The 288358-nt window shown below is 42.8% G+C and overlaps 12 protein-coding genes and 1 long non-coding RNA gene across 22 annotated transcripts in view; 8 read left to right on the top strand and 5 right to left on the bottom strand.

Annotated features, from left to right (window-relative positions):
- Window positions 1-38792: 38792 nt before the first annotated feature.
- On the top strand, window positions 38793-47284 carry LOC119218382 (E3 SUMO-protein ligase CBX4-like). The gene is made up of 5 exons (XM_037472770.2): window positions 38793-41282; window positions 41472-41515; window positions 42052-42117; window positions 43873-43939; window positions 44818-47284. Exons 1-5 carry the CDS (start codon window positions 40953-40955, stop codon window positions 46261-46263), a joined length of 1953 nt encoding a protein of 650 aa, XP_037328667.2. The 5' UTR covers window positions 38793-40952; the 3' UTR covers window positions 46264-47284.
- Window positions 47285-51895: 4611 nt separating this feature from the next.
- Window positions 51896-55089, top strand: cbx8b (chromobox homolog 8b). Its single transcript, XM_037473068.2, has 5 exons — window positions 51896-52132; window positions 52254-52297; window positions 52528-52593; window positions 52738-52804; window positions 53476-55089. The coding sequence occupies exons 1-5, from the start codon at window positions 52064-52066 to the stop codon at window positions 54358-54360; spliced, it is 1131 nt and encodes a 376-aa protein (XP_037328965.2). The 5' UTR covers window positions 51896-52063; the 3' UTR covers window positions 54361-55089.
- A 984-nt stretch (window positions 55090-56073) lies between these two features.
- c9h17orf67 (chromosome 9 C17orf67 homolog) lies at window positions 56074-59453 on the bottom strand. Its single transcript, XM_037470809.2, has 3 exons — window positions 59173-59453; window positions 58051-58151; window positions 56074-57388 (listed from the first exon to the last, which is right to left on the bottom strand). The coding sequence occupies exons 1-3, from the start codon at window positions 59225-59227 to the stop codon at window positions 57272-57274; spliced, it is 273 nt and encodes a 90-aa protein (XP_037326706.2). The 5' UTR covers window positions 59228-59453; the 3' UTR covers window positions 56074-57271.
- Window positions 59454-60183: 730 nt separating this feature from the next.
- dgke (diacylglycerol kinase, epsilon) lies at window positions 60184-68248 on the top strand. Its single transcript, XM_037472394.2, has 11 exons — window positions 60184-61063; window positions 61557-61713; window positions 61797-61916; window positions 62015-62158; window positions 62256-62413; window positions 62583-62631; window positions 62710-62823; window positions 62979-63050; window positions 63651-63778; window positions 64087-64198; window positions 65063-68248. The coding sequence occupies exons 1-11, from the start codon at window positions 60609-60611 to the stop codon at window positions 65282-65284; spliced, it is 1731 nt and encodes a 576-aa protein (XP_037328291.1). The 5' UTR covers window positions 60184-60608; the 3' UTR covers window positions 65285-68248.
- Window positions 68249-68371: 123 nt separating this feature from the next.
- Window positions 68372-73327, bottom strand: LOC119218180 (E3 ubiquitin/ISG15 ligase TRIM25-like). Of its 2 annotated transcripts, XM_037472395.2 has the most exons (9): window positions 73256-73327; window positions 72443-73082; window positions 71730-71825; window positions 71331-71564; window positions 70860-71028; window positions 70748-70774; window positions 70569-70625; window positions 70152-70355; window positions 68372-68594 (listed from the first exon to the last, which is right to left on the bottom strand). In XM_037472395.2, the coding sequence occupies exons 2-9, from the start codon at window positions 73061-73063 to the stop codon at window positions 68524-68526; spliced, it is 1479 nt and encodes a 492-aa protein (XP_037328292.2). In that variant the 5' UTR covers window positions 73064-73082; window positions 73256-73327; the 3' UTR covers window positions 68372-68523. The 2 variants fall into 2 exon arrangements, with proteins under 2 accessions (XP_037328292.2, XP_037328293.2); XM_037472396.2 differs by lacking the exon at window positions 70748-70774.
- Window positions 73328-79166: 5839 nt separating this feature from the next.
- On the bottom strand, window positions 79167-86766 carry trim25 (tripartite motif containing 25). Of its 3 annotated transcripts, XM_037471526.2 has the most exons (12): window positions 86543-86764; window positions 85575-86218; window positions 85117-85212; window positions 84747-84980; window positions 83809-83977; window positions 83594-83665; window positions 83273-83458; window positions 83070-83090; window positions 82712-82771; window positions 81810-81944; window positions 81637-81696; window positions 79167-81526 (listed from the first exon to the last, which is right to left on the bottom strand). In XM_037471526.2, the coding sequence occupies exons 2-12, from the start codon at window positions 86193-86195 to the stop codon at window positions 80994-80996; spliced, it is 2187 nt and encodes a 728-aa protein (XP_037327423.2). In that variant the 5' UTR covers window positions 86196-86218; window positions 86543-86764; the 3' UTR covers window positions 79167-80993. The 3 variants fall into 3 exon arrangements, with proteins under 3 accessions (XP_037327423.2, XP_037327425.2, XP_037327424.2); XM_037471528.2 differs by lacking the exon at window positions 83594-83665 and having other exon boundaries at window positions 86543-86766; XM_037471527.2 differs by lacking the exon at window positions 83070-83090 and having other exon boundaries at window positions 86543-86762.
- A 3822-nt stretch (window positions 86767-90588) lies between these two features.
- LOC119217687 (uncharacterized) lies at window positions 90589-91916 on the top strand. The gene is made up of 3 exons (XR_005120283.2): window positions 90589-90703; window positions 91364-91450; window positions 91836-91916. It is a non-coding gene; the product is annotated as an uncharacterized LOC119217687 (long non-coding RNA).
- Window positions 91917-92213: 297 nt separating this feature from the next.
- Window positions 92214-93650, top strand: LOC134132709 (excitatory amino acid transporter 3-like). The gene is made up of 5 exons (XM_062564385.1): window positions 92214-92268; window positions 92347-92495; window positions 92790-92897; window positions 93181-93303; window positions 93452-93650. The coding sequence occupies exons 1-5, from the start codon at window positions 92266-92268 to the stop codon at window positions 93648-93650; spliced, it is 582 nt and encodes a 193-aa protein (XP_062420369.1). The 5' UTR covers window positions 92214-92265.
- A 3961-nt stretch (window positions 93651-97611) lies between these two features.
- Window positions 97612-107239, bottom strand: rasal3 (RAS protein activator like 3). 3 transcript variants are annotated; one of them, XM_037473114.2, is made up of 20 exons: window positions 107047-107239; window positions 106336-106956; window positions 104309-104436; window positions 104088-104166; window positions 103164-103231; window positions 102986-103065; window positions 102562-102691; window positions 102331-102429; window positions 101578-102252; window positions 101333-101477; window positions 101096-101240; window positions 100756-100992; window positions 100451-100652; window positions 99950-100041; window positions 99752-99865; window positions 99375-99561; window positions 99135-99245; window positions 98614-98804; window positions 98348-98432; window positions 97612-97926 (listed from the first exon to the last, which is right to left on the bottom strand). In XM_037473114.2, exons 2-20 carry the CDS (start codon window positions 106952-106954, stop codon window positions 97816-97818), a joined length of 3498 nt encoding a protein of 1165 aa, XP_037329011.2. In that variant the 5' UTR covers window positions 106955-106956; window positions 107047-107239; the 3' UTR covers window positions 97612-97815. The 3 variants fall into 3 exon arrangements, with proteins under 3 accessions (XP_037329011.2, XP_037329010.2, XP_037329012.2); XM_037473113.2 differs by having other exon boundaries at window positions 106336-107239; XM_037473115.2 differs by lacking the exons at window positions 104088-104166; window positions 104309-104436; window positions 106336-106956; window positions 107047-107239 and adding an exon at window positions 103652-103865.
- Window positions 107240-110035: 2796 nt separating this feature from the next.
- Window positions 110036-135243, top strand: si:dkey-237i9.1 (SEC14-like protein 1). 3 transcript variants are annotated; one of them, XM_037472450.2, is made up of 17 exons: window positions 110036-110415; window positions 111706-111795; window positions 122063-122212; window positions 122418-122549; window positions 124572-124700; window positions 125035-125308; window positions 126297-126406; window positions 126599-126788; window positions 127587-127675; window positions 127941-128011; window positions 128594-128765; window positions 129013-129147; window positions 129247-129381; window positions 129885-130136; window positions 130244-130422; window positions 130818-130844; window positions 131847-135243. In XM_037472450.2, the coding sequence occupies exons 2-17, from the start codon at window positions 111733-111735 to the stop codon at window positions 131950-131952; spliced, it is 2214 nt and encodes a 737-aa protein (XP_037328347.2). In that variant the 5' UTR covers window positions 110036-110415; window positions 111706-111732; the 3' UTR covers window positions 131953-135243. The 3 variants fall into 3 exon arrangements, with proteins under 3 accessions (XP_037328347.2, XP_037328345.2, XP_037328346.2); XM_037472448.2 differs by lacking the exon at window positions 110036-110415 and having other exon boundaries at window positions 125035-125296; XM_037472449.2 differs by lacking the exons at window positions 110036-110415; window positions 130818-130844.
- A 1135-nt stretch (window positions 135244-136378) lies between these two features.
- LOC119218585 (endonuclease V-like) lies at window positions 136379-170773 on the top strand. Of its 3 annotated transcripts, XM_037473117.2 has the most exons (10): window positions 136459-136528; window positions 137298-137469; window positions 140827-140961; window positions 142617-142656; window positions 143329-143441; window positions 146548-146616; window positions 146722-146850; window positions 155473-155536; window positions 164804-164836; window positions 170356-170773. In XM_037473117.2, the coding sequence occupies exons 1-8, from the start codon at window positions 136485-136487 to the stop codon at window positions 155533-155535; spliced, it is 765 nt and encodes a 254-aa protein (XP_037329014.2). In that variant the 5' UTR covers window positions 136459-136484; the 3' UTR covers window position 155536; window positions 164804-164836; window positions 170356-170773. The 3 variants fall into 3 exon arrangements, with proteins under 3 accessions (XP_037329017.2, XP_037329014.2, XP_037329016.2); XM_037473120.2 differs by lacking the exon at window positions 164804-164836 and having other exon boundaries at window positions 136379-136528; XM_037473119.2 differs by lacking the exons at window positions 146548-146616; window positions 164804-164836.
- Window positions 170774-183227: 12454 nt separating this feature from the next.
- Window positions 183228-188167, bottom strand: LOC119217618 (neuronal pentraxin-1-like). The gene is made up of 6 exons (XM_037471400.2): window positions 188151-188167; window positions 186822-187518; window positions 186255-186462; window positions 185362-185603; window positions 184881-185060; window positions 183228-184510 (listed from the first exon to the last, which is right to left on the bottom strand). The coding sequence occupies exons 1-6, from the start codon at window positions 188165-188167 to the stop codon at window positions 184289-184291; spliced, it is 1566 nt and encodes a 521-aa protein (XP_037327297.2). The 3' UTR covers window positions 183228-184288.
- Window positions 188168-202330: 14163 nt separating this feature from the next.
- Window positions 202331-288358, top strand: part of rptor (regulatory associated protein of MTOR, complex 1) — a 103874-nt gene continuing 17846 nt past the window's right edge. Inside the window, exons 1-25 of the mRNA XM_037471005.2 lie at window positions 202331-202756; window positions 203932-204106; window positions 214376-214478; window positions 216817-216899; window positions 236794-236952; window positions 237237-237383; window positions 241664-241839; window positions 249426-249485; window positions 256565-256665; window positions 257934-258078; window positions 261963-262038; window positions 263428-263529; window positions 267811-267894; window positions 268616-268726; window positions 269414-269488; window positions 269650-269715; window positions 271938-272129; window positions 273498-273638; window positions 274587-274707; window positions 274823-274963; window positions 277277-277432; window positions 281968-282086; window positions 284792-284895; window positions 285254-285431; window positions 285564-285674. Coding sequence (XP_037326902.2) covers window positions 203939-204106; window positions 214376-214478; window positions 216817-216899; window positions 236794-236952; window positions 237237-237383; window positions 241664-241839; window positions 249426-249485; window positions 256565-256665; window positions 257934-258078; window positions 261963-262038; window positions 263428-263529; window positions 267811-267894; window positions 268616-268726; window positions 269414-269488; window positions 269650-269715; window positions 271938-272129; window positions 273498-273638; window positions 274587-274707; window positions 274823-274963; window positions 277277-277432; window positions 281968-282086; window positions 284792-284895; window positions 285254-285431; window positions 285564-285674 — 2919 coding nt within the window. The 5' untranslated portion in view covers window positions 202331-202756; window positions 203932-203938. The remainder of the gene's footprint in view (window positions 202757-203931; window positions 204107-214375; window positions 214479-216816; window positions 216900-236793; window positions 236953-237236; window positions 237384-241663; window positions 241840-249425; window positions 249486-256564; window positions 256666-257933; window positions 258079-261962; window positions 262039-263427; window positions 263530-267810; window positions 267895-268615; window positions 268727-269413; window positions 269489-269649; window positions 269716-271937; window positions 272130-273497; window positions 273639-274586; window positions 274708-274822; window positions 274964-277276; window positions 277433-281967; window positions 282087-284791; window positions 284896-285253; window positions 285432-285563; window positions 285675-288358) is intronic.

Genomic DNA, 288358 nt, shown 5'->3' with positions numbered 1-288358 from the left:
CCAAAATGTGTCATTGTTCATCCATGTTTCTGTGGAACCACCTTGTTTGTTAGGAAGCTTGTAATAAAACTAGGATGTCCACAAATATATTTTACCTTTGCTTGCATCTTTTCTTATCTGCATCTCTTCTTTTGTGGTGGTTGTCAAAAGGAAGTGTGGCTTGAAATTGGACTCACCTAATTACTTCACCTAATAAAACCAAATCAGTGAGTTTATCTACCGTTGTGTAGTTGTGATTTGAGCATTTACAATTGTTATTTGTAGGCGGTTTATCCTATATGCTTCTTTTAAACCTTTCCTCGCCAGAGGAGAAAGAAAATGTGTTTTATGTGTGTGTGTGTGTGCGCGCACACGTCATAAATACAGACGGTGTCTGAATTGTGAAAGACTAAACAGTTGCTCCGAGTGGCTCAGATTAGTTGTGTTTTTCTAACTCCACTCCATATTATCACATCCTAATGGCCACGATGTCCCTGAGACGAGAGTAAGACTGAAAAAAACATACAGAAATTAGTGCTTTTACCTTAAGATGACACTTTTCTGAATGGTTATCTTGGTGTTAGTTATTAATGATGTAGCCTAATTTTGATAAGTAAATACGACCATCACACCAAGTAAGGTTTACTAAACTAAAGTTAACTTAGATTAGTGATTGTACAACTTGAAGCAGACTGTAAAGCCCTTTGAGGCAAATTTGTAATTTGCGATTTGGGGCTATACAAAATGAATTGAATTGAAGCAGCAAAGTGAAATCTACAGGGAAAGTCCAAGTGAAACTGGCGACCTTGAGCGCACTCGGGGTGACGTCAGAGGAGAATTAGCGCTGTTTTTCTTACAGCTAGCTACTCAAGAGACGGAAGAACCTTAGTTTAACCGGAGGAGAGAGACTTCATGGAGGGTAGGTTAATGTTACACGTTCAATTAAGGTTGTATTACGTCACCGTTGAGTCTTCGGCCAAGTCGGTGTTTGAGTACGAGTGCTTAAGCGTGAGGTGGTCCGTTTAGTGAGCTAACGTTAGCAATTTAGCATGCTAGCTGGTTAGCCTACTGCTCTAGCAAACCACGGTACAGCATCACAGTCATCGCTACATTTTGGGGCCTTATTTTTGGTTGCTTCATTTGCGATCTTTGGTTGATAAGATTGGGGAATTTGGGGGAGCTTAAGTTAACGATCGTTGAGTTAGTGTTTTCTCTCCGACGTCATCCTCAGGATTGAATGAGGAAGATGTGAGAGACAATCACAGCTCAGCAAAAGATGCATCACATGTGGGGGATTATTTACCTTAGAGCAAGTTTAATAAGCTTGTCATTTTATCACTAACTTATATTTTTATATTTCAGTCATCCGTATTAAACTAGTCTCTTATGTCTCTGTACTCAATACAGGTTTAGGTTCTCCTGGTTATTTGTAATTGAAATAATTGTGATAATCAGTATCAGTGCTCAACCTGCTCAAATAATTTGAATTGTTGGTTAATCGGCATGTTTAATTTTGCAATAATAAAATATTGACAACTGTTTTTTGACTTCATAAAAAATTGAATGATAAAGTATTCGGTTTGTAATAATGAAATTCAATATTTTGTTAATTCATTTTGTATAGGCCAAAATTTCAAATTTGCCTCTGAGGGCTTTACAGTCTGTACAGTGGCGACATCCTCTGTCCCGAAACCCTCACATCAGCACAGGAAAAACTTCCCAACGAAATAAAAAACTTTGATGGGGGGAAAAAGGGAAGAAACCTTAGGGAGAACGGAAGCATCCCTCCCCGGGATGGACAATGGATGTCATGTGTACAGAATGAACAACGTAAAAGATGTACAAAACGTTCAACTCATACAACAGAAATGATTCAAATAGTGTTTGTTTAAGCAGCACCTGTCAAAATTAAAAGTCTTCAGAGTTGTGGAAATATTGCTGGTTTGCGGAAATAACTAATTCTTATTCACATCTTTTTAATGATATCCTCCCAGGCTTAAAAGAAGGCTTAAGATTTGTGTTCTTAAATACTGTATTGGCAGCACTGATCTAGACACATTTTGTCAAGCAATACAAACAATATAGTGTACTGTATGTAGGCGTGTGTGTGTGTGTGTGTGTGTATAAAAATCGCGAGTGCAAATTATTATTTCATCAACTAAATGGCACATATTAAAGATTTTTTGCATAAAAACAATTCTTACTAGTATGTAAACCTATTTTTTTAAAGGTATATCTTCTGTATTGTTTTGTTAATCCTGGATCGTGTTGACCTTTCCTTGTGTTTTGGTACCATGATATTTGTCTTTGTTGCAATTAAGAGTTCCTGTTTTACAGGATCTACTAATCACCCTAGTTTCTCTCTCTCTCTCTCTCTCTCTCTCGCTTTCTCTTTCTCTCCTGTCAGTGTGTTTGACTGGTGACCACAGGTGATGCTCTGAGAAACCACCCGAGGTAAACAATGTCTCCAGAACGCACACACACACACACGTATACGTGTACAAATATTTGGCACATAGCCGTGCCCAGTTGGTCTGCCAACATGCCCAAGAAGCTCAAGTCATTTGACAAAGACCTTCAAATGCACAAATGTATGTATAAAGCCACAACATGACCCCTGACACCTACTCGCACACAATCAAAACAGTTTATAGTCACTGCCGAATCCTTGGCCTGTCTCTTGGCGGTGTGTCACTCTATCTTAATCCCTCTGGTGTTTACAGCATGCGACGAGTGCACACAGCCGCCAGTCACAGTGCGTTCAGGCGGGATTCAAAGGCGGGGTTTTCCTTTTTCTTCTCATAAGCTTTGCAATCTCCTCCTTGCTTACGATTGCAATACTAATTCAAGTGTGTAACATTGTTTTGTTTTTTTTATTCCACCGTTTTTTGCTAACAGAAAATATTGTTTTTATTCTCAGTCCGTGTCTTTGGGGATTAGAATAATTCTAGCTGAATGTATGCAGAATAATGCAGGTTTATGACATGAGCGGATACCTTTGTACCTCTGTGTTTCTTTCTATTCTCTGCTGTTTAACTCACGCGAGTCATTGTGTTTTATTACAACATTAAGCTAGTTTGAATGCGTCAAAGCGCTCGCCTGAGCAGCCACAGCTGAGGAGGCCATTTTAATAGGTATTGACTGCAGATTTCAGCCGTGTTCTCCCACCTCGCTTAAAAGCCCATGTTCTACTTATTAGCCAATTAAAACCTGGAGGGAGGGCCATTGATCCATAGGAAGGGCAGCGGGGAGGCATCTGTCCCTCAGCTTGACGTGGCCCTGGCACCACTATCCACAACACACAAGCAGACACACACCTCTCCAGTTAGGGCCTAAAAGCATTGCCAAGGCCATTTACACTTGATGAGATCTATATATTGGCTTCGAGTAGACGCTATCGCTTCTGTTTTGAGAATGTTTTCTAGTGAAGAATGTTTTTCTGCGTCTAAATATCTCCCTGTGAAGCGGGTGTGTGCTTGTGCGCTTTTTAGGAAGGGCCCTAGCTCCAGCCTGTTCGATCGCTCTCAGTAATGGTGGGTATTTATACGTGGAGCAATTGGACACCTGATTACAGGTTTGAAGGGGGAACGGGCCGCTATGGAGGTGACAGCCTCTCTCTTACAGAGTCAAGACTCTTTCCTTTTCCTGCCACCTCACATTATAGCTAACGCCATGATATCAGTGGCGAGGTGCAAGGGTAAGAGAGAACATTAAATCAATACAGTGTGATGCGTTAAAGGTATGCCCAGACAGATGGAAAATCACAATTGGAGTCACATTCTGGGAAAGATTCTAACACAGAATAGAGGAAGATTTTTTCCATACCTGAGCAAACTCAGGTAAAAGTACCACAAATTTAATAAAATTCTGAACATGTTTAACTGAATCCATAAAGACTGTTCTATCTATTCAACTTGTGTCTCCGGAAGAAAAAATGTAAAGTAATAATAAGGGTGCTATGAGGTAGGGTGCAGGATTTATACAATTTACGTAATTAGACACTTTTGATAAATATTTTGTAATCGAAGCAGGACAAACACAAAAGTATAATGGTGGACAGCGTGTGTTCAAGCTCCTGCCTGTGTAACAGCATGAGGTCAGCTGGGGGTTGGGGTTAGTGAATGTTTCATTAGCACAGTTATGCAACTCTCACACGAACACACACACACACCTGTAAGTAGGCCATGTTAGTTCCATAATCACACTCTTTCATAATGAGACTTATCTAACAGCTGATTCTCTCTTAGAGAAGTTTTTATAAACCAAATACTGTGTGTGTGTGTGCGCTCATGGAAGCATTTTCCCTCACATCTCATTGAATATTCATACTGCCAACAGTTGAGCGGAACAAAATACTGGGAGAGGAAGAGTGTATGCATTGATGCATCCGTCCACACTGTGTGTGTGCGTGTGTGTGTGTGTGTATAAAGACGGCGTGTGTTTGATGGCACGGTGCGAGCAGTGCCTCGCAGACTCACATTTCCTCCTCTGTATTCATTAGCCTGCAGCTCGTCTCTCCTGGGATGGAGGATTAGCCCGAGAAGGGAAATGAATGCTTTCTGGGGTAGACGGCGTTCTCTCTGCCTGCAGCAGGAGGTCCATTGTCTGGTTTGATAGCCGCGCAGGACACGGGACATCTGATCCAGCAGGCCTGGCCCACATGACTCGGGCGTTAGAACAGGGAGTGCAGAGAGGAAGACAAGACAAGAACGGCGTCCGTTTCTGGACTTTTGATTTGTTGGATCGGAGGAGTGAAATGCGCTTGTGATTGACCTTACTTGTTGTAAAATCGGGGGGGGCTGCAAGTTAGTTAGTTGGCTAAACATTGATATCGGGAATTGATTTGACTGTGTAGAAGGAGGAGAGTCATTACTTAAGCCTTCATTCGGTAGCCGGTGGGAGAGTGAAGAACAGGAAGTAGAGCTTTCCTCCAGAATGTGCTGGAGGAGAATGATCATTGTGTGAGACGAGACGGGGGTTGAAACTTTGACGCAATCAATGGCAAAGAGGTTTTCATAATGCATTTGCAGCTTCTTGTATTATTCTGCTTGATTACCTAATGATCCTACATTAGAAAAAATATATATATATTTTCAAACCATTAAAAAAAAAGTCTCTCACCACAATGCCCCCTTCCTCCCCTTCCTCTGTCCACAAAACCCATCAAGGGAATTTAAGTAGCTGTTAATTACTTTCCCGTCCCTATTGAAACGCGAGAGCGGGAGAGAAATAAGGCGAGAGTAAAAAAAACAGACTTTAAATAAGTTAAAGCGTTGCTGCGGTTCAAATCCCCTCTGCCAAAAAAACCCCAAATCAATCTGTACCCCTCAGCCCCTTACAAACCGCTCTCCTCTCACACATACACATGCACAAGAAGATGATCCTGTAAATCTGTGCTCTCGGGGGGGCAGTTTGAGTGCTACTCCAGGGGTTTTTGGGAGGGTGGAGGACCATGGGGTTTGGCGGATTGAAGGCAAGGCGTAAATATCGCCAAATTGCAGCTAAAATGTAACATTAGGGTTGGTAAGCCCCACTCTCGCCAGTAATCTTCCCCAGCACTAAACCAATGCACTAAATGACCTCCATTACAGAGCCTGAACCCATTAAGTCAATACAGGAGAGATTACCTGTGAAATAGAAGCAACTAGCTAGCTCGCTCTCACGGACCTAGACACCCCCCCCCCCCCTACGCCTCAAAATAAGCCCAGGGCAAAATTAGATTTGGGACTTGTGCCTGTGGGCTAGAATAAGAGGAAGTAGCATCGACATCCGCTCGCTTGTTAGGAAGGAATGTGCACGAGGGCACGAGGGTTGATCGCAGTGCAAAAAGGCAGAGCTCAAATCCGCGGCGGCGCTGTGTGATTTAAAATCCTGAAAGCTGAACTGCAACCGCACAGTGGTCAGGACGTCCTGCACTCTATACAGCAAATATGTAAACATACTGAGGAAAACAAAGTAAGTGGTTCTTCGGGGCAGTTATTTATGACAGCGAGCTTGTTGAGTGTTATTTAGTCCATTAAAGGACCAACAAAAATATCCATATCAATGTCAAGTTTACTCAGTGGATTCTTTAGTGGGCACAATGTCCCTTTGCCCATCTCCGTCACTTATTCTGTGCTACACTTTATTTTGGATCCAAGAGCCCAAAATACTTTTACCGCACACGTTTTCCATCATGCAGTCGAGGCTAAAACTGAGCTGCGGTCCCACTAGCGCTGTTCTATGAGTCAATGTGTGATTACATGAATGTGTGTGTACTTACATTAGTGCCGGGCGCCATGGCCAAATCATATCACGGTATATTGTAAGATTCTGACCGTATCCCAGTATGTCCCGGTATCTTTTTTTTCTTTTTCTCAAGTGTGTGTGTGAGTGAGAGGGAGAGGGGAGAGAGAGAGACAGGAGTTTGTTGCCATAGCAGACATCCCGCAGGGAGCGGATAGTGGTGAAGATGGAGGGAGGACATTTTTTTAAGCACTTCAAAGTGGCCTCATTCCACACAGCTGAGCTCAGAGGTGTTCGCGTGAGTGTGTCTTTGTGTGTGTTCTTCCTCTGTCAACCTTTATGTGTTTGTCCGTCAGTATATATCTGTTGCATGTAAATGAATATATGTAAATGCAGCACATTGTGTGTGTGTGTGTGTGTGTGTGTGTGTGTGTGTGTGTGTGTGTGTGTGTGTGTGTGTGTGTGTGTGTGTGTGTGTGTGTGTGTGTGTGTGTGTGTGTGTGTGTGTGTGTGTGTGTGTGTGTGTGTGTGTGTGTGTGGGCTTAAAATGGATTGATGTACCTGGCTTTGTTTATGTTCTCTTTCAATCGCAGCTCCTCCTGGGATTGAACTACAGAGAGCACTGCAGTGCTTTGGGCCTCTTTTTGAGGTGTGTGTGTGTCCCTGTATGTGTTGGAAGCTGTTTCAAGTGTGTATTGGACTGCTGTGTCTCTGGAAGAGCGAGGGAAAATGGGGAACGGGAAAAGACAAGAAGGTGTCAGTGACTGATTCGTTTTTTTGGTTTCAGCCTCGCTGAAAGTGAAATCTACTGGCTGTTGCTTTGTCTCTTCTTTCCCCGCAAGAGAAAATGGAAATAGCCGACATCGAACCGACAGTCAATACCGTTCTCCATGAAAAGGGCCGAGAGGGATACTCCTCGCCGCAGAGCTGATGGACTGATGGGAGGGAGGAGTGGGCGATAGGCGGAGTGTGTCAGGTCTCATCTGTCCCCGAGTGACACGCGGCGCTCTGACAGCTTTGCTACACTCAATCTAGTCTCAGGACCATCTATCTTGTGCTCACACACACTCACACACACACACACATGCGTGTTGTCTTTCCCCTCGTTGTCCTCTCCTTCTATTCTCCTGAACACACTCTTCGGCCTCTTTGTCTTTCCCTCTCTTTCCAGTTCTCACTCTTATCTCTGTCAGTCTCTCGCCCGCTCTGTGCTGCCATTTTGCAGCATATGGCCCCCCCACACAAGTGCGCTTGCTCGTAGAGCCTCACATGCAGCTCTCGCCTACTGTTTATTTGCTCATCTTCCATCCCTGTGTGTCTGTATCAAAGTAGCACCGAGCCAAGTCATCTGCATTTAAATGAAGTAACAATATGGAGAGGAGGGGGATTTTCATGTCTCTCTTTTGACGTTTTGCACTGACCTTTTGATTGGCTGAAAGGTCCATCAGTCAGGCATCCATCAGCTGTCAGTCATGTCCGCTCGCAGGATTTGATTAGGTTTGTTTATTTTCTCTTCCCATTTTTTACTCAGACAAGTATAGCATTCAGCGAGTAGCATTACAGTTTAATTAAACCACTGAATCCAGAAAACATCTGGAGCTCACATGTGTGAATAAAAAATGTAATGAGGTATACTAAGTGCTGTAATTGTTGAAAAAAATTGTTATTATTATTATTATTAACGCTTAAGAATTCATTGACCCAAAGAGAAGACATTGTATCAGGGTTGGGTGTAAATAAAGGTATAACAGTAAAAGGAAGATATGAATACACTTAAATACGTATGAACTGTATTAAACTAATGCAGCAGTTACAGTAGGCAATACGTGTAAAAGTCTAGTACAAGAAAAATCATTATAATTCTTTAATTATACAGAATCAACAGCTGGAGGTGTGATGAGTATACTGTACAAACTACTCAGCCACTTTTTATACGGGCCTGTTCTAATATAGCACTTTTGTAACATAATGTATATTTGTCATGTGTCTATTCTCTTCTAACTGATGATGATGATTATGATGTGATTTTATGTCAAAACCTTTAATTTTACTTCACATTACGCAACACAAATTTCTTTTTCTCTGTGTTTTGGAACAAGAAAATGATTTTGTGTTCTCTGGGATTATGGGTTCTTTACAAAAATATCCACAATGGTCTGAGAGAACATACACTTGAACATGCTTTTTATTTAGCAGACATACACTGCAGAGGATGTCACCTGTTTTCTACCCCCCCCCCCCCCAACACACACACACACTACCGAATCATTAATTCTCTCTCTAATCAGTGGAAGCTGTGCCTCGTTCTTTCTTTCAGTAATTACATCCCACGTACCGCATCAGACGGCAGATTGAATACTCATAACTCGCTAAACGAGTTTCAAGAGGAGAGATGGAGAGCGAGAGATTGAGGGAGAGACCTCATCCTCTCTAATGAATTCTGTCTGTCTCTCATTTCGTCTTCTGTCACTGTGTGTGTGTGTGTGTGTGTGTGTGTGTGTGTGTGTGTGTGTGTGTGTGTGTGACAGAATGGGGTTCCTATACGACGGCTTGATCAAACAAACACACACTGACACAAGCACCCAGACACCCAATATTCAGTGTATTTTGATCACAGTGTTTTTGCTCCTGTGTTCTCATTACCTTTGACGCAAATCCAGCTTCAATGTTTTTGTTGTGTCCTGAATAAAAGCTGGCAGCGCTTTGATTGGTAGGAGGTATTTGTAGGCTCATGAAATATGCTGACTAACGACATGTTAATTAGCTCCTCACAGGCACTGCCGGGGGAGGAGAATACTCCCCATTCATAATCAATAGAGCTGAGGCCTTGCATTGATCTGCCTGCACTGCTAATTTAACATTGTTGCTTTGTTTTTGTTTTTTATTCTCCCACGGCTCTGCTCCTTCTTGTTCCTCCTCCTCCTGTGTGCGATCGTGGCTTTGCTTCTGGCTACCAGGGGTGCGGGTGCATTTACATGAAAACAAACAGTCTGAGAAGACACATATTTCTCTGTGTGTGTGTTTTTTTATGTGTACATACGATCTGTGGGTTAACAGCGAGCATCAGTACAACGTCTTTCCTCTGTCCTGTGTGTGTGTGTGTGTGTGTGTGTGTGTGTGTGACTTTGGTCTCAGGCGCTCCTGCGGTGAGATTGCATTGACCGCTGTGTTATTGGTATTTAATTATCAATTACCGAGGCCCCCCCATCCCGGCAGAGTGTGAGAGGGGGGGGGGGGGAGCGGAGGTGATAATGAATACAGAGCTGCCATTAGGACAGTAACCGGGCTCTCCGTCTGGGGCTGGGGATCCAGCAAGGGGGGCGAGGAGGGGAAGATGGTGGTGGTGGTGGAGGGGGGGGGAGCTGGCTGCTGTGCTAATGAAACATGCTGCACCTCGAGACAAAAGAAAAAGCCTCCATTCCTCCCTTCTCCTTTTCACTCTTCCCTTTTTCTCCATCACATCTTGATCATCTTTCTTTTCTTTTTTTTTATCTCTGATGTATTTTCCAGCTAACTTTGCATTGCACGCTTTCAAACTATAGACGTGCCGTCCTCAACGGACACATTCAAATACACTCACAAGGGACTGCGGTTTCACAGAAAAAGTGTCTGTGTTTAGCGAGTGTGTCGGAGCGTCGAAGCCATCAGATAATCCATTTGAAAGTGTGCATGTTCTTCCTCAGCAAATCATCGCTGCAAAAATGTCATATCTTTTTGGTTGTTTTTGCCGTGCTGTTCCTTTTGTCGCCATGTTTTGCTCTGTCGTAATGTATTCATTAAAATATACATTTGAAATCTCCAAACCAGGAAAATCAAAGGATCTGAATAATCCAAATCTTATATCTTATTTAAATACCTGAGGGCTACCTCTCAAGGCAATTGTGAATAAATGCCTGTGCCTGTAAAGAGATGCTAAATGACATTATGTCACCAGCGCCCGCGTGTAAATAGCCCGTTTATTTGGCTGACATGTAAATGGCATCATAGCAGTGTAAAGCACAATGGGGCAGATAGTGCGGGCGTCCCTTTGTCCTTTCACTGCATGACAGATGAGAGCTGCTCCTAAAATGCAGCCGGCTGTCAAATCCTATTCTTCCATTTTTAAGAGATGAGCCACATTAAATGTTCCCTGGGGGGTGGGGGGGGGGGGCAAATGTGAAAAATAAACAGAAACAAGCGTGTCCTCTGCACCAGCGTACAAATAAAAATAAATGACTGAATTAGAAAAAAAAACAGCTGATGGCTCATTTTCATGTGGCAGCACATTATCGGGGTGACACCACCCCACAAGTAATGAGCAGACAAGATGAAGTTTGCTTCCCCTGTCGGTGCAAATTGAATCGCGTGCCCGTCAACCCTGCCCCGGGCTCCGTGCCAGGCCCAGACACGCCGCTCCACCCGTGGCAAATATGTCGGTTGTGCAGCAATGCGGTGGCAGATAAAGAGGCAGGTGAACCTCGGCTGGCTGAGCCACTGCCTAAAGACCGGCCGGGTCACATTCCGATTGGTGCTCGTGCAACAACAAGTGCTCGATACCTAGAAGGAAGTCGCGCTTTTCAGTTACGTTCTCAAAAGGCTCCAGAACGCCCACGTTATGAAGCACCAAAGGACAAAAGCATTCCCCAAACGTCAGCCGGAGAATAGATCATCTTTGTGGGTAAACTGGGTTAAGGTGGTTCTACCCTTCAATGTGGATTAAATGAATTAATTTGCCAGTTTGATATTCAGATTCTGATATTTCCTCCTGAAAGCTTTTTGCTATTCATTTCCCCACGACTTCAGACTTCGTTTAGTGCGCACACACACAAAAAGGTTCCTGTCCATGAGTTTACATCTATTCAAGCTTTTCTCAATGGACATCTCCAGAAAGGATTAATGCCCCTCTAGCTTTATGGAGCTCAGGTTGATCTTGAGATTGAAGACCACTCAAGGCTTTGAAGGAAATGGAAGGCTTATTAAATGACATCACCCCTGTGGCTTTTCCAGTTGTATTACATTTTCCAACGCAACCGTACATTTTCTCATGTTTATATTTAAATGGGGCCAAAGCCCGGCTCACCTTTTTAATTCAGGGTTCTTTTATGTATTTAAGATTTTTGTGTAAACTGCATCTAATGTCTTGAACCCTGTTATAGGGCAGCACATCTTAAATACAATATATACAAGTATTTCAACCAGCATCTTTTCTTGTTTGAGCTAAATGTTTTATTCCAGGTTTATAGGTTTGTCCTTTCACAACACATCAATGTAATTAGTCGCCAGTGATGGCGGCTGAATCACTGTGATTTAGTTACACTACGTACAGATCATTTGTTCCCTTCCTGGTCACAACTATTTATCTCATCAACAGACGTAGTAATCCTTTAGTGAATGTATTCAGACTCATGGTTTGGCTGGGAACACCCAACCACACTTTTGATTATTATTATTATTATTATTATTATTATTACATTGTTTTTTATAGGTACAATTTCCAGGTAATGGACAAAGAAGAAAATTCTCATAAATGGGACAATAATACAACCCCCTTGTGCAATTTTGGGCTTCCCAATTTAGTTTAAAAAATAGAAACTCTTCCGGCTCTAAGAGGAAAATAAAAACCGCATATTTAATTTAGAAGTCACTGGTAATAACAAGAGAGACAAACATAGTATTTTCTCTCTGCCAGACTGAGTTAACCTCAGTTAATTTCTTCTCCCTCAACCTTCTCATCCAACCCGCACTCTAAAAAAGCCAAACCCACAGCCTGCATTTAGACTCCTGGTAGTCTGAGCACCACCCGGCTCCCCCGCCGAGGCCAACGCAGGCAGGTGGATGTGGATGTGAGGAGGAGGAGGAGGAGGAGGAGAAGGAGAGGACAGCGGGGCTCATGGACGCCCGGCGTCCTGTCCAGAAACGGAGGCTCGCCCCAACCCCCCTGTGTCCCATCTGTCAGTATCCCCGTGTCTCCGTCTCCACTCCGATCTCTATGTGTCTGTGTCTTTTCGGTGCTGATTGATGAGATATTTATGTCTCTTTCTCCTCTATTATCGCCAACCCGCTACAAACACACACACACACACACACAAACTTCAACGTTGCTGCATTGTCCCCCCTCTCCCTCTTTCCTCTATTCACGCCTCTCCTCCTTCCCTCAACCATGGCTGGGAAGACAAAAACTCCCCACCACCAGCTCACCTCCACCCCACAGTCCCCTCTTACCCGAGGACGGGATGCTCATGCTTGGCAAGGTGCCTGCAGACCGCCTGGCTGCGGCTTTCACACGGCTCTACGAGCAGTTCATAGGCCAGAAGAAGCACAATGCCCAGTTTGGTCCATTTGTCTTCTTTGAGGAACTTTTTTAAGGGCATCGGGTCTTTCTTTCACTCAAGTAAGGGGCAGAACCTTCACCTACGCTTGTTTGTTTGGGAATATACTGTGTGTGTGTGTGTGTGTGTGTGTGTTATGCAAACATGTACACTGTACATGTTTGCATAACAGTGCATTCTGGTTTTCTTTTTACTGTTTTGAGGGCCTATGAAAGAGCCAGTTTCACTGATAACATCAGCATTTTATACGGTATCTGCTCATCTCTCCCCCAAAGTCATTCTGCAAAACAGGTTTGTGTCACTTGTGGCAACGTCTTCTAGTGTTTCGTTTTCGGCGCCCGCCAGGCAAAACAAAAAAAGAGAGAGAGAGAGATCGGGAAGAGCAGAAAAAACACAGCCAATTGTTAAAGAAACACCGTCTCCCTCACACCACCGTTTCGTTGGTTCACCCTGCCTGTATTGTGCATAAAGACGTAATTCCCCTAACGTGAGGTTTTTGAAACGCTGCCTCTGTTGGCGCACCGATCCTCTCTGACGGGCCTCTGCCAGCCTGACCACATGATCGGGCACCAGGGGACGGGCCTGAATCATCTGGGACAGTGTCGGTGGTGGTGGTGGTGGTCGGGGGGGGGGGGGGTGCGTGGGCTCTGAAACCCTGTTTGTGAGTCATCTCATTGTCACTGTGAACAGCACCCTTTTTGTCCTCCCACAATCCACAGCGACGTGTGTTTTTGCGGGATAGTGGTCGCTCCTGTTCTCTTCAACTTGTTTAGTAGTCTTAGGGGGGAGTTTTTCAGAGCATTTCTTAACCAGACTCAATATTCAATTTCAATTTCTAAAAAAAAAACCCCAACCATTCGTGTAGAAGAACACAAAGGAGTCGCATTGTGTCTCTTCACACGGTGAATAAGAGACAGACCTTTCACTTGCTCTCCATCTCTGACCGGCGCTGAGCTCACTCGCATTTTTTTTAGGCACCGTTTGTCTGCCCGCTCAGTCCAGCCCTTCTGACGTTCAAACGTCCGTCAAGCTGCTGCTTCATCCCCATTAGATCTGCTTTTCGTCTCCTCCCAGAAAGGAACAAGGCGCAGGAAGAGATGCCGGCTGCGAAGGGAGAGCACCCTGACAAACACACGAGCAATAATCAGATTCACGTCGCCGTGTTACCGACCAGCAGGAACGTTCCTCAGCCTGCTGGTGCGTTACGTTGCGTCTGTTTACCGCGTCCACATCAGCTTCACTTCCCCTCCCTCGCGGCCCTGCACCCTCCCCGTCCGCGCCGATAAATGGCAGCAGTCAGGAATTCATCTAATTCACAGCACCAGCCTCGGTATTTCCCATCCCCCTGTCAAAAGCCGTCTCCAGCCTCGTTCACCTCCTTGTTGACTCTGCTGCTTTATTGTTCTTCCTTGACGTGCACGCGCAGCCCCAACATCAGCGAAGGCAAACGCGGTGTAGGAGCACAGTGTACAAAAAAAAGGAGCACCACCTTTTAAATACTGAGCCAAACCTTTTTCTAGAAGATTCTTATCTTTCTAGACAATAACAAAATCACCATAATTCCTTTTCCTAAAAATGAAAGGCCTTATTTTTTCTGTCATGTCTAAAATATATATATATATTTCACTTGGTTATCAGTTTAATTGAATGCAAAGTTCACATGGCAACTTATACGTCTGTTTCAGTTTTCCGACCTGATAATATTTTGGTCATCAATCCAAAAAATAACACTTGAATTTTACAGTTTTGTCGATGAAAGTTTGAACAAAATAGCAAAATAAAATCTTTATATTATAGGAATGTGTTTTTGCTTCTATCGGGCCAAAAGAAGACAAAACGATGTGCTCCTGTTGTCTCAGCCGTTCTGCCTCTTCCCCAAAGGAAATTAACTGACGAATTCCTCCTGACAGACAGCTGTTCCTCCCACAGCGGTTCTTCTTCATAACCTGCACCCTCCCCACGACACGCACACTCACACACACACACACACACACACACACACACACAGCAATGAGTTACTGCCTCCCAGGAGAATAAATCTGCAATCAACTGGGCCTATAAATAGCTGTGGCACACTTCACTGCTGCTGAGGCCCCCTGCCCTTCCGAAAGAGCTGCTCTCTCTCTCTCACACACACACACACACACACACACACACAAACCCTCTAACACCCTCTCACACCCTCTTAGGCTCTCCGCCCCTAATCCAAAGCAGGGCACCCAGCCTTTCTTTGCGACTCTGCTTCTCTACCCACTGATGTTATGTGCTAATATTTCTGCGAGCAAACACATTAACAGAGGCTAATTAAAGTCATTTGTAACTCGCATATCTGCACATTAGTTCTAATAGCCCTCATGCAATTAAAAGCCCAAACCAGCAGCCATATTAGCCATTCCGTCTGATTCGCAACGCTTAAACCCTTTGAGAGACGCGCCGACGCTACGCTAGGCTAGCGCTAGTTATTGGTAGCCAGGGCTGATCACCTCATTAGTCAGCAGGCCTAATGAGATGTGTTATTTAAGTAGATACTGTATCAGGCAGGGGGGGATGAGATGGGATATCAATCAATTTCTCACAGGCATCCACACACTAATTACATGGAAAAATAACTAGAGAAATAGATTTCATAATGGACATTGTCCATAACTGGACATGTGAAGTGTGAAAGAAGTTCATGTTGAATCAAACCAGGAGTCACAAGTAGAAATACAAAAACACTCAACAGATGCAAAAGGCACACGTTTGAGTGATAATTGTTCAATATTTTCATTTGTTTATGAAAATATTTTTTATAATATATTAATTTTTTATTTGCTTATTCAACAATAGTTTCCAGTTTCCACACTGCTTGTTTCCACACTCCTGGAAGTCACAAATCTGTATTTATTTATTCTTTAATGCTCCGAGGGAGTGTTCATGATGAGGAATGAGATACAGGTTTTACACACTTGTCCAGTCCATCTCAGTCCGTCTCCTTTCCTTCTCAACAGCTTCATGCACACGAGGGATTTCCACCGCTAAGGGAAATTATTTCTGGGTTTTTATTAAGCAGCTGAACCCTGATAAAAGAAGTAATACTGCTACGCTGTGGTGGTTGACCTTGCCCTCAAAGACAGTGTGGAGGCACGGCCGTCTTTTGTGTTTTATTGCCATTAAATTGTAGTTAGATCAGATTTCATGAAAAGGGAACACTTCTCAAAAGCATGTTCTGTGCCCAAAATCCTAAACTGTTCCAAACAAATAGATAAAAGCCTTCACCCAAATGGTACATGAGAAAATGTCAATTTCATTATCAGTTATACAAATGTTACTTTCTGTCATTTTCTTTTCTTTTTCACACACACCCACAAAATAAATTATACTTCCGAATATTAAATAAAACAAGATCTTTGCCAAAAAATATATGTTACGTTTCTTCAGTCGGTGCAGGAGGATCATTTCTGGCCACCGTGATCAGAACAATACTTCTTTAAAACACTTGTTCTTGAATGAAAAATGGCATTTGGAGTATTTTCAGACAAATGGATGCTTCTTTGACCTGAATGAAGTTTGTTCCACATGAGCGGCTCGACATTTATTTATTGCACACTTGAGTACAGACTTACCTCCCAGGTGACAGGTTTTAAAATAAGGCCCATTATTTAGTCAGATATAAACACTTAAAAATACCCAGTGTTTATCAATTTAATGGTAAGTTTATCACATGTGATTCGGAGACTACATCCAAAACAAACTAGAAATGCTTTAAAAAGGTCAGATTGACTTATTGATGAACCTTAGGTAAGATGAGGGCTCCTTAATTGATCCGTTAAGACGCAACACAGCAGAGATAATCGTTTGTGTCTGCAGGTGCTTTGTGTGAGCAGGTAGTGAGTGACATTCGGTGTCGGTGTGTGTGCTTGTTAGTGTGTGTCTGTGGTTACTGCGGTGCTAGCAGACCCCTGACCTTTCCGTGTCCTGATAGCATCCCTGGGGAGAGAGGGATGGAGGGGGGGGGGGGGGGGGGGAGGCCTTTGTTTTTCTGGCCACAGCATTGATGGAGCAGACAATCTGTTTTTGTGACCCCCAGCTTGGAATTGTACATTTATGACAGACATCAAATTGAATATTGCTGCAGGTTTAACGACCCACATGCAGGTTTTGTTTCATATTTATGATGCCGAACATCATTCATTTGAGTCTCCAATGTCATGTGTTCTTTTATTTAAGACTTTTACCCAAAGTTGAAGCTACAGAACAAAGACTTGTCTTTGCGTCAGGAGAGGACAAGCGTCACGTGATCACACACGTTGAAAGCAGCCCAGTGTGTTGATGCCAGATTGAATTGTCGGGAGGCAAAGGCGAGTGTAAACCGCACGCCTCGCAGACAATAAGTGCCAGTGTTACCAGGCCCCGCAGTGTTTAATGTAGAAGCAGGGAGGGGAGGTTTGTGGTAAGGGGGGTGGTGGGGGGGGGGTGGTGTCTGGTGCTTCCGACCCACGAATCGCATCAGCGCCTCCCTTCCTCCGCGCCCTCACTTCCCCATCAGGCGCCCACCGTTAGCTCATCCATCACCATCGGCCTGCGCGCTCTCCTCTCCCCTCCGTTCTCCCTCGCTCCGCCCGCCCAATTTAGTCCTCACTTTCCTCTTCTGCAGAGCGCCGCGCTTTTGTCCCCTTTCACCCCCCCCCCCCCCCTCCCTGCCCCCCTAAACTTGTGACTCTCTCCACACATGCACAAACACACACAGCTTTCACTCACACGCCCAAATATACCCACTAATGCTAATGCTGCCATTCGGCGAGTCTCTATGTTCGCTGTAGCATTCAGAATTAAAGAGCATTACTTGTAACTGCAGGGTGCAGCATCCTGGCCTCAACCTATCATGTTTGTACCAGTCGACATCCCCCCCCCCCCCACACACACACACACAGTGCCCCGTGGTCCCCAGGCTCTCTTTGCCTCTCATTAACCCTGTCACGTTTACGGTATGAATTAAATGATTCCAGTGATGCATCCCCACGCACCGAGGGAGCCACAGCCAGACCCCGTCCCCCCTCCCGGCCGGAGGGACGGCCCGAGGCGCCGCTCTCCACCCTCATTATTACCAGCATGGTGGTCGCTCGCTGACACACTGTTGTTTCAGCATGTATGCCAGTGTGTGTGTGTGTGTGTGTGTGTGTGTGTGTGTGTGTGTGTGTGTGTGTGTGTGTGTGTGTGTGTGTGTGTGTGTGTGTGTGTGTGTGTGTGTGTGTGTGTGTGTGTGTGTGTGTGTGTGAATGTCTGAAAGGATGTTGAAACAAGCAACATTTTACCGCAAGGAATGATGTAAATGAGTAAATGTTGCACTGACTATAGTTCTGCTAAAGTATAATATCACCGTTCCTAATTCAAGCAACCAGAAAAAGAAAATTTACTCTGAAGAAATTACTAAGACAAAATATTATTCTAAATACAGAAGTGAGAGTTCTGAAATTATATAGATTTAGGATTTGTCAGTGTGCAAAAATTAATATTTCTAACATTTAAATTTACATCAGAAACTTTATTATTCAAGGCGTGTTTTATGTAAAATATGTCAGATGATCTTCAACTTTACTCTAGTAACAATATCAGTGAAGACTGGAGCAGTGATAGAGGTGAACCCGTTATAGGAAAACATTTTGCAATGTTTCCTTTGAGCTTATTTAAGTGGAGGAACCGTTTCCAAATTCTAAGTCAAAGCATTTCAATGTGTCAAATGATAGAAATGCTTTATATACTTTAACAATTAGACTTTAGTCAAGATGGATAAATAAAGTTCATGGGATAGAAAGTCAATTTGATCACGCAAAGTCAAGATTAAATCAAAATTCAAAGCATTTTTATCTAGCTAAGCTTTCCTAGATTTATCATATTAATATTTATTTACATATGCTAGTGTTGATGCTTGTGTTAATTATGCCTTGGACAAAGCTCTGTACAGAGCTCACTCACCATATTACACAGATGTTACAAAAAGCTCAACCAAATCCTGACTAATCAAAAACAACCTTTCTGTAGCCCAAAATGATACAGTTACACAAATCCAATGTTCTCTCAGTAATTGAGATGCTGGTTTACAGTGTATTTTAAATCTGACTGCTGAACCCAAACAGGAAGCTGTTAGAAATAGAAAAACATTTCTTGCAACATATTGTTGGCCTTTTTACAACCGAGCTACAATCAATTCAAATAAAAACCCCATTCGCCGCCTTTTTCATTATTTCTCACCAACTGCTGTGGTGTGTGTTTGTGTGTCTGTGTGTATGTGTAAGTGCAGTCAAATGTGACTCATGCCTCCTTAGCAAAGCAGCGCCTTGACACGTGTTTGGGTAATGGTGCTAATATGCTCATGAATCCAAATAAGCACGGGACTGTCAAATAAAAGAGAGGGAGGGAGGTTCATTTTGCGCGTGTGTGTGTGTGTGTGTGTGTGTGTGCGTGCGTACGAGCATGTGTGTTCTTAAAGTTGCTGCCAACAGTCCAACGAGGCGTATGAATGGAATCACGGTGTCCTGCTGCCGGCCTTCTATGGCTTCAAAGCAAACACATACACCTCCTTGATGTCTTTCTAATAAGACACTGTTGTTTGCTTGCGTGTGTGTGTGTGTGTGTGTGTGTGCACGCGCACCTGACGGATGTGTCAACTACATGCATTGAGACAGCTCAGTGCTGTTAACCTGTGTGTCCTCCTCATTACGGCCCACGTCCGTGTTGCCATGGACAATATGAGAGAAGGAAGATAAAACAGAAGGAGGGATTTGCATGGCGAAGGCCCCTCCCCTTCAGCCTCTCCTTCTCTTTCTCACTAAAAGCAGAGTGGCTCGCCACGCACGCACACACACACACACACACACACACACACATGCACCATCTCCCACTCTTTACGGGGCTTGAATGCATAATGGAGCTCTTTCGGACCTGTAGTCCAAGTACATGAAGCAGCGGTTTGAAAAGCAGAATGGCTGCAGGGCGAGATGGAAATAAGAGAGTGGGAGCAGAGGGTGAGACTCTCGAGAAGGGGGTTTTCTACATAACAACCTGCTGTCTTCAATCTCCATTCAGGAATTCCAACAAAAAAAAAAGTGTATAAAAAAATATTCAAAATACCACACTAGCGGTAAATGTTTTTTTCGTTGTTGTTTAGTTATCGCACCACTGTATTATATATTTAATCTGATTATGTCTCTGTGACATGTGGGTGTGGTGTTATTTGATCGACATGGTTTACACTTGATTATTATCTCGACATTTGGTCAAACCAGTCGCTTTGCATTCTGGCTGATTGTGCGTGTTCATTTAACTCAACCGGGTTCTTTTAGCTATGTCATGTATTTCCAACAGGTCCAGTTTTGATTTGTAATCCTCTGATAAAAGTACAGCAGAACCCAGCAAAAACCACGGGCTGGAGCTTATTACGTCTTATCATCAAGTTTGACTTAAAAAACAAAACGACTGTGTTGGAAGAGTTGTTGTTTGACCCAAAGCCAAGGAAGAGTGTTTTATGGTTCATTAAATGGATGTAATTGATGTGGTAACATGTTTAGTATGTATTTATACATATTGGACTAAACTGAGCTGTCCCACTGCAGCAAATCATGCTGTTGGAGTGGGTTAAAACGAGGTTGAAGTCTGCAGTGAGTGCATCTGCCAGCAGCCTTTGGCAGCTCACTCCCCCTCCAAAGATCTCCTCCCAGCTTTAATTAACAGAGGCGCACACACACACACACACACACACTCTCTCTTTAACTTCATCTTTACTTTTACTGGAAGCATGTTCCTCTTTTCAGTCACAGAAATATTTTTGTTTTCCTGTCCTGGTTCCCCTTATTCCCCCGTAGTCTCCTGGGGGGAGGGGTGTGTGTGTGTGTGTGTGTGTTTGAAACCTGTAGGATGCTGTGACTCATCGCTCATCTCTAACGGCGGTTAAGGGGCGGACGGGGAAGAGGGAGAAATGTGATTTGGAGAATGAAAGTCCAGCTGGACGTCACTGTTGTTTCAGAAAGACCCTTAAAGTGTGTGACAGTGCACATGCGAATTTGCACAGATCACATTACGGGTGTTGTGTTTATGTGTCCCAATGAGCACGCACACACAATGTGTCCGTTTGTGCCGTGCTGCAGTGAATCAAAGGACTTCAGCCAGATGTTCCCCTGTCGCTGAGCACAGTTGTGTGTTTCGCCTGCATTCTGACTAAAGCAGCATCTTTTTTTCCCCCAATTTCTAATGGATGTGCGGCTCTACAGAGGCGTCATGTAGCTCAATGTGTTGTCCCAGCCGAGAGTTTGACTTTTCATTGTAGGAAATGCACAGAATTCGACGATGACAGAAACAACGGCTCAGCTTGTTCCGCGCGGTGGGCTCTCCAGCCGCTTGCGTCTGCTGTTGCTAGGGCTCGAACCGGTTGCACCGGACGCACCAGTTAGTAAGCTAAGTATCTACACATATGTTCCAGGGGTGACTGTGTGTGTGTGTGTGTGTGTGTGTGTGTGTGTGTGTGTGTGTGTGTGTGTGTGTGTGTGTGTGTGTGTGTGTGTGTGTGTGTGTGTGTGTACGGTTGCTTTTCCAGACGAAAAACAATGAAACAATGCTGATGAAGCTGTTTTGCATTATTCAGCAGTTCATGCCGATTGAACCACGCTAAAACCAGTATTCCCACTCCATCCCGATACACTGCTTCTACATGACTCCATATCTGAATGACACATTTACAAAAGAAATGTCAAATATTACAGCTTGTGAGGCCACAGGTGCTTCCTATTGACATAAATGACAGTTTCATAGCAGCCGTTTTTCTTAATCATCAACTATTACATAATCCTTTGCTATCCCTTTTCCTTTTTTTATTTTTATAAATGGTTATAATCGTCAACCAAACATGGGAATCAATCAAGTTTCCACCCAATTAACAAGTTGATTACAAGTTTTCAGTCACGACAACTTCTCAATTTAGATATTCCTCTATAGTTGTATGTCATCCAAGCGTCCTCCATCACTCTCGCTGATGTTTTTTTCAAAACTGCAATATTATATTTTGCCTTCTTATCTAAAAGCACTAATGACAAATATTAAAATAAATATGTATATATCAACTAAGGAGCCCTCTTTTTACATTATGCATTGTCCCTATATACTGTGACCATATGACATGCTAACTGTCCAAACAGCACGCTCCTTAATGTGAACCTTGCATGCGTGTGATTGCTTGTGTTAAACACGTATGTGGAGCAGGTTTCTAGTGTGCAGTGTTTCCCCGTCCACATTGCTCACCTTTACACCTCCAACCAGCAGGTCTTGTCCTACGTCAGGATGAGGCGCGTTGCAGCTTTGTGGTAAAACTTGTAATCTGGGGGGGCGGGTTGATAGATAAGGACACGCTGCAGGTTTATATAACCGTTACTGTGCACTGGCTGTGGACTCCAACCAGCGGAGTCACGGGGCTCCAGCTCCGCCGATGACGTGTCGGCCCACTGAGAGAAGTAAACAAAGCCGACGGGACGGAGGGAGGACACATGTGAATCACACACGGACACACACACCTGTCCGATGTTTTCCCCAGCTGTGAGTACAGTGTGTCTCTCCCAGGGGCCGTGACAGGGGGGGACATCGAACACACAGTCAGACGCACACGTGGACTCACTTTTCTCTGTGGGTTAGAGATGTCACGTCTGACTGAGCTTGAAGTGTATCGAAGGGGGCTATAATTATTATGCACTACACACACACATACAGGAATGAGCACCAACCACACAGTCATTACTGAAGAGGCTCAGTCGAGCTCGGGGACTCATCTGGTGCGGAGGCCAGATGAGTCAGCTCGGTGTGGTTTAACGTTGCCTCGCGCCGGTTTGATCCGGACCTGCGCTCGCTCTCCGCTGGCTGTGTGTACCTGCTACACACAACACACACACACACACACACAAACAAGCTGTGTTCACTTCGGGGACTCGTGAGACAAGTGCCGCTCTGTCTGTGACGGTTTGGCGGGTGCCCTCCTCCATCTGGATCACGGTTTCCTGTTGTGTTTGGGTTCTGTACAGGTTTTTTGTGTTAAGTGCAATCAAACCCGTCGTGTGTCCTAACGTCGTAGCTTCTGAAACAAAAGTGACAGCTTTTTTTTGCCCTACGTAACTTTAAATGTATGTGTTTAATTTGACTTCATATTCCTATATGGCTTGGAAATAACGTGACTTTTCACAACATTTTTTTCTTGTGTCTCATGTAGAGTTACATTGGAAGCCCTTTTTTAATATAAAATCTGCCTAAATTCATTGGGGTTTCACAGTGATACATCAGACATTAACACCTCAACAAGATTTAATTTCAGTAAAACGTGAACTTTCAGAATCTCCCGTTTGTTAGCTAAGTCTAAACGACACTCATTTAGACTTTGAACGAGTACGTTCGCTTTATGCAACAGATTCAAATAGAAAACAACCCCTTTTTCAAACTAATGTAAAGAACGTTGCCCTTATGAATGTTGACTTTAAAACACACAGTACCTATACATATGTTGAGGATGTTTTTATGAAAAGTGTAGTATAATAATTACTTATACAGGATCAATAAATGTTCAATAATATCCATAATCTTCAGCAAGCAGCCATGAGAATCAGAATTAGTTTTCATAACAGGAAGCAGCTGAAAGTTCAGATGGTTTCAGGTGTTTGTATTTTTTGTGTATGTTATTGTTGTCACCTTCCTCTTTTGAGAGACAGAGGGTTATTGAGGATTTATTTGTCTATTCACAAGTGTAAGCAAAGGGCATCGAGAGGAACTAAATGTCCCCAGGACAACGTGTCCGGGACAGTTAAGTCACATCTTCCCCATGGTGGTCATTACATGAGACAAACCGCATAAGCTGTGTGTGTGTGTGTGTGTGTGTGTGTGTGTGTGTGTGTGTGTGTGTGTGTGTGTGTGTGTGTGTGTACTTAGTGAAATTGGATCTGTTGAGTGGAAACGGTGACACACTTTTTCTGCACAGCTTTGTGCAAACATTGTGATTTTGTCAGCTGACCAAAACCTAAATTCAGTCGCAGACATTGACTCTGAGCATTTATGATTAACAATTGTATCCTTATGTTGTTTCCGTCCCTCAAAGAGGAAAATCCAAATTCAGACTATATCAGACTATTTTATTGTTTAACATACTGTATAATTTCCATATAGATTCCACTACATATTTTTGAATGATGTAGATCTTAGTTTATTTACTTAGTTGCCACTACTCTCACTAAATTAGCACTTTCATCTCATTGGGTGACTAACTGAGTTAAGTTTCTCTGTTAAAAACATTATTAGAACCAAAAAACAAAAAAAATGCAGGGAGAAGTTTCTCTACGTTAAAAAAAAAATCACATTGAAAATGTATGTACTTTTTATTTTGGATTCGTTAGGGAGAACCTATAGGATGCAATTCCAACATTATGACGTTCAGACTTTTTCTGTAGAGTTAAAACTAGAGCTCTAGAGCTACTGCTGTACTTCAAACCTCCGTCTCTTTATTGAGATGAATATCCATCAGGTGACGGGCAACTGGAAGCAGGGGGGAAACAGCCTGTCTTCGCCCACAATTACAGACAGCGCTAAAGATCACTAATCAACCCGTCCATTTGGTGACAGAATGCGGTTTTCCAGTTACCCATCAGAGAGCTGCAGAAGACTGCCCGCAAGTCAACATGCACACAGCTGAACTGAACCACTCCGCAGGCCTAATCCTAAACTTCTAACTCCGTCCCAGCTCATAAGCTAATAAGCATGTGCCTTTTAAATGTTGAACTATTTTAAGCAAAGTCTTGTCTCTAAAATAGATAGATGTGTGCATACACGGACGTATTCACGCACGTGTCGGGCCCGACCTGCCGTGTGTGGGCCAAAATCATTACAGACTTTTTTTCGGGGGGCTTTGCTGTGGTTTAGACACTTCCAGTATGCAAATGCGAACAGCAGGGTTCAAGACCCACTTTAAGTTCTTCCAATCAGAGATTTGGACCTCATCCACTGAATCGGTTATTTTACCATGAGGGGCAGTTACTAAAATATGCAGAAACTCTGTGGACAGCTGTTAAGGACATAAATAATCCTCATGTGGTGTGTGTGTGTGTGTGTGTGTGTCTCACGGGGATAGGATGCTGGGGTTGAGCTGCAGTGAGACCCTGATCTACACTCACCGGCCACTTTATTAGGTACCCCATGCTAGTAACGGGTTGGACCCCCTTTTGCCTTCAGAACTGCCTCAATTCTTCGTGGCATAGATTCAACAAGGTGCTGGAAGCATTCCTCAGGGAGTTTGGTCCATATTGACATGATGGCATCACACAGTTGCCGCAGATTTGTCGGCTGCACATCCATGATGCGAATCTCCCGTTCCACCACATCCCAAAGATGCTCTATTGGATTGAGATCTGGTGATTGTGGAGGCCATTTGAGTACAGCGAACTCATTGTCATGTTCAAGAAACCAGTCTGAGATGATTCCAGCTTTATGACATGGCGCTTTATCCTGCTGAAAGTAGCCATCAGAAGTTGGGTACATTGTGGTCATAAAGGGATGGACATGGTCAGCAACAATACTCAGGTAGGCTGTGGCGTTGCAACGATGCTCAATTGGTACCAAGGGGCCCAAAGAGTGCCAAGAAAATATTCCCCACACCATGACACCACCACCACCAGCCTGAACCGTTGATACAAGGCAGGATGGATCCATGCTTTCATGTTGTAGACGCCAAATTCTGACCCTACCATCCGAATGTCGCAGCAGAAATCAAGACTCATCAGACCAGGCAACGTTTTTCCAATCTTCTATTGTCCAATTTCGATGAGCTTGTGCAAATTGTAGCCTCAGTTTCCTGTTCTTAGCTGAAAGGAGTGGCACCCGGTGTGGTCTTCTGCTGCTGTAGCCCATCTGCCTCAAAGTTGGACGTACTGTGCGTTCAGAGATGCTCTTATGCCCACCTTGGTTGTAACGGGTGGTTATTTGAGTCACTGTTGCCCTTCTATCAGCTCGAACCAGTCTGGCCATTCTCCTCTGACCTCTGGCATCAACAAGGCATTTCCGCCCACAGAACTGCCGCTCACTGGATGTTTTTTCTTTTTCGGACCATTCTCTGTAAACCCTAGAGATGGTTGTGCGTGAAAATCCCAGTAGATTAGCAGTTTCTGAAATACTCAGACCAGCCCTTCTGGCACCAACAATCATGCCACGTTCAAAGTCACTCAAATCACCTTTCTTCCCCATACTGATGCTCGGTTTGAACTGCAGGAGATTGTCTTGACAATGTCTACATGCCTAAATGCACTGAGTTGCCGCCATGTGATTGGCTGCTTAGAAATTAAGTGTTAACGAGCAGTTGGACAGGTGTACCTAATAAAGTGGCCGGTGAGTGTACTGCCAGGATTGAGTGTGACCGTAAATCACACACAAGAGAGAGAGAGTGTGTGTGTGTGTTTGTGCACGCTTGTGTGTACATTTTGAAGATGCAGTTACAGAAAACAATGAAGTAAAGTGGAGACGAGAACAACAGGAAAGAGTGGAATGTGTTTAAGTTGGCAGTTAGCGCGCGGCACTAAATGTTATCTTTAACCACTAACCCCTTGGATGTGTGTGCGCTTGTGAACGCACAGACGTGTGTGGGGGGTTATCAGCCATCCAGAGTTTTACTGCCCGTGTTAAAGCGCTCCCACCAGAAAAATGTTTTGATCTGCTGCCACACATGGTTAAGCATTCACCATCTGACTCTGCTTCGTTTCACACAGCGGCCTGAGGGGAAAATACGGCGGGCGGCGCAAGAGAAAGTCCAAATAGTGGAAAGAGCTGTGTTGGACTGGTCAGACATGGCTGCCCGCACTCTTACCTGGCCCCTGAGCTCCCTAAAGCAAATACGCCAGATCACCTTTTTGTCTTAACCTGCTTGGACATTTACTTCCTCACTGCCTCTGTCTCTCCATTTCTTTCCTTAAAGCCTTAAACGTCTCCCTCTCCCTCTCTCTCTCTCTCTCTCTCTCTCTCTCTGTACATCCACACTCCTGAAGCAATGGGAAATCCTTCAAAATCCATAATTCACGCTTCACTGCTTTTCTCTCATCTCCCCCCTTTTCTCCCTTTGCAGGCCTCTCTGTGTTTGTTAGGAGAGAGAGAGAGAGAGAGAGAGAGAGAGAGAGAATGCATGTATATATGGTTCCGCGCGCACATAATGTCTCGTACAATTCTGCACACAGATCTTATTTAACAGGCACACATTACACCCTTGTGCAAATATAGTTGCTCATTTGAATATTTTCATAAGCAAAATATATTCCAATGATACTCTATGGAAATAAAGGAAACCGACACGCTGCACATGAGAAATAGTAGTGTATCAAAGAGAAATTCATTGCACACAAATTAAAATGCATGTAAAGTACCGCCTAGTCTGTCCAAGACTAAAGCCCGATGTTTACCAGGAGGGGTTTTCATTGTTTGAATGAATTCCATTGTATATGCAAACAAAAAAAAAAACGATTCAAAGCTGACAGAATAGTTAAACTCATATGATAATAAAGATCAGTGTTGACGCTGTCGTCAACCCTTCACATGCATATTAAGAAGAGGCCTCACAGACGACATGAAGTTGATGAGAATCAGTCTTTCCTCAGTGCATAAGGAATGTTTTCATTACATTTCTCTCACTTAGAAGATACCTCTGCCTTATCACAACTCCATATGGGACTAAGAACACTGTTTCATTTAATTCATAGAATCTGAAAATGCGGCAACTTTTCGTGAATTAAGTGAAATGTAAGTAAGATGTTAAAAAAAACTCACAGGTATTTCCCAAATTGTACCCAAATAATATATTAATCACAGGAATCAACTTCCTCCACAGCTTGTAGTTTTGTGCACACAGTTTTACTCAAGTGTAAACAGACATGTTGTATACTTGCCAAATAAACAGGTTTAAATGCTCCGACTTTACTTAGTTGACAGAGATGATGAGGTTAATTCTAAAAGCGTTGCTCTCATCGTTCCCTCAAACAAAGCCTCTCACACACATCTACACACCAATGATGGGTCCCATAAATCAGTAAGCTCTCCGGAAACCCAAAGACGGCTTAGACACGTGGAGCAGAGGCAGCCAAGACCTCCTGGTCCCGCTCCACCCTCTCCCCGCCTGTGTGTGTGTGTGTGTGTGTGTTTGTGTGAGGGGAAAAAAGTGTGTGCCGAGTGAACGTGTGCTGCTGCCCGGTCGGCCTCTTGTGTCTCTCTCTCTCTCTCTCTCTCTGCTGTGGACTTGAAAATGGCTTCTAAGTTATGAATCTGCAGACATCTCTCCCTCTCTGGCCCCTTGTATCTGCGTGTGTTTGTGTTATTGCATGTACGTATTTTTAATTTATTTTTTTGCCCAGCTGTGTCCTCGCTCAGATATTAATTGCTGTCTTTGTCGCCAAGCTCACGCGTTTGTTTGTTCTTCAACGACACACTAAACTCTCACTTAACAAGCCTGTGATCCCCAAATGAGTCTCACCCCCACTAATGGCAACCTGTTCTGGGGTCTATGGGGAACGTGCCGTAGTCAAACACTGTGTTGTTTAAGATGATTAACACACTAGAACGCGGGGGCGGGGCATGCAGTGTGCATCAAAAGGAAGCCATTCGGTGTTAATGATGTTTTTTAAAGCTTCTAACTGACTCGGCCAAACAGAGAGCACTGAAAGGAAGCGGCAGCAGCGGAACGTCCTGTTGTCTTTTGTGTGTCTAGATGGGACCGAGTTATTTATGGGGGCTTTAACACACTTTGGGGACAAGTAGGAGGTCTGAAGAGGTGAGCAGAGTGTTGGGCGGAAGGGGACGGCTCAGCCCCCCCCTCCATATTCTTCCTTTTTGCTTTTCGTTTTGCTCATCCGTAGCAATGCCTTCTGACAATCTGAGGCATAATTCCCATTTCCCCCCCTCCCCCCCCCTCAGCCTTTGAATCAAATCTAATTTTCGCTCAGGTCCACTCCTGCTAATTTGCCGTTAATGCTTCAATCGAGCTCCACCTCTCTCATCTCCGTGCGGCTCTTTTGCTCGGAATGAAATTCAAGTGTCATTTTAAAAACTCCCACGGACTCAAATCTAATTTTTCTCACCATCTCTCACACTAATGCCTATTTAAAAAGCGCTAATGCTGTAGTTTCTCTCTCCGGCAGGTCGCTCCGTGGTGCAGGATATCCACCCATCTTTGATCCGCGCGTCTCTGATTCAAGACTAAATTGAGGAGAGAACGTTTGGTATTATTTGATGAGAGATTCTTTTACCATTGTACCAGGTCTATGTGTCAGTCTGGATTTAGGTTTTTTTCCCCCTTCACACCCGGCAGTTCGCAAAAATGTCCGCGGACAGGCTACTCCCTCCCCCCTGAAGTTGGAAACCTCGTCTCGCACTTTATACCCCCCCCCCCCCACCCCGCCTCCCCAATCCGATCACCACAATCCTCCCCCTTTCTCTTTTCTCCCCCTGTACTCTCCTTCAGTTTGTAACCATGGGTGCGAGATGTCTGGTCAGAGAAAATGTTCCCGCATATCAAAAGGCTCCTGGGCTGTGAGTGGAAGTGGCCAAGAGAGGGAAAAGGTCAAGTTGAACACAGTGGTTGAGGACATGGCTCTGAAGGGCGGTGATTAATACCAGCAGCTCTGAAAAGGGAACGAATAGTGCACTTCTTTACCCATCATTTCCTCTTTGAAATATCCACGCATGCCACTTCCCGTTTTGTGTGTCAGTGTTCTTCGATCATCTTTGTTTGTTTTTTAGATCTTTGCGTCACTATCATGATACGCAAAAATTCAGATGTAGGACAGAAAGGGAAGAAGTGGCAGTGGAGGAAAGTGAGAACACACTAGAAAATATGAACACATGTTGAATGGAATCCCGACAAAATATCTCTTCCTCTGGACTCCTTTCGACGCGTCCTGCCAGTAGTTGTAAGCCTAGAGGCGTCCACCTACTTTGTGAGATGTTGGGTCCCAGTCGCTAGCTCTTTAGCTTTCTATAGTATGAACTCGATGGCAAAAACACCAACACAGATGATAGCGTTTGCCTTCCCACACCTTTAATGTTATCGACAGCAGCAGGACAGTGTATTGGACTCAAAATAAGCTACGTTCCGATGAAGCAGCATTGCTCATATGCTTGGACAACAATGAAGCTCAATGAAGGACAATTGAAATGAAGTTTTGACTCCACAGAGACAGTATGATCCATTTATATTTTTATAGGATTAATTTACAAAAACTCATGTAATATTTACGGCCTCAGCCTTCAACCATTTATTTTACGATTTATTATCTTCTTTAAGGAGATTATATTAAGTAGTTTCTCCTTTTGGACTGGAAAAGATTTTCTGGATACCAGTAAAACATGAACCAACAATAGCCCCTCTCCAGCAAATTGCTCTCACAATGCCCCTCATTGTGGCAGCTATTTTTATTTATTTGCCTCGTGTCGTCTCTCTCGCTGCTCCTTTTGAGTCTCGAACACTAAACACCATCCAGCACCCTCAGAAAAACATTTAAATTCAATCACAGGAAACAAATTTGCTCCCCCACAGGATATTATTGAGTGGCACGCAGAAACCGTGCAAGGTACTCCAATCAATGGCCTTGTTCGCTTGACACAGGCCTGCAGCTCGTAATTTGCATGACATTGGATGAGTTAACAGATTGTCTCTCTCGCTCTCCTGGCCACTAACACAATTGCGTGGATATTGTGGTCACACACACACACACACGTATCTCGCTCCATGACACACGACAGACATGATATTATTCACACAGACACATTTGCGCCCCATGTGGGCTCTAAATCTCACGCAAAGTGAGAGAGAAAAGTGTCAATAATAAGAGGGCTGCTTGTTCTCGTGATGCGTCGATGTGTTTCCACTCACAATAATCCAACTTGCTGCAGCCCTCGTGTTCTGGTTCCTGTCTGCTGCTGCTGGTGGGTGGACTTTGACTGGTGTGTGTAAATCATCAGTACGTTTATGAGGGCTGTTTAATATACGTATCGCAAAACCCCTCCCAAAATATCAGTTGCGTAATCATAGTTTAGTGTCTACTTTTAGCACGATAAAGTGGTGGCTCTAGCAAAGGGAGGCTCTAGTAAAAGTGATATTTAGTATGCAAACTTTGGAGGTTTGTGTCTTCTTTTTATTAAGCCTTTCCAAAGCACAAGATGTGTGTGTGTGTGTGTGTGTGTGTGTGTGTGTTCTGTTGTCGGCATTCGCCGAGCGTAACATTGGCGACTTTGTTCTGCACTCCCCCAGAATTTCCCCCAATCATTTTTGCGGAAAACATTGCTTCGTGTAATAATGAACTATATTGTTTGAAAAATACTGAAATTGAAAAGTACATTTTATGTTCGGGGTCCGGTCTTTGATCAAAATGAGGTTATGTCACAAAAAAAGAGTGCAGTTGATAAGAATACAGAAAAACAACGCTTTTCCTGAGAGCATAAGAAGGATTGTATTATGTGCCAATGAAGAACCCGTTCCATTTGTGGAGGGATGGGCCTTAACCATTTTATTTTTGAAGTTACCCTGTATTCTGAGTGGTGGCGCTGTTACTATCGTAAGCCGCATATGTGCTATGCAAGAATGGGAAGCTCGACAGGCATAGCAACCGTAACCAAGGGAAGCGGGTCTAGCGCACAGCGCCGATAAAGAACACACATTCGCTCACTCCCGTCTACCAGGTGAAGGGCAGAGAGAGGGTCGGCTAAGTGGCTCAACGCAATCGACTCGCTCGCCGTGGCAACCTGCAAAATTCCACCGCCTCCCCACTCGTCTGGCCGGCGACCGTCTTGTTCGCACTCCCTTCCCTCCTCGCTCCTTTCCTTCCTCCCTCTCTCCCATCCCCCACTCCGGCAGCCCGGGGAAGCGGTGACGTGGGAGAGAAAGAGGAGAGGGAAAGAAAGCCTAGGAGAGCGAGGGTGATGTGGAAAGAGAAGAAAAGACAGAGCCGCCGACACTACAGAGAGAGAGAGAGGGAGCGGGAAAGGAAAAAAAAAGAAGAAAGATCCTCCCTCTGCCAGCACTGGTTTCACAATGATACCGGGAGAGTCATTTCGAAGCAATGAGCCAGAAAACGCTGCCATTCATCCTCCTAAGCACGACGCTCAGTCACCACCTCGCCACAGTCACATGGATCTCTAAGGGGAACGGCAGTGGATTAATGAAATATGGAGCAGGCCACTTACATTACATACAAGCACTCCATCTTAGATTTGTTCATTTTGATACTGATTTTCTTTTAAGAAATAATTGTTTTGCTCAGACCAAATATATATTGAAAATATATTATAATAAAATAATAATAATAAAAATAATAAAATAATATGTTATGCATATTTGATTGATCAACAACGTTGCCAAGACAGTAATGGCTTATGCTTACAGGACACAGAAAATAAACACAACCATGATCACACCTTAATAATGATGATGAAGAAGTGTCAAAAATAAGCCCTTTTTTCATTGAAAAATAAGTTCACCTAAAAGGATCAAAATTAAATCACGATTCTCTGATGGCTCATATTTTAAACCGGACCCCTGAGATTTCTGTATTTACATGTGCCAAAGTACTGAATTACATTTAAGTAAATTCTTTATACTCTTAAACCAATCCTTCAGAATATCTCATAAATATGGCACAAAAATGACTGCATTTACAGCAGTAAAATGTCTCAGCACTTATCCCTCTCCAAGTAGGACATCTTGTAATTGCCTGAATTGAATATTCATGTACCAGCTAGCAGCCCTACTCCACTTTCCCTGCCTCTCTGCAAATAATCAAAAATACCATTTCATCTCCCCCAATCAGCCCCAGGTCATGCGACGACGATGAGATGGAAAACACAGCGTGTTGTTAAGCTGCCAGCTAATCAGCGTCGGCGAGTAACCCCCCCCCCCCCTCTCTCTTTCCATCATGTCTCCCAAATAGGCCCCGTCCCTTCACTCCCTTCACCTCCATCACTGCTGCTGCTTCTGTAGGCTGCCTGTGAGATGGATGGTACACTCCTAATCACCCCCTGCAGTGCACAGTCAGCATGACTGCGGGCCGCTCTTAACATTTACACCACACGATCACACTCGCACACACAATAAACACCAGCCGATGAGTGAGAAAAATCTACTTTCACTCCACTCTCGTTTTTATTTTTTCATTTTTTTTTTCTTCTTCTTCTCCTCGTGCTTCAGTTTCCAGCTCCCTCGTCGCGCCCCGCCCGGGGGCCCACCTCTTCTCTGGCTGTCACCTTGGATGCATTCAGCGGGATGGCCCGAGGCTTCTCCTCCGCCCGACTCACGCAGCGTCTTCCCGCCGTTACCTCCGGGCTGGAGCCTCATCCGCCTGCGCAGCACCTCTGGCTTCCAGCTGCCTCGGCACCAACTTCGACGGGGGAGGAGGCTGCCGAGAGGAGCCGGGAGGGAGGCCGCTCCCGTATCAGCATCCTCTCATGCGGTCGGCTTCAAGGTTCCTCTTAGGCAAGCTTTCAGTCAAGTACACATTTGCACACGCGCACACACACACACACACACAAACACGGCAAGACACTTGTTTAGATACAGATTTTAGCTGAGCGCCAATGTGTCATGAAAGAGGCCAAAGAACCATTGCCTCCCGCAAGAGGCAGCTTCAGCAGACCAGGGACTAGAATGCTAAAAAAGGGACATTTTCAATTGAAGTGGAAGATACAAGTAAGATTAATTCCTAAAGAGATCTCTTCTGGTGAACCCTAAAGACATGGCGCCCCGGTGGAGGATGACTAGTGTGATATATGGCATCCTCCATGTGGGGAATGCTAAAGACAGGCCCCTGGGCACCACTGAAGAAGAGTGAGCGGTATCCTCTCGGTTTACATCGTACTCACACGGAGAATATTCCTCTTTAAAGTTGTGTTAAATCAACAGACTCATTATTGTGCCGGCATGATGGTACCGGTGGCACTGGACGCTGTGACAGGATACACAAACATTACTCAGAGGGAGGGTAGGTTTAGGGTCGAGCCAAACACTAACACTTTAAACGGTTAATCTGGGCATCATTTAAAAAAAAAGAAAAACATGATATCAAGTTTCTTTGTGGGGAAGCGCAGGATCCAGCATATTTACAGCTTGGCACCTACAAATTGGTGGTAATAAAAGCATCATCCCAGGAATAATTAGCACTAATTTACAGAACCCTTGCGTGCAATAGTCCTATACTTCTCTTAACCTCTTCCCGTCTATTTCTCTCTCTTAAACACACAAAGCCAGCCAAGGCACCGGTGATGTCTCCCACCTCGTCCTTGACATTTGTGCTATTATAGTGCATAAAGGTGTCGGTTTGCGTGTGTAAAGCGTATTTTTGCAAAAGAAAACATTGCGATCCAGGCGGTGCGGATTGCATCTCGTATCTTGAGCCTCCGCTGCTTCAGTGTTGAACATTTTCTTATCACCTCGCTTTAATCCACGGGAGGCGCACATTTTCCAAACAATTTCTGTGCTCTGCATTAGTAAAGCTGGAGGAAAAACCGCCGCCGCCCTTACGACTGTTGTCATTTTGGGTTATTTACTGGCTGAAGCCGCCAAAACGTCGCGCTGCGGATGAACCCGTAGAAGCTGCTGTGTGCTGTAACGTGACAGCACTCCTCAATAAGATTCATCCAAGACAGACTTTGATGATATTTTCTCTGCGTGCTTTATTCTTCCATGTACAGACAAAACATGCAGTTCTGCCCAGGTGGAAGGCAGTGCCTCCCTGTAGAGCTAGTAGTCAGGCTCATTTGGTTTGGACCGAAAGTTAAAAATGAGTCATCGAAGCATTTTGGCCCTGTTTATTCAGACTGACTCACTGACTGGATGGTTGGCCGATTGTCGTCATCGGGAAGAAAACAATTGACGGTGGGAGATAAAAGTTTATGAGGCACTTTAATGCTTCTGATGTGTGTAATGATGTCCTCTGGAATCACAAAGAGCTCACAAATCAATATGCCGCATTTGTTGTATTATTATGAATAATTAGAACAGAGACTAAAGGATCCCTGTCACGCACGTTTTAATAGACCTCATTAACACAGACGGATTTATCAGGGAAAATACCGTCGCCAGCGTGGATACGTGTCAGAACGGTTGTCATTCATCTTTTCTTTTTTCTTTTTTTTTTTATAAGAGTCTGCTTCCCATTCTTTTAAAGTTACTGATGGGTTAGTTTGCACATCAGAGTGAGATTCACCCCGGCCAAAATAAACCAACTGTGAGTTTGTTTTAACCAAACTAAACAGGTTAGGTGTGAAAACACCCCAGTTAAGATAATGAAGAACTCAGCCTATGGATATGTACAAGTAATCCCCCTATCTGATTCTGATGGGCTAGTGACAAAAAAAATATTTACAATACAAAAATGCTCTTATTACAGGATTGCTCTTTTCTCACATGTTTAACAGTTTGTAGACAGTTTGAATACGGGTTTAGTAGTAATTTTATTTATTACTTACTCATTTACTCTGTGCCAAAATGGATTTAAATTTAAAGCGTACGTTGATTTGAATGCCGATTTCAAATCGTCCATGAAGGCCTTCTAATGGCAGAAAGTGTTTTTACAATGATGGAAGAGGGCCAGGAGTTATTGCAAATAGTGTGTGAGTATAGGAATCTTCTCCTTACTTTTTAATAGGCTCAACCTTCAGCATGACATTCACATCATTTAGTTATTGACATTTTACAGTGCTGTTTTGCTTGGCACGTCTCTGTGTGACTTCCCCTCTGTGCCTGTTATTTTCCAAGGATATCTGCCAGCAACATGACTCTCCTCCCCCCCCCCCCCCCCCCCCCACCACTACGCCCCCCGCTTGTTCTACCTATGCACACACGCGTGTCTCCGCCTTTGTGGTTTATGTACATGACTGCTCCCCTCTTGACCCGTTGACACGACCGCCTCACGAAACCACGTGTCCACTCCTGACCCGTCTCTGCTCAGCTGCTGTCTCTGTCTCTCCCCCCAGCCTCCCCATCGAGCACACACACACACACACACGTCTCTCCTACGCCGCTCCCCACCAGACACGCAATTATTTCCATGTGCCTCGTTGGCATCGCTGCTGCAGCGTACTAAAAAATACGCCCCCCCCCCCCCCCAGCCCCTGGGAGTAATACAGTGGCCAGCAAGCAGCGGGTCAGGGTTCAATTATGAGTCAGGCTTCATAATGAAGAAGCGCTATTGACTTTAGACAGACCACAAACAGATAGAATAACTAGCTTCAGTGTGTGTGTGTGTGTGTGTGTGTGTTTAAGCACAATACGTGAGCGAGGCTTAACCCACGTCACCATCGACGCAAGATCTATTATGTACTCTTCTGTGGTGAGTCATATGTCATACGAGTGTTTGCATCTTCATCATTCAGGTGAGTCTCTCTCTCGCGTCGTGAGCAGGAGCCCCGTTGACGTAAGCAGGAGGAGTCTTTAGAAAACCTCACCCCCCCCCCCCCCCCCCCAGTGACGAAGTATTCAGATTGTGCATTGAATCTCTTAATTGCGCGCCGGTGATTTATGCGTAGCTCTCCCTTTATGCATCTCCTAAGCCTATTTAATTATTCTCAAAGGAGGAGACAATGAGTGTGACTTCATGAATTCCAAAGAATTGACTCAAAAAAACATTTGTCACACGCCAGCAAACGTTGGGAAATCAGATTCTTTGGAAGGCAGCTTTGGAGATTACACTCTCCTCTTGCGGCTGCCAAGCAGTCAAAACCCCCGAAGGAGGGAATCCATCCAGGTGTGCATTCGTTATAACACTCCACTGCTGTTTATAACCACTCCGACATGCCATCACTCATCCCACAATTATAGGATACTGATATTCTCATTGTCACACGTGTTTTATCGAAGTCACAGGATCACGTTTTCTGCCGTTATTCATCACGAGACGATGTGTTACAAATTGCGTTTGATGATAAAATATGTCGACCGGTCAAAGACATTAAATAAATGTGTTGGGTATAAATCCATCTCTTCCTCTCACACTAACCTCTACTGACAACAAAACCTTTGAATCTCGTAATGAGTGCAGCCTCAGCTGCTGTTAAAGGTGCGTTAAAACTTGACTGCTATTCACCGCTGACTCACTTGTTTGATCTTTAGAAAAAGAGAAAACACACAAAGTGAAATAAAAGCGATGACGGTTTGGGTTGATCATGAAACCTTTGCTTTGTTCTCCCCACTGTGCTAAATGTATTATTTCAGCTGATGTTAAGAAAAGATTTTTAAAAAGCCTGGCAACACTTGCTTTACGTCGATTATCTTTTTATTTCACACCACTCTTGCATAGTATTTTCTTTTATAACCAAATGCCAATTCTGTACCTTTCAGAAATGAATCATAAACTGTGAGAAAACTGTTAGTGGAACACAAGTGAGTCTCCTCCCTGATTCGCTCCGCTAGGTTTAACGCACGCTGTCCTGGAACTAGTCGTTCTTATTTCCTCATGAGCAAATATGTGCTGCAGTTTATCCCAGCCTTTTTTCACCGGACTTTCGTTCCTTGACGCCTCATCTCCCCTCCATCCTCTTGTTTTTTTTTTTCCCTCTGCTGACGTTTAATCAGCATCATGGCGCGGTGACGCAGACCGAGCGTCACTTTTTCCTATACCTGGAAATGTCATCTTAGTCAGATCCACTCACATTTACCGGGGGGAAGCAGCGGAGTCATCGGATCCATGGATCCAAATATGTCCATAAACATCAGCTCTGGCGTTCACCTGCTGCTCCTCCTCCTCCTCCTCCTCCTCCCTCTCCAGGCAGACATGGTGCCCTTTATTAGCCCTTCGCTACCGCCGATTTTCAGCTGCTCTTCGTGTCAAGTCTGACACCATGTTTGTGGCTTTCTTTCCAGCTCAACACATGAACTGTAAACAATGTTTTGTGCACACGATGGTCTCGAACACCTCTTTCACAAAGACATTTGAAAACATTTTTGAAAAAGCATTTTGTCTCCATTTTTGCTTTGTTTTTCATTCCTCCTCACAGTAATGCCATCTAATTCTTTCTTTCCCATATGTCACTGTTCTTTTTTTAATGTTATTCTGTTTCACATTTAAGCGTCTAACTCAAGCGTGTGCTTTAGATGAGTTGATTGTTGTGGAGGAGAAATGTTACGTCACTGCCTTATCTAACTTCTGAAAGGTGGAGGTGAGGAGTTAATGTTGGATACTGAAAACCGAACTAGGCACTCAATGTTCATTTACAATATGATTTATTTACCAGGTACATCTTTCTTACCTTTAAGGGTTTGGTGGGAAATGAATACATATATTTAACGTAAAAGTTGGATAATGGTTCAATGAGCACATTTCTCTGGAATTTCTTGTGGTTTCCGTTGTGTTACTTTTACTGAATAAAGTGATCATCTCGAGCAAATCATTTCAGGGGAAGTGGTCAGTTTCACCAGTGTGGGATTGCACCTGCACATATTGCATGAAAACCACCATTTTCATAAATTATAGAGCTGAAGCCACAAAGTGATCAGCATATTTATTGAGAGACATTTGGCTGCAATGTAAGTTGGTTTTATTGGGAAACAGACGAGATGTAGACAAGAGAGAAGAAGGGTATTTTTGTGGGTTGAAATTGTTTATCGGTTAATCTAACGACACCAAACCTGTTTCTTCCTAACTGGTGTTTTTTGTTTTAATAAGCCCCCAAATGAGGCTTCGTTCTGCGTCGAAATGTGAGGATTAAATCACGTTTCACACAGATCAAGCTGCTCGGGAGCTGAAGGGCGATTGCGGGCGTTTCGTTGATCCCGCACTGCGGGCGGAGTGCTGTTCAGGTGTGGATTTTTTTTTGTGCGCGCAGTACCTTCACGAACACGCACGCGCTGCATCACATTCCATACGCACCTGGGAAAACGTGCCACGCGTACTGTTCTAGCGCGACGAAGGCCGTGCGAATCCCCCCCCCCCCCTCCCTTCGAGGTCACCGGCCACTGCTTTGATGTAGTGCCTCGCGGGCAGTTAACGCCTCGTGAGATGACGGGCACCATGCGTCAGTGGAGCCAACGTGTCGTGTGGCGGCGGGAGGGGGCTCGCAGGTGACCCAGTGGCCGTCTGCTCAAAGCTTTCCCCTCCCTGGTCAGTGATGCCGCCCAACGAACCCCTCGGCTTTTAATTGACCGCCGCGTGTCCGTTGCGCGAGTCCTTAATTAACTCGAACTCGCTCGCGCGCGCGATCCGTGAAGCTGTCGAGCGCGAGCCGCCGCGGACGAACCGGCGAAGAATGAGAGTGACAGCTGATTTTTACACGTCTGGGTTTCTCGGGAAAGCGGTACTTGACGCAAATGGAAAACGGGCAAATGGGCCGCGGTCGTTCCTTTCGCCGCCGGTTTGCGCTTATTGCCTTATAAGGAGAGACAGTCGTGCCTTTCTGCAATAGGCCGAGCGCCGCTGCCTGCGGGATCCCTGCACTTTAACCCTTCCGCTGCTGAATTTTATTTGGTCTGATCGCATAAAACAATGCAGCGAGGGCGTCGTAAACAATTACCCCTCCAAAGCGATGCATCGAAACGGTATCCGTGGCGTGGATGCGAGTGCAATGAATCACTGAACATCTGGATTTAGAAGGTTATGGTAGTAAGAAACTCGATGTCTAGATTTTTTTTTTAAATGGTCCGTCTATATCAACATCTATTTCACTGTAACAGCGTTACAACGTTAGGCACCGCCATCTCGATAAACTCCAGTTCTGGTGCCAGACGGCTTTGTGTCGCTTCCACGCAGGGCCTGAGCTGGTTCCCACCGCGAGTCACTCTGCACGCGCTCCGTGCCACGCGATAACGGAACCGTCTGGTGCCTGTCCTGTCGGGGCTCCCTAATCACAAAATGACCCCGCTGGAGTTAAAGCTCGCGGGTATGAAAGCCCCGACTGGGGGGCGGGGGGGGGTACTGACCTACATTGACTAACACGTAACCAGGGGGCATCTTTTTAGAAGCGCGAGAGAGAGAAACATCCACCAGAAAATCGCCGCGATGTGAAAATGTCCTCTCTTTGTGTGACCTTGACTCGGGAAGGATATGGGGAGTGTGTGTTCGGTGTAATCGAGGGCTCTGCCACTGACCCATGGCGCATATCACATAAGAGGCTCAGCGCTTAATGGGAATTTGTTTCCCTGCTTCGCCGGGACAGCCCGATAATAGGCCTTGAAATGGCGGCAGTGATAAATCCGTCTCGAGCAGGCTCTGGCCTTGACGTTGGGCCTGTGGTGAATTGATATTCTTACCAGTGGACCCAAATGTGTCGTGTGGCCAACTCGTGAATGCATTTATGACGGCCCTGTGCCTGTTTGGCGCAGGGATGCGAACCGAGTCGGACATGTCCTGGCTGAAAATACAAAAACGAAGGCCTGGAAAAGCAGCAACATTTGAGCCGGTTTAGCGATTAAGCGCTCTCCCTTTTCACAGCACCTTCTCGCAGCTAGATCTCGCTTCACATCCAGAAAGACAAGAGGCAGGCATGATGCGTTCATGGTGTGATCTCAGCTCGTGCTTTAGAGAACCAGATGTCCGTGTTATTCTTTTTTAGATGTACTTGTCTTTGTCTGAACGTTATTGAATGTGGTATGTGGCCTGTGATTGTTATCTGTGTGGATTCCTTTGTCATGGGGATAAGTCTGGGGTTTCATTCCAACCAAACCTGAAAGTAGCTGACTTCACATAATGGCACGACCAATCATTGGAGACAGAGTTCATTTTGCTGGAGAACAAAAAAAACTTTCTTCGCATGACAACTTTGGTTTTAGGCAACAACATAGCAAAGATTCCAAGGTGTGCACGGGCATCTGTATGTAAATCGATTCATTGATTTAGAAAAAAAAATCATTCATGTTCTATTTATGCTGGTACTGATTAACAGTTAAAAAAAACACGTTAAAATTACCAAGAAAATGTGAATTTATTTGAAGTTAAATAATATTGTAACGGACTGACATGGTCTGTAAGTGAGGTTACACATTTACTGAGTTTAGGAGGTTGGCTCATGTTGAGGGTACATTAAGGGGGCTCGTTGTTGGAGTGCATGTGATGGGGAAACGGTTGGTTTTTATGGGCAGGCTATGGCCCACAATAGCCTATTTCCTTGTTTGTAATAAAATCCTAAGAACAACGTGTTGTCCAGAACTTCCTTAGCGAGAGTTGCTACACATATATATTATAGTTAACTCTTGTAGATTTCCACGACTTGTTACTGTGGCTTCTATGGCCCTCACTAGATGAAACGCGCTGTATTGGTTGCTTGGATGAATCTCTTTTCCTACATCATAACCATTAACTCAACATACGTTCTAATGTCAACGAAGTCGTGATCGTAGTGTTTGTTCCTGACAGTACCTGAAGGCAGCATGGGAACATCCCTCCGCCCCTGATACCGCCCCCTTTCTCTGACGTCACTCCAACGGCTATTTGCATGGAGTGTTTTCTAGCTGCAGCTTCAACCCGCCTGCAGAACGAGTCTCCGAGGCGAAAGCGAGGGAAGAGGCGCATTGGAAATAGGAGGCGGAGGAGGGGGGGGGCTCTTGTGTTTCAGATCAGCAGCAGCAGTCGGCGGGTGGGGGGCAGAGGGAGACGTCTTGCAAGCGAGGATAACGTGTCGAATAGCAAAAACAGAGGGTTACAACAAAAAACAAAAAAAAACAGCAGAGCAGCTGTACTCTTCGTATATCGGAAAATGGAGCTGCCCGCCGCGGGAGAGCACGTCTTTGCGGTGGAGAGCATCGAGAAGAAGCGCATCAGAAAGGTTTGTCTCAAGAGCACCGAAGGACATTTTAATGCACATTTAAAGGAGGGTCGTTACTGGTCGGGTTTCTCTTCACCTGGTTTACTATTTTGTTATTTCGTTGGATCATGCCTAAAGGTGTCGGCGCAGTGTCTAGTGAAATGTGCCGTGTAAAGTAACGATGCTTATCCCGTCTCTCTCCATTCTCAGGGGAGGTTTGAGTACCTGGTCAAGTGGCGAGGATGGTCTCCAAAGTAAGTACCTTTTGTCAAACACGATCCCCGTGACGCTAAAACAACATCTAAAAGTGTGTGAATTTGCGCATCAGCGCGAGCTTGAGCGCGCACATGAACGGTTGCGCGTACTTGCTTTGGGTTCGCGACGCGTTGGGCTCGACGATGGGTGTGTTTTTAGAAGGTATGCAATCCCCTGTGTGCCAATTAAAGGAAGACGCGTCTATAATTGATCCTGTGTACAAGAGAGGCCCATATATCTACAGTTGATGTAGCGCAGCGCAGGCTGGGCGATGATCCTCCCCACCCCCCCTCCACACCGCCCACAGCCGCGCGTAAAAGTTGTCCTGATTTTATTAGACATGCATCCACGGGGAGTGCAAGTGCCCCCAGCGTGTTATTTACACGCGGACATGGCTACAAATATGAGCTGCGGGAGGATTTACGATGCATGAGTTGTTCAGGTGCAAAGATAACTCCTTTACGTCTGATGATGTCACGCACAGTTTCACAGGCCGATGTGCGTGCTCACTGCTTCCTGTCTGCTCTCTGAATAGATACAACACGTGGGAACCAGAGGACAACATCCTGGACCCAAGACTACTTGATGCTTTTCAAGACAGGTAGGTTTCAGGTTTTTGTTTAGATTCAACAAATTCTACATTTACACTTGTTTTGTATTCGGGAATCTGGATAATCCCATGTGTGTAATAAACTTGCTACACAATGTGTCTGTGAATGTGCAGAAATGCCGTGCCTGGGGGTTTAGGATCAGGATGAGCTGGTGTCATCAGAGGGTCAGGTTGAGTTCAAACTCAGGTCAGGGTCACTGAAGCAAACTGTGACGCGGTGTTGGATCTACTTTTGTTACCTGATATTCATTTGAGTGTCAGCAAAAGGTTATTGTGCTAAAATGCTACCTGTTGTCCCACCATCCAGTCACCTCAGGCACCTGTGTCATCTTCCATAGCTACCCTTGCATTAGCCATTAAGCCAATTGTTATTGATTATGCAAAAATGATTACCTACCAATTAACCTTACATGCTGTGTCCGGCTAATTTTGGTAACTTTTTTTAAATTTTACTTTAAACCTTTATTTTTACATCCATTATTTGAGTATACAAAGTCATAACGCTTCTTTTCAAGTCCAGATACTATGTATAAAACAGTATTTTTAAATTTAAACGTTTAACTTTAACAAAATGTTAAACATACTTTACTGAAAAGTTCTCACTGTAAATTGTATATTGGACCTTTTTTTGTACTCCTAACCAAGTCTTGAACTCACTGGAGCGGATTGCAGAGAAAAACTTCCTCCCTTTAGCAGCTACTGGAGGTCCATTATCCAAGTAAAGTAACAGAAAGCTGGAAAAAAAAGTTTTCCTCTTAGTGGAGGGGGGGGGGCTTTCAATTATGATCCAGTCTTTTCTTAATCCGCTCAATATATAGGGGAAGGCCAGGAGGAAATAAAGATTGAAGTGAGCTAAATAGCAGCTTAGGAATTGTTGTAAATCAGAGGTGCGTGCACTATTTCACTGTCTAACCAGAGGCACTTCCTCCTGTTCCCTATTAGAGGAGTGTCCACGGCCTTCAAAGCGGGCTACCAATCAGCTACCATTAGCTGCTTGGCAAATTGCTAAATATTCAGTTGAGTGACTGACCAGAGAGCCCCGCATGAAGGACGGTGTAATTAAACTTCATCTATGCCTAACCTGTTAAACTGTCACTGGCTTTTCTCTTAGTCTGCCTCACCTCTCACTCGCAGCAACCTTTCAGGCGTAGGTCACACGCTAAAGCATAACACCAACGTCACTCTGTGTCTGTTTTTGCAATTACCTCCCTCTAAAGAGGAGCGGCCTTATTGAAACTAATTGCGTGTCTCTCCGGGGAGCCAAATCGTCTGAATGCCGGGCTCTGAAAATACACTGAGTTGTCATTGTAATTAGACGTGAGCGAGGGGAGGGGGGGGGGGGAGGGGACTGACATCACTTCTGTCTGTGGTATTGAGTTACTGCCTTGGAGAGACTTACATGGAGACGAAGTGAAACTAATGAAAGTCAGCGAAGGGCTGGTCTTCATCTTAGACTGTACATAATAATGTATAACTGTGTATATATATATATATATATATATATATATATATATATAGGGTGGAAGGAAAATACATGACAATGGCATAAAACAAATACTTCTTTTAATCTGTGCTGAATGCATTTCACTGCACACGAGAAAGTGTAACTCCAACCTGTAACACAGGCTCAGGATTTTCCTAATTGAGCCTGAGGAGGACTCCTGTGACGTTGTGTTGCCATGCCAACGGCAACTCATCTCTGCTAGACAGTTTCAGTGATTGGCTGCTGCTTTGTCTCTCCCATAGGGAACGCCAAGAGCAGCTGATGGGATATCGCAAGAGAGGACCCAAGCCCAAGCACCTTCTGGTTCAGGTGAGGAAGCATTGCGATTCAATTCTTCTCTATGAATAATGGAAAAGGTGAATTACAGCTTGGCTTAAAAGACATTGTGCATGATTACCAGGCAGCAATATAAAAAATAAATGTGAATCTCAGATTGAAGATAGATTTTAAGGGGTTCTATACAGATTTTATATCAACAAAAGAAAGTACCCCCCTCCCCTCCATATTGATGATATATGAAGATGACTTATCTTCATAACAAAAAATCAGTGGAGTGGCAATTTAACAAAGGTTTTTGAATATTTACTACAAAGAGAAAAGATATGATTAATTTTGGACCAGATGCCTGACCTACCAGTTGTAGTTAAATGCCTGTGAATGGTACATTTAGCGCATCAATCACAGGTAGAAAAGACTGGGGGAACCCCTCGCAGGATTCTTTTTGTTCCTCTCTGGAGGGTGTTGGTGGTAACACATGGGATAAAGTCAGTGACGGAACACAAAGAAGCCAGTATCATTCCTCCTTGCTGAGGTCACAGCCACAGGAGACACTTTGAAATGTCACTCTGATGGCCCCGGTGGGTGGCTGAAAGGGCTTCGCAGTAGCTGCTGGAGGGCTGTGAAACATGGGCGAAGGCCTCTGAAATAAACAGTGTGCCTCAGAAGAGCCCCCCCCCCCCCTCACATTCCAAGCACTGTTTCTCAAGTGCAACCCGTTGGGCCCCAATGAATATGGCTTTTTGTTGTAGCCTGACAGACACATGTGTAGATATTGTCTCCAGTTCCACCATTAACCGTCAAATGCCCCGCTGAGGGGGATGCCTGGGTAAAAACGCCAGTTATACTGATGGAGTTGTATGTGAACGGGCTTTTTTTCTAACAGCACATGTTGCTCTCCGGTTCCACAGGTGCCTTCTTTTGCCCGAAGATCCAGTCTTCTAGCTGGTCTTCACGAGACGTCCCTGGATGAGGACGGCCGTCAGAAGACCGGCCCCATCCAGATGCTGCGTCCCCAGAGCCAGCAGTACCAAATGAACGGCAAGAAGCATCATCAGTACCAGCCGCTGTGCAGGGAGCGAGAGGCGGAGCAGCAACAGGCCAACGGCAAGAAGTTCTACTATCAGCTCAACAGCAAGAAGCACCACCACTACCAGCCAGACCTCAAGGACCACGAGGCCATGTTTGTTAAACCGCGGGAGTTAAAAGCTTCCGAGCTGACTAACAAGGGTTACAACCTTCCCCCGGTGCTGCAGCAAAAGTGGGTCCGGGACAAGGACTCCGGCTGCCTGACCAAGGTCAAGGATATCGCCATGGAGCTGAAGAAGCTCCCAGCGGACCTGAATGGCCACAAAGAGCCGGACATGGTGGGAGCCAAAGAGGCCGCTGTGACGCAGTCCAACGGCGCAAGCAACGGCAAGCTGAAGATCGTGAAGAACAAAAACAAGAACGGGCGGATTGTTATCGTCATGAGCAAGTTCATGGAAAACGGAATGAAAGCGCCCAAGACTAAAGATGGTGATTCTGAAACCGCCGTAAGGCCGCCGCGAGGAACCGACGGCAGTACGGAGAACCACCTCGAGAAGATGAAGCTGGTCAGCAAGCTCGGCCTCATGAACGGATTAGCAAAAAATCCCAAAGACAAACCAACAGTAGCCAGTTCTGGATTTAACGAGCGTTGCCCCGAGGAAAAGGAACCGTCCCCCAAGACGGAGCCATCTGTGCTGGAACAGGATAAACGTGTCGGGGTCAGAGGGCACGGGCAGCTTTCGACGGATCAGCCTTCACGATTGACGACCGAGCCTAATCCGCTCGCCCGGCCCCTGGATCGGGGAGGGCCCTCCCCATTGGACAAAAGAGAAAGCCCAGGTGGATTTCAAGGACTGAAGCGGCACCTCTCTGACAGTGAGGTTCGCGGGAGTAGTAAGAAGTTTTTGAGCTCCAAGAGTTTGAGCGTTCTCGGCGAGGCGTCTTCGCCCACCCAAAACCTCGACGGCGGCGGCGACCGGAACGGCCCGCCGAGTCACGTTGGGCCGCGGGACTGCGGGTACGCAGACCAGGAGGAGCCCATCGACCTGAGCGTTGTGAAGTCCAGGCCTGAAGCGCAGACTGCGAGAGCGGCCGAGGCGCGCGCACAGGACCAAACGGACGCTCGGACGGACCCACGGACGGACGCTCGGGGTGAAGCCGAGAGGAGTGAAGAGCAGGAGGACGATGACTCCTCTTCCGTTCCTGACCACGAGAAAACAAAAGGAGGGACCTTTCCGTCTTTCCAGCCTTTCCTTGGGAATATAGTGATCACGGACATTACTACAAACTGCCTCACGGTCACATTCAAGGAATACGTCACAGCGTAACCGAGTTCCGTAACAACTGTGCAATTGTGAAAATGTACATAAGATATTTGTATTTTCGGATCTTTGAATGTACAAATGGACCCTTGGCGTTGCTTTTGTTTTTTCTAGTTTAAATTTAGAAAGAAAAAAAAATCCTTTATTGCATTATTTGCATATTTTCTTATAACTCTGTTATTGCTGGAAATCTCCATTTTGCTATTTCAAACTTAGGCCAAATAAATGTCTGAACTTTGAAGATGCACTTAACTCTTGTAAATCTTCTTCACTTGGATGTCATTTGATCTCACACTCAACTGTCCGCATCTCAGAACATGTTAAACAAATGTAGGCTTTATGGAGAAGTTTGTCAAGAAGAAAAATAATTTAGAAACATGTTAAAATTCCACTGTGTGTGTGTGTGCGTGTGTGTGCGCAGATGGACAGATTTAAAGTATGCATGCTGTTTGGACAAAAAATGCCATTAGGCACGCTTAAACAAGCAGATAAAGAAAAATAAGCGCCTTTCTGTCAATAGATATTTTGCGTTGTTGAAAGGAAAGATGTGATCATTTTTAAATGAAATATTAGTGGTTAATGTTTAATATATGCTCTTTTTAGTGTGTGTTTTTTTTTGTCTTGCATCTCGAGATCTGATTACTGAGCACAAGTCACTTCCATCAACACAGCAGACACACAACCCCGGGACTCTTTTATGTTTTGTAGCTGGGACAACAAAATGTTTTTCTGAATGGGATTGAATGGACTTGTCCTGTGGTCTTGTTTGAGTAACTTTTGCGTCATCGCGTTAATGTGAAAGCACACATATTTCAACAATCCCATCTGTTCCCTTTGTCATTCATGCTCGCTCTCCTGTTTTCAAATCCCTTCCAGCACCTTGTGACCTGATGTGCATTGAACTGCTCTGAGAACCACAATCAGATGCACTCTTGATGTTTTGAGTGCAGACTATAGAAGAAGAAAAAAAAAACGAAGACTTCCTATGACAACTTTTGCAATAATAAAATTGTTTGCAAATTATGTATGGACTTGTGTGCAATGTTTTTATTTTACGTAATCCTAAAGTCTTACGTCACATGCGACCTTGGCCTCCCAGTCAAGGCTGAACTGCACAGGGCTGCTGCTATAACGCTCTTACATGTCAATCCTTACCTCAGAATTTGCTAAATCGGTACATGGCTCTATTTGTGGCCGTGACTTGTGCAGGCTGCGGGCCCTAAGGATCATTACAGCGTTTATTTTCAGACCGGCTGCCCGGAGCAGTCATTTACCCCACGTGGGGGCTTTCCTTCATTTGAAACATCCACACAATCCAGCGACTGAAGAGTTGTTGATCTGTTGTTTAGTAATAAACATCTAGTGGTGGTTTGGAAAAAATACGTTGGGTAAACCCACCATGTACATGCATTATATTCTTTATGTTAACAGCTGATCGTGATGGGACTCCTTTTGGGTTCAAATAACCCTCACGTGATCCTCACAAGAGGCTTTCAGTTATTTAACGCTTGTCATTTTGACTTGAACAATCACGGCGTGAGCCGAACGGATCCCCCTGACAGGGATGGCCACGCACGTCACGCAGGAAATCATTTCCACGGTTTCCCTCCCCTTCGTTCACATCACGAGGTTGGCAGTGGCGGCTCGTCGGAATAACTGGAGAAGAAATGTGCGCATGGGGAGCTCCGTCCTCTGTTGGGTTCACAAACCTTTTGGAAAGCATTTGAACGCAACATTTGCCTTTTTCGTCTTTTATTTTATCGGGTAATGCATGATTCATATTTGTCCTTATTCCGGTCCGACGCTGTGATCACATGACTTGACGAGCGGGACGTCAGACGGCGGCTGTCGACCATTTCCTCCAATAAAAAAAAAAACAACCCCGCTTTCGTGCGCGTTGACGTGAGCAACGAAATATAAAATGGCTGTCCTCGTGCTCTGTCCCATCCAGCCCCCCGTCCTTCGTCTCTCTCTCGAAAAGCCGCTGCGCCTGACAGAATGATCGCAACGAGGCTCCCACGAAGAAAAATCGAATCGGTGAATCGCCCCGAAGGATCTGCACGAAGCGGCGGGGCTCCGTGCGCCAGACACGCGGCTCCACCGCTTCCTTTGCTCCACTAAAGGCCAAAAGGGATAAACGGCAAAACGCCGACTTGTACGTTAGCCGTTAAATTAAATAACACGTGTGGGAAATGAAATGTAAGGAGGTCTTGTTGATGATCCATCCTTGGGTTCCTCTTCTCGCGCTCAACGTGTCAATTTATGAGTTGGGCCTGCAAAGGCTCTGAGGGACACATGGACTCAAAAGGGCATGTGTGCTGATGTTTTTCTCCAAATATCTGATTTTTCCTGAGGGGTCCTTTTTAAAAGAAAATGTGAGCTTTTGATGGGAATATAATGAACTAAATATGTTTGCCACAAAACCTTTATTCATGTTCCACATCCACATACATTTTTAAACACTTCTAAATCCAGTCGCAGCTGTTTATAAAGGAGGGCAGCAAAGACTTATTTTTATTTTATCTTTGTGGTAAATTGGAGTATTGCTCTAATGCAGTAGTAGGGAACTAGTCACTAAACAGCCTTTAGGCCTACTTGTGGTCATGACAACAGGGGCCAAAAATATCCTAAATATGAATTCAACTGTTTAAACCTGAGAGTTCCATTATTTGTTGATGTTCGGCATAAAAACAAGCATGTCCACTATCAAAATGACACAGAACATGCATTACCATTTCTTTCTTTCAATGTCACATATAGGCCTATGGGTTTTTTTCACCCTGAAAACCAATTGCAGAAGCAAACAGAACGTGCGTGCACCACCATGCTTACAGCCTGATGACAGACATCAATTCAGCCCAAATCCTCCAGCAGCGACTGACGCATTGGCGTCCTCGTGCATGATCCAACCGGAGTAACCACACGAGTAGGAGCACCCCTGCAAAAAGAGGTTAAAATACTACCACCCGTCTTCAGTGGTTTGTGTGTTTAGTTCGTGGGATTCGATTATTCGTTTGTGGCGCATTGACCAAATGAGCAGGTGGCTGCTGTGGTGTTATCACGTGCAGCTGTATAGCATTCACATCTTCTGCTTCGCGTGTTTGCTGCATACCTGTTCCGAGAGCCTATGTCCTGCATTACCTACTAGCTGCGGGTGAGTACTAGTATAGTAAATCGGGCTCCTGCGGGGCCCGAGAAATACACATTAACAGAAACACGTGGCGGAAACACCTGGCGGATAATCATGCCACCTGTCCCCATCTTCTTATGACTGCATGGTGCATATAGTGGCGGCGTGTTGTTTTCTCTGTGTGTGTGTGTGTGTCCCCATTTTGTGAGCACACCACCAGGGAACCAACGTTCTTGCCCGGATACAAGCCGACCAATGGTGCTCTAACGGCGGCAGCGCTGCTGCACTGCAGGCGCGTCGAGACCAATCGCATCCGGAGTCTGAGGTGCGCCCGTCTCCCTCTCTCTGTCTGCACCGTGGCTTCAGTGAGGCTGCAAGAAGAAAAAGATAAGACGGGAACGACGGAGAAAAGAGTAGGATCCTCGGGTACATCTCAAAATCATAATTAGACGCTGCTTGTCCTCCACTGCAATCATTCCAAAAGCAATGGTGTGGGGATTTTATTTTTCGATGTGCAACGCGTTATGAATTCACACATTTCCCTGTCTCCGTCAAGGCGTTGAATGGAGTAAAATACTTTTACTTTTACTTATTTGGGAAATGTGCGGATGCATGACATAAGTTAGCAAACGAGTATAATGAGTTATTGTGTGTGACATCTAATATTTGTGTGAGAGCAGCCTGCAACAGTTCGAACAAATGTTCTTTGAAACAAACGAGAAGAATATTTCTAGAATACAAATGACAACAATGTTATTATTTTAAATACATACTTTGAGATAATTAGGATTGGACAAAGACGAGATGTCAGTGCAATAATGCGATTGACCCTCGATAAAAACTGAAACTCAGAATCCTTCACACAGCAGATGGAAGGGGACAATAATGCCATTTAGGTTTTCAATATTTTGGTAGATTTCATGTTTTCAATGTGAGTTATTTTCTATCATTTTAATAATGATTAGACATGCGTGTCAAAGGCAGACCCGTCCCATTGCTTTGGTCGGCAGATTTGCTTGATTAAAGTACCACGCTTTATTATCTATTTTAGAGACCTTAGCTTATTAGTACCTTTGAGAAACGCTGACTAAATAATGTAACGATCAGTTGTTTTATAGTATACAACCATTAAGGACTCGAATTTTTAGGCTGTTGTTTGTCGATCCCCATTTTCGCTTTCAGTTTCATTGTAATTGAATAATCAATACACTTTTAAAGATGAAAAAAATATAGTATAGTATTTTCTATTTTATAAAACCTGTTGACCAGCTTTAATTATTAGAATAGTCGTTCTGTTTTGTTGTTGTTGTTATCGTGATTAATTATTCACTTCAGGTATTTGTTTATTACAATGCATTATTTATTTTATAGTTTCTTATTGTCTACCGTTATTTAGCCGTTGCCAATTTAATTTGTATATTTATTTTGTCTGTATTATATTTGTCTTTAATAAGGATGTTGATTGTAGACTGAGGATAAAAGACCTGTGGTTCAACAGATCTTTCCAGGTCATTCACAATCTATTTTTTTCAAAGTCACAATTAGGAATCCGATTTATCATTTATTTCACCGTGTTACGTACACGTTTTAGAATTTAGGACACTACCTTTTTCCCTTCTTTTTTCTTTTTCGCGGCCCCCTCATTGCGTCGGCTGGTGCATTTCAAACTGGCCCAATGACAGCCTATACATATTTCAATGGACTTTGGTAGGGGAATGTCACTGGCAGAAAACAATACCCATACATATATGAACTTGGTTCCTGGTTTATAAATATCCGGAGCAGGCAGGTGAAGTCAGTCAGGCCGGAAATGGAGATAAATATGAAATTCTTTTCCGGCCTGCATGCAGAAATAGTCCTATAATATTCATGCTCGATTACTTGTCATGACATCTGCTTTATTTTCTTAAAAGTTCACAAAGCTAAGCCACTAAACGTCTTGCGTGACAGGAATCCCGCGGTCTGTCAATTAGCCGGATTGAAGAAACGAACTTTCAATGAACCCGCCTCTGTGTTAATGTCTGATTGAAAACAACTAAATGACATAAGTAGACCGTATATGGAAGAAATATCTTGTTGTTATTCTGCCTCCATCGATCCCCTGAGCTCGGACCACGAAGACAAACGAAATGCATGTGTGCTGATCAGCATTAATACGCTTAGAATAAGGTCTTCCGAGCGAGTTTACTGCGTTAGTCTAACGATGCCTCGCTGGATACACCAAAAGAAAGCAAGGGGCGTAAATCAAAATGACATTTCCTGGTTTATTTATTTACTTCCGCGCGCAGAAAACTGAACTACATTTGACAACACCTGCATGTTTAAATGTTTCTTATAAATAGTGTCAAAATGATTCACTCGCCGCGCGGGGGGAAGCCACTCTGCCCCTCCCGCCCCGAAAGAATGTACCCAGGGACACGCTCCTCCCCTCACTTAGCAACCCGAGCACGTAGCAACGGCTGATCCAATGGGCGTTCTTCTCGAGGTTCCACCGACTGCGGTTCCTTAGCAACGCAGTAAAAAAAAGAAAGAAATTGCGCTGACGTCCATGCTGTCGGGGAGTATTATGGTCTGTCGGGAATTCAGAGTGGCTGGGACTGGAGGAAGAAAAAAAAAAGATCTGCTCTGCTAACGTTAGCGTTCACCAAGCTAACGGTAGGTAGCACCGCAGTAAACATGGAGCTGTCTGCCGTTGGAGAGAGGGTGTTCGCCGCCGAGTCGATCATCAAACGGCGGATAAGAAAGGTAAGCGACCTTTTTTTCTCCCCCAGCGGAGACCTTAACCCTTCCACAAACGCAGCTGTTGCCCTGCTTGCTTAATTAAGTAATTTGTGTGTATGTTTTTTTTTTTTCTGACGGCATGCAGGGTCGGATTGAATACCTTGTGAAATGGAAGGGCTGGTCTCCCAAGTAAGTCCAGCTAACGTTACGTTTTTCACCCCACACTGTCTCGGCTGTGGCTTGTGTCGTTAGCTCGGCACAGCTAGCGATTTAAACGCCTCAGTGTTACGGCACGATGGAGAATGTTAGCTCGCGGGCTAACGACACGGACCCCCCCCCCCAATCGGTGCGCGCGTGCGTGCGTTTGTGTCAGCGCTCGGTTCCTCGTCTTCACCTGACTTCACTGTCATTTTTCACAGATACAGCACTTGGGAACCAGAAGAGAATATTTTGGACTCGCGCCTGTTCGCGGCTTTTGAGCAGAGGTGAAACGTTAAATCCTTCGGGGCTTCGCTTTCTATGGACACAGCCGAAATAACGTTTACACATTACGTTATTTGTATTTGTTTATATGGCGGGCTTGGTGCACTTTGCTCCTGTGACACTTGTTACCCCCCCCCCCCCTCCAGGGAGCGCGAAAGGGAGCTGTACGGGCCCAAAAAGAGGGGACCAAAACCAAAGACGTTTCTGCTCAAGGTAAGTACAGCAAGCCCTGTTTTTTAACCCATGTCATGCTCTGTTATTCGTTTTTTTGCAACACAACCTAGTCAACGTGTATTTGGTTTTTGTGACGTCTAAGTTAACGTTAAAGTATTTGCCAATTCCATGAGGCTACAGCCAGCTCGTATATTCGCTGTTCATATGCACACGGTTTTAGAAAAAATGAAGGCAGTTTCCTCATTGGCCTTCATGCTTTTGTAAATACTTGCTGACTTCATCCACTGTCATTGGATTCAGAAGGGTTTTTGTCCTGTTTGAATGAAATCGTTGGTTGTTTCTGCTCTGCAGGAAAAAAACTGCAAAATTCATGATAACAGTTTACCTTGAAAGATACCAGTCTGTGTCGAGGGTTCTGTGGTTGTAGAATTTCTCTAATAAATAATGTTAACTTGAGGAATAATACACAGTTTGAAACTATTTTTAAGTGTAGTTGCTGTGCAGTAATTAAAACACTCCTCGCGCCTTTTCAGAGGAAACATTTTGACATGCAGTACAGTTGCAAGAGCCCAGGTGTGAATACTAAAATGATGGCTCAACACCCTTCAGCTGCGGCTCGTTTAGTCAAATAAGCACATAGAAAATTGAAAGAGTAATTCTTTAGTGCAATTTTGAGGGGGGAAGAATCTTATTTCCTTACTTTTCAACAGGCTCAGGCTAAAGTTACGGCCAAATCCTACGAGTTCAGAGGCGACTTGGTCCGAGGGATGCACATCACCTACCCGACCCCAGAGCCGGTGGTGACCCCCAGGGCCAGGGAGGGTCTGAGAGCCGTTGTTCCAAACATCTTTCCGCCCAGCACTGTCAACCGCGGTGAAAGCGTCAGAGTCCGTCCCCCAGAACTGAGCGCCCGTGAGTACCAGCAGCCTTCCCTTCAGCAAAGCGGTCCAGGCGGGCTCATTCATTTACCCAAAAAAAGAGGCCCGAAGCCTAAGCCCCGCTTCAAGGACAGCAGCTGCAGCCCTGCAGTCTTTGAAAGCCACAAAAGGAGAGCGGAGGAGCAGGTGAGCTACAGCCCTCACAAACTGGCTAAGCTCCAGGAGGGTGAGGAGATGAGGCGGATCAAAGTGGCCCACAGACATGCGGAGCTCCACGATCATAAACACCGCCATCATCACCGTCGCCACCATCACCACCACCACCACCGCCATCATCACCATACACACAACCGGGGAATCACCGGTGCAAGCTCCTACAAGCTGTACTCGGACCACATCCAGCATCCACACAGAACAGACATGGACACACACAGGACTAAGAACAGCCCCACCTACGTGGCGCCGGTACACTTCAAGCACAGCACCAATCTGAGCCCGAGCCCGAGCGCCCCCGCTGAGCTTCCACCTGTGGAAAAGCCTTACTTCCTGGACCGGCCGTCCCCGACCAGGCTTGACGTCGACTTGGATGAAGTGACGTGGAGGCCCTCCGTCGGCAACGTGGAGAAGGTCTTGGTCACGGACGTGACCACCAACTTCCTGACCGTCACCATCAAGGAGAGCAGCACTTCTCAAGGCTTCTTCAAGGACAAAAGATGATCGCTCGACTAGTTTCCCCCTCGCCACGCTTTGCTTTCTCTGACTGGCATCAGTATAATTTTGGAGCTTCCAGGACATAAGTTTGATTAACAGGCAAAGCAGGTTCAGTATTTTGTAAATGAAAGCAAATTACGTAACGTGTATAATAAGGTTGAACATGTTCTGTTATTATGTATTGACCAAATCAAATTAGGTCCACTTCACATTTTGCATTGGTTGAAACATGAACATGTTTCCTCAGTCGGACGTTTTGTGCAGAGCTTGTGAATTTGACTTTGAAATGATAACTAACGAATGTATTTTTTTGTTAACTCTCTTTCAGTGTGAGATGATGCTTAGATAATAAATTCAATCCATTGATTAAGTATTTCTCTCAAATTTGAACTCGATTAGACTGAAAAAAAACTGTTCAAATCAATGGGGTCGATATTTAATAATGTCCTAAAAGCACTTTGAAATCAAAAGTATTAAAAATAATCTATTTGTGTAGCATTCAAAGACTGACTGACTGTATAATCTCTAACATTTGTAATTATATTTACAAAAAAGTGCTCAATTTGACACAGATAAGCTGAGGTGTGTGTATAACAACATTTTTCCATTAACTTGGTATATTTTACATTTTCATAGAAAACGTTCATATCTTTAATGTAAGATGATAATTAAAAAGTTTTGTGTCGATTTGCTTTTTAGACGCTTTCCAATAAATTCAAATTTTCTCAATTTCAATTTGTTTGAACTTAAGTTTTTATTACAGCGCCGTCGGCCTCCCACGTTTATTTTATCCTCTATAGCTTGTGCCTAAACTCCTGAATGAAATGAAGGATTTCATAAAAACACGTTATATTGTTAGGGTTACTTTCTTGTATTTTTCTTGTTCTTTTGAATTCTAACGATCTAATAAATATCTCGTCACTGCGGTGTTTACATTTACATTTACAAGTCCGCTGAGTCGGGCCTCCATTTATTTCCGTTGAGCAGAAAATGAGCCTCTTCTACACCGAGAGCAGAAGCTTTATCTCGGACTCGCTGAGAGTATTTATCGGCCCACCCGCCGCACATCCCAAGCCACCTTCTTTAGTTTCCCACTAAAATAAATTACTATAAAAATGACGCTATTCGTTCGTATAGGCCTCAACTGCTAAACTCTTTATTTCGAAATGTATTCCATTTACTTTATCTCGGCCCCTTCAAAAAATAAAAAAGACAAGCCTCGATATATGTGAACCAACGCCCAAAATGCAGCATTTATATTCCCAACTTACGGACTTCTAACATAGATATTTCAGAACAGTTTTAGGTAGAATATTTGGCTGTTTATTCCTCCCGGGGATGCAGACAGATGGACCTACTTTTTCCTGCGCATTCCCATCGGGTCTCGGTGATTAGGTCTAGTCTACAGAGGCCTTGTAACGCGCAGCGTCCTGGGACACGTGACGAGAAGATAAAAACCAAACGCATCGTTCACGCTGCTTGAACCCTTTTCATTGCCCGATGTTGATTATAAAAACTACATTTTAACGCAGAGTATTTTCCCCTTCGCTTGTCTGGTTTTCTAACTAAACGTATGGCGTCATATTTAATGCGCCATAATGACTAAAAGCAGGCCCCATAGCTATATCTGCAAACTGCCAAAACCTACCCCTCTCCTTATTTAATAATGATAATAATGAACCGCCTCGTTATCGTCATATTCATTACACAGCCACTGAGTAGCATGTATATGTTTTATTTGTGATTATATTCATCATAATACCTTTCACCTTGATAAACAATTTAAGATAAGTTCGGAAGCTCGAAATAACAGTAAACTACACAACTGTAATACAGTAAGATTATATGCATGACCATTAATATATCAGAAATCTCCACATGGTCATATATTAGAAGTGTAGAGAGAAAGTTCATCTTTTTCTTTTTCATTGTTGCCAGGATCATGAGCTCCTTTAATGTTAGGAAAAAAAAGTAGAGAATAGTTCAAACAATGTCATATCAGCTGAAGCCAAACCACTTGTAATTCATGCATGGAAACATTTTGTCACCTTATGGTTATAAAAGTGGATTTGTTTAGTTTTGAGTTGATTTGGCCTGTATTCCAAAATTGTAATCATCCATAGCAGGGGTGTCAAACTATGTTTAGGCAAGGGGCCAAATACAGCCTACTTTGATCTCAAGTGGGCCAAACTAGGAAAATCATAGACAATTGTCTGGCTGACCCCCAGTGGACTGAATAGGAACAGCAGCTCCTTCTATAGAAAATCAATTCATTCTTTCTGCAATTCTTCCTCAAAGTCATCTGCTTTAAATTAAATTAAAACACAATGTGTTTTGCTTGCATCAGCTGTAATGACTAAAATATGTATCCTGCTTGCCCTTGCCTTTACACTGTCTGCCATAATGAATCCAAATCGGATGCATTCTGGGTCATATTTCCATACCCAGCGTTTTTGAGGGAGGGTTCTCTCTCACATCGTTCTTTTTGTCTCAAAAACCGACCTAAAAAACATCTTCCTCCACCTCTGTGGATTGGCGTGTTGGTACATGTCATTGAAATCATGCTAATACTCTTGAATTGATCTATAGACTTTTAATTTATATAATCAAACCATTTAACAGGTCAGCAGCCTATGGGGCCCACCGAGCATATTGCTTTAAAGTATTACGTGTTTCCAACTGAAACTGGAATAGTGTTTGGACAACAGCTGGAAATTAGCAACATATCAAAAAAGTAATTCAATAGACAAAGAGGCATAAAGAGATCGAGATGTAGATAAATGTTATGACTTTACTTTTCTACTCCTAACGGTTTGGTGAGATTGCACCCTGCAGTGTGTGGGTGTCATGCTGTGCGTGTGCACGGTGGTGCATTCAGGTACAGCGGGCATCAGGGGGCCGAAGTGAGGGGTCTTCATCAGACGGGGTATCCGTAGTTCCTGTCACAGCGAGGGTAGCAGTGGGGGTTCAGCCAGTTCTCCATGTTGGTCTCCTGGGCCCTCTGGTCCAGGACCTGCATGTGAAGCAGATGCTCCTGGTGGAGTGATACAGGGATTAAAGGTGGAGGTACAGGCCGATGAAAACGTGAATAACTGCAGCGTACACTGCCGTGACAAAGGCTGAAGATATACGTCTTTAATTAGCTGATTAGAATAGTGCTGTATAAAACCTTTTTGGGGTGAACATTTTCTATACCACGTCATCATGGCTCTATTGTTATATAAAAACTTCAACCCAGGTGACGCCATTTAGTGTGAATGAACAACTATGAATGTAAAAAAAAGAACGAAATATATCAAAGATTTCTCCATAACTTTCTATTCATTGGTTTAGTATTTTTATTTTGCCTAACTGTTTGTTGACCTAAACCAGTTAACAAATAACGATTGCTTGATGACATAATTGATATATGACATGTTTTCATAGGTTTGGAATACAAACACCGTATGAATTTATTTTCATGTGTGTTGTTTTATCAAGCATCCGTGTATTATTGATGCTTTTTATGAGGACCTGCTATTGATAACAAAACCAAATATAAAAACTATGAATTTTTTAAAAATCTCTCAACGTTCCATTGCAGTTTATAATAATGTATTACTTCTAATAAGGTTAGAACGCTTAGTGTGCCCAATAGTTGGAAATCAAGTCTGCCCCTGTATGATATATATGTTCATCGTTCTGAATGAACCTCACCCTCATTGGCTCATCGGGGTGGCCGGCCTTCATTGGCCGTTCCTGCCTCTTGCTGCGGAGCAGCTGCTTAGCGACGCTCTCCTTGATGATAGGGTTGGCATCTGAGGGGGTAAGATCAGTTTGCCTCAAAATGTATGAAATGTTCACTCCTGTGTCCTACTATAAAAAACAATTCCTCTGCAGGTTTATAAGAAAAACTTCACATTTTCAGACAAGAGATTGATATTGTAGTTTTGTTTTTGTAAATGTGAGTGAGGTCTTACACCATGATAACAGCTCTTCTGCTCGGTGGTTGGTTATTGGCTAATTGGAGTGACATTCCTCTTAAAGCTGTCTTCATGAATAAACCCTTCACCACTATCTGTTGCTGGTGAGCTGTGGCTGACCTGATCCGTTTAACTGGCCCATGTTGAGGCTGTTTATTCCCCAATGCAAGCCCCAAGCCCCCCCCCCCCCCCACAGACACACACAACACACACACCCAACATAAACCCCACGCACACAAGCATGCATGCAGGCCTCTGCGAGCGCTCTCTGTCCCCCTCTCCCTCTCGTCTGTTTTTGGAGGCAGGGTGTTTGGTGGGAGGCCACAGAGCGCCCATTCATCCTCCTCGCTCCCCAGGGAGTCGGGTCCGTGCTGCACGTGACCCTGGCACGCAGCCAGCCTGGCTCTCTCCTCCTCTGCTGCCAGAGGGAGCTGCTGTGAATGAACGCAGCTCTGTCAACACCAGAACTGCTGCTGCCCTCAGAGCAACGTGGCAACACACTGACACATTATCTTGCAAAGAGGGGGACTGATTTTAGTTTATTTTTTAAATAAATCTGCAATTTTGAAGATTTGTGCAATTTAACGTGATGCCCGTCAAAAGTAAGAAAGCAGGCTAAAATTCTATCAGCTGTACTGGGAATTCACTTGATCCATCATCTCATCATGGTCATGCAACAAAAGCAAGAGGCATGCAGACTTTTCTGAATGACATCATCATTCTGTTTTTTTCTTGTCTTTACTGGCCTAAATCTGACCTACTCATTCAGCTGGACAAAAGTTTTTTGACTAAAATGTCAACCCATAATTCATTGAGACAAGCTTTATGCTGTCCTCGGTAAATCAGAATGCCCTACCTGTGTAGATGGTCAGCAGCACCAGGCAGAGCAAAATCCCCACCAGCTTCTTCATCTTCTTCACCTTGTGCTGCCTGTGGCTTCTCTGTTCTGAGCCTCCAAACCAGTGTCCAGAGGGTGTGAAGGGGCAAATTCTCCTTCACCTCTTTCTCCTCCTCCTCCACCTCCGCCTGAACGTCACCCACCAACTCTTACATACCATCTGAGGTACTGAGGAAATGTTTTAAATAAACCATCATTGCTGATAATAATTCCTTTTTCATATAGAAATAGGATTCATATTAGTTCTGAAGCTAGAAAATTATTTTTCCAGGAACAATTGGAAGCACCTATGCTTGAAGTCTATTGAGGCAAATGGGAAGTTGTCCACTAGATGGCGGTGCAAACACTGTCATATGTATATTAGAGGCACTTACTGTTCAAATTGTATTATATGATGACTGGTCGCCATCAATATACCCATACATCTATCTATCCATCCATCCATTCATCCAACCATAAGCCTTGTCATGTATGTTTACAGCAGATTTTCTTTGCAATGTCTTTTGGTGTTCCAATAGCAATTTGAATTGACATTCTGAACAAGGATCAAAACGGCGGGTCTTAGAGAAGCTTTATTCCCCCAATGTGATTATCTAAAACGTCATTAGCTCACAATGCAGTGCAGAGCGCATGCGTGCCGCGGAGCAGCGGTCTGCACATCAGGGCGCTCAGTATCAGAGAGGACATACATGGTGAGAGGAGACGTCTGTTCTTTTCCTTATTCGCTGTGGTTTTGGTTCCAGTGTACCGCCATTAAAGAAAGCACAATTTTTGACATATGTATTATCATTTGTTATTATTAAACGTGTACCAATGATACATAAATGATAAGCGTATATTGTACGGAAAAACAATTATCCGATATCTCAGAAACACATCAAAGTCTCAAGAAAATAGAATCGTTTTATTCTCTATCTGTCTTGTGAAAAAATCGAATGGTCACGTAGAATGATGAACTACAAAACTTTTTTTATTAGTAATGGATAATTTTGTTCTTTGTTGTATTAGTGCTTTTACACAAGTGACGGATTATAAGACTTCCTCCACCACTAGTTGGTCGTGGTCTGCTTCCCTCTTAGCGTTTTCTTCCGCGTGTGGACGGAACCATCTTGAGAAGTCATCACCTTTGATACAGCGAAGGCAGCGCAGTAGCGAGTTTGTTCCTCGTCGCATCGCCATCTTCTTGTTCATATCTCGTTATTCATTCAAAACAAATTGAGCTTAACGCCGCTATTCGTGCCAGCGCGCCGTTGGTGTCCGCGGACATGCGTGTCGCGGGGAAAGGGTGTCGCGCGCCCCTCGTGCGCTCCTCGTCGTTGACGTCGCTCCTCTCCTCCCTGGTTTCCGCTCGTTAGCATCGTCGCTACCGTCCGGCAGCTACAGCGGCAGCAGCGATGCACGAGGAAGGGGACGAGGCGCACGACGACTGCGGCTCCCGCGAGGAGTGGACGCTCCTGCTGTGGACCACTCTGGCCGTCATCGTCCCGGTCATCGTCACGCTGTGGTGCAGCGCCCAGCGCTCCAAGCGGAAAACGCACATGAAGGACTTCTTTCGCAAGAGCAAGCACGGGTGGCACTACACGGACCTGTTCCACAGGCCCACCTACTGCTGCGTGTGCTCCCAGCACATCCTCCACGGGGCGTTCTGCGACTGCTGCGGCGTGTGCGCCGACGAGCAGTGCCTGCGCCGGGCCGACCGGAGCCTCACGTGCAAGGAGATCATGGCCCCCCCTTGCGGCCCGTCCGGGGCCATGGAGCACCGCTGGGTCCGCGGGAACGTGCCCCTCGCCAGCTACTGTGCGGTGTGCAAACAGCAGTGCGGGACCCAGCCGAAGCTCTGCGACTTCAGGTGTGTGTGTGTGTGTGTGTGTGTGTGTGTGTGTGTGTGTGTGTGTGTGTGTGTGTGTGTGTGTGTGTGTGTGTGTGTGTGTGTGTGTGTGTGTGTGTGTGTGTGTGTGTGTGTGTGTGTGTGTGTGTGTGTGTGTGTGTGTGTGTGTGTGTGCGCGTGTGTGTTATTTGCTTTAAAACCTCTCCCAACATGATGAGGTGCAACAACATTTCCTTTTAATCTAATGTCTTTCATTTTGTCTAATGGACTGCTGCTGCTGCTCTCGGGGATAACAGCAGGGCACGTGCTGGGTTTAATCTCATATTGTCAGATATTGTCACTCTGCTAAACCTAATGATTTCAGTCAGCTTCTCAGGTCACAGGTCAGTGTCAGAATCACACCTGCAACCCTTCTAGTAAAGGCTCATGGACTTGCTTCTTTCAGCAGGAAATGTCTTTGTGCACCTTCATGCTTTTCTAATGTGTGTGTGTCTGTGTGTGTGTTCGCCTTCAGGTGTGTGTGGTGTCAGACCACGGTGCACGACGACTGCATGGACAGCCTGACGGCCAATCAGTGCGAGCTGGGCGAGTTTCGCAACCTCATCATCCCTCCTCACTACCTCCACCGCGTCAACAAGCTCCGCCGCAGGAGCCCCGAGGAGTACAGCCAGGTGCTTTGTTGTGCTCTGGGTGTTGTTTGCTGTGCCAGATTGGTTTTTTTTTATTTATTTTTTTAATCTGCGTGTTTCTGCAGCTGGCTTCGTCCTGTGGCAGTGGCTGGACTCCTGTGCTGGTGTTGGCTAACACGCGCAGCGGTAACAACATGGGGGAGGCTCTGCTGGGAGAGTTTCGCACCATTCTGAATCCCGTGCAGGTCCGGCTGCAGATCCTCCTACGTCGTCTCACATTTGAGGATTTGATTGATTGATTAGATAAAAAAACCCTCTCTTAAACATGTCTTTTCTGGTGCAGGTGTTTGACCTGTCTGAGCTGACTCCCCCCAAAGCCCTCCAGCTGTGCACGCTCCTGCCTCCCGGCAGCGTCCAGGTGCTGGTGTGTGGGGGCGACGGCACCGTGGGCTGGGTGCTGGATGCCATCGATGCCATGAAGCTGAAGGTCAGATGGGAGCTATGAGAAGGATCCCTATCACAATGTGGCAAATTTTCTTCTTTTCTCCACCCACACCTGCTGCTCTCCTGTTCTGGTGCGTCAGGGCCAGGACCAGTTCATGCCGAGGGTGACCATCCTGCCTCTGGGGACAGGAAATGACCTTTCCAACACTTTAGGCTGGGGTGCCGGGTACGCTGGGGAGATCCCCGTGGAACAGGTTCTCCGTAACATCCTTGATGCCGAGGTGGTCAAAATGGACAGGTGGGTCCGGTAGTGCAAGTCTCTGTACAATTTCAGTTGACCAGTTTATTTGTGCTGGATTTGAATTGTACCGTTTTATTGTTTTCTTACAAAATGAATGTTCCTCAGGCTAGAAGCTCAGGAAGATCTGATGTGTGTCCCTTTTTTTTCATCTCCTACATTTTTTTAGATGGAAAGTGCAGGTGGCTTCAAAGGGTCTCTACTTTCGTAAACCAAAGGTGAGTTGGACCTCTTGTTTTCCGGTCTTCCCCCGGCGGACACGCACATGTAACACAGACACCGCACGTCCTTCTCAGGTTCTGTCCATGAACAACTACTTCTCTGTTGGGCCCGATGCCCTGATGGCGCTCAACTTCCACACGCACCGGGAGAAAACGCCCTCCTTCTTCTCCAGCCGCATCGTCAACAAGGTCCACCTGTTCTCTTCATTTGAATACCTGAGTCCTGGGCAAATGTCCGATAGACGTAAAGCCTTTGGTATGACCAAAGGCTTTACGTCTATCTCCCTGACAGAAACAAATAGCTTTTTATTGATGCTGACTTTTTCTGTTTGTTTTGCCCACAGACTGTATATTTCCTGTATGGCACCAAAGATTGTTTAGTGCAGGAATGTAAGGATTTGGATAAGAGGATTGAGGTACAGTATCCATGTTTTACTTCTGTTTTCACCAGTGTGGTTGATGAGGAGAAGAAAAGAATCAGCCAGAAAATTCACTATTTGAGATATTAATGGATAGAAATCCCTTCCCACGGCCTGACTTAGGCAACTTGAGAGGCTTAAGCGACTGAAAGACGCGTGATACATATTTATTTTTAAGGAAGATCCAAAGAAGCAATGTTGCCTCAACTCCTCTCTCCTTGTGTCTCTTCCTTGCCTCCTTGCATCTTCTTGGGTCATTCAACAACGCAAAGAGAGGAGGAAAGGAATCAAGGATGTAAATAAATAGTTAAAGCCCTTTCTAATTCTGTTCTCGCTTGATTCGGGATATAAATGACAATTTTGTGTTTTACATTTCTTGACTGGCCATTAAATCTGTGTTCATTGAAGAGCTGGAAGATTTAAAAAAATAGTTGAGGAGAAGGCTAGCTGGTATTTATGCTAAGCTAAGTAAAGCAACTCTCGTACTATGAATCATTTCTGTGATATTTCCAGGCCAGAGTAGGAAAGGATGAGACTGCTTTATCGAGGTGACTCTTTAATTGTGTGTGTGTGTGTGTGTGTGTGTTCCTGCCACAGCTGGAGCTGGATGGGGAGAGGGTGGCGCTACCCAGCCTGGAGGGGATCATAGTTTGTAACATTGGCTATTGGGGTGGAGGCTGCAGACTGTGGGAAGGCATGGGGGATGAACCCTGTGCGCCCACACGGTAAGACCTGCAACAAACATGACCGTGACAACTTCATTATTACAAATCAGAGAATAGTAATAGTAATTTAAATCTTTTACATTAACAACCAATTTGTTGTATTGTAGTTTAGTACTGAGATAGTTACCAGATATTTTCCTCATCGTTTGGCGTTAAAGAAATGTCAAATGGCCATCAGGAGTGAGAAGCAATCATTCCTCGCCACTCACCTTCACCATCAGAGGTGTTCTTACTCAAGCGTGTACCAGTTCCTCAGGTTACCATGCCAACTAATGTCAAACAGCCGTGATGTTTCCCCCTCCCTGCAGGCTGGATGATGGTCTGCTGGAGGTGGTGGGTGTGTTTGGCTCCTTCCATTGTGCTCAGATCCAGGTCAAGATGGCCAATCCTGTACGGCTGGGACAGGCCCACACTGTCAGGGTGAGTCAATGGTACACACATACATACATGCATACATACACACCCACACACATGCAGTTCACTGGGCTTCCTGTTTATCTCATTAAGTGGAGAAAATCAATGAGGAAGTCAAATTAGTTTTCACTGCCATTTGCTTCATCGGTGCACTTGAGGATCTGATTTTAAACTAATCGGATCAATCGAGCCGACTCGGCTCCTACAAGTACTTGTATCCTGCCTTGTTCCCACACTGCAGCCTGTGTCACTATGACAACCACAGGAACCACAACAAAGAAATCATTTGAATACATCTGCAATACTTTACATAGTTACTTATGTATATGGTTATTGAAATAATTTAAACCAAGGGTGACGGTTGTGGAGGAACACAAAGTCATGGTTTAAAAAAAAGGAATATTGTACATTTTCATTTGTTGGAATTTATCAGATTAGAAAATAACACACATTGGTATTTAAGCCTTACAAAATAATGGCTGCCAAATATGCTTTGTTGCGCTTCTTTCTTGCATGTCATAGCCCCACTAGAAATATGATATCTTGATTCACTGGCCGAGACCTGACAACAATAGATAAGTTGCTTGTATCTTGAAACAAAAGAAAAGAAAAGGTGAATGGGAATTGTCGTATCAAGAGCTCCTGTCCTTAACCGCCCCGCCTTTTACGTGATGTAGATTCTTACAACATATGTAAACATTTACATCATGACAGAATTTTATTGGTTACTGCTATGCTATTTCAAATTTTAAATACGGGGATAAACTAAGGTGAACTCTGGTCCAATATAGTAAACTAGCAACAGGTGGTAAGCAGCATTAACACAGTTCATCACATTCACGTTTCGGGGGGTTATCTCTCCCTCTCCAGCTTGTTCTCAAGAGCTCCAAGATGCCCATGCAGGTGGACGGGGAGCCGTGGGCACAGGGTCCCTGCACCATCACCATCACCCATAAGACCCAGGCCCTCATGCTGTATCACAGCGCTGAGCAGACGGACGACGACGAAGACGAATCCAGCGCCTCTGAGGCCGAGAGCCCCACCCCTCATGACTCCCCCAGGCCCCCGGGGCCCGCCTCCGCTCAGGCGTGAGCCTCCCCACACATCATGCACTCGAATGTCCTCTGGTTTGAGACTTATTTATTCTGGTTCCGGTTTCTTTTTAAATCACTCCGCTGAAAGACCTTTGAACCCACTTTATTCTCCCACCACGTCGATAAGAATAAGTGTTCAGAGAGCTCACTGGGCTAAAGAAGGGGAGTTTGTAAATTGGCTGGTTTTTATTGGTCTTTCCATGTAGTGTAAGCCAGAGCTCAGGCAGTTGCATCATCCACAGTTGAGACATTCAGGAGGAGGTGAATGCTAGTGAGAAATTTGCCATTTATTTGCACTGATCCCTTGTGCCATAGCCATCTATAGTCAACTGTAAAACTATTTATTCTGCTGTATATACAATCGAATGACCAGTGTAGCCCTGCAGGTATCTATGAGCCATTTTAACCAAGTGGCCCAGGCTCCATTTACCAAACCCCCACAAAGCCATGTCTATCACAGCAAGTGATGAAGCATTATTTGTTTAACGGTTGTGAAGGGGAGGTCTTGCTACATCCATAGCGTTATTGCTTTTATTCCAGAGAAGAGCACAAGCAAAGGCTAGACGATCATTTTGTGTGTGCAATGTTCATCTGCTCAAAATACCTGTTAAATTCCTCCTTCAGGATCCAAATCACCACATGGACTTTTATTTGTTACGTGTGTTGCATTTGTCAAGTCGAGAGTTTGCAATGTGTGCGAAAGCCAAAAGGTCTCTTATTCTGAAGGAGCAAGGGCTCTGCTACAACAGCAGTGTGCTGTTAATCACTGGACGTGTTGGTGTTCGTGCTTCATGGTGCCCTGTCTTAATCGGCTCACCATGCTGCTAGATTGTACAAAGATGCAGTCTTGAAAAGTATATTTTCCTGTAAGAGGAAACCGCCTGACTTTATTTTGAAAATGCTGCCAAGTAACTTGTTTGGACGATTTGGTAGTTTAACATTTCTTTTTTTTCCCTTTACTTTACACTTTTCTTCCTGTTTACATATTTTGTGTTGCACTGTTTCTGGCACTTCTACTGATAGATACCTGTACGCTGCGCAGGATGTGGCTCGTACAATGAAACCGTGATGCCGCCACTTGAGGCCGCTGCCGAGTGAGAACCGCTGTTGAGGTTAAGCTGTCCCGTGACGTTGTCTTATGTTATTGACGTAATCCTCTTGCATTTCATATTGTGTGGTTTACCAAATGCTGCCCACCAGGTGGCAGACTGAAGACAGTATTATTGTAGTAGACCTCCTCCTTCTCTGCCACGGTTTTAAAATGAACACCACGGGTAAGTTGCATGTGCCGCTCGGTGGACGTTGCCCGGTTGAGTTGCGTCTTTCCTGTTGTGTAATGTGTGCGAGGGGCCTGTCAGTCGAGGACTCGTAGGGGAAATTCAAAGCCGTATGTCATCTCGCTGCACAAGAAGCTCAACGGGGATCAGTGTTCAGCCCAGGATGCCGATACTTTTGGAAGCCTTGTGGTTCCATTTGTTTGGTGAACGTCTTCTTGCTTAAGGACACCTGTTTTGACCCTTGACCTTATCCTCCATGTTTACCAGGGTTGTCTGTGGTGTTGCGCTGAATTAGCTTAAACGCTTATTTTCAGGTTCTTCAGCCACGCTAGCAACATTACTTTAGTTCAAGACACTGTTTTTAGAGGGAAATACCTCAGTAGCTGTTTAATGAATTGTGTGGCTATTTAGTACATTTGATCCTAAAAATGAATGCTAACAATTTTGTTGAATGGAATTGCTAACCGGATTCTTACCAACTGCAGCGGCCGTTTGAGACAAACAATAGATAGCACGATAGCATGCTAGCATCCTAAATATTAGCACAATACATCCTTGCTGTACTTATAACAACATATGATGGCATACTAGCCTCTAACTCCAGCAAGAGTTGGACCTGAATACAGGTGGTGATTATAAAAAAAAGAAAAAAAAGAAGCATACAGCGTTACACAAAAATATTGGCTTTATGGCTTCCCTGTTATGGTCACATGTCTACCACAGAATTAAATAATGGTTTCCTTTTTCAAAAATAACGTGAAAATAAAGTCATGATAGATACATTTGAGCGGTATACAAGAAAGCTGCCATCTTTATGAGAACCTCTCCATCTGAGAGGTTCAGCTTAAGTCTTTACTTGCGTTCTTTCATCCGAACTGCATTCTGCGGGTCAACGAGTACTTCAACTCTAGTGCTTTGGTACTTTCCAATCACAGTGTAGGGCAGAATGCGGGTCGATCAAACTACCGATTCCCAATGTTAACGAGTCACCAACAGGGTGAACGTTGTGCAGCTTGTATCTGATGGGAGTGCTGCGCTTATTAAATGAGAACGCTTTGGATTTAGATAAGAACGCTAGTGTTAAGGATGTAACCATGCCGGTGTGCTCTCTCCATTTTTAAACCATCCAACAAAAACAGATGTTTGCTAGTGCGGCTAAAGACCTTTAACTTGTTTTTTGTGTTGAGGGTGGAGAAACATGACTGATGTTATTGGTTGTTTTGGAATGTTTCCCATTCAATCCTGTTAGTGCATTATTTGTTACATTTGAGCAGATAGAGAACTATTTGTATAGACAAATTTCACTGTGTTGTGTACCTAAATGCTTTAGTTAATATATATTTGAATATATATATATATTTCAATATGCTTATTTCTTTTTTTAGTAAAATATCTGTAGAGATTAGAGAACCCTAAAAGCTGATAAGAATGTGCAGAAACAGAAAACATTTTACTTTGACCATGATATGGTCTTTATGTGGCCTCTGCTAAAAAGGAATGAGAATAAAAGGTAAGAGAATAATGTTTTATTAAGAACAATCCTGTAAATCATTGCGGTTTTACAAAAATGCTCATAAAGAAGGTTCGGTGAAATTGTAATGACATAAAACAATTGTGATTCACTTGAATGTAATGAAGCGATCCTTTCAATTTGAAGACATTCCCATAAATATTTTCATAAATAAGGGACATGTCCATGTTTTTATTTGTGATATTTCCTAAAGACTTATCTCCTATCATCCCAAGTCAGAGATCACAGCCCCCATTAAAGCACTATAGGTAGAATAAAGGATTCGTTATATTGGGATGTGTCGATCATTTAACAAATAGAAATGTTCATTTTAGTGAATCTGATTAAGTAATGCAAATAAACCACAAAGGCTAGCTTTGTGTAGGTGTCTTAGGTCTTAAACATCAATTGAAGTTATTTTTGGCAATGAATGGTATCTAATTGTTTTGATCAGAATTGATGGGACTCAAATCCACTTGGCATATTTCCTCCTCGAGCATTGGGGGGCCTCCATTCTTTTTCTGAAAGGAAAATGTACAACAGGGTTTTAATTTGTCCATATTGTGAGAGTCATCCAAGTTAAACTTTATATTTGAACTAGGATGACTTTATATTTACCTCTAATAAATATTTTCTGTAGTTTCGTTGAAGAGGCATTGATGTACGTGCACGTCAATCACACGCACGTGGCTATTCAGCCGTTTCCCCAGCAGGCCGGTTCTCAAGCAATGCAGCCTAAATCAATTTAATATTTTGCACTATTGTATACATGTTTAAATGTCAAGTACAAGGGGGTAGTTCTTAGTAGTAGATTCATTATTCTAGATAACTACCGGTTATTTTAGATACGCAGGTATTGTCTTTTAAATACGCTGTCGGTCGGTCACACCGCTGTTCATCCATTCATCTACGAGCACTGGGCTGAACTCCAGTGTGGCCCTCAAACACTAAAGGTACGCCCTTCTTGCCTTTAGGCTTCAGCTTAGTGCAAAGCTCACAACCGCTGCACCAATGGCAAAGAAATATAGGGCGCTTTTGGCCTTAGGAAGCTGACACCTCCTCACCCTTCACATTGCGAGAGAGGCTGAGCATCAACACTACCAGCACGATTAAGGAGGCCCACCGTCTTCTGTTTTGAAGATGATAAAGAATGCAGGTCTCATCACTTTGTTCCTCACCATCATCTGAAGTGTGTTGAGGGATTCCTAACTGCTGTGCTGCAGCGAGCCGTGTGTAGACTGAATTGATGGTTTTAGGGGACATTAACACCTGGTTATCTCAGTCTTTTCTATTTATCATCACTATTTAGTATTTAGTACTTTCTTTGCAATTATACACCTGGTCCTGTTTTTAATTTCATTGCCTTTTTTGTTCGACTTCTCGAAAGATAATGAAATATCATAAATCCTCTACTGGTGTCCTCCCTCAAAGATGCATATGCACATTTAAAAACTCTGGTATATTAGACTCAACAAATATGCAAATAGTTTATTTTTATCTCCGTATCTACCAGCAGTCTAATGTCCACACTTATTGCACCCAAGAAACACAAACACATCTATGTATCTACTAGGCCACCACCTTCATGGTAAATACTGACGAATGACGCCTTTAGAAAAAAAAATATCAACGCCCAATTCAAAACCAATATGAAAGCATGTTTCTGTTGCTTTTCACTCAGATTAAACCGGATGTGTATTGTGGTTTTACTTTATTGTATTTTCTTATTTTGTTCTAATTGTTGCTCAATCTCTTTCACTAGAAGGTTCCTCATGACTAATAGAGTTCTTTCTTATCTTAGGACTGGGTTTAAGCCCACTGGACCCTTTGATGAATGCAGCACATTAACTGACGCTAGAAACTTGACTTAGGAACATCGTAGGTGGGCAGTTACTTTTACCTGACACAATTCATACCATAAGGGTTCTCTTTAGAAAGGATTCTTATGTTTAAAGAGGAAAAGTCATACTCTGGTGTCCCAGAGTCACATTTCTGTCTGTCTGGCTGTTTGAGTCTTATTGTTGAGATCAATATAAGAATTTGATATTTTGTGTGTGTGTGTCCTTTTTATAGCTTACTTGTCGCTTGTCCTGCCATATATGTGTTGGGCACATAATAGCCTTGTGGCGGGCCGTAGAAATGCTGAGGTAGATTCCAACCTGGTTGTGACCCCATGTAAAGATAAACTGGTCCAGGACGTGGCTGGATCGTTGACTCGATGAGTGGACGCCCCGGACTGTGCGACCTGGGCTGCCTTCTCTGCTGTGGAGGCTTGGTTACTTCTGAAATGGAGCGAGTGAAAGGAGAGGAGAGTTTTAGAAAAATCTTATGACCATTTATCTGTTAGTATGTTGGACATAAAAGGAATAAAAAGAGGGGAAAAAATGTACAAAATGCAAGGCAATGCAATGCCCTTGTTATACACGAGGGCAGATATGATGTTGACAACAGTTGGTAGTGCTATATTTAGAGAAAACTTAATAAAGATAATATACCTGATTCAGGTTTAAATCCAGTACTTGCAGGTGCTGAGACAGGAACTCCCTTTTTATCTATGAATGGTAAGTGGATTACAATTTGAAGATCTCAGGAACACATGCAAATCATTTTCTATCTCCAGGTGCCCCCCACCTCTTTAAACAGGGAAAAGCAACATTTCATTTCAAAAACTCACCAGATGCAAAAAAGCTTGAGTTGAGTTCTGCAACACAGTCGGACGTGATTAGCTTTGTTGTAATTTCATAGAATTCATTTAATTTTGTAACATCTGCCAAAAAAACATTCACCTGGTTTGAGGATGAGAATTCTGGCCTCGACAGGCTGTTTAAGGACCTCTGTCAGGTGCTCCTTCAGGAGAGCAGGAAAGGCCTGCGTCGCCTTCACTTTCTTGGAGTCCAGTTTGATTCGAGGGACAGAAGGGTCGTTGAACTTTTTGGCATTGAAGTCAAAGGTAGCCTGGAAGGGAAAAAATAATGTTTTGATGGGATCTGTCTGCAGGAAATTGCTTAATCGGTGCAGGGTGAAGCGACATCCATTGTCTACACTTGGTTTTAGCTCTTGGTCCAAGCAGATTTTCTCAATAATGGTCATTTCAAAAAAATTGTGATGAAAAGTAGGTGCAATGTATGCATGAAATGACATTAGAAGAGTATATGACATGAGAACAGTTTCCAATAGTTACTTCCTTCTCTGCTTTAGTCTATTCTGTCTCATTTGGCTTTAGGCTCAAAGTTAATGTCTCTTCCTGTTCATCCCACCTGTAGAAAACCCAAAGTTTGGGATTGACTCAGCAGGGTGTTGATCTGTTCTTGGGCTTTTGCCATTTTGGCAGCGTTGTCAGTCGTCCTCTTCATGTGGTCGCGAAGTTTGACCTGGCAAAGTTCCAGCTCGAGGTCCACGTCGCGCTGGGCCTGGCGTTCTTCTTGGTCCAGCAGGTCCCGCATCTGTTGATGCACAGCCACCAGTGTCGCCTTCCTCTTGCCTGTTGCATCCTAGAAAAGTGAACATGAGAGCAGCCATAAAAATAAATGGATGAACTTGTAGCCCAATTGAATGGGCGCACTGCTTTGTTATTGTCGTTATGTTTGCTTTGGTAAATGAATAATTAATGGTTTGTTTCCTATTTTTGTAAAGGAAACGTAATGGATGGGAATTACCTTCAGCTTGCTCTGCTGGTCTTTGATTTGAATCACAGCAGTCTCAGTCTTCTCAATTTGCCCCACCAGCAAACCCAACTTGTCTCTCAGGCCCAGCTAAGACACACATGGAACATAGCTTCAGTACACAGAGAGTTGAGTTTACCTTTGGTGCAAACAAGGAAAGCTTAAAAATATATATTTTTAAATTTTTTATATGAAATGAAAACACTATCTGTCTTATTCTTGCACCTAAATGGCAGTACCAAGCTTCACATGTTTTTATGATGCTAAAGTGCATTTTTCTATCAACTGCCCACTTCAATAGTCTCAAATACCTGTAATCATAGGAATATATTTCCCTATTGTTCATTTATAAAGTTAACTTATACGTTTGTCGAGTTTGCTGGGAACATTGATATCAGTCCCTTGTCTGTAAAGTTACTATTAGAGTAGCAGAAGCCTGCAGTGAGTCGGAAAACACTGAGAAACAGCTAGTCTGCCTCTGTTCAAAGGTACAAAAAAGCTCCTTCACTAATTAGACGGTTATATATTTTACATATGGACAGAGCTGCATGCTCCTATATTTAGTGCAGCATGTACAAATCTTCTTCGCTTACTCTCAGCAAGAAAGCGAACCAGCATATCTCTCAAAGTGTGCCTTTGGTGAGGACTGACTGTGGAAAATTACAATTGGTCCTCACAAAGTAAGATGTTCAAGGACGAACACACACCTCTGTCTTGTTCCTCTGCTCCTCGGGGGACGTGAAGGAGCAGCCTTTGTGCACCTGCTGCAGGCAGAGGCTGCAGATGGGGCGGCTGTGTTGGCTGCAGAAGAGCTCCATCAGCTTGTGGTGGTCCGGGCAGATCCGCTCCGACAGGTCTCCGATGGGCTGACTCAGCTGGTGAAGCCTAAACGTCGGGTTCTCCCGGTGAGGCCGCAGGTGCTCCTCGCAGAAAGACGCCATGCAGGTGAGGCAGGTGTGCGTCGCGTCCGCTTGCATGCACGTATCGCAGCTTATGGCCTCCTTCCCCACGGCCGCGCGCGCCTCCTTCTCCTCCTTCTCCCCCCCCTCCGCCGGCGGACCGGCCGCGCTCTTGGCGGTCCTCAGGTTGAAGGTCTCCACCACGGTGCTGAGGACCGTGTTCTTCTTCAGGTCCGGCTTGGTGGGGAAGTGGGTGCGACACTGAGGGCAGCTGTAGGAGTCCTTCCAGGTGGCGAGCAGGCATTCCTGGCAGAAGTTGTGTCCGCAGGGGATGGTCACCGGACAGTCGAAGGGACTCAGGCAGATGCTGCAGGTCAGCTCGTCCTCCAGGCTGATCAGAGAGAACGGACCCACGTCCATCTCGGCCATGATGAACTGTGACGTGGGGCTGCGGGGAGAAACGAAACTTAAAGTCGCAATTCCTGGAGGCTTTTCCCCCCGTGCCGCTATTGTGTCCTTATCGTGTCAATCGCACAAACTTTCTTTTCCCCGAGCAACATAAAATACACTAACAGACAATCGTTCTTACAATTCTTTTTTATATGAATTACGGACACGTACCTTTGAGCTGGTGCGGTCAACTCCTGCTCTCTGGGATGGGTTCAGGTGTGTGAGTCATCTGTGACGCACGTCTCTCTCTTTCGAATGATGTAACGAGATTTAATATTTTTATATATATATATATATATATATGTATATATATATGTGTATATATGTATATATGTATATATATATATATATATACATATACATATAAATACATATAAATACATATATATATATATATATATATATAGTGCGCTCAAGACTTAGCAGGAGCGGGATTTGAACCCACTGGCGGCCCTTACAGAGGCTTTCGGCTCCTTCTTGCACCCCTACACTACCAGTCCTGGTCACATTTTGGCAACTAACCAACCCTTTGTTTGTTGTATTTAACCTTGAGATTGCTACTCAAACCTGAAGTAAAGCCAAAGGCTCAAACCCAAGACTGGGCTTGAACCCACAACCTTCAAATGCAGTGCAGGCTTGTGGCAGCAGCTCTTCCGCTGTGCTAATTCACCACACACTAACCAACCCTTTGTTTGTTGTATTTTACCGTTGAGATTGTACTCAAACCTGAAGTAAAGCCAAAGGCTCAAACCCAAGACTGGGCTTGAACCCACAACCTACAGGGTAAGGACAGTAGCTCCTCAGCTCTTTTGCTGCACTACCTCACCATGGACAAATTAAGTTTTTGTTTCTCGTATTTAACCTTGAGACTGCTACTCAAACCTCAAAACTCTTTCAAAGCAGAAGTGATGTCTGCATGAAGGGGCATGAACCCACAACCTCAGACAGCAGGTCGGCACGCGGCACCCGTGAATTCTTTAGCTAAAAATCCCTAAACCAAATCCCATTCATTCTCTATGGTAGTGCTAAACCACTACGGATGTAATATATCTTTGGCCATCTGTGGCGCTGTGGTGCGGGCCGAGCGATTACCCGGATGTAAAGAGTATCTCCGGACATTCTCCGTCAGTCTAGCCGGGAAAGAGCACGGAAGAGACGGCGCACCTTTACCGGACCTCGCGCTGTGTGGAAGTCACGCTGAACTGTAAGTACATTAAATGTAATGTGTAATAATTATTCAGATAAATGCGCAGCGTTTGCTGCTGTATGTTATTTAATATAGATTCTCACCAGATGTTCAGCTTATAGAATTTAAACATTATATACTGTAAACGTATTTAGAACAGTCAACTTTAAAACGTCTTTAGCCATAAATACTGTACTTTATACAAGTGTTACGTCCAATAAATGCATTTATGTTAGTGTCACGTCACCTGTTAGTTGTGTTTGGCTGCATTGTTTACTAGTTGCATATCACAGATGTAACATTACTCAACTAATAAATGGGGATCTTATTAAAGTCATTCAAATGTAAACACATCAACAACACGCCTCAATGATTAGGATAATGTATGATATATATTGCATCACGGCTACTTTTGTTTTTAATCCTCATGGTTTATTTTGATGCTCACTTTTTTGTCTGTAGACTTTGATTAAGTAACAAGTAAGTTACTTGAATAAAGGATTTCTACTTATAAATACAGTATTTACACCAGGTTGTGGTGTTAATAGATATTCTTACTGTAGTACAATATCTGCATCAGTGTGGAAATGAGAGAACAGACAGGCAAACATGGTTATGTTGTTTATTACATAGTTTAATGGTCAGAAGGTGAACTTTACTTCACACTTCAATACACTTATTAACATGTCATGCTCTTCATCATGACAGATTAATCTGGGACAGCAGGGATGACGGCTCTGCACCCTTCATCCTGAAGAACAGCTGTCCTCCAGGTACGAAGATGCACAAGCTCCAGGTGTATCTCCAGAAGAAGCTGGCTCCTCCATACACAGAAGGAGATGCACATCATCTTGTTTGCACTTGAGATGTTCATTTAATGACATGTTCATTGTTGTATGTTTACATCACAGTGAAGGATGAAGAGCAGGAGCTGGGGAGGCCCATGCTGACCATCTTTCCTTCAAAGCATCAAGTGCAGTGCTGTGAGTAAACTTTTGCTCTCTTTTAATTCTTTGTTTCTACCACATGAAGATACTCAATCACTTACAGTTCCGCCAGTTTGCTGTAAACTGTGTATTCTATACCTGCATCCTAAGAATATTCACAAATAGTGTTCATCAAAGTGGTTTCCTTGTTGTCAATTAGAAACCAGTGCACTGTTTTCTGACTAAATCTAGGGAGCATTCTAGTGTACAGCTGCAGTAAAGTGAAGATAAAGTTACCTTCTTGCGTCAACTTACTATCAATAGTAATAATTGTGAAAGACACCGGTGTAAATCATTAAACAGCACATTTATTGAATAATACTTGCAAGCGGGAGACACAAACAAGTGATGCATTGATGCTACTCAAAGGTCTTCTTCCCAAGGACTGGAATATGTAGCTGGAAGATAAACATTAAAACTTAAGATTAAAAAGGCCTTAGGAAACACCGAGTGATGGTAATAATCCTTAAATGTATGCCATCATGCTGTTCACCTTAGGACACACATTTACCTCACAAGTTCCCTCTAGATCATCTGGACATTGACACACAAACAACTTGACTATCAGCAGACCATGAACACAACGTGTCTCTGTGAGAGAGACACGTTAGTCTCTCTGTTGTCTAAGTCAATATTACTTAGACAACAAAGACAAAACATTATTTAAGTTTTTCCAACAATTCAGCATTAACTAGAAGTAACTAACTTGTAGGTCACGTCCTATTACATTAAATTATATGTTTACCCACAGAAGTGTATGATTCTGTAGGTCAGAAGGACTTATCGTACTCTGTCTTCTGTTTTTATAGATGCCACGTTGTCCGTCTCTGCCCCTGCTGTCCTCACCAACTGGACCTTTGTAGACAGGAAGGAGACAAGCGATGGAGCAGCTTTCCACTTCCTGCTTTATAAACACAGTGAGCAGAAGGACATCCTGAAGGAGACAGGACTTACAATACTCTGTAGTCAACATGGAATGTCCCTGTTGTGTTTAATAAATACATCTAATTCACGCTGTCTACATGTCATCAATGAGTTTTGAAGCCATTACACTGGTTTTGAACTTTAGCTTCATTACATCCTGTGAGTGAATTCTAATCATTGTACCACCCATCAAATTATGCTGATCATAATGAAATACTGTTTACATGTTGATAAATAGCTAAAATGATTGTCATGATGATGCAAACAATTATGTCAGGGGTACGTTAACTATATTGAGACATCACCTGAGTACAGCCAGGTGTGTGTAGAGAGGGCGAAAGGACAAACTCTTTCCACTAAAATAGTGATAACCAGCAGACAGCAAAGTGAGGTAAACATTAATTTATTTGTAAAAAAGCTCTTCATCATTCATGTGTCTCTTTGCCCCAGAGTCCAGGAGAACAATTCAGTGCAAGGTGCTGAAACAAGCACAATAACAATAGCTTTAAAGCGCCTTGGACAAGGTGTTTCAGCACCTTAGACAGTGGCAACAGTGATGCACATTTATTGGCTGTCAGTGAGTGCCAGGTATCCACAAATGGCCAATGATAACAAGGCTCATTTTTCTTCAAACAAACAAAAAAGTACAAAACAGTTCATGTGTACACTCTGTTGTAAAGCAAATGAATGAAAATAAATTAAGATTTCTCCCCGTCCGGGAATTGAACCACGGTCTTCTGTGAAAATAAAGCTGCAATTTGATTGGCTGTCAGTGAATGCCAGCTATCCACGGCCTGCCGGAGCCTGCAGCCCTTCAGTTGTTCCCTTGTGCTATTCAAGCACATGCCTCATTGTGTCCGTTTCTCATATTAGACCTTGGGATTGTTTACTAAACCTCAAAACTGTTTCAAAGTTTACAGTTTGAAGCCCTGACTGCAACCAAACCCTCCTTCTGAGAGAGCAGGTTTGAACTGAGGATCCTCCACACTTCAGCCTTCCTGCTATCTCCCTGCACTGTTCCACCACACACCAGTTGATGCTTTTGAATCCAACCTCAATTCTCATAGATTCTCAGGCTGGAATCCACAACTGTTCCATACCGTTATAATAGAATTGCAGGTCAAGTAAAGTCATATAATGGCATTTCTAATAAAGCCCTAGTTGATTTCACTACTTTTATGCTGTGATCCATATTTCACTTTTTTCGACATGTGTGCTGATGCCCGCGTGTGAATTGAGAGGATCCATACACACTCCCCTATGGAGCTAAACCAGTCTGAGGGTCCTCCTCAGCTGAGTGGAGAATAAATCCCGGAAGAAATAAACACATATAAAATAACCAATGTTCTGAATGTACTTGAAAGTATTGGTCTACTTAAAAAAACATAGTTTACAGAAGGTCTACTTACCTATAGGCTACCTGAATTTCTGAAAGTACTATATTACAAAATATGCTATTTCTACAGCTTGTCTGCTGGAATTGGTTGAACAAAAATAAAAATCCATGTGAAAAAATTACTGTTCTCAGGTCAAATATTTATGCAATTAAAATGAGATTAATTTCGATTAATTAATTACAAAGCCTCTAATTAATTAGATTATTATTTTTAATCGAGTCCCAGCCCTATAATATACACTCACCGGCCACTTTATTAGGTACACCTGTCCAACTGCTCGTTAACACTTAATTTCTAAGCAGCCAATCACATGGCGGCAACTCAGTGCATTTAGGCATGTAGACATTGTCAAGACAATCTCCTGCAGTTCAAACCGAGCATCAGTATGGGGAAGAAAGGTGATTTGAGTGACTTTGAACGTGGCATGATTGTTGGTGCCAGAAGGGCTGGTCTGAGTATTTCAGAAACTGCTAATCTACTGGGATTTTCACGCACAACCATCTCTAGGGTTTACAGAGAATGGTCCGAAAAAGAAAAAACATCCAGTGAGCGGCAGTTCTGTGGGCGGAAATGCTTTGTTGATGCCAGAGGTCAGAGGAGAATGGCCAGACTGGTTCGAGCTGATAGAAGGGCAACAGTGACTCAAATAACCACCCGTTACAACCAAGGTGGGCATAACAGCATCTCTGAACGCACAGTACGTCGAACTTTGAGGCAGATGGGCTACAGCAGCAGAAGACCACACCGGGTGCCACTCCTTTCAGCTAAGAACAGGAAACTGAGGCTACAATTTGCACAAGCTCATCGAAATTGGACAATAGAAGATTGGAAAAACGTTGCCTGGTCTGATGAGTCTTGATTTCTGCTGCGACATTCGGATGGTAGGGTCAGAATTTGGCGTCTACAACATGAAAGCATGGATCCATCCTGCCTTGTATCAACGGTTCAGGCTGGTGGTGGTGGTGTCATGGTGTGGGGAATATTTTCTTGGCACTCTTTGGGCCCCTTGGTACCAATTGAGCATCGTTGCAACGCCACAGCCTACCTGAGTATTGTTGCTGACCATGTCCATCCCTTTATGACCACAATGTACCCAACTTCTGATGGCTACTTTCAGCAGGATAAAGCGCCATGTCATAAAGCTGGAATCATCTCAGACTGGTTTCTTGAACATGACAATGAGTTCGCTGTACTCAAATGGCCTCCACAATCACCAGATCTCAATCCAATAGAGCATCTTTGGGATGTGGTGGAACGGGAGATTCGCATCATGGATGTGCAGCCGACAAATCTGCGGCAACTGTGTGATGCCATCATGTCAATATGGACCAAACTCCCTGAGGAATGCTTCCAGCACCTTGTTGAATCTATGCCACGAAGAATTGAGGCAGTTCTGAAGGCAAAAGGGGGTCCAACCCGTTACTAGCATGGGGTACCTAATAAAGTGGCCGGTGAGTGTATATGTGTGTGTATGTATATATATATGTATGTGTGTGTGTTCTGGACCCTGAAGGGGTTGATGTGGATGTTGACGTATATGAGGAAATAATATTGGACTTCTCCTTAAACTACTTCAGCTTCTTAAAAAGAACACCAAACAGTGACAGAGAGAATATATTTTATTGATAATTGATTCAACACAAATGAATGAATTATGAAATCATGCATGAAAAATTACTCCAATGTTATTTTGAAGGCATAAGTAATTAAGTCACATGTTTAATGAACTCAACTGTAATTCCTTTACTAGCCAACGCATAGTAAGGCCGTTATGCCGTCTAAGCATGGTGGATGGAACAATCCAGTGTCTACACTTAAATCTCTGGATAGCGTCACACATATTTTTGTTCCAAACCACAACTCTCTAATTGTGTGAAAACAGTAGATTTCACTATACAAGTACAGACTTTATATGCAGTGATGTACCGCACATTGAAATATTCTCATGCAACTATGAAGGTCAGTACTTAAAGTGCATTGCCTGTAATGCCTCAAAGAGATCTTTAAACTTGACCAACAGTTAATTCGGTGCAGTAGTTAACACTTCCGAACCTTTACCAGGTTCAGTAAAGTCCCCTCGGACACCAGTGTCATCTGAACACCTCCCAACAAAAAGATGCTCGAACAACATCACGGTTAATATACCGTTTATTGTGCAGACGGATCTCTACTGCTTGATGTCCACACGGAATGCTGGTTCACACTTTTTAGCACCAACAAGAGTGCCAATTGTGATGAAACGTCATATTACAAGGAATAAATCACCCAACAAACAATCCACGTGATTCTATATATCCAACTACCCTTCACCACTGTACAAAAAGCCAACAGAGCAGTCTGAGTGCTTCTTGGTTTAACGTGCCAATCACAGAAATTGAAAAAAATTCAAATAAAGACTTCCCGGAGTTAGTCAATACGACTTCTCATCAGCCAAATCTGTCAAACAGTTGAGGCAGTAAAGATATGGGGCTATAGTTGATGTGAACAATATACTTTGACAATATTTAAATACGTTGTCCCGTCGGAAGTATTTAAAAAAAGTAAAATAGGCATAGAGGGAACCTTTACTTTCTAATAAACGGAGCAGCTGCTGAAATGAGCAGAAATGTTACAAGAGCCAGACCAGAATTTGACAACTTATTGCTTTGTCCACTCTTGTAACGGCGTTGCACATTGTCATCACCAGAGGAGTGGCTACTCAGCACATGTCACAGAAACCAATCTGTTTGTACCCAATTGCATGGCAGTCTTCTAGGAATTTACCACCTGTGTTAACCTGGATGGTTAAATATTGTTTGCTATTAAAAGTTGGATTGAGCGAGCATAGGACATTTCTCGGGTTACTAGAAATGATTCATATCATGATGTGAAAAAAGATCTCTATCACATCAACGAGGCCCCATAACTCCATTTCCCTCCTTGTTCCCATAGATTTCATATGAAAATTCTGCATTGCAATATGCTGGAGAGTGACATCATTTATTCACTTCTTTTTCCAGTCATATTCAAAATACAGGAGACACACAAGTCACAAACATACCGTACAGTATGCATTATGTGTGGTCTGTAAGAACCATAAAGTAATTGGGACATGTATGCATGTCCTAATCCTTCAATTTGCAGTTTATAGACTGGATTATTCTGTAAACTACAGTATATTGCTGCAGATTACTGCATATTGCTTTTCCTGTGTTTTGAAAAGCCGTTTTCATTTCTTTGGGCCACACAACTAAAGATTCAGCTAATGGCAGAAGCTAGTTGTGATGCTTCAAGCTATGCATGAATAATCCAGGACTGGGCAGAATAACTTCTTCTCCTTCATCTCTTTGGTCAAAAGCAGAGATAACTGAACCACACATCATTAATCCCTGCTAGTGTGGATCATCATTATTCGCCCTCAGTGTGCACCGGGCTCTTCATGCCTGCAGATTGCACAAAGTGGCGAACGTGCCACTCGAGAAGATCCAGAAAGCCGGGTACACAGCTTCCGCGAAGGGGAAGACAAAGGAGTGGAAAGGGTACGCCCTGTCGGCCACGCTGTAAAACGTAGCAGTGCCCTCCTCGCAGTCCAACAGCACGCCGACGCGCTTTGGGTTGCCACAGACCAGCACGGTCTCGCTGCTGTTGTGCCACGCGGACAGCTTGACGTTGAACCACTCGACGCACCAGGAGTGCGCGTTGCGGCCCAGGCGGCTGGTGGGGCCTTTGCGGTCGATGCTGCTGTAGGCCAGGCCGACGCCGATGAAGTTGTTGCTGCTCAGTTTGACTTCCCAGTAGTGGCGTCCTCTGGAGAAGCCCTTGGAGGCCAGCACTTGGGAGCAGACGGAGAAGCGCTCGGGGCAGTCGGGGTAGTTGGCGGGCTCGTCCGACACGCAGGCCTTGGTGAGGCCGTCGCTCAGCGCGATGCGTTTGTGGGCCGTCTTCGGATCCAACGTCAGCACTGAGCTATCTGAGAGGGACAGTGGACAAAAAAAGACCATTCAGAAGAAGGAACACGTCGCCGCTGGCGTTGGGGGGGGGGGGGGGGGGACACACACGCGCTGCGCTCCTTTCACTTACATTTCAGGAGATCGCTCCTCTTCATGGCTGATGTTATGCTCGGGGGAACGTCACACGTTTCTGCAACAGAAGACAAAAAAAAATAAATCTGATCAGACATATGTTCGTATTATTCTCCATCACGATGCCGTAGCAATAGTACATCGGTGGAGTACTGAATGGATGGTGTCTACCTGGCGTCTCATCGGATTTAGCTTCAGGAGTACGGCCTTTGGATTTGTCTTTCTCATTGTCCAGCAGGTCCTCCATTGAAAGGGTTTTTTTCCCTTTCCCCAGATTGTGTTCTGTGGGCTGGGGAGGTTTTTGTTCTGAAAAGATGAAACACTTAGTACCTTTGTCATGTATCTGCAATGTTCATTTTGAGAAGCAGTTCAGTGCAATCAACATTCATTAATTAAAACTCCTTAGATCTATTAGAGTTTTTACATCAAACAATAACTGGTTGGAGGTAGTAACACATTACAAAACAGTCTTCCCTCATTGATATAAAAAGGGGGGACAAAATATTAGAAATATGTCACAGTATATTGCATTAGAGTTCAATAGCACCAAAACTATTCTCCAAAATGACCATTACGTTGAATCAACACCTCTCTAAAAACACGTCATGAAGGTGACATTGGTAGTGATAGAAGAGAGATACACCAACCACTTCTTTCAGTTCTAATCTGATCATTGCATTTCATTAGAAGTGCAGCGAATAACCTCATTTCGATATTAGACCTCTTTTTGAGTCAAATGTGCAATTTTGCATTTCATTTCAATGTATTCCAAAATAATTTATTTGGATAGAACATTGAGTAGCCTTCACATACAAACAGGTGTAGGAGCGTTAATTGTTATGGGAACTCCTTTTAAAGTTTTTAAACAACTTCCAATCAAGTGCACAGCAACGCGTGTTCGATTTATTTGTTTGTCACGTTTAGTGTTTGATGTTTGATTTTCTCACGTCACCTCGTGCTCCTCTCTGGTTTTACGTCACCGCTGTTTGTGATAGTCTTTCCTGCCCTGATTCGTTCCGCCTGTGACTCCCCCAGTGTTCCCAATTATTCTTATACTGAATAAATTGATTTACTTTGAGTTTTCTTCTTTGCGGCTGGTTTGGTTTGGGGACCTGGACCCATCCATTGTGGCTCTGAGGAAGAAAAAAAATGTGAATGAGTTATGAATGAACACTAACGTGGGATAAAAATCAGTTTTATTTTACTTGTGTCGGAATGGATGTTTTGTTGGAAAGGTGAACATACCAGATGAGCTGCTAACAGGTAAAAAACCCCTTATAAAATGTATATGTCACATGTGCATCTTATTAGTCTTTTAGTCTTTTTTTTTGAGAGAGATGAGACCAACCACCACACGACGTAGAATAATTTAAGAATAGGTATGGTATTAGTTGTTGTACTTTCATTTTTGATTCCACTGAGTCAACTCACCAAGAATGCCACTGTTATCATCTGCAACAAAATGGGACATAAATGGCTTCACTGCACGTTTTCAATGCATCTCGAACGGTAAAATATCCCACCGATAAATGTATCTACACCAGCATCCTACAAACGATTCTGATGGCTGAAGTGATACAGCCTTCAATGTTGCGCGCGTGTGTGTGTGTGTGATTTGTATAATTATATCTTACTTGTCCTCTGTCCTGCCATGAACTGAGGATCCATATAAGGGCCTGGTGGATGCTGATGTGGATTCCAGCCTCTATGTGGCTCCATGTAAGAAGGCATACGAACTGGATGGAATAATGGCTGGATGGGTGGACGGCCTGGACTGTGGGACCTCGGCGGTCTTTTCTGCTTCGGAGGCATGTTTACTTCTGAAAGAGATGAGGTGAAACAACACGTTTTGTCAGATGCTTGAAGGTGTTTTATCAAAACTTTATAAATGTAGCAAAAACGGATGTGAATGTTTATCATATAAAATCGGCAGATATTTTATAATGTGAATATACCAGATTCTGGCTGAGATCCAGTACTTCCAAAACTCTCCGGTGCTGAACCAGGAACTGCTTTTTTGTCTGTGACTGATAAATGGGACTGGATTCACACAGCGATTCACACTCACACTGATGAAGTAAGTAATAATGCAACAGATGTGGAGCTGAAGAACATAACAATGCGGGAGCCGTCGGAGGATCTTTCACTGAAAATGTACGCGCACATTCACCTGGTTTAAGGAAGTGCTGTCTGGCCTCAACAGGCTGTTTGAGGATCTCTGTCAGGTGCTCCTTCAGGAGAGCAGTAAAGGCCTGTGTTGCTGTCACTTTCTTGGAGTCTATGTTGATTCGTGGCGTGAAAGGTTCAAAAGTCGCAGCTTTAGGCAGGTCAAATGAGGCCTGAGAATAGAGACACAAATTAAGAGGTTTTGTTTTTAATGTTCTGTCGTGGAGGCAATGTAAGGTACTGTAGTTTGAATGTCTTTGGAATGCTGCAGGAATGAAGATGTCAGATTAGAGTGTGAAGGTTAAAACCATGAAGTTTCTTCCCCGTTCTTTTTACGTAACGTTGGCGTAACCCACTCCCATCACATGTCCTTTAGCTGACGCTTTTTTCCAAAGCGACTTCCAATAAGTGCATTTCAACCGTAGAGATACAAACTCTGAAGAACAAGAAACATGAAAGTGCACTTTGATCATATAAGCCGTTTTACAACTTAAGAGCAAAGTACAATCTAAGTGCTACAATTTTAGTGTTTTAGTCGAGGTGTAGTCTGAAGAGGTGTGTCTTTAGTCTGAAGATGTGAAGGCTCTCTGCTGTCCTGATGTCACCAGAGAGCTCGTTCCACCATCTGGGAGCCAGCACAGCAAAGAGTCGTGATCTTGCAGAGTGTTTTTCTCCCAGAGAGAGAAATATATATTCATATAATATTGTGTAAGGATAGTTTCACATTTTCTTCAGCTTAAGCCTTAAACTCAATACTGTATATCATACACTTACAATACTGATATTAGTATTTATGTGGGTATTACTTTCCACGGCGGTACTTTAAACATTAACTATGGATAAGTAAAACAAATATTTTTATTTAAACTAGAGCATTTTTGTCCCTTTTTTAAATCATTAGCATCCAGATTCTAAGCGTATTGATAAAGCGCGTGGTCTCACCTGTAGGAAGGACTGAGTGTGGGACTGACTCAGCAGACTGTGGATGTCTTCTTTGGCTTTGCTCATGCTGTCAACGTTCTCGGTGAACTTCTTTGCGAGATCCTTGAGTTTGGTCTGACCACCCTCCAGCTCGCGGTCCACCGAATTCAGAGCGTCATGCTCATCTCGGGACAACATGTCCCGTATATGCCGATACTCGGCTGCCAAAGTCGCCTTCCTGTTGGTGGCGGAGTCCTTGTGGACAATAATGAGAAGAGGCAAAAGTAGATCAAAAAGTCACTAACTTGAATTTTATCATTAATTAATTTCTTTATTCAAATAATGGGTTGTTATCCTGTGAATTACCTGTACATGTTACATTTTGAGTTACCTTTAGCTTGTTCTGCATGACCTCTATTTGAAGTATGACATTTTCATTCTTCGCAATCTTCCCGTCCAGCAAATCCATCTTGTTCCTCAGGTCGGACTAGAGAAAGATGAGTCATTCAATTATTACAGATGGATACAAACATTTCAAACACTCATTATTCGGTTAAATGCTAACTTCAGTTTAAAAAGTATAAAGCAATCATGCCCACCTGACCAAGCATGCCTCCTCTCTGGTCAAATTTCACAAAATAAGAGCATTTTTGCTGAATAATAAATAAACTATTTAACAGTAAATATTTTCTCTAAGAAAAGTAGTCCTTTGCAACTAATCACAACAGTGAATCCCGTGGGGTTGGACTTAGCCTTTAAAAATGCACCGATCTGACCAGTGTTATCCACAAATACAACTTTTAATATTGAACGGACAGATCTGGTGCAAACACACAGAGACAAACACACCTCTGTCTTGTTCCTCTGCTCCTCGGGGGACGTGAAGGAGCAGCCTTTGTGCACCTGCTGCAGGCAGAGGCTGCAGATGGGGCGGCTGTGTTGGCTGCAGAAGAGCTCCATCAGCTTGTGGTGGTCCGGGCAGATCCGCTCCGACAGGTCTCCGATGGGCTGACTCAGCTGGTGAAGCCTAAACGTCGGGTTCTCCCGGTGAGGCCGCAGGTGCTCCTCGCAGAAAGACGCCATGCAGGTGAGGCAGGTGTGCGTCGCGTCCGCTTGCATGCACGTATCGCAGCGTATGGCCTCCTTCCCCACGGCCGCGCGCGCCTCCTTCTCCTCCTTCTCCCCCTCCTCCGCCGGCGGACCGGCCGCGCTCTTGGCGGTCCTCAGGTTGAAGGTCTCCACCACGGTGCTGAGGACCGTGTTCTTCTTCAGGTCCGGCTTGGTGGGGAAGTGGGTGCGACACTGAGGGCAGCTGTAGGAGTCCTTCCAGGTGGCGAGCAGGCATTCCTGGCAGAAGTTGTGTCCGCAGGGGATGGTCACCGGACAGTCGAAGGGACTCAGGCAGATGCTGCAGGTCAGCTCGTCCTCCAGGCTGATCAGCGAGAACGGACCCACGTCCATCTCGGCCATGATGTCACAACTGTCACGTGAGGCTGCGGGGAGAAACGAAACTTAATTCTGGAGATCCAGGAAAACAAAAGTAAAGCGCTACTCAAAACGTAAGGGAACAATTATTCTTAATATCGACGTTTTCTCCAGTTTGTCATGTTACTTTCGCGAAATAACCGCGTGGTAACTGTCTGTGTTATGCAGGAGTTCTTAAGACGAGGTTTGCGAATTCAGCGCGACGCCGACTTCCGCATTCTGACGTTTTCGCTTACCAGGAATGCCCTAAAAACACGCGAAGAGGGCGCTCGGAAGTGATAATATAACGTTAGCGAGTCAAGTTATGAACACATATAAATATCCGATCGTACCTTGAATCCTCGGCTGTGTTGCTCTGACGATCTTGTCTTAACTTACACCTCTTCAGATATATTAATATATGTATACAAGCATATATACATATATATTCAAACGGAGATTTTACTCCACTTCCACGCGCGGAAAAATAAACGTATACCTTCTCCTGATTCTCCGGAACTCTTTAGGAGTGACCGAAGAACCACGTCAATTCGCGCATGCGCGGTGCTGCTTTGTGCGGTGACGACTGAGCATGTGACGTAGTATGAAGGTAGATTTGTCTTTTTATGCAAACAAAAAACGTTGAGCAAATTTCTTACATTGCAAACAAAAATCAAGTTTAATTAAAAATATATAAACTGAGAATAAACTACGCCGTTTGCGTCGTCGCTCTTCTTTGCCCTCGAACAGACGATGTCAAACGGCGCCCTCTGCGGTCAATTTCTGATGGGTCACAGATTTCGGTGTAACACCTGTTACTTTGTTCAAGGGTTTCCTGGATACGTCAAGCATACAAACATATCTCTTTTGATGTAATTAAAAGAGATACACAATATACAGCAGAAAATATGTAAAATATGTTCTCCTTTCATGAACCCTGGATCGGTCTCTGCGTGTGTGACTCTGCAGCGTGGTTCTCGCACACCGCATATGTTCTCGCCAACGTGCACTCACTGAGCAACAAACTGGACCAACTTCAGCTACTGGTGAGGACAGACAGAGACTTTTCTACATCCTCCGTTTTGTGCTTCAAGAAGACCTGGCTCTGTGGATCGATACCGGACTCCGCGCTCCCGCTGGCGGGCTTCAATCTGCTCAGAGCGGACCACGAAACGGAGCTCTCCGCCAAGACGAAGGGTGGAGGAATCTGCTTCTACTTTAACAACAGCTGGTGCAACGACGTAACAGTGATCCAACAGCACTGTTCTCCTGATGTGAAACCAATGCATGCTACATCTTTCTGAACATGTCTGTCCGATCTGCAGTCTATTAGTGGCTGTGATCGCAGCAGCAGAGAAGATCTCTTCCACAAGGCCCTTGACAACCTTTTTTGTTTTGAAGGCGGTTATTTTACCAGCAGAGGAAACCGTCATTGTTGTTGTTATCGATCACTCATGTTGAGCTTGTGTCCTTTGTGACCTATATTGTCTAGTTTCAAACTAGTGGTTTACCAAATCGCTGATATACAATAATATAACAAGATTAAGGATGACACGTAGAGCCCCGTCCAATCAAAAGCATTCAATGGTGCAAACTGGAGGTCACGGTATTGTAACTGACTGTTTACATGTTCTGTGAGCGGAGTTCCACTTTACAGAGTTTTGGGAGTTCAGTGAAGGGCTCACAATGTTTTACGTCACTTATCCTGGTGCCACCTATGGGGATGTGTTGATGTTTGGGGGGTGGGTTACGTGAGAAAGCTCGGAAGTTCTTGTTGTTTTGGGAGAGCAGTTTTGGTTTTGTTCGGCGTACGCCCGACAGTAGCATGTTTCCGTAATAAAGTCAAGAAGAGCATGTTGTCCAGAGCTTAATTAGCCAGAGTCGCTACAGTTAGGGTTGTCACGATACCAATAGTATGACTTCGATACTATACCTGCTACAATATTTTGATACCCGGTACTTTCGATACGATACCACAAATAAGATACTGGAATTTATCTATGATAGTAATAAATAAAACATCTGTAAGGTTCTTTTTACCAGCTTGTTCCTGCCCAGCTGTTTGAACACTTAACAAATGGCATTCATATTAGTATTAGCCCACAGCAAGATATTCATAAAAACAACATGGTAAAATCATAGCATTTAGCATACATTAAAGATGGACATATAATTAAAGGGCAAGTTCTCCCCTTTATTGAAAAATTACAATGAAAATTGCATTGAGTGTGTATTACTTGGTACAGTTTCGTGTGGATTCTGACTTCATGATCATATAGGCCCATATGAGTGAAATTGTAGGTTATTTTGCATGTTTATATTTCTGCTGGACTCCGTAACTTATTTGCTGTCTTGCTTTGTCTTGAGTTGCACTTGCTTGATATTTGACTCTTTGGTAAAGTTGTTGTCAAACCAACACAGCTACAGGGCTGCAATTTCTCAGGGTCTCCCAGTGTATATTTAAAAGTTTACAAGCATCTGCAGCCGGAATGCAGTGGAAGCTGAAATGCAGACAAATCATGACGGTTTCATATTCTCCTCAAATCTGATCTAAATATGTTCATAAAAGAAACTTTCAGGACGCTCGCTGAGTTGGTGAAGGTCCTTCAGCAGGACTGCAAACTGCTCCTCCTGTGTGCACATAGAAAAGAGACATTAATATATATTCACCCAGTATGCAATTTGACATACTGGGTGACATAGAGGTTTTTCCTAACAATACATCTTGTGGAAAAGATGCATTCATTAATATTTATCCAACTGCAGGTGAAATATTTAAAAGCGCACCAACACACTGCGCTCTCTTCATTTGCATTCAAAGAATCGTTGAACCAAAAAAGTATTGGTTCCGTGGGTTTGTGTGTGTGTGTGTGTGTTTGTGTGTGGTAAATTGATGTAATGGTAATTTGTCATTGTGAAACAGGCCCAGTGTGTATTGAATGGTCTTCATCTTTTCGTTTTTACATGTAGTAAATATATGGTATGAAAAACAACACTTTTGATGTTAATGAATACTTTCTACACAAGCTTGATCTTTAGTATGTTATTTAACTTAATTCCCAATTTTTTTGTAAGATTTGGAAATTAAAGTTACGGGCAACACTTCAACTCAAATAAATGTAATCTCAAAATGGGTTTTTAGACATTCATTATACATTTAAATACTATTGAATGACTATATTCCATTACTTTTGGGAAGACAACACAAGTCAACCCGCCTGCCCCGAGACGGAACCCGCCGGACTTCAGATTGAGGTGGGCAGTATCTGGTCCAAACCTAAAATTAGCCTTTGCCTTAAGAAAACGAGGTCTCAGGTGTCTCAGCTAGAGAAGGGGTGGCTCCCGTGTCTCAAATAAAAAAAAACTAACCTAACCCTTATTTACGGCATCAGTCACCTGTCGTACACACAACGGCCGTTTCTGGGGAAACTTGGTTCCGCCCACTCAGCGTGACGTTGTGACGCTCGCGCCGGACTTGCCTGATTTAGTGATTTACGATTGCCACTAACTAGCTTTGATTGCCACTAACTTGGTTTTGGTTGCCACCAACCTGCCTGCCGCCAGTTGCCCTTGCCGTTGCCATTGCTTTGGATAATGAAGTCGATCCTGCGCTTTATCATGTCCACCTTCTTTTCTCTCCTGGGTAAGTCGTAGCTAACGGAATTAACGGTTGCAGTTAAGAACGATGTTTTGTTAGCTAACGTTAGTTTAGCGTTCTTTTAAATGTATTTTTGAAAAAGATAATACTATATATACGTTATAATTTAAGATATATTAAAATGGTGATATTGGAATCACAGATTGTATTAGCCATTCAATATTTTAAGGATAACGTTAACGACGAAACGTTAACTAAAAAAGCAATAAGGTAGAAAGGCTGTACTTTATCGTCCAATAACAGTTCGGGGGTATCCTTAGACCGAGGCGCAAGGAAATTATCAATAGTAAGTTAAAGCTGTCAGCATAAAAAAGTATTAGCCACCAAACGTTGTGTATCGCATTTCAGTAGCCCCGTATCTTACCTAAGCTGGTAAGAATTATTTGTTTCAAGTCATAATATGATGTCATAATGTTTTAAAAGAAACCGAAACAAAACATTTTAATGTTCATATTTACTCATTATTGCCAATTACTTGCAGTTCCACTTTGTTCATGGGTTTCTTGGATACGTGAAGCATACAAACATATCACATATCACTTTTGAAAGTATTAATTGATTTGTCAGATCCATAAACTGATTCCTAAAGGAGGACCTCAGTATTTGCTCAGAATAAGAGTTAATATAATGCAACTAAATCTGTGATTTTACGACAGCAATCCACAGTGTATGTTGATAATCACTTTTAGAAACACACCTCCCAATTGTCTTACAGGTATTTCCCTGGGCTTTATTCTTAAGTTCTTCGTCCCTCTGAACGAGCTGGGGAAAGCCTACCTCGGCTTGCCAGGAGATATGATCTTAAGTTTTATTCAAGCGATTAGCATCCCTCTCATTACTTCAATCATAATATCAGGTAAGCTGCAATATTATTTCACACCCTGTTACACTGTTACTACACGCTGGGCACACAACCTTTATAAGGAACATACGGGTAGTTTGGGAAGTTGACGCATATTAAACCTAAATAAACCTTCAAGCGAGTCCGTATAGCATCTGCTGGCTTCCTTCTGTGTATTCCATAACATATTTGACAGCTGGTTGACTCTAACTGTCGATGCAGAACAGAATGTAATGAGTACATTAACTGATTGCTCAAATCTTCCAACATCACAACAAAACTTTTAATTGCTGCTCAATACGACACACAAATAGTCCTTGCTGTGAGACCTGATGACCCAAGAAGCCAATAGCTACTTTTTAAAACTGGCTTAGTGATGTCAGATGTTGGGTGGCACAACATTTTAGGCCTGTAAGTACTTATTGAACCTCTTGACAACAAATCACAAAACCTGACCCGTCCTGTTTTCTTCAACTAAGAACAATTTCCAAAATCAAACATATGTTCCCCACGCCCCGGCACAGGAAAAGTAACTCAAGACTTAACTCCGCATCATCCTCCTCTCTGGCATCAAACACAAGGTCCTATCCTTAAACAAAGTTATTTAACAGACAACGTCACATCCCGCAAATCTTTTCTCCAATGGCTCCCGGTTTCTTACGTTGTCTTTTCTAGGTTTCTCTGTATTTCCAATCTCCAGCAAGGTAGAACGACGTGCAACAGCCTTCATTTTGTCAACCAGTCTCCTGTCTGTTACTTCAGGTAAGACATATATGTACATTAGTCTTGTTAGGAAAGATACTGTCCATTTTCCTTCCTTGATCTTGTAAATGTGCTTGTTCAATATGTCATCATGATAATACAGCACAGCTATTTCACACAACTAACACATTTACTAATATCTTCCCTGATAATCTTCAAGAATGTGTTTCTCCCCATAACCCCCCCTCAGAGGGAAAAGGCTCAGATATGATTGACCCAGTGAGTCGGCGTGTTGTCTGCAATACTAGGGCGAATAGTATCTTTTGTTTTTTTCTTCTTCAAATATTTGTGTGAGGCACTATCGCATTTAGAGTAGTAATTCCTAGTCGGCACATTTCAATGTAGCTGCCGAGCTACAGCAGACGCTTCTGATTCTCTGTTGCAGGGTTGATACTGGTTATGTCGATCGAGCCAGGAGTCACTCGTGGTGTGACGGGGGAAAATGCAGAAATTGAGCAGCCGTTCGCCACCCTCGATAAGTTTTTGGATGTAGTGAGGTTAGAAGAAAGTTTATATTTTGACATCATTTCTAGTTTCTCTGCATATGCCCTCCAGTAGGTTTTCAGTTTCAGTGCCTTCATCTCAGAAAAGTCCATTAAGTTACAAATTTCACTTTTTTATTTCTAGGAACATTTTCCCAAATAGCCTGATTGGCGCTTTCTTCCAAGTGGTATGTTTGCCATTAAGGCGTATTAATTATTTCTTCTCGTTCCATGTAATGTAATTTATGATTTCCACACAATTCCTTTCTTTTATAGCACGTCAGTGAGAGGAGGCACTTTGAAATTAAAGTAGATGAGAATTCTGGTCTGGAGATGGTAAGTCTTTTTTTCCATGTTACTAAAAAAAATAACAATTGTTCTATTAATCTAAATGAGTTTCTGGTTTTTTGACAGGTTGAAGGCACCAACATTTTGGGCCTGATTTTCTGGTCCTCTGTTTTTGGCCTAATCTTCCACACTGGTGGAAATGAAGCTAGAAAAATTAGAGAGACCTTTGCTGCCGTCCGCTTTTTCTCAAAAACTTGGCTCAACTATTCTCAGAGGTAGGGTGAAACAAAATACCATTGAAGACATGATTGACTTTCTCTATTTAATGCATATATAGAAACATCAGTATATATTTATGATGAGACATTGAATGAAATACAAATAAGAAAAAAGAAAAGACTTGTTTTTCACTCTTCTACACCTGTTCAATTATATTGAGTTTGAGGTCATTTTTCAATTTTCTGAAGTGGGAGAAAGATGGTTGCTCTTTGTTATGTACTAATATATGTATTTGATTCAGACAACTGTGTTTGCCAGTCAGTCTGTTTTTCCTCCCTTGATCTTTTCAGTTTCTTTCCATTTGGAGTACTATTCATGATCTCAAGTCACATCGTTGAGTTTCAGGACTGGGAAATAATCCCCAAATTTGGAAAGTTCATTGGAGTAGTTTTTGCCGGGTATGTTCACTTTTTTTGCCGTTTTATCAATAAAATTACATCACTCCTGAAAAAATAAACTTCACTCTTAAATTAAATTACACATCATACAATTTCCAATAGAAATGTATAAAGTTTGTTAACAAATATCCCCCCGAAGTTATGGCCAAATCCCTGAGTGTAATAAGATGGGCAAGTGTCCATTGTTTGTGAGAGGCGTCTCATCTTTTCTTCCAAACATTACGAATGTGATTGTATTTAAATAACAAGTATAAATTGATTATGCATATATGATGTGTTGCAGGCTTTGTTTCCATGGAGCAGTAGTTTTACCACTAATCTACTTTTACTTTACGAAACGTAACCCCGGTACGGTCGTCAGGAAGGTCCATCCTGCCTTATTCACCGCATTCCTTAACGCATCCAGGTAAGATGATGTAACACATCACCTGTGAGTTTGTGATCCGGACTTATCAGCGTATTCATCATCAGGGCCTGATGAGAGATTCACATTTCAAACATTTGCAGCAACATCGAGTAGCACACAAACAGAGGATGTCTTGCATTTCTCCAAGCTTTGCCACTTTGCCACTCACATTGCAATGTTGTGAAGAGGAACTGGGGGTCGTCAGACCAATAAGTCGCTTTATGCTGCCAATCGGGACCACAATCCACAAGAATGGAACTGCCCTTTACCAGGCGATCGCTGTGCTTTTCATTGCCCAACTCAATCACAGCCACCCGAACCCCTGCCAGCTCATATGCATTTTGTAAGCTGCTCTTCCTGTTGTTTCGTAATTCTCATCATTATCATTATGGACAAAGTTTATGTTGAGGATACTAAACCAATGCATGCCACATCTTTCTGAATATGTCTGTGTGATTTGCAGTATATTAGTAACTTTGATCGCAGGAGCAGATGGGATCCCATATACATGGTCCATGACAACCTTTTTTGTTTTGAGGGCGGTCGATTTACCAACAGACGGCGCCGCCTTTCTTGTTGTTATCGATTGCCTCATGTAAGTTGAGCTTGTGTCCTTTCTGACCTCTATTATCTAGTTTCAAACTTGTGGTTTACCAAATTGCTGATATACATTAAGGACGATTTATGATGACACGTGGAGCCCCGTCCAATCAAAAGCATTCAAGGATGCAAACTGGAAGTCACTGTATCATCCCAAAGTGGCATAACTTTCAAAAATCTAAAGGTTTTAGAAGGCCAATGCTTAGTTAATGTAGGCGTCACTTGTTTTTCTTGTTGCGTATGCATGTCTTTCAGTTAGTGGTATTCATTTAGCTTAGAATTAGTGGCATATTCCGGGATAGACTATGCTAAATAATGTGAGCTGATGTTATTTCTATTTCATTACTTACATAACAATTTGAAGCAAATTTTGTAATTGTTATATGTGATTTAAACTACTGAAATCAAAGTTATTAACAGCATTCAAGTGTCATGTCGGATAAGTATTACTTCCCTTTGTACAGGTTAATAGTATGTATTAATGCTAAATTAGTCATTAGCAAGCTAACAAAGACCTTGTTGATTTGTTCAGTCAGCTATACAACAATGATAATCTTAGTTTAGTGTTAAAAGAGTTAATATAATGCAACTAAATCTGTGTAAAGCAGCCTATATCTTGTGTTGCCATAGTCTGATGTTGTCTCTTTCTTTCAGAGACCATTGCAACGCGGTTGTTAATGTCTTTGGAAACTGCATCGGCGTGGCGCTTATTCATGAAGTGTCGAAAAGTGATCTGGAAGAGATAGTGGAATCTGGAGAGGAAATGGGAAGGTATAACTGATGGTGGCATGCTTATTATTCATATTTACACCCAATTAAATTAGTTAATCTGATGGTTATTACAAGTAGCAAAATGACTGGAAGTTTAAAATGCCTCCTTACACCAGTGATAACCATGTTGTGCCTTCCCCTGCGAGGATGCATTACAGCAACGCTGAAGCCCAACATCAAGAGGACGTCCAGCTCCACATCCGAGGTCAGGCCATCAACACCCAACCAGAAGACCCAGAAGTGGAATAAGGAGCTCCTCCAAGATGAGGACCGCAGATCCTCTGGGACTGGGGACCATGTCTACAAATAGACAAATTGAAGGCGTTTACACCAGATCAAAACATCTCACAATTGCCTGCTGGATATGCCAAATTTAACAATATGCATGAATCAAATACATTTATTTATGATGCAATGTATTTTAATTTGCCATAATCCTGTTAATGCAGTTGAGTTTAATCTGGTTTGAATATGAAACTTGATGGCATGTTGGGTGTAATCAATTGGTCCTGACGTGGCACCTTGTGCTGTGATGAGTTCAGTAGCTGAAGCCTTCCACATGTAACTCTGGTTTAACTCTGGTGTAATGATGAAGTTAAAGTAGAAGGCACTGCATGAAGAACTATTATTACCCATGATGGACAGTCAGTGCTGCAGTGACCAGTGATGAGCAGATTTACCATACTCTTGGTTGGTTGTGGAAAACACATGATGGCTCTGCAAAGCTGGAGGTTTATAGTTTGAAAGACTTTAGCAATTCAAACGCTTTCATTGCTTATTTGTACATGTCAGAGTCCCAATTTAACATTGGAATCCTTTCATTGTATTGGCTTGGTTTGAGGTTTAATTTGTTTGAATTGTTTCACATATAGGGACTTTTTTTTTTTTTACAAACGTCTATGTTCTGTTATGTGTAAGGACTTCAGATATGTTATTTTGTGTTTGTGTTTTCAATGTATATTTCCCTCCTGTACAGACATGTATAGGTAATCATTTCTTTGTATAAGTATTTTCACTGCAATGCTGTGCACTTCAATGTAAAAGATTTGGCACCACCCATTGCTTTCGGTGCTAAATAAATACACAGTGTCACATGACCAGGCTCTAATTGAAGTTATTTGTGCTGAAAATAATGTTTGCTCTGTACAAATCTAGAGGCTCAGCAATGCCGCAGATGGCAAAACAATGCTGTTTCCTGACAGCGTTTTTAAGACGTACTGCAGCATCCAGAATTCAAAAGCAGAATAGGATAAGTCTGTAACATAGTTATTTTTAGAATAAACAACAAGCCAGGCAAGGAAAGCAGAGACGTAATCTTGGACGTCATCTGGAGTAAGAACCACATGTTCTTTATTGGCCTGAGAGGGGCCCTGAATTGTTACAACAAGATGCTCGCTGGATGGAAAAGACACAAAACTTAAATGAGCTGAAAGGAAAGTTAACTAAAACAAAATACCAAAATGTGATCATTCTGAGTGTCAGGAAAAAAAAACCTTCTTCTGTTTGATTAAAAGGCAGTCTAAAACGTATTCCTAGCATAAGCTTAAAGTTACAATAAGGAATTTATTGGTAGAATATTGGTAGAAAATCTCACTATCAGAAGGAGTTACACATTCCATCTGTAAGCAGGGCAATGGACCTTTGTGTTTTGTTTTTCATTTTAAAGGTGAAGTTAATTCGGGATTTATGTTTGACCTTTTTACAAAAAGAGATCCAAGCAAGTAAAAAAATGTAAAAGTCAAGATACGCTAAACAAGAAAAATGACACAATCTGGATTATTTCTTACATAATGCTTTGATTGCATAGAAATTGCATGGGACCAACAGTTTAACACTGAAACGAGAAAACCTGAATACCATAGAGAGTGTCACAGTTTGCGTTTACTTCCTGTTTTATTTTATAGTTTCATGCCTCTTGTGTCCCTGGGGTAACTTCACTTCCTGCCTTGTCCTGTCATCTCCTGTGATTGTCTGCAGTGTCCATGATTGTTTCCACCTGTGTCCAATCACCTGCACCTCCCCTGTGTACGTAAGCCCTGTGTGTCTTGTGCACGTATGTATAGGTTGTAGTCTGCATGGATGTATGGGCCTGTTTGATTTTGTAGTTTCGGAGTGATTAAAAGTAACTTTATTTGTGAGAAAAGTTTGGGTTCTCCTGCCTCCCTCTGCCTACCCCGTAGTGTCTAAAGAGTTGATATAATGCAACTCAATCTGTGTAAAGCTGCATATATCTTGTGTTGACATAGTCCGATGTCTCTTTCTTTTAGAAACTGTAATGTAATGTCTTTGGAAACTGCATCGGCATGGCACTTATTCACGAAGTGTCGAAAAATGATCTGGAAGAAATGATGGAGTCTGGAGAGGAAATGGAAAGGTATAACTGATGGTAGCATGCTTATTATTCATATTTACACCCAATTAAATTAGTTAATCTGATGGTTATTTACAAGTAGGAAATGGACTAGAAGTTTAAAATGCCTCCTTACACCAGTGATAACCATGCTGTGCCTTCCCCTGCAAGGATGCATGAGATGAATACTGAAGCCCTGCATCAAGAGGACATCCAGCTCCACATCCGAGGCCAGGCCATCAGTGACGCCCTCAACCCCCAGTCAGAAGACCCAGGAGTGGAATAAAGTATGCAAAGGAGCTCCTCCAAGATGAAGACTAGTCCAAAAATGAATAAAATAAAATATCCCCCACAAAGACATCAATAACTTAGGAATCCCCAAAAATAATTTCTAACTAAGTTGCCCACGGATCAGTGTACAATTTAATAATTCATGTCACCCATCAGGTTGTTGAATCAAATAGATATTTAGCATAGATTTTATCGACCTATTTAGCGCAGGACTCAATTGCACATTTGAACCGTATCAAGATATTCAGTATGTATTGGTGGAAAAAATAAGTAAAAAATGGCAGCAATGTGAAATGTGCTTTTTATTTTTAAAAGTTTACAAGTTTCACATCTGCAGCCGGAATGCAGTGGAAGCTGAAATGCAGACAAATCATGACGGTTTCATATTCTCCTCAAATCTGATCTAAATATGTTCATAAAAGAGACTTACTGGTGCTGTCACTTTGTGTATTTTCGAGAAATTGTTATACTACAACTTTAAATCTTTGTACTGTTTGAATTCAGTTGCTGTTGACGAGTGGCTTTTCAGGGCGCTGTGTGTTGTTCTGGCCTCCGCTGTTGGCCTCGCTGAGTTGGTGAAGGTCCTTCAGCAGGACTGCAAACTGCTCCTCCTGTGGGCACATAGAAAAGAGGCATTAATTACAGTATATTCACCCAGTATGCAAAAAACATACTGTCAAAGGGCTTTCTCCTAACAATACTTATTATGTAAAAGATGAATTAATTAATATTTATCCAACTGTAGGTGAAATATTTAAAAGAGCAACACACTGCACTTTCTTCATTTGCATTCAACGAATCAACTAGTGTTGGAAAAGTATTGGAATTCGGCTAAAAACTCTGGAAATCAATGCTTTTCACTTTGAAGCAGCAGAATTTAACAAATAAAACTCAGTATTACTTGTGTTTAGCAGTGCATGTGCATGTGTAATAAGTTCAGTGCAGTTTTGACTGACATGAAAGTATAAAGAGATGCAAGTATAAAGAGAGAAACTGATGAAGCTAGAACTTCTGCTTATTCCTTCCTCTTACCATTATGTTCATTCTCTCGGCTGCTGCAATGGCAACATTTAGCTTCCTCTCATCTTCTTCCCTCTCCTCCTCAATCACACCGAGTCTGTGGGAGAAGATACGTTGATGCAGACAGGAACCCCAAAATGATATTGAACCATCTTATAATTTACTGCTGAGCAGTAACAGCAGTTTAGAACTCCGCAGCGCTAAAACCGCTTCAATGCTCCCCTTGCAAGACCAATTCAAGTTAGTCTAGTCAGTTGTGCGATGCAGCACTGTTTTACCTGAAGGAGGCACTGGCGAGCTGCTCTTCTCGGACAGCCAGTTGATTCCGGATCTCGGTCACCTCAGCTTGCAGCATTGCATTCTGGTCCTGGCTTTGGATAATGAAGTCCTCCAGGCGCTTTGCCATGTCCAGCTCACGCTCTGTTACCTGCTCTATCCCCAGACGGAGCTCTGACAGCTCCTGAGCATGCTGGGATGTGAAAGACATTAAATTAAACTCCGTTCCACTAGGGTCATGGGCGCCGATCCCGACAGGTGGGGTACACCCTGAACAGGTTGCCAATCAATCACAAGGATGGCAGCCATTCACGCTCACGTTCACACCTACAGGCATTAAAGAGTCCCCCATTAACATAAGCTGCATGTTCTTGGCGCTCAATATGGCATTGGAAAAACACGCAAACTACACACAGAATGGCCCCACCACCCTGACCGTGGATATTTTATCAAATGTAATGCTGAGATCTTACACTATACGACTAGAATTATGTCCCCGTAGAGGGTATTGGGTTTGACATACCCTATCAAGCAAGTTGAACGGCTCATTCTCAGGCTTCATCTCACTTGACTCCCTTTTGTGGCTGACTTTGATCCATGGAACTGGCGCAGGTGAACGTTTGATACTGGCAGTCTGAAACAAGAGCAGAGACAGTCAACCTGATTCCTTCTAAATAACCTCGCTGCTTACATCGGCACATAACCTGCCGAGTTCAGTAACCCAAATTGTGGAACTAGGACCATTGTTCCTCTTTGTACTCACAGTATTTGGTGATGAGATAAGTGGTTGGTTGGTCTTCATCTCTTGCTCATTGTCAGCTGTCGGCAGAGTTTCGGAACTCGTCTGCCTCTTCAAGGTGTGTTTTGCGTTACCAGGACGTCTGTGTGGAGCACTCTGAGTTCTAGTGACTGGTCTCCTCTCTCTCATACTCCTCCGAGTCCGTCCATCCCTGTCGATGTAATTAATGAATAAATTAACGCAAGTCAAATGATACGACAGCAATCAATCGATTAAATGCTCTGCGGGGAAAAACGAAGCAAAAGATCAATGGACAAATGGATGGATGAGTGTATAAACCAAAGGTTAAACTAAAGGGAAAGTTAGATGCCGAGCCCAGTAATATACTATAACTGTCGTACCCATCTCGTAGTGATTTGGAGTCCAAAGGGAGCTGCTGGAGGGATGATTGGTGAGGGCTGTACTTTGCCAGGTCTTTAGGAGGAACGTACATTGGCTTGGCTGGTCCCATTTGGCTGCAAGGAGCAGACAGATATGGAACATTCAACAACCCAATGTCCATTTTCATACAACATTGAAAATATTGTTCTTCAACATGCCTGCTAATCATGATCCGATGTGCTTTTGGACCAAGGGACTCTGTAATCTGATTCAGAATTGAAGGCAGAGGGTGCAGCTTTTCAATTGTGTCCTGAGGGAGAGACAAGTTGCATGTTAGGTCCCATTTAGTTAAACATCCGGCCAGTACCGTGGAGCTTTGTATTGATAGGAGAGATGCTATGAAGGCAAGCTGAACATGAAAACATCAAGTTGTTGTCAATTATGCCAGAGTACCTCTGGAGCTAGGCCGGCAGATGGAAATTAACCAAAAATATATATATGATGAGCAGGTAATTGGGGAGTTGTCCTTTTGGGTGTCTAATGGTACACTGTATTATTCACCAAATTGACTTATTGCAACTGAAAATCACACAGTATGCGGAACAGAAAACTGGTCCAATCAAACACAAACTAAAAGTTCATGTAAACACAAATGTTAAATATGCATTAATTTCACAACCCTTTTATAACAAACTAGACTCATGTGTTTTCTGTCCTACCTGGTCCCTCTGATAGATGATGTCCACCAGAAGGCCATGGAGAATAGCCAAGCGTAGAGGCAGATCCACATAGCCATCGAAGGAAGACATTGGGATCTCTGTGTCTGAATTTGACACTGTTTGTAGAAAACCTCTCATTCCGTCCCAGTGCTGCTGCAGGAATTCATTCATAAAGCTCATGTACTCCTCCTTCTCTCCAAACCTTGATCAGAACAAATAATAATTAATCTACTTAAGCCATTTAGTGTGAAATAAGTATATTCTGTATTCTCATTTAATTTCTTAACAGATAAGAAGCCACCCACAGGGTGAAGTTGGCCAGATTCTGGATGACTTTGGCAGTTAACGTGAGGGTACGCAAGATGTTTGGCTCTGGATATGGCTGCGCCAGGCCAAAAAGAGAAGGGCTGAGGATAGCAGGGCATAAGAATCGAAGGAAGAGAGAAGCAGAGATGAGACGCTGGCCAATCTCCGGTCTGCCCTGGTCTTCACATAGCTCCACCCAGCTAGAGAATATCTTGTTTAACTCCTCAGGAAAAGGTCTGGGGGGGACAAAAAAAATTTTCATCAACTTTGTGAATTGCAATTTTTCTCAGCACAAATACGAGCGTAAACATTGAATATTTGATATTTCTCTTCTCTCACCCTTGGGTTTCAATAATCTTCCGCACCACCTCCTCACAGGCTTCCATCAGCTGCTTCTGGTTGTTTGACAAGTCAGAGCCATGGCATTTACGAGGGTCAACTTCACAATTCTCCACCGAGGCGTAAAGACGGGCGATGAAGTCCCCTGCAGGGAAAAGACAGCACAGAGTTTGTTTTAAACAAAGCACCAGTCAATGCCATTTATAAGATGCCCCTTTTACCATTAGGCTTCCCCACCTAGTGTGACAATCAGGTACTTTTGGCCGACCAGCTTCATGTACTCATCTATGGCTTTAGTGGCCAATGTGTTCTCTCTGAAGATCATTGCCTCCTTCTCTCCAAGACGCTCCACCTCTGCACTGCCCAGATCCAGGAGGAATTCCTAAAGCATGCACATTTAGATTAGAAAGAATTTTCTGGTTATTCCTTTTTGTGGTATTTTTTGTACAATCATCTTATGTGCATTTAATTTGATACTCCACCTTTGCTTTGCCAATGCTCTGCAGCACATGGACCAGAGCTCCTGCCAGCTCTTCCTTTGCCTTCACATTCAGAAGTGGCTCCAGATTTCTGGACATTTCCACATAATCAACAGTAACGTACTCTGCAAACTCTTTGTATTTCTCCATGGGCAACACTCTCAAATTCTGAAAACGGGCCTTGATGCGGAGTGAAGCCTGTGGACCAAGCAGTTCTTTGCTCCCCACTGTGCCTGAGGCCTTGTATGGGGTAATTGGATACCACTTCTCCTGATAGGTTCTCCCTTGTATCTCCGCTAAAGGTACGGCCACACTACCCAGCGGGTGCAGGCTGAATTCATCTCTTGAGTGGCGCTTTTTCTTGGAGTCTTCTTCCCGGAAGAGGTGCAGTGTGATTTGGGACAGACACGGCAGGTTGTCTAGCTCAAATAATTCACCCCAGAATAGCTGACACCCTCCTACCACACCCCCACTGGACCCTGGACCTCCTGAAGACCCAGTAGAGCTGTCTGCTGCAAGGCTTGAGCGATTGGGTGGCTTGCCGACAGCTCTGCTGCTTGTGCGGGCGAACAGGGTCCCGTCCAGGTGTACCTCGCAGTAATAACTCCGTTTGGGTGGCAGGTCCTTGGCTTCATTTACCCACAGATTGAGGGAGTTCTCTGTGCGCTCTATGTTATCCTGTGAACAGAGATGCATTGATCTTGCTTTAGGAAGATCTTGATTAAATGGAATGCGTTGCATTGGCTGATGGTTTACCTTGTTGGGTTGGGCAGCCCTTCTCAGGTCTTCAATCCAACGATCACGTTCGGCAGCAGAGGAGCATCCAAAGCAATGGGTGTTCTCCGAGTTTATCACCTGCATTTCAACCAACAGGACCTTGTTAGCCTTACTGGGAACTGGAAAGTATGTTTTTCAAAACAATGAAGGGCACTATGGTGCTTCATGAGTAGCTCGTATCTCTGACAGAATACACAAGTAAAAGTTTACCTCAAAGCAGTACTTCTCCCCCAAAATGGAGCTGTGGACCGGGCGGATGACCGTGCTTGTGTCTGCACTCAGATCTAGACTTCCCAATGCACTGACTGGAATTGAAACAGACTCCCGGGAACCATAGTGCCTTAAAAATAGTCAATGTTTTAGTCAAAATCAAATGTGAAGAGTGAAATAACATGATTTCCCAAGGATTATACAATTTACTTTCAGCTTTAACGCCCATTGTTAGTGCCCATGGGACTCTGGACACATACATATGGGATGATAAACCTTTGATAGATTATTTGTCAACAATTACGCAATTACGCAAAAAAGAAGGCCTTGTAGAGATTTGGATTGATTGCCAGGCAATTTTGTACCAACATTCATGGTCCCCAGAGGTTTTTCCCCTTGAAATAAATATTCCAGGGAACTTTACCTGCTTCCTTTGTTTAGTCCTTTACTTTGACTGTTGCTGTTCCTCTTGGCCCTGTTCTCGAGACGTCGCTTGATCAGTGCCTAAGGGCAAAGAACGCAAGCGCGTACCAGGGAAATGATGGGTTACGTCAACAGGAAATGCAGGGGAAGCCGTTATCTCTGTTGTGTATGTTACTCACCCTCACACCGCCATCTTGATTCTTTGGTCGAGCGCCACCCGGTGACCCCGCATGGTCAGGGCTACATTCTGAGTGTTGGGAAGAAATTAACTGTTTGATATTGCCAATAAACTGAAAATGTAATTTCTATGTCAATTCTGGGCATTGTGCATTTGTTTAAACTACTAAGGCAATTATAAACCAAAAAAATATTCTACACAAAGACCAGCACTTAAACCCTTAGCTGAAGCTATAGTATTCAAATATTATGCAATATGCAAACACCTTCAGATTTGGCAATAAAGGATGTGGTATGCTTGCAGTTGTCAAAGTAAACTTGACTAAGTTGGTAGACTTCGCTAGAGGATAACATTGAAACATTGAGTTCTTCTTTTTTATCTCATCAGTGTATTTTTAAATCCTTCATTGTATGGTAAAGATATCTTCCAAATCAAAGATGGGAGAAAAGAAGTTTAAAACAAAGTTAAATCGGACGGATTTTTCCTTACCGAAAGCCCCACCACAAACAATCCAGTGTCTAAATCCCATCTTGTCCTGTTACTTTGATCTCAAGTAGTGCTGGCCTTTTTCTAACAGTCCACTAAGATCAGCCTTCTGTCTTCATCACACAAAAGCCGACCAGCCAAAAACAATACAGGATCCGCCACTTCCAGAGTGCACCCTCTTCGAAAAAACTGAACGCCTTGAATAGGAGCAAACTCTACGTCCTCACTCTTCCTACTAGCTCTTGACTTCTGGAACACCCAGACGAGATGCTATCTTGCCCCAAAATACGTAGAGGAAGTAATTCGACTCTTGCACGCATAAACATTGAGCCATTTCCTCTGTGAATTTCTGCAGAATCATACGATGTAGGTAACGCTTTTCCAAATTTCCCATTGTTTGGCGTAGTGTTGTTTTCTGCGCGCACTGTGTCATATTCACCTGTGTCGATATCAATAAGGTTCTGCATGCTGAGGTTGGACAGGCAGCTGCTGACTCGGTTTCGTGTCCACATCATCGGCTGAGAACGACGGACACACACACACACGGACATATTTTATCACATAACTGGAAGTGTGGCGCTTACGTCCTTTTTTTTTACATTTGATGCATTGGTGAGCTATGGGAGAGTTGGTGAGTGGCGTGTACATGTGTGTTTGTACCTCTTCATCCGGAGAAATTAGAATTTGTCCATCTTCAAGGATACAGTTGCTAATGTCCCACAAGGGCAGCTCCTGAGCCGGGGCCCAATGTAGTCTTGGTAGTTGAGCAGGTATAACCTCATCCAAATCTGATACACGAACAGACATGCAACCACAGGTTGATATTCTTCACCATGGAGCTTATGTCAAATTGCACACTTACAATATACAATCACATCTGATTTCTCGCACTTTGGCGCACAAACCACACGGTCAAACGATACACTTGAATAGTGCAGGACATGATTGCACTAACCCGCTGGCCCTTGTTTGCTTTTTCTTGTGGTAATTATGTGACTCCTCTCCCAAAAGACGCTTCCATGACCATTTGAGGCGTTACTAGCGTTACTGATGCTATCGCTGTCTTTTCATGACAAACCAGAACCAACTAGGCACATCCTGTTGGGCCCTGTCGTCCTCACTTGGCGTACTCATCCTTTGTAAGTATTTGATTGACACTTTAGGTTTTCTTTTTGTTTTCTTTTTGATGTACTTGTTTAGCTAAAAAGCAATATAACAATAATGTTATCAATAACTTATAACAAAAATTAAATAAATGCAAGAATAGATGGATAATAAACTATTTTAACAAATCGTGTGTAATGTAATGAATGAAATTTGGTCATTGTTTAGCAATATTTATGATCCAAATCCTTTTACATCTCATCTCTTTTACAGTTGGATGATCTTTACTGTGTTGCTAACGATTCATATGTTTCTGCGGTCTCTGTAAGCTGAGGCTCAAAGATCTACTTTGTTTCTGTTGTAAACAAAAAAGTCGCAAACTTGTGGGACGTGACCACTGGCCTATGTTGGGCCAACTGGAGGAAGGCCAGACAGCCATTATCAGGATTGCGAGAGCCCTGTTGCAGTAAAATGAAAGGTTTTCTTCGGAAACCCGGCCACTTTCATTTTTTTTCATATTTTGGGGAGTTTTTCCTGTGCCGATGTGAGGGTTTCGGGACAGAGGATGTTGCATGTGTACAGACTGTAAAGCCCTCTGAGGCAAATTTGTAATTTGCGATTTTGGGCTATACAAAATAAAATGAATTGAATTGAATTGAATTGAACTTTCACCAAAAAATGACAATTCCTTGAGGTAGCTTGGATAGTTTTTTTGTACACTTTTGAAAGCTGTTTTTGTAAAAGAAAATGAACACAGCTCAGTGGCATGCAGTGCAACTCATTCAAGAGATCCACAGATGTCCTTCTCAGGATCTCAATGATTAGCCCGTTATGCTTTAGCTTTGAGTTCCTTCTCGGCAGAGCGGAAGTTCCCTCTGAGCGTGGTTTGTAGGTTTTTCTCGGTATTACTCGCTGCTGCTCGCCTGTTACGTCCATATTTCATTGTCATGTTTCTGCAGTTCTGAACTTGTTTGGAAAGGAAGGATTTTGTTCTTTTCCACATTGAGGGACGGCCAGAACTTCTGAAGAAGAAGCTCTGGGTTCTGCTGCTAGTTTTAGCCTTTTTCTAAATGTCCTAATAATTTGCATGAACAGATTGAATTGCGCAATTGCTAATGCTGGGGGTCATTCGAAACTCCTCTTTTGCTTCACACATTTGTGTTTACCACTGATTTTGATATCCAATTTGTTGCATGTTTATAAATCGTTAGATGAGAAAATTGTTTTGTTTTCTTGAGGTTGCGACAGATGCAGTTCATTTCCCAAATAACTTTTCAACTAATAATGTTTTTGAATGAATTTGACTAGCTTTCAGTGGTAAATAAATATGTTTCTGTATCTCAAAAGGGCACCCAAAGAGTCTTAAATTCATGCAAATAGCTCTGTAGACATTCTAATACATGACATTTTTGTTATAGATAATTCTATTATTCTGGTCTGCATGTTGCTCCGTTAGGTTGTCTTATTTTAAGTTTGTCAGCTTTGATATAAGTTTGGGTTTTATTTCTGGATTTGTCAAAAATTGCACTCTCAAAAGCATGACAGCCATATGTATCATGTGTCATTGTGAAGTAAGGGTTTACCTTGCAGTAATGCTGGGGTGCTGTTCCGGCTCTGCAGCCTGGGCCTTTTCAGCTTTTGGGACACCGTCCTCAGGTACTTTTTTAGGAGCGCCCCTCCGCCTGCTCTCTGGGAGGGGTCGGTGGAGGAGACCCCTGAGGCCTCTGCAGCGGCTGCCGGTGATGCTGCATGAGCTGAGGAGGCAGAGCTGGAGGAAGTGGACATTGCTGCAAATAGTGACCCTGGAGGCTCCGACAGGGCCCTTCTGAAGGGGTTCTTTCTGGCACCTTTATCTGGCTTGACTCCATCGCCACCTTTCCCCCCGGATGAATGTTTGTCTCCAGGGTCCTCGCTCAGGGCCTTGCGCCAGTTCTGCATCTTGCTCCATTTGTTGGTGGAGGTCTTCTGACTCTTATCGATAGTAGATGTGCAGGAAGCTGTTCCTTCATCTCCATCTTCTTTCGGGTCATTGAGTTTCCCCTTGGAGCCGGTATGCCACTTGTACGTGAGGAGGGGGTCGGTGGTCTCAGAAGTTAGTCCTTGGGGAGGCTCCCCAGACAATTCCTTTTCTATCGCTGGTAGTCCCTGCTCCTTCGATGGTTGTTGAGCTGAAGGCTCTAAATCTTTCTCCTCGTTGCCCATTTCTAGATTTGAAAGATGTGTGACTCACGTTTCTCCCTTCAAGGATGCATCAGTCCAAGTTAGAATTAAATTGTCTTAATAGGAGATCTCACCTGTTTTCGCCTCTGATTCACTGCTATCTTTGAGCCTGTCGTTGCCTGCTAAGGATGTCAAAGTCGTTGGTGCCTTCACTAGTTCAGTCTCGTTTCCTGTCTTGCCAAACGATATCCGGCAACAAAATGCTGCTAGCTGCTCTGTCTGAGGTTGTGTTGCTGCAGCGCCAAGCCCCTCTTACTCATAGAGCGCTTACTTCCTCGTGAAATGGCACAGAGATATTCATTTTATCTGTGCTTTATGTTTTCACCTAACACTTCTCCCTTCCAGTTCTGCTTTAGTCAATAGTATTGGTCCAAATCAAGTCTGACGGCTTGTTGAATAAGCACATGACCCAGGATGAAAAGAAATAAAGAAAGTAATGCAGATATTTTAGTTGAGTCTACCTCACACAAGCCCTGCTTGTCTTTCTTCTTGAGTCATTTAGTCAGTCGCATTATGAGTGTTCAGAAGGAGGGAAGGGTGGTTTAAGTTGTTCATTTAAATAGAGAAGGGCGCGTCTTCCTCCCTAACGCATACTCTATCTTCTATTGTGCATAAAAATCTACCAAGATACTTATTGATTGCCAAATTATTTAAATAATGTGATTTCTATGTTCAGAATTGGACTTATGGTAATTTTGATGACACAAATATCAAACATTTCTCTTGTCTAAGTGATATTTCAATGATATTACACAATAAAGAAGTCTGTTAATAAATAAACAAGGCATCAGTAAAAGAGTGTCAGTATCCACTTGTTGTCAGATACCTGTGGGTGGGTGTAGGTCGGGTGACTGTTGAGATCAGTTTCCTGTCACAGCAAAGCTGCGCATCCTGCCGAGATTGGCTTGTCAGACTCTAAAAAACCCACTTCCTGCATGCTACTCTCTGCTCGTACACACCTGCAGGGCATGCTTCTGTGTCCCAGCCTGCGAAAGGTCACAGTCATATTTAGTCTTATGGGTAGAATATAAGTGGACAGCAAGTTACTAATGCCACTGCAGAATTCTACATATTTGTGTTGTGTTGTGTGTGTGATGTGTTATCCGCACATAAATTAAGTTTAAGACAAAGACCATTCAAGAGCGTTAACTCATGTAAAACTGCTTTTTGTTCCAAATTGGGGTCAAACTCTAAAACATATTCAAAGTAAACTTGAACATTCACAGTTGCAGAATATGTATTTGTGTCTTGTTGCATTCCGGCCCTCTGGTGTCTGTGCACTGGCACTGATGGTGGTATTGAAATCATATTAAAAATGGCCATGTGCTGTAGAACTGCAATGATCTGTCGATGAATCCATCATCAACAGAACATACATTTTCAGTCATTCGCTGGTTCCAGCTTCACACAATATTATTTAGTGACACTATTATAAATAAAAAGTTTGGATTTGTGGACTATTTGTGGGCGGATCATGTAAGTTGCAGAGTATCTGCAGCCGTTGCCCAGCAGAGCGCGCTGCATGTCCTTGTTTGGCGTTCAGTGATCTGTTTGCCACAGATGCTGCCGCATCAACACACACAATCAGCACAGCTAATAATAAAAAGCGTCTTGTCTTTGTTCTCCCTAAATTATTTTGATGATACATCTGTATTTATAATTATTAGTTTTTGTAATGCCTCCCCACAGGCTGCAAATTATTTCCAACACTCAAGGACTCCCATGCTTCACCTGCTGATGTAAGGATTGTGCTACTGTTTTTCTTTTGTGGAACAGCAAACAACATGACTCTTTGCAATGATCTTGTTTGAATCTGAGCCAAAGTTCTGAAATTGCAGACACATCCAGTTATCTTGCAAGGTATGGATGGATTAGGATCATATCCTTCATAACTGCATTTTCTAGCCAGCCTACACAGCAACATTTTAATGCATCTGCAGTTGTTCTTTAACGTCTGGTGTGATGGCAGACCAGCCTACACATTCATGTTATCATCCAGAGCATCACTAAACCGCCCATATAATTAACTCAGGGAACTAAACTGAAGCTTATATTTGTGCAACACGACACAGTAAAACAAACTTGTTCAATCAAATGTAGGTACTTTTGGACTTAAAGCTTAAAGGATGAACCACTTAGATGAGTTTATTAGGTCATTTTTTTGCAGTGACAGTGCACACCAATCAAAAAAAGTTATCCAGAGGGGCTAATTTACATCTGCTGTTTGTGTTTCCCACCTGATTTTTGTGGTTTTTTGTGACAGGTTTTGTTACATGTGATAGTTGCATGGTTACCTGCAACAATTAACTACCTTTTTCAACAGCAAAGGTCCCTGATTGCCTCTCAAAGCTTGTTTTACATGTCAGCGCTACAAACACTATCATATTTTAATGGCAGCATTCATTACTTCTGGACAAAAATAGCTGTCTCCCTTTAAACATGGTGTTTGGATGTCGGGCATCTTGCCTTGGTCACACACTTTTGGGGGTTGAAAGAAAATCTACTCTCTGTCTTGAATAGCTAAGGTAACGAGAGGGTTTGAAGAGAGTGTCTCTGAAAATGAGAGTGTAATTGCTTATATCTTGGTTAAATTCATTATTTACTGATTTTAGTGATTTACACACCAGTCTTAGGCATTGTTGGTCACATGGCAAATTGTTGCCAACAATCTGTGGGATTTGTAAGATATGGACATTTATGAGGCAATGTGAGGTCCCTAAAAACACTGGTTGAAACATGTGAAATATAAGACATGGCATAACGTTTCTCCAAAAAAAAGAGGCTTTCCTTTTCTTTTCTGCAATTCTAGCTAAAGTTCCCCTTTCACAAGCAGGCCGCCCTAAACCAAACCTCAATTTCTGTCCATACTCAATTTCATATCTGATGTATTTGACGGTTTTAATGTCTGATATCCAACTTTAAGGCCGTAACTACAACCTCTCCCACAGATGGCAGTCCTCGGTGTTCTCTGTGGTCAGGCGGTGGATTTTTATGAAAGCAGCTCCGCGCTGCCCTGAGAGGAGGAGTTTAAAAGGGGGAGGGGCTACGTCCCTACGTCACACGCATTACTGACAGAGGAGGAGGTGAGGACAGAGGGAGGAAGGCTTTCCATCTGTTCACACGCCTCATCCATTTCGGGGTGATTTAACGCCCCGACGACCTGGCTCGGAGACTCAGTCCCTCGCTCTCGGTCTGCCAGTGAGCGTCGGACCCCCCGAGGCGTTACTTGTCCATCGGTCGGGTCGTTAGCCTGCTCCTCTGGCTACATGCCCGGCTAGCACAATAAAGCTAATTTTCAGCTTCTGGATTCAGCTTCACCACCACCGGCGAAGTGGGGAGCCGATGAGGGGAATGGCAAGAGTTTACTCGGGTAACCCCTTCGGAGGAAACAGCGACTAACCAGACAAAACCAGCCCAGATTTATTTTCATTTTCGAATCCCCGGTAAGCTCCAGTTACGCGGTTTGTATCAAGTTGACGTTATTAGATTTAAACAACGTATAGTTGGCACTAGCTCGCGCGCTAGTCTCAATTAGCCAGCGCTGTCACCGCGCACGCTGACGTTAACACGTCGGTGTCGTAAATGTTGTCAGGCATCATCAAGGTGTTTTTTAAACAACGAGCTGTTATTGAGTCTATTGAATCTTCTTTTATTTGCTGTAGCCAAGAGGTGGGTAGTAAGCGTTAACGTTGCAACCGACTCATGTCTACGTGTTTTTGACAGCTTTGTCACCTGAACTGTTTCTGAAATACAGTTAATTGTCTTGTCTCGCCGTGTCTTTTGAAGCTTCCGGCAGATCCTGAAGCATGACGGTAATTATGTACAGCAGTAGCAATCGTTAGCCATAGAGCAATGCTGTGGTTTGTACTCTGTCGGTCCTAAACCAGTTATTATTAGTCTGCTTCCCCTGATCCCTCTAAGTGGGACTTTAGTCACCCCCCCCACCCCCACTGAACCTGCTTCCATGTTCCCATCGCTGCATTGCAGGAGTTACAGACGTGTATCTTCATGCTGAACCACTAAAGAACACGAAGTTCAAGCCCCAGTTTGCACTTCTAGTGAAGGGCCTGGAGTTAGTTAGTTGTCTTCGCGTCCCATTCTGTTTAGATTGCATTTCAACACGTTCGATGTGCATTTGTCGATCCACTACTCACGTTTAAGTGAATAGAAGAGATATTATTAAACAGGTTAAACATGTTTTAACGATGCGTCCCCTGGTTCTCTATCCTCTGCACCAGCATGGGGAATGTGCTGTCTATGATTTAAAAAAAAAAGTGTTCTCATTCTTTAGAAATCTAAAGTAAGACGTAGTTGTGTCTCGCAGTAACCATAAGTTCTGCATAGACAGGGTGTGGACTATGCTGAGATATACGCCTATATATAGGATATAAGCCTATAAGGGCATGCTGCAACCATTGATCAGTGACACCCTCGGTCAAGGCTCGGGAGAGTTTTACTTCTGCAGACCATGACTATACACACACATACAGACACAGACAGACCTAGTTGGCATCATCAAAGCAGTCATCCAAAACGCACCTTTGCTTAAGAACATGCTGTCTTCCCTCTTAGGGCCAGGTGATGCTGTGATTTGGTTGCATGCAGTTATTGTGATGAACGCACAAGAGAGAATAACATGCTGCCCTGCTTTTTTTTTTTTTTTCTTTGACAAATGCCTGTGATCGTGACTTGTTTTTTCTTTTCTGATTTGATTTATTCCCATTACTCTTCAGGTCGTTGGAGTCACTGCAACCCCCACCATGGTGCAGAAGTACCAGTCACCTGTGCGGGTGTACAAGCATCCCTTTGAGCTGGTCATGGCGGTAAGTACCTTTTACCTGTATTCCCGGCCAACTCTTAACATTTCGCACCATCGACCCGGTTATGTGTAATGCTGGTGTGTGGGCGCATCAGAAGGCACTTTTGGATGGATGATCCGAAAAACATCTTGCATGTGATTGGCTCACAGATTCCAAATAGCATTGCTGAAAGCAAGGCGTGGAAGTATTCGGCTGTACATTAGCACACTCAGCATCTGAACGTATAACACAAATGTCAAACAGAGGTTACACCTGAGATGTTTTATAAAGTTCCTTCCAAGGCTTTTAGTGTTGGCCTTGCTACACAGTGTCTCTCACTTTCAAGCATGAATTCCTCTTATTATATACTGTATATATATATTTTTAAATGGCTTTCTCAGCACCATTCACTGAAGCGTCTTTGCGTTCTCTCGCTAACGTTTGGCGCTTGCTCTTTATTCCCCGCTTTCTGCATATAGTTTGCCATGCAGATCTGTTAGTCTTTACCCCAGTGCAGCAGGCCCGGAGAGGATCACTCGCTAAATGGCTCCAGCATTAGAATGGAAAACACCAATTGATTGTAGCCGTGCAGTGTTTCATGACGACATTGGATCTGAAAAATTAGGACCAAACACCTTATTTCTGAATTGTTTAAAATGGATTTGTTTTCTTTTTGTTATTCAGTTATTCATCAAAAAGATGACTAGCAATAGTGTGCTAAATTAGAATCTTCCAGTGAATGGATGGTTTACTCAGCAATGTTTTGACCACAGCTGCTGTTTTTCAGTAATGTGGTGTTAGTGCACGCCTCAAGAGTCCTGAACGGATTATGCAACCGGTTATTTCCAACAAAACAGTTGAAAAAATTCAAATAGTCTTTGTTACTGTGCTGATACATTTCGCCAATATCAGCAATATATGGCCGTACTCATTTATATGGCCCCTGATCACGAGAAAGTGAGTCCTTTTTAACAGCCTGTCATAGTTCTTGTGCTGCTCTCTTTAAATGGAAATCAGCTTTTTACATCAGCCGGAATGAGGATGCGGCGAGGCTTAATGTCCTCGGCACTGGCTGGTTTGAGCAATGGGCAAAAAGATGCCTGTCGAGGGCTGGTCCTTTCACCTAAGCACACAACCCCAGGGGCAGAATAGCAATAATAGCAGAGCAGAATTACACAATATGTAAGCTGGAGATGACCCGCCTCATGGGCTTTTTGTAGCATGGGACAGGGTTACTTTTGCAAAAATGATGGAATAGTCCTCTGTTTTGTAATCTATGGCAGCATCCCATGAGGTGGATGTTTTAAAAGTAGAAAAGAACAGAAAAGAAGGTTTGCCCCGTGTTAACAATGTGGCCACACTTAGTGGTGAATACTTGACTTAATGGATGTAGAGAATGTTCAGTCAGTTTGGTGCATTTGGATTCCTTTCTCGCTCTGCTGTCAGCAGACCTGATGGTGCGTCACAACACACACTGGTTCTTTTTTTCATTGAAAACCCAGTGAATTCTTCCCCTTTCACTTCCTCGAGCAGGTCCGTCGCCTTTGCTTCGTAGTGTTGCAGCAACCTGCTGCGTTTATAGGAAACCTTTACACAGCGTTGATAGTCTGTATAACTAAGTCATTTTTTTACTTGTTATGTCAGTTCCATGAAATAGCCAATTGCTCTTCTGGGTGTGAACGCCCCGGCTGTACATTCCTCTGCTAAAGCATTTTAAGTGCATTCTATCTCCAATCGCTTCACTGACAGTTTCTATCAAAGTGTGTCAACCTCTGCACGACACTGCTGTGTCTCGAGTGCACTGTGGCCTAAGTCGTGCCGTATCTCAGATGCCCTTCAGCTGTTTTTGTTCCGCAGCAGTCACTGTACGCTCCTCGAGCACGTTCATCTCAGGGCTCCCAGCCTGCTCGGCCTTTTGGCAGATTCTTCTTGGAACTTTGTATTTGAAAGTCCACCGCAAACCTCAGGACGAGCATTCGGTTTTACATCCGACCGAGCCCGCCAATCAAGTCTGTTTTCTGGAAAGTCCCCATTATGTTCTGCTATACAGACACAGGGCAAGAAGATAAACAAATTGTCAGCACTATTCTATGACCGTTGGATGGTGTTGCTTTACTTTATGGATTTTGGCTTGTGTTGAAGTCAACTTGACAAGACACAGTGATTTAATTAAGTGATTTATTGCAGAAACGCCTGATGTTGACTGTTACCTAAGCGACCAACTCCTAAATGTCCTGACTGGTTAAGAATGTTGATTCCACCGCACCTTACGAATGTGTCCAAGTAGAAATCTCTAAACTTCCCTTTTTGCAAAAGGGACATGGCGACATTCTTACACAAGAATGACACAAACACCACATATGTGTTAACATGTCTCCTTTAGCGCCGCACAAAGTAGTCCTGTCTTTTTAAATGCTTTATTGTTGAGTTCAAAGTATCACTGGAGCAAGAAGGTACATGAAGCAGCCTGTTTAAAACATGTAACTCAGCCCAGCGGTCCGTTGGTGCTGCTGCTCCTCAATAACAGGAAATGTAGTCTATGCTATTGCCGCTGTTATCGCATCAGTCCAGTTACAAAGCCCTCAGTCTATCCTCTGGGAGTCACATAGGAATGTCAAACACAATACCACTCTGGCTGTTGCTTCTGAGCTGAAGGGACACATCCACGAATTATCCCAGTAGCCGCCAGATAAATGGAAAAACAAAAACAGACTTACCCTGAAATATTATATAACGGCTAACTTAATGCTTTAAAACACAATAACTACATCTTAAGGCCCTCAATTCCCAGATGACCTTCTGTGCTGCAAAGAGAGGGTATTAAATGAGTCTCTCCTGCACCATGGAAATGTAGAGGCCTGCTGCTTATCTACGAGGACAAAGTGTTTTGCTCCTTTCACTGTCCTAGTAAAGTTGGGGGGGGTGAACATGATGTGTCTAGTTTTAGTGTAGTTTCCTCTGAGAGTGAGTGTTTCCTGCGGTCAGGTCTCTGTCAGTTCAATTACTTTATGTATGTGAAAGGGACAGGACCAGCGATGGAACAGGACACCTGTGATGGACGACTTCATTGTGACGGTCTTAAACTGAATCACCAGCTTTGACTCCACTAATAGAAAACACAATGACCAGATCTGCCTTTTGACTCCTGTTGCTAGGGAATTGGATGCTGCTGCTGCAGCAACCTGCACTTTGACTTCGTTTTTGTTTCCTAAAAGACTGCAGCGTGAAAGGAAACTGAGCCAGAAAACAAAAAACATTTAAATGAAAAAAGCACTTGGGTCTGTTTTTCCTGTTTGACAAAAGCAACCCAAGTTCAGCTGTTTTAATAGTGCTTGGGTATGATATTTTTGGGGGTAAAGATTATTTTTGATGCTGCACTTAAGAGCTCAGATCCTGCACAGTGTGCTCATTCTGTCTTCTCTTGCACCATGGCCTACTTTGAGCTCGCTGTGCCTTATCGAACTTCCTGAATGTGGGTCATCCCTTGGACGTTAAGTGTCGGATCACTAACACTAACGCACGTTTTTGGTGGTTCTAAACCGGTCTCATCGTACTTTAACCCCTCTCTTTGTCTTGCCTGGCTAAGCACTGAGCGGCCCTGCCAGCGTGACATCCTGTCCCAACATGTCCTGAGTACTGACCCACTTTAAGGTGTTTTGCAAACCAATTCTATGGCTCAGCGGCGCTACGGTATTCTTTTAATCCACCCGTGAGCTGCAGGCTTGTGCATCGCTTATCTCACCTAAAGGGTTCCAGTCTACAGGCCAATGCGTACGTATATATGCAAAGATACAGCTTCATGTCAGTAGGGCTGTCACGATAACTACCCTTTTGTTGTATGATATATATTGCACCAAAAAAAATTGCAATAAACAATATTGTGCTCCTATTTGTTGACGTACTGGCTCGTTCACGTTAATTGGCCGTCCGCTGTCACTCGGCAAAAAGCCATAATGTTCCTACAGCAGAGCTGAAGATTGTGGCTAGTCCAGATATCCGAGTGATCATCATTTTGTTATTGTCATGGAAGCATCCCATTGAAAAAGAGCACAGAGAAATGAACTTGATTGATACCACCGCAGTTACTCTTACACAGCTAAAAGGGACTTAATGTTTTCTTACTGTCAAGAAGGACATTTAGTAATCCTGCTCCAGTATTGTCTATTTTGCAAACTCTGATAAATGGGCTTTGTCCAAAGCAATGAAGAGTTTAGCTTATCATCCAGCTTGCTGCTTCAAACAACATTCTCAGACAACTGCTGCACCACCACCTCCTCCTCCAGCACGTGAGTCTGGGAGCCTATGAGGAAACTGGGGCTGATTTTATTCACTGATCACCAAGACACTCATTCACCTTCTTTCCTGCTGCAAGGTCTGCCCCCCCCCCCCTGCTGCTCTCTGCCAGACACAGATGAATGTGTATGCACAATGCCCCTTTAGCATCTTTAACACTGCAGACGTGCTACAGTGTGGCGAGGGATAGTGACTCAGATCTATGCGGCAGCTACGGTGACGTTAACGGATTGCTGCCGAAATGCACACCGGGAACATGACTTTGCTATTTATCTATTTCGTTTTTTGCACTAGTTCACAGTTCCCTCGGCAAAGAGCCGATGGGTTTTTTTCTTTTAAAGGGATGTTTTGGTTAGATGCCTTCATTTAGGTCTGTGGTTAACACAAGCGTAAGAGATACTAATGTTCAATTCCAAGTCATCAATAAATTCATTTTGAAGCCTTTAAGTGTCTTAAAAGAAATTAGTCTCTATCATGTGGAAAAATCTGACTACAGAATACGAATTTCAGTTTAGAGGTGGTGACCTTTTGCTTAATATAGAGTTTCATCACAGAGAAAACAGTGAATATGCTCGCACCCGGCCTTCTCGTACCATAAAGCATCAAATCAATCATTTAACTTTCCTGTGACTCGTTGCTTATGTTTTGTTCACGTGTGGGAAACAGCCAGAGTGCTGCACAGTTTTATGAAGATCGTTGTAAGATCCTTCCATGGCAGATGAGTTTTATTGTGAAAATCTGGATAAAAGTAAACTTGAGTAGACTTTGTTCTTCTTGATGTCTGAGACGTCAAAAGTTTGTACTTCAACAGAGTAAGTGTCTTCTCCTCAATTTTAAAAATGTGATAATTTGGATTATACACAGTCATGTATGACAAAATAACCAGACTAATCTTCTTGATATCTTTTGGTTTGTTGTTATATAATTGACAGATGGCCATCCTGCTGATGAACAAACATGTCTAGTGATCCATGCCTAACTTATAACTGCAGTTAGCATATTGCACGGCCCAGCGAATATTTAGGACCTTACATTTGAATAAGGTGTGTGTGGGCAGATTGTGCCCCCTCCTCTCTCAAAGTTGCTGTAGTTCCAGGCTGTTCAGCCATCACAGAGCCCAGTGTAGCAGTGAGATCATTGGAAAAACAAAAGTGGGCGGCATTGCATGCAGAGACCAAGCTCTCTATTGTTGCATCTGTTCAATAAGGATCTTGTTCTCTCTCTTTTTCCCCACATCCATTCCACACCTCAGCTCACAGGCATTTGGACCTGATGGGCGGCGAAACCTGGCGTGTCGTCTGTCCTCACGGAGTGAAACCTTTTCCCTCACACTCTACATCTTCCCATTTTAGATGGTACAGCAGCCGAGTCTGTTTAACTGGAGCAAATACGTTAAGCACTCCACAAATGCAAAGAAAGTGTTTGCCCTCTACTAAGCCCACACTAGCTGTGTGCGGCGTCCTTGTTGCATGTCTGCCCACCCCCGGGGGGAAAAAAACACACAGGCTCTTGTTACATCACAAGTGGTTTCACCTATTTCTGCTCACGTGAGAGGCTCCCTATTGAAATGCTCCTTTTGTAAACATTCATGGTTGAAAAGCCTTAATGGTCCAATGTGAGGCCATTTTTGGGCTCCAATGGCAGCTAATGGTCAGTCAATCTCTTTCTATTGACTGATCAAACATGTGAAGGGACAATAAACAAAATGACACGTCATTTTAAGTTCTCAAGTTAGGCCTGTAAATTGTTCAGAATTTTTTATTTTTTTATTCTGCCGATTCCTTTCTTCTACGGTCTTGGCTCCACTATTGGACCAGGGATGAGAGCTTTTTCCCCGTTCCTTCCTCATCACTAGCAACCCGATAAACCAAATACAGCCTGTCTGAATAGTCCCCTGCTAACTCTCCAGTGTAAAGGTTCTTTATGTAACCACTTAACACCAGTGTTTTATTTATTTATTTCCGCAATTCCCTGTGTATTTAAGTCCGTTAGTTTTAAGCTGCTTGCTCAGTAACCCCTCCCCTTCCTCGTTTATGACCTAGTTTGAAGTTTATAGCTTTTTTTTTTCCTGAAAATAAATGCAAACCAGGAGAAATTGCCACATGTCTTTCTTTATGCACCCGTGTCCAAGCTTTTTATCCTCCGATGACTCACACACATGCCAGAAAGCCCCCTTTGCATCAGCATGCTCACTTCTAGTAGCCGTGTTGTGTGTTTGTGACAACCTCGGCGCATGAATGAACGGGACCTTATTTGTCATTTGGCAGCGCTCTCTAATCTGTCGGTCTAATGGTGTCTCGAATGTTCTTGTGACCCAAATCGCCAACGAGACGACACCCGTACGTCTTCTTTGCGAAGCGACATTGAGCACAAGCCAGTCGGTCCGAGAAGATTATTGCCATGCGCAGGGCGGATCTCACGCTAACAAATCCTTACATGTGACATACAAGTATTCTAATTTATAATTTTTCATTACTCATACTATTTGTCCAGCTTTTATTCGTCAAATTTTCCCCCTCTCACCATCAGGGTGTTCCTTGTACACACTCTGTGGGGTTATTCCGGCCGACGTTGACGCAGTTGCATCCCAGCAGAGTTATTGCTGGCCAACATGGGCTAAACAAGTAACTCTCACTGGTAATTAGATATCATCATCATCAACTTGATGGCTGCCTATTAATTGAGTTACAAGGATGCGAAGGTTGAATAAAATGCTCTTGAAATACCAACCTAAGTTCAGTGACATAATGAACCTTGCTTCTTGTATATATCTGCCAAGTTGTTTTGTATGTAAACCACATCAGCTGGCAGGAAGTAAACATGAGCCCAAGGTGTCTCCTGGCAACACATTTCCCCTAAAGAGGTCTTCACAGCTCTGTAGTTAGTTGCTCTTTGTCGTGTAAATTTCCCCTGAATACTAAAGAATTGCGGGCCGTTTGCTGAATGTTTTGACCATCATCCCTAAGCATTCCTAATCAAGTATAATTAGGAAAGCGTTACTATTTCCCCAGCCAAAGCTGATATAAATAGCAGAGGCCGACCTACGGGCGGCTGTCGTCTCCATTACACAACCATTTCCATAAGCTCCAGAGACACCGCTTCCGAGGAGGCTGGAAGGGTTTTCCAGTTAGTGTTGGTCCCAGGAAACATTGACCCGGAGTCTCACTTGACTACATCGGCTAATGACATAAACGATGGTGCAACGCACTAAAGAAGTGGAACTAAATGTTTTTCAAAGCTTTTCAAATGCAATGAAGAAGCACTGTGTATTTGTGTTTTTTTGCAAATGAAGGCTGTATGAACTGTATGTACCAGAACATGTACCATCATGTGCAGCTTCTTGCACTTCCAGCAAGCAGCATTTGTAGAAACATTGCATCAGAGCTGTTGTTATGTCACAACTGTTTTCATGTTAAGGGTGTGTTTTTTTGTTTGTTTTCGTTTTGTCCAATCCACTGCAACTTTTCTGTGGTAACCATATAACCACAGTCCTGTCACGTCATCTCAATGTGCAGTGAAAGAACGCGTGATGCATTTTTAAGGAAATAGTTTCTCGCTTAAAAACTTAAATATCTCTGATTTAGTGGTGCAACGGATCTTGATCAAAGCAAAAGCAAAATTCTGACTTTTGGAGATTTTATTTTTTAAGATCCATATAGCTGAAAAGAAATCTGACTCATGATTCTGTCACTCCATTGATGCAGAGTGGTTCACTCCTCGTATTATGTAGACACTCTGGACTGTATGAATGTCTTAAGTCATTGTCATGTAAGTATTGTTTACCATTCCCCTAGGTTTTTTTTAGTTTTTTTGTTGGAGATCTGAATGCACAGGTTCTCACATTTGAGGAGCTGGTACTAGTATTTGACATAACTTGTAGAATTGATGCTGAAGATTAAGTTTGGATTACTCCAGATGTTTCACACTCAACTTAAGAAAATAAAACCTGGTGTGTCACTGTGAGGTATTTTTCCTCTTTTTCTTTGGATGATGCTTGCAGCTATATTTAAGTATAATTAGTCTTTTTTTTTTCCTGGGTCTCTCGAGCCAGATAATAGCCAGGCTACCTGCCAGCCCCCTTGTTTTCTTGTCAGGTGGTACATTATACACACGTACATGCACCATCCGGCCCTCATGTAGTCTAATAATGTGTCATGTTTCTCCTCGGAACTCTTGCATTTCCTGAATCTCCCTTCCTGAGAAAAATAGGCCTTGCTTTCCGTAACCCATGCCCTTATCCACACAGTCTGTAGTCCAGAGGGGGAATCTTCTCTTTGAATGCAGGAAGCAATCAAATGACCATGGATTGTTTGTTACATATTCTCTAATGCACCTTGAATACGTAGACCAATTCCAAGGTTAATTTGTGGTTTGACCACTTCTGTTTCGTCTGAACATATTCTATCACCACGCAGACCGCATCAGGATTTTCTCGCAGTCATTATTACAGACACCCAGTTGTTCCACCTAGCCATGAAACCTACTTTACTTGTCATTGTGCCTACGTATTGTAGCAAAGATTTGAGGAGAAGGACAAATAGAGATTTAGTGTGGTGGAGTTTGTCTACCGTGTGTGTTTTTAAGGGGTGTCATCAACGCAGCTCTACATCCCAAACACTCACTGACGGTGAGGTGACGCATCCTGGATGAGCTGTGTTGTAGAGATGTACTTGTAATAACAACTTATGTCAATAAGAGCCAGTGTACAGCAAACAGAAGTTCGTGCTTTCGTTGTAGATCAATGAGTCAAAGGGCTAAGAAATGACTCAGGGGAGGTTTGACGGGTTTTGTATTGTTGGCCGCACCAGTGAACAAGCTGGTATCGTGACCTTCCTGTTTAGCGGTTTTCGGTGCCTGTGAGGCGGCTGAGAATAGTTTTTCATGGAAGTTCATTGTCTCGCGTGAAGTGAAGCGTGTTTTCCGTGTGCTTTGTAAGGCCCGTGTCCTTCGGTGCGCTCGTGGTCGAGGTTGTTGTTGACATGCGGCTGTTTTTCACGGGTGAAACTGATGTTTACAGTCGGTGCTGTAATGCTGATGGCGGCGCAACGCCTGCGCTCAGTTGTTCCAGAGAGCCGGGGCTGGAAAACCGAGCTCAGCATTCAGTGAATGGACACTCGCCAGCGGATTGGCTCAGCAGTCCAGGTAGTGCCGCACGCCAGGGGCTGCTGAACCCCATCAACCCGGGGCCTGACACGCATTAAAGTTATTTCCTCTATCTGAGGAATGTAATGACGTGGCAACTGGAGAACCTACTCGGGTCCCCCGACATGAACCATGTAGACGCACACAATATTGGCTGCTCATGAGCCGTATGATGCTTTGTCAATGGGACTTTTTGCAGTGTCATCGCTATTCATAGGTATACAAACAATGCATTAATGTTTAAATTATTTACTACAACACGGTGTACAAGTCCTTCAGGTACATGTCCTGGATTCAAAATGTGACTTAGTCTGAGTAAGGAAAACATTAAGCGGAATAGCTCTTACATGTCCATGATATAAAAGCTGGCTTGCCTCGGCACAACAGAGCTTGTTAGTCGTGCGCTAATGGGAACTTTTGCAGACAAGCCTTGGGCACAGCAACTTCCATTTTCATTGAGGCTTTTTCTTTGTCCTTTTGTAAAAGGTGCTTTAGTTGAGTCAGGGCTGTTCTCTGCTGTGGCTTAGCTCGCTTCACAAGTTTGGAACGAAACTTTGTTGAAGGACATTTTGTTTGGTCTCAAACTTATTTGCTCACTTCACTCTTTTCTCAAAACAAATATGGAATTATTACTGTTCTTAACACTTGTCAATCGGTGTATAATTAAACCTACTAAAGCAGATATCTTGGGGCACCCCCCTGTTATAATGGTAGGGCAAACACGGTGTGTGTGTGTGTTATAAAAGAAAAATTGCACCCTCTATTGTTTTCCTCCTACTCGATTTCCAGAATGAAACCTCACAGACGTAAAGCACAGTATCAGCTCACAGTTTGGTTCCTCCTTTCTATTTTTCAGGCCTACGAGCGCCGGTTCCCCACCTGTCACCTGATCCCCATGTTTGTGGCGAGTGACGTGGTGGAAGAGGAGACCAATGAGGATGGTTCCACCAACAGGGTTAAGCGCCGCTGTGCCCTGGATGTTGACGCCCCGCGCCTGCTCAAAAGGGTACGTTGCACACCAGGTTGACCTCCAAAGAACAATGCTTTGTGGTCAGCAGGTCTGTTGTCAGTTGAGAAGTTTATTTTATTGTTTTCAATAAACACGGTAAAGATATAGCTTTTTTTAGCTCTACGACCACATACAGTTTCTTATAAAGATAAAACCTTACTTTGTTGTTTAATTCCTTGTAACGTGTGTTTGGGGTTTGCAGATTGCAGGTGTGGACTATGTCTACTTCATACAGAAAAACACGCTGGACCGAAAGGAGAGGACACTTCACATCGAGTCCCACAACGAGACCTTCTCCAACAGGGTCATCATCAGTGAGACCTGCTGCTATTCGGTCAGTAGCACACACATCTCAGCGCAGGCTGTTTGCCACTACAGAAACACACACACCCACACACACACACACACACACGTTCTTTAAAACTGTTGTTAGGCTGCAAAATGTAGATCTGCTGCCAGTATAGCCCTGTTAATGTTTGTCCATCTTCTAATCTCTGCCCTGATTCCCTGCACAGCAAAAAAAAGGCCACGATGACACTCTAATCATGTTGCCTTTTCTTATCCCGACCCATCTCTCATTTTCCCCTACGATCGTAATCTGGCTGAATGCTCTCAAGTACTGATCTGAAACCAGCCTTTTTTCTGGGTTCATCCCGGCTCCACTTCTGTATGCTCAAGGCTCCACTCTGACTTCAGATCTGCCTATTCACGAATGCTCCGAGTTAATGAGGTCAAGCACATCGTATTAGCCTCAAACCAAGTGTGATGCTAATTTTAGATCTCCGGCTGCACAGAGGTTCTGACTGTGTGCTTTAGCGCACTGTGCTAACATTAACAGGGATCGGCAGATAAATTGGATTGAGCTAATGGGCCTCGCTGGAGCTGAAATAGCTTGGTAGCCAGGAGTAATGGAGCCTTCAGAAAGCATTAAACTTGCAACTTCTTTTGAAGTGCAATGGGGACATTTTGACCAAGTTTTACGCAAATGTTGATTTAATATGTATCCCACATAGCATATTAAAACGTATTGTAGCCTTCTACATTTGGCACAAAGTATTTTTCATGCACTTCTTGATCATAATACTGAAGTCCCTGATTCAAGACCTTAAGAGGCTGAGATCTACTAATATGGATTTAATAAAAGTTTCCCTGTGAGAGTACAACTCCTCAATCAATACTGATTTGAAAGCATCCACTAGAATGAACACCCACCAGTCATTAAAGACGTTACTACAAGTAATTGAACTGCAGAGTCTTACAGAGCGGCGCGTCTTTAATCTTTTTTTACTAACTTTTTACAGACACTGGTGACCGAAAGCCCACAAAGCCAGAGCTGCCAAGTTCAAATTTTGGCCTGCAATCAGAATCAGAACCATTTATTGCCAAGTATGTGGTGCATACAAGGATTTTTGCTTATCGGAATGGTGAAAATAATAAACAAAGACAGACAAACATGTGCAAAAGACAAGAATACATGAATAATGATAGAAAATGAAATAAAAAAACGTGCAAAAATTGAGTTACTGGAGTTCGACGACCAGTTATTAGAAGGCTATAAATAAATAAAAATGGCAATAAACTGTGTACCCCAATTTTGTTTTACCTCCAACTGCTCCTCTGATGACCTGCAAAACAGTGTTAGAATCAGATGAGTGCTCGGCCATTCTGAGAATCATTCCACCACACGCCAGAAACATGTGTGTCTTTGTATGTTCAGGCATTGTTCTTTTTTTTAAACTCCATACTGCTCATGTGTAAACGTTAGGTCTATGTGGACCGACTGAAACACACACACAGTTTCTCACACTATTTCTCTGCGTGCGTCATCACTTAGTGGAGCTGTGTGTATGTGGTTACCATAGCAACCTGGTCATTTGTTTCTGCATTTGTATACACAGTATAAACAATACAGCTGTTGGCTACTTTTTTGATATTGAGTGCCATTTTCTTAATTTTCCTGTTTAACAGCTTACAATATCAAGATTATTCTTGTCATTCAATTAAATGATGTAATATATAAAATGTTATACAATTTCATCCATATGGGAAATATGTGTCACTTTTATGCAATATACGTTTCTGATTCTATAAGGCAATGAGTATTCGTCGAGGTAGGGGGGGTCTTCATGTAAATGCGGGTCAATCAAACTACCATAATTAACAGGACGCCCATCTGCCATTGGCTGGAAAAGAGGCAACTTACTGTTTGGATGGGTGGGCACAACGACATCTCCCTAAAACTCGCCTGCACACTTAATGCCACGATGCCGGCTGGTTAAGCTTCTGCGTGCGGATGGTCTCATCTGTGCCCGAGGTTGCTGACCCCTGCACTGCGTGTCTGCGTGTGTTGATACAGGCTCACCCTGAGAATGACGACTGGACGTGCTTCGAACAAAACGCCAGCCTGGACATCAAGTCCTTCTTCGGCTTTGAGAGCACTGTGGAAAAGATTGCTATGAAGCAGTATGCCAGCAGTATCAAAAAGGTGTGTGTGATGTTGAACTTGATCAATACATGCCGGTGTTTCCTTTTTTTAATGGTTTCTGGAGCGTGAATGAGTCGGGTTGTTCATTTTTTAAATGCATAAATGATCTTGCATAATCTCTTTGCGTGTACCGGGGTCTTTTGCTGTGGACCCAGTGAGTCATCTGCCTTTATAACGTCAGTTGGAAATGCTAAGAGAAAATTTGTCTTTAATAATTTGAACAATATCCAGATGAAGATGTATTGTCGGTCTTCCAAATAGCTCACTTAAATCTCATCTCCTTGAACCCACAGCTCTCTCACTTTTTTATTTCTACACTCGTGTTCCTCCACAGGGAAAAGAAATCATCGAGTTTTACCTGAAGGAGCTAGAAGATGAAGGGATCAGCCATGTGCCGCGCTGGACCCCTTCGCTCCTTCCGGTGTCTCCCCCCACACCGACAAGCCTCCTCAGCAGCCCGACTGACCCCCCCAAACTGGCAGTCGTGCCCGCCGTGTCCATCGCCCTGGCAACTGACGCCACAGACATCACCTGCCAGGACGTCCAGCAGGACGGCAGCACACTTCAGGCAGACAGCCTATCTGAGATTTTGCCGGGTACTTCTGAAGGTCGGTTCCCCCAGATGGAGGGCCAGCCTTCTTTTGTTTTTATTGTATCAGATGAGAAATATTTACAGTGAAGAGGCACTGTTAAAATGTCAGCCAGACACGGAGTTGAACATAATTAAAGCAAATCCCCGTTGTTTAAATGAATGTTAAAACGACTGCAGTTCCTCTTTGTGAAGAACATACAAAGTGTCACACACACTCAAATTTTCTCCAGAAACATGCCCTAAAAACACTTGATGGGGAAAAAAACAAAAAAATACAAACACATCACCATGACTGCAATATTCTCACCAAACACCATATCCTGAATTGGGAGAACCTCGTTAAATTCCCTGATTTGTGTCTGTTTTTTATATTCTACATGGAATGGCCCCGCCTCCCCTTGGTGATTTAATCAAACAAATCAGTCAAAGCAGCAGACTTAGTATATCTGCTTCAATAGGGGATGTTATTTCGCACAAGTCAAGCTCATTTATCAAATCTGCATTTTCTGTGAAGGCAGCTCACTCGTCGAATGCTGTGCAGCAACACATTCACGCACAAAACACATACAGAACCTTCAGATACAACCTTAAGGCTTGTTGCCAATCCGGTTTGCGAGCGTTGATATGCTATTATTCTTTTTGTGTCTCTGTGCTTTAGTGATATACTGTATATGTGCTTCCACTGAAGGGATTTGTTCTTCCTGATGATGCTACTGTTAAGGTTGCTGTAGTCTATGGTCTTCCACTTTCGTTTGTTTTGTTTTTGTATTGGTTTGAATTACAGTTCCTTTTGAGGTTTTCATTTTTTTTATTTTAGGCTGCCTTAAAATCATCTGGCTGGGGACAGTAGATGGACATTAGCTAAATAAATAAATAAATACAAAGCACTCTCATTTGAACACATTATGATGGATTTGAATTTCATGTTGGTGTCACTAATGGTCTATATACCATGAATAAATTTACTCTTTGACTGAATTATGTGTTATGTTTATCCTTTTCAGATAAGTTGGATGCAGACTACATCAAACGTTACCTAGGCGACCTGACCCCCCTGCAGGAGAGCTGTCTGATCCGACTTCGGAAGTGGCTGCAGGAGACTCACAAGGGCAAAGTAATTGTACTGTTAGGACTGAATACAACGTTTATGATTTGACGCACTTTGACAAATTACTGTCCAACTCCAGATTGAATCATTATCAGGGACTTGGGATTGAGTCCGACAGCTACCGGAAGCTTCTTTTTTTGGGGGGGTTATTTCATTAACTTACTAATTACAGCTAAATACTCTGCTCTTACCATCCAGATCCCTAAGGACCAGCACATTCTGCGTTTCTTGCAAGCCAGAGACTTCAACATGGACAGGGCACGGGAGATCCTCTGCCAGTCGCTGACCTGGAGGAAGCAGCACCAGGTGGACTACCTGCTGGAGACCTGGAGCTCACCACAGGTCCTCCAGGACTACTACACCGGCGGCTGGCACCACCATGACAGAGGTAGGTTTGGACCGGTTTGTGCATCTCATTTGGGCCCTTGAGGCTGGGCTGTATGAGGTGTGTATCCATAATCGGTGTATTATCAACAGCAATTGCCTGTCGACCCGCAAAACGTATTTACGCTACCTAAATTTTTTTTTGATATTTTAATCCCTTTCCCTGGCTGTCCGACCGGCCTTTCAGAAGGGAAACCAAAGCTCTTCAAAGCCACAAGACCTGTTTGACCAGAACAGTAATTGCGTGCCTGACCTCAATTGGTTAATTGGTTTGAGTTTGTTATTGTGAGACCTGGTATTTCAAAGGGTTAGTCCAGATTCACAATAACAAAGTATTTTGTTCTGCGAGGGCCTTTTCACAGCAAATATGTACACTTCAAACCGATATGATTTAAATATCTTCCCTGTAAACTAGAGGAAGACCTCAGGTTGCTTATAGACTTTAGTTCCAAAGCCTGTTAAATAAACATGAGCGTAATTTGTCGGCACTACTTGGTTACTCAAGTAGTGCACACAAACATACACACAGAGTCACATTCTTGCTTTTGTTGCATGCTGGGAATTTCTTTCTTTGAACAAAGGGGGACAATATCAATCAAATTTAAATGACCACATAAGTGAACATTTTTTTCCATTTCAGTCTTTCCATAAATATTTGCACACTTGAGATAAAACATGAAAGCATTTCTCAGTCTGTTCTTCTGTTGTATAAAATAATGACTATGTGGACATTTCTATGCGGCAGCTTTGTCGAATGTAAATTGTGTGCTAGATCATATAAATGTTTTATTTTGCCTTTTAGATGGTCGTCCTTTGTACGTCCTGCGGTTGGGCCAGATGGACACCAAAGGACTGGTCCGCGCTCTGGGAGAAGAGTCACTGCTCAGACATGTATGTAAAGCCATTTGAAACACACTTCAAGCTCACTTGTTTCAATGTAGGTCAATACGTCTATAGGTCAGGATTGGTTGGATTACAGGTTAGGGATTTAATTTACACGTGTTGATCCGCACAACAGTCCTAACGCCAGGATATGAACAGTACATGTATAAATAGCCTACTTGTTTATAAGGTTGCTCTTACTGTAGGTTCAAGTTACCGTAAGTATGAGAGCCAGATGGCCGTAGTGCACTGAGGTCATGTTGTACCATTTCAGGTGCTGTCTATTAATGAGGAGGGTCTGAGACGCTGTGAGGAAAACACCAAGGTGTTTGGTCGACCTATCAGGTATACCTTCAGTTTAATGGATGTTTGCTAGAGCCAAGCATGATATAATAATTTTATATATATAAAGTGTGTGTGTGTATAATACAATGAATTAAACTGAATGCTAGCTGAGCGTGAAAATATAGAGAAGATAGAATTCTCTGTCCTAATGTGCTGCCATTTAACAGCATAAAGCATATAATCAATATAATAATGAATACTGAAAATAATAATTAACAAAAAATGAGAATTAATTAAATGTGAAAGATGGAAAAAGTATTTTATTTTCAGGCCACCGAGCAGCCTGAGGGAAATGATCCCCCACAGAGGAAAGAGGCTCTAGGAGGGATATTTTACATATATTTATATTTTGGCAGCCAAGGTCACTATGATAAGAGCCATGCAGGACTGCATGCGAGCTATAAACATCAGAGCCCTCACCCAGCATAGACTGACGGAAGGGTGGCGGCATCCGGAATTAGCAAGCGAGGCTTTCACCATTTAAGCTGCACCTCAGGGTGACCGGTGCTAAGTAGTCTGAAAGAGGATGTGGCCCAGTTGTGAGTGTTTTTGTCCCTCATCCTTTCCCTCCCTCCTCTGTAGCTGTTGGACGTGTCTTGTGGATCTGGAGGGGCTGAACATGCGTCACCTGTGGCGCCCAGGGGTCAAGGCGCTGCTGAGGATCATCGAGGTCGTGGAGGCCAACTACCCGGAGACTCTGGGACGGCTGCTCATCCTGAGAGCACCCAGGGTTTTCCCTGTCCTCTGGACCCTGGTAAAAACCAGCAGCGGAAACTCACCAGCTCGAATAGTCTCCTCACAGAATCGTCTTATGTGGACTGGAAGGGTGTTGTCCACCCTCGTTTCCATATGTGACTAAATAATGAATAACACCTCTATAAACACACACACCTTCTGCTTTGCCTTTCACAGTGAATGCATAAATGTATTCCATAAAATAAGTAGGATACAACCAGATTGGTGTGCCCACAAAAGCTCTCCACGTCTGCCTCTGCCCTTAGGTGAGTCCATTCATTGATGAGAACACCCGCAAGAAGTTCCTCATATATGCGGGCAATGACTACCAGGGCCCTGGAGGGCTCCTGGACTACATAGACAAGGAGATCATCCCTGACTTTCTGGCTGGGGAGTGTATGGTGAGTTTCTCTCAACCTCCCATTTCAGAAGATAACTCTGTTCTGAACAGGATCCAACAGGCATGTTGACCCAATCCTGTGGTGGTCTGTGTTCCGCAGTGCGAGGTACCAGAGGGCGGCCTGGTCCCCAAGTCCATGTACCGCACAGCCGAGGAGCTCGACAACGAAGGTGTCCGCCTGTGGACCGAGACCATCTACCAAAGCGCCAGCGTCTTCAAGGGAGCGCCGCACGAGGTGAGGCTTTGACTTAGACCGAAGCTGTAAGCTAAGGTCCGCCATCTAGTGGTTGTCATGGTGAAGTTTTCTGTGGCCTCGCTTTAAAGCGTAATCTGCCTGCAGTGGAATGAGGTTAATCAGGTTGCATAATTGATACCAAAGGGAGAGATGCATCATACGTACATCATCACCCTCACAGCCCTTTGGGAAAAAAGCTTTTGATTTCGCTGACAGCTTCACAAACAGATGTTCAGTTTTCTCTTGCTGCTCTCTGTCACGACGACATTGTTTTAAAAAAAAAAAAAATGGAGTAAGGTTTCAGCTAGACTACCACCGTTAAGAATGACTGCAATAAAGAGAGCGGGGATCACAGACATAATGGGCTGTATTATGGAGCGCATGCATGTAAATAAAAAGAGGGAAGTGGTATCTTTTGCTTTGATTGTTTTTGGTTCCTGTGTTTCTCTCCATTTCTAACCTCACCATGTCTGTGTTTCTCCCTCCCCCCCCCCCCTCACCAGCTTCTGATTGAGATCATCGACGCCTCCTCAGTCATCACCTGGGACTTTGACATGTGCAAAGGCGACGTGGTGTTCAACATTTTCCACTCCAAGCGCACCCCGCAGCCTCCACGCAAAGATCCCCTGACCCCCCACGGCATCGCCTCCCCAGTTGGCAACAATGTCCAGCTCATCGATAAGTCCTGGACGCTGGGGCAAGATTACAGCATGGTGGAGTCCCCGCTCACATGCAAGGAGGGAGAGAGCGTGCAGGTGAGTTCAAGGAGCGGGAAATGACGGCCGCAGGTGCCGACGCTTTGATTTCGTAATTGTACCTCCGGGGTTTGTTTTGACGTCGTCCGTGCCATCGGCCTCCGCAGGGCTCCCACATCACCCGGTGGCCAGGTTTCTACATCCTCCAGTGGAAGTTCCACAACATGCCGGCCTGCTCGGCCACCAACCTGCCCCGCGTGGACGACGTGCTGGCCACCTTGCAGGTGTCTTCGCACAAGTGCAAGGTCATGTTCTACACCGAGGTGTTGGGCTCCGAGGACTTCAGGTTAGTAACCGAGTGTCCGACCGAGGTACAATTGTACCTGTGCAATATTTGAAGTGTGTGTGCGTCCATATTTCTGCTGTGCTGTGTTTTACCACGATGTTGTTATAGTTTACTTTCAAACCTTATTCCTTCATGACTTTTCATTCTTCACTCCCTCCCCTTTTCAGTTTTCCCCCTCTGCAACGTACCGCATAGATAATTAAGTGAATCAAATCTGCAGTGTTGCTAAAGTGACCCTCTGAAGAGCATTATGATTTAAGTAGGCACAAAACAGAGTTTTGAAATGTCCCCCCCCTCTCAGAGGCTCCCTTTTAATCCAGCCTTTTCTGTCCATTCGCTCCTGATCTATTGCTCACACTCCTGCCTTCCTGCTGCTCTGTCTTCTTCCTCTGAAGAATGGCTTGCTGGGATGTGCAGAGTTTGTAAGTGGCTCAGTCTTTGCCCTTTAAGTAGCTTGGTGTCATTGCTGCTAATTTAAACAGCCCCTCCCTTCACGTTTTGCATCTGCTCCTTCTAATGGCTTTTTTTTAAAGCATTTGCTAAAAGGATTTTGTTCCTTTTGTTTACGCTGAAGTGCTCCTTATCCTAAGTCTTCTTTCTGGCTCCACTCGCCCTGCATGCATGTCTCACAAATTCAGGAATCAGAGTTCAGCACCCTGGTGCAAGTGGGCACAAAACCTCAACAATGAATTTGGAATCTTCTAAAGTCATTTTGTTTTATTTGTACTTGTTTTTGTCACTCGTTCATTTTTTCTACTAACTGGTCTCACTTTGCTTTTAATTTGCACCTCACTGCTAGATGCTGCCAAATCAGAGCAGATACCCTTAATGCAAAATAAGGACATTTCCCACGTGAAAATGGTTAAACATACCATAATTTCCTTTAAACTTGATCAAAATCCCCCTCATGCATTCATGTGTGTCGTCATTAAGTTTGTGTCTGTGTGTGTGTGTGATACATCATAGATTTGGGCTGTGTAGAAATGAACATGTGGACAGTGTATTGACGCTTTGGTCCACCCTACATACTAAATTTGTAAAAACACACTTCATTATATATCAAATGATTGTAAAAAAACCACAATGCTTCAAAGGAAGCGACAACACCAATTGTGGATTTGATTCGGGGCCTCAACAAAAACACCCCTAACTTACTCGGAACCCAAATACTTGAATTTGCTTGAATTTGGCACTAACCTTACACACACACACACACACTCACTCACACACACAACCCTTTCCACCTGTGTCACTGTTGATTGCTGCTGCCTGGGTCAAAGCCACACAGAGCCAATGAATCTCCCTCCTGTGGCTTCGATCCGGCTGCATGGCTCTGCGTCTTGGGCACACGGGACGCCAGCAGTTAGCCGCTGTACTGCTGAGAAGTTTGTCACCGCTCACTCGTCCTCTGTCTCTCGCCCCAGGGGCTCCATGACCAGCCTGGAGTCGAGCCACAGCGGCTTCTCTCAGCTCAGCGCCGCCACCACCGCCTCCAGCCAGTCTCAGTCCAGCTCCATGATCTCCAGGTAGAAGCCGGAGGCTGAGGACTTCAACCTCTCTCCCAGACCCCCCCCCCCCCCCCCCCCCCCACACACACACACACACACACACACTTCCCTTACCATTGACACCAAAGCCATTTCTCCTCCTGCCCTTCCGAGTCGATGCTCCGCTCCGTTCCTATTGCACAGCAAGTCTATTGAACTGCAGCATGCTCGCACCAACGGAAGACAAAGAATAAAAAATCTGAGGCAAAAAGAGGAAGACAAAGAAAAAGACTGTATACAATTTAAAGGGCTGATTCTTTTGCACAAAGATGATATATTTCCTGTGCCTGGTGACAAAGCTGGGCGGCAGTTTGAATCCGAACATCACCAGAATGTTTGTTTGTGGTGGAAGTTTAAAGGTCGGGAGACGAGTTGCGGTGCCTTTGTGGCACGTGAAGCTAAATTAAGCAATATTTTCATCCTTGGCGGTATGTTACCGGATGAAAACCATGGAGGCGCTGTTACACTTTTGCATTTACATCTACACGCACATATGCAGACACACACAAATACACATGGATGTTTGACTACATGCAAAAATGTACATTGCCATATCACCAGAGGGGTTTCTTGTTTCTGGGGAATTATTCATAGGTCAAGTGTGGGTGGCGAGAGCTCTGAACTGGACCTGGGTCAAAGCTCACACGCAATGTTTCTTTTTTGTGTGTGGGTGAGGCTTACTGAATAACAACAATGCACACGTTATCATTAAAGTTACCAGTTGACGGGAAAATAACATTTTAATAAGATTTTAGTTGTTCATTCCATTGGCTTTTGTGGCAAATCCCCACCGGCCCGTTTTTATCGCACCTTGAGAAGCGTTTGAATATTTGACCTGGGTCTGACTCTTAGCTAAGTCAATCCTAAGCAATAACACAAGTTTGACTTTCTACTTTGTGAAATACTTCTATTTACCATTAACCAGTACGTGGATGATCATGGGTGCTGATTGCAGATGAGTTTGTTTTTTTTGAAAGTTGTGTCCAGGCAGACGGACGGGCAAACTAGAGCCTGTAAACAAACACAAAGTTCTCTAGTGATACCATTGTGTCGGGAGAGCAGCATAAATAACTCCACCAGCTCCTGGATACTTCCTTCTGTTTTCTTCTCGTGGAATGACCACCGTTGGTTTGCTATCCGCACGATTGAGGAACTCCGGTCAAAATCAAATGGTAGAGGGGATGCCTTGTTACTGATTTGTGAATGTGCTAATGACTGGCTAGCGCTCGCCAACCAATGAGATGCCTGAGTTTGGAGGGTTGCGACGTAATTGGGCAGAGACGCCATTGTTTACTGCTTCTGTCTTAGAGTGGTGTAGATTTTAGTGTGCTTTAAGGATGGATGTTACTTGGTGGTGTGGACAACCTATTGATACTGTACTAGTTGATTGGAGTTTGTTGAGTTATTTTGGAGATGAGTCATTGAAGGCGTTTAGCAGTGTGGTGTGTTGCTGCATGCACATGTGGTTATTGGGTTGAAATAATATATTATTTAAAGATTAAAATATAGTTGCGTGTCAAATACCATTTTAGCCTTTGTAAACTTAGAAACGTACCTGTTTTTTTTTTTCTTCAAGGTCATAACTGTAATGGATGATTAATTATGAATTGAATGAACATTTCTAAATGCAACACATCCAGGCAGCAGCTTTTAATACTATTTATTTGGCTGATTGATGACTTATCGTAGATCTGACTCCCTGTCGAGGGCAGAAATGATTGCCTTTGCCAAGAGTCATTCACATGCTGTTGCCATGGTTACGGGTGATGCTGACAGAGGGACGAATCAGACTCCTGAAATTACTGGATCAGTTTGTTGTTTTTAATACATGAAACTGCTCTTTTTTAAATGTAAATGAAAGGTCAAGGGTTAACTTGTGCTAACTGTATGTCATTAACTGCAATAACATGAAATGCTTTACTGAACAAAAGGACCTCCTTAGAATGTGGGCTATTTAAAGTGTGTATGATGACTCCCTGTGCCCCTCACGGCAGGCGGCCTCTTGTTGCATGTAAGAAAATCACACAACTTTCCTTCACTTGCTTACTGCTACAGGATTGATCAGCAGTAATAGATGGACTGACGATGAAACAATCAACAGTCAGTTTAAAACTAATTTAACTTGCTCGTCGCTCTGACGACTCTGACACTTTGTACACTCCAGTCTTTTCAACACTTCATTGTGTGTATCTTAGAAAGCAGAGTGGACCCTGATTGAAGGCATAGGTCTAAAAGGACTCTGATCAGATGTGTTTTGTTTAAATGTACCAGCGGTCACGATGTGTCTCTGACTTTAGCGCTTACGATATGTAAACCTTTCATCAAGAGCTCATTGACCAGTGAGGGCTATATCTGTTTGTCTTTTCTGTTCAAAACTTTAAATGTCTGTCTCTCTGCTCCCTTCTGATGTTGCATATCTTCTCTTTAACTTGATGTAAGGAATAATGTGTAGAGTTCATATTTGGATTATTGAGAATTTGGCACTTTTACTGTTTTTGAAAACAATAAACTTGAATAATGAGGAAAATGTTTGATTTCATCACACTCATTTTCAATTACACTTTCTGTCTGTACTGTTTATCCTAAACTCACCAAGAGTTGGCATTGGAGCTGCTTTGTTTTTTATATATTCAAACTCATCATTTCATAAAAGAAGAAAACAGAAAATGTAAGGAATCCACTTAAGAGAAATTCTGTATTGAGGTTTATTAAAATGTTTTTGCAATCTCATTTGGCAAACATCACGCATTCTTTGTATCAGACTTTGGATCTAGAGCTCTGACTTCAATTATGGCTTTCACTACTTTCCACCAGAAATAGATATTTTCTTGTGTTGACTCTTTGAGTTTAATAGATGATATTATCCTGTTTTCCTGGCACAGAATGTAATGAACAGAAGATAATAATAATGGACATAACCTATTCACAAAAATATATATTTTTTACATTATTTAAACAAATGAAGGCATTACAAATCTGAAATTGAGTACTGGCGAACTATGATTCGGACTGGAGTTGGTTCAAAGATTTTACTTGGTGAAAATGAAAAATAATAGTTTTTTTTGGTGGAGAGCTTTTTAACCACTGAAATTGTAGTTAGGCTGAATTTCCAACAATATTGAATGCCGAATTGCCAAAATGTCTGCAAAAAAATCTTTGTGAGCCTTCCTACAGTTTGTAATCACTACTTCTGCTGTTTTACTTTCAATGATGAATCACGAAAATGGGTTTCATGTTTGCGGCATTTCTGGAACAATTAAAAAAATTAATCTGAGTAATGTCGTGAATCTTTTCCTTTCACATTTCTGTTTTTCAGTCTGTTTTTTTTTATCTCAGATGCTGTCAGTTCTCCTGTCAGCCCTTTACTCTAAACGAGCCGTGCTGTTAACTTTCTGAGGTTAAGATCAAAGGATAAAAAAGGATCAAAAGTAGCAGAGATTCTTGCCGGTCAGACATCGCAAGATCACACTGTTTTGATGTAATACTGTTATTCGATTAAAATGATGTCTGTGTAGCAGGAAATTACGTCCCACTTTTTTGAAAAGAATGTTGTGTGAGATCCATTTAGTAACAGCAGTCGGGCTAGGCTATAATTGTCTTAATGCGGGTGTGATTATCTGCTTTAAAGTCACACATGGTGCAGTACGTCAGTGAAGTTGCTGTATAATTGCATATAAATAGGCCAAGAGGTGAAACAAAAAGAATGGCAGAGGGCTACGGGTAGAGGCCAGAGGACACCATATTTCAATACCTTCTCAATATTTAAAGATTTGCACGATTTTTCTGCATTCCATTTAACAAAGGATTGAAATGATTGGAGAACGAACCAAGCAGAAAAGATCAGTGTAATGTTTCATTTAAATTCCAGCTGTTAAGTTGGTTCCTGTGAAATCATTTTATTGAACAATGAGCTCACACGATGATGACTTCATTATCACATGTTCATGTGAGCGTGATCTCAGAAGTCTCAGTCCAGGCAGACATTCTTTTCCATTGTTAACCTACAATTTTCTCCCAGCATGCCTCTCCTTTGCCAGGCCTTGCTCGTCTGAAAGATCACCTTCTAAAAAATACTTGTATGTAGAATTTTCTGCTCATCAATTAGATTTTTGATTGCAGACGAATAATGTATTCATGATCTTAAAACAGAGTACTTTCTGCTTTTAGTCCTCTAAATAGATCACATAACTGATATAGCTTAATATTATCAGAAACAATTACTTGATAAGTCTTGATAATTGATAATTGTTTTTTTTAGTTATGAGGCATGGGGGTGCAGAGTCGGAACATTTCCTGTTATTACAATTACCCTCTGTGACCACTAGGTGGCAGTATGAACGCGCTCAGCTCGACGCCACTCTGCTGCGAGACGCAGGCCCCGCCCTCGCAATGACGTCAGAACGCGGAAGCAAAACAGAGACACAAGACGGGGAAGGTGCTACTGTCAATTTATTTGAATATCTTAAAAATATTCTTTACCCCCCCCCCCCCCCCCCCTTTATAGGACTGAAGCAGATGTCCGCTCCTCCCGGAGAAGATCTGGTCCACCAATGGGAGAGGTCAGGGGGCCGATATTTCGTTTGTGCGCCTCAACTTTTTATTTATAACAGTATTAGGATACCATAGCTCTCTCACACACACACACGTACTACTCAACCTCCCTGGGAAGTATCTCTTACAGTTAAGCCACCTGGTATCATTGGCTGACTGCATTGTATTGAAAGTATTATCTTGCTAAAACCCAAAACAAAGTGCTCCATAAGGTGCTGGCAGGTGTTGCTGCACTTGTCTGTGTGTGTGGCCTCGTGCCATCGGTCCCCAGCAGCCATTGATTTGTGAGTTTGCAATGACAAGGCCAGTGATTACGCCGTGATTCCGGATTATGTCCTTATGCCGCTGGCCGTCACATCCAGGATGTGTGTGTGTGTTTGCTGGGGGACTGTATAAATCCAGCTGAGGACTGTGTGTGTGGACCCTGTGTGGAGAAGTAGGCAGAACTTCTGTTGATGATATTGATATTGTACAAATTGGTAAATTTATATTCACCTGTTATTTAAATTGAAGTTAAGGTTAAGTTTTTCAACTACTCCGTCTTGGAAATACTAGATAATTACTAATCAGAGTCAGAGTAACAAGTCTTCAGCATGATTCTCCAACATTGAAAACTTCAATTGTGCGTAGATTGTCTTAACTATAGTGGAATTGAAGTGTGTCACCATGAGACCAACATATCGCGTTCAGACATTTACTCTACGATCAGTTTGGATAATCGTCCCTGTCTTGCCGTGAGGGGACGTGTTGAACTCATGAGTCTGTCGTCCTGTGCAGCGAGCAGGCCCGTCTCAGACTGCAGGTGGTACAGGAGGACACCGAGGACTGGCAGCGAAGCCCCCACTTCTCGGGCCTGGAGAGAGTTGGAGGAGTAGACCTGTCTTTCATCAAAGGGGATGAGGTCAACGCCTGCGCCCAACTGGTGGTGCTCAGCTATCCCGACCTGGAGGTGAGACGTCCCTTTTGTTGATGTACCCGAGTAGTTTCAGGTGAGACTGAGGGATCTACACTCACCGGCCACTTTATTAGGTACCCCATGCTAGTAACGGGTTGGACCCCCTTTTGCCTTCAGAACTGCCTCAATTCTTCGTGGCATAGATTCAACAAGGTGCTGGAAGCATTCCTCAGGGAGTTTGGTCCATATTGACATGATGGCATCACACAGTTGCCGCAGATTTGTCTGCTGCACATCCATGATGCGAATCTCCCGTTCCACCACATCCCAAAGATGCTCTATTGGATTGAGATCTGGTGATTGTGGAGGCCATTTGAGTACAGCGAACTCATTGTCATGTTCAAGAAACCAGTCTGAGATGATTCCAGCTTTATGACATGGCGCATTATCCTGCTGAAAGTAGCCATCAGAAGTTGGGTACATTGTGGTCATAAAGGGATGGACATGGTCAGCAACAATACTCAGGTAGGCTGTGGCGTTGCAACGATGCTCAATTGGTACCAAGGGGCCCAAAGAGTGCCAAGAAAATATTCCCCACACCATGACACCACCACCACCAGCCTGAACCGTTGATACAAGGCAGGATGGATCCATGCTTTCATGTTGTAGACGCCAAATTCTGACCCTACCATCCGAATGTCGCAGAAGAAATCGAGACTCATCAGACCAGGCAACGTTTTTCCAATCTTCTATTGTCCAATTTCGATGAGCTTGTGCAAATTGTAGCCTCAGTTTCCTGTTCTTAGCTGAAAGGAGGGGCACCCGGTGTGGTCTTCTGCTGCTGTAGCCCATCTGCCTCAAAGTTCGACGTACTGTGCGTTCAGAGATGCTCTTATGCCCACCTTGGTTGTAACGGGTGGTTATTTGAGTCACTGTTGCCCTTCTATCAGCTCGAACCAGTCTGGCCATTCTCCTCTGACCTCTGGCATCAACAAGGCATTTCCGCCCACAGAACTGCCGCTCACTGGAAGTTTTTTCTTTTTCGGACCATATTCTGTAAACCCTAGAGATGGTTGTGCGTGAAAATCCCAGTAGATTAGCAGTTTCTGAAATACTCAGACCAGCCCTTCTGGCACCAACAATCATGCCACGTTCAAAGTCACTCAAATCACCTTTCTTCCCCATACTGATGCTCGGTTTGAACTGCAGGAGATTGTCTTGACAATGTCTACATGCCTAAATGCACTGAGTTTCCGCCATGTGATTGGCTGCTTAGAAATTAAGTGTTAACGAGCAGTTGGACAGGTGTACCTAATAAAGTGGCCGGTGAGTGTATGTGCTTTCAACCGAATGCAATTGCTCAGTCTGGTTGCAAAGCGGTCAAACACTTGCAGAACAGCGCCTGTGCTGGGAAAGGTTACAATTTCACAAGCTAACAAACTATCAGAGACTTTCATTTGCCCTTGTCGGGTTAGTTTTACAGCAGCTTATGGGGAACACAATATTTGACCATCCCCTTAAAGCACTTTCTGTCAACCACCCTCTGATCAGGAACTTTCTTAAATCAAAAATAGACCCTGCTCAGGCTTCGACTTGTCCAATAACTCTGCTTATGATGCTAATTGTTTAATAGTAACCTGCTGATCCTCATCACATCACATTACCAGTGTGCTATATGAATGTATAGATTCTTAACCTGCACACGGCCATGAGATTAATGGAGGACATACAGAATTCTAGTTTTGGACCTTAGGAACAGATACGGTAGATAATTATGCTCCAGACCCAAACCCAGTGCTTTGGTCCGTACTGACTCATGCGTATGAGGAGACTATTAAGTTACCTTTGAATTCATATTTGTAAATTTGGGTCCTTTGCGCATTGGCAGTTATAAATTGTTAAACAAATTAAACAGTTCTCACGGAACCTGGAAAACAGCGAGAGCATATGGGGAATGAGACATTGTGTTTTAATACTCGTACATGGACCATATGTGAACGGCCTGTGAAAACGTGCTTTTTTCTTAACACAAACATCCAGACTCAAGGGGGCCTTGGAATGTTATTGATTAACTTTGTAAACCCCCCCCCCCCCCAAACCCCATGGCTGGGATGAATTTTAATATTCTTAACCCACAAGGTTTGTCTAAAATCAACCAAGTACATTTTATGAAAGCAGACTTGGCCAAGCATGAAAATCAATGTGAATGCACCTTAGAGCTGAGGTTTATTCACAACGCTGCTCAAGGTGGAGCGTTTTTGCCTGATCTGTGGTTGAAGTGACCTTGGCAGTTCAAATTTTCATTTTTCTTATTCATTAACTCTTTCACAAGCTCTTCTCCTTTGTGGCATTTATCTGTGCATTATCACATCATCACTGGACGTTATTGATCAATGGACCCAACCAATGTTCAGAAATACCCCCCAGGCATGGATCATGTTCTGCTGCTTTACTCTCACGCGGTCGCCTGAGACCATTTGGCACACAAGGTAATATCGGTAAGATGACGCGCAATGTGTCACAGTGAAGATGTCACTTCATGAACAGCCCTGGTAGTTGAGATTCTTGTCAATAAAAAAACGTTCCCCACGCAACAAGCTGGCCTTTTATCACTACTATGGAGCAGGAGGGGCTGGTGGTGAAGGTCGCAGTAGTCAAAAATACAACACTGGCGTATCCTGAATGGGGGTCTATATCTTTGATTGCTAGGTGTGTTGTGCAAACGTCCTTGTGTTGTGCGTCAGCGGCTTGCCTTCATCCAACAACAGAAGCATTTGCATATTGGATTTGTTTGTTGCTCGCAGGCCTTGGAAAGAGTTGTTTGCAACTTCTAAAACTTCTAAAGCTCTTGCACAAAAATGGTCGAAAGGTTTTTAATGGCAATAAATTCAACATGCAAAGCTGTGCATGTTTTAAGATTAGGAGACGATATTTCCTCGGATTATTGCTCTCTGCAAATTGTTCGAAATGAACGTAACCGCGTTATAATGGATACACACACACACACACACACACAGCATTTTTAAACCAAAAATATACAAACCTTTTTGTGTTTTTTCTTCCTTCGAGCGGGGCACTGGACATGAAATTCGTAGAGTGGATGATGTTCGTTGTTATATCTTCTCAGACAATAAAATGCAAAAGCTGTATAACCTTGATAAACAACTGTGTCCACAGAACTCGGCAGGCTCCCTGCATAGAACTCCTTGTCTGATGTTTCGAACATGCTCAGAGCCTTTCAACACAAAGTAACAGATGTTTCATCTTATGCCAGATGGGGGATGTTAGTGATGATCGCACACAGCTTGTTTGTGCATCTGTGGACTCAACCCTCAAACGCACACCGGGGTAGATGCATTTGTCCAAAGCATGCAGCACTATGACCCTGACAGATACTAACCTTTCCCCAAGGTGCTCTATGAAGACAGTCAGATGGTGACCCTGACGGCTCCATACATGGCCGGCTTCCTGGCCTTCAGAGAAACCCCCTTCCTTCTGGAAGCCCTGCAGCGGCTGGAGAGGAACCAGCCCAAACTTCTGCCTCAGGTCAGCTTTTGCACGCACTCACCAAGAAGTATCGACACAGAAGCAGAAGAATTGCACTGCATTTGGATCGTGAGACTTTATTTGGGTCTTCTATAACACACTTGTGTTATGAAGAATATGTGAAGACCGCTGCTCGCTTTTGCAGAAAAACATAGATATTCGAAAATTGGTCAGAGGAGCCGGGTTTTGTATAAAAATGTGTGCTTACTAACCACCTTCAGTATAACCAACAAAAAAGATCTTGTTTTTTCTAAACCCAAGCAAGATATGAATGATTCAGGCAGCTTTAGCACTGTTGATGGCAAATGTTTCCCAACGTGGACCGACTCAGGTCACCCGTTTCCCCCCTCGCCTCCACTATTGATTCTGAGCTGTGTCCCAAAATGTGGGACATTTACTCATGGCACCAGGGGAAAGCTAAGGTTTATCAAGACGGTTCGTCCTCAATAACCCGCGGCCACCCGTCTCATCTTTTCAGGCTCTATTGTTTCCTTTCTCCTTTGTTCAACATGTGTCAGCCAGCATGCTAACATGCTCACACACTAGAATCAGTACTAGTTATCACATGCTACCCTTCATCTTCTTGTTACAGATGGGAGTTTCAGGGGTATCATAGATGAACCACAGAGATTCGTACATGGAACAGGTTCGAGGTCCCTGAAGCTCAGACTGAGCTGAGCCGCCCCGCGCTCCATGCGCGTTAAAACACACCGAGTGAATTGCAACTCCCGTGACAAAGCGCTCCTGTTCATCCCTCTCTCCCTGCTCGTCCTCGCCCACTCTCTTGTGTTTGTCGCAGCCCTCGCGCCTCCCTCGCGCCTCCCTCGCCTCCTCCTACTCCGGTTCTCGGTCGCCATGCACTGAGGTGTGCAGAAAACACACAAACACACACACTTGTACTGACATTTAGCCTGGGGCAGATGGTTCGTTTGTCTGCAACCTTTGCAGTGAGGCTTTTCCCAGTGACTTATGATCCCGAGCGGAAGAAAGTCAAGGTCACCTTTGGCTTTGTGAAGGAATGGTTTATTATCGATTATCAGTGTGTGGATCTCGTCTCTTACTTAAATGTACCTTTGTGACGCTTGGGGTGAAGACGCCGTCCTATCTCACACCCTATTGTCCCTTTCACACATGCAGTCAGTCCCTGCAATGCTCTGGAGCCTTGGGTCATGATCGACCAGTGATGTTACGTGCCGATGCTTTGAGCATCTGGCTTTGCCCCTTCGTCTTCCTGTGAGTTTCATTGCTATTAGCATCCATCCATCCATCCATCCATACGGGACGCTTCAACACCATCTGCTGAACTTTTTTCAGCCTTGACACAGCAACTATGTGTGAAGTGTCTGACATTGTATCAGCGTTGGAGCAGCAGGGTCACAAACTGCAGATAAGCAGAAAACAGTTTTACAGCAGGCATTTTTACTCGCTATATCAAGAGCGCACAAGTGCATAATAACGTTAGCGATGCCTCTGCTCCACTGAGGCGTCTCAGCGGCCGCCATTTACGTTAATGATTAATGATCTGTTTGTGACATGTCACGTGTGAAATTGTGTGGATGTAGAAAGGGCCTTTAATTTGGGAAAATGAACAGTTAACAGCTACGTCTTTGGTTCGTGCTGTAGCTATATTCATTTCAGCTGTGCTCCCTCAACAGGTGGTGTTTGTGGATGGCAATGGTCTCTTCCACTACAGAGGTAAGTTAAGCTGCCCTATGTTGACTTTTTGGCCAGCATTTCCCCAAAAATGTTGTTTTGTTTTACCCAAGGTGAAAAAGGTAAAACAATTAGAAACAAGGTTTGTGATGATTGGCTACTTTCTTTTAATTGGTGCAACTTCTGCTTTGGCCTGATGTGCTTCCAGCAGCAGCCTCTACAACAATAACTCAAAGACATAGAAGTTACAATGACCTGATGCAAACTTATCTAAAGACAAACCAAATGTTCACTAAATGTAGATCCCATGAATAGAAAATATTGTACATCCAACACCGTGTTATGAAAGTTAATCTGACTCAATGTGTAAAAAAAATAAAATAATACTAATTGGTGGCTAACTAATGAACTATGGTGAGCGTGCAGGAGGGACACCACTTTTAAATCAGCTGCAGCAGATTCCACCATCACATGGCAGGAGCCAGTTTCTGTGCCTCCCTTCCCTCCGGTGGTCATAAAGACGAATCACCAGTAGTCAAAAGTACCTTTTTATGAGTAACTTTAAATGAATGATTGCAATTCAAATCCTTTCGCGCCACTTTAAACGCTCGTTCACATTTGAAAGTGAACTGTCTGTCTATTATAAGAAGTCTCTGCAGTGTTTAGTTTTGTGTGTGAGGCTCAAATCATACAAACATGCCACTGTCACTGCAGAGTTCGGCCTGGCGTGTCATCTCGGCGTGCTGTCGGGGCTGCCGTGCGTGGGCGTGGCCAAGAACTTGCTGCAGGTACAAGGTGTGCACAAGAGTGAACAGCACCAGTCACAGGTGAGACTCGTATTCAAGTTGTAGATTTAGTTGTTGAGTCAACAATGTAGAAAATCAAATGTGCAATCTCATATATATATTTTCCATCTTGCATGTACAAATGCTGTGTCTGTAAAAGAGAGGCCAGCCATCAGCCAATTAATTATTTAAATGAAAACGGGTAATCATTTCTTTTTTTTCAATTGTGTTTGTTGTTTGCCAGAAGGGCGCCGCAAAGGACAAAATCCTCAATTACTTTTGGATATGCCTGTGTGTGTGTGTGTGTGTGTGTGTGTGTGTGTGTGTGTGTGTGTGTGTGTGTGTGTGTGTGTGTGTGTGTGTGTGTGTGTGTGTGTGTAATCCTGCTTTGGCAGTGTGACTTCTATTACAAGCTAAGGCCTCTTTGTGTGGCAAATGCACAAAGAACTCTGTGACTTTTGGAATATAAATCAAGCTGGTATGAAATACCTATTGGTCAAAGTATACCTGTGAGACATCACTAACTGGATTTAATTAATATGCAAATGTGCACTCTGTTTCAGTCTCAGTGACCTGTTGAGGAAAGAATAAAAACAAGTCAAATCAGCCATAGTGGCAGGAGTGTGGATAGTCTAACATAAGAAAAATAAGTTGCATAATATTTAATGGCGAGGCCGATGCATGTATGTACTGTATGTACGCACATGGAAACCCAACACAACGCTGACACTCATTTTGACTTTAGGAAGAATTGTGTATCAATAACAACAATACATGTGCAATGCGTATCAAGCCTAGCTGTTAAATGACTTGTCGTTTGGTGGATGCGGTTACACACACTATTGGAAGAGTTTTAAATGGAACCTCCAGCAGCCTGGTGCAAACCAACATGGTCTGATCTCCTCATGGCAAGAGCTTTCATCCTGTCCTACACTGAGGGGACAGTGATAATCAACCTCAGGTGCCTCCCCTGTGGAGAATATTAGTTTGTAACATGATGTTGTTCTGTTAAAGTTCCCAAGGGAACCAGCATGGCCGACTCCATTAGCAGGCAAAGACACCCCGCTCATATCCTCATCTCTTCATGTAGTAGCGAAACATACTAACTCCATCCTCTGGAGGAGTGTATCCATTTCCCTCAATTACAGTTTGTAGCTTTGCTGTCGGTGATTGTTGGCTGCAGGGAGGCATCAGCTCGCCTCCAAAGAGTCACACATATCAGCTGATAATAATCCCGGTGGCTCGGATATCTTCATTATAGGTATCTGGTTGCTCCGACAACTACGTTGCACCTTTGGGCTCACGCCGTTAGCTTTGGATCGGTTTCATGTGATTTTAGAATTACCCACCCCCCCCTCGCCCCCCTCCATATCGATGTAATTCTAACTCTCTGGGGCTCCATGTAATTTGTCTACAGACACTGGATTGCGACGCCTCCGGTCAAAACATCGGCGTCTGTGTTTTGTGCGCTAAGTAGGAAATGAACTGTGAAGTAAACCGTGAAACAGAAGCCATGTCAGGGTACCTACGGGGACGGGCAAGAAATAAGATTAGCCATTACCGAATCCACGCCGCCACGTGCCATCGACAATCAATATGCTGCCACGCTCTATAAAAGCTCAGGAAAAAGTTCCCCACAGCTCTGCCAGCGCACCGAGTATTACAAAGACCCATCGTGCAGGCCGAGTGATTCTGAAGGTTACGGAGAAGAAAGAATTCTCTCGGTTGAATGTGATTGAATGTGCAAGCCTCTGGAGCAAAGGTGTGTGTTTGTCTTTATTCGACAACAAAAGCACAGTGGGGTACAACTGTGAAGATGTGCAGATACACACAGTGACTTGGCGCTTACACAGATGTTTCTCATTCTTTTGTGGATTCCATCTTAGTGTGAGATGAGGTTATATATATGGATCCATGTCCATTTTTTAATTTGTTTTAGGTTTTAACATCCTGTAGCTTCCCTGTGGTGTTCTTATTTTTTTTTTTTTTATGACTTCTAAATCTGTATTTCATTATTTGTTATCCCCCCCCTCCTTCCCCTTGTCTGTCTCTACCTCACTCACTGAGCCGCTGATGGCCTGGCCTTAACTCAAACTAGAGCGTTATTGATGACTTGCTCTGTCTTTCTGACTTCTGCTACTCTGGCACCAGCCCTGCTTCGAAGGAGCCAAACCTCTCTGTCAACACACGCACACACAGACACTGTTGGCCTCATCCCAGCTGGGATTGAAGGCCTTGTGCCCCCCCCCCCCTCCCCTATCTCCCTGCTTGCTGTAATCAGTCATAGTAGAGCAGACACCCCATCCATCATGGAGGCTAAGCTCCCTTCATCGCGCTCTGGCCCATAACCTACAAGCGCGCCCGTCATCAGCGCCCAAATCACTACGTCTGACTTTTCCACCTAAACTTGAAGTTCTATTTAAAAAGAAAACGTTTTTTATAAAATACAGATGCCTTGAGTCACTCATCCACTTCTCCAAAGTATTGCCATGGTTTATTTTAATAATATATATATATAATTAATTTTTTTTTTAATCACAGATTAACTTTTTTTTATCATTATTATTATTATTATTATTATTTATCGGTAGACTCTAAGGCCCAAAGCCACGGCTATCTCAGGCTTAAGCACTCCTTGAGGATCAAGGTTTTTATTTTATTTTATTTTTATGTATTATTATGAATGTCTATAAAGTAACTGAAGTGAGCAACTAGCAAGATATCGGCTCTTCTATCTGATCAGATTTTTTTAGTAAAGGAGAATTGACTGTTGCTCTATATGGCAGTCTTTTTAATATTGAGTATTTGATACATTGATACATACAGTATTTGATAAATCACGTCGGGGGCGGGGGGGCAGAAAAAGAAATGCACTTGTGCTCTGCCGTAGGTTGAGCGTCTCAACTAACCATTAGTACATCATTTCTTCAGAGCCAAGAAGGATAAACATGTTTTTCTCACATTGGTAAAATAGTTTTAGATTGTAAAACATCATTTGTAAACACCAACGTTTCAAATGTCAAGTCACACAGGTGGAAGAGAGGGAGAGGCCTCCACAGCAGGTTAACAGTCCTCTCAGCCTGCTGCCATTTGTAACGCCGGCCTGTGCATCTGACTTTTGCTTTGATTTGTGTCTTTGCCTCCGCAGATAGCTGCTCTGCAGAAAGGAGGAGACAGCTTCCCACTCACAGCCGCCTCCGGCAAAGTGCTCGGAAAGGTGCGACTTCGAGGAGCACCCAACCCGCTAAAAGCGCGTCGTACGACCACGACGACGGAGACTTGTTTGGTCAACTTAACGGGAGACGTTTCTCCTCGTGTCCAGGCACTGCGGAGCTCCGACAACAGCTGTAAACCGGTGTACGTGTCCGTGGGCCACCAGATCAGCCTGAACACAGCCGTACGCCTCACACACTCCTGCTGCCGCTACCGGGTCCCAGAGCCCATCAGACAGGTGCACACACACACACACACGCATACACACACACTCGGCCGCCCATCGGTGAGCGGCTACACGAGGGGAATGTCTTGTGGAAAAGGCAGAGCAAGAGGCAGAATATTTAATGATCAGATGGAAGGTGTGAGGCAGAGCGAGCGCTGCTCCTCGCCGTGCCGCTGTGAAGGGGGGAGGTGTGTGTGTGCGGATCACGCTGTGTGCAGCAGGGCCTGGGGAACAACGTATGCAGCCAATATAGACATGCTCCGATTTAGTCTCAGACAAAGTTTCAGACAATAGTATGGAGCTAATAGTCAGAGCTACGGTGTGGAGACTGTACTTCTTTCTTTCAACATATTGCCAATACGGTTGTTGTCCTAAATATATGTTTTCACTTAAAACAGCTAGCTGCTTGGACAGTATTGGAACTGATGGTAAGATATTTGAAAAAAATCAGGAATACTTATTTTCATGATACTTTGCTTGATTACTGAGAACATCACATGACATTTCTATATGTATACATATATTTTGTTTGAGAGGATTATACATATATATATGTGCTTATTTTTTACATACATTTTTCAATGTATTCAATAGTTAGTAAACAATGCAGTGACATTGAACCTCAGTCACTTAACCAAGCCGCGCCACCCATTTTCTTGTGTACAGATAATCAGTGTCTGCTTTCCTGCTTTAAGAACAGGGTCAAATGAGTTATACTTTTTTAATCTAGTGCCTAAAAAGAACAAAAAACATGATTTCAAATCATTAGGTTTTGAAGTTCTCCATCGTCCTGCTTCAGGCTCTTTGTATTGCTGCCACTAGGCTGTGCTGTGCTTCTGCTGTTCACTTCCACTGCACAGAAAAACACAATCACGCACACACGCATCTCAAAATCAGTTTTTCTCCAGAGGAACTCAGCCCCTCGTGTGTGTGTGTTTGTTTATTCCTTCTAAGTGTGATGTGTTTTGGAGGGAGAAATGGAGGAGCAGGCGGACTGGATTTGGACATCAGAGCGAACCCGGGACACTCCCGTCTTCCTCTGTCCAATCACTGGCCCCCTTTGGATTTTTTCTCTCTTCATCCAACTGTTGTCTTCTCTTCCTGATTCTCACGATTCCCTTTCTTTTCTCTATCCTGCTCCCACTTTTGCCCGGCTTTCTCTGTCTCCCTCTGGCTTCCGCACATGTTTTATATTCTCTTCACTGCTGACATCACAGAAAAAAAGACACGAGAAAAAATCAAAATCTGACAGGAGGACAGTCTGAATTCTACAAAAGCTCTCTGTGTGATGCCTGCAGATAATGTTGAGCCCCTCTGTCCACTCATTATGGCAGAAACAGTGCACTTATACATGTGATGGCCTGCTAAAAGAATGGCATTAACATATAGAATAAGCCATGAATATCTGCACATATAGTCATAGTGGGCTTGGTTGGACTCAAGCTAAATGTTGCCAGCGCCTGAAGACATTGTATTGTGGTTTGCATCTGATCAATAAACACAAAGAAGCGGTCAGTATGTTAATACATAACATAATCAGGTTTTTTGTCAGTATTGCCGCTTTTGTTACACCACTAACAAAATATATTTAAGTTAGTATTAAATCCAATAATCAAATTATTAGCAACCATTGCAGTGTTACATTTCCGTAATAGATTATTAAAAGTTTATTGTGCAACAGGTGTGCTCAATCCAAAAATCCGACTTTGAAACAACAGAATAAAACCTCCTGCAGTGACTTCATCGATGACGTTTTCTTTGCGAGTGCAAATGAAACCTTTACATTCTCTTTCCGTCTTCTCCACCCCTCTTCCCACCATCTAATACGGCCCCCTCAGAAAGATGACATCATGGTTGGATTCTGCAGTGAAGGCTGATGTGTGAAAGCACTGCAGTAGACTTAATTCACAGCACAGTGATGCTCCCTCTGACGGTTCAATGCTCCCACTCCTACTGTACGCCACGCTTCACCTGCATGTGACGACGAGCAGACAAAAAACATTTCTTTTTCTTTTTTTCTTCTCCTGTCACTGTGACGGGCAGAGGTCGGCGGGAGGAAGCTGACAGGATGTTGCATTAGTGGCCACTAAAACCTTTTGTAGAAGCACACTGTGGGTTGTGGTTCATTGTCTCTTTTCATAAAAACCGCATTCTCACCAGCTTGGGAAAATCATGCATATGGTGGCGTGCACGCATCAGTCTCTGGGAACTGTTCAACAGCTTCAGCTTCTCTTTGTGATTTAAAAAAAAAAATGAACTGAATATCGTTTAAATACATTTTAGGATATCGCCTTGAGCTATGATGTACTGTAATGAGAACATTTAGCATTTCTAAATGATAAATTGATTCCTTTAAAAAATAATTTACTTCATAATGAAAATAAAGTTGAATGAAAACATTCATACAATTCTTTAGAAAAAACTATTTAGCTTTCGTCTTTATTCAAGATGTGGCCTGTCATGTTCATTCATTCAAGGTGTCCTGATTACCAACTGCTGATGTTCTTATTGTATGATTTATTTATAAGATTTACCCAGGGTCTATGAATAGTATATTTAAGCATATCAAAATAACTGAGATGAAGATCGTTTTGAGCAAATCTTGTAAACTCCAGGTTACAAGTTTTGTGACTTTCATTGAAGTTTTCTTTCTTCTGACCTCTGGTCACTTATTGTAAACGGCTGTAAAAACACTTGCGCACACAGTCCATCCCCATTCCGACATGTACACCCTGTACAGATACTCTTGAGCACATGCAGTTTTTACACATCGTGCTGCAGGCACATCTCCCGTTCCTTCCTTCCTTTCCTTCATCAGACAGTTAAAAGCTCTAATGGCCTCAGTACAACTGAAACCTAATTGTCTCTGAGCTAATGTTCCCTGACAAAAGTGGCAGTGTCACATGGAATCAGCAGGCCTGTCTGCTTAGAAAAATTAAAGAAAAGTGAGTCATTGTACTGCAATGAGATCATTTATTAAACTAAAAATGACTGAGTCAGAAATCAACACACACTATTAATTAGTCCTTTATATTTACTTGAAACGGTTGTTGATAGATTTTGTAAAGTTACAGTTGGATGCAATACATTTCTTTTGTAGTTTTTTTTTTTTTTTTACATCACAGATTTTCTGTACCCAATCGACCTCTGGTATGATCTCCTGTCTGTTTTACATCCTTGTTCCTGGAAGTCAATCCTGAGTCAATCCTTCCCAGAGACATCATGCTTTAGGGCCGGGAGACCTTGTGATTGACATCTCGTTATCACGCCAATGTCCCATTTGGGGATTGTCGGTATTTGTTTTTACAACTTCAACACTTTTGTGAAGTGGAAAAGCACCGGTAAAGTTATTAGTTTGAAATGTGTTACGCTGGACATTATGCTAAATATCCAAAATATCTGCTTCCTGTTGCCTCCTACATTCACATATACATAAATCTTCAAGACTCATGGCTTCAACAGGTTTCTTAACTTTGCTTGTCTTGCCTCGGTATACATTTGGTCTATCGGCCATCATCTCCAAAATTAAATCCATTACTCCTCGCCCCTCTTGGTCCACACACACACACACACACACACTGATGATGATGGGAAGACCTCCACTAGTAATGGCACTCGGATGCTCTCTGAGAGGAACAGACAGAGAGAAGGTCTGGAAGTGGGCTGAGTGCTTTGCGGAAGTCACTAATTATGATCCCTCAACAGCAGCAGTTACCTGCGCTCTGTTCCTACAAGTCTGTATGCCGCTTAAAGCTCTTGTCGTCTTGCGCACATAGTTTCCAGAAACTATTAAGTGCATCGGATTTGTATTTCTGTCCTGCTGACGTTTATTCATGGCAGCATCAAAACAATCTCGGTAGGAGGGACGGGAAGCATGCAGTTTGTTTGTGAGCCTTTAGAGAGGTATTGCTGTTGTGTGTTTTTGTGCAGATATTAAAGACCCGGGATATATTAATGTATAAGAGGCAAGGATTTGTGTTTTAGAGCTGCAGTTCCCAGATGCAAGTCTTCATTGTGCTCCCCGGCAGTCCGGTGTGTTTTACTGTGTGAGTGTCGGCTGCAACCAGCCGCGCTTTTCTACACCTTTTGACTTTCTCTCACCTCGTTGTCGCCGGCATTTTCTACTTTTCTTTTTTTGTCACAATAGAGTTTTCCTTTTCTGTCACTGCCGTCCCTCATGCAACCACTAACCCCCCCCCCCCACCCCCCTCTCCCTACTGCTGCTGCTCGGTCTTCACACTGAATAATTCAGGCCTGCAGAGCTGGTGTATTTCTGGTTGTTGTCACATATACAGTACCACAAACACAGGCCATAGTGAGCACCACTTGCATGCATACACACACACAAGGAGTCGTGTCAACATGCGCGCGCGCACACACACACACACACACGCTGATTTTAAAACAAAGCGGTCGACAGCAACAATAAAACGTCCCGGTGACTGCGAGACCGCTGAGACTCGCTACGAGGAGTTTCTCCTCACAGGGACTTCACACCGTCACTGGGCTCCACCCGCTCTCTGTTCCGCTGTTCCAGCGATGAATAATAATTAGTCTCACTTTTCTCTTCCACAGTCACTGTACAAAAACGTTGCCTTGAACGTGTTGCGTAAGGAAACACTTAACTTGGAAAAGAGAAACTTCCAGTACTTTGGGGAGAGATCTCTGTCTATAATTAGAGTATTTGTTTCACATTAGAGGATGATAATAATACACGTGAACATCAGTGAGAAGTGTGGTCTCTTTTATGAACAGTTATTGTTAATGTAATGTTTTTTTTGTTGTCACCCAGTTCGTCTTTATTTTTTCCTCCCTGTATCTATAAAGGAGGGAATCTCTTTCTGTGTACTTTACCAAACATTCTAAAGATCACCAAGTCATTAGGATTCATCGTGACAACCAAATATAGCTATAGTAATTCATCCAATATTTATAGATGTCTGATCCACGGTGCTTGTTTCAATGGCTGACTTTGATCTCGGCTGTGTGAGGACTCACTTCTCCCCCTCTTTTGGATATCTGCGTACGTACGTTCGACATGTCGGTCGGACAAAACAAGCAATCTAAAAATGTCACCTTGGGCGAAACAGGTATTTCTCCCTTTTTTTCTCATGGTTAAAGATTTCATCCAAAAATGTATCAAATGAATCAATATTTAAAGTATTTGGTATGTTTGAGCTACACTCATAGAAATGGCACATACACACGTTTCCTGTTATAAGATTGTCTGTGGAGAAGGTAGACTGTCAAATTGACTTGACACTGATGGCAACATACCGCAATGTGTTTAATGGAATTGGAAGAGCGTGGCAAAGTGTTAGAGGGAAAAGTGAGAGAAAGAGAAGCCTTACACACCCATGAAAAGGCACGTAGGACATCTGACGGGGTAAAACGCCCATGAAGATTGGCACCCGTGCTCCGCTGTGCACGCCGTACCAGTCGGCTCGGGCAACTTTCCTCAACGCGCCGAGAGGATGTGACTGATCTCAAACTGGAGCTTCCCTTCGGGGCCAAGAGGCTGTCTAAATGTTAATATATGGCGTTCTGACATTCTGGTGCTCCAGCCACTGGACTCTGGACCTCCGCAGAGAGATCGCAAGACGTTTGGAGCAAGATAAAAGAGCCCTGGTTGGAGAGGTCTGGAGTAGAAAAGTTAAATGATTAGTAAAAAAAATAAAAAATAAAAAAAAGAAGTGAGAGGAAGTGCATTCCAAGGAGAAGGATAATTAAACAAATTATTAGGTAAAGCGAGGGAGAATATAGAAAGGGGGAAGCAGCAGAGCAGGCTGATATAGCTGCAGGGCTTAAAGGGCTTTGGGGGACCGGGGGATAACGATCTGCCCCGGGCCACTGCACGGAAGCCAGAATTCTGACACACATTTGTGTGTATGTGTCAAAAACCTGCCAATAGCTCTTGCAGAGAGCCGGCAGTGCACCTGTTTTCACCTGTGCATTCCCACCCTGCCGGGGACTAAGGCACTCTGTGGTCTGCAGCAACATTCTTTTAAATCTATCCCGCTCCCTTTTTACCTTTTGATACACAGAATAATAATTAATTGTACTCTAAGCCAGAGTGGGACTTTTATTATTGACACGGTGTGTGTGTATAGGTTCGCACTGCATAATTATGTCTAACATTTGGGAATTTGGGGGTTCCTTTCTAGCGACGGCTTCAATTACATTTTCTCTTGCTTTAAAGGAATAATTTGGTTATAAGCCAAGATCCCAAAGGCTGGAATTGATCCCTCTCTCATGTGTGCCCCCGAGGTGGCGGCGATGGCTGCACTGACGTCAACATTGATGTGAGTCAGACACACAATTTAAATCAAGCCCAATGTTGCCTTACAAATAAAGGAAACTAACTTCTACACACTGAAGCATACAGCTTATCCAATAGATATCCGGTATCGGATATATGCTCCGTATCGGAGCCCAGGTGTCTGTATGGGGACTGAAAAAGTCGGATTGTTAGTAGCACCAACCTGCGGTTCTAAAAGAGTGCACTTCCCAGCAGTTGTCTAATGAATGAATGCTAACTGGCTGCAGCTTCACATTTAGCTAACAGTTAAAACGTCGTTAAACATCTTCTCATAACTTGTGGCAAAAAAAGGGTAAAGGTTTTGTCCTTAGGGCTTCTGCAATGTGCTGCTTCTGTCTTAGTGGACAGAGAGTTTATGACCTTTTCAACGGACACACAGTGTTTTGGGATGAACGGATGTTCGGGATGAGGAACGGGATAGTGGCTGCAGGAACTCATTTTTGTACGGGTTTATTGACTAGATGTCCCTTCATGCGATCTCTGTCTCTTTGATGCGTAGGTCACCAGTGGGAGCCGCCCCAGCCCCACCTGCCCCGAGGGAGGCACAGATGTTTGTCACTATATAGCTCGAAGCTGTAGAAGGAAGCTTTGAGCAGCTTTGACGCATGACCGGGCATGTGTTTCAACTCTGCTCCATGCGTGCAATCATTTAATGAGTGTCCTTTCCAATGATTTCACATGGGTGTCCAGAAATGTCTTTCTAACAGCCAGAGGACACAGAGCGGCACTTTACAAAAATGGAGGTCAGCGTGGACGCAACAACGCCCTCAAGAGTATTTCTTCTTAAAATTTAGCAAAATTGGACTGGCTTTGGAAAGGGTTTGGTTGACAGGTGGTTCATCCAATCACAGGCCACATATTTCTGTGCCAGCCCTTTTCCACAGTTGTTCCAGTGCCTTTTGTGTAACAAAGCATCTGGCAGAATAGGTTATTTATTCTTAACTATTGCAACTAAATTGCTAAACAGCCTCACCATAACTACACCTAATTTTAACCTGGACCTTATAAAGCAACCAATTAAAGAGGCCTTTGCTGAAGCAAGTAGTCAAACATCTTGGTGGCATAACCGTGTCAACTGGCTGTGTAGAGCCGCTTGATTGTCAAAGTACCAGGTTTATCATTTCAATCCAAATAAGCAAATTAGAGCATTGATGAAAGTGTGTAATTTCTGTTTGATGGCGTTGGGGAAAAAGACCGCTCAAAATGATCAAACCGGGCCTTATTTTTTTTTTTCTCGAACGACAATAAACAGAAGCAGATTGTCTCCAGCCCGCTCAGATATTTGAATTGATTGATCAATCAATCAAACACTATTCCAATAGATAACATGTTCAAGTGAGAACACTCAAATCAATCCAATGAATGAAGGAATACCTTAGAGCTGCTTCATATTGTTGGCTTGAGTATTCAAAAGGCCTTTGGCCGCAGAATAAGCTCACAGCACTTTGAAGGAGAGATCGATGCTTCTGCACCTTGATCAGCGGCCTGCTGCGAACTGCTGCTGCTGGTCAAAAAGTTTTCACTAAAACAAAACGATGACTGATGTGATCACTACCTTTTTAATATCTCATCTTTTTAACAACCCGAGTGAATAATGGTACCAGAGGGTTTTTATATATTTCCACTGGGACTGGAGAGGCTGTTGTTTAGATCAGCTACAGGTTCACATCTCCACCTTCTTATTTCACACACGCTGTTTCTAACAGGTTGAAGAGGGAAGTACGAGTCCTGACTGTGACGCCCCGCGGGGGTGAGATCTTTTTCTCAAGGGTCACTAGGTTCTGCAACGGACGGTTGGCAACAGTGAGAGAAAAACCTGCTGCACTGTGCCTGCAGTAACACTGAGGCCTTCACAAACTCATCTACATTGAGGGGTTCGATGTGTTTTCCTAGAGACGGTAGCAAAATCTTAACAAAGCACACGTTCTGATGTGTTGTGAACCTTCGGTTGTAGAGTGTAACCCACAGCAGCTCCTTTATAATAAACGCTGCATTTTTCTGATTTTGAATCACAGAAAGAGTTGGGCCCTGAGTGCAGAAGCTCTAACAGCGCTAAAATGCTAATGGTGTTTGGAAGGCATGCAGCCCCAGTAGAAGCTGTGCAAACTGCGTCTCGCAGGGATTTCTGTTGTTGAAGGCTTCGGTTTGTTTTGTGTGGTCAGCTTCAAGGCATTTTAATTTCATTAGAAATTAACATTGGCGTTCAGCTGTCATGTGCGTAAATGAATCCCTTCTGATCACAGCCTAAAACTGTTTCTGACAGCGTCCTAAAGGTTGAATCTCTCTCTCCCTCTTTTTGCCGCCTCGCTCCCCAGGCCGACCACCGCTCCAGAGAATACCTTCGCACGCAGATGCAGATACACGACACAAAGAAATGAGGTAAGTGACAAAATACACCTTTACACGTGTGCGTTCTCACACATCAACGTGCGCATTCGCACAAACACAAAAAAAACTTGTTTGATGTGGCACATTATGTGACAGAGGAGTGATTCACACAGGCTCAGAATAGGCTTTGATGCAACAGCAGTCGACTCATTGAGGAATTTCCCCAAATTAAAGTAAAGCCAGATTTGTTGGAAGAAAGCCTAATTATTCTTGTCTAATTTGCTGTGTAAATTAAACAAATTTATTTTAGTGGAGGATAAACTGATCTTCAGACAATTGCAGATTGGAGGATTAGCCATAAAATTAATAGATTATTCCTTCTGCCTCATTAGCTTGATAACAGTAAAGGGAGAGGAAAGATCCAAACGTTTAAATCAAACCAGTGAAATTAAACTCATACATTACAAAAAGTGTGTAGCACAAACAGGTCCTATCTTTCTCATCTCATTTTCTCTTTACGTTGGGCAAATTTATTTTAGAACTGTTTTAGAAGTTTCAGCATTTGGCATGAAAATAATTGTCTGTAAATGCCTCATTTCTGCCTTATCGGCTCGATCAGTAGTAAGAAAGATTTGATCAAATATTAAACTCATACATTACAAACCCTGTATGGCCTGCAGAGCACAGATCCCAATCTGTCAGGAAATCATTTCTTAGCTTCATGGCCTCTTAGAAGGGAGGTCAGAGGTCAGTAAGTGAGCAGTAGTCCTGTAACTGGTTGAGATTAACTTTCTTTCTCAGAGGTGGGAGTCTTAGACTAAGGGTTGTGAACGGAGGCGGAAGTTTAAGAGGTGAGCCAAGGTTAGTAAAAGAGTGATGGAAAAGTGAGGTGAGAAAAAGCCTTTGATCCTGTGATTCTAATCTGAAATAACAGGCAGCGCCGCTCTGCTCAGCCCTACCTCCCTCATTACAGATCAAAGGCGCCGACTCGAATGCTTCGATAAACCCAATCATCATTCACCGTACGGTGGGAAGTCTTTTTCAAATTGTGCATTCAGAACGGAGGCGCGGCAGCTCACACTTAGTTTTGCTCACACGCGGGCTCACGAGGGCCGCGTGTGTGTGCACTCTCGCACCCTCTCAGCGCGGCCCACTGGGGAACATAATGGGACGTCCGCGTTCATCCACTCGGAAGCTCCCCGGGCGCGGCGAATCCTCTGAGCGCGTTGCGCTCTTTGATCAGCCTCTGAGACGAGGGGGGGGGGCTTTGTGCTGAGTAGGCAGGGCTGCAGCGGGTTCCTCTAGGCCAGTGGTTCCCAAACTCTTTTCCTGTCAGGGCCCCCTTTCAGGATGAATGGACATCGTAAGAAATCTGCCGGCCAGCGGATGGCGTCGGGCCGTCTCACCGGTTGGTTGTGTCCCTGGTCGGCAGACGAAGATAAATAGTGGAAATAAAGGAGAGAGACGTGGAAGACTGAGCAGCAGGAGTGGAGATGAAGAAATCTCAACAGAGGGAAGCAACAGTGCAGAGAGAAGGGGGGGGGGGAGGGAGCGGGAGTACAAAAAAATCAATGTAAAGGCAAAATGATACAAACTCCTGAGTGACGTGCTGCTTGTTACTGGAGTTACTGGCACTATTGATCGCTTTTATTGCTGAATGGCTTTGTGACGGATCCCTAAACTAAAGAATTCAGCACTACAACTAGTCAGAGTTCAGGTTACCTACAGGTAGGGAAACAAAAAAAACTTGAAAACAACGATTGTACAATCAATCATGCATTTATTGTGTGCTGCAATCACTCTGCTGCTATTTCGACCTCCCATTTTTTTTTAGCTTAATTGGTTTAATTTAATGAAACTTAACATGTTCTTGTCTAGAAATTATAATTGATCCATTGTGGTTAAATCATTTTCCCAATATCTAAAATGTCCGCTCAACCTTTGTGCGTGTGTGTGTGCGTGCTTGGCCCAGAACGACCCAAACTGTTCTGATGCCAATTCTGTACCAAAGGGAGTCCAGATGACTCAGGGGCACAAAGCTCTAATGATATTTCTTACTCTCTGTCGGCCTCTGGCTCTCTGTCTCTCCGTTCTGCACTACCTCCCTACACACCTCAGGTGAGTCAGTGCCGCCAGGTATACGGCCATGGTTCTCTAGTGGAACAGTAGAGCTGGGAGTGAGTCGCTGTTCAAATGTCCCTTCGGCGAGAAGGTCCGGCAGGAGCTCAAAGTAAAGCTGCCAATAAGGGGGCAGCTTAGTTGTTTTTGTTTTTTCTGTCCACGTGACGCTGGAAAGAGGCCCCTAGTTGGACCCAGAACACGCTGGTGGGATTGTACACTTTGTCTGGCCTGGAAAAGAAAAGTAACACAAACGGCTTGTGTTGTCAGAAGCCGGTTGTTGCCACAAGCCGGTTGTTGATCCATAATCTAAACAGCAAAGTGACAACTTGTCACTTTGCTGTTTAGATTATGGATCCTTCCAATCGACCCTGTTGACAGCGGCAGTTAAGCTTTTTGCCTAAAACGCTAAAATCAATTTTTGATTATGTTTTTTTTTTTCCAGTGTCTTCAATTAAAAAAAATGGAGGGTTCATTTATACTGGCAATGGCAAATCAACCTCTTTTATATGCCGCGTTTACAGCAGATTCCAACGTCCAGTCATCATAAGAGCCATTTTCCTTAGAGCCCTGGTGTGATTTTCTTTTAAATACAATAGAGAAAATTATCCTTGTTTCATTTGATGTTGAAGCTTTAGTTACAATGAAGAAGTTTTTCACCAGTCAAGAATCTTCCCTTTTCTTATGGGTGTTGTTTGTTTCCCCTCCTACACTTACTGTCCCCGTTTGTCCCAGTTTTGCTTGCTCCGTTTCATCCATACATGTCTGTGCTTTGTCTATATTCAGCCCCCTCTAATCTCTTCATTTTTGGCTCCTCCTTCATCTGGCAATAAGTTTAAAACCGTTTGCACATTCTGTTTTTGTTGAGATATTAACAGATTGAGACATTAGACATTTTTAACTAGCAAAGGAAAACTTTGCGCCAAGATTTTTTATTAATCCGCTCCCTGGGAGATTTGGTGTCCATGTTTTTCCTTCTTTTTCGCCGCTTTTATCACTTGCCTTGATGCGTCTTTTCCTTCCATGCCTCCATCCCAGAGGACAGGGCTTCACAGTGTGCCTGAGGCAGCTGCAGCCATCCGGCGGGCGGGGGGGGGGCGGCATACTACAGTCACAGCGTGTACAATATTTGTGTGTTATGCAACGATGTGGGGAAGATGATAGGAAATATATGTTGGCAAAAGGTCACAAATCATGTGGGGAAGGGCAAGGTGTGTGTGTGTGTGTGTGTGTGTGTGTGTGTGTGTGTGTGTGTGTGTGTGTGTGTGTGTGTGTGTGTGTGTGTGTGTGTGTGTGTGTGTGTGTGTGTGTGTGTGCGCGTGCGTGCGTGCGTGCGTGCGTGCGTGCGTGCGTGCGTGCGTGCTGATTTATGGGGTTGAGAGCACGGGTAATAAGGACGGAGACAAATCAAGACACCTTTTTGAATCTTGAAGGGTGGGGGCGAGGGTTGACACGGTATCATTGGACTGTAAAAGGGTTTCATGTATTGGAATTCTGTCAAAAGCGAAAAGCGAAAAGAAAAAAAAAAGAAATGTCTTGCTGCAAGAACAAACCCTTAAAAACATCGACTCCCTGGTATGAGGGGGGGGGGGGGGGTGATGGGATGACGCGTGGTGTTTTGCGGGCCCTCGCCTCCCCCTGCCACAGCGCCGCTCAAAGCGTTGATGAATTGCCACCGGCCGCATCATTTCTTAGCAGCGGCGCCTCGTCGTGGTCAAACACGTACCTACTGACACGGACCCCGCGTGCACTCCTCAGCGATAACAAGAATAATGGCTGAGCCCCAGGAATGAGAGGTGGGAAGACGGAAGGAAGGGAAACCGGGTGGGTGTAGAAGTGGGTGGGGTCCGGGCAGAAACGTCATGAGTTTGGTTTCAGTGAATGAAGTAAAGCTCATTTTCTGTTTAATGGCTATAGGAGTCCTGGAGAGACTTGGATATGACAGATTTGATTTCAAGTTGGGCATGGGGGTCTATGGGGATTGACCTCAAGTGGTCTTTAGAGCAGTGATTGTCGCGGACCCGTTTTTAGTGGGTCGCGGGCCTTTGCATGGGAAAATAAAAATTAGAAAAAAAAATAAAAATAAAAAAATCATCCTGTGATTTTATTTTGAAGGGACTTTTTTAATGTAGCGGAGTGTCGTTTTGTTTGCCGGCTCGTCCGTCCATGTTTTCAGCAGCGTGTGCCAGGTTGGGTCAAACCATTCTGATATGGGGGAGACGTTGGGTTTTTAGGATAATTAAACATCCTGAATATGAAATTCAGCTCATGAACTTGATTTTGAATAAATTTGAGATGTTGAGAATGTTCCTCGATTTGGGTCGCGGCCTTGTCATTAAGGGGTGATGGTGGGTCCCGGAGCCAGACCAGTTGAGAACCACTGCTTTAGAGCAACCGCAGGTTTGCCACTCAATAAAAATGTTAATAATATTGTTTCATTAATTTATTCTAGCAATTATCTATTTCACTTACAGTTGGCCTGGCAATAAGACGCAACTAGTCGTAGACATCACGACAGCAGGGAGTGTTCACTTTGTCTGTGCTCCCATCATTTCCTCATGACTCTTCTCCTGCTGGCAGATGTCAGTCAGTGAGATCAAATATTAAATCGCACCAATATGATTTTCTTCAGTCATTTTCAGCTTTGGGGGGTTTATGAACCTATTCAAGAACTGTGAAATGTCATTGGTGTTGGTATCTCCTTCTAAATATCTAGTATATATATCTAAATATCTAATATATAGGTATTGTGACCTCAATAGTCCTTCCCAATTAACATCCATACTGACATACAGCTGTTGTGCTCAAAATCAAGTCACTGCAGCAGAGTGATTCAGTAATTTGAATAAATCTATATTTAGCATTCATTCATACAATTGAGACACTTTCTGCCTGGTTAATTTGCAACAGAAGCACTGTGTGTATTTTTCAGTGTTTTGTCTTTCTGTTCACGCTCAAACTGAAAAAACGAGTCTCTGGCGACGGTGCACCTCCACTTTTGTCAGCAGGGTCTTGTTCTGTTGTGGCATCCTGACATGTGTGATTGATGGAGGACCGGTCCGACACCGCCTGGCACTTGAGTTATAACGACAGGTGAGCTGCTGCAGTACAAGACGAATGGCCTTGTTTATCTCCAATAGAATCTACAGCACAAAGTACACCCACTCAAACCGTCACGCCAGAGTGTCCTTCCCACTGCAAAAGGGCTGCACAGGTGTCTTTGCGTCCACGAAGCTGAACTTCTAATACGCACTCCCTGTAAACCCGAAAAATCAATGCATCCTTTTTTCCTCTGTGAGGCTTCAAAAGATGAATCAATGGAGGCCGATCTATTGTAATAAGGACGCGACATCCTTGGAGAACGTGCAAGAGATCCCGCCAACATCGGTTATTAGATTTTTCAGCGCAGGTGCCAGGGCTTTTGTTTTTATTGAGTGGCTGTTATGTGAAGTCCACCCCTGCTCGCTAGCTCCACCGGGCGCTGCCAGCAGGCCACCGCGCTCCCGCTAGTGAGATGCTGTAGTCAGCAGCGATGCTCGGCTTCGTCAGGAGTAGGATTAACACTCTCGGAAGCCTTTCCCACCGGCTGGAGGGTTTACACATTTGTTAATTTCCCACCAGCTTCGGTGCGTAAAACTTGATGACTTGACTCAATGATGTTCATCAAGAAATGAATGTCAATAAGAAACAATAATATATATATAAATATAATTATTAATTTACAACAATTTTGAAAGCAGGAGTGTCACATGGTCACAGCGACAAGTCCAAGTTCTCTGGAAGCTGCAAAGGGACTCGTTCGGAGCCCAATGATGAGCTACCACTGGACTCCAGATGTGTCATGTCTTAAGATGATTCAACACAATGTAGTTCAATACTATACCTCATTTAAGAACGAAACCAAAATAAAAGACCAAAACTAGGTTTTGACACTGGCAATATTATGTGATTGTTAGGTAATTAAATCTGGTGTATTTGGTTCCGTCCTTTGCCTTGTTTTGGGTTCCCTCCAGGCCTTTTCCATCAAGGACCAGCATCAGAAAAAACATAATTCCACTATTAAATATGATTTTGTGGTGTATAATGAAAATTGAGGTCCCGAGTAGCAACATCAACATTGTCAGGATCTCGCGAGAAAAATAATGGGAAAGATGATTTATTTTAGCTTTATTCATGTGTTTGTGTAGGTGTGTATTTGTGCCAATGGATCAGAGTCAGCTGATAAATACTGATTATCCTACAGAGAGATCCCATAGACATCCGCCCGGATCACTTCAGAGTGAACCAAGCATCACTCACTGAATAAAGATCGGTGTCTCTCTTCTTCTGGTTTTTAGGAATGTTTTCCTTTGTGTCTGGTGGACGTTTGCTCAATTAGTCGGGTGTTCAATCACCAGTCGGCACTGTGGCAGGGGTCCCTTGATGTGTTTAACTAAATATGAGCTAACAAGAAGTATATCCATAGAAGTTCTAAACACATTAATTTATTTTGTCTTCACTACGTTTGTATAAATGATTTGTTGGTATTCTAAACATTGCACGGAAACAAAGGGATCACTGGAAGAGCGTGACCCAATTCATTATGCATATATGTCCTAGTCCCTCAAATGTACCTGTGGACTTTACACTCTGTAGGACATTCTCTATTCGTATAGTCACAATGAAGTTTTTACTGCAGTGAAAATACACCATTAGAGCTATGTGGACTAACCCACTGCAAACATGTATATTATAAAAAAGTACAATGCAAACACATAGTGGGTATTTTATAGGTATTTTATTCCAGTATTCTTAGTCTATATATATATATATATATATATATATATACATATATATAGTGGAAACGTCAAGTGAAATAGTTGTGGGGAATAATGAATATATCATGGTGAGGGCGGTGGTGCATTGGACAAATGTGTCTATATACATGTCTATATACATTAATCAGTTGCTATTTCTTATTCCACCTATCTAACTCATCCATCGGTCATATTTATCCAAAGACACAACCAGGGCCCCTATTATACTCCCCCCTCCCCCCCCCCCCCCCCCTTCCTATACGGCACTTACAGTACACACACTTACGGCTGCAAACTCTCATGGTAACCCTTGAGCAAATAATTGATGCAGCTCACAGCAGGTTCAAGCCTTGGAATAATCACATGCTGATCTGCAGCATCAGCCTCTCATCCCCCCCCCCCCCCCCCTCCATCAGTAGCTCCAGCGTCGTTATCCCCCTCACAAGTGTGCTCATTCACTCACCTTTCTCTCTCAGTATGTACGTGTGCACTCACGGGAATGTCTTTTTGTGGCGCTCACTCATTACTGGAGGAAAACCAGCGACTTCCTCTCACAAAAAAAACCTTCCCTTACTCACCCACATAATTAATCACTGCAAAGAACCAACGGCGTCCGCGCTCTTTCACTGCAGCCCTCCGTAATGCCCCGTCTCCCAAGGTCCCGAATAAGCCTTAATGTGCACATTGGTGCAGTGTAGATTGACGTGAGTCGCGCAGACTCCACCTGCGAGTTTTCCGAAGGTACTACATCCAAATCCATGCATCACACCCACCACGGCTCATTTGCATCGGAGTTATATGGGGTTTTACCACAGGCGAGGCAACGGTCTGATTTGTTGGACAGATGAGCAGTGAATCAGTGATGCTGATATTTGACTTCAAATATATATGTGACATGTCACGCAAATGTTTTTTTTTTGTTTTTTTTTCCCTCAGCAAATGCAAACATGTGCATTGTTCGTGAATTTATGAATGACACCCTGGCATAATGCTACGGAGTTATATTGCATGTTACTGTACACGAGGATGCATCTTGGTTGCCGAGAAGGCAGTCACATTGTTAGGTGCACGGATTGTACTATTCGTTATGTAGTTTCTCTCCACCGACGGGGTTTAACAGAGGGACCCTACGCCCCCCCCCCCCCCGCCCCCCATCCTCACCCCACCCTTCGGTGTCCAGGCTCAGCTGCCTTTGAAAGCCTGCACTTTAATGTCAGGCAGCTTCAAACATCTTTTCCTTCTCCGTCGGTGTAATCCCATCTGCTTCTCTCTCATTCTGAACACCCCTTTATCCTTACTTCATTTACCTCTCTTCCTTGTTCACTCCTTCTGTCATCACACCTTGCTGTTATGTTTTTTGCCGCCTGCCCCCCCCACCCCTCCCGCCCCTCCATTCCCATCTCTCCACTTGCTTCTTCCTAAGTCCAACTCCCATCTATCTCCCTTCATCTCCTTCTATGTCTGGTACACATCTGTCACACATGGCTGTGAATCGTACCGCACTGACCCAATCAGAATAGAGTATGAGGGGGGCAACTCTTCAATGCAATGTGGCTTGTAAACAACGGCTTTGAAGCAGAAAGAGAAACTGGCAGACAGGCAGACAAGAGGAAACAGGGACTCAACTTCTCACTGTTCACTGCTTTTTTCGGCTCTGAATTCCTGATTAGTCCGGATGCTGTAGGTTTTTTAAGGGGGCAGTACAGTCTAGTTGATTTTGCAGTATATGGTGCAATCCTTTATATATCTAAACCTCTGACATATTACATGCAAATGTGTTGTTGTACAAACCATCACAATAGCAGACTGTTCCTTTTCACTTTCACTGTTTAAAAGAAAATATATTATTAAATAATGCTAACATAATGTATCTTGGGTAAGAAGCCAGTAGGCTTCATCATGCAAGCTGTTGATGACAACACTGCTGCTGCTTTTATTTTGGGGTGTCAGTGTGTGAAGTATTCATTTAAGTATCTCTTAAGGAAAGCACTCTCCACTGTGTGATGTATACACAACTAATGCTTCTGCTGATTCTGGTACTAATACAGCTACCCCAACTATTGCCATTTTTGCTACTACTACTCCCAGCCTTTATCTCCAGCAGCTTGGGTCGGGTTTACTTTATTAGGTTTAGTTATGTTGTTGGCTAGCCAAAATACAAACGTTATAAGCCGATCATATACATTTGATGTGAAATCTGTGTACTGTATACAATTAATTAGTAATACTTTATTACTTGAGTACATGTACTTCTAATACTAGAACATCTAATGCTACCCTTAGTATTATTGCTTGTATAAATAAAATGTCAAATATTGGGCAAAAGTGTCACCTCCTGTGGATGTCATGTTAAATCATCAAGGCACAAATCCTTAAAAACTCAGCCTGTGATCTTGACTTGCAGGCTGTCATCCCACTGCAGATATCGCCAACAAATGTAGGTGTTTCTCTTTTTTTTTCTCTCCCGAAGTAGCAGTTTGCGTAGTTGGGGAGCATCTCCTGGGGCCCAACTTGGTGGCGGGTGTCTCTGTCCCTGTCACCTTGCCATGTCCTCATCAGTCAGGTCCCCTGTCACGTCACACAGTGTATGTCAGGCACCAGATGCTGCATCCAATGTACTCAGAAATTGTCACAGAGCAATAGTTTTTTGTACTGTTACTCTTCGCACATTCACAATTTAACCAACAATATTCTGTTTAATTCAGTTCCGGGGGAAAGTAAGACTGCATGAACAAACTATGAAGAAGAGCACGTGAATATGAGACCAAACCAAGCGAATCAGAAAAGGCTTCACCTTTTAGTTATGTAAAGCTCCGGCAAACCTCATCTGCATCAGTGAAACCGTCTGTGCACCTCTGGTCTGCTGACAATGTCTGAACAAGATCCTTGGCCTTTCTCTGGCTGGCTGAATCCGCACACACCCGCACAAAGGGACTCACACATGCACACACCCAAGGACCATAAAGGCTAACCTTCGCACGGCACATCAGGGTCCCTTTCCCCTCTCTCACACACAGTGACGCCATCCACCGTGATTCATCTCCCCGGCAGTATGAAGTGTAAAGGAGATTATTACCAGTGAAGGGCTCAGCCCCCCCCCCCCTCGAAGATCTACTGCTCTCCCGTCTGCCCTGCAGAGGAAATGGGAAAATATTGCTAATGTTTACTGCTCCGTGAGCGTGTGAGTGTGTGTGTGTGTGTGTGTGTGTGTGGGTCCACGTTATGTGCACTGGTAATGCCTGAAGCCTGACTAGCATTGCTAAGCAGTGCACCGGCTTGTTTACCGTCTAGAAATGTGCTGACTTCAGGGGGTTTGGTGTGCAAATGTTTCTGTATGCATGCGTTTGCAGAGGTACCTGCGTGCGTTTTTATGTCCATGGGCGTGTCATAATGTGTACGTTTTTAGTTTTGCACATCGATAAATCGGAAAGCCAGATGTTGCAGAGCCTTCCTTGGGTTTCCGCTCTTTGTATGTTGTCTTCAAATTTGCTACTAACACCGAAATAAGACTACTTTTAAATGACAAAACAAAGAGTAGCCTAATGATTTTGTAATGATCAGTAACTGCACTCAGTGAGGGGAAGGCTGACTAATATGCTAATCTAAATGAAAGCCTATTTGCACGTTTTAGATAAACTATTCTGTAGGTCATTCTCATTATTTCCTAATGAGTTGTAGAGAAGGATATCTAAATCAAGACTGCACCAAGTTCATCAATTAGCATAAGGGTTTTGCAGTAGTACTCAGTACAGAAGACTCTGACTCTCATGTACCCTCTGTCTTAGCACGTTATGCCACAAAAGGATTCACATATATTTTGCAAATAACATCTGATGTGTAAGACACTAAAACCAATGCAAGTCACCATCTGAAGATGGATAGCATCCCTGAATTAGTCCCTTACTGAGATTTGATAGGACCATTGTTTAAAAGCTTTTCAAAAGAAAGAGAAACCAAAGAAACCCAATCTTTACCAACAGACATTAAGTGAGAGGTAGGACACGTTGTTCTGGTTTGATCGCCAGTCAATCAATGGGCTGGCACATAGAAACATATTAACCATTGACGCCATGACTTATTGACCCCTCTAGTGGCACAACGAGACTGAACTTTGCAAGCTAACACGCCCAAAATGACAAAAAGGTCAACCCTTTTCTTCACTTTCTCTACTTCCACAAGATTTCAGAACTGCTAAAGTAAAGCCATCGCTCTAATCCTGCGTGTCCCAAACTATCCAGAAAAGGTTTAACGGCATCCCGTAATGTGGCATTTTTCAATTTAAATGATTGTCCATCCCGTCTTTGAAACCAGAGACGTAATAGCTATATGAATGTCAATTGGATTCTCGCCATTAGGGAACAGACAAACAAAACGCTCGATGTTGTCTGCAGTAGCATGGTAACTGATATGAATCAAGGGTTAGTGCATACAAATTAGTGTCGGGAAAAGCTACTGTTACTTTGTCTTATTACACTCATGAATAAACTATAGCAAAGCAGATTGAAGATGATAACATTTAGAGGAATTCATGCGTCAAAGGAACAGTGTGAAATATTTAGGGGGACTAATTGACAGAATACAATACTCATGTCTTAATCGGGGTACAAACATGGTCTGCCAAATTGTGAGGAATTAGGATTTAGACAATGAGGAGATTACTTCAAGGTTCAGATTTTTATCTATCAAAGAAAACACAGCCCAGGCAGGAACGTACTTGACAATCAGCAAAAAGGAATACACAAGGAACAATCTGACACTAAAAGAAACCATAATCATAAACACTGAAGAGCACTTAACAATGAGCATTTAATGCCAACTCATGTAATGTAAAAATGTGTCTTTGGAAGCACAAGTGTAAAAGCCACGCTGTGAACAATAAGAAAAGCTATAATATTTGACTATTTTCATGACCGTATATACTTTTAGGACAGCCCAGATATGACAGAGGGTGAGGAGATGTAAAACTTCGGTTACTATATATTTTAGTGTGAAAAGTATGAAATGAAAGAAAAAACACCTCCCTTTTCTGGAAACAAGTCAGGTTCATATCACACTGTAGGTCAGGGAAGTGATGCATTCTTATTTATTTTCTTCTTTGTTCTTCTTCCTGCATTCTGTTGGGACACATGCAATTCTGAAATAGTGTTTTTATTCTTTGACAAAAGGGTTTTGGGAAATTCCTAAAAAATTCACCTCATAATTTATGACTTAAAGGATCATTCTGGTTTCCTACAATTTGGCTCTGACTCGTGATGATTATCAACTTTTTTTTAATCGGAAAATTCAATTCTCTCTCGTTATGATGCCTTCCATTTTGTTCATCACCATCAGTAAATTCATAACAGCGCTGGTCAACAATATTGTCCCCATGGTTACTGCACAATCATTCCTGAACTGAAAAACCAAGGCTATATAGGCTGTTTATACAAGCTCCTCAAATACTTTGTCAGTTGCCCTCGGCGTCGGATATCACTAAGTACTAAGGAACTCTTTAGCATCCTAATGAAACGATCCTGGCTTTAAACTAATTCCGTAACTATTTGAAGGTCAGTCAGCCGATGTAGTATCAGCAGCAGGAAAGGCCACGTGGGGATGATGTGGAGACGTCGGTTGAGTGAAACAAACAGTGCTTCACCCTCTAGACCACTGTTCATGTCTCATGTGAAGCCAAGTCCACATTGACCTTTTCTTCATGTGTGGTTGTCTTACTGCGGTTTCTTTTTTTTTTATGGAGAGGCTGGCCAAAGACACATACAACTGGAATTATCTTTTAATCCCAGCAACCCAGATCAAGCCGCTGACTCATAACAAGGCAACCCAAAACAGTTCCCATTCATTTTTTTCTACAAACCAACAGCTGTGCACATAAAATCCCACCAGGGGAACTAATGATACCTCCCCACAATCGCCAGCCATGACCCAGCGTGTCCGTATCTAACAACCTAATGTAGACATCCTACGGCTGCACAGGAGGACACTGCGGGGACCTCATCTCCTTTCCTCTAGAGCCTGATGTAATGTCCGCTCTCCTGCCATTACAACTCTATTTTGCTTTTCCTTTTATTGCCTATTCGGCACCTTGAATGGCACCGTGGCCGCCTCTAACATGGTAATGGCTCGCCATCTCATTCTCCCATCTGGCTTTTTTTTTTATAGAAGATATCCGTCTTTATCGCGATATCCGCGTTTGTATTTTCTCCCCTCTGCACCGTCTTCTAGTTACCTGCTGTTGCTGATCGCTTCGGTAATGCACTGACTGAATACATCCTGGGTGGCTATTCAGAGCAAATTGCTTTGTGTTGTGTTGCTGTAGGGCCCAAACTAACTGGACTGGGGAGGCAGGCAGGGGCCTCCACAGTTTGGGGGTAAATAATGATGGAGGCTGATTATGGGCCTCGCTGTTAGGCTTCAGTTTTTACTGCTACGGCACAAAAATAGCTATGGAATGACAGTATGACGTGTTCCCCCTCCGAGTCAACTCACATCACAACAACTCACAAGTTAATATAAGTCTTCTATAGCATCAGATCAGGCATGTGAGGACCGTGACTCGTAGCATGTTTTTCATCTTTCCTAATCCAGGAAAATAGTGATATTTCTGTGAGAGCCATAAATCAAAGTATAGTCATAAATCAAACTTTGGTCACGCTCATGCATCTTTTGAGGACGATGCACGCGGCGATGATCCTCTGTGACAGCAGTTTTTAGTGTCCCGCTGCCTGTTAATAAAGGATATCCTGCATAATTACAACAGGTAAGATATTTTAATTAGGCTGTATATCCTGTTATTTTTTAATCAGGGTATTTGAAACAATAACTTGGCTGCTCAACTTAAATTGGTAAAATGTTCTTATTTGGATCTACTTAATAGGGTAAAATAGAAATGCAATCAATCTAAAAATACAATCAATCTTTTTTTAGAGTTTATAAAATTTGTATTTTTGAATTTCATCTACTAATACTTTTCACCATCACATTTTTGCACATGTAATCTTGGCAGGCTACCTTTTCTATTTACCTATACACAAACATCCTACACAGGTTATTCCCTGCTCTTTACATTCTACTAACTGATATTTCAAACCACACCTTTTAGAGAATGACAACATGTCATCAGAGCATTGCCTGGTAACACTCTTTTTAAATGACCCCAGTCCTTCTCAGATGTTTTTAGTCAGCATAATTTCTAAAAGAGAATCAATACAGACTAGAAGTCTTCAGAGGTCCACAAATATATTCTTAAACCCCACTGCAATCTGCCGTCTCTCCAGGACTTGTTCGCTTCCAGGACTTTGAAGCGAGCTAGAAAGATTGTTGCCGACCCCTCTCACCCCGGACAAAAACTATTTGTGCCCCTTCCATCCGGCAGGAGGCTGAGGTCCAACAGGACCAAGACCTCCTGCCACACTAACAGTTTCTTCTCGTCGGCAGTCGGGCTCATCAACAGAGCCCGGGCCCCCCCCCCCCCCCTCTGACTGACTCTCACTTTCATATACATTCACTTTGTCACTTTCACTCGTCACTTTCTGTTAGCTGGTGCACTTTATCTATATTTTTTTCTTCATTTCTTAACTTACTAACCCATAGCTTTAGCTTACTAACCCATAGCATATATTTTATTATATTTTTTATCTTATTCCTGCACTACCTTGTCTGCTGTCCATTATTGTACTGTCTGTCGTCATGCACCAATTATGTCAAATTCCATATTATGGCAATAAACCATTCCTGATTCCTGATTCCTGAAGTGTCCTCTACCCAGAAACACGTCTGTGAGCCTGTGAAGACCTCTGCTTAAGACCTAGGCTTGATGTTGCCTGTCACTGAATGCTAAATAAATGCCACCTTCAGGTGACCATCTTTTACCCTGACTGGCAAACGATGCTGTAGACGGTGTTACACTTATTTTCACTTCATTACATTGTATTTTCTTTGTCTTCTCTTGTCTTGTTTCAGGTTGCAAAAGATGCAACGAAAGATCTAAAGAACTCTGAAGACCAGCAAGTACAGAAGACCACTAAAAATGTGCCACGTGTGGGTGTGTGTGTGTGCATAGGATTTCAGTCCCGGTCCGTACTAACACAGCAAGACCGATCAGTTCTTTTTAAGCATTTGCCACATTTTCAAACTGGATATGGGTCAAACCGTTCCATTTTACTGTTCTCATTAAATTTTTTGGGTCACTAAGGTTTTTACATTGAGAGCCTTCTCAATAAATCATTGGAAGTGTAAACAATACGACACACACACACACAGTCCCGGGCCATATTGCGCCTGATGCGTCGTCACTGCGTGGCTCTCTTTAGGTGAGTCAGACTTGGCAGAGGGCCTCGCGGTGCCAGGCCGGGCCCAGCGAGGCCAGCGGAAACGAAGGAGGAGGGGGGTGGGGGGGGGGGGGGGGTGAGGAGGACTAACTGCAGCGAGGGGTGCCCGGAATAGAAGTGGTCAGATGGGGCAGTGATGATCCGCAGGAGGGCTCAGAGATCAGCAGGGGGAGACCGCAGGCTGGCATCGCGTCAGAGGGATGTGCTGATATACTTTAGATACAGTACGTTACGGACTGGTTGGCGCTGTTGAAGGTACGAAGATGTCTGATTACTGTTGTGAAATAGAGACAAGTGTTTCTTGCGATCAACAGATACATTATGAGTATATTATCAGCTTCATCCTCCTCTGCTGTTATCTTTTTGCACCAAAGTTTTACCATCCGCAACCAGCAACTTAAGTTGACATCTTTGATTTTTGGGTTTCTTAGAGCCTGAAGGCTCTGACAGAGGCCAGTGATCCTGCAACCTCTGACCTCTGTTCTGTCCAGCATCCTCTCTCTATTCTCCATTCATTATTTTGCTTGTTGATATTTTTTTTCTTCACTTCTAACCTACTTGTATCTTCTTGTTACAATGTTCTCAGATTTATAGCTATTTGTTCTTTTCCATATTGTGTTGGACTGACGGCCATTTAATACTTCACAATTGCAAGTTTGACATTTAGATTTTGGCTTTTGTTGTGAAATTCACCAACACCGATCTATCTGAATAGCTATAACATTACAGATCTTAAAACAGTGACGTTTTTAATTCAAGTATAGGCTTTCATGGCCATACTTACCTCTACAGCGCCGTGTTGGCGTTGACTGTATTTCTTAAAACCAACCATCGGCTTGCAGAGCCAAAGACGGGGCGATTCCAAAAAAGATAACGTGGATAGTGGAAAGAGAGCAGAATGCCGGCCGATACCAACCGTCTTCGTCTGGTGAATCAGAGAGAGAGAGAGAAACTGTAGAAAACTCTCAACCATTATTGTCTTCATCAGTGGGAGCTGTGACATCTTCCCTCTGAATCATCCCTTAACATCACGAGAAAACAAAGGCATTACACAAGAATCAAAGAAATGCTTAAGAAATCAATCAGCTGGACTCTTAACGCTGTGACCCGTTCAGATGAGAAGATGTTCCACAGTGCGGCTGCCATTCAAATATTTTTCCCAGCGTATCTGTAACAAAGGACGACAAGCCAAATGGGTAAGGGCCAAGGCAGTGTGTAAAGAGGAGAGTGGACGAGCTCCCGAGATGAACAGGGTGAGTTTACAGAGGAGTCTGGCAGGCAGGAAGGAAGCTCAAACAAGGAGGAGAGCTTAACGAATTACAGAAGGATGTTGGAATTAATCTTGCAAATCTCTTTCTTTATGAATTAGCGTGTTGCTTCAATTATTTCTGCATCAGTCTGTTTTCTTTCATTATGCACAACGGCTGGATAACTGAATGCACAATGACATATATTTAAAACTAGTTGGCTCTGGATAGCTAGTTCATGAACATTTTACATAACACAGAAAATCAAAACCCAATCCATAATATTGTCATTTTTCAGATGGAAATCTGACTCAAGTCTCTGTGCAATGCTGAATCCTGGATAGTTTATGCTGTAGAGCAGATGGGACTCTCCTTAGCTGTTAGCAGCTTAGTTTGAGATCTTTATAAAACCCAGACAAAGCAAAACACATCCAGGACCTGGAAGTAAGTATGTAAGCAAACACATTGACACTAGACCGTACTGATTCCCTTCTTTTGTGGTCCTAAACGTTCTCCAATTCTCCCGGATGAATACTTCCAAGTAAAATAAGAGACACTTTCATTTCCTTCCAGGGTTTTCTTTTCCAGCTGATTTTCTCGCTACTCGGTTTAACCATCAATCAGTGTTCCATGTGGTCAAAACCTCTGAAAGAGCTGAAAGTCTCATGAAGACTTGAAATATTTACTGTGTATCTGTCTGTGTCTCCCGTCTGGAGAAGTAACAGTGTACCTGTGTCCTATGGTGGTTTTCAGCTGGATGGAGATTAAAGAGGCCGAAGCACAATAGCTTCATAGAAGATGAGCATAAAGAATACGTTTCATCTGTTGCTCCCTTTGATGCGTTAGGGACACGCAGTGCTCGTGTACAATTGAGTTTGTCTTACGTGTGATCTCGCAACGTATAAAAGTCATTTTTCGGCAGAGGATTTTAATTTACACTGGCTGGCTATGTCCTCTGCTTACCTGTGTCTTGGTGTTCTTCTCATTCATCTAATCTGAGAGGTCATGCCACTCTTAATGGTATCATTTCAGGCAACTTATTTTGTCACCACTCAACGTTTTTAAGAATAATCAAGGGAAATTGGAAACCAATGGGATGAAAGTATTTTTAATTTTAAGACAACTGAGTTGCAATACAAAAAGTCCTCCAAGCAAAACCACAAAGTACATGACCTGTCACTTCCAAAATGCCCACTGTGGATGAGAACTAGAGATGTCAGACAAAGCCCACAAGCACCAACCTTAAAATCTCAAATGGATGCTCAACATTAAAGAAGCTTGACTAGTAGAGCTTGACTTAGATTAGATTAGATTCAACTTTATTGTCATTACACATGTACAAGTACAGAGCTACAAAATGCAGTATCATCAGCACATTATTTCATTGTTATTTTGACTTGTATTAGTAGGAAAAGCCAGAATTTAACTAATTACATTCAAAACAGAGTTGCATTGATGTTATTAATTACAGCCATGGTTTTTATGCTTTGACAATGGAAGATGGAAATTTTAAAATCCCTTTCAAGAAAGAATAATCATTGTTTGGCTCAGTTCGACAAATTTCACTTGTTTTTTTTTATAATACATAATTTTGATAATTTGGTTTCTTATTGCATATATTACTTTTCTATAATTAAGTCTCTGCTAATACTCCTGATAACTCTCCTAAGAGCGCACTGAGCCTTACTTAAATGTGGGCTTGTACATGAGAAGATGTGTGTTGAACGGTGGTCCTTGTGTCCATAAGGTGACTCCTCTGACTTCCTCAGAGACCAGGTCCGTTTTTTGCACCAGTAAAGTGGGACAGGGAAGAGAAGGGATTCACAGAAGTCCCTCGGGGGAGGCGTGCACATGAGAGAAGAACAGAAGCAGGGTTCTTAATGAATCTCCGAGTCACCTGCATGCGATTAGAGGGAGGCGAGGGATTTCTGCAGTGTGCGTAGGACTCAAGTTGTCTGTCTTTTGGACATCGGCGCAGTAATTGGACAGGGAATGGGTTGTCCTTTCTCCCACATGTGGATGGCTCTGGTTCATGAGGTCATATTCTGTTGCATAGCAGCAAAACGCTGTTTTCTGACTGGATATTTTTGCTTTTTTTCAGAATTAATTAACATAATTGTGTTTAACTATGGATAGAAGGTGTCATTGATCTGCAAAACCCTTCTGTACAAGGAGCACATAGACCAGCATTTCTATTACATGAGTTAAAGGTCTCTCATGTTTTAATCTCCTGAGGGAACCAGAGGGCCGTAGTAACCGCACATACATACACTATCTCAGTCATACATTTTTTTAAACAATAGCAAATGTCCTGGCAGAAATGTCAAAGTAACATGCCACACCAATGTCTATCTTAACGATGTCAGCAGTTACATGAGCTGATATGGCGATGACGAAAAGCCACCCCCCTTCCTGGTTTTTATCTCTCTATATATATATAATATATATATATGGAATGGTTATCTTAATGTAGTAACATGGCCCCTTCAAAATTTTCAATATTTTTTGGACAACAGTGGAGCTCAAAATACTTCAGGATCACTTCAGTGTTTGCTAAGGAAAGGTTGAGGATCCAAAACATATATATTCTCTACTTACCGTGGGGTAACGGACAGCAGACACCTCCACAGTGGAAGAGGCTCTGCAAGCCTGTTAGCTTAAGAAAATGGCACTGCTGAAAGAGTACTCGGAAAACTTTGTTTTCGTCTGCCTTCTAATTAAGTGAAGTTTTATCATTCTCTTCCCTCCCTCGATTTTATATATGCGCAATTCAAAATTCTTGATGACTTGTGGGAAATACTTATTTCCTTATGTATAATCTTAAATCCTTATATATATAGTCTGATCCACAAGTGTGTACTATCAAAAACTGCAACTGTGAAGACAGAAAACTGTGAAGCCTGCACACATGTGACCACGTGTGTTACATCCCCTCAACTTTATCAGGTAAAATGTGTATATTCATGTTTTGAATGTATGCAGCTAAAAGGTTATTATTACATTACATTACATTACATTACATTTAGCTGACGCTTTTATCCAAAGCGACTTACAATAAGGTTATGTCATCAAGGAGTGTGTGTTCATGTATGAATATAGATTAAACAATTCATGGTTGACCCAATTATCGTGTGTGTGTGTGTGTGTGCGTGCGTGTGTGTGTGTGAGAGGGAGAGAGAGCAACCAAGTGCTATCTTAATATGTCACTTGTGGTCCTTTTCTCCCAGGAGGGCACATGGGGCGAGGAACCAGGTCTCCCTGAATGGCAGATTTGGGCCAATTAAGCTGGAAATGGAACATATGTACACAAATTCAGACACACACACAGTAGCTGTGACTCTGATCCAAAACAACACCTAGTGGATACACCGTCCTGTTCTTTCATACACAGAAACAGTTAACTGTTCACATCTCACAGCCACTTAAACACACACACACACAATTACACAGACTAAGATTACACATCTACTGCGGCTCTCTGTCCCTCCTTCACACACACACACACACACACACACACACACACACACACACACACACACACACACACGCACACACACGCACACACTTCCACTGCAGCACTCCTGCGTCTTCTTTCCCCTCCCAATCAAAACACATATATGTATGTCCCTTTGGTACATTTCCTTCATTTGTCCTCTAAATTTTCTTTTTCTCTCTACGTTGTAAAAATGAATTCATTCAATTCCTTCATGGAATTCCCTCCAGTGGAAATATGCCCGGGAATATTCATATCAAATATTCCCTGTTCTCTCCTGCTGTCAGATTGTGACTGTGAACACCGGCTCAATGTCATACACTACAAGGAAGGCTCTGGTACGTCTGTACTGAATATTCTCTTCTTTACTCAGATCCCCACAGCGAGGCGACAACACGGGCTGGTTAAGTTAAGACCCTGTGCACGAGAATATTTCTTCCATATTTTTTTTTTTCCATGAATGACTCCATGCCTGCTGCACCAGCCGACACAACTGCAACAAAAATTCTCAATCCCAATTCAGGCTTGTTCAATTATTCATACTGCTATTGCGGCGCTCCGGCACATAGAGAGAGAGTGAAAGGGAGCAAGAGCCAGAGAGGGATGGAGGAGGATGGAGGAGGATGGAGGCTGCGGCGGGAAGAAGGCAGGGAGGGAGAGGATTCGAGTGAAGGGGAGAGGAGAGGGTGGGGGGTGGGGGGGGGGGGGTTGGTGTTCCCTAAGAAAAGCAGCTTTAGAGATGGAATCTGTAGCAGCCTCTCCTCTGTCCTGTCCTGCAGCCCCCTGCCCGATCTCTTGTTACTTCCCCCCCTCTGCCTCACTTTGTTTCATTTGATCCGTCTTTCTCTTTCACCACTTCTCTGGGGTAATTCTTCTCCAGCCTTTTACCTCATATGTCGCTCCTTATCTCCTTTTTTTTGTTTTGTTGCAGATCTCCCTTCCACCTTGTTCCTCTGTTCCCCTCCTCTGGGCATGATCACATTACGAGCCCTACAATTAGACTCCTCAAAACTCAAGGGAGAGCTGCAGTGTTAATCTAGATCAGGCTGCAAAACCATCCACTTTCTAGTACTAATATAGATGACCTTAATTGTATGATCGGTCCCTATACTTCGCCCCCTCACCCCAGGAGCTTACATTATCCTATTTGCAGTTCATCTCTAACAAATTTTCTTGCTCTTGTCACTTATGCTTGTACTTTGCATCCCTGTGATGTTCTTTTCCACGCCCTTTCTTCTCGTATGGTTTTCTCAATGCAGCAGACTCTCTGTGATTACCCTCCCCTGCCTCCCTGCGTTATGGAAATCACCGGCCTCCTTCGGTGGGTTGGCCCGTTTCTGTGAGATATGGGCTGTAACTGGCTCCCCAGAGACAGGAAGGGAGAGATAAGGAAAGGAAAAGGCTGTGCGGGAGGAAAAGAGAGGGCAAGAGAATTCGGAAGGGCAGAATAAATAAAAAGCATATGCCTGCTGAGTTGGGTTAACAGTGAGAGAAATAAAAGAAGATGAAGGAAGAGGGAACGTGAGAGAAAAGGCTGGAAAAGGGGCACCAGGCAACAGGCTGATGAAGAGGACGGTGCGGAGGAACCTTTGGAGGAACCACAGGCAGTGTTACTCGCACTGTACTCCTCTGGAAACTGCAACTGTGCAGGTAAATATATAACTTATAACCCATTAGAAGCTCTCAAAAACGTGCCCACAAAAAAGGTTTAAGGTCACATTACTACTTTTTTTTAATCACAAAGCCAACATGAAAATGTCTAATAAACAGAAGATCTGAAAAGGATCTGAAGTGTTTCATGCTGCTCTCGTGTGACACTTGCATTGTTTTACTACTTAACAAGAAAGAAACTCCAGAAAATGCATTCATTTTCATGTTTATTACAGATAATTGTCTTTTTGTTTGAGGAATTGAGGAATTATTGTCAGAAGCCCTTCATTAATTACTTGGTAAAACTGCAGACTTAGTTACTAATTGGAGAATTAGACAGTCATGACTCAATATTAATGACAGCAGCCAAACAGCGCTGTTACTTGAATGTTAAAAACAGAGACTCGCATTTGGATTTATTAATGACCAACATTTAAAACTGCAGACTTGATGGCTTGTGACTGCTTCCAGCTCCCCTGGCAGCCCGAAGGTGATCTTAGTAATGGCCCAAGAATATATTAAAAGTAGTACTAACTATTGACAGCATTATTTACAAGAGATTTAAATCAACTGTATACCACTTATAAATTCTGTCTTTTGCGATAGTAAAGTTCCTTCCCTGAATATTAATTTTGTAATTTATGAATATAAGTTCATATAAATGAAATTATTTTATGTTAAACCATATCACCTCATTTTGGGCCAGGCTAAAAGAATAAACTTGAGGGTATTTTTACTGTTGTTAAATGTCAAAATGGGTGTAATTTGAGCCGAGCTATGCACATGTAAGGGTTTAGGCATGACAGCAACAAATTATTCATACATTATGACGAGTTGTATGTTGATTCCTCTAAGCATTTTAATTCATTGTTCAATTATTTCATTTTCTAATTTCTAATTAAAAGTCGTCCCCTGATAAATCCTTCTCATCCGTCTGCACGTGGTAGTTCAACCGGATCAAACCTCTACACGAGATCGACCTCTTGGTGGCGATGACTCCTCCCTTCATCTTCCTCAGTGTTCCCCCAGCTTCCTCTTCACATCCTGTTGTTGTGCGTCAGCCATACATATTTCATTGACGATTCAGCGAGGGGTTGGTAGCAGTAGGTTAGGGCTAGGCACATGAATAAATCAAAGCGGAACCGAAGTGGCAAAGCCGTGCAGTGTGCTGCAGTCATGGTGGTTTTTCTTCGTTTGCCGGAGCTCAAGCTTTAAGTGTCTGTGTTTTCAAATCTATGCACAGCTAAAATACATTTAAATGTAAACTTAATAGAATGTAAAATAACCACTCATTCATGTCAAACAAACTTAGTATTGAGAGGTTCAGGGACTGGAACTGAAAGCTGGATTAATGTGGGAGAAACCCTTCACTAACAGAGCAACAAGCACCTGAGAGTCCCCAGAACCAAACGCAGGAGCATCCACCTGTGGGTTTTAACTCAGCGGGGGTTTCAGATCAAACAAACACTTCAAAAGACATCCGCATCACAAAGAAGGGCCTAAATTAACTGTAAATAAAGAGACGTCAGAGAAGTGCTTATTCCTCATTAGCGTGTGGATTATTAAATGTGAGATGCAGCACTTGTGCATGCAACAGTGTAGGAATAAACAGAGCTTGATACAATATTATGAGATGTAAGGTTTAATCAAGCCAATAAAGAAATGCTCTGACAATTATAAAATAATATTGGTGGCAGAAAGACCAACCACAGTGAAGCTAGAATATGAACCAGCCTCCCGGTGACCTTTAACGTGCTGCAAACCACATTTAAAGTTATTTTAAACACCTTGTAATTCTGTGCCTTTGACTAATTCCTCTCTCTGCTGCACTGTTCATTAATGAATACATGGTGGGCTAATCAGGATTGTCATTAGATATGTGTTGTCTGCCTAGTGTTCAGCTCCCTGTGGGATGGACATTTTTCAGACATGCGGCTGCAACGCGTGTCTTTTATGATAAAAAGACATTCATTTTTAAATGGTTCATGGTAAAATGGACTTGCTTTTATTTATATAGTGCCTTTTGAGTCATGTTTTAGGCATGTGTATTAAAAAAACAACAAAAAGACGAATATTAGAAAGAAAATATTATTATTATGTACCAAGGTTATTTTAGAAGGACATATTTATTTTTCTTCCTGGCCTGGTTTGTGAATTGCTGATGCTACCCATGAAGCCTACTGAGACGTGTGTATGTGTGTGTGTGTGTGTGTCTGTGAGATATTCAGGTTTTATTTAGAGTGGAATAACACCTTCAATGTTCAAAGTCGCTGGCTGAGCAAGGAGTGGATCCTCTCTGTATGCATGTTGACAGGTCCTTCCTACAGTAGACAGTTTCCATCCCACAGTGCGACCTGACCAGTGCAGCAGCAGCCTCCTGTTATGGCCTCGATTGACCTTGATCCACGCCTGCCCAGGAAGCCCCATTAACCCCCCCACTGCATCCCTCCCGGAAGCTTCCGCTGATCAGTAAATGCCACGAGTTCCACTCCCCGCTGTCTGCGGGGGCTCTCACCGTAGGAGAACGAAGAGGAGGAGAGCAGAGGAAGAAGACTCATTTCTTTCTTTCATTTTTTTAAAGTCTTCAATGAAACAGCTCCAGCGACAGAATTAAGTAGGCTGTCAATATTCCTAAGGCTCCACCATTTCACTGATCTTTGAAGGAACTCTCCTCAGTTTCATGAGTAGATCACGTCACTCCAGAACTCTCATTACACGGTGCTGCTTAGTGTTTACGAGAGAATTTGCTGCGGTTCTGAACTGACGCATCATTGCTGTCTAGTCTCATCCAACGGGGACAGCTTATGAATTAATAAGATGTCATCAGAGATGTCGTGAGTTTATTTACTCAATCTCTCCAAAAGACAAAAAAGCCCCTCTAAGGAATAAGTTATATAAAGTAGCACCATGATTCTTGTCCGTCTCTGGGGGCTGTGCTCAGGGGGCCCGTCTTTAATAGGGCCTGCTCCTGCTGTTCTGTTAGCAGATATACACCCTCGATAAAAGAAACCGAACGGAACGATTGGATCCTCCTTTTTGATGTGCAGCAGCTGCTTATAGCGTATAGTTGTGTGTGGCTTGAAAGCGCACTTGGCTCTGCACGCCTTTCCTCCTCATAGTGGCTTGTTTAGCCTTCATGAGTCCACAACAGGCTGTTGATGCCCTTTGTGTCTGGACGCTCTATCAGGCCACAAGGTTAGCTTGTGACAAGTTATTTCCTTCGCTTAAACGTCCAAAGTCAAAGTTAAATTCGAACGGAAAAGTATGTACATATTGTTTATATTGTGGAACTATTGCCAAGTAGTTGAGTAGTCTCACAGTCAGTGTTGTGCCTGTTCATTGAACGATAGTTCATGAACTCGTTCATATTTTGGGCGAACGTGAACTGAACGTACTGTATTAATGCCCGATGAACGTTACTGTGAACTCGTTCATTCTGGTGTCTGTGAACGGCACGTTCTTTCAAGTTAACATCGTTCAATGGGGTGCCAGATTTCTGGAAAAAACACCCAATCTGGCAACACCAGCCTCCAGCGTCGCACCGCGAATGCGTCATCAAAAAAAAAAGAAATGCATGGAGGCGACAGCTATGTGTAGCAAAGAGGTGGCGTATAATAATTTAAAAGAGTTTTATGAAGTTACTGACAAGGTCGGTGAGGATGGGAGGAATCTGACCTTTCTTTGCAAGCATTAGCACCTTAATAACTGTCGTGTTTTTATTCCTTATTTAAAAAAGACCATTCAAGCAGCATGTGTTTGAGAATGTACTGTAGGGGTGAACGCTGCAGCTGCTGCTAGTGTGGAGTGAATGGACAGCAACATTAAAGCAACAATCCCCTCAACGCTAATTTAAACCCTGGTTGGATAAGGATTCAAAATTGGATATGAAGATTAAATCTGATGCATAGCTTCAGTGTTAAAACTGATAAAATAATTGCTGTCTGTGGTTCTGGGCTGTGGCAATAATTTAGAAAAATAATAGCTCGCAGCAACATATGAAAAAAAGAACTGAACTAGTTGGAACTGTGAACTTAGTTCAAATATTTTGAAGTTTGAACTATGAACTGAACTAGTTCATTTTAAAATTTGTGAACTGAACTTTGAACTAGTTCATGTAGAAAGTGAACTTTCCCAACACTGCTCACAGTGATCCCAAAACCCCAAATTAGTTTGGAAAGTTTATCAAAATACTTTTTTACTTTACACTTCAGAACCTTTCTGATAAGCTCTAAATATGGTTGGAAAGTTATAATACAATGACAGCCACTTTGGCAAACACCCCCACTCATATTTCAGCTGTTCCGGCATTTTCTATAAATATAATTGGCTGATATACCCAAGTGTTTTGGGACCCATCTGCCAATGTGGCAAAGTGACAGAATTAATTGTTTTCTGCATGTGTTTTTTATGCTGCTACCGGATTGTGTTGATGCCCTGTATTATTGCCGTGTCATTCTCTGTTCTTAACCCTCGCTGCGGTCTACTGTGCATCACAAGAGATTTAAAGTGATGCAGACTCTCTGTCTCTCTGCTAAAGGAAACCCCCGTCAAGGTCAAGTGAAGATCAACATTTAACAGAACGAGGACCTGTAATTTTTCAGTCTCGGCTTAATGAATGTATTCATGAGCTAAACACATTAGGGGGGGGGGCAACTTCTTTCAATGACACAGTGTGATCTTAAAGGCTGAACTTGCTTCTGAATATCACAGGTGCAAACACAGAAAAAGGATGGACATTTCTTTAAAAATGAGTAAACGCTGCCGCTTCTACCTGAGCGGAGACAGAAGTCACTCTCCTTCTGTTGGTTATCCGAGTGTGTGCCAAATCCTCATTTATAGTGGCTCTCCGTCCACACGAGTCCCTGTGCATGTGTCCCACTGCCTTCCTTATCGTCCCCACTGCCCTCATTCTGCAGGTCACGTTCTCCCGACTCACTGTGACGGGACAGAGTGGTCCGGGAAGCACAGTGCCCCTCCTTTGGCGCTCCTTCAGGTGAGCACTGCCGTCTCCCCATGTTGAGAGTCATGTCGTTGCAATCGTGGCTTAGAATAAGAATGATGGACGTGCAGTATGTTGCCCTGTTAAGCTGAGGTAAATATGCAAGTTGATGTGTCAGATGTATTTGAGGTAGGAAAAAGTTGAATGCCTGTTGAGAGCAGCTCGACTTAAATTAAAATTTGCATAAAGTGAACAGTAAAAATCTATCTATTAATAGTCAGTTGAAAAATAAAAATCAGTTGAAGTGTTGCTGAGTTGTCAGTGACTGAAAGCAGTTGAATCAGCGTTTTAATGAAATAGACAACACTTTGGGGTTTCTAAAGAGAAATCTTAGCAGATGAAGTGTTGATTCAATTTAAGTTTCTGTGAAAGTGCAGGAGGTGGGAACTGTTGTAATTTGAGTTTCATTTTGAAGCTCTGCATGCAAATGAATCTCACGTTTGCATGTGACTACTCATGCAGAAAGCGAACTAAAGTAAGCCAAGATTAAGAAAAACTGAATTATTTGAACTGAAAACCTGCGAAGACCTATTTCCTCTTTCCCCTATATTTCAGGCAATGGTAGATTCATTTATTCAAATGAAATGTGGTGTTTATGAGCAGAAGTTATACGGCACAAAATGACTTAACATTTTTAAGTTTTCTTGATAAAGAAAATACAACTTAGAAAACAAAGTTTAGGCTGCACAATATTAGATGCTTTGATGCTGCAGCAACAGGTCACTATAGCTAAATGTAAGCTGAGCTTAAATTGCTTTAGTTTTAGTTTAATTCACTTGAAGTGAGCCATTGCCAAGCGGATATGACGAAGCACTTGTTTTTCTTTTGAAAAATGTCACTTCTTTTTTAGTGCACAGCATCTCATAACAGCATCAACAAAGCAGAGAGTGGGTTATCTTCTACAGTCAGCTTTAAAAGAGTCAGAGCACACAGAGACCCGCACAGTTTCATCCCTTTTCTCAAGCGCCCTCTTAGTGACCTTCATTGCCTTTGGATATTTTGTTAGCTTCCCTTCATTAGAGTTGGATCATGGTGAATCCCTTTCCTTTCCTTTCCCAGTGCCCTGCTCAGTTTCAAATATATTGATTCACATAACCAAAGTCAGGAATGCACTGTGACATTAAGTATCACAATTTTATTACAAAAATTAAATTCTTCATCTCTCAGTTTTGCCATGCTTGGAGCATATAACAATACAGTAAAAAACCCAGACCCAGAGAAGATAGTAAAGCAGATTTCAAAAATGCTTTCACGGCACTCTTGTCATTCATGCTGTCACTATACACATACTGTAACATTCCTAGTACAGAGCAGAACGAACACCTGCCAAAACACGTCATGTCAGATAACAAACTGTAATTAAATTACATTTACCAGAGAAACAAGAAATTAAACCCATCTCAGAAAAGAAAACAGAAACCAGTGACCATTGAATTTGCAACTTAAAACATACTGAATGTGCTGAATATCTGTACCAGCCCAAGGCACCCAGGCTTTGTAGCAAGTTAACAACATTCTTACAGAAACACTTGAAGCGAACAACTATTGCAAATTGACTTGTACCAAAGCCTGAGTTCGCAATGTCCTTCAACATATCCTCCTCTCCTGGCAATCTCTCAGTCAGTCACAGTGCAAGTTCCGGAGTGGCGGAGCAGAATGAAGGATGAAGGAGGAGATGGAGGGAGGGGGGGGGGGGGGGGGTGGAGTTGTTCTGCGCCAGACATCACTTCACGGCGCCAAACACTGACAAGAATTGCATGGACAGCGTAATCTGCCACTTCCCAGACGGAAGCGGGTGCGAGCGGTTATGTAATTTCCTCACTTGGATTGTGAATTGTCCAAACATACGGCGCAGATTGCCGGCTGCCAGTCCAGGTCGAAATGAGCCAAAACGCAAAGCTTCCGTGTGCTTTCAACTGCCCGTCCAACAAAAAAAAAAACTTTTAAACATATACCGAAACAGATATCGAATACTTTTGCTCTGAGGTTTCCAAGATGAATTCTGTTTTTTGTTTTTTCCTCAAGATGAAAAGTTTTGTTTTCACATAAATACCTAAGAACGATAGAAATCCCAGATTTAAGCTTACCAACAACTCAAATAGTCTCTAACATGAAGACATGAACGACAAAAGCTCAGAAATACACAGTGGACTTTCTCTGACGGGGAAATAAAGGTTCAGTTGAGCGAACGGCAAGGCTCGAAGGTCCATTTGGTCGCCCCGCCAAATATTTCTATGTTGCTCTCCGTCCAGGAGAAGACTTTGCCAGACTGTGGTTTGCTGTTACAGGTCGCCAAGTTGTAGATCTCTGTGACGGAAAGTTTCCTGTTCCAGATGTTCAGGTTTGCCAGTTCACCAACGAAAGCTTGTGTCGCATCAAAGCCTCCTCCCAACGTATCCTGTCAAACAATGCAGAAAAAAGTCTTAGATTTTTACGCATTCGAGCAGAAGACTAAGTGGGAATTCTACTCCAACAAATGAGACAACTGGTTTTTAGAATAGTTCAAAAAGGTGTGCAAGTGTTTTGGCGATGGCTGAATTCTGATCTGGGAAAAGTTTAATTTACTTTTGCAAACGTGTTATTCTTGTATTTATCAGTACTCTCAAATGAATAAAGGAGTTAACTTATATTTTCTATCCTGGATTGATCATTTTTTTACGGACTTGAAAGCTTCAAAATGAAATGAGCAATCGTCCGGATTATTTCCAACATTGTGAAAGGACTAAAGTGCAGAGGCTGCATTTGCTGATTTGAAAATAAAACCCCACCTGCTCTTGTCCGAGGACCAGCACTCCTTCTGGTTTGATGGGATGGTACGGTGCCAGATTTTCTCCGTTGCCCCGCATCACTCCATCCTGAAAGGCCTCCCACATCCCGTCACGGGTGGTCCACGTGATGCACAGGTGATGCCATTTCCCATCGTTGATGACGAACGGTAGCTTTGCAACCTGCACCAAAGACGTTGCAGAAGAGGAAATCACATCTTTCACTCTCTTTCACACTTCCTCACCTCCCCATCCTGCAGAGTCACTTCTTCAGCCACATATTGTTCTTCTCTATAATAAGGCCCCTGTCGCACGCCTCGGCGACTATTTTTATGCCGTTTCCTTCCGCGTGGACAAGTTGTCGGTTACACTGAATCATCGCAAAGTATTGAAACTTTTCCTACAATTGCACCCACTGTAAGCATGTAAATGCTAAAAAATGTGTGAAATCCATTTCTATCCGTGATAATGACTTTTGCGTTACCTTGTCATTAATGAGAATCTCCATAGGGTTGTTCCCCGACTCTATCAGCACCAGCTCGTTGGCCTGACCGGGGACAGCGTAGGAGAAGGGTGTCCCCACCCCAGGAGAGGCGTTGGACTTGATCCACAGACCCACGCTGAAGGAGTACATCTCAGGAAGGCTCTTCTTGGCTTTGGCGTACATGTAGTTGGTTCTCAGGGGAAAGGTGAGCTGAAAGGCATCTGTCGGCCTGCTGTCTTTACCTGTAGAAGACGGTTAGAGTATGAGACATGTATATTTCACATGAACTCATGATGAAGATTTTAGAAGGGCAATATTTTCTGACTTAATTTTTCGAGTCAGACATGGGATGGAATGGTCAGATAAAAAAATACAGCTCGCCTTTGCAGAGTTAAATAATTAAAGATGAAACGCTACGTTTGCTATGATTTTCTGCAGCTTGTGAAGGTGAACTCTTTCCCTCGGCGCCCTCGCGCACACACCGTGTCCATTCTAATTTGCATGCGTTGAAAAGCGCCAATGCGAGGGGCAACCTCGCAAATGGGTGATAGCCAGAGAGACTTTTCTCTCTGGCTATCACCCATTTGTGGCTCCCATGCAACGTTAGGTGTCCTGCTTTTGGCAGCCAACTCGGCGAAGCAAAGTGCTAACAGGTCTTGAGATATGCAAAGCAATGCAGCTCTCCTCTCCTCCCTCACACACTATCTGGGCGCAACGCGGTGATTGCGGCATCATAAAACCTTCCCTGAAGCGAGTTCTGTAATTCTAAAGATTTCGTTTTTCCTTTTATTTTATTTTTTAAACACGGGCGCCACGGCTTAAATAAAACTGCATTTACAAATAGTGTCGTTTAGACTTTAGATAGAGCCACGGTCAGTGCAGTTCAAACGCACCTTTCTCGAGGTCTGTGATCCGATGGTGCAGGGTGGTGAGCGTGGACTCCACTCTGTTCCGCTGATCGGTGTCATTCCGGGTGCTGGGTTTGGTCTCCTCTATCGTGTTGACCCGGGACAAAACCTGCTTCTCCATGTCGTCTATCTTGTTTTGTAGCAGATCTTTCAGGCTGTTCGCTTGCACGGTGTTATTACCTCGACTGTACTGCTGCATTGGACAGAGGGAGACATGCGCGGGGTTAAGAGGGCACACGGAATACACTTTCTACGGTTTTAATAAAAACTCACTCAAACGTGCTTCTCTTTTGCCTATGTAACACCTTCGGTCAAGGTCCGACTGCACCGCCTGTTTAAGTGACTGGTCTGCGCCAAATTATCCAAAAGAAAGCTTCCGGCTTTACTTTGCATGATGATGGCAATTAAAATACGCACTAAAACACACGTGGCTCCCCGCACAAAAACCAGAACAACATTGCAGCAGTGCGTTGGAGGAGTAACCGCCATTGAGAGGAACAACCTGGGAGGCTGTGGTTTAATTAACTTTTGACCTCTCCTCGGCTTGCCTACCTCGAGATTCTCCAGTCTCTGTTTCAGCGTCTGTAAAGTCTGTCCCAGCTGGGTCAGAGTGTCCGCGGTGCCCCGGGATACATCCCCCATCGTGTTCTTCGACCCCGGCCGTCTCCCACCGGGTCCCGCCGCCGGGAGGCTCTGGCTCTCGCAGCGGCTCAACTTGGACGTTAGTTCCCTGATGGTCTCCTTTTGGTTCATGATGGTCTCTTTTTGCTGCAGCACGGTCTCGCGAAGCTGCATGACCGTAGTCTTCAGGTCCTCCGCCGGCCCGCTGTTCTGCATCGTGGCCGCGCACAAGTCCATATCCTTGGGCACCGACGTGCAAATAAACTGCGTCTGTCCAAAGTCTTGCGCGGAGCTCCCCACAACAAGCAGAAAAGAAAGTAGAAAAAGTTTCCACGAGTATCCGTCCATGGTTCCGGTCGTGTGCGGCGGCTTCAGAGAGGAGGCGGGTGAGCGGTGGCTGTGAGGTTTCAGCACCACGGAGCTGTCCACTGAAGCTGTGCGCTCTGGTCGCCGTGTGCAGTTTATATAGCGGACAAAGCGCGGAGCAGATTCACTGCATCGCAACGGGGAGGCAGCGGGTTCTGCTGTATCCACAGAGTCCAGCCCCTTATTTAAGGTCGTCCTCACTGTTTGAGAAGCGCCCACGCAGTCAGTCTCTCCAATGATGAAAGGATAGTGTGGAATATATCTTTCGTCAGTAAACGTGTTGGACGGATGGTCGTTAGATTGTACTCATTATGTTATGTCCCAGTGTGGTCTGAAGATGGGTTGTTATCAGTGAAGCTTATTCTAATGTTGGGAAAACTGTCATCCAGACAAACCTGCGTTGTAGAGTGCTAGCACACAACGCTTTAAGTTAAAAGGATGCATGAGAGTTTATTTTCTGGGAAATTACAGCAAAATCACTTTTTTTATGACATTAAATGAAAGGACCTTAGAGAATTTAGAAACTGATCTTTTAAATTGTTCCCAAATATGGAAACTAGCTATAACTGTTAAATGGGATGGAATTAAGTTTTTGTTGAATGCAATATTTCATCTACTCGGTTTACCATCAGAAACTTTAGTCATATCGGGTATAATAATTGACCCTCGTCTAAGCCCACACTGTGGCGTCCTAGAAGAAATATGCTACCATTTATGGAACCCTAGTAAAACATAAGTGCGAACAACACCCTGCTGATATAGGCTTTATGTAAGTTTTTTTTCCACAAATAGACTTTATGTCACAAATTTGGTTATGTGCTTGTGGCAAAGATTACTTGGCTTACTTGGTGAAATGATTTGTCCACCTTTAATTTAATCTGCTCCCCATTCTACAGAGAAAGCTGTCCCATGGTTGAGGTCCCCAATATCATCTCTCTCCATCCATCTCTCTCTCTCTAGTCTCTCCCCACAAGTCTTTAAAAAATCTATAAATATGTCTTTGAAAGAACAAAAATGTTGTCATCCACACTTCTAAATGCAGCAGTGAGATGCGTTTATTGTCAAAGAAGAACCAGAGCACACAGCCTGTTGAGGTGCTCTGACCTGGTGGAGATTATGTCAAACCATTGGGAGACAGAGGTGCTAAAAGGAAAGATACGGATTTCCAAATAACTAAACAGACAGTTATGTAACTTCCCCTGCGGCTCTCGCATTAATAAATGAACAGAATACACAACCGGGGAAATGGGGCAGCACCGGCACTCATCATGTCGGTTCAACAAATGGCAGCGCCGTAGGAAGGACACACAGATGCGTCGAAAAAATGGACCTAAACTCAACATGAACTTCAGTAAGACTTTTTTTTACTTTACATTGCAGAGTACGGAAAGGGAAGAGAAAAACACTGAAATCAGTGCACCTCTGAAATAGCAAATGTCATGGCGCACTCAGATCCAAAGTTCTCCCGTATCTAAGAATAATGATGAGAAACTAAATGCACAACACAAGATGTCTCCCCCCCAGTGAAATACAGAAAGATGGCTGTATTTTGCAGTAAGTAGTGCTGCAGAGATGATGTATATTTGTAGGCCAACGCGGAAGTTTGCATTGCTTCGATTCTCTCAACGAAAGGAAAAGATACTTATCTGACTTTCATATACTTACATAATCTTCTCAAATCACCACTGCTTTTATGACATTTCTATGATGATGGGTGATAAACAAACACTACTAACTATTCACTGGCCTATCTTACATCGTAGAACAAACCATTAAGACCTCAAAACTTATTTAAGGCATCTAATTAAAAGAAGTATAGTTTAGGATGTGTACATTTGGGACTTTGTTTGCAGCATTATAGATGAATCCTCGGGGGGGGGGGGGGGGGGCTTAAATTAGCAAATGACCCCCCCACACACACACACACACACACACTTGGCATAAGTGTTGCATAGAAATGTTATTAAATACCACTCTGTACACAAGTGTGCAGTCCAAATATTTTTGAAATCCTCTCTTTTAGAAGTGTTCAGCTTTTTATTTTAGTTGTGCATGATGTCACTGAAGCCGGTGGCTGGAATGGGAGGAAAATTTAACCAGCAGACCACTTTAATTTGTTTTTCATTATTGATCCAGCGTGTTGTAATCAGCAAGGTGCCAAGCTGAATGCGAGAAACAGCGGACGTTACAAATGATTAACGGCAGAGTGTAATTGCTGAGGCCCGACTCAGGCTTCTAACAAATTGTTCTAATGTCAGCACAAGACCATTAAAAACTGCACATGGTCCGAACAGATTAACAAGCTGTGCTTCATTCATTATCTTCAGCAGACAAACAACAATCGAATGGCTGTTTAGCTAATGGAGCCGCTTTCAATGCATTTGTTGTGCAAAATATAATGTTAATGACGCTACATTTTTATACTGTGGTATTAAAATTATTGAACTGGACATTTGCTAATCTACGGGTTGGGGGAAAGCGTTCATATGTGAGTTTGTGTGAATGAAACAGGAGCAGTGTGTAATATAGGCTAATTGTTGATAATCACAGCTGATGAAATTATTCATTACTAGTTAACAAATTAACATGTAGCACTTGTAACACATTGTAACAACTTAATGGGTCGCTTCAAACAATAATAATATTGGTAATAATAATAGCGAATTCTGTGAAACCATTAAACTTTGCAGATTGCATATTGTTACAACCACGCCTCCAAATACAGTGATGCCACTGTAAGGGATGAGTCAGTATGCCTCTTAGAAGAGTGCTGCACAACTTTACATTCAGCCATGATCCCCCTCATTCTCATCAGGTGCCAGTCAGTCAGATTGTCATATCCGACTCTGCCGGACCTTTGGGAACGGTGGCATAGTTGCAGACCTATTGTTGACTTTGTTCTGAACAAACCTTTCTGATAGCAAAATGCTTGTGGGACTTGATAGTTCGTCGGTCATTCTTTGGAATGTTTGGTTTTAACATTTGGCGAAAAATTCCCACCCAGTATCAAGCTGACCAGTAACCCTCTCACTCTGCGAGTCAGGAGTGGAAGGTCAGATCTACTGAACGCTTGCATCAGCCAGCAGGCAGAGCTGGACTCCAGGGGCTGGTGTGGAAAAGGGCTGAAATCCATAATGATCAGTCTCTCAGGCGCACTGAATAATGCAAAGTTTTATAATAGAACCCCACTCTCTAATGGCAGAGATACATAAGCACAATTTCACACACTGGCGGCAAACGGGTTGCATATTTATTCAGCAGCTGAGCGGGAAATGATGCAGTGGCGTGGTTTGCCTTAAGACATACCGCCACAATTTGTATTTTTTATTAATCTCTAGCACATATAAGACAAATAATATCCTATGTTTCTATAATCCTAATACGTTTTATCACAGTACTTTTGACTCACAATCACAATTGTATTGTCTTTTACAGCTCTGGAGAACTGCAAGTTCATTAAGTTAAACCTGTTAACTTTTCACAAAGTAAGCTTCACTTTCCCCTCTGCGTACACTCACCTGCTTCACTCCCGACTGCAGAGAATCAAGATGTGCCGCCAGGCAACCGAAACGTCAGCTCGGCAGCTTCGCTGCACTGACGTCTCCATTTCAATTATCCCACAGAGAAGGAGATGAAGGGGGAGTCCGGTGGGACTTGTCCAATAGGGCGCCTGCGCTGTGGAGCAGTCTGCCGCTCTGCATGAATTGCCCCCGGGGACAGCACAGGGAGAGAGGAAGAATGAAGAGCTGGAAAAAGAGTTCGACCATGCATACACGCGCACAGACAGTACTTTTGACTCACAATCACAAACATTGTGAACCCTCAAGGTCAATGTTTGTATGGACATAACTTCTCAGACTCTGACCTTGTTTTGTTAATGTCCAGCCATAGCAAAGAATCCTTCACAAACTCATTGCCATCTCATTAAAACCCAAAGTGACATGAACAAATATGGTTGGCATTATGTGTTTCACTAGGCCCTAAGCTAACATCATAATTCTCTGAAGCCTGCACATTACATAATGTGACATAACGCTTTTGCTACGACAGCGCTGTTCATCAAGCAGCTTGTGTAGGCCAAAAAAAAAAAAAAACATTTTTCCATTAGGCCTTTAGCTTCAACCAGTTTACAGGCAAAATGTGTCCTAAAGAGGAAGTGGGTTGGCATCAGACTGAAGTGATTGATTTGGGAAGAGGAATGACAGCGTGTCCTGCTCATCAATTTTTGAATCAGCATGTATTCCAATAAGAGGTATAATAAACCCTCTCTCCAGAATCAAAACTATTAGCACTATGTGATTCTGCAAACGTTAGGATACGTTAAACTGCAAGTTTTCTGAACCAGAAGTATGTTAAGGCAGTCCATATTTGTTTTGTATCATACATGCACAAACTCACCATGCCACGTAGCTGATGTTGTGAAAACACTGCTTAGGTTTTGGCAACAAAAATACTTGGAGATTAGAAAAAAAAACATTCGGTTTGTGTTTAAACGGTATTGTAAAAACAAAACAACGTAACTGTCATGGCGGATGAAGAGCAGGTGCAGATGATTGGACACAGGTGGAAACAATCGTCGACACTGCAGACAATCACATGGGAAGACAGGACAAGGCAGGAAGTGAAGTTACCCCAGGGACACAAGAAATTTGAAACTACAAAATAAAACAAGACATGAACCTGACCCTGGTTGTGTGTGCACAGGTGCTCTGCACACTGAAGCCTCATCCGCTCGGCCTCGTGCTCATTAATGGTGATCCAACAGACAAATATAAGAGAAGCAGGGACTGGGCGAGAATGCGTCCCTTTGACTGGAGAATTTAATCTTGAAGATTAAACATTTTATTTTTCCCTTCGGAGCTCTCCCGATCCCTAAACCCGGCTGCCTTCGGGAGTCTGGAGTCGTCGTGCTTCGAACAGGGGTCATGGCCTAAGACGAGGGTCCAGCCAATGTTGGAGGTCGTCCTGTTTGCTTTCAAAGGTCACAATTTGTGTTGACTATAAAACACACCCGGCGCTTAAATCCGGCCCATTTTGGGATTTACCACATCATCCGGACAGAAATAAACGTTAAGCCTCCTAAGATGTTATATAGTGCTTTAACGTAGCAATTGTTCCCATGGAGCTTGCGGACTTAGAGCGGAGCCTGAGCACTTAGCATTTAGGGGCAGAGCGAGGTCGTTGCACTGTGGGAGCAGGTGTGTTTTAGGACTCAATAACATTGAGGAGATGAAACCCTGTAAAGCAGGAGGGCCTGAAGTGGACGAAATTAATAGAGCGTGAGCTCTGCTCTCAATTCCATGAAGTGACCAAAGCGTCTTTGTAAAATCCTCGCTCCCTGTCACAGCCCTCCTTTGTGCCGCATTATTTCTCCCAAAAGGAGATTACGTTTCGGCGGAGGTTGAAGTCAACTTGGTTTACAGAAAAGGACAAACATGGGGAAGGTTTCATCAAATCATGCAGAACGTGGAATTTTCTTTACCTATTGTGGTTTCATTCTGTTTTTTAATAGAATTAACGTCACACATTTCTTATCTGAGTCATGTTTTTTGTCATGCCGGTTATAATAATGTTTTATGATTCTGTTTTTCAGCTGTGTTTCCGAGCGGAAGGTGGTTATCGAATTATATTTTATTATATTATGTTTACAAAATGTCACATTGACCACACAGTTAATGAAAGATTGTTAATTTTAGATGTTAGTGGTTGGTTAAGAGTTGGTTGTAAGAGAGTCTAAATTCTAAGGAAGCTTGAATCACAACACCTGAGATATCCTGTCACTTTCACACATAATTATCACACATATTTTACATTTACAATTTTTTTGTTGTCAAAACCTTGTCAGAAAGCAGAGTTGGTAGACAGAGAAATTTGTGGAGGTATTTCTTTTACTTTGCTCGGCTCAGCATGAAGTTGTTGTGGCGCCACCCAAGGCGTTGTAAGTAATGCGCTTCAGAGTGCGATGGTGCTGTTGCTGCTTAGTATGAAAGGCTCATTAAGGGATGCTAATTGCACTATTTATAAGCAGAGACTTCTATTAGTACTGTTACTTTAATCAGAGTCTGGTATAGCTTTGAGGACAGCACATCATTTTTGTTTCTTTTTTTCATCTAATATATATATATATATATATAGATGTAGATTGTTGGGCATTGGAATGACCCAAAACGCTTGTCCTGAGTTGTATTGAATTGAAGTTTTGTTGAATTGAAGTGTGTTTTGTTGATCAGCTGCGTAAAATCACTTCTGTCTAATAGGAGTCTTGTGGCTTTGAGAGAATCAAGTGTTTTTTTGTACGTTCATAAATTGGGATCATTTCTAAAACCCCCGTTACTTTTACTCATGATGAATTTATTTCAACCCTCTTTACATAGCCGGTGGAGCCTAGTTAACACACAGAACATATGTCTCCACGAAATTACCATAATTTAAAAGACTTTCAACTGCAAATTAATGCTTTGTGAATTGTATTTTATATTAACATAATCAGGAAATATATTTATATAATTAACATAACTGGCATGTTGATAATGATAAGTGAAACCTGTATGTCTACTGATTAGGAAATCCAGCATCTTTTTTAACTTTTGTATGGTTACCGGTCTACGATAGCAGCAAAGAAAACCTCTGTAGATTGAAGTTGAATCGCTTATGAATAGAACTTTTATTTTGTGAGCGGAAAATCGTGTCTTCTATTTTGAAACACAAATGTGTCACTTTTTTTCTTTCTGTATTATTGCATGTGCTAAACACCTTGGTAATTTGTTACATACACCTGTGCTTTCCTTAATAATCCATCCATCAATCCGTCTATTTGTATGTCTTTTTATAACCGTCTATGGATCCATCATCTATCCATCTGTCCTTCAATCGCTCTTTCTATTACATTTCATCATATTAGTTGATATTTGACTCTTTTTATGAAAAAGCTTCTGAGTCAGCTTGAGTTGTCTGGACGTGTTTGCTCTCAGAGCCACTTCACATCGCCCACAACCTCGCAGCGTGTTTGGAGAGGTGAACAGCAGCTGCAGCTTCTCAGTGTTTATGGTAAATGCTCCTCAAGCGTTTAGTTCGGGGACTTTCAGTTAATGAGTGTGATCACATGGCTTCAATGCTCGCCTCATCACCCGCATGTGTGTTTTTTTTGTGTCAAAAACGCTTTTTCCACCTATGTCACAAGAGCTGAGCCTCACGTGTGACAGATCCTTTCAGCGTCTGCCTTGTCAAATCCAAAGTGACATCACCATTACATCACTTCCAAACTCAAAGTCATTGTCAACAACCTCGCCTCTTCCTCTTCTTCTCTCCCACAAGTGCTCTTTCATTTGTGTGTTCAGGCGATATGGGAGTTCAGTGGAAGCATGTTTCTCATGCTAAAAATGATATAATTGTTGGTAACTAAATAAATTAAACCTTAAGGAAAGGAAGTGGTATATTCATTTAAAAACATATTTTGCCTCCCTTTTTAAACATGCCGAGGGAGTAATCTGTCATTGAGCATCAAGCACATTCGTTGTGCTGGGAAGTAGAGGTTGAATCGACTGGGTGTCGTCTGGTCTCACATGAACGCATTGATCAACGGTAAATGGAGACATGTGTGGAGGATGTGTGCTCCATGGTGCCGGCACGGTCATGAATGAAGAGGTACTCGTGTAAGTGGCTTGTTCTCTTGTCAAGAGAAGCTGCAATCGATTACAGAGGAATTACATGAACACAGAGGTAATTTACATATCTCTCAAAGTCTATTATTGTGAAAGCTGTTTAGTTTTAATAAGAGTGCCGTTGTCAGATGGGGTCGAGATTGAAAATCTGTGCTTGAAGCATTTCGGCTCGTTGCTTGAATATTTCACAATGCAACAGCAAAGTCATCATGAACGTGTCATTATCACATTACATTGATTTAGCAAGTAACAATAAATGTATTCATCCAGGTGCAACAATAATGGCTTCTAAAAAAAACTGAGGTCCAGAATGAGGTCCAGTGGGAACAGATACGTTTACAGTTCTTTAGAGAAGATGGGTACAGAAACCGGACCTTTTGGCTACCAGCTAAACTAGTATTTTAAACACCATGAACATATTGTGCATTGAAGTAACAATGACTTCAGAGAATTGAAATGTCTCTACATTGAATGCACTTACATGTATCCTACTCATTCGGGAATTAGGAATGGAACAGCTAAATAACTTATTCTGAACTTCATATCCAGGGATTGGACCACATTACGAAGACTGTTCCTACACTGAGCCGAGCTTCTGCCGAACAAAGCAAGACACAGCTGATGATCCATTTTAACTTTGATGTTGAAGAGAATCACAAGAACCACCACTCTGTGGTGGATAAAATGTTGCGGTACATTTGTTACACACAATGAAAGGGCTAAATTGACCTGTTTTAATTCATCACCTCACCCGGCAATGACTGATTTATTAACAATACTTGAGATACATTTACCATTGAATCCCATTTATCTTCACAGGGAAACCGAGCCTGCTGCCCTGACTACAAAACCTTCATCAGGGACAAATGCTGAAACAGCGCCTGTGGGAGACACTGAACCGCCCACAGGTCGCCACGGCAGAGAGTAACGATGGACTCCTGACAGTAAACAAATTAAATGGATTCGGCATCTTTCAACCTTAGATGTGGACATCTCAGGATCCTATTAGGATAGAAGCTAAACTGAATGAAATGTAGTTATTCTAACACAGTAAATAGTAAGCAATGCCTTGAACTGTGGAAATAGACCATTGTTGTGAGTTCTTTCTTTCTCAGAAGTAAAAGTAAATGTACTTTAAGAAATACAAGTACAACTTGAATGCAGCCTGTGCCCTCACCTTTATTTTCCTCAGCCGAGAATCGGACCAAAGCTTCAGACAAAAAGTTGCAACTCAACCACCAAGTACGTCTGCTAAGCCATTGATGCATCCATCCATCCATCCAGCATTCAGAAAGCCATCTCCAGCACTTTCCTTCACTTGAAAATGATTCCTTCCTGCACACAATACGTACAAAAATGTAATGTGATTACGTCATCCTTTCCCCTCACTTTGCTACAAGCATTGTTCCCTTCAAATGATCGGGCCACACAAAGATTTCAACGGGTGGCCCCATCCTCAGCCTGGTGCATGGACTTTATCCCTTTCCCAGCTGCTAGCTCAGCTGAAGGGTAGCCTCAAACCAAAGGCTTCTGGCGACCACCGACAGCTGCGGCCTCCACCTGCTGCCCTCAACTTTTCCTAGCAATTGTCTCACAGCCTCGAGACATTTCACCAGCTGGAGCCTCTGCGTCCAATATCCAGTGCAGCCACGAAATCTTTTGCCCAGCAGGAGCAGCTAACCCGTCTGCATGCAGGACCAGTTATCCAAACGGAACGGCAGCCCTTAGCGAGCATCTCCATCCTCAACAGCTTTACATCAGGCATAACGACCTGGTGCAAAAGAAACCGAGGCAATATGAAACTACTTGATCATTCTCAGCTCAACCTACATATTCAGCCTCGGGATCCTAAAATGCAGCTGATTGAGCGGCCTCCGGCTGTCTCCAAAAGGAAACAGACAACTAATGTTGAATATAAAGTGTATTTCACTCAATAGAATCCAAGGCTTCCTGCAACACTTGAGGTTTACGTTTTACTAAATGAAGTTCTAAATCTTTTCACGACCGTTTATCTTAAACCAGACACTGCAACAGGGTGTTTGTGTACAGAAATTGATTTAATTCTGTAATACTTTACCTAACGCAGAATATACTCAATTACGACTGCTCACACTGAGGTCTGTGGATCTTCCACAATAAAAGTCACATTGATGTCAATGCAAACCCAGTTAAACGCTTCAACTACGTAAATATAGATGAAATATCTATCATTTACTTTTCAAAGTCAACATGATGAAACATGGTACAAATAGGATCCACTGCAACAGTATTTATTTAAAGTATGTAATTACATTTCAAGAGTTCAATTCTAATCCAAATGATACCCTGTGTGTTAACTCTTGTCACCGGTTACTCAAACCAGTGGTTCTCAACTGGTCTGGCTCCGGGACCCACCATCACCCCTTTATGACAAGCCGCAACCCAAATCGATCTGTCAATGGGGGAGGGGGGGGGGGGGGGGGGGGGTATCCATTCAGTGCAGATGAGTTATGAAGTCCGATGTTTGCATTGGAGCTGCTCTAAAAGTAAATTGTTAAAAAAAACAATTGTTCACGGACAAAAGAAAATAATTAATGCTCTTGCACAACCCGCAAATCTCAAGTTTCCTTATTGAGAGGAGTCACGAGTTTATCTGCATGAACAAAAAATATTTGAAGACAATCTGCATGCCCTACATGACCTTACAACAAATTATACACTGTTGATTTGAAAGTTTTTATAAAAACGTAAATATAAAGCGCAAAGCAGCTGAAACCAAGGAAGCCTTAAATGACCTGCATCTACCTTGGATGAAGAATGAGATAAAATATACTTCTAATTACTGAAAATAAGGATAGCGAAATTAAAAAGCCAATATTATATTCAGAACCTAAGAAGGCAGCAGAAGGTGTGAATAAATTACAGATCTACTGACCGGAAAATAATGAAGGTCACGTATAACTGTGCTCAAGACAGGCACAACTCCTACTTTTTGGAGAAAAGTGGTGATTTCTTTGGTACCAAAAGAGGCTTAGGATGAACTTGAAGGAGGCAATCATGGGTTGATAAATGTATTGAACCGTGATGCTTAAATCTTTACCCACATTTTGAACAAAATAATGAAACAGATTCACGCTCAGAAACAGAACAAAAAGGCCGACACATTAAACACTACCTCCGATTGCACATGTATAAAAAATTTAACTCCGGCTCAGTATTATTGAGCTTATTATGTGGAAAAGGCTTTTAAATGAAAGTCCATGGGCAAGAAAAAAATAGCTTGAGCGTTAAATTAATTCGGCTGAAAAAGAGGGTCACAATAGGGCTGTGCAATAAGTCCATTGCAGTGGTTAATGTTTATTTAATATTTGCTTGGAAGTATGATATTGCAGATATAAAAAATGCTGTAGGTCAAATACATAAAATGTCTTGATTCACAGATGACATCCGAATTTACTTGTCAAAGAGTTTAATTCTGAAATAAATGTCATTCGTTTTCAGTTCAACCTCACTTAATAAATTGAATACTTCAAAGACCTAAAAATCTAAAAGACATTCCTGGCCACATTAGAAACTGTTGTGGTTGATTAAAATGGGATCTGGATCACATTTGATATCTATCGCAACATTAAGGAAGTTATAAAGAAACACAATTTGATTTCAATATCAAGTCACAAATTGAAAATGTTTATCCTCCAATTGCAATAACTGATAAACATTCAATCAAAAAGGAATTCATGTGCTTCACATTTAGCAAAGGGAAAAAAACACAATAGAATTTCAAACTCTAAAATAGTTGAAGAACAAGGGAGGACTTGTACTGTCCTTTGCACATGCCAATTGAGGATCTTGTTTTGATTGGATTATTTGGTTTGTTTTAGTGTGATTTAACCCTCAGCCAATAGGATGCACGTTATGGGCCTTTTCTAATACTTTGTTCTAATCAATCCCTAGAAAAGAAGGTTTTGACTATTTACCTTCTTATCTGATTCAGATTCCAGTGTCCAACCCAGTTGATCATCTCCTCCTGTTCCCTACATGACAGAAGAGCACCACAGAAGGAAAAAGTAGATTCATCTTCCCCTCCTCGTCCTCCTTCTCTTAGCTATCAGAAATTGAAGGGTCCCAACCTCGATCCCACCCAGGAGATTGGATTGGTTCCCCCCCCTTCAGTGGACACTCGGACTGGGAGGCGAGGGGAACAAATTTAGTAGAATGTGAGTTTCTCACGCTCCAGATTGCTCCTGCGCTGTGAGAGCGGCAGGAGACGTCGTTGGCCGCTGCGCTGCGCGGGGAAATGCACCGAGCAGCCCCGTGTCCAGCTAAATTACGTTTCCTTACAACGCCATTCTCAAAAGTAAACAGATTTTCTCATGGATGACTTAAAAATGACATTTAAGGATTGCAAGTGCTTTGTCATCTGATTACACACAGAGATCCATCTGTTCTGATTGCATACAATATAAAAAAAGCTCTATATACTGTGACAGTTTTTAAAAAACTGTACTTCGCGTACCACCAGATCCTTGCCAGAATAAAACTGTACAGATACAGCCGCAGCATTAAAAACAAGTAATTAACATTGCACATTTGCACAAAAAATATTTTAACTACTTGAATACTTAATTGTTAAAATTACTGATCCACACACGCTGGCCTGTGTGCGCTGCGAGGAGCCAGGCGGCTGAATCGTTGGGTTAAAGTTTGTCACCCGGCCCTTCACCCCTCTGTAGACTGTGAAGACAAACGTATTTTGGATTGATAGGTCTGTAGGTGAAACATTTGAATTGAAAATTGAGTTTTGTTACATGGGAACACAATTTGTAGACCAGGCTGCACTCACAGGGATACTTTCACTCTCCATTCATCTGCCGTAACATTTCATCTTTTCTCACGAGCTGACAGCCCAAAGAAAGCTGTTAGTCATCTCGGCACATTCTTTGTGCCTGAGGCAGAGCGCGTTGTGATTAAAGTCATAAAGGCCCGAGAGCGAATATCTTTGTTGACCAAGAACAAACTGGTAAACGTGTTTATTGTACGTTCAACTACTCTCAGTAATGTCTTGGGAGAGTGCATGGGTGACTACACGATAGTGACGGATTTTGACTTAAGGACAAATGGGACAACTTTGTGACTCTGCTTTCAAAAACAAACCTGTAGCTCCTGCAGTTTGAGAAATGAGTGTGAAGCGCTGCAGCAAGGGATGTTGTGGGCAAATCACTTCAACTACACACTTGACTCAGACTTGGCTTGGAAATATAATCCATAGATCATGTGGTGAAGATTTACCATACAGATGATAACTTGTCAGTTCAAAGCTGGTTTCCATTGCACACAAGTTAAAAAGGGTTCTCTATACGATAGCCAGACTATCACTGAGCAGTTCATGTTCATGGTTTTTGAAAGTCTCTGCGTGCTCTGTTCACATGACCATATGTGCGTGCCTTTTCGTGCATGTTTGCGCACGTGAACACGACTCACTGGTTTGCTAGTAGCTCTGCTCTAAACCCGTTAGCTCAGTCAAAACTGTTGTTGATGTTGCCATTTTAACGGCTACATGGAGGCAACAGAAATGGTCTGACTATGGAATTCCGCAGCTTTATTAGTTTTATCATGGTAATTCTAAATGTATTAAAATTAGGGCCGGGACTCGATTAGAAATATGAATCTAATTAATTAAAGGCTTTGTAATTAATTAATCGAAATTAATCGCATTTTAATTGCATAAATATTTGACCTGAGAACAGTGAGAAGTAATTTTGGATGGATTTTTATGGATTTTTATTTTTGTTCAACCAATTCCAGCAGACAAGGGTAGCAATAGCATATTTAGACATACAGTACTTTCAGAAATTCAGGTAGCCTATAGGTAAGTAGACCTTCTGTAAACTATGTTTTTTTAAGTAGACCAATACTTTCAAGTACATTCAGAACATTGGTTATTTTTTCAGACGTGGACTTAGTTACCGTTTCATCCGGTGCAGTGTGGGTTGGGTGTGGGTCATGAACGCTAGTTGGTGCTCCAGTATAATCGGTCCGCCGAAACTCATCTAGTGAGAAACGTCCCGCGGTGCAAAGAAAAGTGTAAAAATGCGTAAAAAATGTTTAATGTGTTATTTTTTGTGTAATTAATTAATCTTAATTCACATTGTAATTAATTAATCTTAATTAACGCGCTAAAGTCCCGGCCCTAATTAAAATGTCTCTATATAGACCAGTGTATTCTCTTAATATTGTGAAGATGTTAGGATTCCTTTCACGTGGGCCGACATGAGTTTTATACAGCCCCTAATGTTACGTGCAACTGAGTCACCATTGTGAGGGCACATCACTGTCTTAAATAAAGCACAGGATTCTTTTAAAACACTCCCACATGCAGTGAGGGATTTCAGAACAGCTGCTGCGCAGGTATTTTCTGATACATGCAGCTATCAGATAAACTGGCTCAGCATCCAACACATCACACAGAGGGGAGACATTGTGCATGTCTTCATTGGGCTATTAAATCAACAAAACTCCATTGAGTTGGCACCAATGATGATTAGGAGCAAACATAAAATGACAAGTGTGGAATATATAGTGTGTAATATCACAGCAATATTTAATGTAATTTTGTTGTATGTTTCCTGATACTGAACTTTTGCTTGCGCAGCAACGGAAAACTTTGGCATTGAAAAAAGACAAGATTATGGCTATGAATATAATTGTGTGCATTATATATAATGTTACCATTGTTTTGTGGTATTTTGAGTTTCACAAATATGTAAATTCTTGGAATGTAAAATTGTAATTTTAAATGAAATCTGTGTATAAATTAACTACTCGTTATCAAATCCGGTTAAATTTCAGAAGTTATATTCATATTAGTGAAGAGTAAAAATATCAGTAGATGTAATCAATAGACCAAATAGATCTGATCTCCTCCATCAACCATTGTGGGCTGAAAACCTGTTTGCATATCTACAGTTCACGAATTAGCTCATTGAGGTCGCCACAGGGTCAAAAGACGTGCACGTGCTGACGCTGTTGGCCTGCTAGCTGATTGCAGCGCCTCCCACTCGAAATCTGATCGGTTAAAGCCATGTTGTTGTTTGAATTCAATTTAAGCTACTGTTGATTCTGAAGGTCTAAGGGCAGATTTCTTTGACCGTAGTGACTACATGACGGCTGAAATACAATTGGATAAAGTTTCAATTTTAACTCAATGGCATATGGAATATGTATTCAGATAACCATTAACAATAATTATAATAATGATAAAATATTAAAATTAAATATTTTTATTATAAAGAAGAATAGACATAACGGTTGTTGAAAGAGTTCACGTATAACACGTCAGTGTTTGAAGTGTGTTTTGGTGTGTGACAGGAACGGGCCGGTGACGTATCATGACAGCCTCGTTGCCGCAACAGTGCATTCTGGGTGCAACCCAAGATGGCTGCGCCCTTGCAGAAGTGCTGAAGAAGTGACTGCGGAGAAATACGCGGGATTGCGTGTTATTTCCAGGCAAACCATCACACCAAATCAGCCACCGGGGTCGCCGGTTTGTAGAAGAAGACCTCACGGTCCCAGACGTCGAGAAGTGTGGCCGGTGCTTCGCGTGGCTGTGGCAGACTGTCCGCTTGAAGATGGGCCTCGTCTCCAGCCCCTTCCCATAGCGAAGAGCCGTGGGGAGAGGAGCCGCAGATTCCCCTGCAAGCACGCACCCGTCCAGCTCGGATTTGACGGGTTTGACATACTATACAGGTTGTGGACGCTGCCCTACAATTTCCTGACCAGGATTGTTTGCGCCACCGTGTCCGTCATCGTCCGCAGACGGAGAGGTTCCCCAGCTCGGGCTGATTATCCCACCGCACCAAGGTCCTGCACGCATCTGCACACTTCTATTCTACAACTAGCGCCACACTCGCATCTCCCCGGCTTCACGTGTCTCTCTCCGCTCGCGTTGTTTCGCTTTAAAATGGCAGCACTTCGTCCCGTAGTTTGACACTTGACAGCGGGAGCCAGTTTACGGGAGAGCTGTCAAATTGTCTACTTTTATTTTTTTAGATAGCATTAAGCTAGCTGTGCTAACGTCGGCAGTCCCTGCGGGCTGCGAACCAAGTGGCTCACGGCCGGTCCGTACTAAGGTGGCTGTAGGCGCACGTGACACTTGGCCAAAGCTGTCTCCTCGACGAACCCCTGGATGCTGGACCGCTGCAGATGCCAGTGGGTTCGGTGTCAGTCGTTTGTTGTGATTTATATTCCACGCAGCAGATTGGCAGCAGTGCAGTAAACATGACTCATAGCCATGGTTATCTGACTCATTTCGCAAATCATCTTTCACTATTGGATTTTAAAAAAAAAGACTTTCCCACTTGTTTAGACAAGTTTTTAGAGGTGCTTTGTACATGCATCACAGGTTTTATAATTCTTGCACGCTTGATATAGTCTAAGTATTTAAAAGATCACTTTTTACGCAGGAAGACTTGTGTGCTTGAAACATCACAACCCTTTATGTGGAAGTTAGTTCATGTGTAGTGTAACGCCTTTTTGGGATATTAAGGTCTTTTCTACAAAAAAGACTTAAATCGGTTTATTATTGCCATGTTATTACAATTTTTAATCATGAACTATGTGATCATTGAGATCATTAAACACGATTCCTACAGCAACGCTATGTAAGGCCATTAACAAAAAGTATCACGGTGAAATACTCAGTCCTGTCTTATTGTTTTCACGGTCACAGATTATTTTTGATCCACCATCCAATTTAATTGACCGTCATTTTGTCCCATAGACTCTTAAGGTCTACCAATACTGCTCAATCAGGTGACATCATGACGGAGATGTTGAATTTTTATACATAAAATGCATTTAGTGGCCAAGTAGTGATGTGAATGTATCAGTCATTTGCAATGTTATTGTATGAGTAATGTATCAACCGAGGCTCAAGTTATTATATTCGTAATTATTGAACCAACACAACCGCACAGCATGAGGCGGCGTCAATTTAATAAATCTGAGTTACTAACAAGGCCCCCCTCCCCCTGCAGGGCCCTGATGAAAATGGACGCAGACCTGATTCATTCTCCGGCCGCGGGCTTCACTGAGGAAGAGGAGGCTGACATGAATGACTGGAAGCTTCCCCTGGCCTTCATGAAGAAACGCCACTCTGAGAAGATTGAGGGTTCCAAGGCCTTAGCTCAAAGCTGGAGGATGAAGGACAGGGTAATTTTTCTACTTATCTATGGAGTGATTGTGCATGTTAAGTGTGTGCAGGATGTGGATCTCTCATAAAAGAAGTCCATGCAGAATTGTTGATTGAATAACCTTTTTGCACTCTTGAGCAATAGCTGCATCTTTGTTTTCAAATGTCACCGAGGGGACAATGTTAATGTCTTTTTTAAATTACTGCTTATCTAATCTGGTCTATTATCTGGTCTCAAAACAACTGTGTTGTCAGTAAGCCACTGTTAAAACATAAGGGAAATTTAGTTCATCATTTCTAGGAAGATTGTTGTCTTCATTTTTTGTGGGGGATTAATTTACATCATACTTCGGGTGATATTCGAAAGGGCCGGTGGGGGGGTGCTAGCGGTCAACGGGAGGCGGTGCTAGCGGTTTTCTTTGCAGCACCAGTCTCATCTTTTTCTGTTCTAATTGCCGCTTTGCTTGATTATTGTTCGGTCTGAAACGGCGCGCCCAGTGACGGATGGTGTAGCAATATTGTTATCTGGGTGGAAATCGGGAGAAATTCGGGAGAAAGGTCGACCATTTGAAATTCGGGAGTCTCCCGGAAAAATCAGGAGGGTTTGCATGTATGATTTACATATTATATTACCTTATTGAATGTTAAAGTTAGGCAAAATGATTTTCCCGTGGTGAAAGGAGTAGCTTGACAATCAGTTAGATGAGCTACACTAGCAGCAGATTACAGTAGATCAGCATGTAAACCGGAAACAACTTGCTCTGTTACTCAATAAAAAGAGTCCATCCGCACCTTTTAAAGCTAATTAACTGTAAACTCTTCTGGTATCTTGGATCAAGCCGAGCTAGCTGGTTGGCCTTATTTTCAGTCTCTATTCTAAGCTAACCGACATCTGGCTGTAGCTTTTTATTTACCTGACAGATGTGCAAGATATTTGGTTTGTCATTCTTATGTCAGTTGCTTAGCAGCCAGGACCCTAGTGTTGAAGGATGACTGAGGTCCTTTGTCCTAGATGTGTCGGGTAAAGGGCGATGAGTATGACTGGTTAGTTGGCCTTCTGTAACGCCATTTCTCGCAATTTCAATCTGCTAAAGAAACAAATCCAAAACTAATTCTTAACATTGTGCTTCAAGGCAATATTAGTCTTTTAACAGCCAGCACGCAGAGGCAAATCATTGCTTGCCCTCGTCTTTATTATGGTGCCGATTCATTTTATTCGGCTGGAGGCTACCCATACCAAGCTTTGACAGGGGAACCTCAAAGCTACGTGTAATAAATGGCCACCGTGTGTTTCACCTCTCATAAAGCTGTCCTCTCATTCACTGCAGACCTGCGTCTTTCATGGCCTCACGGCTACAAAACGTTCGCATTATAACCATGGCCATTTCTACATTGTGATACATAACCCTCAAAAACTATGCACTTATTGTAGAAATTCACCCCAAAAAAAGTATCACCTTGCTGCTGTTATTACGTCGGAGTGGCTGCCAGCGCTGAGCTTCTGGCAAACGTTTAATAAGGCAACATTAAATGTGTCCCTAGTCTGGATTTAAGGGGTAATAGAAGCTTCTTCTTTCTATCAGAAAGTCACGTTAAGTCAATGGAGAAATGTTTTTCATTGCTAAAAGCGTTATCAGGCCGTAGATCCTCCACTTGTAGAAGAAAATCTCCTTTAATTGCAAAATGACAAATTTGAATAATTGTAAAGGCTTAGGATGCAGATCCACCTTGTTGATTTGTATATCTGCACTTTTTAGCAAAAAGAAAAACCCTAGTGAGAAAATGTAGGGTGTGCGTTAGTACTGCATGTACTTGTGTTCTCATCAATCTCGTTATCGGCTATTGGTCTGGTGACAGATTGTTTCAGTGTTGCCAGCGAATATCGGGGCCAAAACTTCCTTTTTCCATTTGCTGGTCTCGCAGTCCGATCAGCAACTTGATGCAAGACTGGATTTGGAGTTGAGTGTTATTGTTGTATACAGCAGGAATGCTGGCCATGTAGTATACAGCAGGAATGCTGGCCATGTAGTATACAGTAGGAATGCTGGCCATGTAGTATACAGTAGGAATGCTGGCCATGTAGTATACAGCAGGAATGCTGGCCATGTAGTATACAGCAGGAATGCTGGCCATGTAGTATACAGCAGGAATGCTGGCCATGTAGTATACAGTAGGAATGCTGGCCATGTAGTATACAGCAGGAATGCTGGCCATGTAGTATACAGCAGGAATGCTGGCCATGTAGTATACAGTAGGAATGCTGGCCATGTAGTATACAGTAGGAATGCTGGCCATGTAGTATACAGCAGGAATGCTGGCCATGTAGTATACAGTAGGAATGCTGGCCATGTAGTATACAGCAGGAATGCTGGCCATGTAGTATACAGCAGGAATGCTGGCCATGTAGTATACAGTAGGAATGCTGGCCATGTAGTATACAGCAGGAATGCTGGCCATGTAGTATACAGCAGGAATGCTGGCCATGTAGTATACAGCAGGAATGCTGGCCATGTAGTATACAGCAGGAATGCTGGCCATGTAGTATACAGCAGCAATGCTGGCCATGTAGTATACAGCAGGAATGCTGGCCATGTAGTATACAGCAGGAATGCTGGCCATGTAGTATACAGCAGGAATGCTGGCCATGTAGTATACAGTAGGAATGCTGGCCATGTAGTATACAGCAGGAATGCTGGCCATGTAGTATACAGCAGGAATGCTGGCCATGTAGTATACAGCAGGAATGCTGGCCATGTAGTATACAGCAGGAATGCTGGCCATGTAGTATACAGCAGGAATGCTGGCCATGTAGTATACAGCAGGAATGCTGGCCATGTAGCATACAGCAGGAATGCTGGCCATGTAGCATACAGCAGGAATGCTGGCCATGTAGCATACAGCAGGAATGCTGGCCATGTAGCATACAGCAGGAATGCTGGCCATGTAGTATACAGCAGGAATGCTGGCCATGTAGTATACAGTAGGAATGCTGGCCATGTTGTATACAGTAGGAATGCTGGCCATGTAGTATACAGTAGGAATGCTGGCCATGTAGTATACAGCAGGAATGCTGGCCATGTAGTATACAGCAGGAATGCTGGCCATGTAGTATACAGCAGGAATGCTGGCCATGTAGTCTAAATATGGTTTTAAGACCTTTGAATCTGCCCTCTCCTGTATAACAAGTCTACGGCTTTGTTTTTATCAGGCAAAGAGCGAGGTAAAAACAAACCATGGTTTTAATGCTGTAACTGAATACATCATAACTTAACATGTGACTCCACCAGTCCGTTATAACTGACTGGTCCGGTTTGTGTCGTTGATTTCTCGCTGCCTTGATTTAATGAACGACGTGCGTAAGAACACTCTCTTTGTACATTGCAGATGAACCAACGTGTGTCTCCTGCGCGCCAGAACAGCGAAGGGATATAATGAACTGAGGGAGACATAGAATTTAAAGCAGCTATGGACAGGATATACTCTTAATGTCATATGTCATCTAATTTATAGATCTATGGCTATTCCTGCTTTAATTGGGTGAATTTACATTTCAAACGTTGTTGTGCTATTGTTTTTTTTTCACACTGACGGGCAGCGTGAATTTTAAGGGCCAGAAAATAAATTTGGTTTGAGCGCTTCTTGCACCGATTGCTGCTTTGCCACAAAAGTAGAGCCCATAAAATGATGCAGCAGTTTTGTCCATTTAGTTTTCGGGTTGTTGATGATCACATAACTGCTTCGGGTGATTCAAGGGAACGAGCAGCAGTATTGTCCACAGTGGATGTCGATGTCATCAAGTTGGTAGGCGGACAGCCGATCCTGTTGATATAAGCGTGCAGCTCGAGGCGTACAAGTGGGCTGTAAATGATGTCATGCACTGTGGGAAATCATAGGTCTTGCACCTCTGGAGCCGCACACTCCAAATTACAAAACCCAATCACGCACAGGGGCACACACTCGCTCTCAGAGTTGGGTCTGGATGGAGGTGGGAGGAGATAGGCTGTTCCAATTGCAAGACCATTGGTCAAAATGGTGTGTTTTTTCCCCTTTTGGGCCAATGAAAGTTATTCAGACGTGTGTACATGTTGTTGCTACTGTGCACTGCTGTTTGTGTGTCCCACTCTGTTTGCTGCATTGCTGTGTGTATCTTTTGCTGCTCCTGCCAAGTTAAATAACAATTACCGTTTATAGACGTACTGTATGAATAGCTATCAGCTTGGTACATTAGACTCAAGGTCGGGGCTTGCTTCAGATGACAAATCTACATAACATCTACCTAAGTGTTAATTAGAAGGCTATCAAAAGGAGACAAAGTATTATTTCTGACGGCAATATAACGTGCAGTAAAAGAAATTAAGATCAGAGGGGTGGTTCTAATCATCACCTTGACAGCTCAATAAAGGCTACAGTATGCAATAAAAAAAATAAAAAAGTCACCTTGACAGAAAGTGAATGAGTAAGATTGGGTTTGCAATCGACTTTATATGTTATTCACGAAACACAACACCGGTTTGAGGGATCTTGTTGTTTTAGGCATTCTCAGACTGAGTGAACATGGAACACGATATCTCTCTGTCATGAGGCAAGGCAATTTAATTTATAAAGCAGATTACAACAACAATGCAATTGTGCTTCACATAAAACCTTTTAAAAATATCCAAACATCAAGCAAGGAGATTTACAAACAGTTAATATTGATTGAAACATAACAGATAAAAATTGCGTTAAAAAGAACTAAAACTAGAATAAAACTTGCAGTGTAGTTGAGCAAACCAACATGAACCTCGACCTGATAAGATGCGATCACTGCAGCACAGGCTTTGACCTTTATCGACCCGATGTTGTTCCGCTTGCTTTTAGCCTCATGGCCTTACAACATCAACTGAATTTGTAGGTTTCTATAATCGCAAAAACAGAAAGATGAAAAACTAAGTATCTCAATGTTTCTGCAGTGTTTCTCCTACCATTATAACAGCCACCCCCAGACCCCCCTTTGAAAAAAAACCTCCTTGATAACTATGAAACCCTGTGAAACTCAATTTGATGTTTAGTGTTCAATAATGAGTAGTATTTGCTCCAAATACACCCTCTAATCCCATCAAGGTGCATCTGTAGATGTGACTGCTCCAAACTGCCTCCTCTAAACATGCTAAATGGATTTGTGGAGCCTCCTTCTCCGATTGAAAGACGACGCGCTCCACCACTCCTTCCCCAGCTTAAGTCCCTCAACATCGTCACATGACACTTGTACAAAACTAAAGAGCTGGAGGTATCGTGTCAAATCTGAAACCATCACTGAACACTGAAGACCTGAATAAGGCCATTCATTTCATTATCCCTAACAAGGATCTCAATGAGAAAGGTAGTGTTGAGCACAGGGGAAGGGTTTATACATCTATACATCTGTGTATCTCTGCACTTTTAAGAAATCTACTCGCTCGTTCCTCTACAAATTGTTTTATTCATTTGCAGATATCAAATAAGAACTAGCACCTAAGTTAATGGTAAGAAAGTTTTGAAAAGTGGGTTTGGAGATCAACAGCTTGAGAAAGCAGCAGGTCGATGGCTGAATAGCATTTGTATAATTAAAGGTCAAACTGCTGGGCAGACGCCCAGTGGCTGCTATGCGGTGCGTCGGCTCTATCGGGCTTCTCCGCTCATGAGTCTTTCTCGGCTTTCAGCCGAAGCTTCCGATGTCTGACTTGTTGCAGCCAGCTACCTCTGGCTCTCGTGGAGAAGATCGATGCCCTCCTCCATTGTTCGGACGTCCATTTATTGTGGGCCTAACAAATGGAATAATCAGGGATCATTGATCGACGCGGCGAGCGCTGCTAGGGGGCATCGGGCGGAGTCTTAAAAAGTTGTCGAGGGGAAAGTCCCCCGGAGCCCCGTGAAGTTATTAATGAGAGGAGGAGGGCGACCAATTATAACGCCAACCAAGACGCGTGCTTCCACACTGACACACAGCACATGCATGTCTTATTGTTCTTCATCTCTCTTCTCCAGCTTTCTATTAACACAGATTAATTAATTTCAGTGAATCCCTGTGGTCTGGACTAGGTGCCTTTTTAAATCCGACTTGGTTTAGGCTTTCCTTACAGATGCATGGCTGTCTGGGACCACACGTTGGATATAAAATGGTCTCTAGGTATTTGTTCACAGTGGGATCCCTCGCTCTGCTCTCCTTCTACCCTGCTCAGCTTTCTCAAATATCAGGGTTTTTTTTAAATCCACTATCCACTTTGGCAGTATTTCCTTCCTTGAATCTCTTCGTAACCTTGTATAAAAGGCTAGATATTGTTAGTGGGAGGTAGCAAGATATGACATACAGGCAGTCAAAGGGTCCACAGGGCTCCTTAACTTGGCACAGAGAAAAAATAAATGTTAACTCGGTTAACTATTCTAATGGTGAGCATTGGCATTTGTGCTGCTCACTACTTAGAACAGTAAGAACAACCCGTACTCAAGTCTAGTTTGAGGAAATAAGATGACGTAAATGCAAACAGGTTTCAAATGTAAACCAGAATGAGTATAAGGAAAACCTTGACCTGACACATTCACATCCTTTCCTACAATTTGAGAAACTCATTATGTTGCCTAAACATTTAATATGCACATCATTTTGAGGAAACACCCATGTTGTACTCTTGTTTGTATCTTTGACAAATTATCTTCAAGTGCATCAGTCTTTCTGACAACACCAAGGAGGTCTCTGAGGCACAAAGTACAATCTGGTAGTTTTGCCAAGTTTCTGCGTAACAGGAATCAAGTCTCTGAGGTTCTTTGATCCAGGTAAACAAGATTTGGTCATCCCTCTAGCGACACTTCCATTGTCTGCTTGGCACAAAAATCTCCAATTGTGAAACCTGGCGTTTGAAGTCGTCACTCATGCATATTAATATCAACCGTGACAAAAGGAAAAACACTCAATTTAGTACATTTCACTTTGAGTAAAAATTGTGTGGTTGGCAAAATTCATTCCTTTAAGCCATGCATGTTGTTAATTGCCATCTTATAGCCAAACATCTTCCAAACCTGAATGGACTACTTGTTTTTGTTTCCACCGTTTTTGTATTTCCTTTGTGTATCAGATGATATGTGGAATAAACAAGTAGATAAATCAATGATGATAATAAGGACCACATCTGTGTCCCTTTACACTCAAATGCCCCATTGCACCACGCTCATAAGCTGGAAAAGGAAACCACTTTCCCCTCATCCATCTGTATTATTCTCATGCCAATGCACATCAAATGGATTGTAAATTGTGTTGGATGCTGGATGGAAACAAATAATTTCATCAGGGTTGATCATATTAGGATGGTAATTTTCCAGCCATCTTGTGTCGCTTCGTAGTTATCAGGCTCGGCACGAACATGATGCCACGATGGTGCCGTGCGTCCCTCAAGTCACACGTTTGTCTTGCGCTTTGTGAAGTACCGATTTCTGTACACACACTTTGACATTTTACCTGCGTCCTTTGTGTACTAGTTTAGCATTTCCTCAAGAGAGTCCACTGTTTTCTTTTACCTGCCTTAACATCAACGTCTGTGGTTTTTATTTTAAAGGGCAAACCTGTCCTGTTTCTTTCTTCCCATTGGAGTCTGTGTCTTGGTGGTCTAAGGATATATTGGTGTAGATATTTTGCAGTCCCTGCAGACTAATAATCACAGGCAGGCTTGGGTGCGCATTGCGTATTTATTCAAATGCCAGATTCACATGTGTATTATGTAATGAGCAGGGAATAGTTACGGCATGTAACTAACCACATCAAACCATTCTTTGTTTGACGTCAAATAGCCTTGGGGCCTGACTTAACTATCCAAATAGCGGGAGAAATTATTTAAATTTCTGCCACAGAGGTCCTGCACTGTGTGCAGCCGGGCATCAGATCATTCTGGAAGGAAAGCCTCCAGATCTTTATAGTTGGTCCCATTACGCGGTGACTGGTGGAGGCCATTTGAGTCTCTTTGGATTATTGTGGAACATATGCTCTAATATACCAAATATATATGATACAAATTCACAATCAGATTCATGATTTCACAATCGCCACATGAATAAAGCTAAAATGATGTTTGTAAAACAACTACATAGCGATCCCCACAGCAAAAGTATACACAACAAGGCTGTGAAAGTGAAATAGTTGGCGCAATTATTTTTCTGTTTTTAGCAACGGCCTTTTGAAGACTACATCTTTATTTTGCATAGTAGAGCAAACATTAAATTCCCCCCAGACCTTGTGCCTTGGCCTTCATTGTTTTCTTCATTCCATTTAAACAATAACTGCCATCATGGGGAGGTCAGTTCACTGGTTTCTAGGATTATCTGGACAAGTATGAGATGCGCCAGCACGGATTCTCAGGCCTTGTTCGCCACATACTGCTAGTGCAAATGAACCTTCCCTTAAAAATTCAATCCTTGGTATTTGCATTGTTATAGTTAGCGGTTAGCTCAAAGTAACAAGGCTAAGGGTTGTACGCATTTAGTTAGTACCCAACCAGTGCCCCCCTCTTATAATGGGAAGGGAAACACTGGTGTGCACGTGTGTGGGCACAAACGTGAAGATGCATGTCTTGTCTTGCAAAGTCCCTCTAGCATGCTGACCTTTTACTCTGGTGGGAGGGAAGGAGACGACACCTTAATCGCCTTCACAACAACCCTCCTCGGCTTGCTCAGTCACATCATGTGTGTACCCTGCTGTGTACACACCTGTGCTCAGTAGGTCTACACTACACATGCAGTACACAGTATCTAACACTTCTTGTGAAAAGGTCACTCAGTCCAATTGCCAGTGTTGTGTGTGTCCAGTTGTCAGTTCTGACCCTCCGTATTAAGATAATCCAACGTCAAGAATTTTTTTCTAATACAAAGTTTTTGCATTGCGTTTTTTATTTTTGTACTAGAGGACTGAGACAACAATACACAGCGGAAGCGCTTGGCACTTGTAGTGGTTGAACTAAAAAAAAAAAAAACTGTAGGCTACTGAACTTGACGATAAGCTCTAATGCTGCTTTGTACGCATCGTAGAATCCCAGACATCCTGAGTGGCTCATTCACTGTACATAGCATGCCACATGTCAGCTGGTTTACTTCAGCTGCGTGAAGCCAAAGCAAAGCGCCTGTGCTTTGGTGATGATGATGATGATGATGATGTAAATGTGGTGGAAGGAGTGGATGGAGAGCTTTGCTCTGCGCTGCAGCCTCAGGCCTCCTGCATGACCTGTCTGTGTGGGACCTACATTGGGAGCGGTGCTCTCTTCTCACCAGGGACTTGATCCCGGCATAGGCGACAGACCGCTACTCTGCGCCACCCCTTCCCCTACAGGCTTCTAGCGACACATTACTCACATGAGGTTCATTCCTGAGCCGGCAATGATTGTGTAACAAGCTATTATTTTTCTGCTTTTCGACACGATGTAGTTTTTTCTCGCCCACCGATTACCCATCCACTGTTAATCAGAAATGTTGATTTTCATGGCTCAGCCTGCCTGAACCATTAAGAAGATTTACAGCTTTGCTCAACGCGTCAACGTTAGTTGCACAACCTTTACACACATAAAAAAAGAAAACGGCACACACACGTTTTTAGTTTTTAGGGGATGGAACTACACACACGCACGCACACACAATATATATGTATATACCTATTGGGTGTGTTGTCTTTGTGCTATGTTCCAATGAAACTTTTAACAGAGGACCTGAGACAACTGAGCAGTCTGTCTTTGCTACAGTTTGGACCCTTGAGGTGTCCCGAAGGCTGACGTCTGTGATGATGCACAAAGAAAAAGTGTTTCTGTGGTGCTGCGTGTAAGGATTAAGTACTTCCTAGCAGAACACTTGATTGTTTGTGTGGCTGTGACATGACACTTGGATCAATGGCTGTTCCATTTCCTTTTCTGCCCCCCTGCTGGTCTGTATTGAGGGTCATTGCCTTGCCTGGTTTCAGTCTGTCGACGGTGACAAACCCATGGGACTGCAGGTTAGGGACCTTGACGGAGTATTAAACATAATGTGTTGGTCTCTGGACCCGATTGGGAAAATGTGGAAGGGAATAGAATAACTCCTTTCTCAGAGACTACTGTTGAGTGTCTCTAGGGCGAAACACTTAACCTTCTCTGCTTCACTAGAGCTTTGTTTGCCAACAGCAGCAGAGAACAGTTTACTGAAGAGAAGCATGTGTGCTCAGTCAATGAATAAAGATTTATGGTTGTTTTGAAAAAGTATTTTGAATGAATCCACTTGCCTTGAATTATAGCAGATAAGTGAATATTTCTCTCTCCTAACAGATGAAGACGGTGAGTGTGGCGCTGGTGTTGTGTCTCAACGTGGGAGTGGACCCCCCTGATGTGGTCAAGACCTCCCCCTGCGCCAGACTGGAGTGCTGGATAGGTGAGTCCCCACAGACCTGCCGACATGGAGGCAAAACGGACGAGCACTCAAACGCTACACAAAGTGTGGGATTGTGGCGAAGTAGGTTCTTCATAAAGGAGTATTGTTAAGTTAATTCTAGTGGTGAGGTTGCAAATGGAATTAAATTAAAACCTCTGCTCACTCTTCCCTTTCCAAGTGGTTTGTAGAGCTAAGTTGGCCTTCAAGTAACCTAAACATGCTAAAAGCCTGCTAAGTAATATAACTGAATATTATATTCAATTTCAGCCAATGAACATCCCTAAATCCTACACACGGTTTCTATAAATATTCATGTTCTTGCAGTTAAGATCCATATATACATTCTGAACTGTGCTGCCCTCTGCCTTTTCCCAGACATAAGTGATAAGTTGTGGGACAGATGCAAATCTCCAAACTTACTGTACACAACTAAGGTCAAAAATAGCTGTCTCTAATAGCACCGACATTAGAGATCCGTCTGCCCATGTGTGCATTATGCATCTTTGTGCATTATCAATTTATAGCTGCTGTGAGCAGACGGATACGTCAGACACACTGACAACAACCACATTTGTATTTGAAAGTGTATCAAAGCTCTTTAGCGCAAAGTGAAGAAGGCATAATGTCTTTTATCTTTAACAAATGTCGAGTCAAAATATACCGCAGAGGAACAACTTAACCTGCTGGGACCCATTATATGTTGTATTGTTCCTCGTTACCATGCATGCTGAGACTCCTGACCCATGGTCCTGCTTGAAACAACTTGCTTAATGATGCACTAAAGCTCTGCTCAGTAAAATAGTTATGTGAAGGTAGATTAAAACACTATCAAGAACGTGTTCAAATGTAATCTTTTGGAGAGAAATGTAAAAGACGTAAAATACATATTGGAAAGGGATTAAGGACCTTTTGAACATCCTAATACTAGTACTTCAGCTAATTATTTAATTTAAAATCCATCATTCAGGTACTGTTTAAATGCTACAACAATGCAGTGAAGCAAAGATGATGCAGGAGAGAAGGAGACGGAATATACATGTGAGGACGCTTTTTACTGTGTTGAAGCCCAAGCCATTACCTTTTAGAGTAGTCAACCTCATCCTGAAAATAATAATATAATGTATTCCTAGTTAGAACTCTTAGAACAAAAAAGTCTAGGGTTCAAAGGTCGTTGGGTAGTGGTAAACCATGCACAAATCATTGTGAACTTAAAGTCGATAGCAAAAGTTTAGCTTTTGCTTTGTAACACTTAGAAGCCTTTTGTCATCCTCATGGGAGCTCGGTTTATAAGTCCTCTGTCATCTAAGGATGAAGCAGTCTGCCCCCACCCACCAAACCCACACAACATGACACGGAACAAAAACCAGAGTAACATCGCTGTTGAAGGGGAACCTCAAAACCATTGTGTGGGTCCCCTGACACTGCTTGACTTTTTGAGGTGTGGAGAGCACATTAAAGAGGGAACACAGTTGGAAATTTCTGCAACTTTCTCAGTGGCTGCTGAGGACGCTGATGTGCAGACCTGCCACTTGGATTTTGAGATATTTTTGAGACATTTGAGTGTGTGAAGGCAGAGCTGACCTGTTCACACACCATGTGGTTTAAGGTGTAACACACCAGCTATATTGTGTGCGTGCGCAAAAACTTTGTTCTATATTGAAGCGTCTATTAAATTCCATTTTTGGATATTTTAAAATGGTGTAAGCTGGTGACACAGCGAACCTTAAAGTACAATGATTTAACTCAGAATTAAGTAAAAGTAAAACCTGCTTGACCAATATGTGCAGTATTATATGCTAAGTAGTCATTTTAAAATATTTATTTTGGAATACCGTAAAGGAAATAACGTACACTTTGAAAGAGGATGTTGGCCATCTTGCCCACCCCAATGTTGCAATATTTATGTACATCTATCGTTTATCCATAGCTACTAGCTAAGGTTATTTAGCTGTTAGTCCCATCTGTCATTCGTTCAGCTGTCTATTCATATATATTCTGCTATTCTTCCTATGATAATAATTCTCATCTGTATGTCAACCTCAGAAGCTACTGCTGTTTTATTTCAGTCCAAACAGTGCTTTTGATTTAATTAAGAAGAAATCCTTAAATGCTAATATTATAAACTATGATTTACTTCCTATAATCATGCAAGTGTTGATAAAATGTTGATAATCTGATTATTTAAATTACTCAGTTATACTGGAAAATATTTGATAGCAATAAAAAATGTTTGTTGAATAATGCTATTCTGTTTGGGTATTTCACTCCAAATTGAGTGTTTTTGTTCTGTGATTGCAGTGTGCTCACAATATGTTGTTTTTTGTTGTTTTTTTGCCAGATCCTCTGTCAATGAGTCCACAGAAAGCCCTGGAGACCATCGGGGCCAATCTGCAGAAGCAATATGAAAACTGGCAACCCAGGGTAAGTCAGTTGACATGAACCTCCCTCCCTCCTTTTCTTGGCTGTACTCGTTATCAAACATGGACCACATCCACTGACTCATTCACACAATGATGCAACGTTACTTTAAAATTATAGACATTCCTGGACTTATTCTTGATCATTTCATATTAGTTTACTTATGGGATTTTTGCTCATGTATTTTCAACAATGGAAATAGTTTTATAGATTTTGAGAAACTATCCAGAGTATCCTATTTTGTCCACTCTGTGAACCTTATTAATGGTATCCAGTATTTCATCAGAAAGCTCCTACATCACACAGTGGCCTCTATTGATTCTAGCATTTTTCTCTGGATGACACTTCAAACGCATCGGTTTCTAGTCTCTGTATTTAAGGGCTACAAACACAATCCAGTGCAGATCATTCCTACGTAACGCTGTGAGAACGTGGCAGGGAGCACATTATGAAGCATGTGGGGTTAGTCAGTCATACACGGACATATTCACGCATACTTTATACTGTGGGTCTTGCACTATTACCTGTTTACATTTAGCAAATTTTAGTATGATACTCACTGTTCAAGTTACTTAATGGGAAAAGTTACCACTTGAGGATCCACCATAAGCATATTAGCAATTAGTGTTGAACTGGACCGCTTGATCACGCAGCAAAATTTGTTTGATTCAAGCCACTTATCACAGTGTTTTCCAGACTGTTCCTCGAGAGCCACTTAAAAAATAAAAAAACATTGCCACCCATTTCCCAATTAATTGTATGTAGATGTTTTAAAGTTCGAGTGCAGAATGCATTTGTGGTTTTTGTCAGTGACGCGGCATGGTGGTGTTTACATGTCGGCTGGCCCTGGCCTGACATGTTCACTTGTGTCCAAGCCTTTGAAAAAGCTTTTGTTTTGCCTCGGTGTCAAAGTGGATATCATCTTGTCGTCATGTAGTTTGCAACTGCAGAACCCAATGCAGCCATTTAAAAATATCTTGTACTGATGATGTGAAAGGGAAAAACCCCCCAAACGTTTGGCTGTTTGGTAAGATAGTAGAAAAGTAAAGCATGAGGTAAGCGGGGGTGGAGGAATGGGCGTCCCAGGAGAGAGCAGCCAAAGGAATGTAGGCCCGGTTGACCCTGGAGGTCAACAGTAAATGGTGATAGGAGTGCAGGAGGAGGAGTGGGAGGGTGAGAAAGCTGTAAGCTTTTTTCAGCTTACGGATTCGGAGCTCTGCAGCATCGCCAACACACCTTACATAAACTGATGACAAAGAGATCGATTACACAGCAGTTATTTACCTGTTTTGCCGCCGCATTTAGAATTGTTGAAGGTTACTTTGGGATAGGTGGAGTTGCTAAAACATTAGAGAAAAAGTTCAATCGATTTTGTCACATTTGGGATGCAGTTGAGCCGCCCAGAGGGTTAAACTGTGCCATCCTAAAATCCATCCCTGTACGTCTCGCATTAACTCTTTACTGTGTTTGGCTGGAAAACACAGTAAAAGGCAAACAGTCTTGGCCATCACTAAAACTTACTCCCCGTACGTCTTTTTTTTGACAAATATTATGTTTTCTCCACATTACACAAATATCAAAGACAGAACAAAAAGTAAATAAATGAATAAAGGAAGAATAAAAAAAAGATGAGGCACATCTAGAAGTACATATGAGCAAGTATAAATATCAGTTGCATAATTTGTTGTTAGGTGTTACTGTGTTCTCAGCAGACACAAAAAACAAAACCACCAAAAAATCACAAATGGATACTTTTATACCCCGGAACTACAATGTACCCTAGATCAGTGATTCTCAACTAGTGGGTCCCAGACCCGTTTTTAGTGGGTCGTGGGCCTTTGCATGGGAAAATAAAAATTAGAATAAAAAAAAATTCATCCTGTGATTTTATTTTGAAGGGACTTTTTTAATGCAGCGGAGTGTTGTTATTTTTTCCGGGTCGTTCGTCCATGTTTTCAGCAGCGTGTGCCAGGTTGGGTCAAACCATTCTGATATGGGGGAGACGTTGGGTTTTTAGGATAATTAAACATCCTGAATATGAAATTCAGCTCATTTCAGAACTTGATTTTGAATAAATTTGAGATGTTGAGAATGTTCCTCGATTTGGGTCGCGGCTCGTCATTAAGGGGTGATGGTGGGTCCCGGAGCCAGACCAGTTGAGAACCACTGCCCTAGACTGTATAGGCTACAGGGTTACAACAAAGTCTTCTCCCTCTTCCCTACATCTACTTTTTGTGCGCTTGAAGCTGAGAGCCGTCACAGCAGGTTGCAGGCTGTCACTCTGCTCAGTGACACGCTGTGCAGCTCATCCACACAACTCAGGAAGCGCTGTCGTTTCTCTACACCTGTGAACATGATTTTTACGGTTACAAATCACAACACGATGTGGTATAGATCTATGGTTAACCATTCCTTCATTGGTGTATCAACCTTTTTTTTTCTTTTTTTTGCAATAGCCATTCATTGTGCTCGGATTGTGTAATTGACTCTCTACACTGTTTTTTTATTAGTTGCTGTGGACGCCGTGACTTCATGTGATTCCAATAGTGTGCCCACACACACTGTTCCTCACAGACCGCAGTTTGCTTCGCTGGCGCACAAACGGGCACATTGTTACACTTTATTTATTGGTTCCTCCTAGCTCAACAAAACTAAGAAAATAAAAACATGAGTCATTTAGACAAATGAAGACTTCCCCCAAGCAACAAAAATCTTTACACATTTGATGTATATTCCTGTAAACCCTTAATATCACAATTATATGTGTGTGATTGTACTGCAGAAATTCAAGAAACAAGCAAAATCAAGATAATTGTACAGGATCCTAATATACTTGTGACTGACATTTGGATTCAAGATGCCGGAAAAAATATTCTCCACATAATTAGTAAAGGAAAATTAGGCTCATTTAAGGTAAACCTCAATATCAAAACTTTGATCTTCTCTGTTAATCCTATTTCTGAAGTACTGATTGTGTGTATGTGGCATTTGTGATCACGTCGCGGATGCTAATCGTGTGATTTCTAAGGTGGTGATGGTTCTAAAAACAGCAAAACCGACACACACTCATCTCTATAATATATACAATATAAATAAATGACTAATTTCACTTTCTCTATGAAACATGTACTCTGAAAAGCAAAGAGTCTCTGAGTATTTGTGGGTTCGACCTTTCCACAAAACAGAAGTTGTATTCCTTTTTCAAATAAAGGGGCATTTTAAATTAAAATGGCACTCTTTGACGGGGTGATGGTGGCGCATGGAGTAGTGTGATGCGCTGTGAGCCGCAAGACGGGCGGTTCGAATCCCAGCTGCCCCATGTGCCATATTCGAAGTGTCCCAGAGCGAGACACTCTAACCCCTAATTGCTCCCCATGCAAAATGTAACGCATGTGTTAAAATGCAAAGTAAGTCGCTTTGGATAAACGCATCAGCTAAATGACATGTAATGTCATAAAAACGGCACATTGGGTGCTGCTGCATCAGAGTAGTTTTACAGAGTAGGAGTACATGAGTACAGAGTAGGAGTACACGGTAACACATCGATACTCAATATCCAATACTGGAACATCTCAATTTCTGTGTGTGTAACTTCTGGATTGGCTTTATTTGTCTTTGATGTTGCTGTCAAGTCTTTTCTCTGCTGCCGAGGCCATTATCGAGTGTGGCTGTACGCTGTTACATTGGATCACAGACAAGATTCAACCGCTGACTGCTTTGTTTTACAAGAAGCGATTGAGTTACTTCTCTTTGAGCTTTCCGCCTCAACACACCTCCTCTGCTTTGCTCCTATTTCATTTTCTCCCTGTATATCACCCTCTGCTGTCTCTTTCTGCCTTTTTTTTGTTTCATGTGTGAAATCTGTTAGTTTAAAATTCCACCCTCTTGACCGCCTGGATGTTTGAGGCTCGCTGAGAAAAAAGCGCCGCACTTGTCTCTTCAAATGTTCATTTCAAAGTCACGCAGTGGTTGCTCAACATGTGGTAGCTGTCAGACAGGTTCACGCCACATCTGTGGCCAGTATAACAGTTCTTTCTCCTCTAGCCTGTCTTTTTCTGTATTTCTGTGGAGTCCTCCATCTCTCACTCTCTCTGTCCACTGCCCGTCTTTGCATTATGAATCAGTGAGCTGCAGCTCAAACGCAACTACTGATGAGTTTCGAGGTCTTCTCTTATCCCCCTGGAAACAGCACCACGATGTGCTCATCACGCACTGGCCACTATCAAAGGGCAGTACTGTCTTGTGTTTTATTTATTCACCCTTTATTCCGGACGGTGGATCCAGCAATTAGCTGCCTGTCGATGAAAGTATAACATTAAATTAGGAATACATACAGTGTGTAATGGTGGCTTGTAATAGTGGTGGAATTGGTATAGTGACATTTTAAATGGATTCTGAAGCAATGATGAGATTATGGTTTTAATTTCTAATTGTATGTGTTTTGTGTAAAGGACTATTATGATTTCATGAAATGTAGCAGTGTTACAACAGAATATTTTACCATTCTTGTACTTGACAACAAAGATAACGTTGATTGTTTGATTGTCGCCCCATCAGATGGAAAAATAAAATTATATTCGCAACTGAAATCATGTGAGGATGCTGACATGTGGTGTTGTGCAGCTGTTGCTTGACTGGTAATAGTGAACTGTGCGTTGGTCACATCTAGTGGGCCAATGTGCGCTGACTGAGCATAAAAAAAATCTATTCTTCAAATTAGGTTGAAATACAAGATGGAATAGCAAATGGCTGTGCAAATACTTATTTCTGTTATTCATTCCGATTTTTTCTTTGTGGTGGTTACCGGGTCTCGGCAACCAACGCCTCGCTTCCCACTACCAAACTCCCTCGGGAGACCCCTCGCAGCGCTCCAATCACTGGAATCCCATCTTGGCGTAATGGATGACCGCTCTGTGCGGAGTGAGGATGAAGTCTTAACGATCGCCCCCTAACAGCTCCTCGTGCCCGCAGTCCCACAGCAGCCACGTAGAAAGTCATTCGCCAACCAGAAAACGTATGGAGAGCCGATACAACGGGCCGCTGAGGAGGGCTACAGGTCAACGCTGCCATATACTTGGGTGCCATATGAGGTGGAGATTATTGATCAGCTCTCTCACCACTGCCGATCAACTCGTATATATCTCACTACACTAAAGTTTGGTCGCCTCGAGCCGTCTCGTGTTGATGAAAGGATGGAGATTAACTCTGGTTTGTGGAAGCTGAAGGGTTGTTGATGTTCTGCAGTAGAGCTATATGATGCACCGGGGCTTTGCTGAGTAAGTATGAACGGTCTGCATACAGTAAGCATTGATTTTTCTCCCCCGGAAATGAGACATCGACCACACGTGTTAAGTATGCATGCTGCAACCTATTGTTTCGCACCACTGCTAACCCTACTCATTAGCCCAAAGAGCTGGACAGCCGGGCTCCGGACTGTACGATTACACACTTCTTTTAAAACCACAAGGATTTGTATTTGTATTAGTGTTTGGGATCTTCATTAAGGGCTGTAAAAAAAGCCCTTTCATGAGATATGTCTGCACTCAGTGAGCCCAACGATCCGCCGTGGTCTGAGAATAACGGCCAGCAGTGTTGTGCCTGAACGCGTTCATTCATATTTAATTGTATTTTGGGCGTTACTGTGAACCCGTTCATTCTGGTGTCTGTGAACGGCGCGTTCTTTCAGGTTAACATCGTTCAAATAGGTTGCCAGATTTCTATAGAAAACACACCGTAAACGCGCCTTAATAAGTAGCGATCTAGCGACACCAGCCACCAGCGTCACACCGCGCATGCGTCATCCAAAAGAAAAATCCATAGAGGCGACAGCTATGTGTAGCAAAGAGGCGGCGTATAATAATTTATATGAGTTTTATGAACTTACTGACAAGGTCGGTGAGGATGGGAGGAATCTGACCTTTCTTTGCAAACATTTGCTCCTTAATGATAACTGTCGTGTTTTTATTATTCTTATTTAAAAAAGACATTCAAGCAGCATGTGTTTGAGAATGTACTGTAGGGGTGGACGCTGCAGCTGCTGCTAGTGTGGAGTGAATGGACAGCAACATTAAAGCAACAAAGGGGAAATGCTGTCCCCTCAACGCTAATGTAAACCCTGGTTGGATAAGGATTCAAAATTGGATATGAAGATTAAATCTGATGCATAGCTTCAGTGTTAAAAAACTGATAAAATAATTGCTGTCTGTGGTTCTATATGGGCTGTGGCAATAGTTTTGAAAAAAAATAACTAGTTGGAACTGTGAACTTAGTTCAAATATAATAAAGTTTGAACTATGAACTGAACTAGTTCATTTTAAAATTTGTGAACTGAACTTTGAACTAGTTCATGTAGAACTTTCCCAACACTGACGGCCAGTGGTTGTTTATTGTTATATTATTGTATGCTGATGCTTCTAAAGTATGTTGAAGACCTTATTATATGTGTCCCTATGTTGGCATAGACCTTGTGGCGAGGAACCAAAGCAGGAGGGGACATTACAGTAGGCCAAGACCTACACCCACAATTCATTAAGAATGTATTTTTTTTTCTAGAGAACTATTCAAATGTGTGGCCGCCTGACTGCAAGTGGATGCTAATCCATTATCTTCCTACTGGGCAGTGTGTGGGCACGGGTGCATTGTTGCATTGAAGGACAGTGCAATTTGCCGGCGGATGCGATGAGAATCCGGCTGTCTGGTTTTAAACTATGACGGAGCAGGTCGTCCTTGTCGAAGAAACCAAAAATTCCAGTGCCTGCGACATTTTATTGTCTTTGGAAGTATGAGTCACATTACCCATGTCACCCTGCTTCACCCGTCATGCACTGAGCACCGAGAGCTGCACAGTCTGCAAGTTTCTGTTCTTTATATTTAACACGGCTTCACCCAGCCGGCCATGGATGAAATGTGGCATTCAGATTGTCTTTCCACCTCCGCATTGAGTTAAAATGTCTATCAAAACCGTCCAGTCGCCAGTAACTATTCTTTAAAAATACTTTTCTGGTCTCATGGCAGAGATTCTGAAAGGCTATTTGGTGTTATAACTATTGACTTTCATCATTACGGTCAAACTTTGGGGCTACAGAGGGTCACTGTGGACACTGTCTAGTACACTTGTTTTTCTCTGCATGTTCACCAATGAGTCAACGGTTACAAAAGTAGACCAATCCACATGTTGCTTAGCTGGAGATCTTCTAATTTCCACAACAAAGGACAAAGCAGTTTATTTATAAAAATCCATTTCTTTAATAAACTGCATGAACTTCTTGTCTGTGCGGCACACCAGTGCTGCCATGTTCACCCCGCTCAGCGGCTGCAGAGGTCCTCTGTCACGCGGTCACTGTCTCAGGCCTCTGACGTCTCATCTATTTCACAAGGACTCGTGGAGGAATTTGGCCGGGCGACCATTAATACCTGCATGATCTCGTGAGGATCACTTTGCAGACAAAGCATCCCATAATATCCTTGCTGCAGTTGCACTGACACACAGAAGTCTGTGTAACCACCAGTCGTGACACTGAGTGTGCCGTATGTGTACGACAATGGCAAGTGTGATGCTAGTCACAGTTGCTCCTGTTTGGACGTGAGAAAGAATTGAGAAGAGGCTTCTGCTGAGCAGGGACTATTTAAGTGTAAGTAATGAGCGGTTTGTCAGTCAGCTCGTTGTAGATGGGGTTCTTTATTGCTATAAACAATGATTTCTGTCAACACAGCGACTAAGCAGCAGGGCTCCTTGTTTTTTTCCGACGGCAGTTCAGATATAATCAGACAAACAGATTGCTAATAATTATGGAGTCTTTTAAAATGCCTGAAGTGGCTTCAAATAAAAAGTTCTTCAATTATGCACTCATCAGATTGTGAGATCAGTCTCTGCGTCCCTCTCGTTAACGTCTTCAGGGCAGAACACTGAGACTCAACACTTCAAGTTCAGCCGCTTCCCAGCAGCCTTCACTTCAAATTCTCTTCACCATAGGACAACTGTCTGTACAGATCGTTAAGGTCTTCAGCTAATGACTCCACCTGTCCCCCGTTCTGATGTCCCTCTTGCCTTCATCACTTTCTCTCCTGAGGCCACGGTTGGCGTCTGTATCAGTGAGCTGACCAGCAGTGGCCTTTTACAACGTGACTTCTACCTCATTGCCCTTCTCCAAAGAGAATCTCGCCACGCAACGATGATGAAAGAAGCCTTTTCTGATTAGGTGAACGCCGTTGTGTGATTTGGAAGTTTAAACTTCTTAAAACAACTCGCTCCTCATTGAAATTTAGAAACTATGGAAACGTTTTTATCATGTTACACGGAAGTTTGAATTTTTCAAAACTTTTCTGCGCGGTCAAGTAAAGACGGCCCACAAGTAAACATGTATTTAAACAAATAAATCTGGAAAATATAACAATTTGGAGGGTTGAAAATCAGTTCAAGACACGTATAAAGGATACACACAAAGCATTTTGTGGAGAAACTCTTCACAATACATAAGTTGGAGGTCAGTTAGTTACCCTAGTTAAGAAGGCCTCTATATAACCCGGCTATGGACTTGAAACTGCAAAGCTCTGCTTCTTACATTCATTATAACATTGATTCTTAAAGTACAGATTCAATATGTATTGAATTTGTTCATGCGATTTCAAAACGTTTTTGTTAGTTCTTTCTCTTTGAATTTTGCAGACACATTTTCATTAACGGGATAGAAAAGAAAAACCACTGCGGTAGACTATTGAGATGGTAAATAGGCTGACTCAAACACACGGGCGAAAAGCTTTTCCTGTAATTCTGTCATGCATGGCCTTGATGTTTCAGACCCCCCACAGTGGCTGATTTAAAGTCGTGCTCAGACTAAAGGAGCTTTGAAATCACAGTTTTAAAACAAAAAATAGTTGCTGCACTCGAATGGTAAATGTAAACAAGCCACGGATGGTTTATCTGTGGATCAGTGCACCACCACAAATAACCTCGTGGGATGCAGATGTAGACAAAATGGAAACTAAACTAGGTGCAATAACAACTTGTGGTAGTGACGCTTTGCAGTGAGACAAAGCAAAATGCTAAAGGAGCCTGGAAGAGACCACGTTTGGAGAGACGAGGTCAAGACGGGTTCTCTCATCCTCTGATACCTGGAGGTGTGTTCAACTGTCAGTTGAAATGTTTATGGTTGCTTGGCAACACAGTTAGCTGCTTTGGCTTGTCTCTCTCGTTTATTGTTGTCCAGCTATAATATTAATACTGATGTATCATTAGATTTTTATCACACATTAATCATAGCGGCCCCAAATGAGTGCAATCTGTAAACACCTTTACCCAGTAATGTGGGCCAGTCATCGCCAGTGACTGATACCGCACACCAGATTTTCCCTCTGATTGTGGTTTAAGGGTGAAACTCCTGTAGTCTGTGCCCAGCTTAAGCTTTCCATGATAGCGTGCCTCTAGTTATGCCTGTCCTGGACAAAATGCTGTTCCCACCAAATGAACAGCACCCTGCTGAGGTCAAGTCCGTGTATCACATTAGATCGTGTTCTACCCTATGGGAGTCAGGGTAACTTGCAGAACCCTAAAGAACAGCCATGCAGAGTCTTACAAGGTTTCTTTCTTCTTCCCTGTCCCTCGGCGTCATTAAAAGGAAGGGAAAGTCTTAAGGATCAGAGGGTTTTGTTATCTGCCACTGGCAGCGGACAATTGATCATTCCACATCTACTCCACTCCCTCCTCCTCGCTCTCATTTTCTCATTGTGCCTTTCTTTTAGGCCACTGAAACTCATCTGTCCTCCATTTTCTGTTACTGTGGCATATTTTATTCTCTGTGGAACAAGAATGGGTTCATACATATAGCTCAAAAATATCAAACCTTTAATACGACCAAAAAAACAAAACTATTAATGATTGGTTTATCACATCAAGTGATGTAAAATGTACATGAGTAAGTCCCATGTACATTTAAATAAATAAAGGAATTAAAGCACACAATTGCATGTTTTGCATTACAAGAGGTTAATGCACCACTTTTCATATTTTGTTTGTCAACTTTGTCACGGTCCAACTGGTTTTCTCTCTGTCCTTTTTTTTGCACAGATAACCACAACCTTTTGCCAGGTGACATGTTCGTGATCTTGAGAATCTTTAATTGTCTCATGAGTTCCCTGCTAGCTGGGAATGCCCCAATTTTAAAGAATATTTTCCCACAAGTAGGACACAAGCCCACATGTCTGTTTTTTGCAAAGAATCCATCTTTTCTAATGCAGATGTTAATCTGAGCCTTTCCAAAATTTAATTTTTAAAATTGTATACATTATATGATGTAAAAGAACAGTATGTCAAAAACACATTCAGAACCTAGATGACTCCACTCACAGTTCTCTGCTTTATTGGCAGATATCCTTTTACAAACTGCACTAACTACTGTCAGATTTGATATGGGCTCAAGTCAAACCGTCACATTTGCTAATTGGCAGTGTCCTCTTGCTTTAGTTGTGTGGTTCGGCTCCTCCGAAGCTGTGCACCCGTAGCTTAGTCTCATTTGTCAGACATGCTTGTCATCGGGCAAAACGCCTCGTTAACCACGTCACCCTGGTCAGTGACACTTTGCAGTGTCTGTCAGCTGTGTGTGTGTGTGTGATGCCCCTGAATAAAAACAAAAGGAAAATCAAATAGACAATTCAATTATTCATAGGGCAAATCTGATATATGATGTTTAATGTGTAACCAAAAAAAGACCTAAATGTCATGTTGGCTACCTCCTGTGTAAATGATGTTACAATCAGCCTTCTGTTTTTGTACATGACTTCAGAAAAAAAGGTTTAAGTGGCAGTTTAGCTTCAGTCCCAGGAAGGTTTCATATAATGTAATTTGTCTGCCAGTGTTATTTAGAAACTTAATTTTGTGAATAAGACTGCCTAATGGTTCTTGGTCAACGTATTAAACAATCAGTCAGCAAGATGATCCGAAGACACCTGATAATAGTCTTCGAGTTGTGGAAACGTGCATAAAGGCACCAAGGTCGGATGTTCACAGAGGCAGTGAGATGTGTTCACAGAAATGAAAGAAGAGAAAAAAGGAGCGGGTACACACAGGAAAGAGGGAGAGCACCGAGGAGGCCGTTTATCACAGCCAATCCAAGAGCGCAGTCAGCATAATGAGGACAGATAGAGGCTCCAGCTGTCAACACGAGCAGTTATCTCTACATTAAGCAGGCCCACCATTAGTAACACACTGGGAGCCTGTTAGGAGGTTGATCTGGAGCATTTTTCCAAATGGGTGAACGCCCTAATTGGCTTAAGGTGTGACACCAGGACTAGATCTTCCCTCACAGTGGTGAAATTACCTTCCAAGTTTTTTTCAGCGAAGCAGAAATAGTCCTTCCATTTCCATTTGGAAAACTCTGGTTTCAAGCCAAACTTGTCTTCGTTTTCTTAAAAACTCATACATTTCTTACTATGGCTTGTTTTTACTCGTGCACTGCCCATTCATGACGTGGCTCCTAGGATTGCGTAGCGCGGTGTGGAGCGGGCCGCTTGCTTTGCAATGCAACTGCTCGATGCAAGTGGAGTGAGGAGTCTGCAGCAAAAGTGGACCGTGGTCCACGAGCAACAGCGCGCAAAGGCCAGCTGCAGCCGACACGCAGATTTTTAACGTTTTCTTTGTCCAAACAGCGCCAACTTTGACACCCCTGCAATACCAATCTACCAAGCGTGTTGTAGACCAAACAGTCCTTGCGGGACCATGTTGAGGTCAAATGATCACTGTCAGAGGACTTCATCCTTCACAGTCCTTACCACTGATTAGCTCGTTCAATCAGTGTTCACTGTAAATGATTAAAACCAGCAGGTGTGTATCTAATATAGTTGAGCCCCCCTCTGATCAGCACACAGGAAAGAGCCGGCTGCCTGCTGTTGGTGTCATGGGGTACCGTATTGATAGACATGGGGCTATTTTGGCCTATCCGAGAGAGGTCAGAGGTCACGACCAGTCACACAATAGTTTCCTCCGAGCTGGCAGGAATCAATCGGCTTACTGCGGATAATGGAGCTCAGCGAGACGCCACATTTTCATATTGGCTTAAAGGAGTTTCATGCGCAGAACTTTTTTTATTCATTCCCTCGGATACATAAGTCTGTGTGCAGGTCTGTTCTTGACCTCGCCACATCCAGCAAAATTCCTATTTGAAGCTATGGTTTAGTCCATTTCAAAACCACCTACATCAGTTGTAATTTCCGCCATCTAAAATGTATAATCCCACGACGAGTCAAATCACGCTTATGGCCTATTAAGTCAAACATTTAAATGTGTTTGACTTAATAAATAAGCGTTATATGACACTCTGAGAATAGAAACATGAGTTTTCTCTTATCTAATATGGTTTGACTCCTCTCCATCATCTTCCGTTAAGTGCATCGCCTGATCCTCGCACACTATCAGCTTTCTCCTTCAGGATGTTGGAAGCAGAGGTGACGATGATTACTTTCCTCTGGTCGCTCCCTTTCCATTTCACACCTCCTCTTTCCTCTACACCTTGTAGTATGCTCATACCTTCCTACACTTTCTCCTTCCCTTCTTATTTTTCTATTTGTCTGCTATTATATTTTGGACAAAACCCATCTTGTGATATGTCCCTTTAGCTGTTTGTTTTTTATTTATTCCAATACATGTCAACCTTCTAGATCCTGCGTCCCCTGAATGGTTGGTTGTCCAGTTTAATAAACTATGTTCTTACACTTACACATTCAAATAAATATGCCGTTTTTATTTATAATTCATGTGTTGCTATGCTTAAGATCCCTGGCAGATTGCATGCGTCCTGTCATGTGTTGGTCTGAAAGCAGAAATAGGACTGTGTGCAGGTTGAAGCGTACGCAGCCATTGTTTTACCAAAGGTTAAGATGTGTCTTCGGTGATGTGTCATAATCCTAAAGGTTAAGGGTAATCACCTAAACGGCCAGATTGTAAAGCTTTGTGCTAATCGTGAATAGTAAATAACTTTGAGTTCTGTTTTTCTTTCACTCGCTTGTAAAGGTTAATGATGCAACAGTAATTATTTTATAATCTGCAATTCAGACAGAACTTGGTGGGTTTTTTTTGGCTGGAGGTCATGTAATATAAATCTACAGAGGAAGTTGCCCGGAGGTTTGTGACAAATGTGCTGAATGGTTGAATGCTATTTTCCTCAAATAACGCGTCGCCAGTCCAGTAAATTCATCTTGAGCCTTTTTTCTCTGTGCCATTGCAATCAGGCCAATATGAATGGGGCTTCCTGAGCAACCATTACTCCTTTTGAATGGAGAGAAATGCTCTCGCGCTCATTGCAATAACACCGGGGCTACTTCTTAAAAGCCCATTAGATTACATGATGCGAGAACAATTCTTAGTGATGGATTCCTCCTCCCGTTTTACTGGAATAAGGCAGGAAGGGAGGTGGGAAATAGACTTTAATGTCCCCACTGTGGTAGGCCACCAGAGGATGTATGTCCAGGGCAACATGTATACTTACACACACACACACTGGACAAAAGCCATTTCTGTGTCTTCTCAAAGGGCTCGAGTAGCAACTGCACACACAATATGAAGGACGTGTGAATGAGTTAAACGTCCAGTCAAGATTACGTAACATCTAAGAGATGACTGAATAAGATGAATGTGAAATGTAGCTATTGTTGAATATTTTTAATCTAATTTTCTTTAGAGCTGTCTCTCACACATGCAGACAGACATCGCACATAAATACACTTGCTGCAGGCAAAAATGCAGCACAAATAGAGATGTTATTTAAGCTCCACACTATATAATGCAGCTGTGCGAGCGTTTTTTAAAAAGTCCATTAAATTGCCTGGAATTGTGTCAAACCACCCGTATTGCTAGATGTGCCTGACTTTTTTTCTTCTTAAACCGGCAAAAATCACAAAATGATGTCCCACAAGCAAACGACTGTATACCTTTTATAGAGCGGTGCTGCGTGAGCTCTGCTCATTCCTGCCGACACATGATGGGCGTAGCGCTCAGGACTTACAAAGAGGTCACAAAACCTGTCAAAGTCGTGCCCCCCTGCAGAGATGGAGTAGCCCTGACGTGCGATGTAAGCTGACCAGAGCCCAGAGTGGAAGGCTTTGATAAGTCACACCACAGAGCAGCTGAAAACCCAACCGAGAGGGACGGAATTGGACCCGAGCTGCAGCGACTGACCTTACTCCACCACATTTCTTATTGTGGCAGCTACGCAGTAAGAAAGTGATACCGGATTTCATTTTCTAATGAAGATATGGAAATTACAAGTTTCGTATATCTAAGCTACTTTTTGGCATTTTGTGTTTAAACTTGTTGCGTGAAAATTACATAAAAAAAGTTGATGCAAGTCATTATACAAAACAGACAGCAGACCTGAAATTAACACACTTGTGACAGGTTTAATCATTTAGATTTATATATATATATATATATTTTAAAAACAACTAAATATTATGAAATGTTATGTAAATTTCACACAGAGATAATTCAAAGTCTATTTTAATTTCTAGGTCTTTTTCTCATTTTACAACTGAATTCTTTCCCCCAAAGTTGTTGTTTCTTCTGGCAGAGCTTCTCATCTTTTCCTTGTTTGTCTTGATATAGGTTTTAAAAAAACATTTCAAATAAATTCCTATTTTCACTGTAGTTATACATATGAATGTTTTTAAATGAATTACTTTTTATTGCACACAGACCAGATATCAGGCCGATAGTGACTGAAATTGCTGGATCATCGGATACACTTTTATAATGAGCTGTAATTCTGCCCAACTCAATTGGCAAGTAGACCGTTTCTGTAGGAAGATAACTCATTTAACTGCGCTATAATAGCCCTCTGCACGCTTCCTCTATCCAATAATTGTTTGTTCGAGGAACGGATGTCTTTATTGGTTTATTGTTTCAGTCTCATTAAGCAGATTCAAAGTTCCCTAAAACTTCCATCTTTGTGTAGGATAAGCCAACACAAAATAAAACTGCTTCAGTACTTTGACGATCCATTTATTCATTTGTATTAGTTTTCAGATTTCATTACAATGTAAGAAAAACTCATTATTGGCTGGTTGTATTTCCCTGAAATGCATTGTTTTTACTGGAGCAATGACCTCGCATCCTGTGTGTGCCTTTAGAACGTGTCGGCCTTTCTGCTATTGTAGCATTAAATGGTCCCTGCTTTAACTACGTATGCACATCAGGTACAGGCCGCCGAGGGATGAGCCCTTTAAAATCTCTGTGATAATGACATTTTAACATAACATTGAGTTGTCACGGTCGCATACGACACCGGCCTCTAAGCTCTGTCCCCGGGCTGATGGTCCACTACGCGTTGAAGGTTCTGTCGTCAGTACTTTAGAGGTTGAGGACTGAGATCCGTTTTGGAATATAGCAACATTGCAAACATGTAAGCTCACTGCGTAAGAAAACGTGAGCAGTATAAATACTAATATCAACAATACCCGCCCCAACAAATGACATTAGTATTTTATAGTTGAAAAATAGCAAGTAAATCATAACAAATAAGAAGCACATAAGTTAAATCAGATGTGTGTGAAATTTAGCTATTGTTGCATTTTGTTAATCAAATTTGATCTTAATTCTAAATGGCTTGCGTAGAGCTTATGCGCACACACACACACACACACAGTTTTAAGTTTGGTGTCTATAATGTTTCATAGTATGCAACCCATGCAATGCAAAAGTCAGTAACGTCACGGACCTGTTGAGAACAGCAGGTGTATATATGGGAATATTTTATATGTAGCATTTTACTTAATTGTCTACAATTGACTTTGTTTATTTTGTGTAAGCTGTGCGCTTAAATAAACCCTTCAGCCACGCTACTTACTACTAAGTTTGAAGTAAGAGAGGTTTGTGAGACAAGAGGCCTCAAACACTGAGGATGGTTTCCAGAGGAAAGCTGTGCTTTAAAACTTATAAGTCAAAAGAACCAATAAGTCAAAAGAAAATTGTTCACTCGAGTTTGAGACCGTTGGTACTGGAAAAAAATGTTTTTGGTGTTATTTCATTTTTTTTTTAAACTTAAGTGCTTTGTGTATATGGACCTTCTGCCAGTTACATAACGCATGCCACTTAGTCAGCTGTGGCAGCAGTGTTCTGACTCCTACCGCTCGCTTCCAGCATCTGAACAGATGAAGAAAAAATGAAGTCGTGAGTGTGCCTGTACTATTACATATCTTACAGTTGGATCACACGAGGCCAGTCAAAAGCATTGTGGAGCAGATTCAGCCCAGAATAGAGGTCACAAAGGTCATGGGAGAGGTCAGAGTGCCAGAGAGAACTCAGTGTGCACGCGATCAATCAATTTTCCGCCAACAGAGTACAATTCGATATTTTTTTTCTCTCGACAATAGAACGTTAACCTATTAAAATGTTTCTGTGGTGTTTTGGACTGCATCTCTTCCAACTCATCCAAACCCACAGGGACTGATAAATGGCTGAGTGGGTGACATATCCCTGAAAGGAGGTGTGTGATGGCAGAAGAAAGGAGATGTGTCATCGCTCCCTCTGCTCCAGCCGACCTGCTGGGAACTGACTCAGCCGGACACACTGGCACCAGCAGGACTGCTGTAACTGTGGAAATGACGACCGCCGCGCCGGCCTGCTACTTATCAGACTGGCTGTTTGTCAGATCATTTGGAAATACAGTACCAGTCAAAAGTTTGGACACATTTTCTCATCCAGTTCATTGAGAGAGTGTTCAAACTCTTGACTGGTACTGTACGTGCACTTTATTATGCCCTGGATATGGAATGGAGAAGTTGTGTTTTAAAAAATGTTTTTTTAGCTCTCCTCTTTTTTGGGATCAGATGGCTTTGCTGCGTGCTGATCAGTAATGATGGAATCCGTGCTGCTTCATTTCGTACCTTGCAATCATAAATCCCCGACCTATATTTCTTTTTTTTTAATTAAATGGAACACGTATAAAAAAAGCCTTTTCCATTGGTTGTCACACTCTCGTGAACAACACCCTTATATACTTGAAGTTCTTTACTTGGGGCTTCAATTCACTCCAAATTTGACATGTACGTTTTTTTTTCAGCCAATGTTAACGGCTAAAATCCCATTTTATCTTGGTTCTCAAAGTTGAGTTGTGGGACGGGCCAAGCAGGCGATAAAGCTACCTGTCAAACGCCGTGAAGCTGAGTGTGATTTAATGACCCTGCCAAAAAAAAAGATATTGCGGCTTTGACAACGAGTGGCCGGGGCTGTCATCAAAATGAGCATTTAAATGTTTCCTTTCAACCTTCAGCTCAACATCATGCCTGTAAATATCTTACCGCATGAATTCATCAAGATGATTGAAAGCTTCACGCGGTTATTTATTGTCATTGCAAATGCAGAAATTGCTAAAATTTTGCAATATCATAAAGGCACACACAATAACACAGTAATCAAAACAAAATAAACTGATATATAAACTGCAAACAGGAGAAGATAGATGCTGTTCTCGAGTTTGTTGGTAGCCCATCTGATACGTGTATCTCTTGTCTGATGGCAGCACTGTGTGGTTGGGTAATTATTTTCCTTTGGGCTCTTTGGTGGCACCTCTTCTTCTTGATATTGTTGATGCTCGGTCAACAGGTCAGAAAACATTACAAACTGGCATTTATTCAAATGTCATGTATTATGGTGATGATCATATTTCACAGTTTGGAGACAACTACCTAGTTTTACCTTTTCAGAAATCCGTGCTCTATCACATCGGTGACTGACTTATTGACCTAACGTTGGTTGTCACCACAGACGTGGCCTTTTTTGTTTTTTACAATGTAGCTTGACGTGTGTGAGAGCCAGAAAGGCTTTAGTCTGTATTTTAATCACATTCTGAATGCTTACGGTGCCGTTAAAAGGTCGCCTGTTCTCAGGATGTGACTCGATGATGAATGACAAAAGAAGGAGCACAGAGCTCCCCTTTTTGAAAAGAGTTTGTTGATGGTTGTAATGTAGGTGAGGTAAAAAGAGAAAAAGCGACAGGCAGACAGCTTTAGATTGCAGGGAGTTGGTCCCCACAGAAGCTGAGACTCCCCCCTCCGCGAGGCGTTTAATGTTTGATGAGTCGGGTCACACGCACCCATGCCTCCCGCTCCCAGAAGATTGTGGAGAGCGTATTTAAAAGAAGGGCCTTCTTCATACATATGAATCTCTTGTACTTGAATGAAATATGCCTTACTGACATCAATGTAAATGAAAATATTAGCCAAAGCGGCTTAATGCTGTTTGTCTGAACTAACTACTACAAGCAGGTAGTGTGAACACACCTCTGCATTCCTCTCTCCTCATTTGATTGGGCACTCCTTCCGAAATGATACCGCCCCATCACTCACCCCTCTCTCCCACACAAGCTCCGATTTCGAATGTAATGCCTCCATCGCTGCAGGTTTCCTCTGTAACACCATTATGCCAGTCTGATACCACTTGATATTGCCGGAATGAGTGCCGCGTCTCACGGCATTCAGATGCTCCAATCTGATTATTGCCAAATTGAATCAGCCGGTCCGCTATGCTGTCGCGCTGCAGCTCAAACTTGTATCGATACGAGGAGCTGAGCTGTGTCCTCTTTTTTTAAAGCTCTGGGGGGGCGGTTTGATGGATAAAGGCTCACAAGTTGAGGTTAAAATATGGCTTTTTCTCTGTGATCCAAAGCCACTTGAGGCCGGCTGTTTAGTAAAAGGCCTGTTAGTTATGTAACAGATGGGCCTTGGTGAGTGTGATAATGATTCAGTCTTGTCTAATCTGGTGCCTTTCTGTTGCATAACTATTTGACACCTCTATGTCCTCTCATGCTAACACGCACACAATGAAGCAAAGCAGTACTAACAATGAATTGGTCTTCCTGCTCCCACTATAAACCTTCCACATGAACACACACGTACAGGCTTGAATGTCACGCTGAGTTCACGGTTATAAAATCAGGGACACGGGTGAAGAATGATCTAAAGGAAGCTGCAGCTGGCATAGAAAACACAGTGACACTAGTAAAGCAACCGCAGCAGCACAAACAGCAAAAAGTGTAGCATCTGCACTCAAAAGCCCCGTCATGCTTGATTTGTGTTGTAGTAAACAAAAGGTTGTCATTTCCTGTACTATATATATATATATTTGCAACCTTCATACTACCAACAGCTTGTTTAAAGTTCATACTCTGAAGTGTAAAAGCATCATTGTTTACCCTCTGATTGCACTGCCTTCGTTCCAATGAGTTTCTTCAAATTAAGACCAACTATCCAACAAAAGCTATTGAGCTGGAGTTTGAAACTTGAGTTTAATCCTCGCTGACGATGAACGTCATACTCTAGCGTTCAACTTGAAAATGTATTATATTGTCCTAATTAAATGATAATTTAATCACAACTAATGCAGATTAAAATAATCTGCATTAGTTGTGTTTATGTAAGACCCAGTTGGATTACGCCGATGTGTCTTCTCTCACACAACCGCCTAGTGACGCCGTACACAACATGAGGAACATAAAGAAGGTCTCAAGGCTATCCAGCCCCGTGTCCCGTAGATGTGCTTCTACTTGTACTCCTCCAAGCATTTGACTGTCCTTGTGGCAGCGTTCGCTCTAAATGACTTTTATTCAAATTCCACCAGTATCAGCAGGTATTGCCTCATTCTACACAATGAATAGGATGTAATGCTTGATCGGCTCTATTATAATGATTATCAAGCGCGTTAAGTCGGTGTGTAAATGTTGTGTGATTTTCATCGAACATTATTCAGGACGTCTTTTGATATCCCAGCAAAATAACCAGATGTTGATATGGGGATGGAAAAAACTGTCAAAGTCAATCTTGTTCAATAAAGCATGGAGCCTGCTTCTGTATCTGTCAGTCTTTGATGTAAAACAATCAATGTTTGACGCCTTCCTGTCTACGCGTTGTTTTCCAGGCGCGTTACAAACAAAGTCTGGACCCCACGGTGGACGAGGTGAAGAAGCTGTGCACGTCACTGAGACGCAACGCCAAAGAGGAGCGAGTCCTCTTCCACTACAACGGCCACGGCGTCCCGCGGCCCACTGTCAACGGGGAGATCTGGGTTTTTAATAAGGTACCACAAGCGAGTAATACGCTCTTCCTTTTCTATACAGTAGCCCTGGACTGACCTTTTTTTAACTTGTGGTCAAGGCTTGTGATGTAGCTGTAAGCTTATCCAGGCTCAGTGAGCCTAGGTGTTAGCTCAGCCTCTCATTCATCCCTAAATGTTTGAGTTCCACCTAGTACGTGAGAGCAGGCGGACGTCTCCGCGGCCGATATCTACAACACTAAAATAAACTAGATTGCACTACGGGCAGCAATGACATCTAGTCTCTCTCCCTCTTTTTCCTCTCTCAGAACTACACCCAGTACATCCCGCTGTCCATCTACGACCTGCAGACATGGATGGGGAGCCCGTCCATTTTTGTCTACGACTGCTCCAACGCGGGAATCATTGTCAAGTCGTTTAAACAGTTCGCCCTGCAGAGAGAGCAGGAACTGGAGGTGGGCAACCGCACCAACAACACACACTGGTTTACAGCACGTCACAACACGGCAACCAACCTCTTGGTTCTGGTTCTTTGCATCAAAGACACTATGTTCGTTGTGAAATAATATACTATCATGCTTTTACTTTTTCATCGTCGGAAATTAGGTATTTAATTATTCACTAATGGCCTTATTTATTCATCTAGGTTATAACCATCAGTGTAATTGAGACTGTTTCATAACCAATAAAAAGTTCCTGAAAGGGACTTTAAAGGTAAAAGTGTCAGGGCTTAACTTAACTGTTGATTGTTCATTATGAAAACAGAGGAAGTCCCCCAGATAAATGCGGGGGTGCTCCTTAAGAAACTTTTCCACCTGAGTGCTTTGACTTCTCAGTGTACGATGGGGCTAGGTAATTGAAGATACAGAAAGAGGCAATCCAGAGACTTTTTTTTTTTTAATCATGCAAGATGTGATCCAAGCAAGGAGTCCCCCACCTCGCCCACGCCCTCCTGCTCCTGCATCCCTCTGCTGTGACACGACGTACACCTCCCCCCACCCACAAACACACATTGTCAGCCACTTTTAAATAGACACACTAGCTGGGTGAACACGATTCCCACAGCACGACAGGCCTAATCTCAACAGGGACTATTATTTGGAGATGCAGATGAAGACCAGAACACGTGATGGCTGAAGGGGATGATATGAAAGGAGGAGGCGGTGTTTCAACACTCCTCCACAGCACAGTATCAACCGTGTGTGTGTGTGCGTGTGTGTGGTGTCTGCTCTGAGTGCTCTATTATAGGGCCACCGGCTTCTTTTGAATATCCATTCACTTCCTGCGTGCACTTAGCAAACATGGTCACTGCATTAGCTGCAGGGCTTAGAGATGTTTGTGTCTGTGCGTCTATACTGCACCTTGCAGCACTCACAAGGACACACTTGGACTTGTGTGTGTGCTTTGTTTGTCTGTGTGTCTTACTGCTTCGATGTTTGTTGCTCCCGGTTCCTGGATGCTTACATCAGGCTCCTTCTATCAAAGAAATGAATAATTAATGCTAATGCTGGAGAATGCATTGCTTGATTAGAGTTGGGTTTTGGTGGCCGTGAGTTCACGTGCATGACGGCAAGTGATTATTTTCCCGCCTGGAATCCCACCTGTAAGATTAGTCTCATCAAAAAGGGAAGGAATTCTCCGTAATTATATCACGCCCTGGTTTTCCCGGTAGAAAAGAGAAAAAAGAAGGCTGTCATGGTTATTCTCATGGTAATCTGTGAGATTACAGTATGCTAATAGGATAATTACAGTGGACGCTTCTGCTGGCAATGCTGTCGTTGTATTTTCCATTCGGATCGCTGTCACGCGTGATTCTTGCCTTCTTTGAGGAGGCGATGTTCTTCTGAGGTTTACACAGCGGGAGGCTTTAGAAACGTACGCCGCTGTGTGTGCATGTGTGTGCGTGCGTGCATGCCTCAGCGCGAATCAACATTTTCCTCATTAGAAAGGATGAGAGAGAAAAGGAATTGTGTTCCAAGAAGATGGCACCGATCCATCTGCACAACCAACAAGCCCCTTACGCCTGCAAGGCTTTCAAAGAGAAATTAAATATGCATGTTGATTGAAAAAAAAAAGACATATGCAGAGTTGCATACATTATCTAATATTAGGATTTATTCATTTGTGTGAAGAGCTTCTTATAGAAGCGTTTTCAGTAAATACATAATGTCTCAGCTCCTGCTACCTTTTTCCACACCACTTATAACATAATAAACTAATGACTAGCAGAGAGCAGGAGGGCCGTACAGTATATACACTACATAAATCTACAGAACACAAACCAGTTTGGGCAGTTTGCTTAGGTTAACTGGAAACCTGAATGAATATTTGATTGCTTTCATGCTTTTTTTTTGTTGCCGCTTTTCTGTTTGAGGTGAATTTTCACCATCTACAGTAGAAATAGGACTTTCTGTTGTTTGATCCTGTCACCCTGATGGATCTCTTGCACTCGTTTTCTCGTCTCATCCGCTCATCGACTCGACCCATCCCGTGGACGTAGAAAGACGAGGACGCCCCCTCAGTGCTCGCCTCGGGTAGAGCGGTTTTACCTCAACTTGCATCAGATGCTGAGCTGCCGGCAGGCCAAAGCAGTAGTTTCCATCCAGGACCTCTGGTGTGTCACTGCTGTGCTTGTGTTTAGGCTCTTATGTTCTCACACATGCGCATAATGCTTATATACGGCAGTGACCGTGTCCATTGATTGACGGGGCTTTTAGTGTACTCTAACAATCTGTGCCAGACGGATTGATTTGTTTCTAACACTCTCTCCCTCTGCCCAGCTTTGGTGCATGTAGCCCCAAAAGTGTTCGCACACACAGAAACAGTTTTAGCACTTTAAACAACATTTTCTGCAGCTGTTCTCTTTTCAAGGTGTCTTTCTCATAGCAGTTTGAAGTATTAACAGCAAAGAGGTTGGAGCAACTGGGGTTTCAGTGTCTCCATCAAAGACACTGGACGACTTGGAGAGCGGCTTTAAACCGCCAACCCCGCCGTCAAGGGACGACTCAAAAGCTCCTCAATTATCTTGAAAACTGGTTCTGCCTTGGAACCGGTTGCAAATTTGACAAATTATAATCCTGAACTAGACGTTAAATCAATAAAGTCAAAGTAATGCCCCAGATTGAGGCCAATGACCTGAGACCAAACCCAGGAGGGGAGTAAAGAAAGGGCCTGCATTTTCTCGCCTTTTATGTTTGCCAATTGTGATCATATTGACATTTAGGGTCTGTGCCCCCTCAAAGAAAACTGCTCCATATTAAATTGAGTACTTCTCAGAGGCAATCAAGATTTAGAATTGTAATAACATTTCTTGTTTATAGACGAACAAAAAGAAAAGGTACCTAACTGATTTTGTATTCCTTTAATTGCAATGCTGTGAAATGCATGGTGCTGGTGTCTGTAAAAAAATAACAGTAAAAAATGGATGAGCAATATGATGCAATGTGACTGAGAGACTTTGTGGAGAATGATAATAATGATCCATAATTTCCTACTAAAACAAGGCAGAGCAGCATGAAGAAGCACTGATTATTAAAGTCTTCTCAGCAAACCACAGAAGTGGTGTTGGACAGATGAAAAAAAACAGCAAAATGAGCACATGAATAGACAAGGGATCCAAATATAATTAACATCAAATGCAAGCCTCCTCAATTTTCCATTTCTCAAGTATTGACTATGCCGTCCCTGCAATAACCTCTAATCCTTTATTTAGAATGAGCAGGAGGATTGTTTACCACTGAAGACCGTCTGCTTTGAGACCAAGCGAGAGGAAAATTCCCTCAATGGGATCAATGAAGCATTATCATTACGCTCTCATAATGTCTCAGGCAGTGTCTCCATTGCAATGTTTTGGCTCGCATTACAAGGAGGCAACACTCACCGGATTGTATCTTCTGCATTCACATTTTGCCCTTTTTTTGTTCTGTACAAGATACAAAACAAGGGGCAGGGGTCAAATTTGTAATCAATCTCCATGATAGATGAAGCATTTACCTTGTATAAATACAAAAAAAAGATGCATTTTTTGTCTCGGTGAGGTTGCCGAATAAATGGCAGATTGACCTTTTGTAGAAAGGATTTCTGAGAGAAGTGATTTGATGCCAAATCTGAGAAGCACCAATAGCTTGCAAAATAGTAATACACACTCACACTTTTCAAAGTATGACGGTCCTGTGAAGAGATCTTCTCAGGGTTTTTAAAATACCCAAATTGGTTCTCAGCCTAAAAGTTGCTGCTCTTTAATCTGTCCCTGACCTTTTATTCCATGTCTTACCTGGTCTCGGGTTCATCATCTGTCAAAGTTCTCTGGACCTCCCTCTAATGTTGCCACAAGACGCTTGTGGCGATGCTTTTCAATTTCTGTCTCCTAAAGTATCGGAGCAAACAAACCGTGTCTGTTAAAGGGAAACACCTTAAACACGGCTCCGCTCAAATGCATTTTTTGATAAATGTGTTTTCGACAAATAGGCTGTCACAGAGGGATGCTCCACACGTCTTTGTCTCGTCTGTCACCTCTTTAAAGTCTGAGCCTCTGTCACAAAGCTCATTTCTTTCTGGACATTCGGTCGTCCATTTGCCAAGACTACCGGTAAGGCTTCAGTAATTGAATGGTTTAGGACTCTCACCCCGATTCCCGATGTGGTCACTTTTACACATTTTTGTTTACACATGTTTCTGGTGGTCGTTGCAGTGACTAGTGAATGTGAGCGAACCCTGTGCTGTTGTGTCCATTCAGGTCGCAGCCATTAACCCCGGCCACCCGCTCGCTCAGATGCCACTGCCGCCCTCGATGAAGAACTGCATCCAGCTGGCGGCCTGCGAGGCCAGCGAGCTGCTGCCCATGAACCCAGACCTGCCGGCTGACCTCTTCACCTCCTGCCTCACCACACCCATCAAGATCGCCCTCCGATGGTAATGCTTCTCTCACACTTTTATTTCCGTGCTCTCCGCCAAACTGGTTCCTCCTAAGCATGAAAAGTCTTAAACATTCCACATGCTAGATTTAGGTCATGTCTTTATGCTGAAGTATGGGATAGCTGGGATTTTTGTCGCCGAACTGTTGACAGTGTTTTTCCACTAATGAATCCAAACTGGCCTTTAAACAGCGCGAGGAGAACCTTTACGTGCCATCAAAAGTTTCTACTCTGGAAGGATTTCAATTACCTTTCTGCCATTGTTTGTTTTCTAAAGGCCGTCTGGTTCATGTGACACATAATCAGTGATGCCAGCAATCTGACCACTTTTTTCAGTAACGAGTAATCTAACGCGCTAGTATGTCCAAACCGGTAATCGGATTAAAGTGACTTGTCCAAGTCACTGTGCGTTACAATTTAGTTATTAATAGTAAAATATGTATTTGATTTCTTGCGTCTCTGAGAGTGAAGCCACGTAGCCTGTCACTACGTGGCCGTATATGCGCACACACGCACCCCTCGTTGTCATTTTTATGTTGAGGCGGCGGTTACTAGAAAGTAACTTGTAATCTAACTTAGTTACTTTTATAATCAAGAATTCTGTAAAGTAACTATGTTACTTTTTCAAGGAGTAATCAGTAGTCAGTAATCCGATTACCTTTTCGAAGTAACTGTGGCAACACAGGAAAAGAGAGAGAAGCTCTTTACATGCCTCAGAGCCTTCACTTGGTCAGTCAGTAAAGGAAACCTCTGTTCTGCTCTGTCACGAGTGGCACACAAAGTGTCTCTTTTTTGCTCCCTGTGAAATTAATCTCGTTTTTTTTCGTCCCATTGTTGACAAAAATCTAACACCAAGAGGTTTAATTTTTGATCAAATTCAAACAAAGGCTCCAAAATGTGCCATAATCATGAAAAATATAAACAAAGGGCTATAAACAAACAAACAAATGAGTAAATGTACTATGCCAACATATAAAAGACCTGACTTCTCTATCCATCTCCTCTGCTGCCCTGAACCCTGCATAAACAAAACAAAGACCACCATCCGTCTTTTAATAATTCATTTGGATGCATGTAATGTAAAAGTAATAATTATCTAGTTTAAGATTGCTATTCCTCATTTCATGGGTTATTTGGGATTTTGGGAGTCAATGCACTGTGTATAATAATTCAAAAACAATCATGCAAAGATGCCTTGGAAAAGCTTTTGGACTTCAATTACCATGGCAACAGTACTGGAAGCATTCGAGGGAACCTCACCAGAGACCAAACCTTCCTCTGAAACCCGACCCTGCTCAGTATTCAGCTATGATGAAAAATGTAAACCAGCATCGTCCACAGCTATGCAAGGGTGATAGTCCCTGCAGAAGAACGCCTCAGTAAAAGATATTCTGAAGAAGTGGGTTCCAACTGGGCTGCCACAGTGGCTTGATGTAGGATGTAGGAGCTGCACGGCACATCATTCGAGCTCAACCACGGCGGGAGAACAGGCGTTGCATCAGACAATCAGCTGCGTGGGGCTTGCACACCGAGGCATAGGTGATTGCATCACGTCCGATCTCCTGTCGACACACACGCCCCGCACACACATATACACACACGGCCGCACACACATATATACACACACACACACACACACACAGCATCCGTTTTCAACATACAGGTGCTGTAACATCACATCAAAAGTGGGCTACCAATGTTGGGTCTTATTCTTAATCTTTGCCCCTATTCTGTCAGTATTATAGTCTATACACTATGTTTAAGACCCCAAATATGCAAATCCTGATACTAAGTATTTTATAAAATTATTTTGTTTTACTGGGAAACAAAGGCAGCTTTTCTCTTGTTTTTTTAAAATGTATTAATGGAGACATTATCACCTGGGCATTATCAGTGGGGCGAATGGCATTTTGTTCTCAGCTATGGTTTAATGTAGCTAATATCATTTTCATCTACAGATTTCTTTAACTTTTATAATTTCTAAAGGGGAAAACAGTTGATTTAAATATGAAAAGCATTTAAACAAGCCTCTTTATTTATTTAGGCTACATTTCTCAGGTGCCACGTTTCTTCACTGAATGTCAGTGCGTTTTTGTACGGCTGAATGCCAACAGATGGGGCTTGATGCAGAATATTACATCAGATAAAAACATGTTGTGAATTTAATTGATTTTACAGAATTTTCTACTTTTGAACTTTAAAAAGCTGTGTATTTATTGAAAATTGTGAAATTTAATGTAGCAAATATATATATATTTATTTTAATGACCTAATTCAGTATTCAAACACTTAAAGTCACAGGGAGGCCTTAAACTCTAATAAGAATTTGAAAAAGGAAAAAAGTGTTTTTTTTAATCTGTGATTAATGATGGCAGCTTCTCCTCGGGAGCTGTCCTGCAGATATGCAAAGGATTTTTTTCCTGCCAGAAATGTTGAAGAATTTCGTTTATCTTCTTCTGCTCTAAATCAACGTGCCTGCGTGACCTTCAGCATAATGAGGTCTCAGTATTATGTCATTAATATTGATAACCCTTACCAACATTTCATTTCGGAGAACAAGTTAGTAAAAGCCTGCTGGATAATATTGACTGAGCTATTACTTAATACCCTCTCCCTTCCAAAAGCGATGTGGGGGATTGCATGGGGAATTGTCAGCTGGTAATTCATCTGAAGAAATGTAGTCATGTATACTCTGTAAAAGCAATAAATATTAATTTTCCTTACATAGATAACCTAATTGAGTTTGATAAGCATAAATGTTACTTGAACGCGAACACTGCCCTGGAGAATATTTAATCTTTTGACTTATTTATTCATTCATTTTCCTTTAACCTCCTCCCCTTCCACATCCTAGGCCAACTTTACTGTTCTTTAGAGGATGTAACCAGCCCAGTATTAGAGCTGGGGGATGCACTGGTATCATTTGAAACAGGATCTCAGGGATCCATTTATAACAACCATGTCATGTTTGCTCATCTGGAAAGAGGCAATATTAAACTCTATATACAAACACATTGACAAAAAAGCTGTTTTCTGAACAGTTTCAAGAACGGAAGTGCTGGCCAGGTTATTGCCAAAAAGTTCTGTTCTTTAAAAATCTTTAAATATCACATTTTTGTTCCAACATCGCTTTTACTATTGTGTTCCTAAGGTCTCTATATGGCAATTTGGAGTAATTCTTTGTGTTTATACCAGTTTTTTTGGGGGGGGGGATTCAGCACCAAATGAATATAAGGGTATCATGAGTGTGGGAATGTCATAATGCTCTAAGCCCTATTACAATTTCATAATTGAACGATTTTTTCTTTTTGTGAATAATGTTTCAAACAGTTCGGCACAGTCTGCTGTCAGATAATTTATTACCTGCTATCTCGCCCCAAATATACCAAAACCGAAAGTGGGTACAAAAAATGCATTTATTGTAGAGATGGATGAAGTTACTTACACATGCAAAGAACTATATGAAAATAGAATAAACTAAAAATGAAAAACAGTGTCCATGTTGAATGGGTGGATGACGCGATTTCCATTAGAGTGCATCTCTATGGACGAGGCAATACTGTATTTGTTTGGTAAGGAATAACAATTGCATAAAAAAATAAAGCTAGCACTTAAGAAACATCCCCACCAGATTAAACATAGCAGCCGGGGCCGTCTTCTACATGAACATGCCCTGCAGCTTTCTCTGGCAGAACTCTTCACAAGTCTCCAAAGATGCTGCAGTTCCCTCTCATCACCTCTTTCCTGTTCCTGAACTTCCCACAATGCGTTGCAGTCTCCCCTCTATGCTTATTACTTTCCCAAAAAAGAAATGCAGAGCTGTCTTTTCCATAATGTCACACAGCCCCACAGTGTGACACGGTGAGAAAACGTGAAAAGGATGCGGTGGAGTTTTGCTGGGTAAGAGTGGGCGGATGGAGGCATTCGCTGATGTGCTGGCTTACCTTGGCTTTAAATCTTTAATGAGATGCATAGAGGGACGGGTGATGGGGTCTACACACGGAGAGAGGGAGAGCGCTGGGTCGAGCAAGGCAGACTGAGTGCATGTGTACCTTTCATTGCTCAGCTGAGCAGAAAATCATTACTGATGGAGCCCCGTCTTCAAGGGATTTCCCCGCTGCTGCAATGGATGGGTAGGTATGGAGGAAGGATGTAGGAGTCGAGCATCTGAAAATAGAGAGACGCCAGGGATTTGCAGGGGAAGGGAGTACAAGAAACTATGGATGAAGAAAGAAAATGCAGGGTGTGTACTTTAGCCATGCTAGAAGAGGCCTTTTTTATTCCTTAGGGAAAAGTTATAGTACAGTTGTCAAACTTGACTCAAATCCAAATATTCTCAGTTATAAGCTGTAGTTATTTAAAATAGGTCTCCAGCAGATATTAATATGGCATCACATCATTTGAAAATGCGTATCAACCATGACCAGCAACTAGTGGTCCCCCTTTTTGCACCGGGTGGAAGACGTACAAATGGAGAAAACAACAATGGTTTGAACCTCCATTGCTCTTTCACAATGATTCTCAAAACTCTCCTGGAAGAATATAAAATATATTTTGGTTTTAACCGAACCATCTAGTGGGACTTCTTCATTGTATATATTGTTTTTTATATATTATATATATATTATTATATATTATATATATATATTATATTATATATTGTTTTTTTTCCGCCCATCTGTAAATAATTAAATCCAGCAACTGATTGTCTACCTCCATAAAATCATTCTCCACAGACACCGTCTACCTAAATATACCTGAGGCGGTCATTTCAGTCGGGCTCACTGGCTTCCGTTTATCTGAATGTGCTTCAATTGAATGTGAGACATATTTTGCAGAATGTGTCTCCTACGGGCCGTGCATTTTGCCCTACATTCAAAGTGATAACCATTAACAAAGCATTTTTCATACAACCATTATCACATTTATTATCAGTGCAAATGTTGCTTTGAAGTAAGAGCAGTACTAGAGTTCAGCACCCTGATGTCGCCTAATGAGCAGCTTATTGTGGCCTTATGTAACAATGAGAAATGTGGTGAGAAGTTGAATGCAAATATTTCTTTGTTCTCATACACGTTGCTACAAAATGGATTTTACATTACAAACACAAATCTTTTTGAAGTGGAAACAGTTTCTTGATCTCATTAGATGTAAGATTGTTTTACTAAAAGGAAAAGAATAGAATAAAAAAAGGATAGTTAAAGGATGAAATATTTTCACTGCGCAATACTCACTCACTAGGTTTGAACTGTAGTTTTTAACCTAGAACGTAAATTTTTCTGGTCACATCTCTGATTTGTACAGGTGCATCGCATCGTGCTCATTAAGAACTCTGAGAAACATTCAAACTACTTGAGGTGTTGTGGGCAGGATTAAAAACAATATATTTCCTATATTGCTAGTTGGGGAACTTCTGTGGAAAAGGGTTTGGGTTCTGTAGCAACATATCAAATATTCTTTCAATTGGGATCAGTGGGAAAGTAATCAACCTGGGTGGGAGACATCATGTCCGTAGTTGCCAGTGTTGCTATGACAACGTCTTCCACAACATCAGGAAGCCGTTCCTCTCCATCGATGCAGTGCAGGTTCTTTTCTCAAAGACGAGGAGAGATCCAAAGAGAGGATGACGAAGGGATTTCAAAACATGATTTTGGAACACGACCAGGTTTAGAGACATCTGGACGAAGCAACAACACGAGCCGACTGACACAACAGAATGAAACTTCCATACTGAAGACGTTTCGGCACATAAACGCCGCTTTCACAGAACGTAGGGAGTGCGATGTGTGTCATGATTAGTGTGGGTCAGTGACAGAGCAGACTCACTTTGAGATCAGCCAGCGGTCCCTCCAGTGCATGACTGATGGAGAGGGTGACTTGGGACAGGAAGGCTGATTGAAGGAGTAATGAGCTGTGGAAGACAGCTGGCTCCTCAGGGAGCCCAGGAAACACTTTGCTTCTCCCGCTCCTCCTCCCCCCCTTCCTTCACCCTGGATACCAGGGAGCAGCACAGTAGTTTCTTTACACAAGATCCACTTAATTTCCCACATCAAAGTGTAACATGTACATGGCACTTTAACTTCTCCTTTCTCCACCATCACACTCTCTAATTCACTGATTTAACCGAATTAAAGTTTTGCCACCTTTCCGTCTTAATAAACCCTTCATTTCTTCTTCATTTCTGAACTCCAGACCTCCTGTAATTCTGTCAATGTGTTATCCATAGTCGTTTGACACAATCAATTCTCAAGGTGTGGAGGTGTTCCTCACCCATCAACAATATCTGGATGCGATATCAACCAATAATGAGGAGGGCAGGGGTAGAAAGTAGCAGTAAATGTTGCAGTTTGCCCGGTAAAAAAAACACAGTCTCTCCTCGAAGTGCTTGAGACACAAGCATTGCTCAAAATGAGTGTGTGTGTTGCACGAGATCAGCCACACACATAACGTGTTTCTAGGGCTGTCAATCGGTCAGCTGGCTGTTTCACCACTTTGCTCTGGCCTGAAATATTGCTACTATTATCACTACTTTAATAGATTTACCAAAGGTTTTCACCTCCCCAGTGAAGCGTTTCAGCCTTTACTAGATGCATCGGCACACATCATGGTCCCCACAGGATGGCCCATTACTTGCATTACATGGATTACTTTCCTAGTAGATAGCCAACGGGCTCAAAGATGAGACGTGAACCAACGCTCTCGTTCACTGCTCCTGTCTTGCACCCCAGAGGGACTTTACATCTCTTTGCAGAGGGGTTGGCTGGAGACACGCTCTCCCTGATGCAACCTCCTGCTCGGGCTGTGCTCTGGTTTACTGGCCAGGTTGCCTTCTGTAGCAAGACTGAAACATAAACAAAATCTTTTGATTCAAAAGATGAAACGTCTAGGCTTGTTTTATATTTGAGAAATCACTAAATCACTTCTTTTTGGCACACATGAATTCAGTTATGGCATATTGTGGCTTTTATTAAAAAAAAGTTTCCGATGATTAAGACTTTAGAACAAGTTGTCCTGGTTACATCCTTCCGGCTTGCCAGGCACACTGCGGGTCCGTGCTGTTCTCATAAGAGACAGTAAGTCACTCCGGTGTCATGAGGGATCTCATTATTCTCCAGTATCAAGAAAGAACTTTGAATGCACGGGTCATAGATGACATCACTGTTATGGTGAAATAGTGGCTTGATACTAATTTATGCATGACTTCTATCCTTTTTGAACGGAAATTCCCCTCCAGGTCTGATGTTGACTTCAATTGTTGGTGGAGAAAACTGAATCACTTACTTTCCGTAACCTAATGACCCTTAATACATGACGGGCTGAATATGGAAGCTTTGGGATAAGTGCAAACAGAAAGGTGTAGTTTTATGGAATCTTATATTTGCAAATGTCAACTTTCAACTTATTTAATGAAATGGTTCCTACAGTCGGAGCAATTTCACATCTTAATGTCTTTAACCACTTTAACATTTTGCATGTTTAAATTTTAGTTTAAAAAAAAAACACTTGTCAAAGTGCTCAGTAATCTTTGAAGCCAAATGTATTTATTGCTTTTATCAGCAGCTTCTTTCTTTTCTCCTCCCCCAGGTTTTGTATGCAGAAGAGTGCCAAGTTGGTGCCAGGGGTGACATTGGACCTCATCGAGAAGTAAGTGGCACTCCTAAATAAACAAAAAGAAATAGTGTTGCAGGTCTTCGCCTGTTTTTGTCTCTCTCTCAGGAAGGTGCACTCCAGAAAGATCATTATCCAGTTTTCCTCGTGTCTGTCTTTGTGTCTATCATCATCCTTTCCTCTCTAGTGTTTTTCATCCTGCAGGTACAGCCCTGCCTTTTCTCTCCCCTTCACAGCCAAAGCCACAGTACTTTGGCATATTTTTCATCAGCCGAGAACAATGGCGGATGAAATGACACCCATCATCTAAATAGGTTGAGAAGGTTTCAGAAGTAACCTGACATTTGACTGACAAATCTCTGTCGTATCTTTTTGGAAAGCACCTCGGGGTGCTAAGCTGGAGAAATGAATCACCTTTAAGCAAATGTCATTCACCTTAACACCTGTTCAAACTGTAACTTGAGTTTGACACAGACAGCCGGACATGAACTCACGTGCACACCCAGAAACCTGCACATACGTACCTTCCATTCGAATTTAATTAGTTCTTGGCTGAGGGCTCGTGCAGAGACACCGTGTGCTTCTCTGATCTTCCCTGTTGTGTGTGTCCTCAGGAAGTGATTTGTGTGTGTGTGTGTGTGTGTGTGTGTGTGTGCGTGCGTGCACGGTTCTTCAGACTAAAAGTGGTGCACTATTACTCTCCTGTTCCAGCTTGTGTTTTATCTACTTCAAGTGCAGTGCTGTATTTCTAGAATAGTAACTTCTTTATATATGACGCTTTTATTTATTTTTTCAATAATCTGATATTAGAGAGCGTTTCTTATTTAAAATGTTCCCTTCGTTGGGATATATGTCTTATCTTTTAAGAACCCTCACTATTTTCTTTTGTTTTTGTTTCCATTGTCCTTTTTTGATTTGCTGTTTGCTCTTAATGCAAGCATCACACTTTTTGTTTTCTGGATCAAGTATGATTCACATTTTTCAGCATTAACAAAGTAGCGTAACATTAGAGTCAAACTCACCAGTCCGCTGCTCTGGGTTTCCCTTTTTTTCCCCTTACCAGCTAATTTGTATCACTTCTCTGTTGCATTTTGTAGTAAGTAGTTGTAAGAATAATTATGTCACTGAGGAATAATATTTTATGAACTGAAATGTTACATTAGAGCAAAGTCCCCCACAATAAAACTTGGATAGGCTTAATTTACAGTAGAATAATTCAAAATTTTCTCTATCCTACATTTTCCTCCACCTGTGTGTGTGTGTGTGTGTGTGTGTGTGTGTGTGTGTGTGTGTGTGTGTGTGTGTGTGTGTGTGTGTGTGTGTGTGTGTTGTCCTTTATTCAGGACCAACTGTCCTAGAGGTGATTATGCTGTATGAGCCTGTTCCGTTGTTTGAATCCCACTTTTTATTGCAAAATAAGCAGTAAATTGTTTTTGCATGTGCATTCCTCATTTGGCTTTTGCAGGTTCCTAATTTTTGGTTTAAATTTAGATTTAATATCTCAGAAACCAATTATAGAGAAAGTCCTATAGCTCATTTCTTCATTTGAAGGCTTTTAAAAATTATACTAATTGGTCCAACAAATAAATGTTGGCAAGTTCATTCTCAACATGTTTCTTTAGATTTTTTACAAGATTAACAAGGATTATTAATGAATTGAATAACATTTCTTAACTCTATCCAACCCTTTTTTCCCTCTTATATAATCTTTAGCAATTGACTTCTTCTTTTGATTCTCTTTCCAACCAATTTCTTTTCTTTTCCTGTCGAACACCTCTGGTACCCGAGGGATTAGCATTACACAGGAAACGCCTTAATACTGTAAGTAAAGCTACTGCAGGATGGGAAACCACTGGAGCGAGCGCCTTTGAAGAATTTTTTCTTTTTCTCCATTCTGCCAACATCAGTCGTTGTGTCTGACAACATTGAAGTTCATGCTCAAGTTTCATGTCCTCTAACTATTTTTACTTGGTTCATCAGAATAAAGGATTGGCTTCAGACGAGGGGGGAAAAAAGTAATATATGCCCCCAAATGTCATAGTAGTTTACGGCATAGTTAGTGATGTACAAAAAATGCTTGCCTTATCACATTCAATGAACTCAGTTCTGAATGTAAAAAAAGGCCCTACATTTAAATTAGTGTATATATACACTCACCGGCCACTTTATTAGGTACCCCATGCTAGTAACGGGTTGGACCCCCTTTTGCCTTCAGAACTGCCTCAATTCTTCGTGGCATAGATTCAACAAGGTGCTGGAAGCATTCCTCAGGGAGTTTGGTCCATATTGACATGATGGCATCACACAGTTGCCGCAGATTTGTCGGCTGCACATCCATGATGCGAATCTCCCGTTCCACCACATCCCAAAGATGCTCTATTGGATTGAGATCTGGTGATTGTGGAGGCCATTCGAGTACAGCGAACTCATTGTCATGTTCAAGAAACCAGTCTGAGATGATTCCAGCTTTATGACATGGCGCATTATCCTGCTGAAAGTAGCCATCAGAAGTTGGGTACATTGTGGTCATAAAGGGATGGACATGGTCAGCAACAATACTCAGGTAGGCTGTGGCGTTGCAACGATGCTCAATTGGTACCAAGGGGCCCAAAGAGTGCCAAGAAAATATTCCCCACACCATGACACCACCACCACCAGCCTGAACCGTTGATACAAGGCAGGATGGATCCATGCTTTCATGTTGTAGACGCCAAATTCTGACCCTACCATCCGAATGTCGCAGCAGAAATCGAGACTCATCAGACCAGGCAACGTTTTTCCAATCTTCTATTGTCCAATTTCGATGAGCTTGTGCAAATTGTAGCCTCAGTTTCCTGTTCTTAGCTGAAAGGAGTGGCACCCGGTGTGGTCTTCTGCTGCTGTAGCCCATCTGCCTCAAAGTTCGACGTACTGTGCGTTCAGAGATGCTCTTATGCCCACCTTGGTTGTAACGGGTGGTTATTTGAGTCACTGTTGCCCTTCTATCAGCTCGAACCAGTCTGGCCATTCTCCTCTGACCTCTGGCATCAACAAGGCATTTCCGCCCACAGAACTGCCGCTCACTGGATGTTTTTTCTTTTTCGGACCATTCTCTGTAAACCCTAGAGATGGTTGTGCGTGAAAATCCCAGTAGATTAGCAGTTTCTGAAATACTCAGACCAGCCCTTCTGGCACCAACATTCATGCCACGTTCAAAGTCACTCAAATCACCTTTCTTCCCCATACTGATGCTCGGTTTGAACTGCAGGAGATTGTCTTGACAATGTCTACATGCCTAAATGCACTGAGTTGCCGCCATGTGATTGGCTGCTTAGAAATTAAGTGTTAACGAGCAGTTGGACAGGTGTACCTAATAAAGTGGCCGGTGAGTGTATATATATATAATAAAACGGTTAACTAAATCAAAGACGGGTTACAAATGTGTGTTTTGACTTTTCTTTTAAAAATATCCACATCCGCTCAGGCTTTATGGGCTGAGTCTAAAGTGGCTAAAAGTAGCCTCCCTGTGGGTCTTAAACCCAAAGAACCGACGGATGTAGTGTTTACGTTGTCTCTGTTAACAGATTCAACATTCAAATTGTAGCAATGTGATTTCCATTTTAAGCCTGCGTAGTATTAACCAATTACATTCAAGCAAGAAAGATCCTTTGATTCATCCAGGCATTCTCTGAGCATCTCTAAAACATTTGTGGAAGGCATCAATCGGGCGAGTTACTCTGTAACACGGGCTGCTCAGCTTTGTTTTATTAAAGCCTGTGCGCTGCTCTTCATGTAAGCTGACAGCTTCAGACATAGCAGGGTTGTGTATATTTATAAGATACCCTCAATGTTAAGGAAAGCGTTTACCAGCAAAAGAAGTTCTGACCTACTCGTATGCTCTATCGAAGTTGGATTTGACTCTTCTGTTATAATAGATTGGATTTTAACCTTCAATTTAAACCCCAGAGTTTGTGCATTTCACAAACCACATTTATTTGATTTACAGAACCCCGAATACAGGAAATGTAATTCTATATGTACATTTGTAAGGTAGGTGCACCGTGTCCTACATGAGGAACATAAATCCGTAAGTAATTAGTGGTGTTATTGTGAGGATACAGCAGCTCCTCTCTACATGTTCTCTCTAGTTACTAAAAGGCACTAATTTGGACGCAATAGACCTTTCAGAAAAATCCCTGTGGTTACGTAGACCTTGATGTCAACAACATCTACGAGTGAGAAAGTGGTGATCACGGGTCTGACGTGACACAACGCATTACATCTGACTAGAGTAGAACATCTAATTTACAAAAAATGTCCCCAATTAAGTGCTGAAAGAGTCCGGCTGTACTTCCTACCCTTGAAATCTCAGCAGCCCTGAACAGGACTGAAGAAGGGCTATTTTGTTTTTAATCAGACAGGATTTCTGGGTCCACCATGCTTAAGTTGCGGTTTTGGTTCAGTGCGTGTTGTCCAGAGGGCTAAATGTTGACTCAGCTGATGTCTCGTGGAGATAAATAATGGATGGTCTCTAAACTTATAAAGCAAATTCATTCTCCATCTCACCCTTCTGCTCCATGAAGCCCAGTCAACCAGGTTTTCAAGGGAAGCTTCATCACAAAAAGAAAATATCACAGAAACCGCAATGATTCAATTCTAACGCTATTAAAGCATCTCTAATATTTTTTATAATAAAAATGAACTAAATCACAATACAATGAAAACCAACTAAGAACAACAGTGGAAATTTAAAATAGATTATATGTTGGAGATTTGTTACAGGAACACAAGTACATTCAAATCCCTGTTGTGGTAACCCAAAAACACAGATTTCATTTTGATATTGATATTTTAGATTTTTTTAAAACAAGGTGCATTTTGTCTGTGTGTGACCTTCTGGAAGATTCCTGTAACCACAGCAGCTCTGTCATTTCTCTTCCGCCCATTATTCAAAACAGTAAGTTCGCTGTGGCTACAAAAACAACTTTTTAGATGATTTTGTGGTATCCTAGCAACAACACAAAAATCATACCAATAAACTTTGCTTGGACGCCGCAACAGAGCGATGCAGAGCAGCCTTGTTATTGGTCAGCCTTTGAAATATACCTCGGGAGGGGGGGATTTGATTCAATATTAATCAAGTTTTCTTTTCCTTTTTTATAACTCTGCGTGTGCAAAATTCCGGAGCAAATATCTAGTGAGCCGTGCACTCGCTGACTAAGTGTTTCAAACCGTTTAAAGGTCAAACACTCACCGCACGGGAAATATATACAAACATCTGTTGTATGCATAACGTCCCCGATACGTCCAACACACACATCGATATAAAGCCTTCTAGATAAGAGAGTCACGACGGCGCCGAGTGTGTGGATTTTACCTCCTTACAATTCACTCCATCTTTCTCCAGCTGCAAAACCTCTGGCGGCTTCTCTCACGTTCGATCGCACACACTCATCCCTTCTTTTTCTTCCCTCGTGGGTCTGACGAGTGTCCTTCGCAGCGAGTTCGCATCCCCTCTGTGTGCAGGGACGCCACCTGGGGGTCTGACACAGTGTGTGTGTGGGGCGGGGGGCTCTCTAAGTTAAACTCCATTATTGAAGGAATCATATTACTGCGATGGCATCTCGCCATTAAAAATGCAGATTAGATCCTCTATTGATCCTGTTCTGAAATACTCCATGGCCTCTATCCCCAGAGCAGTGATCGCTCATTGCTCCAAACGAGAGCAACGACTTATCCCTCTTTCAGAGGATTTTGTGACCCTCTTCTTGTATCCAAAGATATTCAGATTTATTGATGCTGCTGCAGTGAGACTTGGATTTTTGGAGTTTGGCATTACACGCCATGAAACACTTTTTATTGTCTCGCCCCGTCGTATCAGCGGAATCAAACGGGACACATTTACTAAAAGCAAAGCCGGTGCCCCACCAGTAGTTACAGTGCAGCTTAATATCCTTAATATGCTTAATGTCCTAAAGCACATAAAACCGCCGACCTGCAGTGCTGCACTGTGGCATTTTAAGCCCAAAATGTAACCGGTTAATTGAAGAGACAACACGTTTCCCTGTTCACACATAGAGTGAATTCATTAGCAGCAATGTATTATTGCAGGACACATTAAAAGAAAAGAAAATGTACTTTTACCTATTGGTCTACTTAATAGAATATTTTTAATGAAATGTGGTCATACACAGGATAGGAAATGTGTCCAGTATTTATGTTTCAGGTAATCTAATCAGAAGGTGAAGAATTGTCATTTCATTACAAATAATTACATCTATGAACACATCTTTAACCTTTGTGAAAATCTTACTCTACTGAAGTAGTTCTTCAATGACTCTATTTGAGTAATTTGCTAATCTTCTAACTAAGTTACATCTTCATGTCTTCATCCATGCTGATAAACTCTCCAAGTCAACAATGGCATCAGAAGTTCTTTCCAACTTATAGAACATGACTGAAGCGTACCTGTGCCATGTTGGTAAAGTGGTAGCAGCTAGTTTTATCTCCCTTTGCATGCTATTTTCCACAAATACTCGGGGAGATGATCACGCGTGGAGTAGTGGGATCACTGCAAGCCACAAGGTTGGACGTTCAAATCCCAGCTTCTCCATGTGCCATGTCAAAGTGTCCCTGAGCAAGACACCCAACCCCTATATGCTCCACAGGCCAAATTTAAGCCATGGGTTAAAATGTACTGTAAGTCGCTTTGGATAAAAGTGTCAGCTAAATGACATGTAATGTAAAAACGCTAGCAAATTAACTTCAAAACTGCAAATGACATATAGAATGTATACATGCTTATGTAAACATTTAATCTCAGTTCTTACATCTCACATAAGGTCCAAACCAAATGCTGCATTCTTTCTCCACTAGTGCTTGATGTGTTTCAACCTTTGCCCCACAGTATGTGTGGTGTGTGTGTGTGTGTGCGTGTGTGTGTGTAAGCACGCTCAGATATTCAAACTAGCACCCGTTAGTCACCCGTTAGTGAGAGCCTGAGTGACTAAATGTAAATGTCATCCGATGTGTTTTGTAAATACCACTGGGCAGTTGCCACTTCGTGCTCTGAGTCAACTTTGGAACATGCAGCGAATGTGGCTGACACGCTGCCATCTGTCTTGTGTATTGTGCAGGATCCCCGGCAGGCTCAACGACAGACGGACCCCCCTCGGAGAGCTCAACTGGATCTTCACAGCCATCACAGACACAATTGCCTGGAATGTGCTCCCTAGAGGTGAGGATTTACACGAATAACATTTTTGAGGTATATTTTTTGTGTAATGCAACGAGTACTAGCTAAAAAGAGGCTAACTAAAAGGCAATGGGGGAAAATATCAATTACAATCAATAAGATTAAGTATCAATTAATAAAACCCTGCACAACTGTCAGACAGATTGACAACTGCTTGACAACAGTATCATTTCCGCCCCTGCACAGTTAAATGTTAAATTAGTGTTCCCCCTGCTGCGCTTATTGATTGATCGCTTAAAAATGAATAAACCGCTGCCTAATGTCACAAAGCCAGTCGGCCTGAACTCGGCAGTAAGGACCCCAGTCTTCAAAAAAACTGAGTGACATCACTCTTATACAGACTGTAGTAAAGGCACACCGACGCTTTGAAAACGGCTAATGATAAAGAATGCAATAACTGCCATGTTTCAGCTCACAGGGAGCTCAGACCGCCTTATTAAAACAGGAGTGTAAGATCAGCAATACTAGACTTAGAGATGATCCCTAGTGGTTGAAAACAGCAAAGGTGTTTATATAATATGCCAGTAGTGCAGGTTGGCTCTTCAAATGGAGATTAATTGTGTTAGCAGTGTCTAGCACAGTAATAGGGTAAATCACTTTCACTGTGATATGGAGTCTGTAAGAGAAAGTATGCACATACTTACAAAGTAAAGCAAAACACACACACACACACACACAAGAGAAAGACTCAGACTCCCCTGAGACCAACTGTAACCCAGCTAGAATAGAAATGTGACAATGCTGATGGCTGCCAGAGCCTTTTAAACCCACGTGGCTCAGCTGTTAATGAAGCAGCCCACATCAGAGAAGTCCCTGTAATGAAGGCACAACACACTGTATCCACACAAACACACACACACACACACACTGATGCCTCTCACACACACATACACACACAGTCAGACAATCACTTTATTTAAACAGCAGAAAACTCCAGGCAGGAGAATATACAATATCCCTGAAACACACACAAGGACACACACGTTGGCAAGCTAGAGATTAGCATACAATTGACCCAGCCTCATTAAAGACATTAAAGAGCTGATGGAAATGTGACCACACCCTATCTGCACATCTGTCATGTGTGTGGCCAGGTTATGGTAACTCAAGTTCTTTCTTTTACTACAGGTTGATTTTTTATTTCTTTTTTCTAACTCAGCGCCATCATTTCCTCACTTTGAATCCTGACTTTGATTCCTTCGTTGCATCTTCTCATTGGTGATATGTTTTTTTTGTCTTTCTGTCCTTAGATCTGTTCCAGAAGTTGTTTCGTCAGGACCTGCTGGTGGCCAGCTTGTTCCGCAATTTCCTGTTAGCAGAGAGAATAATGAGGTCGTACAACTGTACACCGGTCAGCAGTCCCAGACTGCCCCCTACATACATGCACGCCATGTGGTAAGACACACAAACAGAGCCCAGTGCTTGGTCATGTAGTTAGTGGTGTTCTAAATGGTTTACTTTTAAAGAGTCATTGAGATTTTAAAAAATGCATTCAACTTGGTCGCTTGTGAACAAATGGCTAATTTGACTTAGTTGCCCAAAAGTAATAGACTCATTTATTAAATGAAAACTCTTCTAAAACACTTTGCCACTTCATTAACTTCGTTCTTTGTGTTCCTGTGGACCTTTAGTTTGGTTGTGTAATTTGTCTTATTACCTAAGCTAAATAATACACATACCCACGTTAAAGGTCACCATTGATATTCACATCAATCTTGACTTGAGGTTTCTCTCTGACAGATATTAGAAGCAGACTAGCTTCTTCTACTGTACAGACTGTATATTGTGTATAACACAGGTAGAAATAGAAAACAAACCATTTATAAAAGTAATTGCTGACCAACAACAGCTAAGGCTGGACACAGCGCCACGGCATCTCTCTCGCCGCACTTAAGTCGTCGGTTTCACGCACTTCTGACTCGACAAAAACCCAGGTGAGTTGGTGTAATTTTCCTCACGTCTCGTTCTTATTTCTTATTTAAACCGATCAATTTAAGTTAAAACAAGGACAATAGTGTTCCATCACCCATTTTAATCTGCCTCCAGTTCATTAAGGTACATATTTTACCATATTTCAAACCATGATTTTCATACTAAACAGAAAAACATAATTAACTGCTTTAATCAGTTCTCAAAATATGTGTCGTTGAGGATGTGTGAGCCAAAACATGGAGGTGTTTTTATATGCTTCTTGATAGCATATGCATACACCTCCCTCATGCTAAGTAAAATTTCCATTTTTAAGTTTCTTGGTTATTTCTGTAAGTTTGACTATTGCCAGTGTTGCAATAGTGACTGTAGCGTCAGAATTAAGTGAAGACACAAAGAAGACAACATGGAGTAACGGCCTCGCTCCTTCTTCAACCGCCCACACATGCACGACCCGCAGCCAAATATGTCCAACTCGGATTGAGAGCTAAAGATAACACCTTGTTGTATGTACAAAAGACTCTGTGGGGAATGATGGTACTCTCTAGCTGGGGTAGACATGGCAGGTTCGGCATTAAATGCAGTAGTTCAACAAATTATAAAACCGCACTGGTCCGTGAAAGATATGAAACAGTAGAAATCTGAGCGTAAGATTAACGGTCATTTTTCTCACGTCTGTCAGGGTTCGTGAACCGTTTTACAGCTTTCTGTCATCTCCCTGATTTGACTGTAAAGTTGCTTCACAAGACGTGGTTACAGACTCACAGAGCTACTGAAAAGAGGACATCATCCCATCAACTATCTCCCCTAAGTTACGCAAATAATTATCCCAGTTTCTATTATTTCTCATCTTAAACTTCTATAAATGCATCCCTCTATCTCTCGCACTCATTATCTGGCTCCTGTAAAAAGCTAATAAAGAAAACCCTCTTTGCCCCCAGGAGCAACTTGTTCTGGCATCTGGCATCGTTCTCTAGAGCACCGCTCCTTGAACAAGCAATTGTCGCTTGTTGCTCTCCCCCATTATTTTAGATTGTGGGTATATCACAAGGTTTACTGCCAAAGGAATTTGGAGCTGCACTTTGTTTCCCAGCAGGACTTGCAGTATAATGGAGGACAGTGTAGGGAAAGGGAGGTGTGTGCTAAGAGGGTGCAAAACAAGACGGGGACCACGTTAAAAATGGGGATGGAGAGGGTACGTTAAGCAATTTGGGGGCTCGCTGATCGATGCCAGCGCTAAAAAAACAGCAATTGTTATTCAAATGGAGCGGAATAGGGTGAGAGATGATAAACTAGGGCTGATTACTCCCTAGTGGGCAGTTAAAGTGTGGGTGTGCGTCTGTCTTGCGTACGTGTGTTTGTGAGTGTGCGTCGTCGCTCCACCCTGTGCATGCAGCGCGGGGAAAAGAGCTTAGTCAGCCGCCAACTGGTCGCCTACACTCCTCTGTTATCGGCCTTCCCCTCATCTCACACCATGCACGCCAACACAGACAGGTTTTGGTGATGAGTTACTCATTTGAATTGGCTCCTTGCAGTTAATGCTGTCATCTAAACTGGTGCAGCAGCCTCCTCCCTGTGAGCGCGTCTTTGCTGATTTGGCTGCTCTATCTGCTTGTTTTTGCATTGTTGGGCTGCATAATCTCCAATAGGGATGGATATTTCCTGTCAAAATATCCATCTCGCAGGTTACGATTTCAGTTCCTCAAGATCGGAAACCAAAAGAAAAGTGTATTTGGTGATTTTGTTATCTACATTCTTTTTAAGACAAGATCATTATTTAGCATCAAGCTCTATCTCTGTGTAAAGTGTTTTATGCATATTAGAATCAATTGTTTTTGAGAACAAGATATACATATTTATTAATGTAATGTATTTTACCTAAACAAGTTGCTTAAGTTTAGTCTAAAACGGCAATAGTAAATAAAAGGAGAGACCAAAGGAACGAGGATATTTTACTAAATGATGGACAAAGAATCGGCAGCTTGACAAGTTCGGTATTAAGTGGAACAACTAGTTCATCACGTAGAAGAGCTCCAAAAAAACAAATTAGCAAATGGAGATACAAAAGGATTCCTTTGAGAGGAAATCATTTGCTTGGCAGTGATGAAATGATTTGACTTTTCCAATCAGCTTTCAGCTAATTTTGAGAATAACCAGTATACGCTAAAATGTTTTGTTCCCACACCATAAACTTACCAAATATTGGCTTCAGTTTATACAGTATTTTCCCTCTTATTCTTAGTAATTAACTAGCATAAAGAATCAGGTAAATTGTTATGTCAGTGATGTTGACAAAATGCTGTAAGCACTTTCTGTAGCAGATGCTCAGCAAATAAGTTAGAAACATTCCACAAAATACTGCACTGACTTTCATCTGGAATTGGCATGCATCTTTAATGTTTTTTAAAGATTCATGTGATGTAACCATATACAACATGAATACCAGGCTTTGATCTTTGCTTAAAATATGTTCATCTGTTCATAGTATCAACCAATATGCGTTTTCTCTCTGTAATTTAGTAGCGGACCCGTTTGAATGCAGTTTTCAGACACAGAAACTACCCTCAGAAACTGTTTAATGTCTATTAAAGGCTGCTGCAGAAACACGGCAGTGCAAGACCCAAGAATACACGCATGTAAACATGAATGACTTTTCCAACCTAACGAAAACAATAAGATTCTTACTCTTCTACTCTCCTAACCCTACTATATAAATAATAAGACATTGTATGGATGTCGTATTTCAGTGCTACGATGCCAACAATAAACTCCATTATATGCCTAACAACCTTTAGTGAAAGCTGTTAAAGCAACAGAAAGTGTATTCCATGTTACTCGTTCAGCAGCACATTACATGCACATCACGTTAGTGCATCTACTCTACTGTGAACGTGACTCAAACCCTGACTAAAGCTACCTGAGAGGGAAAAGCCCCATCGAGGCTCGGAGCTTAATTTTATGAAAGGGAAAAAAAAAAGAGTGGAGAAGGAGAGGAAGACTCGAGAAGCTGCGAAAAGGTTCGTTACAAGTTACATAACCCCATGAATTATATATGATGACCATGGGGGAATGCTGGTGTTTAGAAAGGGATTAAAGGCTTCTTGCTGCCCTCTCCAGGACCTTGGGCTGGGAATTCAAAGAGGTGCATTTGCACTGGGAAGATGCGGAGCACAAAACGTGAGCTGAGGGGAAATGAGAGCGGGAAAGGGAGAAAGCCTGCTGTAATGCATTTGGTCCTTCTTCTTCGGGTCATAATGCAATAAATGAAACAAATGAGTCCCGATTTGAGGTTATTCCTTATAATCAATGCCGTCATTTAGATGAAGTTTGCATTTGTCTCCTTTCTACAGGCAAGCGTGGGACCTGGCTGTGGATATATGCCTCTCCCAGCTGCCTACCATCATTGAGGAGGGCACCACCTTCAGAGTAAGTGTGGGTGTGTGTGTTGTTACCGTAGTAATCGGTTAGTGTTTACTGGTTCTCCACCATTGATGGATGGCTGTTATCTTGGACCTGTCCACCACTGGACACCTGTAAACTCAACATCTCCCGCTTGCACTCCCCCACCAGCATCTACGACCGCTCTGCCCAACGCTTATACAATCACAACATTGTGAAAACGTCAGCTCTAATAATTCAAGTGTGAGTGCCAAATAGAAAAAAAGTTGCTAAAGCCACTGGGCCGTGGACATTGAGCAGGTTTATTGTTGTCTTTACTGACACGGCAGGGGAAGGGGATGGTGAGTGTATTGGAAAACACACAGCAGGAGGCTGATTGAACGGATGATGACTTAATATATCTGGGTCAACACAAGACAATTTTGCCTGTGAGTTTGTGGGAACACACACTCGAGCTGTGTGCTTTGTAATCAGAAAACAGAGAAAGTGGGACCGGAGCTGCTTTCTTGCATGTAGCACTTTTGTCTGGGCCATTTCCCTCCTCCGCCCGGTCCAAAGCGCTGGGCATCTTCTCCATCGCTCCTCTGGGAGCAGTTTTCCATCCTCCAGCCTCCTCCCCTTTCTTCTACACTTGGCCCCAAAACACTTACTGGCAACATAATTGAGCCTCTGTGGACTACTAAAGGAAATCTTTCCTGCTCCCGCTTTCAAGAGCCTTTAATCCTTCTCTGTTTACCTCATTTTCTTAGTCTTTGTCACAACTGGTTTACAGTTACTTTTGTGTCTACAGAAGATTGTACAAATCCAGTTTTATGTTTCTGTTGACAATTGATACTAGCTAAATACGTTTTTATTTTTTCTTTAGCCATATTTTGTACTAAAAATACAAATCATAAAAAATTAGAAAAGCATAAATCGTAATATGTTTGCAAGACATATTACATTAAAGCCATAGCTTTATTTAGTTAATAAAAATGTATATAATAGAAAGTTTTATATGAACCAGTAAAGCATAATCTTAGCGTAATCTTTAATAAATAGGTCAATACAACCTGAATGTAGTTGTTCTTAAACATGCTATTTGTGCATCAATCAACAGCCTACACACTGCTGTTGTAATACCGAGTGCCACGTTAACACTCGGCGTGATCAAGAACTCAGCGACCAATCAATCAGGCAAACTGCCATGGCAGTGGCGCGAGGGGGGGTGGGGGGGGGTGGAAGGAGATCATGATAGATCAGGATTTATGTCGTTACTGCAATGCAGTGTCACTTCAGAGCTCATCGTGTCAGAGCTCTCATGAAGCGATACGCTAGTCACTGCAGACTGGCTCATTACCGGCCGTGCTCAAGGGAGAGACCATGAGTAAGCGCGGCACATGATTCAAAAGAAATGTTTGTGCTTTGTGTCCACAGCACAGTCCCTTCTTTGCGGAGCAGCTGACTGCGTTCGAGGTGTGGTTGACGATGGGCGTGGAGAACAGAAACCCTCCTGAGCAGCTCCCAATTGTACTGCAGGTACAAACTCGCACACACACACACACAAGCCGACAAAAAACATCAGTTTCCTTTTTGTATCAGCTGTGATGACCTGTAAATGCATCAAGGAAATAGGGAATAAAGAAAAAAAGTGGCGATCATGATTTTAATAGTGTGAATGTTTAAGAATAATTCAGAAAATAGAAGGAATCCAAAAGTGACCTTGTGCATGCACGCTTTGCAGCTTTCGGGAGGAGAGTCCGTTCCTCCAAGCTGAAAGCCGTGGTTCTCTGCCGGCAAACGGTAGATTGCACTTTTGGGAGTGAGTCGCTCCCCTGAGCTCAAGAGCATTGAAGAGGCCGGAAGTCGAAGCTCTGGGTTTACCGGTCTGCACACTCACCGCGACCTCGGCTGTGGTCAGTAGCTTTGGGTAGTGGCCCGAAAGAATTAGATTGCGGATACAAGCAGCTGAAATGAGCTTCCTAAGTTTGGGCGTCTGGACTCAGCCTTTGAGATTGAGCGAGAAGCTCAGACATCTGCAGGGAGCTCAGAATCGAGCAGCTGCTTTTTTACATCAGAAGGGGCCGGCGGTGGTGGTTCGGGTATCTGATCAGGAGGCTTCCTGGTTGTGTCCTGCAGGAGGTTTTTCCCGGGGGTGTCCAACTAGTAAGACACACCGGAGAGATTACATATACCACTGCGGCCTGTCCCTGAATAAGCACAAGCAAATATATACTGTATATGGCTGGATGAATGGATTAATTGTCAGATATCTATGATAGTGTATTAGGGATATACATTATAATTGGTGTAAAGTATTCCATGAAAAATGTTTAAACTCTTTTGCAATTTTGCAAGAATGATAAAAACATGGCAAATTAGTGTGTGGTGTTGGCAAGGAACCACATCGTTGAATGTTGCAACAACCTAATCACACCACAGACGCAATATATTATATTCTACAATCAGATTCAGCATCTTTGAAGAGACGTTGCAGTGAAATGGGCCAATCAAAAGGAAACCGCTGCCACTACCATTTAAATCTTCTCCTACACTCACTCATGCACTCACTTACTGGCTACTTTATTAGACACATCGGTTCAATTGCTTGTTAACACAATTTGCTATTGAGACAACCACATGGCAGCAACTTCTATGCATTTTGGCATGTAGACGGTGTGAAGACAACTTGCCAAAGTTCAAACCGAGCATCAGAATGGGGAGGAAAGCTGATTTAAGTGAGTTTGAACGTGACATGGTTGTTGGGGCCAGCCGGGCTGGTCTGAGTATTTAAAAAACTGCTAATCGCTACTGGGACTTTCAAGTTGGGTTTACAAAGAATGGTCCAAAAAATAAAGTATCCAGTGAGTTGCAGTTTTTGGACGAAAATGCCTCGTGGTTGTGTAAGGTCAGAGGAGAATGGCCAGACTGGTTTGGGACGATAGAAAGGCAACACTTATAACCACCCATTACAACCAAGGAATGCAGAATACCATCTCTGAACACACAACACGTGGAACCTTGAGGAAGATGGTCTATAGCAGCAGAAGACCACTCCGATGCCATTAATGTCTGCCTGCTAAAAACAGCAAACTGAGAGTTGCACGGGCTGGCTGCCATTGAACAGGGGAAGATTAGAAAACGATTGCCTGGTTTGATCAATTCAGATGGCAGGGTCCGAATTTGTCATGTAAACAACATGAAAGCATGGATCCATTCGGTTCTGGGTGGTAGTGGTGGTGTAATACTGTGGGGGATATTTTCTTTGCACATTTAAGGCTGTTCTGAAGGCAAAATGGGGTCCAACCCGGTAGAAGCAAGTTATATATAATAAAGTGGCCGGTGAGTGTGTGTATATACCTCCCTCTGTCTCATGTGTCTCATATCTCTTTGTTATGCGCCATTGTGTTTCCCGGCATTCACACTCCTCTCTTCGTCGTGTCGTCCTTCGTCTGTCACTTTGCTTCACTCACGCTACCGATCCATTATTTAGGTAATTGAGACCTATGCTGAAGTGACATTTCTTTAACAGACAGATGAACCCATCAATGTTGGAATGCCGAGGCTTCCTGCCTCATCATGCACAGGCAAACACTGCAGGAGCACCTTTATTGAAGACAAACGTCACCTGCCAAGAGTCCACCATTAGATTAGGATATTACCACTACAGCAATACTTCACTTTATTAACTCCAGCTGCTCTTTATTTATACTCATCCCCTTCTTTATAAAAGAAACTCTCTCCTCCAAGTTTCCACTGCAGGTCCGCCTGTGGAAAAGTGAGAAATGCACCTCAAAATCCTTGCTGTAAATCGCGTTCAATTTGCTGGCCAGCTCTTTATTCCATCAACCTGTGACAAGGGCAGCGGCCACTGTGTTTCCTGTAGTGATGTGTGACTAGTTTGGGGCGCTTTAATTGGGGCAAAATCATCGCCAAGCCACATGCTTCATCAGTTGTTGCAGCAGTTGGATGCCCCCCCCCCCCTTTCTACAGTTCTGGCGTGGTAGCATAGTAGTAGCTGCTGTCCGTGTTGGATGTTAATTTCCTGCTTACTCAGCGCAGAGAGCCGCAGTCCGTCCATACAGCATTTCTGCCGGGACCCGTTAAAAGAGGAGGAAAAGGCGGACTGATCGGGGAGCGCTGGATACGCTGTGAAGGCGTGTTTGTGTGTTTGTGTATGCAGTTGATTTTAAGGTACATGGAGGAAGTAAAACAGCAATAGCTTTTAAGATTACGCAATATTATGCAGCTTTATGCCGGGAGGGCAGAGTAATCTTAAGACTCCTTCATACTCTGATGTAACGGATGATCACACAAACAGGTTTAAAAACCTTTTACGCACACAGTTGAATAATAATGAGGTAAAAAAGTGTTCGTATTCTTGGAGGATTTGCAATTTATTGCCAAATGTATAATCTGGCTGCATTTGAAAGATGTAATGAGCAACAAGAAATGGGCAACAAAGAACTCCATCAATAATGCTCTTTAATGAAATATGCAAAGGGAAGACAACAAGGCTCAGGGAGGAGAGATACGGTTCAGCGTTGTCTTGACAACAGGCATTTCATCCAGGAAGGATTAACTAATTTTGCAACGGGATTACAACTTCTCATAAATTACGGTTAACAGCAACATATTGACGTGTGTTTGGCATGCATGTGAATCATACAACAACATGACTGTGTGTGTGACTCACAGCTTGTACGCACACAGAATGAGGGTGGAAAGTACTACAGTAGATTGCAGTCAAGGTGTTACGCCGCTACAGATTTGAGACATATATTCACACACACGCAGTCACACCCATTTTAATGTTGCAGCATTTGTCCGGATATTTAGCCGTATTATGATGTAACAAACATATATGTTAATTTGCTGATTTAAAATTTGCTTGTGGGTGACAGCATGCAAAATATTCATTGACATCTGTGCCAAATCTACAGAAGACCTTAGAGACAAGCAAGGGAAAAAACGAAAAGCCTGGCAGCTTATTTTCTATGTCTGATTGAAATAGTTTTCTCTCCTGTTTATGACTTGAACTGATGAATAAGTGTTATAGAGCGAACGCCTCGGCCACAAATGTGCATGTTCCCACGCTGTTCTTTGGGGCTGGGTGTAACCCGGGGCCGGCCTTCCCCCGGCCTCCTCCCGTTTGTGTGGTTCCGCACACCAGGGCGAAGTCAGGGGGCACGCGGATAATACATAGTGTGTTGGTGGAAGTGTGTGTGTGTGTAGGTGTGTGTTAACTTGGTTTCTACCATATGCTTGTTCCCACACACTCTGTGGGAAAGTCACATGGGTGTGTACCAGGGTCCCCCCACACAGACTCTGAGCTCAATGATGAATAAAGCGCACAAACACACACACACACACACACACATATAGTATTTTAGACACACCATAGGCCTCCTTAAAATAGTTCTCCTTGGCCAATAACTGCAGCATCGTGATCTGGATTTGGCATCACTATCAAACCGTACACACACACACAGACACACACACACACACACACACTGTTGTGTTGTCCTAATCATGTATCTTCTTAAGAAGCCAAGTGAAATGTCAGCCAAGGACACACCCATTCGCGCCGCATGTATGCCGGTGCACACTTAAAAGTGGAGAAGTGGAACCTGATGCCAGTGTGTTACCCGCAGTGGTGTGAGAGCCACCTGTTTCACTCCACCTCATAAACCTAAATTCTGCAGTTTCTCCCGCTGTCCTTCCTTCCGGCGCCCCACTCACCTTCTTCTTCCTTTAATCCCAGGCTTCCCCTCGGTTTGGAGGCAGCACAATTAACCACAGACCTCCGGTCTCTTTCAGGTCCTCCTTAGTCAGGTCCACCGGCTGCGAGCCCTAGCCCTGCTCGGACGCTTTCTGGATCTTGGTCCATGGGCCGTCAGTCTGGTACGTTAAATACAGTGTACCTGTTTTTTTTGTTGTAGTTCATTTAAAATAGCTGCTTTACTGCTCTACTTTTGGATAGAAATGCACTGACATTAAAGCTGTAGCAGACTTGTAGAGTAATATTAATAATGATTATGGGTTTTATTTATAATAGTTCGACTTTCTACTTGGCGTAAATATCACTGCAAGTTTTACAAGCTGTAATCATTCCCTTGGTACGTACTGGCCATTGACAGATCCCTACGCAATGCACTTTTAATGTAATTCGTGGGGACCAGCATCCACATTGTATTCCCTTTTGACTCCCATCTGCACTAATATAATAAATAAAATAAACGTGTTGTCTCCTCACTCCAGCTCCATTCTGAATGTTTAGACATGAGTGGCGTTAACTACTTGAAAATAATATATTTACTATAATGTTGAACTGTTTACTCATCAGTGTGTCAGTCTGTTTGCATGCTGTTTTGTAAACAAACAAGTCCCATTGTAAAAGGGAATTGAATAAACTAATCTGGCATGCCAGAATGATCTGACTGTTGTTCACATATTTATAACTGCAATACAGTAAGCAAACAATGCACCATTTTATGTCACTTGATGAGCACACTGAGCCATGATAATAAACTACAATATCAATACTTCTTCATAAACATTGTGTGTGTGTGTGTGTGTGTGTGTGTGTGTGTGTGTGTGTGTGTGTGTGTGTGTGTGTTTTCAGGCCCTGTCTGTGGGGATCTTCCCGTACGTATTAAAGCTGCTCCAGAGCTCAGCCAGAGAGCTGCGGCCTCTGCTGGTTTTCATCTGGGCTAAAATCCTCGCCGTGGACAGTGTAAGTTTTGTAAAACACTCGCCAATTATAAAATACATGCAGCGTTATATTATCAAAATCCTCTTAGCTAAGTTTTTATTTTAGCAGCTTTTTGACGTCATGGGTTTGATGAAACGTCAACAAACCCATGACTATATAAATGACAAACCCAAACTATATAAATGATGTCTAATTCACCAAATGAAAAACACACAGACAATATAAGACCAAAATAAAAAACTGTATTTGGTTGAGATGAAGGTTCGAGCTTATGGCAGTGACTTCCGAAAGATTTTTTTATCAAATGAACTATTTAAATTACAATAATGCTTTAGAATTCATTTGAATCATATTTTTTACAAATAGCCACAAAAAATGCTTTGCTGTCGATTGCAGTCAGAAAATGAGCTAATTTTAAATGATTTTAAATTAATTCAAACTGGTGGGGATGGTGGGGGGGTTAATATTATGTATCAGAGCATTGTAGATAGCAATCAGCACGCCCCCAGTGTTCACTTCGCTGTCTGACGGAGATATAAATATTGTTGGCATAGCGTACACTTAAAAACACTTTACAGGGACAGTACTCTGCATTCATGGTTTGGACCAACCAACTCCTTATGACATGCTCTATGAGTTGAAAGTGACCTTAAGCGACATCTGCAATAAAGCGAACCCACCTCTCTGTCTCCATGTGTGTCTCTGCAGTCATGTCAAGCTGACCTGGTGAAGGACAACGGACACAAGTACTTCCTGTCTGTGTTAGCCGACAGTTACATGCCAGTGAGTGTCCATCGTGAATCCAATATAGAGGAATAGGAATTCTTTAACTTTTGGTTTTAACACTTATTTAACTTATCTAAAAGGAGCCGAACAGAACATCTTCGGACAGTGGCATGACGGTTGACATCTTAAAAATAAGAAAGTTCTTTTCTTTGTTGCAGGCTGAACATCGAACCATGGCTGTCTTCATACTCGCTGTCATCGTCAACAGCTACAACACAGGACAGGTACAAGCCTGGATATGTGTGTATTTAGGGACCAGGCTAGAACACCAGAGAGAGAACTTAACAAATTATTCATTTATCGGTACTGCCGGGGCCAGACTTCACTTTGAGAAATGACTCTATCGCCCATTGTATTTTACCCAGATGATATTTGTTACGTGACAGTTTTCTCACCGACGGTCCCCTCTATAATCTCCAATTCCTTCCCAGCCACCTCCACGGTGACACTTTATCACCGTAAGTGTCACTTCGGCCTGTTCCCTGCCTCCTGTGTTCAATCCCAGAAGCCTTTTGTGCCTGATGGTGATCAAACATCCAAGGGTGGGGTGTTGGGATGATGTAGCTTTTCATTTCATGGAGTGCACACACACTGTCACACTGTTTCACAGACATATTCCACCATCAATCCTTTTTACTTTTCTCTGTGCTCTCGTGCAATATTCCTCTCTAGTTCAGAATGTTATGTGACTGACATACTATTTTATTCATAACCTGACAGTACTTCTTTCACTTAACATTATATAAATGTGTGAAATCAGAAAAGCTGTTTGTGTTCTCGCGCTCAGAAACACCTATTCTTCTTCCACACCACATTTCCTAAATGCTCCTGCCCCGTCTCAATGGCCTGTAAATAATAGATGCTCCCAACATTACAGAGACGATCTGCCCGCACCACATCTGCATTATTTATCCCTTCTACTTTCAACAGCAGCACTCATTACAGCGGAAACGTTGTTGCGAACATACTCACAGACCACTGTCGTCGTAATATATTCCCGCTCTCGGGCTTCACCTGGGAGGCTTGATCAGAGCTCACAGAACGAGCAGGTGGCACAGGAGCGATCTGAGTCGACAAAGTGGAATTCTCTCCTCGCTGAATTAGCTCCTTTTGTTGTGGTTCATGTTGGTACGAGTTGCCGCGGTCATGCTGACGCACATGACTGTTGTGTTGTTGGCACACAGGAACTACATATACCGTAACGTCCTGGTTACCCTTAAGGGCTTTATTTTAATGAAATTTCTTTATCATCAATTACATTTAGCTGACGCTTTTATCCAAAGCGACTTGCAATGCATTTTGGTTGCCTTGATACATTCCTGACTGTGTGTCCTCTGTAGTAACACATAAAGTAATGTTAATCATTCCGCTGGGCTTTCATCCATTCAAGTCTCTATTCTTTTGATTCTCAAGCTACTGTCTGTTAAAGTTAGTGTGCTTGCAGGTGTTAAAAGACCTGAAATGAGAGAAACTGCAAGATGTTAGGAAGTGTTGCAGTGTATTAACAGCATCCACACTGAGTTTTCTTGACAGTTGTTTATACAGATTGAAAAAAAAATCCAGGTGGAACGGCCTGAAGTCAATTAACCAATGGAAAGTAACTCTTCCCATACAATGATTTCCAGTTAAAGACTGGTCACTAATACCTGACTATTCCGTTATGCTTTTAGTTTTAAAATTCAACTGGTATTATTTAATTTCACTAACAATAGTTTTAAGAGATTACAAAAAATTTAACTAGAAAATATTGGAATACGTCACATTACCATAGGTTCATATTTTACAGATTTAGTGTCTTATAATGCACATCATCTCGCTATTTTATGTGACGCATATGCTGCAAGTTTTGTTTAGTTGACTGTCGATGAAAGTAAGGCAAGATAGACGTGATTTAAAGGAATCAAAACAGTATTCATGTTCAAAGAATGAGGTTAGTGACTAACTCTGATGGAATTAATGCCCTTCACCGTCAGTAAACACACTGTTTTTGTGCTTCATAATGAAATCAAGAAACAGAAAGGAAATGAGAAAAGACAAGCGAGTGAGTCCCTGTGGGTGCTCTGCACTGGGTCAATCACAAATAAAGTTTGAACAGGCCTTTGAATAGAGGACTTTTTAAGACTGGCTCAGACTCAGACCTTGATGTACCGATTCCCTTTTGTTCACAGAGTAGACGAGGGCTGAAGGGATTCAAAGACATGAACTCGTACTGCTGCACACCTCATAATCTTTTTGTCCATCAGTGTGAGGTTACAGGTTACAGATAATTAACTGACTAACGATGCACAAGTCAAGAACAAGTCAAAGCCGATGGTTACGACTGAAGACTGGTGCACATATTGTCATTTTATTAAATATAAGACACCGCCAGGTCAGTTTTGACAAATACTCCTTGAAGAGTGTTTTTAACTCACTCTTCCTTCTGCATCCCTCACTCCCCCACCAGGAGGCCTGTCTGCAGGGCAACCTAATAGCCATCTGCCTGGAGCAGCTGTCGGACCCCCACCCCCTGCTCCGCCAGTGGGTGGCTATTTGCCTGGGCCGCATCTGGCAGAACTTTGACCCGGCGCGCTGGTGTGGAGTTCGAGACAGCGCCCATGAGAAGCTCTACACGCTGCTGTCGGATCCCATCCCTGAGGTGAGAGCGGGGTCCACACCAGAATTCAGATACATTTGGGAATTTATTCAGTGATTACCGGTTTAGATTTTTCTTCTCAACTGAAAGTTATTTTTCCAGGCATGATGAATGCATCCCCCCCATTACGCACTCAACAGTCTCCTCAAATACAGGTGAAACTCGAAAAATTTGAATATCGTGCAAAAGCTCATTACTTTCAGTAATTCAACTTAAAAGGTGAAACTAATGTTTCAGAAACAAAAATAAACTGCACATTAATCTATTGGAATACAAAATAGTATTACATTTAAAAAAAACATATATTAATTGATGAATTAATAATTAACATATAACAGTTGTTAAAATGCATAGAAAATGTCCAGATATTCTGATATTACCAGATATTCTGCATGTAAATCCTGTGCATGCAGTTCAGAATAAGACACACACGCCCAAACAAACGGAGCAAACCCGCACAGCCTGGACAGTTGGACAGCATCTGACTGGTCATGTGTGTGGACCAGAGGGACAGCGAGACAGTTTGTCCTGAAGTTCACCCCGACACTTGGACACGGCACATGTTTGCATGTGTTCACACTCACCTACGGGGAACATATTTTCCCGGAAATAACTTCTTCCTTCCCTTAAAAGGCAGCTGTATTGAGCACAGGGTTGAAACCGAGGTTTCACATTATAAAAGTATGTGTTAATTATTAAGGCCACTGGAGACTGGGACTGACCGGCTAGAAGACATAAATTTCCAATTGAATGGAGGACAAATGCACGAGGACACAATGTTTAAAACTAGGGCTGTAAATATATCAATTTGAAATTCTAGATTAATCACGTTTTTTCTAAATTTTACGAATTAACGTAACACACGTAAGTGTGTTTTAGACACTGTTAATTTATTTTTCAACTCAAAACTAAACACTTGATCATCTCCGACTACTGTAGTTCAGTATGAATATGCACAAAACAAATGTCGCTCACAAAAACACTTGTCAAAAACGTTGGCACTCAGCATAAGAGAAGAGAAGATGCATGAAAAGCTGAATAGACGCTGCAGTATTTGTTATTTCTGTACGGTTGTACAAGCTATCTCCCCCCCCCCCCTGTATCTGCCTCTATTGCAGCGGATAAAACAACACAGGAGTCAGCAAACAAAAACATTATTCAGATGTATTTTTCATAACAAAATGCTGTTCAATATATCATCATCACTCCTCTTGTTACATTGTAAAAAAAAAAGTTGCACCATAGACTACTTTTATAGTTTGCAGAACACAGTGACTTCAGATGGTCATAAAAAGTGAGTTGTTCGTGGATGAAGAAAGAGCGGACTGGCACTGCATCCAACCCCATCAAAGAGTTGTTGTGCCTCTGCAGGTGAGGTGTGCGGCTGTCTTCGCTCTGGGGACGTTTGTGGGGAACTCTGCTGAGAGGACGGACCACTCCACCACCATTGACCACAACGTGGCCATGATGCTGGCCCAACTCATCAACGACGGCAGCCCCGTGGTCCGCAAGGTCACTGCAGCACCAAAACACTCGTACAAAACACACAGTTCATTATTTTTATTTCATGCGTGTCATTGACCATCCAGTAAAATACCAGATGGAAGTAGAACTATGGCTCCAAAATATTTCAAAGCCATTGATTGGTGTTGGCTTGTCCTTTGTCCATGTCCTGGACATACTACACTGCACTGTAGGTAGATGATTTTAATGCTATTTGATGCAGTGAAAAAAGTTCAGTTCACCTGCATTTCTATAATGGGTGATGACAAGATTATTATTTACATAAAACGAAAAAAATGTCAGGACATAATTAAAGGAGGTGTTCAAATTTGGTCACAGTCCATTGAATTCTTTTAGTTAGATGAGAGGAGTTAATCTATCTTCTTCTTGCAAAGTGATCCAAGCTCATCTTTGTAGTATTAATAATAAACTACAAGATCAGAGACCGCCTCGTCGGTAGTTCCCACTACAGCGGGTGTTTCTAGAACCACGTTTTGTCATGATGACAAACGCTCTCTGGGCTTCATATACTGTACATGCTTCCCTATACATACAAACCCGCCGCACCGAGGTGAAAGCGCAGGCTGCCTGACGCAGAAACTAAGAAAGGGCAATTTGCGCTTTTCCGTGTCGTGCGCATGTATTCACGGGAGGGTCATGGAGGAAAGTAACTTTTTCCCGTGGAGAGATGGGTGGGGATGCACAAAGTGCGCCTTATTATATATTCACCGGTACGTACAGAAACCGCCTGTTAAAGCGTGCCTCCGTTTTACATTGAAAATTCTCCGCCTCTTAAAAGCAGGTTGCGGGTTTCCTCACATATGCCTCCTGTTGCCTCCCTTTGTCACCTTTGCACATGAAGAAATACAGCTTGGCTTGAGGATATCAAGACATGAAGCAAAAGACAATCGTCACTGGTGAAACTGAACGATCTTTATTTTCATATGTGTTCGACAGGAGCTGGTAGTAGCACTGAGTCACCTGGTGGTCCAGTATGAAAGTAACTTCTGTACAGTTGCCCTCCAGTTTATAGAAGAGGAGAAGAACTATTCAGTGCCATCACCAGCCAACACAACAGGTACTGCAGACACAAAAGCCATGTATGAGACGGTATCTTGATTTTAGTACAAGACTGAAGATCATTTGAGGAATTCTGGAGTGGATTATACATTTTATCCTGCATTTACATACAGAATCCGGTAACCTGACCCCAGTGAGGGACAGCCCGGCCATCCCACGCCTCAGATCGGTGAACTCTTACACCAACATTCGTGCTGCTACCACCGTCCGCAACCTGAACAAGAGCCTGCAGAACCTCAACCTCAACGAAGAAGGTATGACGAGTTCTTTAAAATGGAGCAGGAGAGGAAATAAGGCACTAGGAAGAGATGAAACAGAAATTTAGATGCATTTCAAGGATGCCCGAATAAAGAAAAGGACAATTTAGCAGAGGTGTGGACTCGAGTCATGTGACTTGGACTCGAGTCAGACTCGAGTCATGAATTTGATGACTTGAGACTCGACTCGACAAAACGTACAAAGACTTGCAACTCGACTTGGACTTGAACACCGATGACTCGTGACTTGACTTGGACTCGAGCCTTTTGACTCGAGAAGACTTGCTACTTCCCATGAAAACTGGGGGAAAACATTTTCACACAACCGCGCTGCTCTGTTTATCTGCATCTGTCAAAAAAATGTGCGCCACCTGTATGCAGAGAGCGCGCGCTGCCTGCACGACATCCAATCACTGCAGTCCATTTGACCGTATCAACGAGACAGCTCGTTCATGGTTACAAAAATCGGGATTTCTGAACCCGGATTCAGACTCCGATGGAAATCCTCGTCAACATTATGTCAACGTCCGTTTTAAAGTAGTGTAATGAGCTGAGTTAAAGTTATTAGTTAATCAGTTATGCAGATGTTGCATGTGTTCACGTTATGCTCTGTTACCAGCTGTAGTTACGCGAGACAACCCGAGTTTTGGGGGGCGTGTATGCGGAAGTGTTCGTTCGGCGTGGTGACGGCCAACAGTGACCGAAGTTGAGTTGTTTTATATAAATAAATGCAGCGGAGTTGCAAGCCAGTCATCGCCTCCTTATTTACGCTGCAGCATTGGGGTGAGCGTTACAGTACTATAACACAGTCACAGTCGATCCACCATTACCCTTCCCTTCGTAGTCTAGGTCTGTGAGGCAGCGCACCATCACCCAGGGTTCCCCGTCCCCACTATAATAAAAAGACTCGAAATGACTCGAAACTAAAATGGTACGACTTGTGACTCGACTTGAGACTTGTTGGCTTTGACTTGTGACTCGACTTGAGACTTGCTTCGTCTTTGACTCGACTTGACTCGGGACTCGAGGGCAATGACTTGAGACTTGCTTGTGACTTGCCTAACAGTGACTTGTTCCCACTTCTGCAATTTAGTCAGCTGAATGAATGAATCCAAGGACAGATCATTAGCACAGTTCACAAGCTTCTCAGTAGATGTAACAGTCCCCAGACTTATTTATTCATTCCCTCATTGCCGGTTTTGAGACGTACTCGGTATGCATTTTTAAGCGGTTTTAAAACCAGCACACGGTGCATCCGGAATATTCACAGGGCTTCACTTTCTCCACATTTTTAATGCTACAGCCGTATTCCAAAATGGATTAAATTGATTTTCATAGAATGTGAGCTATCTTCAGTTATATGTTCAGTTATTTGTTTGTGTAACTTGACGATCACCCTCCCTGCACACTGTGTGTGGGCGCTGCACGTATCAGTCCAGTGAGTGTGCAGCTCTCCCTGAGTCTGCTTGATGAGCAGTGGGGACAAGTTGCTGTCCGTGGTGCTGAAGTGCCGGCCTGCGCTTTAACAAGGGCAGGGATTACACTCCGGGACCCGCTCCCTACTCCCAACCGGGTAACTTCTGTTACCATGGATACCGATAGATGGCTAGCTCGTTGAGCTTGTATGTTTTATAATGTGGTTTCCTTTCCTTGATGTATTATGTATGGCCACAAATGTTCCTCTTTAACTCATGCATGCAAATAACTCCTAAAATTCTTGTCCATTCTCAGTCAGTGCCGGGGAGTGCCGTTGCACTAGTGTCTAGCTGTTGTAACTGTGTAACAATGCCAGTCATGCACAGTCTGACGTTAAATCACAATCACTGTGAATTTCTAAATCACATATTCTCAGTGCTAATGCCAATGTGCAGCAGTGTTTATTATCAATAAGCGCACGGCATCTCTTTCATCTCCATTTCCACATTTCAGCATGCAGTCAGTTCGAAGGATGTATTGCAATTTAGTTTTTTATGAGTCACAAGTAGTGTTGAGAAAAGGAGAATTACGGCCAGAGGTGACTGAGCCTGACATATGAGATAAAGGTGTGACCAAGTTCTTGTGTCTGCTTGCAACCACCAAGTATTAGTACTGCGCAGACCTTTTTAGATGTTGATTTGGCTTTACAACAATAATCAGAAAAATAAACCTTTTCATACTGTACGTTTACAGCAGCAAAGGTGCTTTCTAGACAAAATAAGAGCCTCTTAATCTTCCTCTTCAGCTCGTATTGCATTTGTGATGGTCCTTATTTTGCTGCTGATTGGATCGGAGGGTAAGAGCTTTGTGTGTGTGTGTATTTTCTTCATTCAGGTGGCCCAGTAGCCTTTTCTCCTGGTAACCTGAGCACCAGCAGCAGCGCCAGCAGCACTCTGGGGAGCCCCGACAATGACGAGTACATCCTCTCCTTTGAGACCATCGACAAAATGAGACGGGTGTCGTCCTATTCTTCGCTCAACTCCCTTATAGGTAAAACCTCACAATACACATTGTTGGCCGTAGCTTAAACATTTGTGAAAACAACATACATTTTACACAAATCTGTTTCCACATGGCGCCCCTTCCTGAGTGCTAGCCACATTTTTCTGATGTTTTGGAGTTCTACGCGGCCGCCTGGGGCGTTACTTTTTTTTCCTCTTCACCTTATTTTGGTTATTGCTCGAGCGGGTTGAAAATCGCTGACCGGGCGGACAATGGAAATCGCCGGTGAGGGTTGAGCTTACATTACTGTACGCCTTGTCTCGCTTTGCCATGTTACGCCTGTCAGAGTGAGTGTTAACAAGTTGATGCGCACAAAGTCTCCATTCTCCGTTTGGTGCACATGGTTAAAAAGCTATGTAAAAAAACAAGAGACTAGCCTTAAAAGATACCAAAAAGTGCTTGGAGCACTGCTTCTTTGAAGTCCTGCGTATGACTTTCTGCCAGAAAGAGGCGTCATGCGGGCACAAACCTCTAGTTTAAATATTTATCTCCTGCTCTTCCCTTTGACTTTAAAAAGTGCAACTTCTGCCCAACCAAGTCGCCAGAAAACATGTTGGCAATGTACTTTTCTGCAAAGCATGGAGCAAGTTCAAAATCATCATTTTTGAGCTGAAATACATTTCATCAAAAAGTTTCATCACCTTCTCAGAAATGATTAAAGCCAGATGTTGTCATTACAACACAACTGGGTTTAGGTAGTAAAAAAGGTTTTCTAATAACGTAAAAGAGAGAAAGAATGAAGGGTGAGCAGCGTTAGTGAGAACAAAGAAGGGAATCAGAGAAACAGAATCTTTTCCTTTCGGGGTAGTTCCATGGCAGTGACACCTTCTGCACAACCCAGTGTGAAAGTGCTGTGTTGTTAGATTTACAATGATTGCAGTGAGGACAGAAATGTCAGCAACACAGCAAAATAAGAAGAAAGGAGAGAATGCAGGCAGAGTGCAAGGTCTCATAAAGTCTATACATTATTTTAGAAGATGAATGCATATTACAGCTTTATCTAGGTCTGGTTGTCTTTGACGCTGGTAATTTGATAATTAAATGGCTATACATTGAGTTTATCACATCACCATGATATATGGCAGCAGTGGAACCTGCTCACCTACGCTTGTACTTATTGGCAGACTGCACCATGCGCCTGACGGGCAACAAAACCACCACAACTCCTTCCCAACCCCCCTGGGAAAAAAGAAAGTGAAAATGGGGTTCCCATCCTGTTCTGCTCAACCTCTACCTCTCTTCTTCTTCTTCTTCTTCTTCTTCTCTTTTCATTTTGCAGCCATCCTGTTCCCTTTCCCATTTATTGTCATTTTTTCCCGGGCCGGCTGTAAAGGAGTTCAAAAGGAGATGAAATGGAAGAGTAAATAGAGCTATGGAGAACAGTGAATTTGACTTGGCCCAAAAGTAGGCTCAGCTGTTATAATTACCTTTTTCTTCTCAGTGGGTTTTCTTTGACTTGTTAAACGAATGCCACCTTATTTTAGGCGTGTTATTTTTTTTCAAGCTGCTTAAGGCTGGTCCAACGTCCTCCTGGTAAACAGGTTGAAAAACACATGGGCTCTTTCGCCCACTAAGACCCGGCCTCCCGTGCTTTGTAACTCCCACCTCACGCAGCATGCTGCATTCATCAACAAGCAAGGCAGAGCAGATGAAACCAACAATATTTGGGGGACATAAAGAAACAGAAGAAACTGAAAAAAGACTTGAGTGTAAGGTGGTTGTCATAATGTATGTTGTTATATTTGCTTTTCAAACTCAGCCGAGACTTCACGCATCATTTTTACTTTTTTTGTTGTTGTTGCTTTTTTAATCTTTTGTCTGGTTTGACATTTTCTATGTTCAACCCCGCTGGGCTTTGTTGTTCATCTCTTTTTTAAATAGAGCAGCAGATATATTCTGTCTTTCTGCAGCGATAAAACGTGTGACAAAATGTTGGCAGGTAAGGTAGAGTATTATGTTGTCTCAAATTGAAAACCATCAATGCTAAAAGCAGCAGTTACTGCACTCTGGCCGGCAGGACAAGCCAGCAGCGTGTGGGAAGGATTTGCAAACATTCAACACTGTCTGCAGCTGTCCACAGCCCAGTTCATGTTACTGTGCAACATTGTGCCAATTAGCATTACATACTACTACTACTAGGGGATTGCAAATAGTCTTCAAGTATCTGTTGATAAATGAATGTCAATTTTGATTGATGACGAGTTATGGATCCCGCACGTTGGGAACAGCTCTCTCGTGTCAGCACGTTTACCTCCTCCAAGTTGTGTCTAATGTTTTTGTTCATTAATATTCAAACATATAGTATAATTACCTTTTAATTATAAGATTAGCAAATACATTTTGTTATTCAGTTCCACCAAAATAAAAGTATGAGAAATAAAGCAATGATGTTGAAGCAAAGCTGTGGATGATAAAGAAGTCACTTTTTCCAGTTCTCAGCCTGATTGACTCGAGTTAAGATGGAATCAGTCTCCAGTCCTCATCGCCGCCAGCTTTTTTTTGGTCTTCCAACTTTTGTTTTGCCTGGAAGATTCCGGCTCGGAGCAATATTTGGACTTTAATCGCCTCAAACAGATGGTTCAGCCGCCACTTTTGTTTGTCTTCTTGGAACATAATTAAACCAAATGCACTCCCTTTTGAGAAATTAAAAAAATAAATAATAATTCGTACCTTTTGTAGAGCCAACTCAGCACCATGGTCAGTCTGATGTATTCTCTGGTAGACATTGATGTCTTAACACAATTTCTATGCAGTAGTTGAGATATTTCATTGGTATGAGACCAGCTGTGGCTCAGGTTGTCCGTGGATCATAGGGTTGGGGCTTCGGTGCCCAGCTCTTGTCCACAAGGCAATGTGTCTGAGCAATGAAATTGAAACTAAATTTACTTCTTATATTCTAACCAGCCCCTTAGATGATATCACACTGCCGGTGCTGAAATGAGAGGTAAAAGAGTACTGCCCTGCGGCTTTATATAGCTCCATTAAATGCCTGACAACGGCGTCTAAAGTAACGCTGTGCTCAACATTTTCTGTATCCCCATTGGCATTTATATTTTGTCACATCATGTGCTTTAAATCACTTCTACCTGCCCGTAGATTTTAGATATTCTCCCGTTTGAAGAGCATTCCATGGAGAATTTGGTGCTGCTTGCACGGCTAACATCTCTCCGTGAAATATATTTAAACAATGCCTTAAAGAGTGTCTAATTTGCTCTAAAATGTTCAGATGCATTTTTCAAGCCTCGGACATTTACATCTCCAAAAATTGCTCTGCAGAGTCGACGGTATTTTATGACATCTGCCAAAATTGAGAATGCCATAAAACTGTGATGCAGTAGTTCATTTAGCCAATAATTAACATCTTTACTACTGTACATCCATTCCACTGTGAGCAAGCCTTGTGTCAAGTCAGGACAAGTCACTGGTGCAGCATTCAGCCGGTGAGTGATGTGATCCCTCGTGTGGACTATGTCCAGGCAGTGCATTGGTAATTTGTGTGCACTCGTAATGTCGCGCAGCAGTTAAATGGGAGAGGAACCATATTTCACATTTATCAACTGGCTGTTTACTGCAGCACGTAGCGCTACGGCTAGCCATCGCTAATCGTATTCTGCCCCTCAGGCTGCAGCCTAATCACCTCATTAACGCCATCACTCGCCTTCTCCTTGTTTTCATCTCTTTCCTCTTCGTTTTTCTCGGGGTTTCCTGTTTTTTTGTCTTCTGTCTCCACATCGTTTTGCTCTTCTTCCCCATCTCTGTCGTATTTCACACAGAAAGGCTTCTGAAATACTGTGTCTAACTTAGTTCCCTTTTAACTTTACCCCCATTGACCTGTGCTCTCCTCTCCGAAGATCACTTCTTGTGTGTGTATTGAATCCTTCGGTCCTCAAGCTGTAGCCACCTATCCTTCCCCTCTCCTTTGTCTACTGTCTGAGCTTAGGCCCATTGAACAGCACTTGTTACCTCCTGAAGAGGAGCTATAAGATGGCCCAGGCTTCATTCGGATTTCTCCACAGCACCTTTAGGAGTTTGCCGCCCCAGGGCTCGGCGCATCTGCCTCGTGGAAAAGTGACAACGGGGAATCAGTGGCATGATAAAACGAAATGAGATTAAAATGGTTCTCCTCTCAGTTCAAATTCACATGACCACCTGCATGGTTAAGACGATCTTAGGAAGAGAGGGAAAGAGAGGGAAAGAAGGGAGGAAATCCATGGCAAAATGAAAAACTGATGGAAGCTGCCTGGTGTCACAGTGGCTGGCACTGATGGAGGAGAGAAAGATGACAGATGAAGCTGACAGACAAAGGGCCAAAGAGGGAAGGAACAGAAAAGGACGCTCACTGTGCTGCAAAGATAACATGTGAAGCCTAGAAATAGGGAGGGTTTGGGGGGGAAAAAGCTTGTTGCCAAAACAAATAGATGCACATTTGTTAAACTGGTCAGAGAGTGCTAGCGATTGTTGCTGCTATCTGTAAATGAACACATTAAAACATGTTCTTAATGATTTGCTTGCCTCTGTTCCAGGTGTGTCCTTCAACAGTGTTTACACTCAGATCTGGAGAGTGCTGCTGCATCTCGCTGCAGACCCTTTTCCTGAAGTGTCCGATCTGGCCATGAAGGTGCTCAACAGCATAGCATACAAGGTACGTTTTGACCCTTTGAAGCTGCTGGACATTGTTCTTTGAAATAGCGTGACTACATGACTACATCATACATGCGTGTTCAAGACGGTGCTCATCAACACCCCACTCTCCCTCACTCCAGTTTTATTTCTCCGAAAGATCATTACTTTTGTGTAAATGCAGTTAAGGGCCAATGACTCCCCCAAGCCGGGCAGAGAGCAGCATTAACTTAAGGGGCCATAATAACTACTATAGTCCACCTCCCATCCCAACCCTCAGGCTAAATGTCTTCTGTTTTGTACCCCCAACACCAATTGTCCCCTCAATTACCCTCAGCAGAGCTGCATCTCTGGAATGAGACTCCCTACTGGACTGTTATTATTTACTAAATAATGCAACGAGTTCTCCTGAACCAGCTGACAAACATATTTTCAGCAGTTCTATAACCAGAAGGCAGAGAACTGAAGAAAGACACAATTCAACCAAGCACTACTCCAGCATCCACAGCCTCTGCGGCACAAGTCTATTGAAAGAGATGTTGCGTTTGAAGCATGATCAAAGTTCGACTTATTTTGATACATAGGACTTGACTCTTTCACTACCGTCAAGACTGGACCTGAAACTTGAGAGCAAACAAGTGGAAGCGGTTAAGACGGAATTTTCTTTACACCTGAAAAAATGAGATCTACTGTTTGACTTTTCAAAACCAAAATCGAAACACCTTTAGGATCCTACTTTCTGAAGTGTGTGATCATAGGGCCCTCATCAGAGACAGTTTAATCAAAGAACCTCTGTTGACATCGGACTAACTGGAAATCCAGCTCTTTTAATTAGGATTATAAATGTCAAATGTTATTGATTTGTAACACTGAACAAGGTTAGCACTAATTAAAAATGAACTTGCTTCTCAAGTGATGAAAGCACTAAATGCTCAACCCTCCTCCCTCTTTGCTGCATGACGCTGGGGTCTTTTTATTAATCCTGTGACTGGTCTGGTTTACTGGTTTAAATGTGTGGACCAAGGGAAAGCTCTACTCTCCTTTTCACTGTATTCCTCCCTATTTTGGAGATGATTATATGAGAGGCTTGAATCTTCTTCCCCTCCCTCACCTGATGCACCAGGTGACCCCCTTAACATTTTCAGTCCCATGTCAATTGTACACAGCACACACAACTTCCCTCATCAGTTAACCGTGGCCTTGGCCGTTCCCCTCTCGCCTTCCCTGCTTCTATTTCATCATCGTACATCAAGGCATTGTTTCTTTGAATAGTTAAACGGGATCAGTCAGCTTCTTCTGTGATGTCAGAGCCCTTGCTAATAGTGAGGTCTCACAATTGATTTTTTTTTTCTTCTTTTTTTGCTCGGTTGACTCACTTTCCAGCCGTTTTTAAAGGAGAATGTGAGCGTAAGCGCCCTTCAACAGGAGAGCGAGTGGCTTCCCAGGACGCAGAGAAGCAGCTGTTTAAGCCGACTACCCCGCTTCCTGCTAATGTTGGAGTTTCGCATATCTCATTCTCTGGAAAGCTTGTCAGCGTATAGGACGCGTGGCCTCCCGAGCTTGCATGATGTTTGTTTATCACACGTTAATGATCCGCAAATGTTGATGAATAATCCACCAACATGTTGCATAATTGAATCGTTTAACGGATGAAGCTTGCAACTTTGCATTCACAGCACCATCTGGTAAAAGGTATCTTTTATGTTATCTTTCATAAAGAGACAGCGCACGCCAAAAAAAACGAAAAATACAGAATTTCCTTACTACCTGTACTGCTATTTATTCATACCCACCAATCGTATCACCTTGCTGAAAGGAGTGTGCATCTACAGACAGTACTGTTGACTGAGGAGGACACCCTTAGCCTTTACATCTGACGCAGCCACGAGCCTCATTGTGCCTCATTGTTTTCTTTGAACATTTACACGTTTACTCTTCAATGAGGTCAAGACGGATTCGTGCTGCAGTGTCTCTTTTGCCATATGACGTTGTCTCCTGCCTTCACACAAAAGTAGCTAACAAATCATATTTTCACCCAACAAAAACAGCATGTCCTGAAGGTATTTGTCCTTGCTTTTCTTTATGTCCTTCTCATCATGTTGATTTTATGCTTGAGCAGAAAAGGTATTTAGATTAGTGACTGAGCTATTTCCATAATATCCCCGTGGCCAGTTTTACTGCGGTTTTGTTTCATTTCAAATTGCCTTGCAATAAAGCACTAAGAGCAAACCCAGCAACCGCAGTGGATGGAATGTGTGTAAACGCTGCATAGAAAACTTTTCCCCCCCTCCCTCTCTGGCATTTAGAAACAAGCACAAACAAAAATACCTGCTGCAATTTTGTAATTAGCATAGAAATAACATCTAAGGGAGTAAAATGTGTTTGCCTGTGTTAACGAGATTTTAGGTTGCACACAACTTTCGCTATTCATCAATGATGCTTTGCCTTCCTTGTCTTTATTAAGTTTGCCCCTCCCTTGTGAGAAGCCGTTAGACAACTCGCAATGAAGAGGTTATATTACCTGCTCAGCCTGATGAGATTAACTTCTGGAGATGTAGGCAAACTTTGGAAACTGCTGCACTTTCCACACTGCTTTTTTATTTCTAATCCTTATCTCAGGCATTATTTCTGTCTCCTCCCTCCCTTTTTAATCTGCGATTTCACGATTCCATTTGGATGACTCGATTAAACTGCATAATTTTAACCAACATTTTTTTTCCTCGGCAGGCCACAATGAATGCTCGGCCCCAGAGGATCCTGGACTCTGGATCTCTTACCCAGTCGGCCCCAGCCAGCCCCACCAGCAAGGGCACGCACATCCACCAGGCTGGGTGAGGGAAGATATCTCACACCTGAACATCCACAAATACAGAAAACCAATTACAGTAAAGCACCAAAACGTATACATCATGCAAACAGCAGTCCTCCCTCTAGCAACACATAAACAGTTTTTTCTTAATAGGCAGTTAGAGGAGGTTTTGGGTGAAGAATGTTAACTGCTAAGAAATGTATAAACCCCTATTATTGTGTTTTTAAGAGGGTTCTGACAAATGTTATCACAAGGATGGCAGCAAAACAAGTTGGGGTTATACAAATAATTATATGGTGTATGTGAAATGTGAAGCCACCTGCTTTTCTTCACTTATGCCCGTAAGTGGCCTGTCTTCATGTTAATTTCTCTTTGTCCAGTGGCTCTCCTCCCATGCCGAGCACCAGTAGCTCCAGTCTGACCAACGAGGTGCCCAAACCCCCCACCAGGGAGCCGCCGGCTGCACGACCTCCCTACACCCCCACGTCGGGAGGACAAGCGCCTCACTCCCACCAGTTCCCCCGCACCCGTAAGATGTTTGACAAGGGACCCGAGCAGGTAGAGGACCGCCCCCTACGCTTCTTTCTTCAAATACGCTGCAATCAGCAAAGTTAGATGTCGTCTTGGGAGTAACCATTTAAACCACTAAAATGTGTGTGTGTGTGTGTGTGTGTGTGTGTGTGTGTCCAGGGAGCTGAGGATGGTGACGAGCCGGGCGGTCACAGGAACTACATCTGTCCAGCCCTCCAGACGGGCCTGTGTGATTGGAGCGCCAAGTATTTCGCTCAACCGGTCATGAAGGTAATGTCCCAGTGTCTCTTTTTACTTTTCACCCTCTTCGTTTTCACCTATCCACCAGTGCTGTCCTCTAGTCATGTTTGCGTGTGTTCTATACGTCGGCCACGTCAGACTTGTCGGTCCATCCTGTTCTCGTGACCTTGATCTCTCGGCGACCTCAAAGACCGGACCTCAGATCCATTTCAATGTCTTGAATGGGATTTCTCAGGAATGCCATGAGAGAATTTCTTCAAACTAAGCACGAATGTCCACTTCCACTCAAGGAGGCCAAAGCATACAACCGGAAAGTTCTAATTGTGATTGTCAATAACTCAAGAATCTTTCTCCTATTATAGCAATTTCTAAACAAGTGTCTCATAAATGCTGCGACTTTTGACAACTAAGAGGTGGTAATTCTTTACCTCAAGGTTGTTCTTCACTTGAGTCCGCACTGAGGCTTAAAGCAACACGTTAGTTGAGTTATTGCTCTGATAGAACTCCAACATTTTCACTAATTGGCCAGTTATAAAATAATAAGAGCAAAAACGTCTTTCTTTATAAATAAATTGAATACTTTTTCTTAATCTTCCTATACCAAGCAAAAGTTTGTAGTGGTTGCTAAGCAACTCTAAAGAACTATGACAGGTAATATCAGTAATTTATACCTCTTATAACTCTTTCATGTATTATATAATGTCTTCAGGAGTTAGTGAGAAATACATTGTGTTATAGAAGGTATTTTAGAAAGTCGTCTGGGAAACAGCAGGTGAGGGACCAATCGCAGTGTGGAATATTACCTGCTGCTTGTACAAGATGGCCTCGCTGAATAATTGAGTTCTCTGAGATCCACGACTTAACATCCTCCAGAGGTGAAATTTAAGATTAAATGAGATTTTTACTGCGCACGGTAGTTGGTGCAGTTTTTGTAATATTAAATCTGGTGTCTCTCTGCCTCAACATGCCATCCCATCCAAAAAAAAAGAGGTCAAAAAAATGGTGTCACACATTTTGCTGAGATTTAACAAAGACTTCTGAACAGCATTTAAAAAAGAGTCAAGAGTGAGGCCCAAAGAATTAAAATATTAGAAGTTTTTCGGAGTCAAAAATAAAATAAACCAAATGTACAACACAAAGCAGTACCGGACAAAGAGACGAGTGAAGTAGACAGAAAGTGTACCAAAAAAAAAATAGAAGAAAATAAATTATTGTAAAGGAGATAATATGGACAGGTTGAAGGATATGTGGGAGAAAGGTGTTGAAAGGGAAGCAAAACTCATAAAGAGCCAGGCAGGAAGAAAGTAAGGGTGCCAACAAAAGGTGATAAAAAGCAGAGATGACTGCATGGGAAGAGTGAAGAATGTGTGAAAGAGCAGGCGGAGAGGAGGAGGAGGAGAAGGGTTTTACCGTAGCACAAATCAGAATGCTGTGTTGGCAACATTTTGAGTGCTGCCATAAAACTCCACTCCGTTACTAAGTGGTGTGCGTGCGCATATGAAAGAGTGAAATGAGTAAGTCCACACATATCATATCACCGTGTCAGCAGCATGAGAGCAAAATGTGCGCGTGTGTTTCACAGAGTGTGTAGACACCTGCAGCTTTAGGGACGTGTGAGGGGCAGGACCATTGTGAAGACAGGGTCCACAGCTACAGGTTAATATTTGAGGGGACTACGCTGCGTGCGTGCGTGCATGCATGAGATGTTGGTCCAGGAGGAATAAATAAGACTAACTTAATGACCAACGGACATTCTCTGGGCAAAAAGTTCACTTGTTTTTACAGTTGGAAAACATTTGCTTAAATTTTTTTTGCCCTGCCATATACTTTTCGTGAAAAATGGAAATCTGTGGAATTTTCAGAAGCTCTGGGGAGATGAGAGAAATGTATGAGTCATTCTTTCACCTTTGGGTCTTATTATATGTTAATATAGCCGGACCACAACCCTGGGAACCTCTGGCTCTATGCGCACACACACACACACACACACACACACACACACACACACACACACACACACACACACACACACACACACACACACACAGACTTTTCTGTAGTAAAAGCTCTGCCTCCTCGCTGGCTGGCTCGGGGACCAGAGAGACACTGCGTGTGATATGCAGATAAAACTGGCGAGACGGCTCTCAATCTCCACTCAGAGGTATTAATATTTGTGTGTTGTGTTTCATTTACAGCAAACCTACACAGAGCAAGGACGTTACAGGAATATTGATTTGGACTGTAGTATGTAATGAAAAGTGTGTGTGCGTGTGCGTGTGGGTGTGTGAAATGCGCTAAGACCTACTGTTTAAACACACACATAAACAAGTAATTTGTTCTGTTGTTTACACTCTGCTGTTTATTCATCTGTTAAATATGCTTATAATAGAAATGTATTATAATGTTTTAATTTACACTTTTAATACTTTGAAGTTAAAAATCATACACATTCTGCATATTAATGGAACCATTAAAATAATGCAGGGGCCAAATCTCCGGGGGGCCTTTTGTCACAAAGTTAATACTTTTCATATTGCCCCTCTGCTCAATAGATGCAATTAGATTATAATTGAACAATCTAAGGTTGATGACTCAATATCTGGGGAAGAGTGTGAGCTTCACTTTACATTGAAGTTGGAAAAGTAATCAAGCCTGTAATGTAATGAGACAAGTTGGTAACTTATGTATTATCAATAAGCCTACCGGTGCATTCA

The sequence above is a fragment of the Pungitius pungitius genome, chromosome 9 (genome assembly GCF_949316345.1).
Source record: "Pungitius pungitius chromosome 9, fPunPun2.1, whole genome shotgun sequence".
NCBI lineage: Eukaryota > Metazoa > Chordata > Actinopteri > Perciformes > Gasterosteidae > Pungitius > Pungitius pungitius.
Note: the sequence above shows the minus strand (reverse complement) of the source record. Positions and strands in the feature narration are given on the sequence as shown.

Bases quoted from the DNA above. Each gene is read 5' to 3' on its own strand.
- rasal3 (XM_037473113.2), bottom strand. From the start codon at position 106,954: ATGGGCAACGAGGAGAAAGATTTAGAGCCTTCAGCTCAACAACCATCG. The intron at 102,430-102,561 runs GTAAACTTTTAC...GTTGAAATGCAG, and splicing joins GGGAGAAGTACTGCTTTGAG to GTGATAAACTCGGAGAACAC. The intron at 100,993-101,095 runs GTGAGAGAAGAG...TGTCCCCCCCAG, and splicing joins AAGATTATTGAAACCCAAGG to ACCTTTTCCTGAGGAGTTAA.
- LOC119218585 (XM_037473120.2), top strand. From the start codon at position 136,485: ATGTCCGCTCCTCCCGGAGAAGATCTGGTCCACCAATGGGAGAG. The intron at 136,529-137,297 runs GTCAGGGGGCCG...CGTCCTGTGCAG, and splicing joins CTGGTCCACCAATGGGAGAG to CGAGCAGGCCCGTCTCAGAC. The intron at 146,617-146,721 runs GTGCGACTTCGA...CCTCGTGTCCAG, and splicing joins CCGGCAAAGTGCTCGGAAAG to GCACTGCGGAGCTCCGACAA.
- c9h17orf67 (XM_037470809.2), bottom strand. From the start codon at position 59,227: ATGAAGAAGCTGGTGGGGATTTTGCTCTGCCTGGTGCTGCTGACCATC. The intron at 58,152-59,172 runs GTAGGGCATTCT...TTACCCCCTCAG, and splicing joins GCTGCTGACCATCTACACAG to ATGCCAACCCTATCATCAAG. The intron at 57,389-58,050 runs GTGAGGTTCATT...TCACTCCACCAG, and splicing joins ACCCCGATGAGCCAATGAGG to GAGCATCTGCTTCACATGCA.
- si:dkey-237i9.1 (XM_037472450.2), top strand. From the start codon at position 111,733: ATGGTGCAGAAGTACCAGTCACCTGTGCGGGTGTACAAGCATCCCTTT. The intron at 122,550-124,571 runs GTCAGTAGCACA...GTGTTGATACAG, and splicing joins GTGAGACCTGCTGCTATTCG to GCTCACCCTGAGAATGACGA. The intron at 124,701-125,034 runs GTGTGTGTGATG...GTTCCTCCACAG, and splicing joins ATGCCAGCAGTATCAAAAAG to GGAAAAGAAATCATCGAGTT.
- LOC119218180 (XM_037472395.2), bottom strand. From the start codon at position 73,063: ATGGCCGAGATGGACGTGGGTCCGTTCTCTCTGATCAGCCTGGAGGAC. The intron at 71,029-71,330 runs GTGGGATGAACA...TTTCCCTTCCAG, and splicing joins AAACTTTGGGTTTTCTACAG to GCTACCTTTGACTTCAATGC. The intron at 70,356-70,568 runs GTATATTATCTT...GCTCCATTTCAG, and splicing joins TGGATTTAAACCTGAATCAG to AAGTAACCAAGCCTCCACAG.
- LOC119218382 (XM_037472770.2), top strand. From the start codon at position 40,953: ATGGAGTGTTTTCTAGCTGCAGCTTCAACCCGCCTGCAGAACGAGTCT. The intron at 41,283-41,471 runs GTTTGTCTCAAG...CTCCATTCTCAG, and splicing joins AGAAGAAGCGCATCAGAAAG to GGGAGGTTTGAGTACCTGGT. The intron at 41,516-42,051 runs GTAAGTACCTTT...CTCTCTGAATAG, and splicing joins TGGCGAGGATGGTCTCCAAA to ATACAACACGTGGGAACCAG.
- LOC119217618 (XM_037471400.2), bottom strand. The intron at 185,604-186,254 runs GTGCGTTTGAAC...CGTCTTCTACAG, and splicing joins GATCACAGACCTCGAGAAAG to GTAAAGACAGCAGGCCGACA. The intron at 185,061-185,361 runs GTAACGCAAAAG...TCTTTGGTGCAG, and splicing joins AGATTCTCATTAATGACAAG to GTTGCAAAGCTACCGTTCGT.
- trim25 (XM_037471526.2), bottom strand. From the start codon at position 86,195: ATGGCCGAGATGGACGTGGGTCCGTTCTCGCTGATCAGCCTGGAGGAC. The intron at 85,213-85,574 runs GTGTGTTTGTCT...ATCTTTCTCTAG, and splicing joins AGCAGAGGAACAAGACAGAG to TCCGACCTGAGGAACAAGAT. The intron at 83,459-83,593 runs GTATATTCACAT...CATCTCTTTCAG, and splicing joins TGGATCTCAGCCAGAATCTG to AAGTAAACATGCCTCCGAAG.
- cbx8b (XM_037473068.2), top strand. From the start codon at position 52,064: ATGGAGCTGTCTGCCGTTGGAGAGAGGGTGTTCGCCGCCGAGTCGATC. The intron at 52,298-52,527 runs GTAAGTCCAGCT...CATTTTTCACAG, and splicing joins TGGAAGGGCTGGTCTCCCAA to ATACAGCACTTGGGAACCAG. The intron at 52,594-52,737 runs GTGAAACGTTAA...CCCCCCCTCCAG, and splicing joins TTCGCGGCTTTTGAGCAGAG to GGAGCGCGAAAGGGAGCTGT.
- dgke (XM_037472394.2), top strand. From the start codon at position 60,609: ATGCACGAGGAAGGGGACGAGGCGCACGACGACTGCGGCTCCCGCGAG. The intron at 61,917-62,014 runs GTCCGGCTGCAG...TTTCTGGTGCAG, and splicing joins CCATTCTGAATCCCGTGCAG to GTGTTTGACCTGTCTGAGCT. The intron at 64,199-65,062 runs GTGAGTCAATGG...CTCCCTCTCCAG, and splicing joins GACAGGCCCACACTGTCAGG to CTTGTTCTCAAGAGCTCCAA.
- LOC134132709 (XM_062564385.1), top strand. The intron at 92,898-93,180 runs GTATGTTCACTT...GATGTGTTGCAG, and splicing joins ATTGGAGTAGTTTTTGCCGG to GCTTTGTTTCCATGGAGCAG. The intron at 93,304-93,451 runs GTAAGATGATGT...CATTTCTCCAAG, and splicing joins GCATTCCTTAACGCATCCAG to CTTTGCCACTTTGCCACTCA.